At 43.2% G+C, this 288,358-nt stretch overlaps 7 protein-coding genes, 4 non-coding genes and 1 pseudogene across 15 annotated transcripts; 3 read left to right on the forward strand and 9 right to left on the reverse strand.

Annotated features, from left to right (window-relative positions):
• Positions 1 to 5,613: 5,613 nt before the first annotated feature.
• Positions 5,614 to 35,217, reverse strand: LOC120930356 (olfactory receptor 5I1-like). Its single transcript, XM_040341554.1, has 3 exons — positions 34,290 to 35,217; positions 16,671 to 16,802; positions 5,614 to 6,383 (listed from the first exon to the last, which is right to left on the reverse strand). The coding sequence occupies exons 1-3, from the start codon at positions 35,215 to 35,217 to the stop codon at positions 5,614 to 5,616; spliced, it is 1,830 nt and encodes a 609-aa protein (XP_040197488.1).
• Positions 35,218 to 50,508: 15,291 nt separating this feature from the next.
• On the reverse strand, positions 50,509 to 51,468 carry LOC120930357 (olfactory receptor 1019-like). The gene has a single exon (XM_040341555.1). It carries the CDS (start codon positions 51,466 to 51,468, stop codon positions 50,509 to 50,511), a length of 960 nt encoding a protein of 319 aa, XP_040197489.1.
• A 9,879-nt stretch (positions 51,469 to 61,347) lies between these two features.
• Positions 61,348 to 78,325, reverse strand: LOC120930358 (annotated as a pseudogene).
• Positions 78,326 to 80,095: 1,770 nt separating this feature from the next.
• On the reverse strand, positions 80,096 to 119,874 carry LOC120930359 (olfactory receptor 5I1-like). Its single transcript, XM_040341557.1, has 3 exons — positions 119,609 to 119,874; positions 84,346 to 84,371; positions 80,096 to 82,339 (listed from the first exon to the last, which is right to left on the reverse strand). Exons 1-3 carry the CDS (start codon positions 119,872 to 119,874, stop codon positions 81,393 to 81,395), a joined length of 1,239 nt encoding a protein of 412 aa, XP_040197491.1. The 3' UTR covers positions 80,096 to 81,392.
• Positions 103,741 to 103,812, forward strand: TRNAD-GUC. Its single transcript has one exon. It is a non-coding gene; the product is annotated as a tRNA-Asp (tRNA).
• Positions 108,827 to 108,900, reverse strand: TRNAI-AAU. Its single transcript has one exon. It is a non-coding gene; the product is annotated as a tRNA-Ile (tRNA).
• Positions 109,159 to 109,230, reverse strand: TRNAD-GUC. Its single transcript has one exon. It is a non-coding gene; the product is annotated as a tRNA-Asp (tRNA).
• On the reverse strand, positions 111,634 to 111,705 carry TRNAD-GUC. The gene has a single exon. It is a non-coding gene; the product is annotated as a tRNA-Asp (tRNA).
• A 10,950-nt stretch (positions 119,875 to 130,824) lies between the features above and the next one.
• LOC120931426 (neuronal acetylcholine receptor subunit alpha-5) lies at positions 130,825 to 200,374 on the forward strand. 5 transcript variants are annotated; one of them, XM_040342850.1, is made up of 6 exons: positions 130,825 to 131,206; positions 168,988 to 169,112; positions 174,700 to 174,744; positions 178,537 to 178,646; positions 180,567 to 181,398; positions 200,032 to 200,374. In XM_040342850.1, exons 1-6 carry the CDS (start codon positions 131,140 to 131,142, stop codon positions 200,203 to 200,205), a joined length of 1,353 nt encoding a protein of 450 aa, XP_040198784.1. In that variant the 5' UTR covers positions 130,825 to 131,139; the 3' UTR covers positions 200,206 to 200,374. The 5 variants fall into 5 exon arrangements, with proteins under 5 accessions (XP_040198784.1, XP_040198783.1, XP_040198787.1 ...); XM_040342849.1 differs by having other exon boundaries at positions 130,833 to 131,206; positions 168,988 to 169,151; XM_040342852.1 differs by lacking the exon at positions 130,825 to 131,206 and adding an exon at positions 145,505 to 145,625.
• Positions 200,375 to 251,535: 51,161 nt separating this feature from the next.
• LOC120931427 (olfactory receptor 5AR1-like) lies at positions 251,536 to 252,583 on the forward strand. The gene has a single exon (XM_040342854.1). The coding sequence runs from the start codon at positions 251,543 to 251,545 to the stop codon at positions 252,485 to 252,487; it is 945 nt and encodes a 314-aa protein (XP_040198788.1). The 5' UTR covers positions 251,536 to 251,542; the 3' UTR covers positions 252,488 to 252,583.
• Positions 252,584 to 259,294: 6,711 nt separating this feature from the next.
• On the reverse strand, positions 259,295 to 260,338 carry LOC120930360 (olfactory receptor 5AR1-like). Its single transcript, XM_040341558.1, has one exon. The coding sequence runs from the start codon at positions 260,267 to 260,269 to the stop codon at positions 259,295 to 259,297; it is 975 nt and encodes a 324-aa protein (XP_040197492.1). The 5' UTR covers positions 260,270 to 260,338.
• Positions 260,339 to 280,208: 19,870 nt separating this feature from the next.
• Positions 280,209 to 281,331, reverse strand: LOC120930299 (olfactory receptor 1020-like). Its single transcript, XM_040341516.1, has one exon. It carries the CDS (start codon positions 281,203 to 281,205, stop codon positions 280,273 to 280,275), a length of 933 nt encoding a protein of 310 aa, XP_040197450.1. The 5' UTR covers positions 281,206 to 281,331; the 3' UTR covers positions 280,209 to 280,272.
• Between the last annotated feature and the right edge of the window lie 7,027 nt (positions 281,332 to 288,358).

Genomic DNA, 288,358 nt, shown 5'->3' on the forward strand with positions numbered 1-288,358 from the left:
TATTCCTAATTTCGGGATTCGCAAGCGGGGCACCCCCCCTTTTTCGTTTCCCCCTCTCCCGTTTGCTGCTACTTCATAGCTGCCTCACACTGATTGCGGAATTAGGGCGGATACTGTCACCAGCGACCGTTCATCCCCCCCCTTACAGTTGTCCTAACCTTTGGTTGGTACCCGGACCGTGCGGACGCTATTCTCCCCTCCGGTGCTCCGATCCTATATCCCCTCACGGAGCCCGCACTCTCGCGAGATGACGCCATCTTGCTAAGCGTCATCTCGCTCGGGCATTCGACTGCTGTACTCGGGCGCGGCTTCCTCTTCACAGGAGCCGCGCCTACTACGTGCGCGCGCTCCCGCTCCCTTCGCGCTCTTTCTCAGACAGACGGACACGCAGCCCAATCGCGGCTAAGCAGGACACGGAGGGGCGGACCTCCGGACCGCCTCCTCTCCGCCAACAACCAATAGGATTCCAGAGGCCGTAGTCTCGCGTGACTTCGCCTCTGGAAACCCATCTCACTAGCTTCACCTCCCACCGCAGGCCAGTCAGCGCCAGTGGTCGGAGGTAGGAGCCTGATCTAGATAGCTAGTGAGCTGCTTAACTTCTCAGTTAGCCAGTTAGCGATCGCTAGGAATTTATTCCAACCCATTCCAAGTTATTAGAGTTAGGTGACTTACGATATATACCAAACTATTCCCTCACCTGACAGTGCCAGAACATTAAAGTATCTCTGTATCACTATGGCAGAGGGGGGCCCCATCACTACCCATGATGATGAGTTGATGCTGGGCTCAGCTCAACTTCTGAGCCCTGTCCAATTACAGGACATTATTAATAAATCAGTGCAAGCGGCACTGGCTGCAGCTATCACAAAACCCGATACGCAGCAGGCCGTAATCCCTGCCCCGTTACCGCCGCCACAAGACGGTGAGCCGCGCATGAAAGGCGGCAAATCCTTGCAAAAGAGGAAACATGCATTGCTGACACATGACTCCCCGGCAGGGGAAGCAAACAATATGCATAGAGCAGCTCCCCTCACGGACTGCCACCCCAAGCATCCTGCAGACTCTTTTCAACCCCTGGGCCTCAGGGAGTCAACTAAGAGGCATGGCTCCGCTAAACAGGCCAAACCAGACTCTTACGTTATAGAGTCAGATGAGGATTCATCCGATGAGTCGGACGGATCCGGAGTCTCCGAGTCTGAATATGACGAAGAAGAGGATGCTGGGGCATTGGCGATCCTACACGACGCCACCCCTGATAACCAGGGCAAAGAAATTATTGATGCTCTGGGAGAACCTTTGTTCAACCCAGATGCCATCTCCCACCCCCGTTCTGGAGAGTGGTCCCCGTTACCCCACGTGTCCCAGTACGTGGAGTTTTGGGCACGTAGGTCACTTGAGCGGTCAAACCGTAACAAATTACGGGCGGAATGCCCCCGACCGCATATCCCAAGGAAAGTGGTCATGACACCAGACATTGACCCCATTCTTTCCAAATATTTAATGAAGACGGGAAAATTCCCCAAAAAGGGGATAGACCGATCATTTAAGTCCATACAGGATCGGATCCTCGACCTATTTGGACCACTAACCAAGATCCTCAACTTGTCAGAACAGGCTGTGACAAACGACCAGACGGTCGACTTAACCCAACTACGTGGGTGGGCCCAAAGGGCCATCTGCTTGGTGGGCAGCGCCAACACCGCCTGCTCCATCGAACGCAGACGTTCCATCCTAATGCGGCTTGACCCGCAATTAGCACATTTAGCCGAAACCGAGCCAGGCCCCGCGGCCGAAGGGATGCTGTTTGGGGAGTCCCTAGTCAAGGACATAAACAAGTTTGTGGGGCTTTTCAACAGCCTCGACAAGGCTCAGACATCACTTAAGAGAACCGGAAATTCTAGAGTTTTTCCCCGGGCCGGTAGAAGTAGGGGTCGTTCTACCGGCCGCAATAACAACGGCAAGCCGTTCCACAGACCGGCCCAACCACAATATGCTCAGGCTCCCCCTCCATATACCACAACGGCGCAACCAGCACCTTTTTTCCCACCCCGTGGTAGACCGTGGAGAGGACGCGGCCACAGAGGATACCCTCGCTCCCGCCCATACTCCGGTGAGTACCGCATACACTCCACTACCTCACACACCTGTTGGGGGATGTCTAATGTTTTTTATCCACGCTTGGTCTGCAATTACGGCAGATACATGGATATTAAACACAGTTGCAGGGTTCCACATAGAACTTATGTCACCACCAAACCTAGGTATCCTACCAACCCCGATTCGATTTGCGGAAGAAAACGTTGCTCTGATAGACAACGAACTCCGGGAATTGATATCCAAACGAGCAGTGATCGAAGTCGACCCTTCCTCCCCAGGCTTTATCAGCAACCTCTTCTTAGTCAAGAAGAAGGGAGGGGGCTACCGCCCCGTCATAAATCTGCGGGATTTAAACCAACATGTCGCTTATCGACATTTCAAGATGGAGGGGATTCATTGCCTCCGAGATCTCCTCCAGCCGGGGGACTGGCTGGTAAAGGTGGACCTGAAAGACGCATACCTCACCGTCCCCATGCATCAGGACTCCCAACACCTACTCCGTTTCAGATGGTGGGGGCGCACTTGGCAATTTACATGCCTACCGTTCGGCCTATCATCCGCCCCATGGTGTTTCACAAAAATCCTGAAACCAGTAGTGGCATCACTGAGGAGCAGGGGCGTACGGCTGATTATTTACTTAGACGATATTCTCGTCATAGCATGCTCCAAAACTCTAGCTTATCGTCACATGGATTGGACGATCAACCTATTACAGAGTCTAGGCTTCTTGATCAATCAAGAAAAGTCGGTTCTTATTCCGGCGCAAGAGATGGGATTCCTAGGCTTCCTGGTAGACACCAACCAGGCTGTTCTCCGCCTGCCCAACGCAAAGTTGGCTCTGATCCGCAAAGAGATCAGAGCGGTACTACGCAAGGGTTACTTATCGTTACGCATCCTGGCACGTCTGGTAGGCCTGCTGGCGGCCTCCATTCAAGCCATCTTTCCGGCCCCTCTCCATTACAGAGCCCTCCAGAGACTGAAGATCCTCCATCTGCGACAGGGTCTCCGGTACGCGGACGTGATACTGCTCTCTACAGAGGCCAAAGTCGAACTGCAATGGTGGCTTCGACACGCCGTCGAGTGGAATGGCAAAACGATTTTCAACTCCCGTCCGGACATCATCATAGAGTCGGACGCGAGTCGCCGAGGCTGGGGCGCTCGCTTGGGAGAGACCTCGACGGGAGGGACCTGGTCCAGGGACGAAACCCTCTTACACATCAACGCGCTGGAACTTTCAGCGGCCTTATTTGCTGTACAGAGCTTTCTGGCGGAAAGATCCAATTGTTGCGTCTTATTACGCATGGACAATATTGCAGCGGTACAATACATCAACCGCTTGGGAGGCACCAGATCCAAAATTCTAGCAGATATTGCCTCAGAGATTTGGCACTTCTGTCTGTCTCGCAACATCACCCCCATGGCGGAGTACATTCCGGGCATTTCCAACTCTGTAGCAGACTGGAATTCCCGCTACCTCATCGACTCCAGCGATTGGCGCTTGGACCGCCCAACCTTCGTCAGGCTGAACTTACTTTGGGGTCCCCTGGGCATAGATCTGTTCGCTTCTCGCCTCAATCACCAACTACCCCGATTCTTCAGTTGGAGGCCGGACCCAGGGTCAGCAGCGGTGGACGCTTTCCGACACTCCTGGACGGGGGAGACGCATTACGCGTTTCCCCCATTCTCCATGATCCCCAAGGTACTGCTGCAGATTGCGAACCAGAGGGCGACGGTCGTATTGATCACCCCATGGTGGCCAACGCAACCATGGTTCCCTCTCCTGCTGGAACTAGCCTTGGACTACCCCAGGCTTCTGCCTCCGCTCCCACACATTCTCTCCCACCCGACCAAAGGCCTACATCCTCTGGTAGAGGAGGGCACACTGATTCTCCTGGCGTGGTTGGTTTCGGGGTGCCAAGAGCACACGATGACCTTTCAAACTCGGCTAGAGATCTCCTCGCCCTGGCCTGGGCCCCCGGGACTCGATCGGCATATCGATCAGCCTGGAGGCTCTGGGTACGTTGGTGTGATCAACGGCAGGTTGATCCCATACATGCCCCTGTGACGGTCATAGTGAATTACCTGGCGGATTCTTTCGGATCCGGCAAATCATATAGCTCGCTAAATATTTACAGGTCAGCCATATCAGCTTACCACTACCCTGTAAATTCTCTCCCAATCGGCAGACATCCGCTGATTTGTAGACTCTTACGAGGCATTAGATTCAAACGACCCCCTCGCCCTAAGTACCAGTCTACCTGGGATGTCTCCAAGGTTTTAGACATGTTCTCAAACTGGGAGGACAATGATACCTTGCCCCTCAAATTATTGTCGTTTAAGCTAACAGTCCTTCTATGCCTAATATCCATCAAACGCGTCTCAGACGTTAGGGCATTGGACATTTCCAGACGCCAGTTCTCACCGCAGGGCGTGAAATTCACGGTGGTCCGTAGAACCAAGACGGGCCTACAATCGGTGTTCTATCCCTATTTTCCTGCACACCCACGGCTCTGCGTGGTTAGATGCCTACAGGCCTACGAGACTCGCACTACGGAACTACGACCCCAGGGGCTGTCTCAACTTCTGATATCCTACGTAAGACCACATCACCCGGTCACCCCCGCCACTCTGGCGCGGTGGGTTAGATCGGCCATGGCAATGGCGGGCATAGACATTACCCTGTTTGGGGCACACTCCTCCAGAGGTGCCATGGCTACTAAGGTGGTCATGACAGGGGGCTATCTCACAGACCTTTTAATGGCGGCCGACTGGTCTTCCGAGACAGTCTTTCGCCTCTTCTATTTCAGACCGGAGGACCATGTCTCCATGTCAGTCTTAGGATGACTACATTTCTTTATTATTATAATCTTGTTAATATGCTAATGTGTTAAGCTTTGAACTTGCATAAGATATGAGCCTCCTGTCTGATATATAATTTGAGATTTTCCTAGCCTGTGACGGAAAATATTGATTATATGAAGACAGGAGGCGAGTATCTTCCCTCCCTACCCAACCCTTTCACGATTCTACATTTTATTTCAGGTTATTGAACAAGGTCACGACGGCGGCATGCAGGCGACCTGTTGATCGAATGATGCTCAACCTTCCGGACGACCAGTTGGTCGAATTAGTTCTGTTGGTTTGTCCCCGTTGGGACCAGTTGCTGTCGACACAGCCATTTTCCGATACGGAGACGTTAGGCCGGCTGGCCGAAGAGTTTGTCAGATAACGACGAAGTTCAGAGATAGACCTGGTTTCGATATCTGGGACTTACACGAAGAAAGAGGAAGAGATAAGTGAGAGCAGTCCTTTTATAGAGTCTAGGATGGGAGTGGCTACGACCAAGGACTGCTGGGAAGTGTAGTCCCTACAGTTTTATTTTCTTTTCTGTTTATTTACGTTAAAATTGAACAATACTTTTTCTGCTGTGAGCATTAATAAAGAAGGATTAATGCATAAGATACTCGCCTCCTGTCTTCATATAATCAATATTTTCCGTCACAGGCTAGGAAAATCTCAAATTATAAGGTCCTTGCTATCTTTCAGGTAGGAGGGACTTAATGGGACTAGTGGTTTGAAAAAACTATCTAAATATTCTCCCAAACGGGAGAAAAGAGATTCTATGCCGCTGATTATTGGCCTGCCGGGAGGGTGTTCTCTGTCTTTGTGCACTTTGGGCAAAATATACATGACAGGAACTTTAGGGGCATGGATTATCAAATACGCTGCCTCTTTCTGATTAAGGATTTTACGAGCCACTCCTTCTTCAATCCACTCGGAAAGTAAATCTTTTAATTTCATTGTAGGGTTCCCATACAAAAGTTGATACGTTGATGTATCCCCTAGTAATCTTTCCATTTCTGAGTAGTACATTTCTTTTTTCAGGATCACCAGGCCTCCGCCCTTGTCGGCGGGACGTATCACAATTTGTTTATTTGCTTCCAATAGTTTAATCCCTTCCCAAATTTTATTGTTAGATGCATGTTGGGACACTTTTAATTCTCGTACATCTTCTTGAACCATAGTTCTAAAGGCCTCGATCTGATGGTTCATACCCTTTTTTGGGTTAAACGTTGAATTATTTTTAAGTCCACTATGTTGATAGATGAGGTCCTCATTAATTCCCTCGTTCATAGTGCTCTTCCCAGCAAAATATTTTTTTATGTTTAATTTGCGAATATATTTTTCCACATCGATAAAGATTTCAAACTTATCGATGTTTTTTTCAGGTGCAAATTTTAATCCTTGTTGTAGTACTTCTAATTCTGGTTCTGAAAATTCTACCCCTGCTAAATTAAAGATACCATCACTTAGTCCACTCTTTTTCTTTTTCGTTCTGCCTCGTCCTCTTCTACCTCTTTTTCTTTTTGATACTGAGGAGACTTGGGAGGGATGCGATAGGGCTCTTTCCATCCCATCCATTCCCCCTGGTATTGATTTTGATAGGGGGCTGGTCTCCCTCTAAAATTTCCTCGAGACCCACCTCTCGGGGGTCTAGGCGGATAGGAATACCTATTGGGATCATAATAACCGTTATCTGTCTGGCGGGGATCAGAAATAGGATATCTATGATATGCATCCATAGGATAGGGTTGTGGATAAGGATAGTAGGGAGGAGCCGAGGATTTGGGGGGATTCGGCTGAGATTTGGCAGCAGATTTATTGGGCTTATTAGGAGTGTTGGATCTTAAAGGGACCTTTTTCCGTGGTGCCAGTGGCGGTATAACTCCTGGTCCCTTGGTTGGGGATGATTCAGGTGAATCAGCCAAGTTTGGAGTGTCCTGCCATTTGTAAACTTTGTCTTCTTCATAATCCCTTATATCTCTTTGGTATTTTTTAAGTTTTTTATTCTTTATTTCACCATCATATTTATTTAAATGCACTTGTAGGAGCTTAGTTTTCTCTGTATACTCGCTATGAACTTTGAATGGTTCCATTCTTTCTTTGAGATCGGCGATTTTGGCATCCAATAATTAATTTTTTGCCTTACGTCGTTTCACCATTAACTGCATGAGCTTTTGTTCACATGCGTTAAAGAACTGGAACCATTCATCCAATAGCTGTAAATCCTCGATCCCATCATTGGGACCGACATCCCATCTAAGTCTCCTGGGTGTGAGATTTTTACCTATATACATTTCGAAGGACGCAATGTCCCACCATAATCTAATTTGCTTTTCCATATCACTTTGTAATTGCTTGAGGCCTAATTCTAAATCAATATTAGGACTCGGGGCCTGTTGGAAGACCTCCTCTAGGTTAACGTGTCTATCTCGCATAGAATTGAAAACGTCCATGGCAGCGTGGAAAATGGATTTAGTAACGGAGAGAAAGGTATAACTCAATTACTAAGACAAATGTTTGAAGATAAATTTTCGCGCCAAAAAAATGTGGAACATATAAACTTTGGAATTAAATATAAATAAAGCTGCTCCCCTAAAAAAATAAAAAGGTGATACCTCATTAAGTTTTAGTAAATATGTGATAGGTAGGGGGCGCTGTTGAAAAAAAAGTGTATATTACTAAATGACAGAGATATTGTTATAAACAAATAAATCTAATCGATAAGTGATAGCAATTACAAAACTCATGTGATATCAATTATAAAAATAAAAATATATCAACCAAAACTAAATTGCAAGGACCTAGTTAGGTCAATAATAGGAGAAAAAGATTCACAAAAGAACCTCTATTGGAAGAGTGATGTGCTCCCAAAACCATAAATCAAGAAAAAATATAATTTTAGTGATAATGATAATGTCCATATATTTCTATGATAGTGGTGAACCACTAGTAAATACAGGAGTGAATCTTGTCAATGGTCCAGAAAGTAAACATGCAATCTTCTCATGGACGGCAGTGCTTCAAAATCCTTCCACCAATTACACAAAACGACACCCAAGAGTGTAAATAATAAATGCGCTTACCAAAGCGATTTGACTCCTTTAACTAAAAAGAGAGTCAAAAACGCTTGTGCAGTTGTTAATGTCTGCAAACATGTATCCATTACGACTCACTTTTACTTAATTGTCGAATAAAATTGGCCCCCTCCAGTGTTTGACAACTCTTTCTATACCCCAAAACTTGAGGCCTTTAGGGTTTTGCTGATGGTACTGTTTAAAATGTCTCGAGACATTATGAGTTTTAAGTCCTTTCTTTATGTTATTAACATGTTCTGCTATTCGGACATGTAGGGAGCGGGAGGTTCTTCCTATATATTGGAGCCCACACTCACAATCCAACATATAGACGACCCCCACAGTATCAAAAGTAATCAACTGTTTGATGTTATATTCTCTGTTTGTACTGTGGCCAAAAACTGTTTACGTTTCTTAATATTGACCTTAGAATGTTTGCATGGGAGAATAATGTATTTTCAGAGGGCATAGGAGGGTTTAATATGCTGGGGGCAAGGCGATCCCTTAAAGAAGGTGGTTTTTTGAATATAAATTGTGGTCATGCTGGTAATAGAGGACAATTATTTAACACGATCTTCTCAAATTTTCTATATTGTGCGTTATAATCTAAAATAATCCTAAAATTATGATTATCCACACTTGTGTCTCTAACTTGATTGAAAACCAATGATTGTCTATCCATCCTTTTTACTTCTTGTATTCTCTTTTCCAATATCTGTCTATCGTACCCTTTTTGCACAAATCTTGAGGACAAGAATTGCGATTGACTGATAAAGTCTGTTTCTTGCGTACAATTACGGCACAACCTTATGAATTGTCCCCTGGGGATTTTACACAACCACGATCGGTGGTGACAACTCCCCAGGGGAATATAAGCGTTACGATCAGTGGGTTTAAAGAAATTTGTTATTTGAATTGATCAACATCCTTGGTGATGGTTAAATCTAAAAAGACTACCTTCTCGTGGTCGATAGTCCATGTCAAAGAAATATGCTTATTGTTATTGTTCAATGAACTAATAAAGGAATCTAAAGACAATCTGTCACCTTCCCAAACCATAATGAGATCATCGATAAAATGACAATAACAGACCAATTCAGGAGGGCGATGTAGAAAAATGGCCTCTTCCTCCCAATGGGCCATAAAAATGTTGGCCACACTGGGAGCGAAATGAGCCCCCATCGCGACTCCTCTGGTCTGTAGAATCTGTATATGCTTTGTGTCTTTCAAGAAAGCAGGAGTCTTAACAACCTGTGGCAGAGGAAGGAATTAATGTATTTTCCCAACCTTTCTGTCACGGAGTCTATCCCATTTACAATGGGCGTCCCATGGCGGATTGGTACTATCTTTATGGATTTTGGGTAGGAAGTGTATGATGGGTGTTCTGCAAAAAAGGGGGTCAAGATAGGATGCTTCCTTTTTGGACAAAATTCTTTGATCCCTACCATCCTCAATAATATTATGTAATTCATAATAATTCACTGCTGTCTTCTTTTAGCTCTTTCACCAGTGGGGGCCCGGTCTTCTGCATCGCCTTCTTCTCCTCTTCGATGTTGACTCAACGCTCCCTCCCGCTGTAATTCCGGGTGTGCGGTGCGTGGCAAATTATATAGGCCTCTTATGACGTCACAGTCCCAGCATGCTCCGGGTGGTACTGGAGAATGCTGTCCCCCCCCATGCTCACTGGAGCACTGAGCTGTGGAGGGGTGGGGAGAAGACATCTCAGGCTCTCAGCGAGTCGCTTAGAGGCTGGGACGGGTGTCAGATTCCTGTCCCGCTCTCTGCTGAAAACGGATCCCAGGAGTGCAAAACGAATTGCACTTCTGTGACCCATAGGAAAAGCCCAGCCAAATGAGCTCAGGAAGGATTTCACCTTGAAAGGTTTCAGTCATGCCTGAAAATAGAATTATATGGACTTTCAAGAAGAAAAGCAGTTCATAAAAACAGCCATAAAATATACATATAACAAGGCTTTTTATAACATATTTCCTCATACTTATACCATTTGTAAGGCTGTAAGCAAATCTCTTGAAAATGTAAATAGTTCAATACCAAAAAGGTGATGTTCCTTTTTTTATTGAACAAACTAAAAATAACTTTTCCTAACAGACATGTCTCCTGCTAAATATAACCAGTTATGCAAACAACATATACAGTCAACTGCAGTACAGAAAAATTCCCACAATAATATAACTATAATAATCAGATAAGCTACCAGTATAGGAATGTCTGCATTACAAAATGCATCCTGTCTTGTTAACTGTTTCATTCCTCCTACACATTTCCTGTATAATTTAGGGCAATATGGGCATATAATTGTGTTTTTGACAATCTAGGAGTGTAAAGAGACTGCAGACTTAGGCTAAGCAGACCCAATATGCAGGGCATCAATTAAGGGGATTTCAGCACAGGATAGGGCAGAAGGGGCCAGAATGGAGGAGATATAATTAATGAGCGTGGGTCAGCCTTCCAATGATTTACAAAATAAGAATCCAGGGGTGCAAACAACTCTAGCAACCAGTGGCGGCTGGTGCTCAACATTTTTGGGGGGGCGCAAACAAACAAAAAAACAAACAAAAAATAAAACAATTGCAGCCACTGTGCCCATCAAATGCAGCCACTGTGCCCATCAAATGCAGCCACTGTGCCCATCAAACGCAGCCACTGGGCCCATCAAACGCAGCCACTGTGCCATCAATTGTCACCACTGTGCCATGCCATCAAACGCAGCCACTGTGCCATCAATTGTCACCACTGTGCCATGCCATCAAACGCAGCCACTGTGCCATGTCATCAAACGCAGCCACTGTGCCATCAATTGTCACCACTGTGCCATGCCATCAAACACAGCCACTGTGCCATCCCATAAAATGCAGCCACTGTGCCATCAATTGTCACCACTGTGCCATGCCATCAAATGCAGCCACTGTGCCCATCAATTGTCGCCACTGTGCCCTTTAATTGTCGCCACTGTGCCTTTTAATTGTCGCCACTGTGCCCTTTTGTCGCCACTGTGCCCTTTTGTCACCACTGTGCCAATTGTCGCCACTGTGCCCTTTGTCGCCACTGTGCCCTTTGTCGCCACTGTGCCCTTTGTTGCCACTGTGCCAATTGTTGCCACTGTGCCCTGTAATTATTGCCACTGTGCCCTGTTAAATGCTGCCCCCCCTGCCCGGAACTTACCTTCTGGGGTCGGCCATCCTCCTTCCACAGTCCCTAGATCTTTTTTCCCGCCCTCGATGATGCTTCAGCCAATCAGGTTACCGGTGACCAGAACCGGTGAAAGTGACGCCTGTCAGTCTTATCCAAGGAACGCACCCCCCGGTCATCCCTTGGATAAGTATTTGGAAGGCGATTACAGCTGGCTCTGATAGGCTCTGATAGGCACTTCCACAGCCAACCAGCTGCCGTTATTCAGATGGCCGGCGCTCACCAGGGGGCCAGCCATCTGAATAGTCTGCGGCAGCGGCAATACTTAGATTCATGCAATTCTTGAATCTATGTATTGTATCAGTTGCGGTGCGGAAGCGAGAGGGGGCGGCGCTCCGGCGCCCTCTATGGACACACCGCCACTGCCAGCAACTATTACACTTGTGTTCGGGTAGTATCACAAGTCTCAGAGATCCCAATGTCCAGATAGTAGTATGCAGCCAATACTACAAGTTCTTGCAGTTCCAGTGTCCAGATAGTAGTAGATACAGCCTATACAGAGCTACGAGTCCCAGCATATTCAGTGTCCAGATAGTAGTAGATACAGCCTATACAGAGCTAGAAGTCCCAGCATATCCAGTGTCCAGATAGTAGTAGATACAGCCTATACAGAGCTAGAAAACCCAGCATATCCAGTGCCCAGATAGTAGTAGATATAGCCTATACAGAGCTAGAAGTCCCAGCATATCCAGTGCCCAGATAGTAGTAGATACAGCCTTTACAGAGCTAGAAGTCCCAGCATATCCAGTGTCCAGATAGTAGTAGATACAGCCTATACAGAGCTACAAGTTCCAGCAGATCCAGTGTCCAGATAGTAGTAGATACAACCTATACAGAGCTACAAGTCTCAGTAGATCCAGTGTCCAACTGGCAGCACACAGACAAAATGGAACTTCAAGTCCCAGCAGTTCTAAGCTGAGTCAAATGCCGCGTACACACGATCGGACATTCCGACAACAAAAACGTGGATTTTTCTCCGACGGAATGTTGGCTCAAACTTGTGTTGCATACACACGGTCACACAAATGTTGTTGGAAATTCCGAACGTCAAGAACGCGGTCAAATACAACACTACGACGAGCCGAGAAAAATGAAGTTCAATGACTCCGAGCATGCATCGAATTTATTCCGAGCATGCGTAGGATTTTTTTGCATCGGAAATTGCATACAGACGATCAGAATTTCCGACAAAAACTTTTTGTTGTTGGAAAAATTGAGAACCAGCTCTCATACATTTTGTTGTCGAAAATTCTGACAGCAAATGTCCGATGGAGCATACACACTGTCAGAATATCGGAAATTCCGACCATGTGTATGCGGCTAAACACTACCTTTCTGCCCAGTGTTTGAATCAGCTTGGGACTGTTGGGACTTATGCCGCATACACACGACCATTATTCATGGTATGGAAAAAAACTATGTTTTTCTCGACGTGATTCCTCTCAAGCCTGCCTTGCATACACACGATGGTGAAAAAAAATGCTTGAGCAAAGCGCGGTGACATACAACACGTATGAAAGCACTATAAAGGGGAAGTTCCATTCGAATGGCACCACCCTTTGGGCTGCTTATGCTAATTTCCCTATCTCATAACTTGCTTCTGAGCATGCACGTTCCCCCCCCCCTCATTAAAGCAGAGGTTCACCCAAAAAACAAGTATATAACATTACATTCTGTATACCACTTTTTTTTGGGGGGTGTACATACGGTTATATCGCTATTTTTCACCTGGCTTCCGGGTACTAGCTCCCGCGGGAGTAGGCGTTCCTATGCAGTGGCGCAATGTCCTCTGGGACTTCGCCCAAAGGATTGACGTGCCTGACAAAAACTCCCCCCTGGCGGATAAGGCGCGTCACGAGTTTCCGTAACTAGCCGAACTGCGAGTCGGCTCTATACGGTGCCTGTGCAGTCAGCTCTACACGGCTCCTAGTCGGTGCGCAGGCGCCGTATAGTGCCGTATAGAGCTGACTCGCAGTTTGGCTAGTTTCGGAAACTCGTGACGCGCCTTATCCGCCGGGGGGGTGGTTTTGTCAGGCACGTCAATCATTTGGGCGAAGTCCCAGAGGACATTGCGCCACTGCATAGGAACGCCTACTTCCGCGGGAGCTAGTACCCGGAAGCCAGGTGAAAAATAGCCATAATACCATATGTACACCCCCCCCCCCAACAAAAAAAAACAGCATACTGTACATGTTTGAGGTATACAGAATGTAATGTTATATACTTGTTTTTTGGGTGAACCTCCGCTTTAAAGCGTACACACGACGTTTTTTTCACTACGTGAAAAACGACGAGAAAAAATAGAGCAGGTTCTAAATTTTTAACGCCAATTTTTCTCATCAAGAAAAATGCTCTGGAGCCTACACATGACTGTTTTTCTCGACCAATTAAAAAAATTGAATTTTTCTCGTCGTGTGTACACGGCATTAGAGTTTTGCCCAGTTTTTTTTCAAACATTTAGTCTTATAGTACTAATAAATTCATGTGTTTCAATTCTGATTATTATATTGCAACAAAAGTATGGAAATACTGTACATATCAATGTTACCTGTTTGCTTAAAATCGATTTGCTAAAAGCAACTTTCCTGCCACGGGATGGATGGCTGGTCCCCATTAGACACTGTGGTTCTACCTGCCAACCGGTATGTCATTGCTGAGGATTTTTCTTTAGCCCCCTTTCACACTGCAGCAACTTGAAGGTAACACGATTTTACTGCGATTTTGCGGCCACGATTTTGACGTGATTTCAGGGAATGCTTGAGGTCTATGGGCCTAAACTCACATCCAAGTTGGACCAAAATAGTACAGAGGCTACTTTGAAGTCGGTGCCACTTGAAGTTGCACAGATATGAATGGTACTCATTGGAAATCATGGGGTATGACTTGTCATGCGACTTTGCAGTCCCAAGTAGCAGAACAAGTCGCACAAGTGTAAAAGGGGCCTTACTTTCAGTTCCAGTGACAGTGGTTTCCAGGATAAATAGGCAAGATGCATCTAATTAACGGTATGATTATTTCAGAAAAAAGGTGCTGAAAGCGGTACCATTATTTGCAAGGAAATTTGGCGTTTTATACTGTAGGCCTGTAATTCTTAGGAATAACTCACTTAAATCTGACCAAACAAGAGACAAGTAGGCATCCCGGGGTATGACATTTTTTTAAAAACAAAATTATAAATTATAATATAATACATAATTATAACAAGTAATAATATAATTATAATAAAAATTATTCAATAATGTAATCAACTCAAAATCACTGAAATTTGCTCAGGTGCAGAATTGTAGCTGTCATTACTTTTATTTTTTTATGACGAATTTCCCCACAAATCGATATCGCACAATTCTGCAAGTGATTCTAATTTATTATCGCTGTTTTCTAGCTGCTCTAAAACCATTTTTGACATAAAGGGACACTTTTGGTTGCTATGGACAATCTACAGTTTGCAGGGAGAAAGAACAGTTTTTATTTTATAAAAGAACATGTAGGACACTGGGCAGACCACTAGGGACAAGGGGGGTGTGTATTTTTTACATACAGTACTGTAATCTATAAGATTACAGTATACTGTATGTAATGTGTTTGTTTACGTTTTTGAATTTGGTGCCGTTCTCCGCTCCCGTGCGTCGTAACGTCACAGGGAACGAAAATCGGTGGCACAGGAGGACACAATGGGGGTTATTTACTAAAGGCAAATCCACTTTGCACTACAAGTGCACTGCCAGTGCACTCGAAAGTGCACTTGGAAGTACAGTAGCTGTAGATCCGAGGGGGAGATACAAGGAAAATTAAAAAACAGCATTTTAGCTTGCAAATGATTGGATGATAAAATCAGCAGAGCTTCCCCTCATTTCAGACCTACCCCTCAGATTTAAAGCGACTACACTTCCAAGTGCACTTTTAAGTGCACTTGCAGTGCAAAGTGGATTTGCCTTTCGTAAATAACCCCCTGTGTGAATCGAGCGAGGTCCCGCTCGCTCACACAGCGCGGTGGCATCGCTGGATCCAGGGACAAGGTAAGTAACTGTCTGCTGCTGCAGTGAGGCAAGCCTGAGTCTGACTCAGGGTTACCGCTTTTGGTATGAAAATCTCACCCCGAGTCAGACTCGGGAATACCGCTAGGAGGGTTAATGAAGCACAGACAGAAATAAAAACCTGACAGCGACTCTAGTCCTTACTTGCTATAGTACTTACATGCTATCCAAAGCTAAAAACATATTTTACAAGGGCAAACTTTACTTTGAAGAGAATAATAGAATAAAGCTGCACATCCCTAAGCCAATGAACGAGTGGATAGGGATGGCCTGATAAGGATCAAGCCAAGTAGGAGATTCTTTCAGTCTTGCTAAACATTAGTAACCTTTGTGATCAAGCCAAGAGGATTAATTTACTAAAGGCACATACACTGTGCACTTTGCACTTTGCTTAGTAAATGAGCAGAAGCTATGCTGAATTCCATCATCCAATCATGTGCAAGCAAAAATGCATTTTTTTTCCTTGCATGTGATTGGACACTCATTGCAAAGTGAAGCGTTACCTCATTTACTAAGCTCTGGCACACGTGTTTGCGCGTTTGCATACAGCGTTGTCCGACGTTTTTGAACTTCAACGTTTTTTATTTTAGCCAATAGGAAAAATTATCATCTCTTTCATCACTTGTTGCTATGTTTGTAGATTTATCTTCTGCCTGGGTGAAATGTTCTATTTCACAGAACAGATTAAAGCGACAAAACGCCAGTAGAAACGATCGTTGTCACGCTAGACGCTTTAATCAAGCATTTCCATTACTTTCTATGGGAACAAAAACGTTATAAAATGCCCAAATCCGCCCAATTCGCGCAACAAAAAAGGGTCCGGAACTTGTTTGAGCTGCAGGCGTTCGGCTTCAGGCGTTTTGGAGTGGAGATGTGAACCATCTCCATAGAGAATAATGTATTTTTTCCCCTCTAGCATTTTGGAGCTTCATGCTTCAGGCGACAAAACGCTCAGGTGTGAATGCAGCCTAAATCAACCCCAAAGGGGGGTTATTTACTAAAACTGTATAGTGCAAAATCTGGTGCAGCTCTGCATGTAAACCAATCAGCTTCCAGGTTATATTGTCACAGTTGTATTGAACAAGCTGAAGTTAGAAGCTGATTGGCTACCATGCACAGTTGCATCGGATTCTCCAGTTTTAGTAAATTTCCCCCAAAGTGTTTTAGTACATTCTGTCTCTTATCTGTATGAGGGGTACTGGTATTCCTTTATCTGTGGGAGACTAGTTAAAGTGGAGGTCCCACAAATAGTTTTTTATTAAAAGCCAGCAGTTGTTCCCGGAAGTGGGTGCAAATACCTGCACCCCCTTCACCCTGAAAGGTGCCAAATGTGACACCGGAGGGGGGGGGAGGGTTCCGAAAAGTGGAGGTTCATTTTTTGTGTGGACCTCCGCTTTAATAATATATTTACCATCCAATACTTCATATAAATTGTGGAAAAGATCATGGCAAATGTAGTTGTTTTTTGAAGGGCCCACGGGCATTCCAATCAGGTCCACCTGTCTGTTTTTCTGGCTGACCTGATCAAAAGCTCTGTGCAGTTCTATGGACAGGAAGATAAAAACAGACTTCTGTATGTTAACACCTGCTTACCTCCAAGTCCATCCATGCATACTTTTTTGTTTTTCCGGATCTAAAATTGATAGATTGAAGGGAGCCTGATGTTATTGGACAGCGGCGTCTGTTTACATCTGGCTGCCCTGGATCTGCCCATTTTTGCCAGTCACAAACTGAACAGGCAAGGATGTAAAAAAACTGAAATCCGTTCAGTTCAACTCAATTCAGCAAATTCAGAATACTTTATTAATCCCAGGGGAAATTATTAGCTGCTCATAGATCCCCTGCTGATTGGAACAGACTCCGCTCTGTGTAAAGGGAGCCTAAAGCACACAACCCATTATTATCAATAAAGCATCTACCTAAAGTCTAAACCCTAAAGTCTACAGGTGCCCATGGTCATTAGATTACAGAAAAAAATGGCTGAATTGGGAGACAATTTATAGTCTATGGGCTACAACAGGTTTTACCTGCTGGAGATATTTCTTCGGAGAGAAGCCCTGGCACGCACTGGAGGAGATTTACTAAAACTGGAGAATCAGAATATGGTGCAGCTGTGCATTGTAGCCAATCAGCTTCAACTTCAGCTTGTTCAGTTGGGCTTTGACATTAAAAACCTGGAAGCTGAGTTTTAATACCCCCCCCCCCCCCAGTCCTATTTCTTCTATTTAATGTCTCCCAATAAACCAGTGCTGGATAAATGTGGATGTCTCTGCAGGGCAGTAGCGGTTCATCCATAGTGGGCGCAGGAGCGCCACCCCCTCTCTCCCCTGCACCTGTTACTCAAGTCAATGATACATAGATTCATGCATTGCATGAATTTATGTATTGTAGCCGGCACCGCTGCCGCCCACTATTCAGATGGCCTGCCCCCTGGTGAGGCCAGCCATCTGAATAACAGCAGTTGGTTGGTTTTTCAAGTGTCTATCAGAGCCTGTGGGCTCTAATCGGCTTCCAAACAGTTAACCAGGGGACACACAGGGTGTGCGTTCCCTGGTTAACACTGACACGCGTCTCAGCCAATCAGGTTCACCAGGTCTGGTTACCGGTAACCTGATTGGCTGAATCGAGGGCGGGAGAAGACATTGAGGGAGTGTGGAGGGAGGATGGCTGACCCGGGAAAGGTAAGTGCTGGGCGGGGGGGGCCATCTGGTGGTATTTGAGGGGGCAATCTGGCGGCATTTTACTGAGCAAACTGTCAGTTTTTGAGGGGGGAAACTGGCGGCAATAAATGGGCACAGTGGCGACAATTGATGGCATGGCACAGTGGCGACAATTGATGGCACAGTGGTTGTGCTTGATGGCATGGCACAGTGGCTGCGTTTGATGGAATGGCACAGTGGCGACAATTTATGGCACAGTGGCTGCATTTGATGGCATGGCACAGTGGCGACAATTGATGGCACAGTGGCGACAATTGATGGCACAGTGGTGACAATTGATGGCACAGTGGCGACAATTGATGGGCACAGTTGCTGCATTTGATGGCACAGTGGCGACAATTGATGGCACAGTGGCTGCGTTTGATGGGCACAGTGGCGACAATTGATGAGCACAGTAGCTGTGTTTGATGGGCACAGTGAGGCTGCAATTTATGTTTTTTTTCCTTTTGTTTGCACCCCCCCAAAAAATTTGGAGCACCAGCCGCCACTGCTGCAGGGTTTATTAGCCAGATGCAACCAGTACCTAAAAGACTTTGGAAACAACAACACCGGGGGCTGTGTCCACTGGATTGGAGTTAGTAGAGTGAGCTAGTTTATTATCTATTTTATAGCAATAGTAAATACCACATCATTTTACAGAGTATAAATGTCATTTGCATCACTTTCCCACCATAACTTCCGTGTTCCGCTGATCTGTATCACTGTCACTTCATAAAGATAAAGATCTCATTGCTTGCTGTTAGTTTACATAACTTGTGTTCTTTGATATATACGGTACTTATTGACAGATTGTGGTGAGGTGGACTAAGACACGGTAGAGTCTTCTTAAAGTGGTTGTAAACCCACTATTTGGACTTTTACCTACAGGTAAGCCTACAACAAGGCTTACCTGTAGGTAAGGGGAATATCTCCTAAACCTGCACGGTTTAGGAGATATCACCCCCGCAATGCGGGCGGCGCATGCGCAGGGGGGAATCCACGGCTGAAGGACCGGCATCGCCGGACCCTGCCGATTTTAAATCTCCCGCGCGCGCGCGCGGGAGTGACGTCATCGCCGCTCCAGCCAATCACAGTGCTGGAGCGGCGATACCCAGAACACACGCCGGAGCAAGATGAGATCCTGCTCGGCGTGGACCAGGTAAGTGGTACACACCTCGTTCCGAGGTAAGTATTTCATAATAGGCTAGTATGCGGTGCATACTAGCCTATTATGCCTTTTGCATTGCAGGTTTGGGGGGAAAAAAAAAAGTTTATGCGGTTTACAACCGCTTTAACAAAGAAGGTATCTGCATGTCTCACTTCTGCCACAAATCCAAAACACAATGGGGGTTGTTTACGAAAGGCAACTCCACTTTGCACTACAAGAGCAAAGTGCACTTGAAATTGTACTGAAAGTGTACTTGGAAGTGCAGTCGCTGTAAATCTAAGGGGTAGATCTGAAATGAGGGCAAGCTCTGCTGATTTTATTATCCAATCATGTGTATCGCTACCCCCCTCAGGAGCCGCTGGTTGTTTTTAGGATCGGCAAATTAAATTACCTCTAATCGTTGTCTAGGGTGATAGCAGTGAGCAGAGCAGTAAACGAATGTCCAATCAGCGAAATAGGTTTTCTAAATGCTTTATTTCACGGCCCAACACGACCAACATCAACATGAGGTAGGACAGGAAAGGTTGATGAAGTGAGAGAACCTTGCAGTATCAGGCCTGGATAGAAGAAGAAAGCAATCCTGCTTTCAGTAGTAGTAGATACAGTTCGTCGCCACTCTAGCCAGAGTGAGTAGAGTGCCCCCGGACAGACTCCTGCCACGAGCCTGGCAGCTGAACTGTCACTTTAAAGTTGCTGAGAAGAACAAGTCACTGCCACTGACTTGGCTCTGATTTTAAATAGGATGCCAGATGAGGCCTCTGCCACAGGCTCAATGCTGACAATGGTGAACAGCAGAGCAAATCCTCCCCAGTATTTCTCCTTGGGGTCACCGACTGACAGTGCTAAGGTTATCTGCCAGTCTTCGGTTACCCAGATCCCTGATGGTTTGTTCAAGTCTCTCAGACAACCTGCCTCCGGGTTCTCCTTGAGCCGATCCCCCACCGCACAGCACATAGCTTGGGATCTCTTCAGTATAGTTGGGGACCCAGTAAGTCACTGGGGCCCCTGGTGGCATCAGTCGCTCCAGGCCATGAGGGCCCAGAGTCAGGAGCTCTGCGTTGCGCGCGACCCCAGGCCAGGTAGGCCATAGTGGCGGGGCCCGCGATGTGCGCACATTCTAAAGGTGGGTGCCACACCTGGAACCAGGAACCCGGGAAGACCCAAGAACAACGGCTTCCGCCACAGAAATACCCCCTCCCAGCATGCACAGCGAGGCTCAACTCCTCTCATTGGCTGCTGGGAAGAAGTGGCTCCGCCTGGATCCCCTCTGACGCCATCTGCTGTCCAGAGATGAGACCATGTCTCTAGACATACAGACTGACCCACAGGACAATACAGAATTGGCGACAGCCAAATTGAACACAATCAAGAATGATAGCAACTTACCTCTCCCATTCCCCCACTAACTTTAGCGTAGTGCCCTTACTGAAAGTAAAGGGGGCGCTACACATGTGCAAGCTAAAATGCTGTTTTTTATTTTCCTTGCATGTCCCCCTTTGGATCTACAGCGACTGCAATTCAAAGTGCACTTTCAGTGCAATTTCAAGTGCACTTTGCACTTGTAATTTGCACTTGTAGTGCAAAGTGGATTTGCCTTTAGTAAATAACCCCCAAAGGGCCCATTCAGAACTGTGCATTACAATAAAATACATGTTTTACTGCATGTTACTGAAAGCCAGGGTAACACACAATCAGCTGTGCAGTGAGTATCAGTGCCACATACAGCGGGTTAAATAAGTATTGAACACGCCATAATTTTTCTATGAAAATATATTTCTAAAGGTGCTATGAAATTTTCAGCACACATCGGTAACAACCAATGCAATCCATACATACATTTCTAAGAGCTGGTTCACACACAGGCGGCACGACTTTGGGGGCGACTCGGCAAGGCAATCTCAAGATGACTTGAGAGGCAACTTGCAAAATGACTTCTGTATTGAAGTCAATGCAAGTCACCCCGAGTCGCCCCCAAAGTCGTACAGGAACCTTTCTCTAAGTCGGAGTGACTTACGTTGCTCCTATTAATGGCTCAGGGGGTTTAGTACACGCCCCACACTATAAAAGGCCGCCTGCAGGTCGGCCTTGTGTAGTGTGTTGCGGTGGTTAAGAGAGGACAGAGAGAGTGTCATTTTTTGCAGGTAGATAGAGCAGGCAGGCTAGTCAGTTAATGTTAGTGTGTAGAGGATATAAATACATCCCAGGTGTTGTACATATATTTATACACTATATTTAGCTAGATCAGTTCTTCCTAATTTACTGGCAGGCAGGTGATTGTGCTAGCTGCAGTATTCTTACGTGGTTTATTGCCTGTGTGCTCTGTAGTTTGCACCTAAAACTACTTGGTGTGCACTGGCTGTGTGCTCTGTAGTTTGCACCTAAAGATTCAGGAGCAGTGATTTTAATGATGCTTAAATAAAAAATAAAAAAAATGAAAAATTCCTTTAAATATTGTACCTGCTGGGTGTCTATAGTATGCCTGTGAAAACGTCTTTGATAACATGGGTCTTGCCCGAGGGAACATGTATCAATGGAAAAAAAGTTTTAAAAACGGTTGTTTTTTCAAGAGTTCTGAAAAAAACGACCGTTTTTAAAAACTTTTTTTCCATTGACACATGTTCCCTGGGGCAAGACCCGGGTTCTCAAAGACGTTTTCACAGGCATACTATAGACACCCAGCAGGTACAATATTTAAATTAATTTTTATTTTTATTTTATTTAACCACTTCCAGACCTTAGGTGTTTTTCAGATTCGGTGTTTGCAAGACTAAAACATTTTTTTCTGCTAGAAAATTACTTAAAACCCCCAAACATTATATATATTTTTTTCTAACACCCTAGAGAATAAAATGGCGGTCATTCCAATACTTTTTGTCACACCGTATTTGCGCAGCGGTCTTACAAGCGCACTTTTTTTGGAAAAAATTAACTTTTTTGAATTAAAAAATAAGACAACAATAAATTTGGCCCAATTTTTTTATATATTTTGAAAGATAATGTTACGCCGAGTAAAATGATGCCCAACATGTCACGCTTAAAAATTGCGCCCGCTCGTGGCATGGCGTCAAACTTTTACCCTTAAAAATCTCAATAGGCGATGTTTAAAAAATTCTAGAGATTGCATTTTTTGAGCTACAGAGTAGCTCTAGGGCTATAATTATTGCTCTCGCTCTAACTATTGCGGCGATACCTCACTTGTGTGATTTGAACACCGTTTTCATATGCGGGCGCTACTCGCGTATGCGTTCGCTTCTGCGCGCGAGCTCGTCGGGACAGGGCGCTTTAAAAAATTTTTTTTTTTGTTTTCTTATTTATTTTTATTTATTTTATTATTTTTTACACTGAAAAAAAAATAATAATAATTTGATCACTTTTATTCCTATTACAAGGAATGTAAACATCCCTTGTAATAGAAAAAAGCATGACAGGTCCTCTTAAATATGAGATCTGGGGTCAAAAAGACCTCAGATCTCATATTTGGGCTTAAATGCAAAAAATATAAAAAAAATAAAAAATGTCATTTTTTCAAATGACCAAAAAAAATTTTTTGTCTCTTTAAGAGGCTGGGCGGGACTGACGTTTTGACGTCACTTCCGCCCAGCCGAGCTATGGGGACGGGCGAAGGAGATTTTTCCTTCAGTCTCGTCCCCGCTCACCAGCCGACAGCATCCGATCGCCTCCGCCGCTACCGACGGCTCCGGTAAGCGGCGGAGGGCGTGGGAGAGCGGTGGGAGGGGGGGGCCCCTCTCCCGCCACCGATAACGGTGATCTCGCAGGGGATTCGCCACGGAGACCGCCATTATCGGATTCCAGACCGCGCACACTAAAGATTGATACCTCGATTGTGACAGCAGCTGCTGCCGTTACCGAGATATCAATCTTTAAAAATAGGACGTACATCGTCGTGCGCAGGTCTGGAAGTGGTTAAGCATCATTAAAATCACTACTCCTGAAAAAACAACAGTTTTTTTAAACTTTTTTTCCATTGATACACGTTCCCTGGGGCAAGACCCGGGTTTTCAAAGACGTTTTACAACAATAACTTGCATATTAGGCTTTAAAATTAGCACTTTTGAATTCGAAGGTTCGAGTCCCATAGACGTCAATGGGGTTCTAAATGTTCGCCCGAACTTTCGGTCCGTTCGAAGGTTCTGCTGTGAACCGAACGGGGGGGGGGGGGGTGGGGGCAGGGTGTTCGGCTCATCCCTAATGACTAGGTTCACCCAGACAAACTGTTTTCTCCTTCTAAGCAGTTTTCCCTCCTTTATTCTATGGAGGAAGGTTTTACCAAGAAATGAGGGGTACCTGCTATTGATGCAGCTATTTCTTGCTATTTCTGCAAACAAAAACCTGACCCGTCCTTTAGACAACGCGCAGGGTTTTGAGGATCCAACTGATAAAAAGCTGGAGTCCCTATTAACCCCCCTGGCGGTATTCCCGAGTCTGACTCGGGGTGAGATTTTTTGGCTACGATCGGTAACCCTGAGTCAGACTCGGGCTCGCCTTGCTGAATCCACAGGCAGTGTTTACTTACCTTGTCCCTGGATCCAGCGATGCAACCGCGCTGTGTGAGCGAGCGGGACCTCGCTCGATTCACACAGTGTCCTCCTGTGCCGCCGATCTCCGTTCCCTGCGACGTTACGACGCACGGGAGTGGAGAACGGCGCCAAATTCAAAAAGGTAAACAAACACAATACATACAGTATACTGTAATCTTACAGATTACAGTACTGTATGTAAAAAATACACACCCCCTTGTCCCTAGTGGTCTGCCCAGTGTCCTACATGTACTTTTATATCATAAAAACTGTTCTTTCTGCCTGAAAACTGTAGATTGTCCATAGCAACCAAAAATTATGTCAAAAATGGTTTTAGAGCAGCTAGAAAACAGCAATAATAAATTATAATCACTTGCAGAATTGTGCGATAGCGATTTGTAGGGAAATTCGTCATAAAAAAATAAAAGTAATGACCGCGACAATTCTGCAACTGAGCAAATTTCAGTGATTTTGAGTTGATTACATTATTGAATAATTTTTATTATAATTATATTCTTTTTTGTTATAATTATTTATAATTATTTATTATATTATAATTTATAATTTTGTTTTTAAAAAAATGTCATACCCGGGATGCCTACTAGACTCTTGTTTGGTCAGATTTAAATGAGTTATTCCTAAGAATTACAGGCCTACAGTATAAAACGCCAAATTTCCTTGCAAATAATGGTACCGCTTTCAGCACCTTTTTTCTGAAATAATCATACCGCCAGGGAGGTTAAAAGCCTCCTCTGCGATGGCTAGGGCTGTAGTACAATCTGGAGTTAGTCATTGGTCTATGTCAGTTCCTCAAGGAACAAATGAAGCATATGATTAACCTCCTCCCTACAGAGGAGATTGAGGTTTATGAGGACCTTCCTAAGGCCTTGTGCTGTGCGATTGATGCGATTATGGACTCTGTTCAACAAGCATCTCGCTTAAATCTCCTGCAGGTACACATGCGCAGGTCCCTTTGGTTAAAATATTGGGAGACCGAGGCTTTCTGCAAGAAATACTTGGCAGCGTTCCCCTTTGGGGGAGAACGCCTGTTTGGGGATGACCTGCATAAATACATCCAAAAGATTACCAGAGGCAAGTCTACTCTATTACCTTTTAAGAAGAAGAGTGTCATGAATCAGATGTGATCAGAACTGTGTGGACTGCACAAGTAAACCAGACATATATAGGTGAAGTAATAATTTATTAATGAAATGTCAATAATATGTAACACAACCACCTCCAATAATACACAGTGCACAACAAACCAATATTAGACAAGACCCCAAAATAACAATAATCAGACAAATAAATATAGCCAAAAGGGAACACCGGAATCGTAGTCTAGCTAAGCCAGGGTCATAACGGGAGATCAGTAAATGGGGGACAAAGAGCAATGAACAGGGAGAGGGTGGAAGGGATCAGATAGCAGGGCAGGGATCCAGGGATACAGGACTGACAGGAACAGGTAAAAATAGGATCGGGATCAGGGTCAGAGTCAGGTTCAGGTTCAAAGTTCCAATCAGGGCTCAAGACAAAGCCAAGGCAAAGTATGTTGAACTTGCCAGGTTTTTATACCATTACCTGCTATCAGGTTCAGGTCCAGTACTGCAGCCCAAAGATCACATAACACCAGCAGGGAAAGGCTCTCCTGACAGTTCCAAACTGCCAGGAGACACCTGCTGGTGGACATCAGTACTGCACGCCAAATATCAGATGGTATTACCAGCGAGTGGAACCTTTCCTGACAAAGAGCCAAGACCAAGGGCAGAAAATAACTTGAGGTCCAAGGTCTAAACAGACCCCCAAAACTTCGCTATGAAGGGATGCCCCTGCTCGACCGAGTGGGGGGAAGCCTGCTGCATTTTGCAAACGCCTGGCAGGACGAGGTTCAGGACAAGTGGGTCAGCGCCACAGTATCCTCAGGCTACAAGCTAGAGTTCAGAAAACTTCTGCCACCCCGTTTTCTGAGATCAAGAGTTGCCAAAGATCCAGAAAAAAGAAGGCCTTTACTGTTGGCCTTGTAACACCTGTTGTCTCAAGGGGTAATCATGGAGTTAGCCCCTGGATCAGGGGTCAGGATTCTATTCAAACCTGTTTACGGTTCCAAAAACAAACGGGATGTCAGACCTAGCCTGTATCTGAAAAGTCTAAATCAGTTTCTAAACATTCGCTCCTTCCGCATGGAGTCTGTTCATTCAGTTGCTTCCACCCTTCAGGGAGGAGAATTCCTGGCATCAATAGACATCAGAGATCATCTGGATCATCTGGATGTCTGGACGATCTGTTGATCATAGATCAGTCCGCCGCACACTTGGGCCACTCTTGCAAAGCACAGTGGAATATTTAGAGTACCTAGGCTGGGTCCTCAATCTGAAGAAATCTTCCTTGCAGCCTCAAAAAAGGCTAGAATACTTGGGCATGATTATAGACACAACCCTAAGCAAGGTATTACTTCTCAAGCCGAAGGCAAAAGCCATAGGAGAATTGGTCCGAGTGGTAAAGGCAAAAAGACGGCCTTCCATCCTTCTATGCATGAGATTATTGGGAAAGATGGTAGCCTCATTCGAGGCTGTCCCTTATGCCTAGTTTCACTCAAGACCATTACAGGGTGGAATTCTGTCAGCTTGGAACAAAGATGTTCAGGCCCTGGATCTTCCTATGATCTTATCTCCAGGGGTTCGCCAAATCCTTCACTCCAGTTACCAGGAAAGTGGTGACCACAGACGCCAGCCTTCTGGGCTGGGGGCAGTGCTAGAAGAAGCATCTGCCCAACGGAAGTGGTCCAAGGGCGAAAAGGTCCTACTCATCAACAGTTTGGTCTTAAGACTGCAAGGCTGGCCTGTTCGGGTTCAGTCCGACAATGCTACAGCGGTGGCCTATATCACTCACCAAGGAGGCACCAGAAGTCTGAATGCCCAAAAAGAGGTGAATCACATCTTGGCCTGGGCAGAAAGGCATATTCCTCGCCTATCTGCGGTCTTCGTTCCGGGGTAGAAAATTGGCAGGCAAATTTTTTAAGCCTCCAGCAACTGAGTCCAGGGGAATGGACTCTACACCGTGACATGTTTCAAATCATATGTCAGAAATGGGGAACCCCAGATGTGGACCTGTTGGCTTCCAGGTTCAATGCAAAACTGGACAGTTTTGTGTCATAAACAAGAGATCCCTAGGCTCAAGGGGCAGATGCCCTGACAATCTCATGGGATCAGTATTCCCTGATTTATGCGTTCCCTTCAGTTCCGTTTCTCCCACGATTCCTTCAGAGAGACAAGAAAGAAGGAAAGTCAGTGATTTTGGTCACCCTGGCTTGGCCCAGGAGACCCTGGTATGCAGAAGTTGTAAGGATGGCAGTAGGAAGACCTTGGGTTCTTCCATTACGCCCAAACCTACTATTGCAGGGTCCAATATTCCATCCTGCTTTACAAAGTCTAAATTTGACGATTTGGCTGTTGAGACCCACATTCTGAGAAAACCTGGGCTCTCAGGGCCAGTCCTATCCACTCTGGTTAATGCTAGGAAGCTGGCCTCCAGGCTCATCTACTACAGAATATGGAAGGCATATGTTTCCTGGTGTTAACCCAGAAAGTGGCACCCTAGAAAGTTTGCCATTAATAGGATTCTTGCCTTTCTTCAGTTGGGCTTAAATATGAAGTTGGCCTTTAGCACTATCAAGGGCCAAATCTCAGCTTTGTCTGTATTTTTTCAAAGACCACTTGCCTCTCCTTCCCTAGTCAGGGCCTTTGTTCAGTGTGCACTATGGTTGAATCTGCCGATTTAATCTCCTGTGTGCCCATGGGATTTGAATTTGGTGTTGTCTGTTTTACAGAAGCTACATTTTGAACCTTTACACCAAGTTTCTCTAAGTCTGTTGACACAGAAACAGTTTGCTCTTGTAGCCATATCCTCAGCTAGGAGGGTATCGGAATTAGCTGCTCTTTCGTGTAAAGAACTGTATATGATTATTCATGAAGACAGGGTGGTCCTGCAGCCTTATTCAAATTTCTTACCTAAGGTGGTTTCAGGTTTTCATCTGAACCAAGATATAGTTTCCAGATCCGCAGGCTGCGGAGGAAGAGAGTCTACACTCTCTAGATGTTGTAAGAGCAGTAAAGGTTTATATGCAAGCTATGGCTCAGATAAAGAAGACAAATTGTCTATTCATTCTGCCACAAGGCCCAAAGAAGGGCCAGGCAGCATCAAAATCCACTATTGCAAGGTGGATTCGACAAGTCATTATTCATTAGTCCTATGGCAGTGGTTCTCAACCTGGGGGTCGGACCCATGAGCCTGTGGCTATCCAGCTGGGCTGTTCCTGGAGCCAGTGGTCACCCATTCAGTTCACGGCATGGCTGGGGACAGAGACTAGAGGTCAGCTGACTGGCAAGAAATGTAAAGTGGGAGGGGCTAGAGAAGACCATATCTTCTGATTTCAGCATAGGTGTCACTGCTATGTGACACCACAAAGTCGGAGATGGTGAGTAACACTACCTGTGATTATAGTTGCCATTAAAAGTCCCCACTAAAGTTCTCAGAGCAGCAGATGACCTTGATCAAGAGCACCTAAGTTGGCTGATCAGAACTCCCCCAGCACTGCCACTGATCCCCTTCCCCCCACCAGCACTGCCATTCATCCCATTCCCCCCACCAAGTAGTAAGAGAAGAAATAAAAATAGAAAATAAATGGAAGGGAGAGGAAAGAGGGGAGGAAGAAAAAGGAAGAGAAAGAACAAGAAAGAGGGCTAGAAAAAAAAAGAAAGAAATAAGCATAGAGATAAAAGGCAAAAAGAGGAGAACTAAGAAAGAGTAGTACATCCTAAAATGTACCATAAGGGGGTTTTATTACTGTACCAGTGGAAAGGACTCAAATGTCCGTGGGTTAGGGGTGCAAATTACTTGTCTTGCCTTGGGTGCTGACAACCCCACGCTATGAAAATAATTTTACTGTTAGGGGTCCCCACAACTTGGGAAATTCTATCAAAGGGTCACCGCACTAGGAAGGTTGAGAACCACTGTCCTATGGTTTAGAAAAGATCCCTCCTTCAGGTGAAAGTGCACTCGACTAGAGCAGTTGGTACTTCATGGGCAGTGCATCACCAGGCCTCCATGGCTCAGATCTGTAAGGCTTCTACTTGGTCTTCGTCCATACATTTACTAAATTCTACCAGGTAGATGTGAGAGGGATCGAGGATACCGGCTTCCGGCGTAGTGTGCTGGCGGTCTTATTCTGATTTGTGTCCCCCTCCCCTCAAATTTTAGCATTGCTATGGGACATTCCATTAAGTAATTAAGGCTCTGTGTCCCATGATGTATGATCAAGAAAATAGGATTTTTAATACAGCTTACCTGTAAAATCCTTTTCTTGGGAATACATCACGGGACACAGAGCTCCCACCCCTCTTCGAAGTTAACGTGGAACACTTATTGCTTTGCTACAAAACTGAGGTTCTCTCCATTTGGGAGGGGTTATATAGGGGAGGAACTCAATTTTAATTGGGTTTGCCAGTGTAGAATCACCTGTGGTGACTGCATAACCCATTAAGTAATTAAGGCTCTGTGTCCCGTGATGTATTCCCAAGAAAAGGATTTTACAGGTAAGCTGTATTAAAAATCCTATTATCCTATTAAAAATCCTATTATTTCATGGAACAAGGAGTGTCAGTCTGAACCAGGTGATAAAATACCAAATCAACAAAGCAAATTGATTGAAATAGCCATTAGTTAACAAATCAAAGAGGAAGTAAACCCTGATGGGTGTTACTTCCTCTTTGTTTCCCAGCAAAGGTAAAGCATAATGGGCTACTATGCATCGCATAGAAGTCCATTATGTGACACTTACCTGCAGGAAAAGCCCGCAATGTTCCTGTCTTCCTCGCGAGTAACGAGTGGCCATTCTTCACCCCTCTTCCTTCCGGGACCACGAACTCCAGGTCTGTGAGTGGCCGGAGTCGCGTGACGTCACTCCCGCGCCTCCACTCATGGCATGACCCGAGTTAGAAAAAAGGGCACAGCATGCCCTTTTTAACTCTGGCGCATGCGCAGAACAAATTGCCGTACGGCAATTTGCAAATATCTCCTAGACCATGGGTCCTCAAACTTTGGCCCTCCAGTTGTTCAGGAACTACAATTCCCATCATGCCTAGTCTGTGAATGTCAGGGTTTTACAATGCCTCATGGGATGTGTAATTCCGCAACAGCTGGAGGGCCGTAGTTTGAGGATCCCTGTCCTAGACCGTGCAGGTCTGGGAGATATTTCAAGCACCTACAGGTAAGCCTTAATTTAGGCGTACCTGTAGTTAACCTGAAACACTTATTGCTAGACATATCTAGCAATTGTTGTTATCTATCTATCTATCTATCTATCTATCTATCTATCTATCTATCTATCTATCTATCTATCTATCTATCTATCTATCTATCTATCTATCTATCTATCTATCCTGCTGAGCCATTGTCTTCTCCAGGCTTGAGGGGCAGGAGAAGCTGTCACCCCTGGGAGAGGACAGTGATTATCACTAGTGGCTTATGCAGCCACTAGCAATAATCACAAGATAGTCCGGCAGGCTGGTTGCACCCAAGATGTTTGCTCGAAATACTTGGTACATTCAGCCTGCCCATTAGCAGTTCTGCCGAACCAGCCGAGATTCTAATTGTGTTTGACCAGCTTTAGTGTGGTAAAGGTAAACTAAGGGGTTCCGGTATTGGCATTTGGGTGAAATGAGGGAAGAAAAAAAATTAAACTCTGTCTTATTGATCAGCAAATAAAAGTTGGCTGAAATTTCCGATCAACTTGTGCTTGGCCAATGGCTCATAATGTGCTAAAGTTAAAGAATCAGCATGGCAACCAAGCAACTATCGTTTTCAAAAGAAGAGATGAGCATTAGCAGCAATATACCGTTAAGTAGATCTATAGGCAAAGATTTTTTCCTCATTTTGGATAGAGTAAGAGAGGGTTATAACCCCTGTCAGATTTGTTTTGCCATCTGTATAATTAATAGTAACGAGTGGCCATTCTTCACCCCTCTTCCTTCCGGGACCACGAACTCCAGGTCTGTGAGTGGCCGGAGTCGCGTGACGTCACTCCCGCGCCTCCACTCATGGCATGACCCGAGTTAGAAAAAAGGGCACAGCATGCCCTTTTTAACTCTGGCGCATGCGCAGAACAAATTGCCGTACGGCAATTTGCAAATATCTCCTAGACCATGGGTCCTCAAACTTTGGCCCTCCAGTTGTTCAGGAACTACAATTCCCATCATGCCTAGTCTGTGAATGTCAGGGTTTTACAATGCCTCATGGGATGTGTAGTTCCGCAACAGCTGGAGGGCCGTAGTTTGAGGATCCCTGTCCTAGACCGTGCAGGTCTGGGAGATATTTCAAGCACCTACAGGTAAGCCTTAATTTAGGCGTACCTGTAGTTAACCTGAAACACTTATTGCTAGACATATCTAGCAATTGTTGTAATCTATCTATCTATCTATCTATCTATCTATCTATCTATCTATCTATCTATCTATCTATCTATCTATCCTGCTGAGCCATTGTCTTCTCCAGGCTTGAGGGGCAGGAGAAGCTGTCACCCCTGGGAGAGGACAGTGATTATCACTAGTGGCTTATGCAGCCACTAGCAATAATCACAAGATAGTCCGGCAGGCTGGTTGCACCCAAGATGTTTGCTCAAAATACTTGGTACATTCAGCCTGCCCATTAGCAGTTCTGCCGAACCAGCCGAGATTCTAATTGTGTTTGACCAGCTTTAGTGTGGTAAAGGTAAACTAAGGGGTTCCGGTATTGGCATTTGGGTGAAATGAGGGAAGAAAAAAAATTAAACTCTGTCTTATTGATCAGCAAATAAAAGTTGGCTGAAATTTCCGATCAACTTGTGCTTGGCCAATGGCTCATAATGTGCTAAAGTTAAAGAATCAGCATGGCAACCAAGCAACTATCGTTTTCAAAAGAAGAGATGAGCATTAGCAGCAATATACCGTTAAGTAGATCTATAGGCAAAGATTTTTTCCTCATTTTGGATAGAGTAAGGGAGGGTTATAACCCCTGTCAGATTTGTTTTGCCATCTGTATCCCATTGTGGAGATTTCCCTCCACTTCCTGTCCCATAGTCAAACAGGAAGTTAGAGGAAATCCCTGCAAATTAAAGGAATTCCTTGGGGTCTCCAAGGTCACCAGAACTTGTGTCCCCATTAGAAGTTTTCCCTTCTATTAATTTTCTCTGGACAACCCAAAATTTGTGATTTTCTTTTACTTTCACTTTCAGTGATAATGGTAAACAGGACAAATAAAGAGAGTGAATCTCCCTAAGAGCCGGTTCACACAGGGGCAACACGACTCTGGGCGCGACTTTGAGAGGCAACTTCAACTTGGAGCGACTTACAAGGTGACTTCAAGTCGCCTCCAGGACAGGCGACTTTGCCAGTGGCCAATTAAACAGTAATCAGCTCTGTGGGAGGGAGGGGTTTGCCTGAGAAAAATTGTTTCTCTTCCAGGAAAGTTGCTTCAGTTAAGACAGGGGATCCGACTTGGAGGCGACTTCCATTGAAATCAATGGGTACAAGTCGCCTAGAAGTCACCTTGAAGTCGGAGCGACTTTAGTAGTGTGCATTAAGATGGCTCTCATTCACTTGCATGTAATTTCTCATGTCGCCCGACATGGGGTGACACAAGTCGCCCCCCAGGTCACGGTAATGTGAGCCAGCTCTAACAGGGGCAAAGATAGCAATAACAAGTTACAAGCATTCTAATCCCTCTCCATTCTATCCAAAACAAAAACAAAAAAGTTGCTTTTAGTTATACTTTCATACTTTGAGCTTTCAAAATTCATCTTTAGCAATAGGAGTTCATCATACTATAATCCACAGACTAAAATTTGAATATTAAAACCAAAATTGTGCTGCATGTGTTTGATTGTATTTTGTGCAAGTTTACCCCTGCTTGTTGTAAGTATTTTTAACCTTTATTAAAAAACAGAACTTTTAATACTACACTATGGGTTGTTCTTCTGTTTCCCCCTTCCATACTGAGTGGACTGTGGATTGTTTTGACTGCATGGTTAACCACTTAAGGACCGCCGCACGACGATATACGTCGGTAGAATGGCACGGCTGGGCACATGGATGTATATATACGTCCCCTTTAAGAGCCCAGCCGCGCGCTCGCGACCTGGTCCGAAGCTTCGTGACCGCGCCCACGGGACCTGTGGACCCGATCAGCACAGGTGTCCCGCGATCGGGTCACAGGAGCTGAAGAAAGGGGAGAGGTGAGTGTAAACAAACCTTCCCGGTTCTTCTCTGTGGCAATGTCAGTGATCGTCTGTTCCCTGATAGAGGGAACGACGATCACTGAACTCACACGTCCAGCCCCGCCCCCTACAGTTAGAAACACACATGACCCCTACAGCGCCCCCTAGTGGTTAACCCCTTTACTGCCATTGTCATTTTCACAGTAATCAGTGCATTTTTATAGCACTTTTCGCTGTGAAAATGACAATAGTCCCAAAAATGTGTCAAAAGTGTCCGATGTGTCCGCCATAATATCGCAGTCATAAAAAAATCGATTATCGCTGCCATTAGTAGTAAAAAACCCAAAGGGCATGGTAATGGACTGGGGGGGGGGAAACTCATGTAGTTTTATCTGTATTGCCGGGACCTGACAATTTATTACAGCCGCGATTAGTTTTAAATTACTTTTTTTCCTTTAGAAATTTTATTTTGCTGAGGGGTTGTTCACGGGAAAAATGTGCCACTTTACAGGCATACTATAGACACCCCCCAGGTACGAAATTTAAAGGGATGTTTAATTTTTATTGTTTCACTTTAAGTATTATTAAAATCACTGCTCCCGAAAAAACTGCAGTTTTTAAAACTTGTTTTTGCATTGATACATGTCTCCTGGGGCAGGAGCCAGGTCCCCAAACACTTTTTATGACAATAACTTGCATATAAGCCTTTAATATGAGCACGTTTGTTTTTTCATGTTTGTGTGCCATAGACTTCAAACACATTTTTTGTCTGTTTGCAAGTTCTGGTGCAAACCAAACCGTTTGGCTAAAAAACAAAAGAACAAAAGCTGGACAGCCGCACTCCAAAATTTTCTTTAAAAGAGATGTCTTTATTTTCAACTGTGCATACAGTCACTGCAAGCCCACAAAAATCAGTATGGCCAACGTTTCGCACTGGCGTCAGTGCTTAGTCATGGCTGACTAGGCATGACTAAGCACTGACGCCAGTGCGAAACGTTGGCCATACTGATTTTTGTGGGCTTGCAGTGACTGTATGCACAGTTGAAAATAAAGACATCTCTTTTAAAGAAAATTTTGGAGTGCGGCTGTCCAGCTTTTGTTCTTTTGTTTTTTTGCTATTACCGCATTGCCAGCACCCTGGTGGTTCAACAACCCCTGATCATCACGAGGCTCACCTGGAGCGGTGAGAATTCTGTCAAACCGTTTGGCTCATCCTTATTGATAGCACAGCACAATTGTAATGGTTTGTTTATTGTTAATGTGGATATATTGTGAGTACAGCTACCACTGATATTATCTATTGTTAGAAGGTGACACTTTTATTATTGTATGGTGATACTCTTGCATGACTTTTTTTTTTAATAACATTTTATTATACTTTGGAACATTATTTTCACAGCCTTATCAATATCTTTATTTCTCAAACTATAAATAATTGGATTTAACATAGGTATTACAACAGTGTAGAAAAGAGTGGCGACACTTCTGTTCTCAACTGTAGACTGTGATTTGGGACTTAAATATACATACAGAGTTGTTCCATAATAAAGTGACACTGCTGTTATGTGGGATGCACAAGTCGAAAAGGCCTTCTGTCTTCCAGTTACACTCTTTATACTCATAATGGATACAATTATGGAGACATATGACATGATAATGACCACTATAGAAGGTATAGTTATAAAAGAAGAAAAGATTAAGAGGACAAATTCATTAATAGTAGTATCTGTACAAGAAATACTTAGTAATGGGGGAAAATCACAGGCAAAATGGTGGAGGACATTAGATGCACAAAAAGACAGTTGCAAGGTGCAAGAAGTCTCAATGAGAGAATGCAGGACTCCAGCTGTATAAGCTCCACATACTAGTCCTATGCAGGTCTTCTTCTGCATTACCAAAAAATAGTTTAATGGGTTACATATTGCCACAAAACGGTCATAAGCCATTACTGCAAACAAGATACATTCAGTACTTCCGAGAATGCAAAAAAAGAAAAGCTGTACAAAACAGCCAACATAAGATATTTTCTTCTGTTCAGAGAGAAAGTTCAATAACATTTTGGGAGCAATATCGCAAGATAAACACAGGTCTATTATTGACAGATTACATAGGAAATAATACATGGGTGTTTTCAAGCTGTCATTGTGACAAATAGCAAAGATGATCAGCAAGTTACCCAAAAGGGTTATTAAATACACAGATAAAAAGAGTAAGAAGAATGTTTCCTGAAGGTCAGGCCTACTTGAGAATCCAGTCAGAATGAAATCAGTTACTAATGTATAATTGCTACTTGTGGTTAAAGCCATTGCTTATTGGAAGACCTGCAAGTACAATATAAGGCTGACGTCAACCAAACATACACAAAAGGCTGTCTCATTTATATCATACTATAGAACAATGGTTTAATATATATATATATATATATATATATATATATATATATGACAGGGCTTTTTTTCAGCGGGAACGCGGGGGAACCCAGTTCCAGCACCTCCTAGACTGACTGTATGTAATGGCAAGGGGTACTGGGGTGTAGGGTATTGATGCTCACTACTGGGGGATCTCTTCTAACTGGAGGGGACCAATTTTTGCAGGGGGGTCTACTTTTGCTGAGGAGGTCTATTGTTGCTGGTGGGGGGCCTATTGTTGTTGGGGGTGGGTCTTATGTTGCTGCGGGGGATCAGTTGTTGCTGCAAGAGATCTACTGTTTAAGGAGGGGTCTATTGTTGATGGCTGCCAGAGAGTCTATTAATGCTGGCTGTGCGGAGATCTGTTGATGCTGACGGGAGTCTATTGTTGCTGGCTGCAGGGGATCTATTTTACTGATTTTCTTGATATCATTACCAAATTCCATACAAATTTCTTAACACCACAAAATGATACTTGGTTCTGTATTGTCTAAAAGGGGCGCTACTGGGAGGTGGGTATAGGATGGAACCAAGGGAAGGTGCTCAGAGGTGGGTAGGGGCAAGGAAGAGGGGTGACTCAGAAAGGGGGAGTTCCTGCACCTATTATCTGAGAAAAAAAGCCCTGTATATATAAAAATCCCAGGGTATTCAAAACCACCCCTTTTTGTCCATTCCTTTTTTTCATTAATATAACGGGATGAGGTGTTCTTGAGTTGAATGTTCATGCCCCACCCTATTTCATTTCTGGATTCGGATATTTAATTGAATACATTCAGTGATGGGGATGAACATCCGTGATCCCCAGAGGTTGCCCTGTTCCATAAACTACCCAATGAAGTGCCCAAGAAATCAATTAAATGAATCACATATATACTACTAGTATAGCTGCTTGACACTGGAAACAATTGGTTATTCCTCAAGAATATGTTAAAAATAAAGTCAACTGTATTAGGGTTAATGACAAACTCACTCACATACTCCATAATAATTATAAAACATTTGATAAATTATGGGACCCATGGATCCGGTATATTTTGATTCCCTAATGAGCCCTGGGCTGACCTACTTCTATTATTCTTTTAACTTCTCTTCCGCTTTTCTCCCCCCCCCCTCTTTTTTGTGTTGCTTAACTCAAATATATATTGGGTTACCTTTAGAACATTATTACGTTTTGACTTTACAGATTTTCTCAGGAATTAGTACAAAGGTCCCTTGTATCCACAATACTTCCTCCACCCCCTCCTCCGCGTTTATCTTTCCATACCATAATAAAGTTCCTGCACGCTATTGCACATGGTTACAATTCTAACTATTGATTAGCACTGATCTTTAGTAGATAAGGTATACGTTTATTACTTCCTGATATTGTCGGACTTTCTAACCTCAACGGATTTACTTGAGATCATCCCATGATTATTGTTTGTTCCCTTATATTCATGGACCATGTTATTTATGTGTATTCATATTTTCTGTATTCATGTATCTGTCATAGTGAAAATCTGAGCATTGATCTCTGTTTCACTGCTACTTTTGTTATTGCTGGATTTCTTCAATAAAAACATTGAAATATAAAGTTGAAGCTGGAGGTTTTGTTGTTGAATGTAGATATATAAAAATTCTTAATACAGTATGAACATCTAAAACCTGTCATTCACCAGAGCTAAATTGGCCAGATGCTAGTGTCTGGGGTCAGTGAAATTCATAAACAGTTTTAAATTTCAGGAATGTCAAACCTCTATTATGGGACTAATTAGGTAAAGGGCACAAGTCAGGGATCCTTTGTAGAAAACAGATAACTGTTTTATGGCCACTTAATGTGGCTAAAAATATAACCAGTAACTTGATATTGTTACTATTTATTGGCTCACAAATGATTTTTCCTACCTTCAACCCTTCTTTATTAAGTATGTTTTTTTAAGAAAATGCATTCTGTATGACTGCAGAACAAGCACCGAGATATGTCCCTCTAATGCCGCCTACAGACGGTCGTTTTTTGTGATGAAAAAAAACGACGTTTTAGAAAACATCATTTAAAATGATCGCGTGTGGGCAAAACGTTGTTTTATGTCTTCAAAAAAACGACAAAAACATTTCCGAACATGCTGGAATTTTTTGTGTAGTTTTTCAAAACGTCATTTTTAGTTTCACAGATATTGACCGTGTAGCAAAAAACGACGTTTAAAACGACGTTTTTAAACCCGCGCATGCCCAGAAGCTAGTTATGAAGCGAGCTTCAATGGAAAAAAGTGGTGAACGTAACCTCGCTTTGCTAGAGCATTGTGAAAAAACGATGGTGTGTAGGCAACGTCGTTTTTGAAAATGAAGTTTCAAAAACGTTGTTTTATTTCATGATTTAAAACGTCGTTTTTTTTTCATCACAAAAAACGACCGTCTGTACGCGGCATAATTGTATATAGTGGTTTACTAGGTAAATGAAATATGTCATAGAAATGTCAAATTTTTATTTGGAACTTCTTTAGACATTAAAGAATACATCATATATGATCTTTTGTACAAAGGAAAAAGCAGGTTTAGACAAGGTTTTGGAAGTGAAAGATATAGCATAACAATAATTGACAGTTTGTTCATCTATGTAATATCATTTTAAAAATGATTAAAAAAAAATTTTTTGTTGCAGAATTTGGATTTATTAGAAGTAATTTTGAACAGCATGACTCACTTGTAATGTAGATCCTGTGATTTTAGGATATTGGGTATTGAAATATCTGGAGACAGTATTTTATCCATTGAAGACTAATGAATCTGGTATTTAAGGGTTGGAATTAAGCAGTTAAGTAGGAGATGCTGATAATGATGGATTTTTATTGTGTTGAAAAGATTCCCTGAACATCATGCTTTACCACGAAAAAAACTACATAGGGAATTATATTAATTCCCATGTGTTCTCTTTTAATAGAGACTTGCAAAATAATTCCTGTGAGAATGGCAAGTGCAAAGGCAATTAAGCTAATTGCCTTTGAGAACTTTTAAACTTACAATCGTAGTGCTACCCGTAATGGCCCGTACACACAATCCGAATATCGTACAACGGATCGTACGACTTTTTTCGCTTAATAGTCGCAAGTAAAATGAAATAGGTTACTAAAGCCACGAAAATTCTCTTACGACTGAAAAAAATAATCGGAAGTGATGTCACGTGTTGTAATGTATTTGTATTGTATTTTCGGACGACAACTGTACTGACTAAACAAAAATCGTACGATCTGACATCGTACGAGGAAAATTTTCGTGCATGTCCGATCGAATAATATCGGATGAACTGTCGTGATCGGCTCTCGAAAGTAGAGTACACACGATCCGAAAATCGTACGATTCTTCATTGGACGATCGTTTTCGTCCGATATTTGGATCGTGTGTACGGGCCATAAGTAACCGCTTGATAATTTGGGTTCTCTACTCTGCGCCTCAACTCTGAGAGCAATCTTAGCCACTCTGACACACCTGGTTGAATCAAAGTCACTGCAGGCACTTATAAAAAACACGAGTGATGATACCTTTGCCTTGGTTGTAAGCTAGTACCAGGAAATAGACACAAAACTGTTTAGTGGTAAATTAACCCGATATATTGGTACAGTTTAGGGTAAATAATAGTATAATAGTAAGAGCACACAGAGGGTAGACTCAGACACAGTCTGCTAAACAGTGTGATATCTAGGCCAAAGCAACTTTGAATAGAGTTCTGCACTACTTGACTGGAATCAACCAAAAAATCAACAAGATCAGCAATAAACAATGCATTTAAAGATTTAACTGCAGTAAGGATGAGGATACTGTAAGTGGTTTAGAGTGCACTTTAAGGAATGGCTAGGGTCCTGGGCAGTATCCCTTAAGAGAGACCTCTTAAACTATGCAATGGGCTAAGGTCTCCATGTAAACTGTAAACTGCAACTGTAAAGTAAGGTGACTAGATTTTCTTTATGAAATGCGGGGACATATATGTAGTGCCCATCAATGCAGCCTGTTCAGTGCCCATCCATGCAGCCTGTTCAGTGCCCATCAGCTCAGCCTGTTCAGTGCCCATCAGTGCATAGCGAGCGAGGAGAGGAGACAGATTATACAGAGCGGGGATCTTCTGTTTACCCCGCACAGACGCTGTCCTCAGACAAAGTCCCGCCTCTTATAATAGAGGTCTGACAGCCGAGTAAGCAGGAGATCCCCACCCATCTGGGACCCATGGTAGGGCCGGCCCTGGATGCCCCCCTCAGCCCCAGCTTGCATTGCACCCACACAGGATAGTCCCTGAATCCGGAATGTGATTGATCACACAGCAGGCAAGGCACCCAGCTACACAATAGTGTTACTGTAGATTTTACTGCAACCATGTTAAAGAGGATTTACGGGAAACATTTTTATGTTTTGAGTGCAATTAAACAATTTACCTATTGCAGTCCTGTAATGAATATGCCCTTATATACAGTATACTGTGCATTAATTCTCCACTGGAATAATTTATGATTTGCCGACTCCGATAAGTAAATGTGTAATATGATGTGGACCTGCTGACTTGTATAAATTTGTTATATTAAATAAAATAACAATGGGAACTCCAGATTAAAGGATAAGTTCACCATTACAAAAAATAAATGCACATTTTTTTTGTTAGAAGCCTGTAAAGCATTGCACCCATGATCTGCTAAACTACCTAGAGCACCTAACAGCGCCCTGATAGTTCATTGAGAACTACAAGCAGAAATGCGCAAGGGCTGTTGGTTCTTGCAGTTCATTTATTCACAAGGATCTGCAAACTAACGGCATCTGAAACCCCCGGACAGCCACTCTCTCTTTGAATTGTGACAGCGAGTGTGGGAGAAGATCCCTGGCTCGCTGTCAGGGGGAGAGGGGTCTGATGCTGAACATGTTACATGTTACATCTTAGATATGGGTGTAACATCTAGCATGTTCAGAAAGATGAATTTATGCCGGCGTAATTTTAAATTCCCAGTGTTGTATCTTTGTTTTGTATCCACAAAACAAGATACGACTGCATCTGGGATCGATCCGACAGGCGTACATCTTAGTCGCCGTCGGATCTAAGCTGCAATTTTTCGGCGGCCGCTAGGTGGCGTTCCCGTCGAAATCCGCGTTGAGTATGCAAATTAGCTTGTTACGGCGATCCACGAACGTACGTCGTCCCGGCGCATTTTTTTACGTCGTTTTCGTTCGGCTTTTTCCGGCGTATAGTTAAAGGTGCTATATGGTGCCGTACTCAATGTTAAGTATGGCCATCGTTCCCGCGTACAATTTTGAATTTTTTTACGTCGTTAGTCGTTTGCGAATAGGAATTTGCGTAGAATGACGTCGCCGTCGTAAGCATTGGCTTGTTCCGGTTAAAATCCGAGCATGCGCACTGGGATACTCCCAGGGACGGCGCATGCGCAGTTAAAAAAAATGTTGTTTACGTCGGGTCACGACGTATTTACATAAAACACGCCCCCATTACATCCTTTTTAATTCCGCGCCCTTACGCCGCAAGAGATACACTACTCCGCCGTAACTTACGGCGCAAATTCGTTAAAGAATTCAAAACAAAAAAAGTTACAGCGGCGTAGTGTATCTTAGATACGCTACGCCCGGCGCAATAATGCGCCGTTGTACGTGGATCTACCCCTATGTGTCTATTATATGTATTCCACATAGTCAAATAAGAACCTTGTGGTTCAGACAAAAGGACCCAAATAAAATGGTAAGGTGGAATCTTCTACCCACATACACCAATATATTAAGCAACAGTTTGAAGATGCAAAAACTTTATGAGGAATTCTGGCTTCCTTTAACATAAGTTAGTAAATTAATAAAAGGTAAAGGGCTCCCTCTTGTGTTTGGATTGGGTGTTTCCAATTGTTATGGTTCCATCGATTTCTCAAAGCAGACTTTTTTTGTGTACATGAAAAATGATAGAGATTTTCTGTAAAGATATGTTTTATAGGCATTTAAAATGTATTTCCACTTTTGCAGCCAAACTGGGACATCACTTACTTTTTACATGTCCCCCATTCACATAGCTGAAAGTGATTGTAAAGTCCCGTTTTATTTTTGTTAAAAATAACAAACATGTTATACTTACCTGCTCTGTGCAATGGTTTTGTACAAAGCAGCCCTGAACCTCGTCTTTTTGGGTCCCTCTTCGGCGCTCATGGCCCCTCCTTCTTGTTGAGTGCCCCGACAGCAAGCAGCTTGCTATGGGGGCACTAGAGCCGCAGCGCTCTGTGTCCGCTTCCTTTCTCTCCTCATTGGCTGACTGACTTTGACAGCAGCAGGAGCCAATGGTGCCATGCTGCTATCACAGCCAATAAGGAGGGGAGTCCCAGTTAGCCGAGACACTCCTACAAGATTGCTGGATCTAGATGGAGAGTATAAGGTAAGTATTAGGGGGACTGAGGGGGGCTGCTGCACACAGAAGGCTTTTTATCATTACCACTTCAGCCCCTGAAGATTTTCCCCCTTAATGACCAGGCCATTTTTTGGAATGCAGCACTGCATAGCCTTAACTGTGAAGCGACACTTGCTCGGTCATGTGACTCTGTACCCAAACAAAATGTATGTCCTTTTTTCCCCACAAAAAGAGCTTTCTTTTGGTGGTATTTGATCACCTCTGTGATTTTTATTTTTTGTGCTGTAAATAAAATACCGATAATTTCGATTTTTATTTGAAAAAATCACAATATTTTTTATTTTTGCTATAGTAAATATCCCATTTAAAAAAAAAAATTCATCAGTTTAGGCCGATATATATTCTTCTACATATTGTTGGTAAAAAATCGCAATAAGCGTATATTGATTGGTTTGTGCAAAAGTTGTAGCGTCTACAAAATAGGGATAGATTTATGTCATTTTTATTATTATAATTTTTTTTACTAGTAATGCCGTTGAACAGCAATTTTTAGCGGGTCTTCAACATTGCGACGGACAAATCAGACACTTTTGACATTTTTCTGGGACCAGTTATACAGCGATCAGTGCTATAAAAATGCACTTATTACTGTATAAATGTCACTGGCAGGGAAGGAGTTAACACTAGGGGGGAATAAAGGGGTTAAATGTGTTCCCTGGGAGGTATTTCTAACTGGGGGGGGGGACTGACTGGGAGTACAATTACTAGGAACAGACGATCACTCTATACCTGTCAGAATGGGGATCTGTTTAATTACATTGGCAGATCCCCGTTCTGGTACTCTGTGGAGCAATCACCCATGGCTGGCACACATCACGGCCGCCGTCCACACGCATCAGCTCCCCTGCCATGCGGCGGGCCCGTGTGCCTGCTATAGCTGTTAAAGGGACTGACATACAGCTACGCCTATTTGCGGTAACGAGCCAACCTGCCGCAGTATAATGACAGTGGCTGGTTGGCAAATGGTTAATGCATAAAATGCATCCAGATAAAAAAAAACCTTCTTCCTTTACAACCACTTTAACTTATAAGTATATTTAAAAATTGCAGCTTATTATTTTTAGATGCTCTATTCTGGAACATCCAGTAAGAAAATATGCTACATAGTTCTCTTTGTTTGAGGGCTGGGCTGCTGTGTTTCCCATGGTTAACCCTGTCTTTACTGTGCAGGCAGAGCAGATTAGCAATTGTAACTAGATTTGAACGCTGTGGGGTGGATTTACTAAAACTGGAAAGTGTAAAATCTGGTGCAGCTTTCCATGGTAGCCAATCATCTTCTATCTTCAGCTTGTTCAATTAACCTTTCACTAAAATACTTAGAAGCTGATTGGTTTCTATGCAGAGCTGCACCAGATTTTGCACTCTTCAGTTTTAGTAAATCAACCCAATAAATAAAAAATCTTGCGAGCTACCAATATCATAGCCTGTAGGTCTAAAGCCTCGTACACACGGGCCAGAATTCCTGACGAGATTCTTGGCAAGAATCTCTTGCCAGCTGAGTGTACAGACTCTCCTTTCAAAAGAACTGCGGTTCTCTTGAAAGGCAAGGACGCGGTGACGTCATCGCATACGACGAGCATGCGCTCTTCACATTCGATGCCATCGCCGCCGTCTTGCTGCACCCTACCTATGCCTAGGAAGCTACCGCGCATGTGTCAAAGTCATTTCGAGCGTGCGCAGGTTTCCATGGCGACCAGGTAAGTATACACATTCTCGGGTTTCTCGGCAGGAAAACTGCCGAGAATCTCACAACGAGAAAATAGAGAACATGTTCTCTATTTTTCTTGTCTAGATTCTGGGCAGTTTTCTTGTGGAGAAACCTGAAAGCCTCGTACACACACTCGGTATACTGGGCAAGAGAGCTCTGCCAGCAGTTTTCTTGCTGGTTCTTGCAGAGTATACCGAGCGTGTCTACGAGGCTTTAAAATGCATCCAATAGAGCAGAGATGATATGATTTCTTTCAGTTACTGACACCAGTCACACTCCCATAAGCTGTGGTAAACCAAATAAAAATAGATAAAATGTGCCGTGCTGTATGAATACGGTAACTGTGTCAATACTATAAATGAATATTAACATATGATTCCAATCCATAAAGTGCATGTGCCAATTGTGATTATTTAAACAAATAAAATAAAAAATATTAGATAATATTATGCCACAGTATATGAATTCCTCTATTGCAAAATAAATATTCAAACTCAATTCCGAAGTGCAAATGCCAAACTAAATAATAACCATGTTATAGTGCATAAATCCAATGTAAACAAATGACATTACTCATGATACAAAATGTCATAAATAAATATTCAGTCCGTACAAGATCAATTTGTGCACTATAACATTGTTATTACATTTTGGCATTTGCAATTCGGAATTGAGTTTGAATACTCTGGTCGGCCCTCTCAGCCATTGGCTGAGATCGCTGATCAGGAGCTTGTCGGCTGCTGGTTTTACAGCAAGCACGTCCGACAGAAGCCGAACTGGCTGCCCTTATACACAGGCCGAATGTCGACTGTTTTTTATTGAACCGACCGATGTCGTCTGACATTCGGCCCATGTGCACTAGGTATAACATTGATCAAAAAACCTTGCAGTCAGCCATTGCACCTCCTCCTGCGAAATATCTAAAATGTAAGAAATAATATATATATATTTTTTTTAAGACTGCTATGTAAATGGAAGCACATAACAAACGTATAGTAGTTTTTTCCAATTTTAATGCTAAAGTGGAAATATGCATTAAAGCGGAGTTGCACACAAAAGTGGAACTTCTGCTCATCTGTCTCCCTCCCTGTTTTTGACAGGTATCATTTCCCATTTCCGAAGATGGTGCCACCGAGCCATCTCTCGGAAATTCGGTCCCCTTCTCTTTACTCCATCGCCGGGCCAATTAGAAAGCACAGTGTGCTTTGCGCATGTGCAGTAGGGAACCGGCTGTGAAGCCGAAAGGCTTCACTGCTGGGTTCCCATACCAGGAATGAAGGCGGCTGCACATGGAGTGCCGACATTGTGGGCTCCCAGGACAGGAAAATGTCCATTTATTAAAAGTATTTGTAGCTGCTGACTTCATTTTTGAAGTACCTCCTCTTTAAGGGCCTGTTCACAACATAATGTGGTGCAGGAAAGGCATGTTTCTTTTTTCTTCTTTTTTTTTTAAATGTGTCCTTTAATTATCTATTTAATTATCTATTTTTTTATTGTTTAATATCTGTTTATTTAAAAAAAATTATGAAAAGAAATGACAGAGATAATACAGACACATTGTATAGAATCGTGTACAGGTACAAATTCAAGCAAGTGTTACCCATAGACCATCAGGAATGGAGAACTCAAAAAATGAGAGGTGTAACAATAAACAGAAGCCTGGGTCCAGGCATTATATACAATCAAATGTTAAAGTAGTTAGATTGAGGGTTTAAAAAGAAAGAAAGGGGGGGGGGGGGAGAGAGAAAGAAAGAGAAAAAGGAGGGATGGGGGAAGGGAAGAAAATAGGTGGAGTGCTGGTAATCGGTGGAGTGTTCCATCTAAACAAGCAGAGATCACAAATAACAGTAGAGTAATTGTCATACAGAAAAACCTGATAAATTAAGAGACACCACTTGGCTGTTTATCTTCAAGAGGTACAAACATGATGTCTTTATAGCAAGAAGTAGTTTTGAATTTGAATCAGTGGGTGTGGCGCCTAATATTACCTTTGCCAAAATGGGTGAGTTCCTCTAAAGGACAAACTTAATCTCCCTTTTGTAGCCAACTTCTCAAAGATGTAGCTGTAGGTTGACACCATAAAACAGGTATCAAGGCCTTAGCTGCATTCAAGAGGTGAGGGAAGGTTTTTATATGGGCCAACTGGTTCGAGGGTACCATGAAGTAGTATCGTCCATAGGTCGAAGGGGAGAGATAGACCCACTATCCGGTTTGTGAGGTTAAGTATGTCTGACCAATTAGGGCGGATTAGGGCGCAGTCCCACCAGATATGGGCATGTGAGGCAGTGTTCCCACAATTCCTCAAACACAACGGGGAATTTTAAGGGGAACATACTGTATAGTATATTTTAATTGGCATGTAATGCCATCTGGTTAGAAGTTTATAGCTGGTTTCCACTATTTTGGATGAAATTGAAGAAATATGAGAAAGCTGCAGGATTTTGTCTCTTTGCTTGTCGGCAAGATGAGATTTGAGGTCAGCTTCCCATTTGACAAGGTATTGTGGGCTAAAGGGGGCCTTGTAGCATGGTGAGAGCCGTGTAGAACTGCGGGACGCAGTGAAATGGAGGATTTTTGTGGATAAACATGTATTTAATTGGGTTTAAATCCTGTAGGACAGGTAGTGGATGAGACAGAGAGAGAAGAAATCGGTTTAGCTGGTTATACCTCCATCTGTCCATGAACGTGATTGATTTTGAACCTAAAATAGACAGAAGAGGCTTAAGAGCGTAAGATTGAAGAAGGTGATGGCGCAGTAGAGGACCCCTCGAGTGACCAAGATTTAAAGCCAGAGTCCATGGAGCCAGGTAGAAAGTAGCCGTGATTTAGAAGAGGCATTAAGGGTAAGTTATAGGACCAGGAAAACTTTTTGTGTAGCATGTCCCATGGTGGAGGCGGTTAGAGGTGGAGGAGGATAAAGATCTTAAGAAGCGGGGTATCCATTGTATAATGGGTAAGTCTGTGCCATTTAAAGTATATTCCAGGTGGACCCACAATTTGACATTGCCAGTCAGATATCCGTGACAAAGCAATAGCATGGTAATATGTTTTGAAGTCTGGAAGTGCAACCCCCCTCAGAGCATTTGGAGTGGCATTAAGTCGATCTGGATATTCTAGGGTGCTTACCCTTCCAGATGAAGCAAGAGATCATGGTCATGGAGATCATGGTCTGAAGTAAAGAAAAGAAGGGCAACATTTGGAAAATGAAAAGTCTACTTTGCAGAATATTCATTTTTGTTTTACCTAATCAAGAATGGGACAGGAAATACCATTGCCGGAGATCAGATTTGACGCTATTTAATAGGGGTGTATAGTTATGCTTAAAAATAGTGTGAAGATGCGGGGTGAATACCTAGATATTTTTGATTTTCTGAATTCCAGTGAAAAGGAGATGTTTTATTTGGTCAGCTTCCAAACGGGGAACCTTAATGTTTAGAATCTCAGATTTGTTGAGATTAGAAAGTGGAAAGTAATTGGAACGTATTGAAGGCAGCCATTGAATTTGGTAACGAGATACGTGGCTGTTGAATAAAGAAAATAATGTCGTCTGCATAGGCGGCATATTTGTGTACCCTAGAGCCTACTTTGACCTCTTCAATGCTATAGTTATTTCTGATTTTGGCTAAAAAGGGTTCCAGTGAGATAACAAATAACAGGGGTGACAGGGGACAACCCTGTCTAGTACCATTGTGTAGAGTGAAGGGGTCGCTTAATAATCACTTAATCCGAATCTGTGCAGAGGGGTGGGATTAAAGGGAGGAAATACGGTTGAAAGGCTTGTTTCATGCAGGAAGGCACTGCCCTTGCTAGACATGTGCAGGTGCCATTGTATGTTAAATGCAAACGCATCTAGCAGTGCCATGCAGGTTGGGGCAGGGCAATTTGTAAAAGTAGTCTGAACCAGAACACACGGAATGTGCAAAAACATGCGTGTTCTAGTGTAAACCAGCCCTACAAAAAATTCTTGGACTCAGCATAAAGGCACATGGTTTCTTTTTACAAAGGCCCACAAAGCTTAATTTAAGAAAACACTACTTTCCTCCTTAAAGTGGTAGTAAAGGTGTTTTGAGGATTTATATCTACAGCTAAGCTTAAAATAAGGCTTACCTGTAGGTACAGTAAATATCTCCTCTGTGTACCGTTTAGGAGATATTTACTTAAGCAGCGTCAGTGATGTCATCGGCAAGCCCTCCATTGAGAGAGCTGTGCCGCGGCTACGTGCACGCTAGCGCGATGACATTGCAAACCCAGAAGGAAGACCTGGGCTGGTGAAGATGGAAGCCCTGTCACCGGTGACAGTGCGCCGCTGAAGGGCTTTGTTTTCAGGTAAGTATTTCATAATGTGCTCGTATGCGATGCATAGAGCCCATTATGACATTAACTTGCAGGGAGAAGATTTTAATTTTTTTTATTTGTTTGCGGTTTACTATGGCTTTAATGTACTCTGCTAATATGCTCTTGTTTTCTAATCCATCCCTCAGTGTCTCTCCAGTGCCTCCTCTTTCTACACCTTAGCTTGAATGTTCTCTTCTTTTGACATGCATACATATAAATGTATGTATGCAATTAATATTATACCTTAACCATTTAAGGACCGCCACACGATGATATACGTCGACAAAATGGCACGACTAGGCACAAGGGCGTACATGTTCGTGGCTCGCACAGCGCACTGCCGGCGGTGCACTCGCAAACCAGTTCTCTCCTCCGTGACCGTCCCCATGGGAAAAGAGGACCCGTATGCCGCCGGTGTCCCGCGATCGGGTCACAGAGAGGAAGAATGGGGAGAGGTATGTGTAAACAAACTTCTCCCTGTGCTTCCTAGTGTGGCTGTCACTGATCGTCTGTTCCCTGTGTTAGGGAACGGCGATCAGTGACGTCACACACACAGCCACGCCCCCCACAGTAAGAACACTCCCTTAGGGCACACTTAACACCTACAGCGCCCCTCCTGGTTAACCCCTTCACTGCCAGTGTCATTTTTACAGTAAACAGTGCATTTTTATAGCACTTTTCGCTGTGAAAATGACAATGGTCCCAAAAATGTGTCAAAAGTGTCCGATGTGTCCGCCATAATGTCGCAGTCACCAAAAAAAAAATCACTGATCGCCGCCATATGCCAGAACCTTTGGCATTAAAAAAGTCAGTCGGATGAAGCCTATTTTCAGGGGTATCTCAGTTTAGGGGCACGGCGCATAGATACGACGGCGCATACTTACACTTACGCGGCGTATCTCGAGATACGTCGGCGTAAGTGCTTTGTGAATCTGGGCCTATGTCTCTAAACTCCCTAATGTGCATGGGCACTTAAGCTGTTTTATGGGCACCCTAGCACTAGTACATCTCCCGTCACTGCTCTTCCCTTTTCCCTCATATTTGAAAGTCATCTTGCTTATTTTCAGACCTTGATATATCTTGTTAACCTGTAACATACAGTACTTATATTACTAATGCTATTTTTGTTGTTGTCTGTCTTCACGCTGTAGATTTCCTTCTATATGTCCCTTTTGTTATCTTAAAACCAATACCATTTTTGTATATGTAGCGCCCTTCTCCTGTTGGGTAGGCGCTATTTGTAAATTTAAGTTATCTGAGCTGTAGTTTAGCTCAGAATGATTATGTCAAATTATTGGTTTCTGTTCCAGTTCAGCAGCGTTGCATATTTTCCATTTGACTGTGGGTGTTGCTGTCACCATGGGTCAAGGTTGGAAAAGCAGCGGGTTGGGTGCATTGAGTATTCTTTCCCAGAAGCAGCTCAGCAGGCGTGGTCCCTGTCGGTGTGCATTCTGGGAGAGGGTACTTACGGGACAGACACTGTTCTGGCGGGGTTTTCCGATCCTGACCTGATGGCCCTCCTGGCCTCAGGGATGTGCTAGCAGTTTTTTTCAGGCCTCAGGGCCTGCTGGCCCGAGGCTCCGCTACTGAGAGTAGGTCCAGGAGTTTCTGGGGCCTACTGGTCCAGGGGTGGTCCTGTGCTGTCTTGCCTGCAGGAAGAAGCCGAACAATTGGGGATTCAATTGGAGGACGCATCCTGCCAATCTACCTCACAGTGTTGCCGGCTGGCTGAAAGATCCTGGTACTGTGTAGCTGTGTCTTTGGAACTTTTGCAAAGTGTGTGTGTGGTTACGCGGTCCTGTGGCAGAGGACTGCAATGACTCGACGGCACTCATCAAGTCTGTGGCAGAGACTTTTGAACAAGCTTCACACCGGCTGCTAGGTCAGTGAGAGAGGCCTATTCGGTGGTTGCTAAATCCAGTGTGGAAACGGTTTGTCCTCTGGATCCAAGAACATGCCCATGATCCGCAAGGTAAGGTACCTGAATCTCCCCTCTGTCTGAGTTGTTTAATAAAACCTTGGAAGAAAAAGAGATTAAGTGTTGGTGCAGACATTTGTGAATAACTGTTCAAGGAGGACCCCTAAGACGAATGTGGTGAAGAAACGGCAGGCCCAAATTAAAACACAAGATAGCTGTCCTGAGGCAGAAGGTATATAAATCCATCCATGCTTACATCCAGTGGCGGCTGGTGCTCAAATTTTTTTGGGGGGGCGCAAACAAAAAAAAACAAAACAATTGCAGCCTCACTGTGCCCATCAATTGCAACCACTGTGCCCATCAAATGCAGCCACTGTGCCATCAATTGTCACCACTGTGTCATCAATTGTCGTCACTGTGCCATCAAATGCAGCCACTGTGCCATGCCATCAAACGCAGCCACTGTGCCATCATTTATCGCCACTGTGCCCATCAATTGCCACCACTGTGCCATGCCATCAAACGCAGCCACTGTGCCATCAATTGTTGCCACTGTGCCCATTGTCACCACTGTGCCATCAATTGTCGCCACTGTGCCCATCAATTGTCGCCACTGTGCTGGCTCTGATAGGCACTTCCACAGCCAACCAGCTTCCGCTATTCAGATGGCCGGCGCTCACCAGGGGGGCGGCCATCTGAATAATCGGCGGCAGCGGCCGGCAACAATACATAGAGATTCATGCAATGCATGAATCTCTATGTATTGTGTCAGTGGCGGTGCAAGAGCCGCCACAGTGGCACACACACCGCCACTGCTTACATCCCACATGATGTTCTGCAACATTTCCCTAGTAATGTTGCTTTTAGCACACTTTTTATATCTTCGTTCCTCATGCTATAAATAATTGGATTTAGCATGGGCAGTACCACTGTATAAAATACAGTAGCTATATTTACATTATCCCTGGAAGCTGAGGATTTGGGACTGAAATACACATAAAGGACAGTGGTGTAAAGTAAAGTCACAGCTGTAATGTGTGAGGCACAGGTAGAAAAAGCTTTTTGTCTTTCTCCCTTACCAGTTATTTTTAAAATGGCTAATAAAATAGAAATATAGGACCCAAGAATGACCACAACAGAAGGCATGGTGAGTGAAGAGGACAAAAAAAACAAAACAATTTCATTAATAGTAGTGTCACTGCAAGAAATGCTTAACAGTGGAGGAAAATCACAAGCAAAATGATGAAGAACATTAGAGACACAAAAGGACAGATGAAAGGTGAGGCATGTCTCAATCACAGAATGCAGCAAACCGGCTGTAAAAGCTCCACATACCAGCTGCAGACACATCTTCTGCTGCATTACTAAATTATAGCTTAATGGGTTACAGATTGCCACATATCGGTCAAAAGCCATAATTGCAAATAGGATACATTCAGTACTTCCAAGAGCACAGAAAAAGAAAAGCTGTATTGCACAGCCAATGTAGGAGATGTTTTTTTGACCAAAAAGTATGCCAGCAAGCATCTTTGGAGCAATGTTTGATGAGTATAGAAGGTCTATGAAGGAAAGGTTGCTGATGAAAAAGTACATAGGAGTATGAAAACGGGTATTGCTAAATACAATAAGTATTATACCGGTATTTCCCAAGATAGAAGTTACATAAACAATAAGGAACATCATAAATAAAAATATCTTCAGGTCAGGTCTGTTAGAAAAACCAAGTAGAACAAACTCAGTCACCAAGGAGTTATTACTGCCCTTAGGATCTTCCATGGAGACTTTGTAAAGTTTTATCTCTGTAAGATTAAAATGAGAGTTGAGGTCTAATTAGAATCAATATAATACCAAATACAGTAGCTATTACACTTAAAAAAAATGAAAGACCTTGCAGAACAACAGATAGGGGAAGGATAGATCTTCCTATCCCTTAGGCCCCGTACACACGACCGAGAAACTCGACGTCCAAAACACATCGATTTGCCTGTCGAGTTCCTTGTTCGGCTGTCAGAAAACTCGTCGAGCCAAATGTTCCCATTGCCCAACGAGGAAATAGAGAACATGCTCTCTTTTTGGCTCGACGAGTTTCCCGACGGGTTTCTCGGCGAAAAGTGTACACACGACCGGTTTCTTGCTGAATTCTGCCGAGAAAACCGGACGTGTGTACGGGGCCTCACATCTATTGCATCAAGCATGTTTAACCTTTTCGTGACAACAAGAGACAATTGGTGCCTGGAAGACGAGAACAAATTTAGCAGCATAAATATCCACTGATTACCTTCACAATAAGTCTACTTATTTGTCTAAATCATTTTCACAAAGACATATAAGGCTTTATTTTGTACAATGTTAAATAAATGTTCTGCTCAGATCTCCTATTGTAGGCTTACAAACAGAACAATATATATTTTAATACTTCTGTTTCGAATTTTTTAATACTATGGAAGCTGTCAGCTGTTTATAAACGAAGCAAAGTAATCACCATGTCATAGATAATTGCCATGTGATTTGGAACAATGCTAAAGCTAAAGCTCCTGTGGGTCCTCTTCTGCTATCTGGATGATGACTCGGATAAGATCGCTCTGATTCATGCAACAATTACCAGTCGGTTGGACTACTGTAATGCTTTGTACCTTGGCCTACCTAAAAAGATCATGCATAGACTCCAACTAATTCAGAACGCCACAGCAAGGTTACTTACGGTGCTGGTAGGAGAAATATTACCCCAATTTTAAATACCTTGCATTGGCTGCCCGTCCGTTAGTGGGTTCTGTTTAAGATTGGCTGTTTTATGCATAGGATAGTCCATGGAGGTGGACCAGAGTAAAAATTCACACGATATGCTCCTAGTAGAGCACTACGTTCAGCGGGACAAACGAATGTCATTGTCCCTAGGATGAGGAAACAGAGACGAGGAGGATGTGCTTTCTCGGTGCAGGGGGGTAAGGTATGGAATGATTTACCATTGGTCCTAAAAAAACACCACCAATTTGGTAAGCTTCAGGAAGAGTTTGAAGACCTTGCTCTTCCAGAAGTGTTATGGGAGCTTATAGGTCACTACATCCTGGCCAGTAAGGGAGATAGATTAAGAAGATCAGAATCTCCCTGCTCATTATAGTCATACGCATTGAGGCCCATGGGTAAGACTGTGCTTATAAGCATTTTTTTATAATAATAATAATAATAATAATAAAATGCTTTTCAATTGCTAGTCTGCCAGGGCAGCTGTATGTAAAACAACTACAGATATGGGACATAGTGTAATGTGGATGGTAAACACAACGGGTTTAAGCCATTGTTAGCATGTACTAATAGACAGATTAGTGTTTTAGCTTATAGCAAATAGTACTATTTTTCAGGAGACACATACTTTTGTCATTATTTCTGTCATGTCATTATTTCTGCACCATTAGTAGCCAACACCAGTATGAATCAGAATCAGAACCAAAGTATTCGCCTAATAAGGTCAGCATCAACCAATTAGATCAAGCTATGGTTTTGTAATTAAAGCTGAATTACATGTATGGTTCATTTTGCATATTTACATTGGTGAAGCTTGGACCAATGTAAGTATGCATATGCCATACACCCCTGTAGAAGCTGAAACATGCTGCCTGCTGATGAGGTCCAACCTGCTTCCATGCTGCCTGGTGATGGGGTTCAGCCTGCCTCTATGCTTGCCAATGGGGTTCAGCCTGCCTCTATGCTTGCCGATGGGGTTCAGCCTGCCTCTAGCCCTGCCAATGGGGTTCAGCCTGCCCCTATGCTTGCCGATTGTGTTCAGCCTGCATCTATGATTGCCAATGGGATTTAGTTTGCCTCAATCCTTTCTGATGGGGTTCAGCCTGCCTCTGTGCTTGCCTATGGGGTTCAGCCGGCCTCTATGGTTGCCGATGGGGCTTAGACTGCCTCTATGCTTGCCTCTGGATCCCTACTACCTATCCTGAGTTCTTTTCGCAGCCAGTGTATCCTGTTGTGCCAAGGCCAAGAGGTCCAGATATCCACTCTGAACATGAGAGATGTGTCTGTTATTATAGTATAAGTAGTGGAGCGCCTCTAGGGAAGGACAGAGTTGCAAATGTACCTTGTTTTTACCCAGGTGTTATCTCTGCAATCCCTGATGCATTTAAAGACCTGGGTTGGGCAACCTATGCCCTAGGTAGACCTGAATGGCGGGTAAAAAGTGGCACAGTCTCTAGCGGCAGAGATGGAGAAGGTCCAGTTATGATAGAACACCCTGTCAGGTGTTAAGCTTTCAGGTCGCCTTCAGGTCCCAGTATTGCTGCTGCAATAAAGAATTGTAAGCTTTCAGTGTTGCTCCTTTTTACTGATCTTACCAGCAGGGAACCCAGCCAGTTTTTAGACCCCGGCGGCGGGGTACTCAGCCAGCCTCAGACCTCGGTGGCGGGGTACCCAGTCAGCTTTAAGATCCCACCAGTGAGGCATGATGGAGCAACCGGAGGCTGCTCCTTAAGGGGGGGTGTTAGGACCGAGGTTTGCCTGCTGGTGGCTCTGTGGTGCTCTGGGCTGCAGTTCCTGTGTCCACCAACAGGTGTCTCCTAGAGGCCAACAGGCCCCAGTAATCAGTTCCAAATGGTCTCCGCTGCTAGCAGGATCTATAATACTTCTCCCACTAGCACGCAGCGTGCCAGTATTTTAAATGCTCCTTCCCTGTACTCTGGTTGCCGGCCTGCTGCCGATTGACTCTGCTGCCATTTACTCTTGACCTTGCTCTTGTTCCTGCCCTGCACCCAGTACCCTGCTACCTTGCTCCTCCAGTTTCCCCCTGCCTTGTGTGTATCTGATCTGTGTATACTGTATAGTGTATAATGTTAGTTTTGTTTTTGGTTGCTGGTTAGGCATTTTGTCATTTAGTTTTGATTCTCATGTATTCTCATGGTTATTGTTTGCTGGTGTGTGATTGTCTTTTACTTCACTGTAAATAAATCTCACTTTAAAGATATATACATACATGGTCTGGTCCCAGTTTTCTTGGTGTAGCTACATATATCTGGTCTTCCAGCTGCTGATTCCTAGCATAGAATCAAAGGTATTTTCCACAGGCATCAGAGAGGTCTGGCATGAATTGAGATTCTTTCCACTGATGAAAATGTATTTATAAACGTTTAATACCCATAATGTGTCTCTATAGAGTATATGTTTTCCAAAACATTCTGATAATAAATAAATCCCTAAGGTTATTAAAGCTGAACTAAAGGCAGATATTTAATTAGCCATTAAACAATAAATTAAAATGTATTTTTAAACTTAAAGGGTCACTAAAGGATTTATTTTTAGCTAAATAGCTTCCTTTACCTTACTGCAGTACCTTACTGCAGTCCTGGTTTCATGTCCTCATTGTTTGTTTTTGCTTTGATGTTGCTGTAATTCCTCTCTGTTCTGGACATTTCCTGGTTGTCTGTTTCCTGATAACCACAGTACTGGGAGAATTCTCACTGTGGTCACTAATCAAGGAGGTGTGATTACTGTGTGTCTAAAACCCCTCAGCACCAATCCAGTTTCGTTTTACAAACCATCACTGCCCTCTATTGGCTCTTTGGCTCTGTACATCAGAGAGACAGGAAGCAACAGGAAAAAACATAACTAAACTACAGGTACATTATATGATTGATTTTTATCTATTTTTAATCATTTTTAAAATAACTAATATGTCTCTATACCCTGTAAACAGTCGTTTCAGAAAAAAAAAATTCCTTTACAACTCCTTTAATTAAATGTATTTTAAATCATATTTTAGGCACATGGTCGAGACAGGAGATCTGTCACCACTGCCATTGGACTGGGACCACCTTCTCTCAACCATTACCAGTCTCTTGACCAAACCAGTCTGTATGCTTACTTTTTGTTCCCTGAGTATAAGCCACCATGCACCATGGGAATACAGATATTCAGTTGCTTCCTCTTGCAACTTCTCTTTTACTTGTATAACAGACAATAAGTGATGGCCACTCTCAGGATATCTTATTTTAGAGTTCTTCCACTTCCTGGCAGTCCTACAAAGGAGAAGGGAACACATGGCATTCCTCTGAAGGGGAAAGCCCACCAAAAGCTTACTCTACATTCTTAGGCCTCGTACAGACGACCGGATCTATCCGCTGGGATTGATCCGCGGATCAGTTTCAGCAGATAGATCCGGTCGTGTGTACGTCCGAGCGGACATTTCCCGGCGGATAAAAATCCAGCCGACGGATTCCCAGCGGATAAAAATTTCTTAGCATGCTAAGAAATCTATCCGCTGGAATCCAGTCCAGCGGACTGATCCGGTCGTCTGTACAGACTCACCAGATCAGTCCGTCCGCTCCCCTCCCTCGCATGCGTTGTAATGATTCGATGCATGCGTGGAAGTATTTACCTTCCAGCGTCGCGATCGTCGCGGCGATGGCGCGACACGTCACCGCGGATGTATTCCGCGCGGATTTCGATCTGATGGTTTGTACAGCCATCAGATCCAAATCCGCCAGAGGATTTATCCATCAAGATTCGCACCCGAATTGTGCTTTATCAAAGCCCATGTGTAGGCCCTAGAACTTCAACAAAGGCCTGACTACTTGGGATCTCTAGAGATATTTATTCCCAGATATTAAATTTTATTCACTATTTGGATCTGGGCAACCTACTTAGGCAAGGAGCTTTCTATGGGATTAACCGGTAGCAGTACAGATTTTTCCCAGTTTATAGTAAGTCCAGAAAATTGTTTGATAATATCCATAGCCTTCAATAGGGAATTCTGCGTGTCTCCGAGAAATAGTAGGAGATCATCCGCATATAATACAACTTTTTCTTCCACTCCTTCTAAATCCTCTTACCTCGGGGGAGGACCTAAGGGTTATTGCCAGAGGTTAAATTGCAAGGGTGAAGAGGAGGGGCGACAAAGGGCACCCCTGCTTCATCCCCCTCTTTAATTAAAATGTATCAGAATATTCATTATTAACCTTTACTTTTGCCTCCGGCATTTTATACAATATTTTTACCAGGTTAATAAACATCATACCCAATTGAAATTCTGCCAGAACCCTCCAGAGATATTGCCATTCAAGGCTATCAAAGGCCTTGGCAGCATCCAAGGACAAATTGGCCCTAGCTCCATCCTCATCCGTTGGGACCTGGAGATTCAAAGATACCTGCCTTATATTAGTACTAGTAGATCTTTCAGGTATAAATCTCGACTGGTCGGGGTGGACAAGTTTCTGTATGATTTTATTCAACCTAGCCATCAAGACCTTTGCAAGAATTTTTATATCTGAACTCAGTAGAAAGATAGGTCTATATAAGGACGTATTGAGTGGATCTTTAGCTTCCTTATATATCACCACTTGTCAGCAGATGCAGCATGTCACTTGCTACCTCACTTGCCACCAGATGCAGCTTGTCACTTGCCACGTCACTTGTCAGCAGATGCAGCATGTCACTTGCCACCAGATGCAGCTTGTCACTTGCTACCAGATGCAGTGTGTCACTTGCCACATCACTTGTCAGCGGATTCAGTGTGTCACTTGCCACATCACTTGTCAGCGGATGCAGTGTGCCACTTGCCATGTCGCCTGCCACCGGGTCGAAGGGGGCCCCGTCATGTAGGCTGTATGGGGCCCCATGATTTCCAACAGCAGCCATGATGCCCACTGTAGTGGCTGTCATGTCCATAGCAAGTGGACAGGGGAGGAGAGAGAGATACACAGGCCCTGCTCCGCTGAGTATTTCACAGGAACCGATCAGACCAGTAGAGCATCGGTGTGTGTACTTCTACTTCCTAGTTGCGTTTGAATGCACGATGGAGTGGACGTGATATCATCAGCCGGAAATTATGCAAAACGTGGAAGGCGACGCAGCCCTCATTTCTGGCTGATAACATCATGTCCACCCCATTATGCGTGCCACTGTCACCAGGAAGTAGAAGTACACACCGGTGCTCTACTGGCCCGATCACTCCCTGTAAAATAAACAACGGAGCGGTTGGAACGGGCTGGCTGGTGGGCGGCAGTTTGCCTCCCCTCTGAAAGTGCCACCCGGGACCCATGGTTCCACTGGGTCCCATGTTCAGGCCTGCCCCGTGTGTAGTGCTACCCCCCTGAAAGAGTCGCTGGAATTCAAGCCTTTTTCCCCAACACTGCACCCACAGCTAGGCAACAGGAATTATCCACACTCTTCAATTGGCTCAAGAAGTCTAGGGGTTTTTCGTTTAGGTTGTGTATTTAGGGAACATTAAACTTGGATAGGAATTGGAATACATAGGATACCCAGAACTGGCGAAACTTGTAAACACCAAACCATCTGTTGAGGAACTGCTAAAGTCTCTGCCTGCTAAAATCCAGCAGAACTGTCCTGCACACTAGTGGGAGTAATGATGCAGATGGAAGAGTAAGGCAAAAGTTCCAAATAAAGGTAAATGTTCAAAAGACCTCAACTGGCTGCTTTAGGCCCAAAATAGAGAGATTGGAGTGCTCCTGGCTGTCTTGCATTGAACTTAAGCTGTCCCCTTTGGTCCCAGACATGTGCAGGGGTTCTGACAAAACAGGAAACATTTACTGGCTTAGGAGATGTGTTTACAACCTGAAATATGACAGAAACTTGTATTATAAGTCTAGACATTCGATATTTAAAGGCTAAATTCACCTTTGTCCACTTCAGCGGCAGAAGGATTTACCCCCTTAATGACCAGGCCTTTTTTTTGCGATACGGTATTCTGTCATAAGTTCCAACTTATCAAATTCTCCACTCGAGTGTACAGCTCATGCGTGAGCACAACCACGAGAACGTCTTAGTGCTTTACGTTGTCTTCCTATCAAAAACACTAACTCCGCACTGCGCCTGTGCGGCCTTTCATTAACACACGATAATCCTCTGAATAAATCATATACACCAACTCCACTCGCCACCACACTGCGCCTGTGCGGCCTTCGTTTACAGTTTCCTGTCACCTACGATATACAAACTAAAGCACATGTTTTATCATACGCTATACAAAGCAATGCACAAGGAGTTGGTGTATATGATTTATTCAGGGGATTATCGTGTGTTAATTAAAGGCCGCGCAGGCGCAGTGTGGAGTTGGTGTTTTCTATAGGAAGAGGACGTGAAGCACATTACAAAAAGGACATACATGGAGGCACATGATAATCACAATTCACACACATTACAAAACAAAATAAAAAAATCTGAAACTAAAACCCCATCAATTGCAGCCTCACTGTGCCCATCAAACGCTGCCACTGTTCCATCAAACGCAGCGACTGTGCCCATCAAAAGCAGCCATTGTACCATCAAACGCAGCCACTGTGCTATCAAACGCTGGCACAGTGCCCATCAAACGCAGCCACTGTGATCTCCCATGGGGACTGGGACCCCCTTCTATCCTAGGGACAGTGACAACCTTCTCTCCTAGGCACAGGGACACCCATCTCCCCTGTGGACAGGGATCTCATCTCTCCTGGGGACAAGGACCTTGTCTCTCCTTGGGACTGGGACCCCTTCTCTCCTGGGGACAGGGACCCTATCTCCTCTGGGGACTGGGACCCCTGCTCTCCTGGGGACAGGGACACTCTTCTCCCCTGGGGACAGGGACACCATCACCCCTGGGGACAAGGACCTTATCTCCCCTTGGGACTGGGACCCATTCTCTCCTGGGGACAGGGACACCCTATCTCTCCTGGGGACAGGGACCCCTTTTCCCCTGGGGGACAGGGACACCCATCTCCCCTGGGGACAGGCATCCTATCTCCCCTAGGGATGGGGAGCCTATCATGCCTACAGAGAGGAACCTCATATACCCTGGCAACGGGGACTCCATTTCACCTAGGAACCCCATCTTCCCTGGGGACCAGGACCCCACCTCCCCTAAGAACAAGAACCTGATCACCCTAAGTATGCCAACCTCACCGCCCTTCCAGATCATCCTAAATGTGCCAACCTCACTGCCCTGCCTGCCATGTGTCCTGTGTGAGGGCCCTCCTGTGACAGCTCTTATCAGGACTTCACCCCACTGTGTGCTCCCCCTACATGGATACATACTCCCACTCCACAACTGGCCCCTCTGTGTGCTCCTCCTACATGACTGCCCCTCTGTGTGCTCCCCCTACATGGGGGACCTCTCTGTGTCCTCTCCCTACACGACTGACCCCCTAGGTTTGCTCCCCCTACATGTCTGCATACTCGGACCACCTCCTGTATCCTGTGCGCATACTCTGACTGACACGTGTACCATTTCCACATCCTCTGATCACCACCAGTATCCTGTGCGCATCATCTGACCACCTCCTGTATCCTGTGCCTCTTTTATCATGTCTGCATTCTCCAAGGGGAAGTCTGGAGAGGAATCAAGAGTGAGAGTGCAACCAGGATGGGAATTACGGGAGCAGTCAGATGTGTATGGACTGTGGAGAAGAGACTATAGAATAAAACCAGAGCCACCAACTTGGAGCCGTCTAACTGAGCCCTGAGAGGAGGTTAGTGACAGCGCCATCAGGCCAGTCTGAGGGGGGTCACTGATGTAAGGGCCGAGTCAATACAATAATGTAAGGGGGCACTGATTGAGTGAGTGAGTGAGGGAGTGAGAGACTTGAAAAGCGAAACACATGCGAACTGAATCGCCTCTGAGCGCTGTATCCATTTCATGGGTAAGGAACCCCTTGAACTCAGAAGAGATGGGTTTTAATCTTTCTCCTGAAGGCCAAGTGGTCCGACTCCAGTCGGATGGTGGTTGGTAGTGCATTCCACAGGCGAGGTCCCTGGACTGCAAATCTAAAGGTTTCTCATTATATCAGTACCCCCCTTAACTTACTGTATTCACCCCCCCCCCCCCACATCACAGTTCCCAGCATTACCCCTTACATCCAAGTCTGCAGGATTCCCCCTTACAGTGCAAGGGAACTCAGATATAAAGTAAAATGCTGCAGAGCATGATCTAAGAAGAAACTCTGATGTAAGCTGATGGTCACCAGAGTCCACCTTATATCAGAGTCCACTGCATTCTCATTTACATCAGAGTTCCCACTTACATAAGGGTCTGCAGCATTGCCCTTTACATCAGTGTTCCCCTTTAAATCTGGATTCGCAGAGTTCCCCCTGTAAGATTAAAAGGGATGGAGGCCCAGAGACATGTCCAGGGAACAAACGGTGAACGGGGACGCACCGGACCCCTGCTGTGAGCCGCATGCGACAATAGTGTGAACCCAGTCTAACATGCAGATGTGCAAGCTCCATGTGCTTAAACTTAGGAAGGAGAGGGAGGGGCCAGAGGACCATGCATTCCTTTTATTTATAACACACAGGCATTTGTATTGGGTAGCATCATACTCCCAAATAACAATTTCTTGGAGATTCAGCTATTCAGTTCCTGTTTATTGACTGGAAAATTAAGTGGTTTACTATTGCATTCACTGTAAGCCACAAAACGTTAAATTTAATGAAATCATTTATCAACTCAAAGCCTGTAAACTACACTGTGGGTAGCACTGTCAGGAAAGACTCTCCATATGTAAAAAAAAAAAAAAAACATGTATTAAAAGGAAAAAATCACTTTTATGGTGATGCCATGTCAACAACCTAAAATATTGAAATGTTAGGCTTGCTGCTCACATAAAATTAAGTTTGAGATTTGCATTATAACTTGTTTCTTCTTTAGTGCATCTATCTCCAAAATTAATCATTTCTAAAAGTTTTATTAAAATTCTTCAGAGCAAACTTTATTTCTCGATTTCGCAAACTGTAAATAAGAGGATTCAGCATTGGGATAACCAATGTATACACTACTGAGATAATCTTGTCTTGTTGTAAAGAATATATTGAGCTTGGTCTTAGATACATAAAGAGGATTGTGCTGTAGAAATAATAACGCAAATGAAGTGAGAGCCACAGGTGGAGAATGCTTTGCGTCTTCCCTGCAAAGAACGACTTCTAAAAACAGCATGTAAAATAGAAGTATAAGAGATAACTATGACAATAACAGAGGCAGCGCCTGCAAAATATGTAAACATTGACAGAATAAGCTCATTTGTTGTAGTATCCATACAGGAAAGCTTTAACAAAGGTGGAATATCACAAAAGAAGTGATCAATTTGATGGGAGCCACAAAATGAAAGGCGAAATGTACAACATGTATGTATTAAAGAATGAAGAAAGCCACTAAAGTAAGAACCACTCACTAACTTAAGACATTTTCCTTTAGTCATAATCCTTAGATAAAGAAGTGGGTTACATATTGCTGCATATCGATCAATTGCCATTGCAGCAAGAAGAAAACTTTCACTGCTCCCAAGGGCAATAAAGAAGTACATTTGGCAAGCACATCCCACGTAAGATATACTCTTTTCTGCTGAAATCAAGTCAGCCAACATTTTAGGTGTAATACCCGAGGAATACAAAAGATCAATGAATGCTAGGTTGAAGAGGAAAAAGTACATGGGGCTATGAAGATGATCATTTGTTAATATAAGCACTGTAATTCCAAGGTTTCCAAATACAGTGACCAAATACATTGACAGAAACAGTGCAAATAGCAGAAAGGGTGATGGGCTTTGTTCACCAAATCCTAAGAGATAAAATGTCTCTGACTGATTGTTAAATCGGTGGCCCACGATACCTGTCAAAATTGGTAAAACATTAATGTAGACATCAGATAATTTCGATATTTAGTAAAATAATATATAGCATTCACAGAAATGTCACTGTTAGCTTAAATACTTAAAGTCAAAACTTTTTTTTAGGTTTGGATAGAGTGGAGAAGGGAAATCTTCCAACAAGTACAGTTCTGGTGACAACTGTCTAAGAAGTGAATTTACTTTGGAGAGATTTTCTCTCACTTCCTGCTGTGACTATATGAAAGGAAGTGAAAATCTCCCATTACAATACAAAAAGAAACAAAATGTTACCCCAGCTCCACTGCCAAAATAGAAGTCCACAAACTGTGATCCGATGTTCTAGCCAGGACGTTCAGGCCCTACAAATACAATACTTGAGTCAAAAGGGGCTGGCAACTCGAATGCTCTTGAATAAAAGTCCTTTATTGGTTACATGGGTACACGGGTACAGGCTATAATCTGACGCTAGCTGAAGAAAGCCGTTGTTGAAAGAAAGATATAAGAAGCCCCATTTGCAGTTTGTAAGAAGCCATGTGGGGGGCACAGCAAACATGTGGAAGAAGGTGCTCTGGTCAGACGAGACCAAAATTGAACTTTTGGGCCTAAAAGCAAAACACTATTAGGTAGATTCAGGTAGAGTTAGGCCGACTTATCAGTAGATAAGTCGACCTAACTCAGAATCTACGCCGACCTATGTTTAAGCGTATGCTCAAACAGAGATACGCTTAAACATATCTAAGATAGGACGGCTTGCGCCGTCCTATCTTAGATTGCAATTTTTCGGATGGCCGCTAGGTGGCGCTTCCTTTGCGGCTGGCGTAGAATATGTAAATCAGTTTGTCAGAACCCTGTGTGAATATCAACAGCAAAACAACTTCATCATTCTAGCATTATAAAGAAGAAGAGAATGCGCTGCATTAAAACATTAACCACTTGGTAACCGCCCTATAGCCGAAATACGGCTACAAGGCGGTTCCCTAACTCTAGGAGGGCGTCAATATACGTCCTCCCAGAGAGTCAGAATTGCGCGCCCGAGCGGGCGCGCACACGCGATCACCGGCGCTCGCTGGGTCCACGGGACCCGCAGCAACACGGATCGCGGTAAGGAGCCAATGGAAGCGGCTCCTTACCACGTGATCGCGCCGTCCAATGACGGCGCGATCACTTGTAAACAAACCGGCGTCATGTAATGACGCCGGTTCCTCCCTCTCCTCTCTGTACCGTTCGGTACAGTGTGAGAGGAGAGGGAGGGGGGGGGGAGCGGGCGGCAGCAGCAGCCGCCGCACTGTGGGCTGGATCTGTGACAATTGCAGTCACAGATCCAGCCATCTCTGCGCAATACTCTGCAATATAAAAATAATGATAAGCGCTAAAGTATGAGTGCAATACTCTGCAATACTCCCCCCCATACTCTGCAATACTCCCCCCCATACTCTGCAATACTCCCCCCATACTCTGCAATACCCCCCCCATACTCTGCAATACCCCCCATACTCTGCAATACCCCCCCATACTCTGCAATACCCCCCCCATACTCTGCAATACCCCCCCCATACTCTGCAATACCCCCCCATACTCTGCAATACCCCCCCCATACTCTGCAATACCCCCCCATACTCTGCAATACCCCCCATACTCCGCAATACCCTCAATACTCCGCAATACCCTCAATACTCCAATACCTTGCAATACGTCGCCTATGGGGATTTTTAAGTAGCAACGTTTGGCGCAATTTCACGAGCGTGTGCAATTTTGAAGGGTGACATGTTGGGTATCTATTTACTCGGCGTAACTTCATCTTTCATATTATGCAAAAACATTGGGCTAACTTTACTGTTTTGTTTTTTTTAAGCACAAAACAGTTTTTTTTTAAAAACACGCGTTCAAAAAATTGCTGCGAAAATACAGTGCAAGATAAAAAGTTGCAACAACCGCCATTGTATTCTCTAGGGTCTTTGAAAAAAAAAGCATATATAATGTTTTGGGGTTCTATGTAATTTTTTAGCAAATAAATGATGATTTTTACATGTAGGAGAGAAATGTCAGAATTGGCCTGGGTGCTCCAGAACGCCTGATGGTGCTCCCTGCATGTTGGGCCTCTGTATGTGGCCACGCTGTGTAAAAGTCTCACACATGTGGTATCGCCATACTCGGGAGGAATAGCAGAATGTGTTTTGGGGTGTAATTTGTAGTATGCATATGATGTGTGTGAGAAATAACCTGCTAATACCCTCAGAAACTAGAATTTTTTTTTTATTTTTACAGAATTTTCAGTCTTTTTTCTTTTATAGCGCAAAAAATAAAAACCGCAGAGGTGATCAAATACCACCAAAAGAAAGCTCTATTTGTGTGAAAAAAAGGACAAAAATTTCAGATGGGTACAATGTTGTATGACTGAGTAATTGTCATTCAAATTGTGAGAGCACCGAAAGCTGAAAATTGGTCTGGTGATTAAGGGGGTTTTCGTGCCCAGTGGTCAAGTGGTTAAAAAATTTGCAGCGTGACGAATGTGCTATCTTCATTACGAAGGCTAGTTTTACCAGACCGAGCGCTTCCGTCTCAAACTTAATTCAGAGCATGCGTGGAATTATGTGCGTCGGAATTGTCTACACACCCTCGGAATTTACAAGAACGGATTTTGTTGTCAGGAAAATTTGAGATCCACCTCTCAAATTTTTGTTGTCAGAAAATGTCTGATGGAGCCTACACATGGTCGGAATTTCCGACAACAAGCTCCCATCGAACATTTGTTGTCGAAAATTCCAAGCGTGGCATTAGAGTCTGCAAAAAACTTCAGACTGCGGCAGAGGTTCACCTTCCAGCAGGACAACTACCCTAAACATACAACCAGAGCTACAATGGAATGGTTTAGATCAAAGCATATTCATGTGTTAGAATGGCCCTGTCAAAGTCCAGACTTAAATCCAATTGAGAATCTGTGGCAAGACTTGAAAATTGCTGTTTACAGATGCTCTCCATTCTATCTGACAGAGCTTGAGCTATTTTGCAAAGAAAAGAATGGGCAAACATGTCACTCTCTAGATATGTAAAGCTGGTAGAGACATCCCCAAACAGACTTGCAGCTGTAACTGCAGTGAAAGGTGGTTCTGCAAAGTATTGACTTAGGGGGGCTGAATACAAATTCACACCACACTTTTCACGTATTTATTTGTAAAAAATGTTCAAAACCATTTATCTCTTCCCTTCCACTTCATATTTATGTGCCACTTTGTGTTGTTCTATCACATAAAATCCCAATAAAAACATTTAAGTTTTTGGTTGTAACATGACAAAATGTGGAAAATTTCAAGAGGTATGAATACTTTTTCAAGGCACTGTAAATCCAGAATATCAGGGGATCTGCAGACAACAAGGCAACAGGCTACAGAGGCATGATCTATGCTGGGACTGACCATTCCATTCAGTTCTAGTGAAAAGAAAGTTGGAGTTCAGCTTTAAATTTAGCAAAGCTAAAATAGGATTTTATTACAAACCACCACAGCATGAAAGCACAGCAACCAATAAATTCTTTCATGGCAAGGCATAAAGCTTAAAAAATAGTATTTCAACTGTGAAATAGTAATCATTTCTGGCAGAATCATCTTATAACTGTGGGTATCTAGTTAGCATCATACTACCTGTTTAAACAAGGTTCTGTAGTGGTTCTCATGTGCACTTGCCTCTACCCCTATTATGAATACAGGGGTACATTCATTAGTGAATGTGTATATGTGTTTTTTACTAATGTGATACAAACATAATTTTTTTTTGTCTTTGTTGATATAGAGAAAGAAAAGGAAACAAGAGAGAAAAAGATATTCTTAAGATTAAAAAAATCAAACAAAAAGGACATAGCATGACAGGAGAAGTACAGATATATAAAAATAGCTAAACAGAATGTAGGGGGCTTCAGGAGCATTTGCCATATCCTGCATATATGCATGGTACTGTTTATTTGACAGATCATGCAAGTGCTTATATTTGAAAGCAATATGATAGATTATATAATCATTTGTGACCAGGCCATTTTAACATTTAGACCCCTTTCACACTGAGGCAGTTTTCATGTGTTTTGGTGCTAGAAATAGCGCCTGAAAACTGCCCCCATTCATTGCAGTGGGTGCTTTCACACTGGGGCGGTGTGCTTGCAGGACGTTAGAAAAAGTCCTGCAAGCAGCATCTTTGGGGTGGTTTGGAAGTGCTGTATGCAGAGCTCCCAATACACCCCTGCCCTTTGCAATAAATGGGCAGCGCTTCGGAAGCACCACAACACAGGACTTTTTAACCTCTTTTTTGGGGTTAAAAGCACCCCACTAGTGGCTGAAAAGTGGTGAAGCGCCGCTAAAACGAGCAGCGCTTTACCACGAACACACGGACAGCCCCAGTGTGAAAGGGGTCTTAGTAGTGCTTTTATTATCACCCATAGATTTTACTCTATGTTAGAATCTGCTTGAGCAAGCTGCGAGGCAGGGCTGTGTAATATTAAAAACTGAATAGACAGAAAACAAAAAACAGTGCTCATATACAGGGGAAACTCGAAAATGTTTAATACCGTGCAAAAGTTCATTTATTTCACTAATGCAACTTAAAAGGTGAAACTAATATATGAGAGAAACTCATTACATGCAAAGCAAGATAGTTCAAGCCGTGATTTGTCATAATTGTGATGATTATGGCTTACAGCTCATGAAAACCCCAAATACACAATCTCAGAATATTGTGAAAAGGTGCAATATTCTAGGCTCAAAGGGCCAGATTCAGGTACAAATGCGGCGGCGTAACGTATCGTCTTTACGTTACACCGCCGCAAGTTTTTCTCGTAAGTGCTTGATTCACAAAGCACTTGAGTATAAACTTGCGGCGGAATAACGTAAAGACGTCCGGCGCAAGCCCGCCTAATTCAAATGGGGCGTGTACCATTTAAATTAGGCGCGCTCCCGCGCCGAACGTTCTGCGCATGCTCCATTAGTAAATTTCCCGACGTGCTTTGCGCGAAATTACGGCGCCCCGACGTGTGAATGGTGACGTGCGTAACGTACTTACGCCGAAATTTTTTTTTTTTAAAGTCGACGCGGGAACGACGACCATACTTTAACATGGCTGGTGTAAAGTTAAGCCATGAAAAAGATGGCTTAACTTTGCGACGGAAAAAACGACGTAACGCACGCGAGTAGCTTTGTGGATCGCCGTAAAAGCTAATTTGCATACCCGACGCTGGAAAACGTCGCAAACTCCACCCAGCGGCGGCCGAAGTATTGCAGCCTAAGATCCGAAGGCGTACGAAGCCGTAAGCCTGTCGGATCTTAGCCAAATGCCGTCGTATCTTGTTTGTGAATCACAAATTAAGATACGACGCAGCAAATTTGAAAATACGCCGGAGTATCAGTAGATACTCCGGCATATTTCTTCTGTGAATCTGGCCCAAAGTGTCCCACTCTAATCAGCTAATTAAGCCATAACATTCCTGAGCCTTTTAATGGTCTCTTAGTCTGGTTAAGTAGGAATCACAATCATGGGAAAGACTGCCGACCTGACAGCTGTGCAGAAAACCATCATTGACACCCTCCATAAGGAGGGAAAGCCTCAAAAGGTAATTGCAGAAGAAGTTGGATGTTCCCAAAGTGCTGTATCAAAGCACATTAATGGAAAGTTATGTGGAAGGGAAAAGTGTGGAAGAAAAAGGTGCACAAGCAACAGGGATGACCGCAGCCTGGAGAGGATTGTCAGGAAAAGGCCATTCAAAAGTGAACTTTCACAAGGAGTGGACTAAGGCTGGAGTCATTGTATCAAGAGCCACCACACACAGACAGTCCTGGACATGGCCAAATGTCGTATTCCTCTTTTCAAGCCACTCCTGAACAACAAACTGTTGCTCAGTGGTCCAAAGTCCTCTTTTATGATGAGAGAAAATTTTGCATCTCATTTGGAAGCCAAGGACCCAGAGTATGGAGGAAGAATGGAGAGGCACACACTGCAAGATGCTTGAAGTCAAGTGTGAAGTTTCCACAGTCTGTGTTGATTTGGGGAGCCATGTCATCTTCTGGTGTTGGTCCACTGTGCTTCATTAAGTCCAGGATCAACGCAGCCGTCTACCAGGAGATTTTGGAGCACTTCATCCTTCCTTCCGCATACGAGCTCTATGGGGGATGCTGACTTCATTTTCCAGCAGGACTTGGCACCTGCCAATACTGCCAAAAGCACCAAAACCTGGTTCAATGACCGTGGGATTACTGTGCTTGATTGGCCAGCAAACTTGCCTGACCTGAACCTATAGAGAATCTATGGGGCATTGCCAAGAGAACGATGATAGACATGAAACCGAACAATACAGAAGAGCTGAAGGCTGCTATTGAAGCATCCTGGTCTTCCATAACACCTCAACAGTGCCACAGGCTGATAGCTTCCATGCCACGCCGCATTGAGGCAGTAATTGCTGCAAAAGGGGCCCAAACCAAGTACTTAGTTCATTTGCATGCTTATACTTTTCAGAGGTCCGATATTGTTCTATGTACAATCCTTGTTTTATTGATTGCATGTAATATTCAAATTTTCTGAGATATAAGCCATAATCATCACAATTACGACAAATCACGACTTGAACTATCTTGCTTTGCATGTCACGAGTTTATCTCATATATTAGTTTCACCTTTTAAGTTACATTAGTGAAATAAATGAACATTTGCACGATATTCAAATTTTTTGAGTTTCACGAGTATGCATGTTTTCTGTGTATTTATTTGCCTTGAGTTTGGCTAATCTCGGCATTTTATTGTATAACATAGTTTATGTTTAAGCTAGGACAAAAAACAGTCTTATGGTGCAACAAAGAGATTTGTTTAATCTGTGCTAGTTAATGTGATCTTCATAAAAGCAGGGTGCAAACCTCTAATTTCTGTTAAAAACAAGGGGCCAGATCCACAAAAACCTGACGTAACTTAAAAAATCCAATTTAAGTTACACTGCCTTAAAGTTTCTACCTAAGTGCCTGATCCACAAAGCACTTATCTAGAAATTTCAGGCTGTGTAACTAAAATTCCGCCGGCGCAAGGCGTTCCTATTCAAATGGGGCGAGTCCCATTTAAATGAGGCGCGCTCCCGCGCCGGCCGTACTGCGCATGCGCGCCGGCCGTACTGCGCATGCGCGAAGTTACGTTACGCCGAGTTTTGAGGATCGCGACGGCTTAAAGTTGCGTCGGGGATAAAAAAAATGACAGCGGCATGCATTCCTGAGGGAGAACTCCATGCCCATTTTCAAAGAAAAAAACGGCATGGGTTCCCCCCCCAGGAGCATACCAGGCCCTTAGGTCTGGCATGGGTTGTAAGGAGACCCCCCCACGCCGAAAAATTGACGTAGGGGGTCCCCCTACAATCCATACCAGACCCGTATCCAAAGCACGCTACCCGGCCGGCCAGGAAAGGAGTGGGGACGAGCGAGCGCCCCCCCCCCTCCTGAGCCGTGCCAGGCCGCGTGCCCTCAACATGGGGGGGTTGGGTGCTCTGGGGCAGGGGGGCGCACTGCGGGCCCCCCCACCCCAGAGCACCCTGTCCCCATGTTGATGAGGACAGGACCTCTTCCCGACAACCCTTGCCATTGGTTGTCGGGGTATGCGGGCGGAGGCTTATCGGAATCTGGGAGTCCCCTTTAATAAGGGGGCCCCCAGATACCGGCCCCCCACCCTAAGTGAATGGATATGGGGTACATCGTACCCCTATCCATTCACCTGGAGGCAAAAAGTAAAAGTTAATAAACACACAACACAAGGCTTTTTAAAATATTTTATTATTCTGCTCCGGACGCCCCCCCTGTCTTCGTTATTAGCTCAATTACCAGGGGGGGCATCTTCTTCCACTCTCCGGGGGTCTTCCGCTCTCCGGGGGTCTTCCGCTCTCCGGGGGGGCTTCTCCGGACTCCGGGGGGGCTTCTCCGGACTCCGGGGGGCTTCTTCCATCTTCTCCCCTCTTCCGCTCTTGACTCGGCGAACCCCGGTTCTTCTGCAGCTCTCCGGTGCCTTCTTCTTCAGCGCTGGCTGCCTGCTATGTTTGTGTGTTAGCTCGATTTCAAACAGGCAGCCGGCGCGGTCTTCTGTGGCGTCAGGGTCTTCTGGTCTTCCGATGTTGCCTCGTCGCCTGTTGTCGCTGTAATGATGGAAGCGCGCCTTGCATCCCATTTATATAGGCATCACCGTCCCATCATGCTCCGGTAGGTACCCACGTGGTGGGTGCACGTGGGTAGGCACCCACCACGTGGGTACCTACCGGAGCATGATGGGACGGTGATGCCTATATAAATGTGATGCAAGGCGCGCTTCCATCATTACAGCGACAACAGGCGACGAGGCAACATCGGAAGACCAGAAGACCAGAAGACCCTGACGCCACAGAAGACCGCGCCGGCTGCCTGTTTGAAATCGAGCTAACACACAAACATAGCAGGCAGCCAGCGCTGAAGAAGAAGGCACCAGAGAGCTGCAGAAGAACCGGGGTTCGCCGAGTCAACAGTGGAAGAGGGGAGAAGATGGAAGAAGCCCCCCGGAGTCCGGAGAAGCCCCCCCGGAGAGCGGAGAAGACCCCCGGAGAGCGGAAGACCCCCGGAGAGTGGAAGACCCCCGGAGAGCGGAAGAAGAAGCCCCCCCTGGTAAAAGAGCTAATAACGAAGACAGGGGGGGCGTCCGGAGCAGAATAATAAAATATTTTAAAAAGCCTTGTGTTGTGTGTTTATTAACTTTTACTTTTTGCCTCCAGGTGAATGGATAGGGGTACGATGTACCCCATATCCATTCACTTAGGGTGGGGGGCCGGTATCTGGGGGCCCCCTTATTAAAGGGGACTCCCAGATTCCGATAAGCCCCCGCCCGCATACCCCGACAACCAATGGCAAGGGTTGTCGAGAAGAGGTCCTGTCCTCATCAACATGGGGACAGGGTGCTCTGGGGTGGGGGGGCCCGCAGTGCGCCCCCCTGCCCCAGAGCACCCAACCCCCCCATGTTGAGGGCATGCGGCCTGGCACGGCTCAGGAGGGGGGGGGGCGCTCGCTCGTCCCCACTCCCTTCCTGGCCGGCCGGGTAGCGTGCTTTGGATACGGGTCTGGTATGGATTGTAGGGGACCCCCTACGTCGATTTTTCGGCGTAGGGGGGGTCCCCTTACAACCCATACCAGACCTAAGGGCCTGGTATGCTCCTGGGGGGGAACCCATGCCGGTTTTGTTTTTTACAAATTGACGTGGAGTTCTCCCTCGGGAAAGCATACCAAATGCCGTCGCTGGAATGGGCCTTTACAAGGTGTGACTAACTTTACACTTTGTAAAACGAGCCCTAATTTTACACTTGCAAAATAACACTTACGGCGCAAAAAGGAAGCTAGAAAGCTTTGTGGATCGCCTTAAGTGCTAATTTGCATACTAGCAACGGCATTTCGACTCGAAATGCCCCCAGCGGCGGATGCGGTACTGCATCCTAAAATTAGGCAGTGTAATTCAATTACACATGCCGGATCTTCTGTGTAACTTTGGAAAAAGCCTTTTGAGGATCGTTTCCAAAGTTACACACAGACTGAACAGCAGTTAAGTCGGAGTATCTCTTTTGAGGATAACCCCCAAGATACCTTCTCTTTAGTTTTAAAAAAAGTAGGAAAAGTCCTACTCAACTCAGGTAAATTATTTTAACAGCTCTACATTTAAAGACAATACTATATTAGCATTGCACAGTAAAGCCTTCTCATGTTTCATTCCATCAGATATCCCCAAAATTTGAGGATTATTCCCTATTTCAAGACGGTGGGTGGGTCCATGCAAACCATTGCTTTTTGCCCTTTTATTTGAAACTTCATAGAAGCCATGTAGTGATGATGACCATATAGCCTGAAACAGTTGTATGCTCTATAACAACCTTATAATATTAGGCTATATTTTAATTATATGCCAGCAATTCTGGATGTGCGTCTGGCCAGAAGGATAAAAATAATTGTGGCTTTGCCACTGTCCTTAAATGAGGATTAATCCCCATTTTTTTAGGATATGTGATGGAATGAGACATGTAAATTCCTTTATTTTTTCCAAAAGGCTTTACTGTGCTATTAATTGTTTAGAATGATACATTTTTGATTGTTTTAATCCCTTCTCACCAAAACTTGTATGGTTATACAATATAGGCTAGGAGTTTAAGCGCAGCATAAGCGGAAGGCCTACATGATGGGGTTTGACTAGAGAGGCTATAGTAGGTAGGGGTTAAAAATATGTTTAGTTAATAGGAGGGATAATTACTAAGTATTACCTCATTGGAGGATATTAGGATGGGGTAGTGTGTGGACAGGGTGGTCCTAAGGGTTCATTGGTGGGAGGCAACCCTCTAGCATCAGTTGGACCAGAGGATAGCAACGGACAAGATTCTCCGGCCCTCCCGCCCCATTTTGCTGTGGTAATCAATGGGGTGTTTTTGTTTTGGTTCTGTTCTTTTAGTGTTGATTGGAAGATGGGGATTTAACCACTTCATTACTGGGCACTTATACCCCCTTCCTGCCCAGACCAATTTTCAGCTTTCAGCGCTGATGCATTTTGAATGACAATTGGGCGGTCATACAACACTGCACCCAAATTATATTTTTATCATTTTTTTTCCACAAATAGAGCTTTCTTTTGGTGGTATTTGATCATCTCTGCGATTTTTTTTTTTGCGCTATAAACAAAAAAAGACAAAACACAATATTTTTTACTTTTTGTTATAATATCGCAATTTTTTTTTTTTTTATATTTTTTTCCTCAGTTTAGGCCGATACTTATTCTTTTACATATTTTTGCCCGAGCTGATGAAAGTTGCAGCTGGGGGCCATGGAAAGGCAAGGTGGTGCCAGATACAGCTAGTTGGTCAGTGAAGGGTGCCTTCAAAAATCCTAAGACATAGAAAACATATGGTATGTTTTTCTGTTTATCATCGTTATATGGTAAGTTTTTCTGTTTATCACCGTTATATATGTAATAACGTGTTTTTTATGGTTGGTTATTGTAATAAAGGGCTGCTATGGCCATTTAAACCCAAGAAAGTATTACTGCTTTGAATTATTTGAATAAGGTAAGGTGGTATTTGGGTAAGTGGCATAACAGCTGGGACTTGGGCAATACACAAAGCATGCATTTTATTGTTATTGTAAAGACTGAAAAATTGTGAAGTTTGTGAAATTGTACAAATTACTTGTACTGAATTATGCTTAGAAAATAACAAGAATAACACACAAATCTATATTTTAAGATATCATGGCAATTAGCTTGCAGTGTTTAGTTAATTGCAATATAGGCACTGTGCATTATAGAGAGAAAATACAGCATGTTGGCATTACTAACCATTTTTAAACTTGTCCATAACATTACCATATCAGAAGGTAGGTATTGTAAGTAAAAAAAAAAGATATCTTCAAATATTATGTCTTGTTGAATTACATTTGCAAATCTCTAGCTTCTTATTCTTTCTTTTAGTTAATTCCCAATATATTATGTCTTCTTGTATATTTGTGCAGAAACCGATATATCAGGTCACTATCAATGCTGTATTTATAAAACCTTAACACATTTTATGTTAGCATTTTTTTTAGAAGTATCTGCACATGAAAAAAATAATTGTCTGAACAAGCTAATTATCCCAGATCAAAGTCCCTTATGTGACTGAATGATGTTGTAACAATTTAATGCCACTTCTTATAATTAAAGTGATTCTTTCCCCTGTATTAAAAAATAAATAAACAGCTACAATTACTGTCCATAACAGGGCTTCACAGAACAGCTGTATTTGTATTGAGATTAAATTACACACAGGTGAACTCTATTTACTAATTAGGCGACTTCTGAAGGCAATTGGTTCCATTAGATTTTGGTTAGGGGTATCAGAGTAAAGGGGGCTGAATACAAATGCACGCCACACTTTTCACATATTTATTAGTAAAACATTTTGAAAACCGTTTATCATTTTCCTTCCACTTCGCAATTATGTGCCACTTTGTGTTGGTCTATCACATAAAAACCTAATAAACTACATTTACATACATGAAGGTGGATAGTTCTTGCAGGGAGGAGCCGAGACAGCCACCGAGGGACCCCAGAAGACCAGGTTCAGGGCCACTCTGTGCAAAACAAGCTGCACAGTGGAGGTAAGTTTAACATGTTTGTTATTTAAAAAGAAAAATTACCTTTACAAACCCTTTTAAGCTTTATCTGTATACTTTATCACTATTGCTGTACAATTATTTATATGTTCTATACATGGAACCAACGAAAAGAGCACAATGAATGTGGTTGCACTAATTAATGTGCTAAGTCAAATCTTAGAAATATTTAAAGGAGTTGTAAAGTCAGAAGGCCGTCTGGGACTCTCCCTCCTGATTGGCTGAGACACAGCATCCGCACCATTGGCTCCCGTGGTTGTCAATCAAAGTCAGTTAGCCAATCAGGGGAGAGAGGGAGCAGGGCCTAACGACAGCTCCATGTCTAAATAGATCCATGGAGCTGCAGCTCCGCAAGCTGCTTGCTGTGGGGCACTCGATAGGAGGAAGGGGCCATGAGCAGCAAAGAGGGACCTGAGAAGAGGAGGATCCAGGCTGTCCCGTGCAAAACCAGCTGCATAGACCAGGTAAGTATAACATGTTTGTTATTTTAAAAAAAACATGCAATCTTGATTTGTTCATCATTGCTATCTTCATATAATGTTAAACTTATTTCCCACATGTCTTACTTGTTATGCAAATAACAATTGATTCTAGGGAGGGTGTTGCGCTTTTTTGTACATCACCTTGCTGGACACTGAACACCAACCGTGATCTTCCTTCATTACATAGAAAACATAGATGACCAGTAGAACATCTGAATTTGTGGGTAGCTCGGTGGGATGTTTGCCTGAAGAGCACCCCACAATGCCCCCACAATGCTAAGGATGGTCCCAAAGTTTGAGTCGAACTTATGAATATTCATTCGCTATTGTCACACAACTGGGTGGGCTCAGGGCGCAGTGCTCTGCACCCCGGGCCCACGCTTTTTTGAAGCCTATTAGAGCCTCAGGCTCCAATCATGTGCTTTATTAAAAAAATAAAACCCCCATAGGAATCCATGGTTCGGCACCCTGCGTGTAGATAAGGGGGCCGGACGCATGGATAAACGGGCCGCCACTGTGCTAAAGTGATATCTTGTCATTTGCCCATAACCTGGCCTCTAAAAAAGGTGATGTGTCTTTCTTTCAGAAGAGCAGAGAAGTTATAGAACACTTGCAAAGACTTTTCTGTATTGATACTTCACAGAAGAGAAAATTATTATTCAGACAGGCTCTTACAGCTTTTATAGTCTCTTTTTATTCTTTCAAGTGCACTAAATAGCTGCTTAGCTGCATCATTGCATATTCCATCAGTAACAGTTATACATTGCACAATTCTATTCCACAGGTCAGATAAACTAGCAGACAGTTCTGCTCTGTTTGTTTCATAATTCTTTTTAAGAGCTTCAAAGAAAGCTTGACTTTATTTTGGCTCTAGCAGGTATCTCTTCCTGCTACAAATATGCCCCATCTTGAGGATTTATGTCCAGTGAAAGCATAGATACTTGCTAAGTCATTTTACTGTACTGTACTGTATATGTGCGGTGTCACAAGCTATGCAGAAAACCATAAAAACCAGAGAAGAAAATAAACAAAGACTTTGACAGCACAGTAATTCCTGAAGTAGGTATCCCTACTTCAGAAATTACTGTGCTGTCAAAGTCTTTATCACCCCACAAACAACAGCCCTTGTAGTTCCGCAAGAAACTTCAAAAAACAGAAACTTCAACATATGCACAGCTTTCGATTGAGTAGAGAGATTTTCCACTAATGAATGAAAGCAAACACATTGGAATAATACAGCAGGCCTTAACATGATCCTAACTGCTAAAATCTCCAGATAGAAAGAAATTGTACTGCAAGTTTGGAAATGACTTTCTAAGCTATTGCTAGACTTGCCAGGCTTCACAAGTTTGTTGCACAATTGCTGCAAGTCTGCATTGCATGACTCCAGATCAACTTTCTTTGCAAACATTCTGCAAGTCTGCTACAAGTTCTGATTCAGTTATGTTGTGCAATAGTCATCCCACCACAGGGGTCACTGTGACTTGCAGAGCTCTCGCTGTAGACTCACCACTGCAACTTTGCTCTTCCCAGAGACATGCCATGCAAATTTGCTACAAATTGGAAAAGTGTCAACTAGAACTTGTGCTTTAAGTGCTCTGCAAATGTATAACTTACTAGTGAAAAGTTAACAATACTCACAATTCAACACTAGCACCTATTTTTTGGCAAGTTATCCTTGCTATCTGGGCCTATTTTGCAGCTATGCGCTCACTCAGACTATGAACTCCCTAAGGCATAGAAAACTTTGCAGAGAGCAGAATAATAAAGACTTTACAAATCATTCTTCTTACATTTCTTTTTCAAATATTGATATATGCAATAACATACCTCTTACACTCAGTCATTGCAGACAGTATGACCCATTGTTTACTTTATACAATCCACAGGCAGTTTAACTCCTCAATAGCGATGAGCTGAACATACTTGGATTCAGTTTAAGGTGGGCTTGGCAAACTTTGATGAAGTTCGAATACCAAATCTGAACCTGATTAAAGTCAATGGGAGCCGAATGCTAAAAAATGGTAATTGGTGTGGTGAAATTTGGGGATACTGGTAACAGAATATAAAAAAAAAATGGATCAAGCTTTGATTCAATTTTTAAAGCTTTTTTTAAAACTACTTTAATATCTTTATTTGATATATCTTTATTTGTACATACTAACCATAGTAACACTGTACTCATATGGGGGTGATCAGGGATTTTTTTTTACACTTTGTTTGCTGTTACAATGATGATCATTGTAACAGCAAGGTTTTCAACTATCATGAATGAGTTCACAACAGCTGTGATTATTAGTGATCTGTGATTGGCTACAGCTAACTACATGGTACAGGGTGCTGTGATTGGCCCAGGTACAATGTGATAGCTGAGGGTCAATCACTGCAGGAAACACAGCTGTTATGAATGACATTTATTTATAACAGCTTTGCTGACATTGTGATAATGTGATCGCATACTGGGTTCCGCAATCCGCTGTGTCTGCAGCATGCCCCGAACCTATATCAGGCTGGTTGATGTACATGTAGTAATGTACAGTGGGTGGTCTGAAAGTGATTACATACCATGCCGAGAGTATGTCCAAACGTTCAAGAAGGGGTGGGGAGACAAATTGCCTGTAACTGACAGTGTTATGACTGCTTCCTTCTACGCCAGACCCTTTTCCTAGATGAAGCTGTGGTATAGATGTTAATGTGGGGGGGGGGGGCACAAAAAATATGGCATAGGGTCTACCCCAAAGTCCATAATAGACTTCTTGTGGCATAACTATTAAGGGTAAACTCCATGCAAAAAAAAAAAAAGCATGGCCCTCCAAAGTCCATACCAGAACCTAATCCTAGTATGTCGCCAGGGAGAATACACCTGACAAAGCAACTTGTTCTCATCTTAATAAGAATAAGTGCCTCTTCCCCACAACCCTGGCCAAGTAGTTGTGGGGTCTGTGGGTGAAGGGCTTAACAGAAGCTGGAAGCCTCCCCCAGATAATAACCTTCTTTGTGAATTAGTAATGCCCTGTACACACGATCAGTTCATCCGACATAAGGGGTACATAGTACCCCTACTCATTCACAAAAGACAGTAAATAGTTAATAAGCACAAGTCCATTATTAAAATAAAAATTCCCACAATGTAAATCATGTCAGTGTTGTTGGTGGATGCTCTTCATTATTATTGATGAGGATCTGCATCACTGGACAATGTGATTGATTATGTAATAACATCAGGGAAGCTTTTCTTTTTAATAAACAATTTGTTAAAAAGTATCAATGTGTTTTTTTACTATTTACTTTTTTCGTGAATACGATGTAACCCATTACTCATGTACATGGGGAATATCTTATTTTTGAAGGAGGCTCCATGTTCTGATAATTCCCTCATGCCTGCAGATTCCCACAACCACTGGGCCATGGTTGTGAGGAAGAGTCACTTGTCCTCATTAAAATGTGGACAAGATACTTTGCTAGTTCCCCCTGTCAAGGTACCCTTGCTATGTTGAGGGCATGTGTCTTGGTATAGTCCGGGGGATTGGGAGGCATGTTCATCTGCATGCTCAGATAAGTCTGGTAATATTTTTTTTTAGAAAAACCATACCAGGCCTGGTATGACTTTGGGTAAATCCCAAGTCTTTTTTTTTTTTTGTTAGACGGGAATCTCCAGGTGAAAGCTGAATAGGCCAGGTGGGGTTGATTCACTGGTTGTTAGGATTGTCATAGGCACCTCCTTCACAACCAGCCTGAGCTGGAATCTATAGCATTTTGCAGTGCTAGTAGTAGCTCATTCCTACTCTTCAATAAGACCCAGAAGCAATTTACACAATCTTACTTCAGATAAGTTGAGTACAAAAGATGTTTTTTCAATCTTTTAAATTCTAAGAAGACAACTGTGTGGGGGGGGTCCTAACCAGGACTGTAGTAAATAGCATAAAACAAGGGGTCAAATGAAAGGGAAAGTACACAATAACAAGTTAAAGTGGCTTTTCACCACCACTATTATAGTGGCCTGTCACCATATGTCAGCATACATCAGAACACCAATGACATAATGCAATAACAAAAAAATAACTAATAGATGGGGCACAACCAATAATACATTCACTTTGGCACACAACTATGCTTTCGGAGACTGGTGCTTTTAGGTTGCACAATTATGCCCCAAGTTACATCCTTTAGCACCCAGTAGCGTCTGCAGACACAGACTGGTCTATACCTATTGGTCTTATTATTCATCACAGGAGATCTCTTATCTTCTTCTTAAGAAGTCAACACTGTGAACTCCCTGAGCTGAGAGGCCTACTATCTCATTCAGTAGAGCCCACTTCTATTTGTCTGCTACGAGCTGTAGGCATGTGCATTCGTTTTTATCCGAATGCATTTTCGTCTGAATTTCAGGTATTTTCGTTTTAAAAAACGAACACGCAGAATCCGAAATCCGAAAGATCCGACAAAAAATGCTTTATTTTCATTTTCATTATGACAACACTTTGATATAAATAGGAGATACGACATGACACTGACAATAGCGATCTGTGTCTATCGAAACCTGTGGTCGGATGTGCCTAACCTTAACTCTATTAGTCCAAGATTATTCTACATAGAGGAAAGATTCGACATAGAGAGAAAAGATTCTACATTATAGAGACAGTGTTGGGGTAGACCATTCGACATGAACATGAACAAAGAAGATTTGATGAAGCAGCAAAAAAACTCAAATCTGTCATTGAAGGCTTATGGTGTCTCTTATGGCTTATGGTGTCTCTCGAAAGTTCTAAGAAGATTCGACAAGCAGCTAAACTGTACGACACCGCTATCGTACATTTCCAGTCAAATGCTCCCGCTATAGAAGAATTTGAATGTTGGTTGACTAATAATAGTAATTTATAAATATAATTATTACTAGTGTCATACAACATTAGAATTCTTCTATAACTTGTAGGCGGAACATTCAACTGGAAATGTATGATTGTGACATCGTACAGTTTAGCTGCTCCGTCGAATCTTCTTAGAACATTCGACAGACACCATAAGCCTTCAATGACAAATTCGACCTTAATTAATTCAGATTTTCAAACTAATGCATTTTTTAACAAAACAAAATAAATAAAAACAAATTTCGGGAGTAACTAAATACATTTATTTTTCGGACGAAAACTAAATTCCAAACCAAAATATTTCAGTGTGCACATGTCTAACGTGCTGTACATCATACCCAGCTTCCATCTTCCAAATGGCAGATACTTCCCACAGCACACATTCTAACAATGATATGCAATATAGAACATATCTAGTTCTTAGATAAAGTGCTCATTTGAACATCTGGAACCCAGTTACAGTATGTCATTCAGCTGAGTTGATGCATACTGTGTTGCTGTCCTTCCACAAATCTCTTTAAGCTTCCTGTAATATGACCTCCCTTCAGCACAAAAACTTGTCAACTTGTCAAGCAATCTCATGTCAGGCATGGTTACAGATAGCATATAGAGAAAGGTGAAATTTGATACTGCAACAACTGCCTCCTTCACTACCCAGCAACCGGCACCCTTTCTCCTGATTTGAGGAAGATCTCTTCCAGTCATAGAACTGGACCACTGGTATTTTACTTTGGTGGGAGGAGTAGGGCCTGTAACTGTCCCTTACAAACTTGATGTAGGTTCTGACTATCTGCCACAGTGAGGTTGTAAAATATTGTATACCAATAAGCCTAGGGAAAGGCAGGGCTGAGTGAAAAGAGGCATCTACCTCAGGTGCTGTACTGAGGAGGGCAGGCACAACTGGGGGGGGGGGCATCTCAATCCTCTGTATTCACTAAGATTCATTGTCAGGATTTCTGTTTGAAGCATGAAAATGTTTGTTATGCATTGGACAAAAAAGCAGCATGCCCCCTCATTCCAAGACAAAAAAAATCTCTGGCACAACAGTACAGTCTGGTAATTCCACATGGGACCCCACCCTTTCGCAACAATCCAATCTTTTCAAATTTTTATTGTTGCTAGTTTAAAACAAATATAACCCAAAGGGGGTTGAATTTGGTAGAATTCTACACCCAAATAACTATTTATTTAAAAAATATTACCAGGGTTGTGCAGTCCTTAGAAATTCTAGCTATCCAGTTCCAATCCTCTGACTGTAATAAGTTCAGTAATTTATTCGAAAATTAAGGGGTTTACCATTTTCATTCACTGTAAGGCACACATCTTTGTATGGAATGAAATCACTAATTGCTAATAAAAGCATGAAAACTTGACTGTGGGTACCCTTTATAGGGAAGACTATACAAAGGAATACTGTAATTTTTTAAAAAATATATATAAAAAAAAACACATTTATGGTACTGCTTTTTTAACAATGCAGGGTCAACTGTGTGAACAACCCCAAAAAATGTGATCCTATCATTCATTTTAGGTCTGCTGCTCACTTAAAATTTGCTTAAGATTAAAAATCCATGCAGCATATATTGTTCCTTTTTAGTACACCCATCTCTAAAACGATTTACTTCTAAATGTTTGAATAAAATGCCTCAGAGCAAGCTTAATTTCTCTATTTCGCAAACTATAAATAAGAGGGTTCAGCATTGGGATGACCATTGTATACACTACTGAGATAATCTTGTCTGTTTGTAAAGAATATATTGAGCTTGGTCTTAGATATGTAAAGAGGATTGTGCTGTAGAAAAGAATGACACAAATGAAATGAGAACCACAGGTGGAAAATGCTTTGAGTCTTCCTTGAAATGAAGTACTTCTAAAAACAGCACGTAAAATCAAAGTATAAGAGATAACTATGACAATAACACAGCCAACTGCTACAAAGAATGCAAATATTGACAGAATAAGCTCATTTGTGGTAGTGTCCATACATGAAAGCTTTAGTAAAGGTGGAATATCGCAAAGAAAGTGGTCAATTTCATGAGAGCCACAAAATGAAAGGCGAAATGTGGAGCATGTCTGTATTAAAGAATGAAGAAAGCCACCAAAGTAAGAACCACTCAATAACTTAAGACATATTTCTTTAGTCATAATCCTTAGATAAAGAAGTGGGTTACATATTGCTGCATATCGATCAATTGCCATTGCGGCAAGAAGAAAACTTTCAGTGCTCCCAAGGGCAATAAAGAAGTACATTTGGCAAGCACATCCCACGTAAGATATACTCTTTTCTGCTGAAATCAAGTCAACCAGCATTTTAGGTGTAATACACGAAGAATAGAAAAGATCAATGAATGCTAGGTTAGAAAGGAAAAAGTACATGGGGCTCTGAAGATGATCATTTGTTAATATAAGGGCTGTAATTCCAAGGTTTCCAAATACAGTGACCAAATACATTGACAGAAACAGTGCAAAGAGCAGAAAGGGTGGTGAGCTTTGTTCACCGAATCCCAAGAGATAAAATGTGTCTGACCGATTGTACAAATGGTGGCCATTGACACCTGTCAAAATTAGTATAACATTAAGGTAGACATCAGATAATTATGACTTACAATTAAATGACACAAGATCAACTTGACAACTTTCATAGAAATATCAATATGTTAGCTTAAAGCACACCTAAAGCCGAAAACTTCTCTCTTAGATTTGGTAGGAGTGGAAAGGGAGAAAATTCTCCCATGGGAGCACTGGTTCTGGTGAAAACTGTCTAATGCCGCGTACACCTGATCGGAATTTCCGACAAGAAATGTTCGATGTGAGCTTTTGGTTGGAAATTCCGACCGTGTGTAGGCCCCATCGGACATTTTCTGATGGAATTTCGGACAGCAAAAATTTGAGAGCTGGTTCTCAAATTTTCCAACGGCAAAAGTTCTTGTCAGAAATTCCAATCGTCTGTATGCAATTCCGACGCATGCTCGGAATAATTGAACTTCATTTTTTTCAGCTCGTCGTAGTTTTATACGTCACCACGTTCTTGACATTCAGAATTTCCAACAACATTTGTGTGACCGTGTGTATGCAACACAAGTTTGAGCCATAATTCAGTCTGAAAAAAATCAACGGTTTTGTTGTTGGAAATCGTGTTGTTGGATCGTGTGTAAGCGGCATAAGAGGGGTTTTTCTCTTACAGCAGAGACAGAAGTGAAGGGAAATATCCACAACAAAACACAAATGGGAAAAAAAAAATAACTGGGGTTCTAACCATCTCTTACATTATGAAAATTGAAAAAAAAAGTTTTGGCTCTAGCTATCCTTAAAGTTTAGACCAGGGGTGTCCAACATTTGATTTTCCTGGGCCATATTGGAAGAAGAGGAATTGTCTTGGGCCACACATAAAATAAACTAACAATAAGGATAGTTGATGAGCAGAAAAAGTCAAGCAGATCACTGATATAGATAATGGGACTGATTTACTAAAACTGGAGAATGTAAAATCTGGTGCAGCTATGCATGGCATTCCCTACTGAGTCATTGTAAAATGACGTCGGCGGTAACACTTCCTCCCTCCGAGTGGACGTCATATGACGTCCTGGGCTTCCCGGGCGGCTAGGGGGCGTGCACCCGGTGAGCGTGCCCGGCGGCCGTGATGTCCTCCGGGCACCCACGATTGCCTGCAATCACGGCAGGACCATGGATCTGTGTGTGTAAACACACGGATCCATGTCCTGTCAGAGGAGAGGAGACCGATGTGTGTTCCAAGTACAGAGGAACACACATCGGTCTCCTCCCCTTGTGAGTCCCCTCCCCCTACAGTTAGAATCACTCACTAGGAAACATATTAACCTCTTGATCACCCCCTAGTGTTAACCCCTTCCCTGCCAGTCACATTTACACAGTAATCAGGGCATTTTTATAGGACTAATCGCTGTATAAATGTGAATGGTCCCAAAAACGTGTCCGATGTGTCCGTTGCAATGTCATGGTCACAATAAAAATCTCAGATCGCCGCCATTACTAGTAAAAAAATAAAAATAAATAAAAATGCCATAAATCTATCCCTTATTTTGTAGATGCTATAACATTTGCGCAAACCAATCAATAAACGCTTATTGATTGGTTGATTGATTTTACCAAAAATATGTAGAAGAATACTTATCGGTCTAAACTGAGGAAAACAATTTATTTTTATTTTTTTATTCTGCTATTTAATAAATCAAAAAGTAAAAAATATTGTGTTTTTTTCAAAATTGTCGCACTTCTTTTGTTTATAGCGCAAAAAATAAAAAACGCAGAGGTGACCAAATACCACCAAAACAAAAGCCTTTTTTGTGGGGAAAAAATATAAAGATTTCATTTGGGTACAGTGCTGCATGACCGCGCAATTTTCATTCAAAGTGCAACAGCGCTGAAAACTAAAAATTGGTATGGGTAGGAAGGGGGTGAAAATGCCCTGTATTGAAGCCGTTAAGCTTTGACAAAAAAAAACTGGAAGCTGATTCGTTTCTATGCAGAGCTGCATCAGATTTTGCACTCTCCAGTTTTAGTAAATCAGCCTCAATGTACCAACCTGAGTAATGTAACTCATGTTTTTCACTACAAAAGTAAAAGAGGGCAACATAACATTAGTGCAATATGTGACACATTTTTTATATAAACTAATCCATCAATATCTGGTTCGATAGATGCAGTAGCAACTCTCAATGAATTCTCAAGGTACTCATCAGATATTTTGGTTCTAATTTTGCCCTTTGGGTGCTTCATCCTTGAAAATAGTTTTTTTATGAATATACTATAGGTGCTGCCGAAAATGATGACATGAATAAGGCAAGATTGTGAAAGATTTGGGAAGATAAAACCTATAAAAATCCAGTGACGAGACACTGTCAAATTGTTCTTCGCCCACATGTGTTTGCAAAGTGTAAACGCATTTTTACAAAACGAATAAAAAGAAAACAACATTTTAAAGCAAGTTTACAATTTTGTGTTGGGCCGCATTCATAGCCATCTTGGGCAGAATGCGGCCTTTGGGCCGCAGGTTGTTCACCTCTGGTACTATTTATATCTTTTTTGATCACTCAGTCAAGGCTGTGTATGCTAAACGTTTCTTATAATGTCATAGTGATCACAATTTCTGATTGCTTCTGTCTAAATTTATCTACAGTTAATACATCACTGGCAGGATGCTCAATCCCTTGCTTGTACTTTTACTATGGATTGAGGGAAGTCCAAAAATTACCTTTAAAACTACCTTGGCATGTCACCACTAGAGCACATTTAACACGTTTCAAGAAACTGGTGCCCTCAACTATTTACTGTTCTATTGTCTTGTCCTAAAGAAAATGGTTTGCTAAAGTGAGAGAAGACCAGTGTTGAAAAGTTTGATAGCAAGTGGTCACAACATACTTGTGGAAGAATGGCAAAAACAGTAAAACATAGAACAGTGCAAAGAGAAATAAATGATAGCGGGGAACAGAGAAAGAGGATTAGGGATAAGACACAAAAACATACAATACTGGAATGGTTTACTGGTCTAGATATCTGTCTGCCTATATATATATGCATACTTGCATAGACCAGTGCTTCTTAAACTATGGCCCCGTACACACGGCCGAGGAATTCGACGTGCCAAACACATCGAGTTCCTCGGCCAGTTCAGCCCTGAAGCCGCCGAGGACCTCGGCGGGCCGAGAGCTCCCATAGAACAACGAGGAAATAGAGAACATGTTCTCTATTTCCTCGCCGAGGTCCTCGTCGGCTTCCTCGGCCGAAAGTGTACACACGGCCGGGTTTCTCGGCAGAATTCAGCCAGAAACTCGGTCGGAAGCTGAATTCTGCCGAGGAAACTGGTCGTGTGTACGGGGCCTTAGGGTATGGACCCAAGTCCCTGGCTTGTTGGGATGGTTTATCAATTTACTTTGTAGCCCAACCAAAATCATCAGATCAATGGTGATTGATAGCACACTGACTATGATTGACAGCAGAAACATGAGTGAGCAGAAGCGACTCAACCATCCAGCCAAGGTTTTGATGTGAAAAGACTCTGGACACGTTGGAAAACTCAACTACTAAAGTTTACAAGAATGGTGAAGGGCACCCACAATGGCTTCTATGGGGATACAATTTTAATAATGAAAATCCTAAATTTAACCAAAAAGGCTAAAACACATTTTTTAACAAGGTACACACAGCAACAAAAGCTCAGGGTGCAAGGTATTCTTTAATGGCAAGCTTCAAAAACTGTTTTAGTTGTTAAAGGGCAAGTCATTTGAGGCAGAATCCGTTTGTAAGACAATATACAGGTATACCTAGGGTTGCCACCTCATCCCTTTGAAACAGAACACATATGAATTACACAGGTTCTGAGGCCAATTTAATTTAGATAAGGCTCCACTTGAGTTCAATTACCACCTTAATCAGCCACAGAACCTGTGTAATTCATATGTGTTCTGTTTTAAAGGGATGAGGTGGCAACCCTAGGTATACCCCACTTTTATGTACACAATGGGGTTAATTTACTAAAGCTAGAAAGTGCAAAATCAGGCTCACTTCTGCAAAGAAACCAATGAGCTTCCAGGTTTTATTACCAAAGCTTAATTTAACAAGCTGTGGTTAGAAGCTCATTGATTTCTATGCAGAAATTAGCCTGATTTTTGCACTTTCTAGCTTTAGTAAATTAACCCCATTGTGTACTTAAAAGTGGGGTATGCCTGTATAGGTAGACAACGTGCATCGTACCACCAATTAAGGCAATGTTCTGCAGGAGTTCTCATTTGTATTCTTCCACCCTTCCACATGATGTATTATAAAAACAGATCTGCATTATTTCCTCTGTGTGTATTTGTGTGTTGTATTATTATTTTACAGCAATTTTTATTTGTACGTTTTTTTTTTTTTAAGTTTTGGTTAAACGCTCTTTTTGGGTTCCAGTATAGTGACAATTTTCTTAACAGGGTCCTCAAATAGAAAGTTTAACAACTCCTAATATAGAGAAATAAAGGACAAAAAAGTGAGAGAAATATTTTTAAGATTTGAAAAAAACTAAAAAATATAGGGTATACAATGACAGTAGGATTTCAGATAAAATGAACCTAAAGAGAAACAAAACTGTTTAGGACCCCAGCAGAACTTGTCATAATGTGCAGGTCCCCGTGGCTGAAAAAAGTCAGAACCCAAAAGGCAGCAAGAAAGAAAGTAAGGAATTTTGATGACTGACTAACTACAAAAGGGACAAACAGTAGTTAGCGGAATACTATTCAAAATTGCCGTGCTAATTAAAGGGGGATCTGAAATAAAAAAGGCAGGAGAAACTGGAAAGGTGTTTTCTCTTTGCAGAATAATGCACACCTACTGGCAAAGATGTTTTAAAAAAAATTGGTGACTTAGTACACAGATCATTCACCTGCTGTGATAGCACCGGCAGAGCAGTATTTCAGTGACCTCACATCACTCTTTTGCAAGGGTTAATAATTGCCAATTGATGTGCCACTTGTGTTTTGCTTTGGAGTGAATTTATGAAATAGCATGTAAGTTTCATAGCTATAGGTCATTCACTTATTGGTCAGGCCTAGAATTTTTTTAGGACCCCCTTGTATATCAGACAAATCATGCAAGTACCTACTACAAGCAACATGATCGATTGATGACAAGCATTGATGACCAGACCATTTTATCTTCTAAGGCCCCGTACACACGACCGAGTTTCTCGGCAGAATTCAGCCAGAAACTCGATCGGAGCCATATTCTGCCAAGAAACCCGGTGGTGTGTACACTTTTGGCCGAGGAAGCCGACGAGGATCTCAACATGTTCTCTATTTCCTCGTTGTTCAATGGGAAATTTCGGCTCGCCGAGATCCTCAGCGGCTTCACAAGGAACTCGACGAGCAAAACGATGTGTTTTGCCCGTCGAGTTTCTCGGACGTGTGTACGGGGCCTTAGAGGTGCTTTTTGTATCACACAGAGATTTTCCTGTATGTTACAAGGGGGTTGATTTAGTAAAACCGGAGAGTGCAAAATATAGTCCATCTCAGCTTCCTAACTTCAGATTATTCAATTAAGCTCTGACAAAAAAAAATAGAATCTGATTGGTTTCTATGTACGGCTGCACCAGATTTTGCACGCTCAAGCAGGCAAACTTCTTGGTTGAAAAGTATAAGGGCCCTTTCACACGGAGCAGATCAGTAATGATCCGCTCCGTGTGTCCGCTTTGCTCAGCGGGGATCCTCCGTAAAATCCCCGCTGAGCTGGCAGCTGACAGGGCGGGGACCGCCCTGTGTTTCCTCCGCTCTCCCCTATGGGGGATCGGACGAACACGGACCGTATGTCCGTGTTCATCCGATCCGATCCGGCAGACGGAAGAAAAATAGGATTTCTTCCGTCTGCAAATGCGGATCTTTGCAGAGGTGGACAAATTACGGGTGTCAGCGGATGTTCATCCACTGATACCCGTAATCTCATAGGGACCCATGTATGTCCCGTTTTCATCCGCAAACGGACGGATGAAAATGCGGACATACGGTCCGCTAGTGTGAAAGGGCCCTAAGAGGGCAGCCTCCTTGGCTGAAAAGGATAGGACGATTTAGTTCCATTTAGTTCCATTTTAAATGGTCTGTTTCATTCCTGTAACTGCCAGAAAGCTTTTTTGTTAAAAAAAACAGACTTACTGGCTGGATCACCAGATAAATGTAGACAAAAGAAAGCCTAAAGAAGGAAAATAATACAGCAATCAAATCAAATGGTTACGCATTATACAACTTTCTTGTACAATTTTCCTTTAAATTTACTAAAACCATATAATATGAGGTCAAACCTAAACACTTTCAAACTGCATGCAATCAGCACTACATAGGCAAAGCTTTTCTTTTCAAAGAATAAATTAAACTTTATTGTTCAGCACAAGCATGGACACACCACACTAGATTCCCCCATTTCCACATTTGACCTCCAGTATGATTAAACCCCAGTCAGGCCCCGTACACACGACCGAGTTTCTCGGCAGAATTCAGCCAGAAACTCGATCGGAGCCGTATTCTGCCGAGAAACCCGGTCGTGTGTACACTTTTGGCCGAGGAAACCGTCGAGGAACTCATCGAGCCAAATAGAGAACATGTTCTCTATTTCCTCGTTAGTCAATGGGGAAACTTGGCTCGCCGAGATCCTCGGCTGCTTCACAAGGAACTCGACGAGCAAAACGATGTGTTTTGCCCGTCGAGTTTCTCGGACGTGTGTACGGGGCCTCTGAGGTGAAATACCATAGAGGATGGATCCCGAGTGGAGTGTCTGTGCTTTCTTTTTTTTTTCATCTTTGAAAGTGAACTTTGCAGAATTGTCTGTGCGAGGAATGAACCCCAGAGGAGTAAGTAACTGCAAACTTTAGCTGAGGAATACAGTCATCTTGATATTTTAAAGATAATTAGAAAATTGTTAAAAAAGAAATTTCTTATACTGAATTATTATTATTATACAGGTTATATATAGTGCCGACAGTTTGCGCAGCGCTTTACAACAGTAGGGCAGACAGTACAATTACAATACAATTAAATACAGGAAGAATCAGAGGGCCCTTCTCTTATAATTATGTTTAGAAACAAAGCTAAAGCATTATTCCATAATTTAAACTTCCATGACACTTATTGCCTTGCAATGATGTGTTAATTGTATTATAGGCACTGCTCATTATAGAGAGAAAATATAGCATGTCAGACTAACTAACCATTTTCAAACGTGTCCATAATTGTTAAAAAAAAATCATTATCAAATATTATGCATTATTGCGATTACATTTGTAAAAAATCGAGCTTCTGATTCCCAATGTTTTATGGCTTCTTGTATATATATGTGGAGACAGATATTTCAGGTCACTGGCTTCCAACATTGAATTTCTAGACGCTTGTTTACGGATATTTTATACTTTAGCATTTTTTTATATATATATATCTGCAAATAAGCAGGCAATTATTGAACAGGCTAATTATCCAAGAGAGACCAATTATCAATATCCCTTATGTGAATGCAACAATTAGTTTAACACAGAGTCTATTCAACATTGATAAATCTATATATATAAAACTCAGTGTGTGTATGTATGTATGTTCCAGCATCACGTCCAAACGGCTAAAGATATTAACATGAAACTTGGCACTCATGTTACTTATATGTCAGCAACAAACATAGGATAGGTGGTTTAACCCTTACCCACCCCCATTTGCCATGGTCGGGGTTTTCCTTTAAAGTCCCATTCAACTCTATGGGAAATACATGTTACTTCATAACTTCCAAACGGCTGTAGATATTTCGATAACACTTGGTCACATGTTACTTATATGTCCACCTAAACTATAGGATAGTTAGTTTATCCCTTAACTACCCCCATTTGTGAGGGTCGGGGTTTTTGTTTAAAGTCCCATGCAAATCAATGGGAAATGTATGTTCCCACATAACTTCTGTACGCCTGGAGATATTTCAATAATACCTGCTACACATATTACTTATATGCCAAATAAAAATATATGACAGTTAAATTAACCCTTACCTACACCCTTATATAAAAGATGGGTATATTTATATTACTATGATTTTCCTCCCCAAAAGGTTAAGATAGGAAGACCGGGCAACGCAACGCCGGGTATTCAGCTAGTAGTTAGATATATGGATAATATACATGAAAAGCGGAAACTTTTATAAAGTCTTTCTTGTAAAGACACTCTCAGGAATGCAAAAAATAAATAAATAAAATATATATTCTGTATACACTTTATATATAGATATCTTTTTTAAATATCTATCTATCTATCTATCTATCTATCTATCTATCTATCTATCTATCTATCTATCTATCTATATATATATCTATATATATATATATATATATATATATATATATATATATATATATATATATATATATATATATATATATATATATATATATATATATATATACTGTGTATATATATATATATATATATATATGTATATATATATATGTATATATATAATGGCCCGGATTCACGTAGCACTTACGCCGACGTATCTCAAGATACGCCGCGTAAGTGCACATATGCGCCGTCGTATCTATGCGCCTAACTCTGAAAGCAAGATACGCCTGAAACTAGGCTACATCCGACTGACGTAAGTTTCCTACGCTGTCATATCGTGGGCACATATTTACACTGGCCGCAAGGGGCGCTCCCATTGATTTACGATTTGAATATGCAAATGAGTGAGATACGCCGATTCACGAACATACTTGCGCCCGGCGCATTAATATACGCGGTTCACGTAGGTCGTACGCCCGACGTAAAGTTATTCCCCATCTATAAGGCGTATTTTACGTCGATTACGTAGTAGTACGTGAATAGGGCTGGGCGTAGGTTACGTTCAAGTCGTAGGCAGTGATTCGACGTATCTTAGGCGTTCGTTCCAACGTGATTCTGAGCATGCGCACTGGGATACGTCAATGAGCAGGCGCATGCGCCGTTCGTTATTCGTATCTTGATGGCGCTCGGCCCATCATTTACATGGGGTCACGCCTCATTAGCATGGCTCACGCCCACTGCCACTTACGACGAGTTACGCCGAGGGAACCCAGCGTAGATCAGGGAGCCAGTGCTTTATGAATACTGTGCTCGCCACTCTGCACTACGTCGGCGTAGCGTATATTCGATACGCTACGCCGGCATAACTATGCGCCAAGGTATGTGAATCCGGGCCAATGTGTGTATATATATATATATATATATATATATATATATCTTGATGGCGCACAACAACGCTGCAAAGCCTTCTGAATAATGTCTTAAGAGACTTTCTAGACATGTGCGTAGTGATGTGTCTAGATGACATAATTAATTGCTCAGTTGAACTATTGCAACATCGGAAATATGTCGGATGGCTACTAGCACGACTCAGAGCTCATTTCCTCTACGCCAAGCTCCAGAAATTGTGTCTTTGAACAGACCATTATTTCTTTCTGTGCCTTTGTTGTTTCTCCAAAAGACGATATAAGTTTTTTTTTTTATTGGGGTTTGCTCATTTTTACAGAAAGTATATAAAACATTTTCTCACTCGTGAAACCCCTTACCTTGTTAAGCCTACACTTATTGAGATCCCCAGGAGGGTATCCCTTAAGAGGAGGTACTGTAACAGGCGCTCTCAGCGCAACTGCACGATACGGCAACTGCACGATGACGTCGTCGCCCGGCGCCGTATGCATTCCAGCTTGGAACGCTGCGCTGGAATCAGTGCTTTTGCACTGCACCTGTCTCCTGCCTATAAAGGCATTCACTTTTCATAGAAACGGCGCTCTATTATTGTTGGCCATAGCCGGCTTGGCTACCAAAAGCACTATGGGTACCAGCAATCCTTAAGTCTGTAAACCATGCCACCCTGGATGCCTGCCTAATTGAAGCTAATGCAGACTGCCATGCTGGGACACCTTAAGGGTATCTTCCTCCAGAAGACGCTGCACTACAGAAATCCCATTGCTGCTATCAGACTACAACAGCCATCCTCTGCAAACGGATAAGTAGCAACTTTACGTCATTTATACTGCTTAGAGTTACCTGCTTCATATATTGCCCTTATCAAGTACTGTATTTAAATCTGCATTTTTGAATACTAACTTGCTGCCTGGGATTACTTACTGTGTCTTCAGCTGTCTGCTGTAGAATATCCTAAAGAGACATACACTCTTAACTCAGCTCAGCTAAACTTGCCTCTCCTACGCAAATATTAACTGCATACAGTATACTTAAAGGGGTTGTAAAGGAAATTGTATTTTTGCCTAAATAGCTTCCTTTACCTTAGTGCAGTCCTCCTCCTCATCCTTCGATTTTGCTTTTAAATGTCCTTATTTCTTCTGAGAAATGCTCACTTCCTGTTCTTCTGTCTGTAACTACACACCGTAATGCAAGGATTTCTCCCTGGTGTGGAGAAAGCCTCTTGAGGGAGGGGGGGCGAGCAGGCAAGTCAGGACATTCTCTACTTTGCAGATAGGAAAGGAGCTGTGTGTTAGTGGGCACCCTTACACTCCTGCTCGCCCCCTCAAGAGGCTTTCTCCACACCAGGGAGAAAGCCTCGCATTACGGTGTGTAGTTGCAGACAGAAGAACAGGAAGTGAGGATTTCTCTGAAGAAATAAGGACATTTAAAAGCAAAATCGAAGGATGAGGTAAGAGGACTGCACTAAGGTAAAGGAAGCTATTTAAGGGAAAAAAAATCCTTTATAACCCCTTTAATTGCTACGTGCCTGACATACGTTCTTAAATGTATATGCGCTTCGTACCTAAAATGCAGAACATGTTCGCTCTAACTTATTCATGCTAAGGCTCGAAGGTATTTCATACCTGCTCCCTTAGTGGTCTAATGCATTTCTTTATGTTAAAGTGATATGATGTAGAGAACCCCCAAACTCCTGTTCTCTGATTGGAGTGACGCCTGGGGTCCCGTACTGATAATCACTTGCATAAAAGAAGTGCATTGGAATCTTTAATGTTGTGCTCGTTGATTTTTTTATATCCTTCTATGCTAGAGGTTGGAGGCATGTTGTAATACCTCCACCCTTAGTAGCTCAATACATTCCTATATGCGAGAGAGATGATGTAGCGACCCCCCAAACTCCTGTTCTCTGATTGGAGTGATGCCTGGGGCCTAGTACTGAAATCTCACATAACGTAGGGTACATGCATTATAGTTTTTCCTTAACCGCAGTTGTGCTTCACTCCTGTTCACCGTAGTTTGTGACACCTATTCACTGTTAAACTAAAGCTGTGTTTAACCAATGCCTACAGGGCACTTTCACCCCCTTCCTGTTCAAGCCATGTTTCAGCTTTCAGCGCTGTCACACTTTGAATGACAAGTACACGGTCATGCAACACTGTACCCAAATGGAATGTTTATCATTTTTTTCCCCCACAAATAGTGCTTTCTTTTGGAGGTATTTGATCACCTCTGCGGTTTTTATTTATTGCGCTATAAACAAAAGAAGAGGGACAAGTTTGAAAAAAAAAAACACAATATTTTTAACTTTTTGCTATAATAAATATCCCAACTTTTTTAAAAAAACTATTTTTTTTCCACAGTTTAGGCCGATATGTATTCTTCTACATATATAGCGGCTACAAAATAGGGGATAGATTTATAGCATTTTTATTATTTATTTATTTTTTACTAATAATGGCGGCGTTTAATCGGGATTGCGATATTGCGGCGGACACATTGGACACCTTTGACACATTTTTGGGGCCATTCACATTTATACAGCGATCCGTGGTATAAAAATGCATTGATTGCTGTATAAATATGACTGTCAGGGACTGTCTGGCGATCAAGGGGTTAATGTTTTCCTAGGGAGTGATTCTTACTGTGGGGGGGAGGGGACTGACTGGGGGAGGTGACCGATCAGTGTCCCTATGTACAAGGGACACACCATCGGTGGTCTCTCCTTGACAGGACATGGATCTGTGTGTTTACTGTGTGTTGGCGGAATTGGTGAAGATACTACAGAAATTATTCAAATTATTCAAAGATCAGCAAGAGTGAATGACTCTACTGGGTACTCCCCCCATACTGGTTGATTTTGGAAGGGAAGCTTGTTTTCCGGTGGATCTAGCTTTTGGAGCGTCCTTAGATCACACAGCTCAGGCCTCTTACCTAGGATACATTGATTGACTTTGTAAAAACTGGAAGACTGCTTATAAAAAAGCGAAGGAAGCATCTTCCAGTTCAGTGGCGGCTGGTGCTCAAAATTTTTGGGGGGGCGCAAAGGAAAAAAAAATTGCAGTCTCACTGTGCCCAAACGCAGCCACTGTTACATGCCATCAAATGCAGCCACTGTGCCATCAATTCGCACCACTGTGCCATGCCATTAAACGCAGTCACTGTGCCATGCCATTGTCACCACTGTGCCATGCCATTAAACACAGCCACTGTGCCATCCATTGTCACCACTGTGCCATCCATTGTCACCACTGTGCCATACATTGTCACCACTGTGCCATGCCATTAAACGCAGCTACTGTGCCATACATTGTCACCACTGTGCCATGCCATTAAACGCAGCTACTGTGCCATACATTGTCACCACTGTGCCATGCCATTAAACGCAGTCACTGTGCCATCCATTGTCACCACTGTGCCATGCCATTAAACGCAGCCACTGTGCCATCCATTGTCACCACTGTGCCATGCCATTAAACACAGCCACTGTGCCATCCATTGTCACCACTGTGCCATCCATTGTCACCACTGTGCCATGCCATTAAACGCAGCCACTGTGCCATACATTGTCACCACTGTGCCATGCCATTAAACGCAGCCACTGTGCCATCCATTGTCACCACTGTGCCATGCCATTAAACGCAGCCACTGTGCCATCCATTGTCACCACTGTGCCATGCCATTAAACGCAGCCACTGTGCCCTTTAATGGTCGCCGCTGTGCCAATTGTCCCCACTGTGCCCTGTAAATTGCGTTCTTCCCCCCCCCCCCCCCGCCCGGCACTTACCTTTACTGGAGTCAGGCATCCACGTCCCACGATGTCTTCTCCCGCCCTCGATGACTGACAGGCGTCTCAGCCAATCAGGTTACAGGTAGCCAGAACCGGCCAACGTGATTGGCTGAGACGCCTGTCATCTTATTCAAGGGGCGTACAGTCTGTGCGCTCCGAGAATAAGCTTCCGGGACCCGAGGGCTGTATTGGGAAAGCCTATCAGAGCCGTTGGCTTTGATAGACATTTCCCTACAGCCAACCAGCTGGCGTTATTCAGATGGCCGGACATTGAGCGCCGACCATCTGAATAACAGCGGCAGCGGCGAAAATAACATAGATTCGTGCAATGCATGAATCTATGTTATTTCACTCAGTGGCGGTGAGAGCCAGAGGGGGCGGCGCTCCAGCGCCCTCTATGGACGAACCGCCACTGTTCCAGTTACTGCCAGGGAACAGAGAAACGAAAAGTACTTTGATCTTAAAAGTAAGGGTTCAAGACCTGCAGTCTGGAGATCGGGTGCTGTTGCACAACTTAGGGGTGCTGGGTAAGGATGGGATAGGACACAAACATGAAAAATCAAATGTGCTAATTTTAAAGGCTTATATGCAAATTATTGTCATAAAAAGTGTTTGGGGACCTGTGTCCTGCCCCAGGGGACATGTTTCAATGCAAAAAAGAGTTTTAAAAATGTCAGCTTTTTTGGGAGAAGTGATTTTAATAATGCTTACAGTGAAACAATAAAAGTGAACTATTCCTTTAACCACTTAAGGACTGCCTCCTGCACATATACGTTGGCAGAATGGCACGGCTGGGCACATCCATGTACAGGTACGTCCTGTACTAGTACCCAGCCGTAGGTCACGGGCGCGCGCCCGCGGAGCGCTCCCGCGACCCAGTCCAAAGCTCAGTGACCGGGACCGCGGGACTCGCGGACCCGATCGCCGCTGGAGTCCCACGATCGGTCCCCGGAGCTGAAGAACGGGGAGAGCCGTGTGTAAACAATCGATGACGTCACACCTACAGCCACACCCCCGTACAGTTGTAAACACACTTCAGGGAACACATAACCCCAACAGCGCCCCCTGTGGTTAACTCCCAAACTGCAACTGTCATTTTCACAATAAACAATGCATTTTAAATGCATTTTTTGCTGTGAAAATGACAATGGTCCCAAAAATGTGCCAAAAATGTCCGCCATAATGTCGCAGTCACGAAAAAATCGCTGATCGCCGCCATTAGTAGTAAAAAAAAATTTTTTTATAAAAATGCAATAAAACTATCCCCTATTTTGTAAACGCTATAAATTTCGCGCAAACCAACCGATAAACGCTTATTGCAATTTTCTTTACCAAAAATAGGTAGAAGAATACGTATCGGCCTAAACTGAGGAAAAACATTTTTGATGTATTTTTGGGGGATATTTATTATAGCAAAAAGTAAAAAATATTGCATTTTTTTCAAAATTGTCGCTCTATTTTTGTTTATAGCGCAAAAAATAAAAACCGCAGAGGTGATTAAATACCACCAAAAGAAAGCTCTATTTGTGGGAAAAAAAGGACGCCAATTTTGTTTGGGAGCCACGTCGCACGACCGCGCAATTGTCAGTTAAAGCGAGGCAGTGCCGAATCGCAAAAATGGACCTGGTCTTTTACCTGCATTTTGGTCCGGGTCTTAAGTGGTTAAATTTCGTGCCTGTAAATTGGCACATTTTTTCCGTGTTTAGAACAGTCCCTGCAACAAAATGACATTTCTAAAGGAAAAAATGTAACGTAATTTAAAACTGCTTGCGGCTATAATGAATTGTCGGGTCCCACAATACAGATAAAAGTAATTGAAAAAAAAGACATGGGTTCCCCTCCAGTCCATTACCAGGTCCTTTGGGTCTGGTATGAATATTAAGGGGAACCCCGAAACAAAATAAAAAAAAAAATTGTGTGGGGTCCCCCCAAATTTCATACTAGGCCCTTCAGGTCTGGTATGGATATTAAGGGGAACCCTGCACCAATTTTTTTTAAATGGTGTAGGGGTCCCCCTCAAAATCCATACCAGACCATTCAGGGGATCTGGACCCCCTTTAACTAGGAGAACCCCATATCCTATCCCCCTATGTGAATTGGTAACGGGGTACATTGTACACAAGACACAGCTTGGGACAAGTCCATTATTAAAAAAGTAAAAAAAAATCCAGCAATGTTCATCCATTCTCGACCTGAGGATATGGGAGTTTCCCGCAATGTCGAGGGGAAACCGCAGGAAACCCCCGTGACGTCAGAGGTGGCGGGGTCACCCGTGTACGTTACATGTGGCCCCACCCTCAGCTATTTAAGAGCTGTCATGGCGGGTGTAGCGTGATTTGACGGGAACCTCCCATGGATGCATCAGTAGCAGCGTTTTATTTTAATTTTTCTGTATCCTCGGGTCGAGAATGGATGTACATCGCTGGAATTTTTTTTTTTTTTAATAAAGGTGTTCTTTTTTAATTTTGTGTTTTTTAACATTTTTGACACTTTTTTTGTGAAATGGTAGGGGTACAATGTATCTCGTTACCAATTCACATGGGGGGCGGGATCTGGTGTTCCCCTTGTTAAAGGGGGCTTCCAGATTCTGATAAGCCCCCCGCCCACAGACCCCTACAACCACCAGGCAAGGGGTGTGGGGATGAGGCCCTTGTCCCTATCAACATGGGGACATGGTGCTTTGGACCCCAAAACATCCTCCCTGTTGAGGGCATGTAGCCTGATATGGTTCAGGAGGAGGGGCACTCTCTTGTCCCCCCTCTTTTCCTGCAGTCTGCCAGGTTGCGTGCTCGGATAAGGGCCTGCTAATGGACAGGGGGGAAACCATGCCGTTTTTTTTCAATAACTTTTACCTGTATTGCGGGACCTGACAATTCATTATAGCCGAACAGTTTTAAATTACTTTTTTCCTTTAGAAATTTAATTTCTCTTCCGTTCATGGATGGACACAGCAGCAATTGACCTTAGGGTTATCAACCTTCCTTTCAGGAGATGACTAGGCAGAAAAAACAGCACTTTAAGTGTTAAAACACTTCTCTCTCTCTCTTCTGAAGGACCAGGACGACACTGGATGCAAAGCGCCTTGAGGCGATTAAGTTCGCATTTGTTGCGATATACAAGTTACTCACTGAGGCCCCGTACACACGACAGAGGAACTCGACGTGCTTGGCATGTCGAGTTCCTCGTCGAGTTTTGGGATGAAGCCGCCGAGGAGCTCGGCGGGCCGGCTTCTCCCATAGAAGAACGAGGACAACGAGAAAATAGAGAACATGTTCTCTATTTTCTCGTCGAGTTCCTCGGCGGCTCCATCGAGCCAAAACTGTACAGACGACAGAGATTCTCGGCAGAATCCGGGTTTTGACCGAGTTTCTCGGCGAATTCTGCCGAGAATCTCTGTCGTGTGTACGAGGCCTCACTCTCAGTATAGCATCTCCCAGGGAGCGGGTCCCCTGGGTACATCCCTCTCTCTGCATCATGCAGCCCCAGTTTTTTTCTGCCTAGCGTAAGGAGAAGACATGGCTCCTCTGGGCCCATGTGCTCTGGAGAATTTTTGCGATTTTTTCGCTTTTATTGTATTTTTTCCTGCATTTTTGGATCCGGGGATCTACAATCAACTACCGACTGGGTGACAGGCTGGATCCTCGATCCTTGTAGTCCCCCCATGTTCAGCCATCGAGCGTGTGCTGGCCTCTAGCTATGCGCTGGGTTGTCCACGACATGCCCTGTTGCTCCAGGGGTGGCCGGTGAGCTATACGTTCCAGGGCACACATATGACCGGTCTCTATGACCGAGTCACAGTGTGCCGGGCCAACAGCCATGCCGTAAGCGGACGTTGGGTCTGTCTGGAATGCCTCCAGCCGGTAGTCGCAGGATGGGTAAGTAGTATCCCCTTGCCTTGGCATGGTGGTTCGGCTGGTGCATTCCTGGGAGATCGATCGGGGGTCCGCCCTACTTTCCTCTCTTCCTTCCTCTCCCTCCTTCCCCGCATTCTGGGTGACGGCCGTGAGGTGAGGGGTCCGCCTGGGGGTCTCCGTCCTACCTTGGGGCTGCGGCTGCTGTGGGGTGCTGTATGTCTTTTTGTGATGCCGTGTGTACGGGGGGGGACCTGTGGGGTCTGGTATGTTTGCCATGTTTTTGTTGTCTTTTAAAAACGTGTTTGGCCGCCATTTTACCGGTTGACGATCGGCGGCCATTTTCTTGTAGCCCGCATGCTGTTTTTTGCATGTTGGCAGCCATCTTGGAAGGGATTTTGGCCTCTAGTGACCAGAATAACGGCGTGAATACACCTAGCACACTTCCTGAGGGATGGCACAGCACGGGCATCGTTTCTAGCTTCTCAGCAGCAATAAAGCCTGGTCAGGTGGGGAGTCTTCTGGGAGGTCCCCTGCTCTCTGTTGCGGCCGGGAGGGTGGCCTGTGGGTCTTGCCTTGCAGTACAAGGGTGGCATTTACAGTGGGTCAGCATGGCGTCCGAACCGGAGGCTTCTACCCCAAGCATGCCAGAGTTAACCCTTAATGCCCCTGTTCCTGTGGCCTCGGTGGATGCAATGACGGCAGTCCTTGAGGCGTTTGTTGCCAGGATTGAAGCGGCGAGTGGCCAGAAGGGGGATGTCTCTGACACGGAATCAGGCCCTGCTACTGCGTCTGGCCCTGGTTCTGTTATGTCAGAAGATGCAGGCCTAGCCCACACGGACAGTGAGGATGACTCTGCTTTAGGGTCAGCGCATGATAAGGCGTTTGTTGGAGCTCTTATCACTGCGGTGCGCGATACTCAAAAACTTGAGGGTTCGGTGGAGGCATCAGAAATGCCGGTCCCTTGGATTCCGCAAGCCGCCCCGCACCGTGGAAGTGTTTCCTTGTGTTACTTTTCTGAACAAATTGTTGTACAAGGAGTGGGATCGGCCGCAGAAAGTTTTTGCTGTTCCAAAATACTTTGCAGTCCGTTACCCTTTTGAGGAGGACTTTTTTAAAAAGTGGATCTCTCCTCCGGCAGTGGACCCTCCTGTGTCCAGGCCGAACAAGGCTACCACATTACCTGTGGAAGGGGCTCCCGCTTTTAAGGACCCCACAGATAGGAGAGCGGAGGCTGTGGCCCGCTCCATGTTTACAGTGGTGGGGTCGACGGTGAGACCGGTTTTGGTCAGGGGTCTGGTGTCGCAGACACTTACCAAACGGGCAAAGTCCTTGCTGCAGGTGCTGGAAGCGCAGAATGCTCCTGAGCTCTGTGTGGAACTGGCCGACCAGTTAGTGCAGGGCCTAAAATTTGTCTGTGAGTCGGCCCTGGATACGCTTCCCTTGCTTTCCAGGGCCTCCCTGTGTGGCTGAAGTGTCTTCTAAAAAGGCCTTGGTGGATTTACCCTTTAAGGGTGAACGGCTTTTTGGGGCGTCTCTGGATGACATCATAAAAGATGCCACAGGAGTTAAGAGCACTCTGCTCCCGCAATCTGGAAAGGGTAAGGAGTCTCGCCGTAAGCAAGGGCCCTCCTTTACTGCCCCCAATCGTTTTTTTTGCCCACCAGGTGCGGCAGGAAAACGTTTCCAGGGTGCTAAGGCGCCCGCTGAAGGACAAAAGCGCACCTGGTACCGCAAGCCCAACAAGCCTCCGAACAAGCCTGCCTCTGCTTGAAGGTCTGACCCTGCCCGCATCTCAGGTGGGGGGCCGGCTTCGCGAATTCGTGGCTCGGTGGAGGGCTCTTCTTTCCGACCGCTGGGTTTGCGAAGTAGTTTCCTCGGGACACAAGATAGAGTTTCTCTTTTGTCCACCAAACAGATTTTTTCCTTCCAACCTCCAGCTTCCTCCGGAACGCCGGGTGGCCCTGTCAGGGGCTGTTCAGGACCTGCTGGTCAGGGGAGTGATTGTACCGGTTCCCTCAGCGGAAGGGTACCAGGGGTTTTACTCCAATCTGTTTGTAGTCCCCAAGAAGGAAGGGGTCTGTCCAATCCTGGATCTCAAGGCCCTCAATTGTTTTGTCAATTCGCTCGGTAGTGGCGGCGCTCCATCAGGGGGATTTTCTGGCGTCCTTGGATATCAAGGACCACTTTCAATTTGGAGAGGACCACTTTCAATTTGTGGCCCTCCCGTTCGGCCTGGCCTCGGCACCACGGGTTTTCACCAAGGTGCTCGCTCCGATTCTGGCCCTGCTGAGGCAGCGCGGAATCGCTATCGTGGGATACCTGGACGACCTTCTTCTGAGAGCTTCCTCAAGCTCAGAGTTAGAAGAGGACATGTCTATCACCTATCAGGCCCTTCGAGAGTTCGGTTGGCTATTGAATATCCAGAAGTCGGTACTGGTGCCATCTCAGCGGTTGGAATACCTGGGGTTGGTCCTGGATTTCTCAGAGTCTAGGGTTTTCCTCCCAACGGAGAAATTACAGACGCTGCAATCTGCGCTGCAGCGGTTGGCGACCCTTGCATGCGAGTTCTGGGTCTGATGGTGGCCTCGTTCGAGGCAGTTCCGTATGCTCAATTCCACACTTGAGTGTTACAGAAAGAGATTCTGTCACGTTGGGACAAGCTCCCTTCATCTCTGGATTACCAGATTCGGGTGAGTCGCCTGGTCAGGTCCTCCCTAGTGTGGTGGCTGACATCTCTGGAAATCTGTCGGCTCTGTCGGCCGTGTACATTCCGGGGGTGCAGAACTGGCAGGCCGAACTAGCCAGGCGCTAGACCAAGGAGAATGGTCGCTACACCCGGAGGTGTTTCAGAGTCTGTGCCAAAGATGGGGCACTCCGGACGTGGATCTTCTGGCGTCCCATCTCAATCGGAAGGTGTCACGGTTCGTGGCCAGGTCAAGAGACCCGTGGGCGGATGCGTCAGATGCGTTGGTGGCACCGTGGAGTCACTATCACCTAATGATAACCCTAAGGTCAATTGCTGCTGTGTCCGTCCATGAACTCAGAGAAATGGATTTTACGGTGAGTACAAAAATCCTATTTTCTCTTCCGTTCATGGACGGACACAGCAGCAATTAATCAATCAAAATTGATTTTTTATGTTAGTGTCCAGTAGACTTTAATGGGGTTCCGCAGCTTTCGAATTTTCCCCAAACTCAGCATATTGTTCGGCGTTCACCAGAACACCTGAAAAACCAAAGTTCGGCCCGAACTTATGCTTGGGCTGAACTGTTCGCCCATCCCTAGTGCTGGGAAAGCATTAGCTGGCTGATCGATGGCGTTCACAGTTCTACATCATCTGCAAATGCTTACCAGGGTATCCGATCCACCCTGAAGGGAAGACTAGCCCACTCAAGGCTTGGCCTTTATCCGAAGCCATCAGAGTGTCCCTACCTTCCTGTCCAGACATTTCAGTCTCCTACTCTAAGATCCAGGACCTGTCAGGGTCACAAACCCATACCTCAAGATCCTGATGGGAAAGAACTAACCCTTGATTGGCTATGGGTTCCTACGCCTGAGAACAACCCTACAGTTTCTCAAGTTCCTAAGGAGAACAGTAACAAACAGTAACAAACATCCCCATGTAGAATGACAGAACCTTTTCTGTTTGAGGCTGAAGGGGCTGTACTCACCCCTGTGAGAGGGAGGGAGGAAGTTAAGATTGAGTCAAGTGACAGTCTAGAGGTGCCAGATTCTGTGCAAACTCCTGCTCCCCTTAGATATGAAGTAGAAAGTGAGATTGTTCCTGAAAACCAGGAGGAGCCAGAACCCGAGCCAGAACCCGGATGTAGTTTCTGGGGAACAGATTGAAAAAACCCAAACCGTATCTATTCTAGGCTGAGACAGAAGATTTGCCCTCCTAAGAGACTGACTTACGATGCCTTTAGGGAAAGCTCTGATGAACTTATTACTACCGATTAACGTTCTAGTCAAGCACTTGCCTCCTTTATCGAACCTTTGATAGAGGATGACCTTGATCCACCTCATGACATTACTGGGTGGGTCGCTAATTTATTACTGGGCAGTCATCAAAATTATATGACTCTGCCTGACAATGTATATAGTTTATCATAACGCCCCGTACACACAATTGGAAATTTAGACAGCAAAAGTCTGATGTGAGCTTTTGAATGGAAATGTAGACCGTGTGTATGCTCCACCGGACTTTTGCTGTCAGAATTTCTTGGTTCTCAAATTTTCAGCCAAACAAAAAAAAGCAAACCAGTAAAAGTAACTCTTCTATAACAGTTGACTGCTTTACCTAAGAACCAGTTTAGTTTAGAACTAGACTAACGTCAGAGCAATTATTTCTTGCAGTTAACAATATATTCCAGAAGGTGGCAACATTGTATGTCCTAACATAAACGCTACATTGACGATTCAGAAGCTGTTGAGATGATACTTGGGTTTGATACATGGGATGATACAGGGTTTCTTCGCTGCTATATTGTCACATGGGAGAGCTTCTTATAATGTTGTAGTATCAAATGCGAGGTACATTATAATATATAAAATGACAATTTAACTGTAATGTAGATTTCACTGTCAACTTGAGCAGCAGCTAATCCTCGTTAGTATAGTGGTAAGTATCCCCGCCTGTCACGCGGGAGACCGGGGTTCAATTCCCCGACGGGGAGGCTACTTTTTTTTTTTTTAACCACTTAACAACCAGGCCAATTCTCTCCTACATGTAAAAATCATTTTTTTTGCTAGAAAATTGCGTAGAATCCTCAAACATTATATATGGTTTTTTTTTAGCAGAGACCCTAGAGAATACAATGGCAGTCATTGCAACTTTATCTTGCACGGTATTTGCGCAGCAATTTTTCAAACGTGTTTTTTTTTAAAAAAAAAACTGTTTCATGCTTTAAAAAAAAAAAACAGTAAAGTTAGCCCAATTTTTTTCATAATGTGAAAGATGAAGTTATGCAGAGTAAATAGATACCTAAGATGTCACGCTTCAAAATTTCACACACTCGTGGAATGGCGCCAAGCTTTGGTACTTAAAAATCCCCATAGGCGACGCTTTAAATTTGTTTTACTGGTTACATGTACAGAGCTACAGAGGAGGTCTAGCACCGTTTTCATATGTGGGCGGGACTTACGTATGTGTTTGCTTCTGTGTGCGAGCACACGGGGACAGAGGCACTTTAAAATTTAACAAATTAGTAATTTTTCTTCAATGTATACTGCTACATATCTTTGGTAAACATAAATACGAATTGTGTATATTATTTGGTGTTTGTGAAAGTTATAGAGTCCACAAGCTATGGTGCCAATATCTGAAAATTGATCACACCTGAAGTACTGACGGCCTATCTCATTTCTTGAGACCCTGACATGCCAGAAAAGTACAAATACCCCCCAAATGACCCCTTTTTGGAAAGCAGACATTCCAAGGTATTTAGAAAGAGGCATTGTGAGTTTTTTGAAGTTGTAATTTTTCCCACAATTCTTTGCAAAAATCTAATTTTGTTTTCTTTTTTACAAAATTGTCAAATTAGCAGGTTATTTCTCACACACAGCATATGCATACCACAAATTACACCCCAAAACACATTCTGCTATTACTCCTGAGTATAGCGATACCACATCTGTGAGACTTTTACACAGCGTAGCCACATACAGAGGCCCAACATGCAGGGAGCACCCTCAGGCGTTCTGGAGCACCCAAGCCAATTCTGACATTTCTCTCCTACATGTAAAAATCATCATGTATTTGCTAGAAAATTACATAGAACCCCAAAACATTATATATGTTTTTTAGCAGAGACCCTAGAGAATACAATGGCTGTCGTTGCACGGTATTAGGTCTGGCACGGTATTAGCACAGCAATTTTTTGAGCGCGTTTTTTTGGGGGGAAAAAAACTGTTTTGTGCTTTAAAATAAAAAAAACAGCAAAGTTAGCCCAATGTTTTTGCATAATGTGAAAGATAAAGTTACGCCGAGTAAATAGATACCCAACATGTCACTCTTCAAAATTGCACACGCTCGTGGAATGACTCAAAACTCTCTACATAAAAATCCCCATAGGCGACATTTTAATTTTTTTTACTGGTTACATGTTTTTAGTTACAGAGGAGGTCTAGGGCCAAAATTATTGCTCTCGCTCTAACGTTCGCAGCAACACCTCACATGTGTGGTTTTGAACACCGTTTTCATATGTGGGCAGGACTTACGTATGCGTTCGCTTCTGCATGCGAGCTGGCGGAGACAGGGGCACTTTAAAAAATGTTTTTATTTTTTATTGTTCATTTTACTTTATTTATTTTAGTTTGACACTTTTTTCCCCAAAAATACATTTTTTAATCACTTTTATTCCTATTACAAGGAATGTAAACATCCCTTCTAATAGGAATATGGCAAGACAGGTCAGTGAGATATGGGGTCAATAAGACCCCACATCTCACCTCTAGGCTGGGAAGACTGCAGAGTATGGCTGGGTATCACCGAGTATGGCGGGGTATGGCTGGGTATGGCAGAGGATGGCAGAGTATTGCAGGGATGGCAGAGTATTGCAGGGATGGCAGAGTATTGCAGGGATGGCAGAGTATTGCAGGGATGGCAGAATATTGCAGGGATGGCAGAATATTGCAGGGAAGGCTGAGTATTGCAGAGCATTGCAGGGAAGGCAGAGTATTGCAGGGAAGGCAGAGTATTGCAGGGAAGGCAGAGTATTGCATTAATTGTGGCCCAGTGCAACCTTTATGCACAACAATTTATAGCAAGGAACCCAACGTCCTATTATGCCCGTCCCTACGAGTGGAGAGCCCTAACAGTGGAGGAGTTTAAAACATTTTTGGGCCTCACATTCTGTATGGGACTAAACAGAAGAAATAAATAAATTTCATATTAGTCATCCCACCCCATCTACCACATGCCCATCTTTTCATCAGCAATGCCCAAAACCAGATATCTCATGATTATGAGATTCCTACACTACCCAGTGCCCTCCCCAAAATTACCCAAATTTTCATAAGCTTGATAAGTTCTGCCCCCTGTTGTTTACCCCGGACCAACACATATGCGTGGATGAGTCCCTTATCAAATTTTCTGGCAGACTGGGCATAAAACAATTTATTCCCACCAAATGGGCCCGTTATGGGGTGAAGCTCTATAAATTGTGCGACCGAGCCACAGGGTATACGTATGCCTTCATTGTATACGAAGGGAAGGACACCCAGCTGCACCCCCCTAATTGCCCAGACTACATAGGAACCAGGGTGAAAGTCGTTTGGGAACTCCAAAACCCACTCCTGGAGAAAGGCTACCACTTGTATGTGGACAATTTTTATACAAGTTTGCCCCTGTTTCGAAACCTTCACAGAAAGAACACTACAGCATGCGGCACCATACTGACGAACTGGAAGGGCTTTCCTCAAAGCCTTGTCAACAAGAAATTAAGAAGAGGGGAGATGACGAGTTTACAGAATGAGCAAATTCTGGCTGTGAAGTGGGGGGACAGAAGGGATGTGTACGTGTTTTCTTCCATCCACAACAATACATTCATTGAGATCAGCAGGAGGAATGGGCGAATCCAAAAACCAACATGTATCCACGAATACAATAAGTTCATGGGGGGTGTCGACTTCAACGACCAATTGCTCGAACCCTACCTTTCCACAAGATGAACATACCAGTCGTATAAAAAAGTTTCAATTTATTTGTTTAATTTGGCCATGTACAACTATGTAATCTATCGGAACTCCACTGAAAGACCCAAATCCTTCCTTTTCTACCAGGAGGAAATCACCACTGCCCTTATATACCCGAACAGCCCACCAGTAAACATTCAATCCGATGTGATTAGCCGACTCTCCGAGCGCCACTTTCCAGATAAAATCCCTCCCAGACCAACAGGCCAAAAACGTCAGAAAAAATGCCGGGTGTGCTCCAGAGGAGGAGTGAGAAGAGACACCACTTATCATTGTGCCCAATGTCCTTCCCAACCAGGCCTCTGCGTAGTTGACTGTTTCCGCCGTTACCATACCTCAGTAAATTATTAGTGAAGTCTGGTAAACATAACGCTCACTTCCTGCCATTTACCTCCACACCCCTTATGCCTCTGCTTGCTCTGTAACTGACCCTGGCTTGTTATTCGACCACGCTTCTGCCTACCAATTCTGTTTATACCTCTGCCTGATCTGGAACTGACCCTGGACTGTTATTTGACCACGCTTCTGCCTACCGATTCTGTACATACCTCTGCCTGATCTGGAACTGACCCTGGACTGTTTGACCATGCTTTTTGCCTGCCTCTTGGACTGATCTTTTACCATGCCAGTGGACTAATGGGATTCATAGCACAGGGGCCTCACATATATGAGGGGCTCCAGAATTGTTTTTATGGATGAAGAAAACAATTGTTTTAGTTTTCTCATTCCTAGATTAGGATCTGGAGACTCAGAGGCTTCAAAGAGATTTGGGTGGGAGAAGCCTCCACCCCTGTCCCCATTCTGTCCTGAACGAGGCCCTACTTCTGCCTGCTGCCTGTAGGACCTATGCCATCATGCCTCTGCCTGTCGCATGAACTGACTACACCACATTGACCTGCCTACTACCAGGACCAATATTTTGGCACTGCTGACAATCTCTGCCTGCACTGACCCTGGACTGTATATGGACAGTATCCCTGCCTGCTGCCTGTACTGACTATGGACAATATCTCTGCCTGTTGCCTGGACAATTGCGTTTGCTTTTGCTGACCAAGTCCCTGCCTGCTGTCTGGACCAGTGCTATTCTCTTGTGGATAACTGCGCTACTAAAACCACAAGTAATCTTTTGTTTACCCTTTGCTCAGCATAATGTATTTCTGGGTGTAATTCTTGGAATGTGCATGCTATGTGTCCCTAGAACACCTGATGGGGTTCCTTGCATATTGGGCCTCTGTATGTGGCTAGGCTGTGAAAAAGTCCCACACATGTGGTATCGCCATACTCAGGAGGAGTAGCAGAATGTATTTTGGGTGTCATTTGTGGTATACACATGCCATGTGAGAGAAATAACCTATTACAATGACAATTGTGTGTGTGTGTGTGGGGGGGGGGGGAATATTCATTTTGAAAAGAATTGTGGGAAAAAATTACAACATCAAAAACCTCACCATGCATCTTACTAAATACATTGGAATGTTTACTTTCAAAAAAGGGGTCATTTGGGGGGTACTTGTACTTTCCTGGCTTGTTCGGGTCGTAAGAAATGAGATAGGCCACCAGTACATCAGGTGTGATCACTTTTTTTATGATTTGCACCACAGGTTGTAGACTTTCTAACTTTCACAAAGACCAAATAATATCCACTAATTTGGGTTATTTTTTACCAAAGATATGTAGCAGTATATATTGTGGCCAAAATTTATGAAGAAAATTTTATAATTTGCTAAATTTTATCGCATAAACTAAGAAAAATTAGTTTTTTTTCCTAAAATTTTCGTATTTTTTCATTTATAGCGCAAAAAATAAAAAGTCCAGAGGTGATCAAATACCACCAAAAGAAAGCTATGTTTGTATGAAAAAAAGGACAAAAAAATAATTTGAGTAATTGGCATTCAAAGAGTAAGAGCACTGAAAGCTGGCCAGGGTATGAAGGGAGTTTAAGTGCCCAGTAAGCAAGTGGTTAATAACTATGATGACTCAATAACAAAACCTACATGGCCCGTACGGGGATCGAACCCGCGACCTTGGCGTTATTAGCACCACGCTCTAACCAACTGAGCTAACCGGCCACTTTCATGATGATGTTCAAATACAATAGGGGAGGGAGGGAGGGAGGGAGGGACAATAGGGGAGGGAGGGGGAGGAAAAAAAAACATAGCTATTCAGCAATTGTTTTAGATACGTATGTAACAGTAGAGTAGAACATAAGTGTCATATTTCAACAAGCATAGACCGATTACAATGTAATAGATTATTTTTTTGCTTTCTCTTACAGCAATTTGGTGTAATGTGCTGGAAAACATGAATATACAAATAAAAAGTGTAGCCTCCCCGTCGGGGAATTGAACCCCGGTCTCCCGCGTGACAGGCGGGGATACTGACCACTATACTAACGAGGACTAGCTGAAAAATTGCCATTACATGGCAGAATCCAGCATACAATACAGGAAAAAAAATTGAAAAGGCTAGATGCAATGTTTTCCTTATGTGTATCAATATACAGTTGCAAAGTAAATTCCACTGGAAGACCAGGCTTTTTTCTGGCACTTTTTTTTTTTTACAAGTTTAAATCAGTAATTTTTTCTAGAAAGTTATAATTTTTTTAAGCAGAGACCCTGGGGAATAAAATAGCAATTGTTGCAATTTTGTATGTCACATGGTATTTGCGCAGCATTTTTGGGGAAAAATACACTTTTATAAATACAAATAAATATATAAAAATTATATACCCCGATTTTTTTTAAACATGATGTTAGTGCCGGTTCACACAGGGGCGACTTGTCAGGCGACTCAAGTGACTCCAACTTAGAAAAAGGTTCCTGGACGACATTGGGATGACTTCAGGGCGACTTGCATTGACTTCAATACAGAATTCATTTTGCAAGTCGCCTCTGAAGTCGTGTGCACGTCACCTTGCAGAGTCGCGTGGCAAGCCGTGCTGCCCCTGTGTGAACCGGCACTTACGCTGAGGTACCTAACATGTCATGCTTTAAAATTGTGCATGCTTGTGGAATGGCAACAAACTACAGCACTTAAAAACCCAACTTTAAACATTTCTACAGGTTACCTGTTTAGAGTTCAACAAGCACTGTAATTATTGCTCTTGAAAAACAAACGCACCATTAGTTTTTGTGCCGCATTTGTGCTGGTTTGTGCCGCAAAAATAAACGTTTGTGCCGCTTTGGTTGTGGAGATATTGTGCGTTATATTTGCTGAAACCCCGCCCACTTTGCACCCCATGTTGCTGAAATTGAAAAACAAACGCGCCATTCGTTTGTGCCGCTTTGGTTGCGGAGATATTGTGTGTTATATGTTGGCAAACCACACTGACTTTACACCTTGTTAATAAATCTTACATACAGAACTTATACTCAACTTGGGTTTCCATAATGAAATGCACCTCCCACTGTACCGGGCACTGCACTTACTGTACCCTGGAAAAGGCATGACCATTGTAGAACAGATGTTCCATCCTTAGCCAATAACTGCCAGACCAACCCCATACTCCATCCCACCCGTACCATTAAATCCCATTAATGGAGGCCACACCATACATGGAGTAAAAAATTGGCCATGGCAGCCTCTTTATTAACAAACTAACTTAAATTAACATAAACTGTAAAAAACATTCGTTAAACCAAAAACTCATCTGCAACTAATCGCGTTGGTCTTTGCAGGAACCCCAAACTATCGTATGTTCAAGAATGCACTGCGGTACCTTATACTATCCAGCTGACATACTGACTTGGAGACAACCCACTAACCGCAGTGCACCCATTACCAATTCCAGCAGACCACCGTCACCTGGAATACACCAGAGGGACCCATACCACCAATGGGTTTCCGAACACAACAAATAACACCAAACAAGCACACAAACACAGGCTTACCAATACAGAACACTCACAAATGACCTACTCCCCCCCCCCCCAATCAGACAACAGCTTTTGGAATGGCAACAAACTACAGCACCCAAAAGTAAACCTCCGCTTTTCGGAACCCTCCCCCCTTTGGTTGTCACATTTGACACCTTTCAGGGGGAAGGGGTGCAGATACCTGTATAAAACAGGTATTTGCACCATATCCTGGTATAGACTCCCGCGGGAGTCCGGCCCCTCCGTGTCACTTCCAGATTCCCTCACCGAGGATGGCGGCGGGGGAAGCAGAGCTACCGCTCGGCTTCGGCGGGCGACCTGGACAGGTAAGTGTACATTTTTTTAAGTCAGCAGCTGCTGTATTTGTAGCTGGCTTTTACATTTTTTTTTCCAGGTGAACCACTGCTTTAAAAAACCCAACATTAAACATTTGTACAGGTTACCGTTTAGGGTTCTATGAGCACTGTAATTATTGCTCTCGCTCTAACGTTCGTGGCAATACATGAAATGCAATCTAAAATCTGGTTCCTCCATGTAGTGCACAACTGCTATTTTTTTTTCACTGCGAGCATCGATAACAGCAAATGAGCTTATTTACATACCAGTGTAATTACATATTGTGCATGCGCAAAATGATGGGGACACTCTATCTTAATTCAGGTGTGGAAAAGAAAAAATGTATGCACGCCCAGGCTCAGGGTGACCAGGAAGTAGAAAGTGAAAAAGCTAAGTAAAAGCAAATACAATTCATTTTTTTTTTTATTAAAGTAACCAGTGTTAAACGATGTGAATTTTAGATAAAAGGACATACAAGGACATTAAATCCATTACTATTCTAATGAGAACGAATCATATAGGCACTTTTTGACGAGGACTGCAGATACATTTGTCATTGTTTGTCCCTTTTGTGGATGAAAAAAACATAGCCTCCCCGTCGGGGAATTGAACCCCGGTCTCCCGCGTGACAGGCGGGGATACTGACCACTATACTAACGAGGACCAGCTGTGGAGCTAGCATGGCAGAATCCAGTATCATATACTCAACTAAACGAAATGAATACCAGCTTTGTGCTTACGTGTATGATTTTGGTAATGTGATTATGGAAATGTAAAGACCAGATGCTATTTTTTCACCTTGGGTAGTAAAACTCTATCAAAACATTTGCAAAATCATACACGTGAGCACCTCTATTAGTTTAGTATATGATGTTTGATTATGCCATGCAGTGTAATGTTTGCAGCTAGTCCTCGTTAGCTGTGTGATGTTGGCACCCCATGTTTGTAAAATCAGAATAAAAATATACAATTTGTTTGTGCTGCAAAAAATTGCATTTGTGCAGGTTTGGTTTCTGAGATATTAAACATTCAATTTAATGCAAGCCCCGCCCACTTTGCACCCCATGTTGCTGAATTTAAAAAACAAACACGATATTGGTTTGTGCTGGTTCGTGCCACAAAATTTAACGTTTGTGCCGCTTTGGTTGCAGAGATATTGTGCATTAAATTTGCTGAAACACCGCCCACTTGCACCCCATGTTGCTGAATTTGAAAAACAAAGCACCATTCCTTTGTGCCGCGTTTGTGCTGCAAAAATAAATGTTTGTGCCGCTTTGGTTGCAGAGATATTTTGCATTAAAGTTGCTTAAACCCCGCCCACTTTGCACCCCATGTTGCTAAATTTGAAAAACAAATGCACCATTCCTTTGTGCCATGTTTGTGCTGGTTTGTACCGCAAAAATAAACGTTTGTGCCGCTTTGATTGCGGAGACATTGTGCATCATAGTTGCTGAAACCCCCGCCCACTTTGCACCCCATGTTGCTGAATTTGAAAAACAAATACGCCATTTGATTGTGCCGCAAAAATCAAGATCCTGTTGCTACAGGAGACAAATTTTTCCCACTCCTCTCACCCCAAGTTTTTTAATAGGGCAGCCCTTCGGGGTCCACCCTCAGAGAACGACTTGACCGACAGGTAGCAGACTACCTCGCCCTAATTGCAGATATCGACACTCTGAGGAGCGATGAACCCCTTGACTACTGGGTGTGCAGGCTTGACCTGTGGCCTAAGCTATCCCAATTTGCGATAGAACTTCTGGCCTGCCCCGCTTCAAGTGTCCTTTCAGAAAGGACCTTCAGTGCAGCAGGAGGTATTGTCACTGAGAAGAGAAGTCGCCTAGGTCAAAAAAGTCTAGATTACCTCACCTTTATTAAGATGAAAGAGGCATGGATCCCGAAGGGACTGACAGTGGGCGATACATTTGACTAAAGGCCTGATGAGATGAGCTGCCTTGGGCTAAACGCGTCCACACACTGCTGTATTTTATCTCTACATGCCGGATGACTGGCGTGACTTATCCGCCACCAACTAGGGTTCAAGCCACAATGTTTTAGTGCACTTTCTGCCTGGAAAACATTAATTTTTCTGGCGGCTGCAACAATACCTACTTTTTCAGGCATGTGTACATGCCTAATTTTTCTGGCCTCTGGTGCTGCACTGTGGCTGCAAAAACAAAACCCCCCAAAAAAAAGGCAGATACATGTGTCAATTCCCCTTCGTGATCATTACCTTGTTGTGGTGAAGGGGCTTGCGTATCACAATGAAGCGACCACCTCTATGAGTGTGTTGGCAATGGCAATGTTGGCACACCCCAGATCATAAGGTCGTTGCTTCATTGTGAACAGACCAAAAGCGATCGGCTGGATAATTTTGCATAGAAAAAACATTCATTTTCTTTGTGATCATCTAAAGGTGATCATTAAAGCCTACTGGGCCAACAATGGGCCCACACTGCAGAATCATTGTTTTCTGGGTCACTTAACTGTCACTGAACTACCTCAGCATGACCATAGGCTTTGAAAAACACCCATCGCCTGCAATCTCCCAAACGTGCGCACAAGCACAGTCATCACTACACCAAGATTGACGCATAGAGGAATAAAATTTATGTCATGAGTGTGTCAACTATTGACAACTCTTTGCGGTTGTCTAAATTCTATTCCATACACGTCCCCTGATAGGGATTGCACAGTACAGTACACGGCGCACGCGCAGTGCCCCAAATTGGAAGTAGGAGGACAGACCAAGCATCTTTTTCCATCTACCAGTTCCTAAAATCTATTCGATACACCAGCCCCTGATAGGGGACAAAACAGAGATGACTGTTAAGAACAGATTTTTGTTAATTTAAAAAAAAGAGCACAGCCTCTGCGGAGCTGGGTATTTTTTGGCCGCGTTACTGAACGCTCATGCAAAATGGCTATAGGCTCATGCATCCTTTTGCGGAGGTGACAAACCTGGTCAGTCAAACCCAAGGCAACATCATCGACCTCATACCATATGCGTTTTTTCTGGAGCATGCCCTGCGAAGAGTACTGGATCAGGCCGTAGATGAGCATGAAGAGGAAGAGTTGTGGTCACCATCACCACCATAAGCAGCCTTGTCATCGTAGATTGCTGGACCTGCGGCAATGCAGAGAGAGGAGTCTGAAGAAGAGGAGTCAGAGGAGGAAGGTGGCTTTGAGGAGGTGGAAGACCAACCACAGCAGGCGTCCCAAGGGTCTTGTTGTCATCTTTCAGGGACCCTTGGTGTTGTATGTGGCTGGGTGGAGGAAGAGACATTCAATGACGTCAGTGAGGACAAGGAACGGGACATGGCTAGCTTGGTATCCAATCTTGTGTAAATGGACTGTTTGCGGTGCGTTAAAGGGGGAGTTTGGTCTGTCAGAGTTTGGTCTGTCACTGTGAACCCTAACGCTAACCCTGTCTGTAACCCTAACCCTAACCCTATCTGTAACCCTAACCCTATCTGTAACCCTAACCCTGTCTGTAACCCTAACCCTAACCCTATCTCTAACCCTAACCCTATCTGTTACCCTAACCCTAACCCTGTCTGTAACCCTAACCCTAACCCTTACACTACCTGATCGATACAACATCATACCTGATGTTTTAAAGCACGTTATTCCAAACAATTTATGAATGTTAGGTGATTTATGCCCTTTATGGATTAAAAACACACTCTGCGACAACAACGTAATTTTCCATGGGAGTTTTGCCATGGATAACCCTCCGGCATGCCACAGTGCAGGTGTTAGTCCCCTTGAAACAACTTTTCCATCACTATTGTGGCCAGAAAGAGTCCCTGTGGGTTTTAAAATTCGCCTGCCTATTAATGTCTATGGCGGTTCGCCCGGTTCGCTCGTTCGCGAACATTTGCGGAAGTTCGCGTTCGCCGTTAGCGAGCGAAAATTTTTAGGTTTGCTACATCACCATTACAGGCCCCAAAAATTAGCCCACGGCCACAGGCGTTCACCGGATACAGAAAAAAGTGTCGGCCAGTACAGGCCCAAAAAATTAACCCACAGGCGTTCACCAGAATTTGAATGAAACATGGTCTACTGGTCACATGTGTTGAATTCCTCCGAGATCCATGCTTCATTCATTTTTATAAATGTGAGGTAGTCAACACTGTTGTGAGCTAGGCGAGTGCGCTTATCGGTCACGACCCCCCCTGCTGCGCTGAACGTCCTTTCGGACAGGACACTGGATGAGGGGCAAGCCAACAGTTCTATTGCAAATTGTGCGAGCTCTGGCCAGAGGTCAATCCTGTCCACCCAGTAGTCCATGGGTTCATCACTTCTCAGTGCGTCCACATCGGTTGTTAACCCGATTTAGTTGGACACCTGTCGGTCTAGGCTTTCCCTGATGCTGGATCCAGAGGACAGCTGTCGATGGGTCGGCTGAAAGAATGATCTCATATCAGTGGTGACTAAGACATCTTCAAATTGCCCTCTTCTTGCAGGCGCTGTTGGATTGGTACCCAAAATTGTTTCTCTGTGAGCAGCATTTTTCGAAGCAAGGCCTGGAAGTGCTGCATTCTGATAGCCCTCTGTGATGGTGGTAACATTTCCGCCATGTTTTGTTTGTACTGGGGGGTCTAAGTATGTTGCCACCCAGTACTGGTCCTTGCCCTTTATGCTTTTTATACGGGGGTCCCTCTTAAAACACTGGAGCATGAAGGCCCCATTTTCACTAAACTGGAAGCGCTGTACCGGCCTGGCTCTTGCTCATCATCCAGGATAATGTCGTCCTCGTTCTCCTCCCCCCATCGACGGACAACACCAGGGATCCCAGAAAGGTTTAAAGCATGCTCTTCTTGCTCCTCCTCCTCCGCCCCGGCACCATCCTCCTCTGACTCCTCTTCAGACTCCTGTTGTAGACTTGTCTCAGGTGAAGTAGCCCCCCCTGGTAATTCATTCAGCATTGCGACTTCCTCATCTTCCTGCTCCTGCTCCTTGACGGCTTGATCAATGACACAACGCAATGCACACTCCAGAAACAAGGTGTAAGGTACGATGTCACTGATGGCTCCCTGGCTGCAACTGACCAGTTTGGTGATCTCATCAAATGGCCGCAGAAGTCTGCATAAGTCGCACATGAGCAGTCACTGGCGTGGTGAAAAAAAAACAAGCTCCCCAGAACCTGTCCTGCCGCAGAGTTCGTACAGGTAGTCGTTAACTGCACGTTTCTGCTGGAGCAGCCTATCAAGCATATACAATGTTGAGTTCCATCGCGTCGGGCAGTCACAAATAAGACGTCTGACGGGCAGATTGTGTCGCCGATGAATGTCAGAAAGGCGAGCCATGGCCGTGTAAGATCTTCTGAAATGGGCCGAGATTTTCCTGGCCTGCCGCAAGACGTCCTGGAGCCCAGGGTATTTGGCAATGAATCGCTGCACGACCAAGTTCAGGACGTGTGCCATGCATGGCACGTGTGTAATTTTCGCCCTGTTTCAGCGTGCTCAGCAGATTGGCACTGTTGTCGCACACCACTTTACCAACTGTCAAACTGAGCAGTGTTAGCCACTGATCTGCCTGTGAACGCAAAGCTGAAAGGAGTGCAGGACCAGTGTGGCTCTTGTCTTCCAGGCACAACAGACGCAGCACAGCATGGCAACGTCTCACCTGGCATGTCTAATTTTGGGGATCTTGGGCGGCGCAGCGGAAGAGACGGTAGCATCGGAAAATGAGGAGTCACCCGAGGAGGAGAGGGAGGATGGAGAAGGAGGAGAAGAAGAGGCAGGCCTGCATGTAATCCGTGGCGGTAAAACCAAATCGACATGGGTGCCACGGGTTACATGCTTGATGGCCATCAGAAGGTTCACCCAGTGGGCAGTGAAAGTTATATACCTTCCCTGCCCGTGTTTGCTAGACCACGTGTCTGTGGTCAGATGTATCTTGGCACTAGGGATGAGCCGAACATCCCCCCTGTTCTGTTCGCACCAGAACCTTTGAACGGACCGAACGTTCGCGCGAACACTTAGAACCCCATTGACGTCAATGGGACTCGAACGTTCAAATTCAAAAGTGCTCATTTTAAAGCCTAATATGCAAGTTATTGTCGGAAAACGGGTTTGAGAACTCGGGTCTTGCCCCAGGGAACATGTATCATTGGAAAAAAAAGTTTTAAAAACGGTCGTTTTTTCTGGAGCAGTGATTTTAATGATGCTTAAAGTGAAAAAAAATGAAAAATTCCTTTAAATATCGTTACTGCTGGGTGTCTATAGTATGCCTGTGAGGTGGCACATGTTTAGAACTGTCCCTGCACTAAATGAGATTACTATAAGAAAAAAGTCATTTAAAACTGCTTGCGGCTTTAATGTAATGTCTGGTCCCTGCAATATGGATGAAAATCATTGAGAAAAATAGCATGGGTTTCCCCCCACTCCCCCCAGGTCATTACAAGCCCCTTTGGCCCTATATACTTTGACAGGCACTGTAGGTTTGTTGTTAAGTAGAATCTGTTTGTAATTTTGAACTGGTACTTTTTTAAAGTGTAGCTCCAGCCATAAAATCTATTTTTATGCTTTTCTGAAAACATAGAGAAGGGTTATCACCCCTGTAAACCCCTGTTTTGCTGTCTGTGTGCATCTGTTCAGAAGATTGCAATTCACTTTCTGTCCCAATGACAAATGTTTTGAAAATGTGTTTTTTTAGTGAAACAAGAATTGGTGATAAAGCATCAGTGGACAGGAGACACCTCTTACAGAAGATAATTTCCCTTCCTAGGGGTAGATTTCCTCTCACTTCCTGTTGTCTCCTTCCGTTTGCACGTAGGAGTTGTTTGTAAGTTGGATGTTTGAAAGTAGGGGCCTGCCGTATATACTCTGCATAAATTTGGGCCCTAGGTGTTGGTGTTGCCACAACACTGTAAGCCCTCACAGTTAGTCTTGGTGGGCGCTGGAACACCCTGCTGTGTGAACTATTATATCATAAATTGTAATTACATTGAAACACCAATATATAACCAAATGTGAGTAAACACAAACCTCACCACAATGGAAAGGTATGTGGAAAAATTATATATATGACAAAATGACCCCTATAGTGAATCAATCTGACATAGTGACTATAATTGGTACAATGTCAGCAATAAAACATCAGAAAATACTAAAGTGACTTGATCAATAACAGAACATATGAAGTGAATCTGTGTCCAGTAAAGACAGAACGTGAAACAGAGTCCAATAAGACTTGCAACTTAAAAAGTTGAATGTTTGTAACAAAATTAGACATATGCACAGGTGAGTGAATTAAAGGAAATCCTGGTTACAGGAGAAAATTTCCAAATTCCACGAAAAGCCAGGTAGATGAAAAGATGAAGGGCAAGGCTGCCGTGCACCACCACCACACTGAGATTTCCACCGGTGTGACCCAGAACATTAAGGTACTCTTACCAGATAGATGGGACCTCAGATAATAAGGTCACAAGCGCTTCTGCAGAAACAAACCTCTGCACAGGTTATCGGGCAAGCTGGATCATCCGACCGCTCAGGGTCTCCTCACTCTGAGGACAGTAACAGGGATGTGGTCTCCTCTTCCCGTAGGTGAATCCGTGGATCATAAATGCAATAAGAAATGATGGCAACAATGTGTATTACCTCTGAAAAACTTGTATATTTATTGTAAGGCTCATAGGAAGCATTACAGACAAAAAACAGTACAGATTAAAAAGTTTAAAAAGCTGGCATAAGCTAGGATACGATCGCCCGTGCAATCGGGTCACGTGGGAGCGTGGTGACGTCAATGCGTAGCACCGCCCTTACCAGTTTCATGAGAAATGACGTTTTAAAAGTGCCCTTTTACCAGAACAAGTGCTCCCATCTCAAAACTTGCTTCTGAGCATGCACATTTTTTTCCGTCGTTAAAGCCTACACACAACCGTTTTTCACGACGTGAAAAACAACGCAAAAAATTAGAGCATGTTCTAAATTTTTAATGCCCATTTTTCACGTTGAGAAAAATGCTCTGGAGCCTACACACAATCGTTTTTTTTTTTTTTTTTTTTTTACCACCTCAGCTTTCTTTTACCAAATTCTAGAGACCAGCTCATGATTTGATGCTTCTTACGTCTCAGGTTGTGGTTTGCATCATATGTGGTATTTATTCTGCATTCTTTTTTTTTTTTTTTTTTTTTTTTTTACTTATTCGTAGGTATTACGGTTTCTATGTCGGCCAACCGCTAGGGCAGAAAGGCAGTGACCCTACACCCTGCTGGTCGAAACCCAATAACATTTAACAGAAAAATAATTTTTACAATTATTTACGCCCTCCCCCCCCCCCCCCCCCCCATGGCTCCCAGGGATCTCGTCCTATTCTCCTCTAATATAACCCCTAACAAGTTCAGCAACGGAAACTATATTTGTATATCCCTCTGATAGTAGTCGGTAAAAGGGCGAACAGGAGGTGCAGGTGGGTTAATGCCCACCTACACATTTCCTGTTCCTAACAGACCCTGACTCTCTCAGCGTAGCTCCATGTTTTTTTGTATTCCTTCCATTTTGCCCATTTCTCCCTATATTCCCCATTCCTTTCCAGATGACTATCCCTTAGTTCTTCTAACCTGTACGTTTCCTCTACTTCGTCAATCCAGTTCCAGACATGGGGACTTTCCTTCTCCTGCCACTTTTTGGGGATGAGTCTCTTGGCTGCATTTAAGAGATGGGGTAATAAAGACTGCTTATATTTTTTTACCCCTTCCAGACTGCCGTGGAAGAGCACGACCCAGGGGTCTTTCTTTATCTCCTCCCCCGTTATAACCTTTATTTGGGTCAATATTGTGTCCCAATAGCTTTGAATTTGTGGGCATAGCCACCATAAATGGGCCATCGTGCCTGTTTCTGAGCAACCCCGCCAGCATTCAGCGGGCTGGCTTGCTCTAAATTTATTAGCTTTATCCGGGATGATATACCACCCTGAGAAGCACTTGTAATTTGCTTCAGCTGTGCGAACGTCTATTGCAGATGAGTGAGTTAATTGAATGATCCTCTGAAAAGTGTTTGTCCCTCTCGTGATACCTAACTCTCTTTTCCATTTATCTATAAAAGGTGCTTCTCCCCGAGACCCTATCTTGACCAATATTCCATAGAGTTTAGTGATAGTGCCCTTTGAATTCTTGGATTTGCAAATCCTCTCAAGTGAAGTCAGCTCCGCCTCCGTCCGAAGTGGGCGGGGGAGGTGCCGCACAAAGTGATGCAACTGGGAATAATGCCACCTATCGAGATTCCAATAATCCGTTTTGGATTTCAAATCTCCGTAGGTCATTATCTCTCCGTCTTTAATGATATCTCCTAAGTGCACTGTGTCTTTCCTAATCCAATTCCCTCCAATTTTGTTTTCCCCAGGTGCAAAATAAGGATTTTCTTTTAAATTCATTAGTGGGGAATTAAATTTCCCCTCTAATTGTGCCTGAGTTCTATCCCATATTCTTAATGTGTGTCGTGTTATATCATGTGTTTTGTGATCTAGTGCTCTGTGTTGTGTGGGGATCCATATGATATTATTCAAATATTTGCTAGTTAACGCTTTCTCAATTTGCACCCATCTTTTGTCTGGCCTGTCGCGAGCCCATTCAACCGCCCGCGATAGGACCGCCGCTTTATAGTAACTTTTGATGTCCGGAACACCCAACCCGCCACGCAGCTTTCCCTGTTTTAGTGTGGAGAGGGATATTCTATGCTTCTTGTTTTTCCATACATAGTTTAGTAGCAAGGTATTCAGAATGCTCAAAAATTGCTGTGGAAGGGCGATTGGTACCAGTAAAAATTTATAAAGAATTTTTGGGACTACGACCATCTTCAGCATATTTATACGTCCGATCCATGATATAGGTTTATTTGCCGTGCTTTTTAATTCATTCTTGATCTCATTTAGTAAGGGAACATAGTTTATTTTATACATCTTCTGTACTATATTGGCAAGTTTAATACCTAAATACTTTAGTTCTTTAGTCCAGGGAAAGGCACAAACTTCCTTTACTAATCCTACCTCCCTATTATTTAAATTAATATTCAAAATTTCTGATTTATTTATATTTATTTTAAAGTTAGAAATATCCCCGTATTGTTTCAATACTTTAGTGAGCTTTGGGATGGATTTGACCGGGTTGGTTACATAAAATAATATATCATCGGCGAAGGCCGATAATTTATGTTCCTCCCCGTCTACTCCTACTCCATTAATATCAGGATCCTTACGGATAGTAGCCAACAGTGGCTCCAATGATAGAATGAAGAGAAGGGGTGACAGGGGGCACCCCTGCCTTGTTCTATTTTTCATTTCGAAAGATTCCGATAGCGTTCCGTTTATTTTAATTTTTGCGGTAGGATGGAGGTACAGTGTTTTAATCCAACGGGACATCCTATATCCTATTCCCATAATAGTAAGGCCGGGTACTCACGACCAAACATGTATGGTGAAAGCGGTCCGTCGGACCGTTTTCACCATACATGTCTGCCAGAGGGCTTCTGTACGATGGTTGTACACACCATCGTACAGAAGTCCGCGCGTAAACAATACGCGGGGCGTGTCCGCGGTGTCGCCGCGTCGATGACGCGGTGTCGCCGCGACAATGACGCGGCGACGTGGGCGGCCCGCCTTTAAAATGCTTCCACGCATGCGTCGAAGTCATTCGACACATGCGAGGGACGGCGGGCGCCTGGACATGTACGGTAGGTCTGTACTGACGACCGTACATGTCCGAGCGGGCAGGATTCCAGCGGACTGTTTTAAAACAAGTCCAGGAATATTTGTCCCCTGGGAAAAGGCCCGGCGGGCAAATGTTTGCTGGAATTCGGCCCGCTCGCGCCCACACACGACCAAACATGTCTGCTGAAACTGGCCTGCGGGCCAGTTTCAGCAGACATGTTTGCTCGTGAGTATGGGGCCTTAGGGTCTCCGTCATGAGCCCCCAGTCTACCCTGTCGAAGGCTTTTTCAGCATCAACTGACAGGAGTAGACCGGGGGATTTATTCTGCCTAATGGTCTGAAGCAGGAGAATTGCCCTTAGGCTATTGTCTTTGCCCTCTCTGTTGGGTACAAATCCTACTTGGTCGGGGTGCACCAAAGAGTGCATGACCCCCTTCAGGCGTCCTGCAAGGATTTTAGCAAACAGCTTGATGTCAGAATTTAACAGCGAAATAGGCCTGTATCCCGAACAGAGAGAGCTGTCTTTCCCTTCTTTCAAAATTAAAGCGACCACGGCCGCTGTTGCTTCACTGCTGGCTTCGAATTCGGAGCCTAGCCCATTAAAGTATTTGCACAACCTTGGAATCAGTATATTGCTAAATCTCTTATAGTACATGGTTGAAAACCCATCCGGACCCGGGCTTTTTCCGCCCGTAGTGGTATTTAGTGCTGTTTTAATTTCTGCCTCGGTTATGGGGCGGTCCATATTCAAACTCTCCGTCTCCTCCAATCTAGGAAGTCCTGCCTTTACGAGAAAGTCTCTAGTCTCTTCCTCCCTTTCCCCTTCCTGCAAACCTGGGTGTTTTATTGTGTATAATTCCTCATAATATTTTTTGAAACTGTCTGCGATTTCGGGAGTTGCATGAACCAAGTTCCCGTTTTTCCCCTTGATTTTTTCAATGTAGTTCCTAGTTTTCTTTTTTTGGGCCATTTTGGCTAACAGCTTACTTGGCTTATTACCCCATATGTACCTCTCCTTGGAAATACAGTTTAGTTTGTACCTTGCTTCCTGTTCCATGATTTCCTTAAGTGCATCTCTTTTCAGGGTTAGATTGAGGTAGGTCTCTTTTAGTCTTCGCTCTTTATGTTTGCTTTCTAGGTTCTCTATCTCTTTCCTCAGGGAGTTGGCTTTACTTTTCCTTTCTTTTTTTTTTTTAGCGCCCTCGGCAATTAAAATTCCTCTAATATACGCTTTGTGCGTCTCCCAAAGGGTTGCACTGGAAATCCCTGCTGTATCGTTAATATGAAAGAATTGTTTTAGTTCGGCCTCCACTCTTCTAGCCCCTCCTTCATCTCGAATCAGGCTATCGTCTAGGCGCCACACCGGCCGCTGCCTCTTTTGTGTAGATAATATAATTTTCATTGTTATTGGAGCATGGTCTGACACCGTCATGATTCCAATTTCAGTCTCTGTGATAGAGTCGAGCAGCCCGTGATCCGCCAAGATGTAGTCTATTCTAGAGTACGTTCCGTGGGGAGGGGAGAAAAATGTGTAGTCATGTTCTTTTGGATGAAAAATCCGCCAAACGCCCACTAATTGGCGTTCGTGTAACTTATGTTTGATTCTCTGTAAATGCTCATTTTTTGTCGCCTTCCCACGGAACGTACTATATTCTGTCGGATTGAATACAAAGTTTAAATCCCCCATCAGTATTATGTATCCCTCAGCAAAATTATTCAGTTTTCCCAAAATTTTACCTAAGTATTGAATTGGGTGTGCGTTTGGGGCGTATATATTTGCTAGAGTATAGATAGCATTTTCAAACTTTATTTTGAGAAATAAAAATCTCCCTTCGGGATCTGTCAACCTCGCCTCAAGCGTGAATCCAAAGCCCCTTGTAAACCCGATGGCCACACCCCTTGCTCGTTTAGAGATGGAGTCACCATAAAACCAAATGGGGTATGCCGGGGAGTATAATTTAATGTTTGCGTCTATGGTCAAATGAGATTCTTGAATAAATACCACATCCGCTCTAAGTTGCTCAATCTCGGCCAGGACTTTTAATCTTTTGACAACTGAATTTAAACCCTTTACATTATAGGATAAGAATTTTACTTCTGTCATTTCCTATTACTGGATCGTTCCTTGAACGTGCTGGACTTTCCAATAGATCCCCTGGGAGCCATATTCCCTATTCCCTCCCTATTTTGAAGGGGGAGAGTGTTCTCTCCCCTCCCAAGCCCACCCCTCCATCTCCCCCTCCCCCCCCCCCTTGCCTAGGCCAGTGCATCGCCTCTGAACCGCGGGGATCCTCGGTATCCCCTACCCGTCGGTTCTTTTGGATGAGGTGTAGCACTCAGCGCCCCTCCCACACATTGTCTCCTGGAATTTCCCAGGGGTTCGATCTTATATGTGTGGGGATACGGATCCTCCCTTCTTGTTCCCCTCTCCAGTCACCCACCCTCCAACCCTCCCCCCTCTCCCCCCCCTCTGTGCCAATCTCTCAGGGCCACCCCAGGGGGCGGCTATTTTCTAATCGCTATTCAACCCAATCGGGTAACTCTGTCACCGGTATATCCAGTTTACGGCAGAACCCTACCAAATCCTCAGGGAATGTCAGTTTAGCTGATATACCCTCTTTATACCCTATCAGGCACGCCGGAAACCCCCATTGGTAATTTATATTTGATTTCCGCATTTGTTCCAATAAGGGTTTTAAGTGCCTTCTTCTGGACAGGGTTTCCCAGGCCAAATCCGTAAAAATCTTAATCTCCGTCCCGTCATAGGATAAGGGAGGCTTTCTTCTCAGTTTTTGCCAGATTTCCTCTTTGTCTTCGAAGTGTCTGAACCTGGCAATTATGTCCCTATGCCAATTTCCTCCTCCCTCCCTAGTCTTTCCCACTCGATGTACTCGTTCTAGTTTTAGGGGACCTTCCAAGCCGTTATTTAGGAGGGGGAGGAGCAAATCATTGAGAATTTTCCTCAGGTCTTCCCCCTTCTCCTCCTTGACCGATCGTAACCTCAGGTTTTGCCTTCTATTACGGTTCTCGTAATCTTCCAGTCGGTATTGCATCAGCCTCTGATTTTGTTTCATATTCAGATATTGGATGTTTAATTCTTTTATTTCGAGATCCTGCTTTTCTATTTTTTTCTCCGCTTCCTCCACGCGTTCCAGCGTGTGAAATAGGTCCGTTCTTAATGTACTAATTTCCTCTCTTATTACATTCTCCAATCTCCTTAACATGGCATCCATTTCCCCTTTAGTGGGGATATGCGAATCCGAACTATAGTCTTCCATTTGGCCGACCGCATGTTCAAGTTCTACTGAAGTGTCCGCACTTGGGGTTGCCGCCCCCCCTATTCCCTTCTTATTTGTCCCAGTTTTTTCTGCTTTTTTAGCCATTCCTGGGCTCTTGGAACTGCCTTCCGGCGTCATGTAGTGTCTAATCGTACTGGTGGTGGCGATGTCTTTAGGGATTTTAGGGGCGGCCCCCCTTGTTGATCTGTTCCTATTATATTTCTTTATCGCTCTGATGCGTTTACCCAGTTTGAACAGAAGGTGGAGAGCCTCACTCCCCCCCCCTTTTTTTTTTTTTTTTTTAAGAGAGGTTTTTTTTATCTCCCTAGGGGGAAATTTTATCAAGTTACGAGAATATTAATTACTTCTTAATGGGTATTTAACGCCGAAGTTGAAAATTGACCCGGAAATTCACCCGTTTGTACTATGGCGGGTTTTAACAAGAAGGATTGCAAGAGGTGAGGCGGGGGTTGCTCGCCTTCTATCAAAAGGGCGATGCGACCACTAATTGGGTTAAAAAAATTTTTTTTTTTTTTTTTTTTTTTTTAGTTTAGTAACTACTTATGAGCTATGATCCATACCAAACCCTGAGGTATCAACCGTAGCTTTGGGGCATACCCCTTCCAGGATGTAACTATATTTTATGGGGACAGGAACAATATCTGGTGCTTTTCTGCTTTACCGCCAATTTGTATGTCAACAGTATATACGGCAATCAACTCATAAATGCATTAGTTCTTGTATTGATAAATGTGCCTAGAAATATATAAAGTTTATGCAGACAGCATTCACAGCAGGTGTCCCTCTGATGTTACACAATTTTATCAGGTTGCCCAATGTATCCTCTTAATTAGCTCCCTCTGCACATTTTATGTATCCAACCTTAGGGACACTGGAAAAAAGTCAATAATGGCAGTTCTCCTACCCTGTTTCCGTTAGTGGGAGACAGGTCGCAGGTTACTCCCCTTGCTACGTTGCAGTTCATATAGCAGAGATCAGCCGAAGAGGGGAAGAGCTTCTTAAGTAAGACCGTTGGATTTATCCCCTTTTGAGTTCATAGCCAGCCTTATTTGATAATATGGGGCGTATTGGGTGCCCTCCCCTAAAGTTTTCAACCAGTACTCCGGTACATATCACCTCCAAGATTTATCAGTGTTTTATGGGGGCTGGTACAGTGTCTCTGGGGTGGCTGCTGCTTTTAACTTATCCGCCAAAGTAAATGACCACAATATATAAGGCTATTAAATCCTAGGTATATGCATTCAAAAGTATCTATAGAGAGATATAAAACTTGTACACACAGTTTCACAGCAGGTTCCTCTTTGATAATTCCTTCCTCTTGCTTATAATGACGACAGATTAGGGTATCTGTAAATGAAACAGTAGCTACAGCACTCCTGCCCTGTCTCCACCATCAGGGCCAGGTCTCAGGTTATTCTCATTGCCACGATACAGTTTTATAGCAGGAAAGAAAAAACGGGTTGTTGTTACCTGTTGCTGTATATTTTCCCCATGCTTTTTCCAAGGTAGCCTGGTAGCCTGGTCTCACTGTGTACAGAGGAGGGAGGGGGATGGCCAACCAATACGCCGCGAGTGGAAGCCTCCCTGCTATCCCTCCATACTGTACCTTACCTGCTGTCTCCCTGGTGGGCGTGAGGGGGGTCGGATGGAGAGGGGTTTCCCAGAGAGCGGCGGTGGCAGATGTAAGCCGCGGGTTGGACGAGCTATCCGCTCAGTGTGCTCCCTCTCAGCGGCGTGTCCGCTGCCACTGGAGCTCCTCCGGGTCTCTGTCCTCCCATCTCCGTTGCCGGGTAAGATCCGTGGCGCGAACTGCTCCTCCCTCAGACGTGCGTGCTTCACGTGCACCACGTCATCTCGATCACAATCGTTTTTAAAGACCAATTCACAAAATTGCATTTTTCACGTCATGAAAAACGGTCGTGTGTATGCGGCATTAGGCCCCTTTCACACAATCAACCTGTTCAAATAGGACCCTCAATTCACTGCTATAGAGCGACAAATGTCCGTCTAGGCTAGCCTACCTCAAATCCGGAAAACAGAAGGGAGTTCGTCCACTTTCATCTGGGTGGATCAGAGGGCCTATAGAGTAGCCGTGACCTGTCATCCGCCCGCTCCGCGACTGGTTACCAAGTTGCTTAAGTGGCCCTCGCTCTTCAAAAGGTTGGGCACCCCTGCAATAGTGCAAGCCCTGGAGGCAGGATCTTCCCTCGGGTTTCAACACCCTGAAACTAATGATGAGAGTGTGGGATACAGTGAAGGGAATATTGAACTATAGAGGACTTACGGAGTATACCCCCCTATGAGAGAACAGTAGATTGGGGGAAATGCAGAAGATATCACACAGATATATCAAGAAGGCACTCTGAAAACCTTTCAGGAACTGAGAGAACAATTTGCCCTGCCGAATAATATTTTTTTAGATACCTTCAGGTCAGACACGCATTGGAGGAGCAGTTTAGAGAGAAGACACTAGAATTGAGTACAATTCCAATGCTCCAAAAGATAATTAAGGAAGAAACAAAGAAGGGCATAATCTCAAAAATATACCCACATATAAATAAAGGGAGAATGGGAGGAATGGTATATTTAAATTGCTGCATTTCCAAGGCAGAGACTTAGTCCTAAGGGAAGCCCAGAGTTCACAAGCTTTGCCAAGAGCCATGAGTAGGGGTTCCTCCGACTTCCATTTCAGCAGTATCTCTCGTCTGGCATAGTATAGTGAGAAGGTCAGGCATAGTTTACAGTATCTATCCCCTTTTATGTCTTCCATATGGCTTAGTAGTACAATCTGCGGGTCCACTCGCACCTTTGTCCCACTTATTTCACTCAGTGTGAGTCAAGTACTATGTGTTTCATAGTGGTGATCCCCTTTTGGACCACAGGGAGGGGTCTGGGATACTATTCAAGTGTGGTAGCATAGGGTTACACCACAAGGGCATATGTGGGAAAACACAGGTGGGCTTGCTATTAACCACCCTAGCCTCCTGCCAGACCCTCATAGTGGTCTGCATGAGGAATGTCATAAGGGGACTGGCCTTCAGACCTCGGAATACCAGGTTGCTCAAGGCTGCATAGGAGCCCAGATTAGCCGCTTCCAATGTGGTAGCTGGATTCTGTCTGGGCTGGGAGAACCACCACCGTACCGTGACAAGGATGGCTGCCCAATAATATAGTTGGAAGTTTGGGAGCTTCAGTCCTCCACCCAACATAGGAAGATACAATATCTGTTTGCCACTCTGGGGGGTCTCCCAGCCAACACAAAGGAAATTAGCAATCCTTCCAGTTTCTTAAAAAAGATCTTGGGGATGTGTAACGGGGTGTTCCTAAAGAAATTCAGATACTTTGGAAAGTAGACCATCTTCAACAAGTTGACCCTGCCTACAGGTGTTAGGGGGAGGGAAGGCACGCCACACACTTGGCCACCAGTTGTATCAGAAGAGGTTGTATATTATTTTCCACTTACTCCTCCATTCTGCTACTGATTTAAAAGCCTAGGTAAGTGAATTAATCTACTCATTTAAGTGACGTTTGCGTCGCAATTCAAGGAACCGAGGGGTGCAGCGGAAACAGAACCAACTTGTCCCAATTGATGCATATACTTGAGTAGCGTCCGAATTGGTTGAGGCATCTACCAGGTATAGGCCCTCTACCGGGCCTATCACTATCCCTCAAACCCTCCCCTCCACTGCAAGCAGTATATTCAGGGGTTCTAGTGCAAGGGTCCCAGGGAATGGGGGCTCACGTGTCACGTACCCCGGGCGGGCCCAGTGTGAGCGCCTCTGGGAGGCAGACGTTCAAGTGCGAATTCTAGCTTTTGGGCTGGCGTACAGCATCGGCAGCCATTTCATGAAGCCTGAGCCAAACCCAAAGCTGGAGAGTACTTTCCACAGGTAGCCCCACTCGACAGAGTCAAAAGCCTTCTCCGCATCCAGTGAGGCCACCACCCTTATACATGTATGAAAGCCTCCATAGTAGAAACACATGCATATTAATAGATAGATAGATGGCGCAGGCAAGGAAAAATTCTCAACTCAACTCTCCAGCCAATCTGCAACCAACCAAAATATCCTGTTTAACAGTTTGCATTAAAAACAGGGGTTTAGTTAGCATGCATTTGCACATACATGTGTAAGCTCCAGAGCCGTTCCAAGGTACCCCAGTATTATCTGCCATCCTAACTCTTGTAAATTTATGAGAGCCTCCATTCCTGCATTTTAATGGATATATACTGTAGAGGGCAGGTGAGACATATGCAAGACATGGCCTGCCATAAGACTGGTACTGCATTCCTTCCTTTCTTCCTTTCTTGAAAACCGATCACAAACAGTTAAATTGGGTTCTTTCACGTCGGAAAAGCGCACGGTGTCATGTGGAGTCCCCCAAGGATCCCCCCTGTCACTGGTGCTTTTCAACATCTATCTTCGCCCTCTCTTTGATATTATCAGTAGCCAAGAACTACTCTATCACTCTTATGCAGACGATACGCAACTGTATTTTCGCATCTGCAACAAAAAGGATCATCATCCCAGTTTAGAGAAATGTCTCTCTTTGATAGAAAACTGGATGACAAAGAGTTATCTTAAACTCAACAGTTCAAAAACAGAACTCCTTATGTTTCACGCCAGCCGAAAGAGTCAACTGGCAACAACCTGGACACCCCCGCCCATTCTGGGCCAAATCATCACCCCTAGCTCCAAAGTCAAAAGTCTCGGGGTCATCTTCGACACCTTCATGACAATGGACGCACAAATAGGATCAGTAGTCAGCGGAGCGCACCATCTGTTGCGCCTACTACGCAGACTTATTCCATTTATCCCCAAAGAAGACGTAGCAGTCGTGGTGGGAACAATCGTGAATTCCAGACTGGACTATGCTAACGCCCTGTACCTCGGACTCCCAAAGTACCAAATCTCCCGTCTGCAAGTCGTTCAGAATACGACCGCCAGACTGGTGACTGGGAAAAAAAAATCGGAATCAATCTCACCTTCGTTGAGAACCATTCACTGGCTGCCAGTAAAAGACAGAATTGCATTTAAAGCACTCTGCCTGACACATAAGTGCATCCATGGGAAGGCTCCGCAATATCTTTGCGACAAGATAGAACCTCACAATTCGAATCGCGTTCTGCGATCCACCGACCAAAATCTGGTCAGGGTACCAAAAACCAAATACAAGTCCAAAGGAGAAAGAAGGTTTGCTTTTCAGGGTCCTAGACTATGGAACGCTTTACCAACCAGCATTCGGTTGGAGGAAAACCACCTGACTTTCAGAAGACAGATCAAAACTCTGCTCTTTTGATGTCATGAGACACGAACAACTAGCGCCCAGAAGCGATTCAGTTCGCATGCGCCGCGCTTTATAAGTTTTTCATTCATTCATTCATTCATTCTCCTGGGATGTGTAATGTCATCTCAGGAGGCTTCGGCTGGGCCGAGGTGACATCATCATCTAGGAGAGGGACAAAGAAATGAAAGTGGATACCACCAAACTAGGAACTCATTTCCCAAAAAAATAAAAAGGCCCGGGGAGAGCAAAAGAAAGAATGTAATTTACATTATTGCTGAAAGTCCACTTTAAATATGTCCCGTTCTTTGTGGGATTTATTTTCCATTTTCCAGAATGTGTTTACATACATATAATATATGAATGTAATAGATAAAGTGAACCCAAGCGCATCTTCCCTGCAGTATTAATGTGGTTGTAAAACCAGGCTCCATCTCCTAGCCTTGAAATTTATAGCACGCCAGCCTTGTTAAACGTATGGTGCTATTCTTTCTACTCCACCAAGATTTAAAGCTTGGGATTGAAAAAAATGTTCCTCCCGAGCTACCATAGCACAAGCTGAGACCATCTAATCCCATCCCCCTTCATCCTTCTGCATTTATTGACACATAATGAATTTAGCAGAAGGCAGCCACAGCTGGTTTCACTAGCTCATACATGCTAGGGAAATTATTTTACACTTGTTATCCATAGCAGCATCCTTGCAGCGTGCCTGCGTTTTCTGGCAATGCTGAACACAGGTTAATATTGGGGTCTTCTTCATACATAGAGAGGTGAAGAACAGCCTCTGTGCACATTAAAGAACGGGAATCGAACAATCATTTCCGTTCTTTTGTTACACAAAATAGATTTTTCATGTCTGAAGATGATGGTGTATGGAAAGTGTCTTCTATGGTGGATCTTCAGTTTATTCTATCTGAAAAGAGGCTGGGGTAAGTAAATGTATGCTTGTGCTAATAACACCCTGTGTGATCATTATGGTTATTAATCATATAATAGATTTCATATACGTTACAGTACAGGTTGTTTCCCATTACAGCACAGTGGTTCATTATTCCAGATTAAATATATCAAATATTAAACCCAATTCTAAGACTGTAAAGGTGCAATGTTGCTTATGGATCGTGGAATGGATATGTTTATAGTAATGAGTACTTTTGATGACTTATGTGGAATTATATATGCATGTGATTTGTGTACAAAATTTGGTTTGATTTTCTAAATGATAACAAAAATAATAAAAATTTTGATATAATTTTTATTTTGCTAAAGCACATAAAACAGATATAATAATGCTTGTTATAACAAACTACAATTAAGTATCAGTCACATGGCTAAAAATAATGATCATAATGACAAACAATAATTCTTTATAGCTCAGCGAATTGATATTAGTGTTTATGTTGCAAAGTTACATATATGTTTTTATATTTGTGTTATGTTTATTATATATTAATTTCTCTGTGCTTCATAAAGTTCATGCAAACTGTACTTTTTATTTACAGCACTATCTCCAAGTATCATACTCGAAAAATAAAATCCACTACTCTATCATTAATTTATAAAAAAAAAAAATGTCATACGCTTAAACTGATTTTCAGGGCCATTGCGGGAATGTTTTCATGTAGCTTGGCAATAAAATAAATGCACCTGGCTGAAAATGGGAGTATTACGTTGTTGGCATATTATAGCGCATACCTTGATGTTTGCCCACTGCAGAGACATTAATAACTTCTGATCGGCAGCCTTAAGAAATGGTTTAAGTCCCTGGGAAGAAATACTGCATTAGAAAACAGTGCGTTTGTGTTGTGTTATTTATTAATATTGATTTGCCAATCCAATTACTTTGTATTGATGTTTGCATTGTCAAAGGGATTTAACTAAAACATAACCTATGCAATGTGATCTGTGGTTCTTGCATATTGGGTTCTCTGCATTACTAACACTTATAAATGAATAGAACATTGCCATCAAAATGACCTTTCTATAATACGACTTCAGTAATTGATAAAAGCTTATGTCTGCTTGATTTGTGTGGATGACTAGGCACCATTAGCACTCTAAACAACATTTAAATTAGACTTTACATAATGCCTAATTCAATTCAATGTTTCTTTTTATATCTGCCAGGAGTTCCGCTCTAAACACATCACCACCCACAGATAATGTAGTTGCAGTCATTTTCCTCTATCAGTTATAAATATTCCACTGTAATTTTTTTTTTTTAACAAACGTCAACATAAATGTAGTGAAAAGGTAATTTATTGCTGTGAAACTAGGTGATTAAAAATCCACCATCACTCTTTCCACTAGCCTCCTCTGCATTTAAAAAGTCATACTAATTGCTAAAAGTCAGCATTCATTACTTCTTCTGTCCAGGTCCGGGTCATTCATAAGTTAAAGCGAACCTTCACTTAAAGGGGTTGTAAAGGAAATCTTTTTTCTCCCTAAATAGCTTCCTTTACCTTAGTGCAGTCCTCCTTCACTTACCTCATCCTTCCATTTTGCTTTTAAATGTCCTTATTTCTTCTGAGGAATGCTCACTTCCTGTTTTTCTGTCTGTAACTACACACCGTAATGCAAGGCTTTCTTCCTGGTGTGGAGAAAGCCTCTTGAGGGGGCCTCCTCTTCTGGTGTCCCTCAGCAGCGCTCCTGGCTCCTCCTCTTCTCAAGTGCCCCATTGGAGAAGTGCTCTCCCTCGGGGCACTCATGCGGGCGTGCTCCTGTGTCCTGCTGCTGCGTCTATCAACATAGACAGCAGGACTTGACCCCACCCCCAGGTCCCGCATCATTGAAATTGATTGACAGCAGTGGGAGCCAATGGCTGCGCTGTTATCAATCTTTCCAATAAGGACCCGAGACACCGTCTGGAGCTGGTGTGCTCGTTCTCGGTGCTGGAAATACATGGCCAGGGGCGTAAAAAGGGGGCGATGGGGGGGGGGGGGGGTGCTGCACCTTAATGCATAGAATGTATTAAGGTGAAAAACCATGAGGGTTTACAACCCATTTAAGATTAATCTTGCAGACTAGTTTATAGGCAAACCTCAGATAGGATGTGGCCATAAAGTATAATGGAAACCCCTTTCTTACCCTGGTACATGAACCGGACAGTCTACTAATATTCTTGATGGTCATTCAGATGGCACAGTCATACCAATCCAAGGGTTCAAGCAACCCCTTAATAACCACTTCAAGACTGCCCCATAGCAGATTTACTGCTAGAGGGAGGCTCTCCTGTACAGGATCATGTATGTATGCAGTATCTCACAAAAGTGAGTACACCCCTCACATATTTGTAAATATTGTATTATACCTTGCAACCTCTGGATATGATGCTGAGCATGTGCACTCAACTTCTTTGGTTGACCATGGGGAGGCCTATTCTGAGTGGAAAAGTATAAATTCCGCGCCAAAATAAAATAACATTTTAGATATAAACTAGGGGCCAGATTCAGAGAGACGGGCGCATCTTTAGTTAGGTGTAGCGCATCTCATATGCGCTACGCCGACGTAACATTGAGAGGCAAGTACTGTATTCACAAAGCACTTGCTCCCATATGTGCGCCGGCGTAACGTAAATGGACCAGCGTAAGCCCGCGTAATTCAAAGTAGCAAGGCAGTGGGCCTGTAGTATTATAATGAAGCATGACCCCATGTAAATGCATGGCCGAACGAACAGGGCATACGCGGGCATGCTCAGAATCACGTCGCAAATGCTCTCTAAGATACGCCGGCTCCATTCATACGACGTGAACGTAACTTACGCCCAGCCCCATTCACGTAAAACTTACGTAAATGACGTAAAAATACGCTTGTTCCGACGTCCATACTTTGCATTACCTGCGCCTCATATAGCAGGGGTAGCTTTACGCCGGACGTAAGCCTTATGTAAACGGCGTAGCTAAATGCGACGGGCGCAAGTACGTTCGTGAATCGGCGTATCTAGGTCATTTGCATATTAGACGCGTAAATCTACGGAAGTGCCCCTAGCGGCCAGAGTAAATATGCACCCAAGATAGGACGGTGTAGGAGACTTACGTCGGTCGTATCTTGGCAAAATTCAGGCGTATCTTGTTCCCTGAATAGGGCGCATAGATACGACGGCGCATCACAGAACTTACGCCGCTTATCAATAGATACGTCGGCGTAAGTCATCTGTAAATCCGGCCCTATATATACAAAACCTATATATACCAGAATAGAATTTATCAGCTGCTCCTCTAAGCAGTATACAATACTGTGAATAGTGAAAAAATATAAAGAAATGGAGGGCGCTCTAATTACTAAATAAAACTACCATGAATTACCAATTACTGTGCTTATGACAAATATGCTAAACACAACATATAAATCTTCTGAAATAACAGTGTCAGCCCTCAGCCAGCAAGTGACGCTGCTTGGTGCAATGATAACTAAATAATGTCCCAATATATACAGTTCTGATCAAAAATTTAAGACCACTTGAAAAATGGCAAAAAATCATATTTTACATTGTTGGATCTTAACCACTTCAATACAGTGCTTCTAAACCCCCTTCTTACCCAGACCAATTTTCAGCTTTCGGTGCTCTCACACTTTGAATGACAATTACTCAGTCATGCAACACTGTTCCCAAATAAAAATTGCGTCCTTTTTTTCACACAAATAGAGCTTTCTTTTGGTGGTATTTAATCACTCGTGGGTTTTTTATTTTTTGCGCTATAAACAAAAAAAGACCGTAAATTTTGTGAAAAATTGCCTTTTTCTTTGTTTTTGTCATAAAATTTAGCAAATTAGTAATTTTTCTTCATACATTTTGGCCAAAATTTATACTGCTACATATCTTTGGTAAAAATAACCCAAATTGATGTATATTATTTGGTCTTTGTGAAAGTTATAGAGTCTACAAACTATGGTGCCAATCCCTGAAAAATGATCAATCTGATCACACTTGAAGTACTGACGGCCTATCTAATTTCTTGAGATACTAACAAGTCAGAAAAGTACAAATACCCCCCAAATGACCCCATTTTAGAAAGTAGACATTCCAAGGTATTAAATAAGTAGCATGGCGATTTTTTTTAAGTTGTAATTTTTTCCCACAATTCTTTGCAAAATGAAGATTTTTTTTTTTTTTTTTTACAAAATTGACATATTAACTGGTTATTTCTCTCACAGAGCATATGCATACAACAAATTACACCCCAAAATACATTCTGCTGTTGCTCCTGAGTATGGGGATACCAAATGTGTGGGACTTTTACACAGCCTGGCCACATACAAAGGCCCAACATTGAAGTAGCGCCATCAGGCGATCTACGAGCATAAATTGCACATCTCATTTCTCAACCACCTATTACACTTTTGAAGGCCCTGGAGCACCAGGACAATGGAATTGCCCACAAAATGACCCCATTTTGGAAAGCAGACACCCCAACGTATAATCTATGAGGCATAATGAGTCTTTTGAGCGGTTATTTTTTTCCAGAAGTTTTGGGAAAATGTGGAAAAAAAATGAAAACGCATTTTATTTACACAAAGTTGTCTATTTATAAAGATATTTCGAACACATAGCATATGCATAGCAAAAATGACACCCCAAAATACATTCTGCAACTCCTCCTGAGTATGGGGATACCAAATGTGTGGGACTTTTACACAGCCTGGCCCCATACAAAGGCCCAACATTGAAGTAGCACCATCAGGCGATCTACGAGCATAAATTGCACATCTCATTTCTCAACCACCTATTACAATTTTGAAGGCCCTGGAGCACCAAGACAATGGAATTGCCCAAAAAATTACACCATTTTGGAAAGCAGACACCCCAACGTATAATCTATGAGGCATAATGAGTCTTTTGAGCGGTTATTTTTTTCCAGAAGTTTTGGGAAAATGTGGAAAAAAAATGAAAACGCATTTTATTTACACAAAGTTGTCTATTTATAAAGATATTTCGAACACATAGCATATGCATAGCAAAAATGACACCCCAAAATACATTTTGCTACTCCTCCTGAGTATGGGGATACCAAATGTGTGGGACTTTTACACAGCCTGGCCCCATACAAAGGCCCAACATTGAAGTAGCACCATCAGGTGATCTACGAGCATAAATTGCACATCTCATTTCTCAACCACCTATTACACTTTTGAAGGCCCTGGAGCACCAGGACAATGGAATTGCCCACAAAATGACCCCATTTTGGAAAGCAGACACCCCAACGTATAATCTATGAGGCATAATGAGTGTTTTGAGCGGTTATTTTTTTTCCAGAAGTTTTGGGAAAACGTGGAAAAAAAATTAAAACTCTTTTTTTTTTACACAAAGTTGTCCATTTATAAGATATTTCCAACACATAGCATGTACATAGCAAAAATTACACCCTAAAATACATTCTGCTACTCGTTCTGAGTATGGGGATACCACATGTGTGAGACTGTTACACAGCTTGGCCACATACAGATGCCCAACATCCAAGTAGCATCATCAGGCATTCTAGGAGCATACATTACATATATAATTTCCTGGCAACCTATCATTTTTGAAGGCTCTTCATATTTCTAACACATAGCATGTACATACCTAGAATTACAATCCAAAATAAATTAGATTGTGGAAAGGGTAAAAAAAAGTCTTACCTGTGCTTTTAGTAGTGTCCACAGAAGAGAGCACTGGTCCAGGCAGCAGTCAGGGATGTGCTTAGCGACAGCTATAGTGATTCTCCAGGCAGCATATTTCCAGGCAACATATTTCCAGGTAGCAGTGGTCTGGCTCGTTCATGCCGCAGGCAAATATGATGGCAGGCATGATTAGAGGTAGACCGATATGGGTTTTTCTCTGGCCCATACCGATGCCGATATTTAGAAATCACGGCGGCCGATAGCCGATTTATGATGCCGATTTTTTTGGCCGATATGTTAAGCCGATTTTTCAGGTGCTTTTGGGCTAAACAGTAAAGTTAGCCCATATTTATTTTTTTTCAACCAAAAGTTTTCATTACCTGTTTTTGTGTAATTATATATATATATATATATATATATATATATATATATATATATATATAAAGTGTAATACACAAAAACAAGTAATGAAAACTTTTGGTCGAAAAAAAAAAAAATATGGGCTAACTTTACTGTTTCGTTTTTTTTTTTTTATTTGTTAAAGTATATTTTTTCCCCAAAAAATGTGTTTGAAAGACCGCTGCGCAAATACCGTGTAACATTAAATATTGCAGCAATCGCTATTTTATTTCCTAGGGTCTCTGCTAAAAAAAAATATATAATGTTTGGGGGTTCCAAGTAATTTTCTAGCAGAAAATACAGGATTTTTACTTGTAAGCAACAAATGTAAAAAAAGATTTAGCCTTTAAATGGTTAAACTGAGAATTCTCCTACACGGAGTTCAGTTCATTGATAAGTAGCAACATTGTATATCTTTTCTAAAACTTGGCAGTCTGCCCAGGAGAGAGAGAAGGTCTTCTACGGGAAGCACTTGCATTGACTTGTATTGCAGAAGCTTTTTGCAAGTCGCGGTGCTGAACTTATCAATCGGCTTTTTTAAAGCACAAATCGGCCGATGCCGATTAATTTAAAAACGCCAAATATCGGCCGATATATCGACCAACCGATATATCGGTCGACCTCTAGGCATGATGGCAGTAAGTCAGCAGCAGGCTGAGGGCTGCAATCGGGTAAGACCTGTGCACAGGGGCACAGGGGTAGAGGCTTTGACCCACCCAAATCTCTATGAAGCCTCCGGACTCCAGACCCATATCCGGAAATTACGAAACCCGGAGAAAACAAAAAAAATGTTTTCTCCATCCGGAAAAACTATTCTGGAGCCCCTCACATATGTGAGACCCCTGTGTACTACAATAGCAGGGCAACAGATCAGTCCAAGTGGTAGGCAAAAGCATAGTCCATAAAACAAGCCAGGGTCAGTTCACGTGAAATCAGTCCAAACGGTAGGCAGAGGCATTGTCAAAAAACAGGCCAGGGTCAGTTTACGTGGAAGCAGTCCAAGCGGTAGGCAAAAGCATAGTCCATAAAACAAGCCAGGGTCAGTTCACGTGAAATCAGTCCAAACGGTAGGCAGAGGCATTGTCAAAAAACAGGCCAGGGTCAATTTACGTATAAGCAGTCCAAACGGTAGGCAGAGGCATAGTCAAAAAACAGGCCAGGGTCAGTTCACGTGGAAGGCAGTAGGATGAAAATGGTCAGAAAATGGTGAGATGGGGGAAATGGTTAAAAATATAGACTAATATTTTAGGGATTCATGATAATATTCGAAGCATTCTCCAATGCAAAGCCCAGGTTGGGAGGGACATCGGGGACAATGGTAGCTGGTATCTTTTCGAAATCCTTTTTTGCTGCACACGCGACATCTTTTTTGCCGTCTTCGGCCTTCTTCGGATGGTGGGATGTTGTAAGGGTAGTGGCGTCCATGAAGTCGGCTAACAACATCAGAGCAAAGGGTTTCAGAGGGGGGTCTTTGTGGATAGATGAGGGCCGTGACTACTTCTTCTGTGAAGTGTAGGAAGGGGGCAGGGTTTTCAGTGGATTTGGAGTAGACTACATAAGAGTTATAAATGGCCAAATGGATAAGGTAAATTGCTACCTTCTTGTACCAGAATCGGGACCTCCTTATTGATAGATAGGGCTGAATCATTTGATCGTTGAAATCCACCCCCCCCCCCCATGTACAAATTATAATCTTGGACACATGTCGGCTTTTCAATGGGACCTCGTCTTCGTTGAACAACAACAGCAGTGTCATTATGAATGGTGGACAGCATGTGCACGTCTCTGCTATCCTTCCACCTCAAGGCCAGCACTTCGTTGCACCTCAGTGTTGCTCTTTGCCCCCTTCGCAGCTTTTTGCTTACAATGGATTGTGGGAAGCCCTTCCTATTTTTTCTGGAGGTTCCTCAGGCCAGGGTTTTTTCAACATATAAGTGTCGGAAAAGGGGCAGGCTCGTATAAAAATTGTCAAGGTAAAGATGATATCCTTTTCTCAGGAGTGGGTAAGCCAGGTCCCATACGATTTTTCCAGCTGTGCCTATGTAGGCCGGGCACTCAGGGGGCTGGAGCTGGGAATCTTTTCCTTCATATATGCGGAACGCATACAAATATCCCGTGGCTCCTTCACACAGTTTGTAAAACTTGACACCATATTTAGCCTTTTTACTAGGAATATATTGCTTTATTCCTAGACGGCCACAAAAGGGTACCAGGGATTCATCCACACATATGTGTTTATCGGGGACATAGAGTTCTGCAAATTGTCGGGAAAGGAAATTTATCAGGGGGCGAATCTTATACAACTTATCGGAATCTGGATGATTACGGGGAGGGCACTGGGTATTGTCATTGATATGAAAGAATCTCATTATCATTTCATATCGGGACCTGGGCATTGTGGCAGAATACATGGGCTGGTGGTAGATGGGTTTGGTGGACCAATAGGAATGTCCTTGAATTTTTTTGTTAAGCCCCATGCTTATGGTAAGGCCAATAAACAATTTGAACTCCTCCAAATTTACATCTCTCCACTCAAATGGACGGGCATAAGATGATTGGGGGTTGTTGGCAATAAACTGCTGGGCATACAAATGTGTCTGGTCGATAAGGAACTGCAGAAAAGTGTAGGGCAAAAAAAGATGAAGAAAATCAATTTCTAAAAAATTTTGGGTGTTGGCCTGCACACCTGGCTGTGCTGTGAAAGGGGGAATAAATGTTGATCCAGATCCGGAAGGCAGCCATGTTGGATTGGCAAGAACATCTGGCATAAATGTAGTGGCCCTGGCTCCTGGGGGACGTGACACTCCAGGAGTTGGGGGGGGGTTGAATTTCTTGCGCTGGTACTTGGATGTGATGTGGCAGCACTGGTACTGGGCCTGGGCATTTGTTCGCGAGGGGTTTCGCTGGCAGCATCGCTGGTACTGGACCTTTGTTCCCGGGGCCTATTGCTGGCGGCAGCGCTGGTACTGGGCCTATTGCTGGCGACAGCGCTGGTACTGGGCCTATTGCTGGCGGCAGCGCTGGTACTGGGCCTAGGAATATATTCCTGGTTGCTGGCGGCTGCCTGGTTTTCAGAGGGCCGTGCCTTTTTAGGGGGGACCCATTCTTCATCTGAATCATTGCTGTGTTCAATCGGTTCAAATGACGAATTTGATTCGGAATCAGAAATGGAATCTGATGAGAGCTCCCCGGTGCTCTCATCGGTCATTGAGAGGATCTGGAATGCCTCCTCACCAGAATACAATCTTTTGGACATTTTGGCGGGTAGCTGTATACGATGGGTGGCAGGTGACGGTCACTGATGGGTGATGGTGTGACGGGAGATGGTCACTGATGGGTGACAGACGATGGTCACTGATGGGGTGACAGGCCACGGACGGTGACGGGTGATGGGTGACAAGCCACAGACGGTGACGGCGATGGTCACAGATGGGTGACAGACGATGGTCACTGATGGGGTGACAGGTCACGGACGGTGACGGGTGATGGTCACAGATGGGTGACAAGCGACAGACGGTGACGGGTGATGGTCACAGATGGGTGACAAGCGACAGACGGTGACGGCGATGGTCACTGATGGGTGACGGTCACTGATGGGTGCACCGCTGATGGTCACTGATGGGTGACGGGTGATAGGGCAGGTCACTGATGTGTGACGGGTGCACCGCTGATGGGTGATGGGAGATAGAGCACAGTCACTGATGGGTGATGGGTGACAGGTGCACCGCTGATGGTCACAGATGGGTGACAGGGCAGGTCACTGATGGGTGACGGGTGACAGGACGGGTCACTGATGGGTGACTGGTGACAGGACGGGTCACTGATGGGTGACGGGTGACAGGACGGGTCACTGATGGGTGACGGGTGACAGGACGGGTCACCGATGGGTGACGGGACAGGGCAGGTCACTGATGGGTGACGGGACAGGGCAGGTCACTGATGGTTGACGGTTGCACCGCTGATGGCAGTCTCTTTGTGTGACAGGTGCACTTTATGGGTGACTGTTGGGTGACTGGTGACAATTGGGGGGGGCAAAGGGACAGGTGTGGTGTTTGTGCAGACACTACAGAAACACAGAACTAACTCACTGCTTCTAGCTCTTCTCTCCTCACACTGGAAACGATGTGTGAGGAGAAAAAGAGCTGGCAACAGTGTTGCAGGCTCTGTGTTTACACTTAGTGATCAGGCTGTGAATGGATCACAGCTGATCACGTGGTACACAGCCCTGACCAATGGCTGTGTACCATTGTCGGTGACGAGCAGTGTTCCCGAGAACACGCTGCCACCGACGTGCACTCGTGGCGCGCGCGATCACGCGCGCGCGCCGCATACAACGCTTCTTCCTATTTTGTGATCAGCTGTGAATTCACCACGGCCGATCACAGGGTTAACAGCGCATCCGCGCCGCTGTTCACCCCTGTCGGTGACGAGCGGTGTCTCGGTGACACGCCGCCACCGACAGTACAGGGATGCGCGCGCGCGATCGCGCGCATTCCCTATTTAAATGACAGGACGTCATTTGAACCGGTCATATGACGTCCTGTCAGAACAATGGAGTCCTCCTCCCGCCGTCATTTGACGGCGCGCGGTGGACAAGTGGTTAACAAGGTTCCAAGTAGAGCTTCAACATGCAACAAGAAGAAATGAGAGTGAGACAAAACATTTTTTTAACGAATTGATGAATTCAATGAATTGAAAATTATGAATAAACTGAAACAGGCTGTTTTTCAGCTGATCAAAAGTTTAGGACCACATGCCTTTAAAAGGCCAAATCTGTGCAAAGATGTGGATTCATTGTCATTCTCTGTCAGGTAGTCACACGTTGTGATGGCAAAGGCAAAAAAAACTCTCCCTTTTTGAACGTGGTCGGGTTGCTGAACTGCATAAGCAGGGTCTCTCATCAAGACACTGGACGATCCTCGACCCAAATTAAGGCCCTTACTGGTGCTGACTGCAGCCCCATAACCATCAGACGACATCTGAGACTGAAGGGCTTCAAAAACAAAAAACATCTTCAAAAACCTTGTCTCCTTGAACACCACAGAACTGCTCGTTTGGACTTTGCAAGAGAGCACCAAACATGGGACATTCAAAGGTGGAAGAAAGTTTTATTCTCTGATGAGAATTTTTTTTACCTTGATGGTCCTGATGGTTTCCAACGTTACTGGCATGACAAGCAGATCCCACCTGAGATGTTTTCTACGCGCCACAGTGGAGGGGGCGCCATAATGGTCTGGGGTGCTTTTTCCTTCAGTGGAACAATGGAGCTTCAGGAAGTGTAGGGGCGTCAAAAACGGCCGCTGGCTATGTCCAGATGTTGCAGAGAGCATTCCTCATGACTGAGGGCCCTCGTCTGTGTGGTAACGACTGGGTTTTTCAACAGGACAATGCTACAGTACACAATTCCCGCAGGACAAGGGACTTCTTCCATGAGAATAACATCACTCTTTTGGCCCATCCTGCATGTTCCCCTGATTCTAAATCTAATTGAGAACCTTTGGGGATGGATGGCAAGGGAAGTTTACAAAAATGGACAACAGTTCCAGACAGTAGATGGCTTTTGTGCGGCTGTCTTCACCACTTGGAGAAATGTTCCCACTCACCTCATGGAAACGCTTGCATCAAGCATGCCGAAACAATACAATAACGGCGGAGCTACTCATTACTGAGTTCATGTTTGGAAGTTGGATTTCTGTTTTGGGGGGGGGGGGTTTAGTGTTTTTTTTGGAGGTGTGGTCCTAATCTTTTGATCAGCTGAAAAACAGCCTGTTTCAGTTTATTCGTTATTTTCAATTAATTGAATGCTCAAAAAATGTTTTGTCTCACTCTCATTTCTTCTTGTTGCATGTTGAAGCTCTACTTGGAACCTTGTTAAGATCCAACAATGTAAAATATGATTTTTTGCCATTTTTCAAGTGGTCTTAAACTTTTGATCAGGACTGTATGTTAAGTGCAAAATCAGCAGGTTTTCTTCAAACACTCTGCATGCAATCTTGTTCCAAAGTGATACTGTGTTCCTTCACCATAGAGAATAAAACATCTTCATCCGAAGTGCTCAAGATAAGTATTGCGCTTACCACAAGTATATGACTTCTTTAATGAAAAAGATAGTCACACAAAGCTTTGACAGGATTGTGCCTGCACACATAGTAGGATTGACTGGATCTGGGATTATTGCCTCATGCCCGGAATGCAGATGAGGACAGAAAACAGTGCCCATAGCAGGGTATGCATATGTCCCAGGTATAGGATGCCCGAGGACTTGGATTGAGCTACCGGAGGTTTAGAACTAGGTTTATTGATGTTTTTTTGGGGGGTACTGGATACTTGAGGATTCCCTTTAGTTGTCCTAACAATGGGAGGATTGGTGGACCCTCCCTCAATGGTGGATTCTGGAGATGTTACTTGGCTCACAGTGTCTTGCCATTTATAGACTTTGTTTTCTTCATAGTCTTACTTAGATAAATGAACTTGTAAAGATTTGGATTTTTCCTACGCATAGTTGCCACCACCCACAATGGTTAGGAGCAGTACCAAAGGGACAATACATGAGATTGAAACGCAATTGCGCTACGGAACAAGATTATTTTGACCCAAGCAGAACATCTCACAAAAAAATTCTTAGAAAAGGAGTATTCAGAGGAGGTACTTGGAAAAGTGAAAACACAGGTCTCCCTCATGGACAGACAATCGTTATTGGTTGCCAAAACAAAAAAAAACAAAAAACAAGGGGAAGTAGCACTTGTCTCCGGGTTTAATAGACAATATAAACAGATTGTGGCAGTATATAAGAAATATTGGCATATTCTCCTGAAAGATAAGGATATACAAACATGCATTTCAACCACCCCCAAGTTTATATACAGAAGGGCTCCAGGCCTACGAAATCAAATAGCCCGTAATGTACCAGATCCGCCCAAACGACCCTCAACGTTTCTTGATGGATCAGGGTTCCATCATTGCACAAGGTGCAAAGCTTGTAAAACCACCAGATAAGCAGGAGACCCTAAAAAAGTGACACAGTTTAAATCCAATGTAACTGGAGAAATATTTAAAATCAAACCTCTAATCACATGTGACTCTGAGCACGTCACCTACGTGTTGGAGTGTCCATGTTCACTCCAATACGTGGGGAGGACGACATGAAAATTAAAAACCAGAATTAATGAACACTTAGCCAATATCAAGAAATCTTTCCTAATCATAGTGTGTCCCGACATTTCACTAGCCACCATGCCAGCGATCCCAGACTATGCACGTTTTATGGGATCGATAAAATCTCTAGGCATTGGAAAGGGACTCATATGACTAGGAGTGTGTCCCAAAATGAGACCAGCTGGGTGCACAGATTGAGAACGATGCAACCGCTTGGCCTCAACATTGAACTGGACCTTAATTGTTTTTTGGCAAACGACTGAGGGAAAGTTCAAGAAAGGGTTTTTTTCTTTCCTTTTTCTGTCCCTGCGGGGAACAATATAGATACGCCTTTTCAAACACTGTAAGGGTGGTTAAAATATTCTCAATTTTAATTGGTATAAATCTTTTAGATTTTTTTGCTCTCCAATATATATATGTATATGAATGTAACCAATGGCAATGCACTTATGGTATGCAGGGTGCATATTACATTATGGGGTATCATTGGTCCGTACTTGGATGGGGGGGCATCACGCAATGGAAGTTATTCTGGTATTATATATCTTCATAAATTTACAATAATAATCTTATTTGAGAGGAAGGGACATGAATGAGCATGAAACCCCCCATTTAACTATATAGGAAAAGCTTCTCTTTTTTTTTTAGAGAGTATAACTATTTAATACACCAATAAATAATGCATAGAGCCGCAGTTGGATTGGATAGGTAACATACTCTGTTTACCAATATTTCCTGCCATTTGAACAGTTAATCTTAAGTTTCTTATGTATATCATAACCTTATGTATATCATAACTAATGATACGAAATAATAGGAACTTTTTGTAAGAATAATATTTGATTTTAAGCACGGGCATGTTGCATTACCATTTATGTCAATGTGGAAGCTGATCGGCACTGTGGCTGCAACAGATTCAGCTTTTTAATTTTCCCCGCCTGAGATGTAATGACATCGTTAAGCAGACTACAAATACCGTGATCCTTTGTGACCAGGTACGCCCCCTGATGACGTAAGATCTACGAAATGTACGTCGGCGGCGACACCTGGTCACGTGTATACCCAATCTATCCCCGGCGCTTGTGGAGGTATCAGAGGTGGAGGGGGTACACGCCGCAGCTGGGAAGTTAGAGCGAGCGGGACCCCAAGACATTTTATCTGACACGTCTGCAGTGTCGGGAGGCACTTCTTAATGTAAGAGGCCATCTGGCTATCTTTTTTACATGTTCATTTTTAATAAAACAATATTACGCTATGGGCACTCTTTGTTTTCTGTCCTTATCTGCATTCCGGGCATGAGGCAATAATCCCAGATCCAGTCAATCCTACTACGTGTGCAGGCACAATCCTGTCAAAGCTTTGAGTGACTATCTTTTTCATTAAATAAGTCATATACTTGTGGTAAGCGCAATACTTATCTTGAGCACTTCAGGTGAAGATGTTTTATTCTCTATGGTGAAGGAACACAGTATCACTTTGGAACAAGATTGCATGCAGAGTGTTTGAATAAAACCTGCTGATTTTGCACTTAACATATATATTGGGACATTATTTAGTTATCATTGCACCAAGCAGCATCACTTGCTGGCTGAGGGCTGACACTATTATTTCACGAAGATTTATATGTTGTGTTTAGCATATTTGTCATAAGCACAGTACTTGGTAATTCATGGTAGTTTTATTTAGTAATTAGAGCGTCCTCCTATTCTGAGTGGAACCTGTCCTGTTAAACCACTGTATGGTCTTGGCCACTGTGCTGCAGCTCATTTTCAGGGTCTTGGCAACTGTGTAGCCTAGGCCATCTTTATGTAGAAGTGCCATGTTGAACTTCCAGTGACCAGTATGAGAGAGTGAGGGCGATCGCACCAAATTTAACACACCTGCTCCCCATTCACACCTGAGACATTGTAACACTAACGAGTTACATGACACCGGGGAGGAAAAATGGCTAATTGTGCCCAATTTGGACATTTTCACTTTGTTGCCAGTGGTTTAGACATTAATGGCTGTGTGTTGAGTTATTTTGAGGGGACAGCACATTTACACTGTTATACTAGCTGTACACTCACTACTTTACAAAATACTTAAAATATTTACAAAAATGTTAGGGATGTACTCACTTTTGTGAGATACTGTACATGATTCTGCACTTCTGTATGCAGGGGGCACGTGTGTGTCGCCTCTGTGGGTGCTTGGCACTGGATGTCCTCTGGCACCCGCCGATCATCTGTAAAAAACACAGAATGGAGATCTCTTTATTCTGACTGGAGGAAGAGATGGATTTTGTGTTCCTGATGGGAATAAAATTAATCTCTTCCCCTAGTAAAAGCACCTAACGCAGTACACAAAAACACTGGCTCTGCACACAGTTAACCTTTTTTACGCTTATAGTTTTTTTTTTTTTTTTTAAACATGTAGCAGAATACATATATGCCTAAATTTATGAAGACATTTGATGTCAGTCTGCTGATGGAACAATGAAGGAACAGTAACACACTGATAAGCCATACACTCTACTTACTCTGCTCTCTCCTCCTGCCAGCACATGTACATGCAGCAAAGCTGGATTAGCTCCTTGTGCTCTCCTTTCTTTTCCCATTCGGAGTGCTGCTGTGCAGAGGATGACAGGAGCCTTATGGAAAGACAGACACAGGTACAATTTCTACTTGTATGTAAGAATACATGAACTATTATAAAGGAATACACAACTACAATAAAAAAAAATCTTTTTATATCTCCCTGGAGTATAAACTAAGGTGGGAATAAAATTATTTTGTCCCAGAGTGGGGTTTTAAAATTGGCCAGTGGCTTTGTTTTTGCCATACATGTTTCATTAAGGATATTTCCCTTCACTTCTACAATAAATGAGAGGCAGTCTACGTAACCACCCTAATACTGGGCACTTTTACCCCCACCGCTGGGTTCTTTACTTTTTGCTTAAAAAAAACACAAACATTTTGAAGAAAAAAAACGTTTTTCTTAGTTTGTCAGAAAATTTTGTAAATAAGTATTTTTTCTTCTTCACTGTTGTGCGCTGATGAGGCTGCACTGAAGGGCACTGATGGGGTGGCACTAATATACGGCACTAATGGGCACTAATAGGTGGCACTGATATGCAGCACTGATAGGTGGCAATGAAGGGCACTGATAGGCGGCACTTATGGGCAATGATAGGTGACACTGATGGGTGGCATTGATGGACACTGATGGGCAGGCACAGATGGGCACTGAAATGCAACACTGATTGGCATCACTGATGTGCACAGATGGGCAATTAGAGCTGGGACTTGCAGATACACAAAAGCTGAAGGGCCACAGTTTGCCCGTGCTTGAAAACCCAGGTTGCAGCTGCAGAATGACCACACTGCAGTGCTAAAAATTGTTTAGTAGATGGTGGAGGTGAGCATCTAGACACAACAGTTTTGACCACCTCATTAAAGCGGGAGTTCACCCATTTGTTACATTTTTTTTTTCTCCCCTTAGCTTCCTGCTCGTTCGGTCTAGGGGAATCGGCTATTTGTATTAAAATATGAGCAGTACTTACCCGTTTTCGAGCTGCATCTTCTTCCGTCGCTTCCGGATATGGTCTTCGGGAGCGGGCGTTCCTTCTTGATTGACAGTCTTCCGAGAGGCTTCCGACGGTCGCATCCATCGCGTCAATCGTAGCCGAAAGAAGCCGAACGTCGGTGCGGCTCTATACTGCGCCTGCGCACCGACGTTCGGCTTCTTTCGGAAAATCGTGACGCGATGGATGCGACCGTCGGAAGCCTCTCGGAAGACTGTCAATCAAGAAGGAACGCCCATTCCCGCAGCCCATACCCGGAAGCGACGGAGAGGATGCATCTCGTAAACGGGTAAGTACTGCACATATTTTAAAACAAATAGCCGATTCCCCTAGAGAAAACGAGCAGGAATCTAAGGGGAAAAAGTGCCCTCTAAGGGTGAACCCCCGCTTTAAGACTACAAGACATGCTGAGCTTTGGAGTGCTTTTGTGAATGGATAAATCCTGTTTTGAAAAGTCTCAGTCAGTCTCAATTAGCTAATTATAATGCTAATTATAATGCTTTGTGGAGTTTGCCTCTAACAAACTCCCTTATGACTTCTTATGGATGTCTAAACTCCAAATGTTTTTGGTCTTTTGTTTACCTTGCTCCTTGGTTTATGCTTTGACCAACCCTTGCTTTGATCAGTGCTCTAACCACATATCTAATATGTGATCGTAAAGTAGACATCTCCAAAATATGTTTGGGCAGCAAAGCCAACCATCACATACAGTAAACAGAGAGATGGAGGAGGGTGGGCCAAAGCTTGGCCTTCTAAGCTCTAGCCCAGATAGCAAGCAATTAAGCTGCAAGTTTGAAAATGACTTGCTAAGCTATTGCTAGACTTGCCAGGCTTCACAAGTTTGTTGCACAATTGCAGCAAGTCTGCATTGCATGACTCCAGATTAACTTTCTTTGAAAACATTCTGCAAGTCTGCTGCAAGTTCTGATTCAGTTATGTTGTGCAATAGTCATCCCACCACAGGGGTCACTGCGGCTTGCAGAGCTCTTGCTGTAGACTCACCACTGCAACTTTGCTCTTGCTAGAGACTTTCCATGCAAATTTGCTAAAAATTGGAAACGTGTCAACTAGAACGTGTGCTTCAAGGGCTCTGCAAGTGTAAAACTTGCCAGTGAAAATGAGCAGCAAGTTAACACATGTACAATTCAACACTGCTACAAATGTGTAGAAAAGGGAAGATACAGTAAGTGCCACCTAAGTGCAGTTTTAGAAGCAGGATTTATTGGCAAGGTACATAAAATCACTCACAAGATATAGGTAAACATAAGCTCATCTGGTCTCATCTCATCTCATCTCTTCTGGTCATACAAGTTCCTCCTAGTATCAGAACACAGCACCCATGCGTGGCTGAGATGGTGAGGGGTCCGCTGCGCATCCTTTGGCCACCAGGAAGACGACCGGAATTAGCGTGGAATGCAGGAAAGTGACGTCACGGACAGCGGGGAGACATCCAGAAGAACTGTATCGGTTTAGTCAAACAGGCAGGGAGATTACACGCTCGGAGCATCAGATCCTTCTACAGGTCTCCGAGCACATAGCCTGCCTGCCTGTTTGTCTGACATATACAGTTCTTCTGGATGTCTCCCCCGCTGACCGTGATGTCACTTTCCTGCAATCCACGCTGGTTTCGGTCATCTTCTTGGTGGCCACAGGACACACAGCAGACCCCTCACCATCTCAGTCACGCATGGGTGCTGTGTTCGAATACTTGGAGCAACCTGGATAATCAGAAAACAGATGGGCTTATGTTTACCTCTATCTTGTGAGTGATTTTATGTACCTTGCCAATAAATCCTGCTTTTAAAAACTGCACTTGGGTGGCACTTCCTGTGTCTTCCCTTTTCTATTCCATATACTGTACAGAGATGACATTCTCTGAGGACAGGTGCCGCTGTTTCATCAGATTAGGCGACCCATCAGATCTTGCTACACAAAGATGGAGACGACAAAACGTCACTTCCGTTACAAATTCTGTCAGGTCGCCTAATCTGGCGAAACACCACCTTTATAACCGCACCATTCCCTCCTTATGGACCTATGAACTGATTATGAACTGCATATGATCCATCCAACGTTTATAGTTGCACTGTCTTTTGCGCTTACAGTTATTGATACCATTGCCACAAATGTGTGGCAAGTTATCCTTGCTATCTGGGAGTTAGAATTTGCATAATTTAGTGTCCCGGATTTTGTGGCTCTCAAGCAGGAATACACACCTTGGGGCAGATCCACAAAGAAAGTACTTTCAAAAGTAATTTCAAAATTCCCGCGTCGTATCTTTGTTTTGAATCCTCAAAACAACATACAACGGCATCTGGGTTAGATCCGACAGGTGTACGTCTTCGTACGCCTTTGGATCTTAGATGCAATTCTTCGGCGTCCACTGGGTGGCGTTTCCGTCGTATTCCGCGTCGAGTATGCCAATTAGCTATTTCCGATGATCCACGAACGTACGAGCGGCCGTCGTTTCTAGTCGGCTTTTTTCGACGTATAGTTAAAGCTGCTATCTGGTGGCGTACGCAATGTTAAGTATGGCCGTCGTTCCCGCGTCGAATTTTAAATTTTTTATTTTGTTTGCGTAAGTCGTCCGTGAATGGGGCTGGACGCCATTAACGTTCACGTCAAAACAAATGACGTCCTTGCGACGTCATTTAGCGCAATGCACGGCGGGAAATTTAGGGACGGCGCATGCGCAGTTTGTTTGGCGCGGGGACGCGCTTCATTTAAATGAGGGGGGGTGGGAGAGGGAAATAGCCTCCAATGAGGCCTACGATGACTTCATGGCCCAAGTCCTGTGCTGGTATAGATACATCGACGACATTTTTCTCATATGGACAGGCACTATACAGAGTTTAAATGAATTTATTAGTTGTTTGAACAAAAACACATTCAATTTAAAATTCACCTATGAATTTAATAAAGACACCTTATCATTTTTGGATCTATCAATATATCGAGATGCCTCTAATAACATTGCAACCAGGCTTTATCGAAAGCAAACAGCAGGGAACACGGTGCTACACGCCCAAAGTAGTCACCCGACACACCTCATTCACAGTATCCCGTATGCTCAATACATCCGGCTTAGGAGGAACTGTACACACGATACGGATTTTAGATCTCAGGCCAATGAGCTACGCTCCCGGCTGTTATTGCGAGGGTACAGCAAATCCCTTTTGAGAAAAGCCTTTAATAAGGCTTTTAATCGAGATAGACCCTCTCTTATACATCCTCAAAAAATTGAAAACAAAGACCAACAAATCACTAGATTTATAACAAAATATACGTCTCAACACTACCAACTACGCAGTTGCCTAGAAAAACACTGGCACTTCCTGAGCGAAGATGTTACTATTGGTAAATATGTCAAACACAGACCCGAAATAGTTTTTAGGAAGAACACCTCAATTGGTAATAAACTAACATCAAGTCTCTACCAAGCGAAAACCAATCCTGTGACTCACAATCAAAGCCCAGGTATCTCCAAATGCGGCCATTGTTCTTATTGCCCATGGGTGCAAGCTGGCACTAAATTTAGCTTGCCCAACGGGGAAACTTTTAGACCTCGTTTTCAGGCCAGCTGTGATACCGAGGGGGTCATTTATCTAATGACCTGCAAATGCGGGGCTTACTATGTGGGAAAAACATTACGTAAATTCAAGAAAAGGATCTACGATCATATTTATTATTCACAATACGCTAAGATGCTCACACCCATAAGTCGCCATCTGGGGCTATTTCATAAATTTGACACTTCCCCTATCCAATTTCTAGTATTGGAGGTTGTCCCACGTGACCCTCGAGGGGGTAACTGGGACAAAACTATTCTTCAGAGGGAGACTCTGTGGATAGAGCGCTTGGGCGCCACCAAAGCACCGGGGATTAATGAGGTACTATCATACAGGCCCTTCCTTTGAGGGACCTGTATGGCAGTTCTCATACCCAGAGACCTCTCCATCAAATCGACATTGATTTTCAACGTTGACGGTTTACCCGCCCAAAATCACATCACAATTGACATTTTTTGTATTTATATTTATTTATTATTACTATTTTCATTTATTTTCATATTTATTTTTATTTTTTTTATTTTCATTATTTTTTTCATTTTTTCTATTTTTTATTTAATTTTTATAGTCATATTATTATCATTTATTCTTATTTAATTGTTTATTGTATTTATAATTATATGTCTATTGGTTTGGTGTTGATGTTTGAGCCACTGTTCCTCCGGTCTGACCATTATGAATCTAAATGGTGTTGTTTTCAATTTTTCAATTTTTCTACAAAATAACTTCATCACAGATAAATATGACTAATATCGCAAGTCCTTATTATCTGACCCAGCTACAGTAATTGGCTAGTTTGTTTTAGTGGCCGCATTGGCCCCATTTTGGGCCACCCCTATTTTTCTTTCTCAATTTCCAGGTTTGAAAAGTGTAGTCTGTGACTAATATTGTGCAGTTTCTCTATTGATTTTTTATCAATAAGTAGAAACAGTAGCACGACTATCATTTATTAATATGTTCTACACGCCAACTTTTTTGATGGATCTAAAATTGTTATACATGCATTTTGCGTGTTTCCTTATTTAAATGTTTTATCATTTTCTGTTTATTGTCTGCTCACCAAGCGAATACATATGTTCAGACCTATGCCTGCCTTACCAATTGTCACCACATTGCCATGCGCCGTTGAGCAGATGAACCAGTGGCCAGGTAAGCCATCACACCTTCTGGTCAGATGTTTATTATTCAGACCTTAGAACGTGTGGTGGCACTCTCAATATGGTGTCTCAATTTCCCTACTTCCTTCCATCTGGGAAACACCATGTTATACACTTGTTGTCCATCTACACAAGGAGCCGCATCGCGGCTCACTGTGCGCATGCGCAACGCGCATGCGCAGTGTATCTCTCTCTGGCCGGCGGGATGACTGTCAATCACCGTGACGTCATCCGCGCGGGGTATTTAAACCCAACAAGAGCCTGTGTCTGCAGGTGCTCTTGTTGAATGACAGCAAGGACGGAGGTCTGGGAGGCCTGTACGGTATTTCACTGCTCAAGATTGTTTCATTTGCCAGTTAAGCATTAGGCATGTACACTTTCCCCCTTCCTTATCTTTGTTGGTTCTGGCTTGCTACTATGCTTGTACTAAGAGTGATTTTGTATTTTTAACAGCTGATTGCTGTTCCTCTGTGAGGGGTCTCTATTCCCTGCATCAGCCTAATGCTCAACGCTGCCATCTCGTGGTAGTTTTTGAATTTGCGTTTTATCCAGTCTTCCAGTATCAAGGTAATGAATCACTGCCTACCTACCAACTTTTTTGCTTAAATGCAAAGTTTTGGTTTAAAACACCAACATTATTTGCTATAAATCAAATGTTTATTAATTCTGAGCCTATCATTTGGCAATTAATAACATTATTTATTACTACTTCCTTGTATATCTATTCAAACAGTTGTTTATTTTTCAATTTTTTCTGGACTTTTTACAGTTAGGAGGGGACCTATTTGGATCTTCTACCTTCTGCTGTTTCAATATTTTATTTCTAAGGGTGTTCCCCCCTTTTCCAGTCCCTGGAATTGTTCTCTGAAGGCCTAGGCCCCTATACCTCCTCTAAGGTACGCCATACCAGCCAAGCGTTATATATACTGTTCCTTATATATATTTTTTTTATATATTTGTCTTTTTTCCTCTTTCTTTTTCTTTTTTCTTTTCGATCTTCGTTTTTTTACGGTCCCATTCAATGTTGGACCTATTACCCTATCTGTTTACTACCTATTTTTAGATACCCCAACTGGTTCTTATCTGCCCGGCGGTGCATGGTCAATGTGGTTCCGACCCATGGTAATTTATTTCATCTGTCTAAGGTAGATGGTCTGATCATATATCCAGGTTTGGACGCTGCTGAGCATTCATCAAAGTTATTAAACACCGATTTTTCGGTGAGTATTATGACCATAGTTAAACACTTCTCTCAATATGCTTAGAGGCTTTTTGCATTTATGTATAATATGCCTTAATGTGAAACTATATTGTATTGTACTCAGATATATACATATTTCTAATGGCAATATTGTTTTGTCTTTTAATTAATTAGAAGCTCCCGAAGAAGCGACAACGTCGCGAAACATGTTGAGCTGATCCCCACTTTTATCCAAACTCATCCTGTACCATCTCTTGAAGTGACAACGCCACCCAGTGCTTTTCGTGTATTTCATACATTTAGCCCTGTGGCTATCAGCAATGTCTTCAAAAAGGGATAGGAATTGAGTTATTTGTGTATCTCATTGTATTGTTTTGTTTTCTTTCTTAATTATCAAATTGAGCAATTGTTCAGTGTTTTTTGTGCTAGTGTATTGTTTAAATTAAAATTATTTATATTTTTTCAAAAATCTGGTGCCTACAAAGTCCACTTTCTTCTAGTCTCAGACTTCACAGTCTTTTTCTATTTTCTCTACTTCATTTAAATGAAACACGCCCGCTACTCGCCGCATTTGAATTCCGCGCCGTTACGCCGCGAGAGATACACTACGCCGCCGTAACTTACGGCGCAAATTCTTTCTGGATTCGAACCAAAGCCAGGTAAGTTACGGCGGCATAGCGTATATCAGATATGCTGCGCGGGTGCAGATCTATGTGGATCTGCCCCCTTGTGTGCAGGCTAGAGATCCTGGAGTCTAAAACAGGTACCCCTTTCACGGCCATTTTTAACTACTTCTCACTCGGCTACTGCACATATACAGCCGGGTGGGCGCTCAGGAATGTCCCTCAGAAGGAGCGGCGCGATCCCGATGCGCGGACACCCGGACACAGTGCATCATAGATCGGCAGGAGGGCTCTGTGATTGGCCCTCCTGATCACATGACAGCATGTCCAATCACAGCCGTCATGTGATGTAAACAAAAAGCTATTTGCTAGGTGATCGGCTCACCTCTCCTCACACAAAAGTCGTCGGTGAGGAGAGGAGGGTGGATTGCTGCAGCTGGCTGGTGATCAGTGAGTATGAGCTGTTTTTTCAGCTTTTTACTCACTGATCACCAGTCTAGTGTCCCACACAAAGTAAACAAACATGTCCCCAAAACACATGTCCCCACATAGTAAAAACACCTGCCCCCCACATATGTAACAGTAAAATCACATGTCCCAATGATCATTTGCACACATATGTCCGTGATTACCTGCGCACATCTGTACATGATCATTTGTGTACATATGTCCGTAATCACGCAAACCAATTATTATACTCTTAACGATTTTTACCAAAAACATGTAGTAGAATACATTTTGGCTTAAATTTATGATAAAATTCGATTTTATTGGATTTTTTTAAAAATAGAAAGACAAAAATATTATTTTTTTTCCAAATTTCCGCTTTTTTTGCTTATATCGCAAAAAATTTAAAACGGAGTCGTGAATAAATACCACCAAAAGAAAGTTCTATTGGTGTGAACAAAATGATAAAAATGTAATTTGGGTACAGTATAGCATGACCGCGCAATTGTCATTGGAAGTGCGAGAGCGCTGAAAGCTAAAAATTGGTCTGGGAAGATAAGGGGTGAAAGTGCCCAGTATTGATGTGGTTAAGCAGGCCTCAGGTATAAGTAAATCTAAAGGGCCAGATTCACAAAGGTTAGCGGATCTTTAGATCCGTGTAACCTATGTGTTTTAAGATCCGCCCTCGCAAGTTTGTGAGGAAAGTGTCAAATTCACAACACACTTACCTCCAAACTTGCGACGGCGGATCCTAACTCCCCCGGCGGAATTCTAATTCCACGGCTGGGGGAGTGTACTATTTAAATCAGGCGCGCTCCCGCGCCGATTTAAATACGCATGCGCCGTCCGGGGAATTTCCCGGCGTGCATTGCTCCCACTGACGTCAATAGGACGTCAGTGGTTGCGACGTGAGCGGGACTTGCGACGCGCGTGTTCGTGAATCGGCGTACGCAAACGACGTAGGAAATTTCAAATTCGACGCGGGAACGACGGCCATACTTAACAATACTTACCCCTGCTTTTAGCAGGGGTAAGTATACGACGGGTACCGCGCTACGGAAACGACGTAAGGACACAGCGTCGGGTCCGCGTACGTTCGTGAATTTCGCGTATCTCGCTGATTTACATATTATTCAGTGCCATTTTTAAATCCAAAAAAAGATCCGACAGTGTAACACAGTGTGACACTGTCGGATCTCAGCCCTATCTATGCGTAACTGGTTCTATGAATCAGGTGCATAGATAGGACCAGTAAAAATCAGAGATACGATGGTGTATCTGTAGATACACCGTCGTATCTCTTTGTGAATCTGGCCCAATAAGTGCACTTTGAGCACATACTCTTTGGGCCAGATTCACAAAGAGATACGACGGTGTATCTACAGATACACCATCGTATCTCTGATTTTTACTGGTCCTATCTATGCACCTGATTCATAGAACCAGTTACGCATAGATAGGGCTGAGATCCGACAGTGTCACACTGTGTTACACTGTCGGATATTTTTTTGGATTTAAAAATGGCGCCGGGGGCGTTCCCGCTGATTTACACTGAATAATATGTAAATCAGCGAGATACGCGAAATTCACGAACGTACGCGGACCCGACGCTGTGTTCTTACGTCGTTTCCGTAGCGCGGTACCCGTCGTATACTTACCCCTGCTAAAAGCAGGGGTAAGTATTGTTAAGTATGGCCGTCGTTCCCGCGTCGAATTTGAAATTTCCTACGTCGTTTGCGTACGCCGATTCACGAACACGCGCGTCGCAAGTCCCGCTCACGTCGCAACCACTGACGTCCTATTGACGTCAGTGGGAGCAATGCACGCCGGGAAATTCCCCGGACGGCGCATGCGTATTTAAATCGCCGCGGGAGCGCGCCTGATTTAAATAGTACACTCCCCCAGCCGCGGAATTAGAATTCCGCCGGGGGAGTTAGGATCCGCCGTCGCAAGTTTGGAGGTAAGTGTGTTGTGAATTTGACACTTTCCTCACAAACTTGCGAGGGCGGATCTTAAAACACATAGGTTACATGGATCTAAAGATCCGCTAACCTTTGTGAATCTGGCCCTAGGTCTATAAATAGCGTTTTCCCCTTCTCTCCCCTTCTCTAATTTTTCCATCTGAGGAGGCATAATTGTTCTCAGTAATTGTCAGCAGAATGTAAGTTTTACCAAGTATAATATAATATGCTTTGTATTGACTTATGATGGCTCTCTAAGAACAGGAAATTAGGTTTAAAATAACATCCTTACATAAAAAAAAAACTGCTTTATGTTGGCTTGTGGATTTATAGGGTGAGAATCCTCATCCCATAAAGAAGAACTATATTTTGTTAGGATAAAGCCTCTCCTGGAAATTAACAAACTGCAAGACTCTACCCTGTCAAATCAATTTGATAGATTTAGGAAAGTGGAGAGTGCAAAATCTGGTGCAGCGGTGCAATTAAGCATTACCAAAAGAACCTGGACGCCGATTGGTTTCTACGCAGAGCTGCACCACATTTTGCACTCTCCGGGCCACCATCTTCTTTTTTTTGCAGCAATCTCGCCGATCCACATCACTGGCACCGAGCGAAGTCAACGGGACCTTCCGGGAACATCATCAATTCCCCCCTCCCGTCCACCATCCTCATCATCGTTGGATCAACAGGACCACAGTATCAGCACATCTCCAACAAGTCATCTCCCACCATGCTCTTCTTCAAGTACGCAGCGGACACCCTCCGCAACTTAAGGAAGGCGGCCGCAACGCTACCAACCTCCATTCAAAAAACACTACGGAAAGAACAACTTCTAAGAATCCACCGCCAACCAAACCCAAAAAACGAGAAGCCACCGCAGCGACTACAACACTTAGAATGCGCCCTGATCAACACAAGATCTGCAGTCAAGCACAGAAAGGAAATCCACGACTTCGTCGTCCAACACAACACAGATTGCCTCTTTATCACGGAAAGTTGGCTAACACCCGACTGTAACCCCGTCCTAGCAGAATTGGTACCCGAAAATTATAGCATCCTAACCGAGCATAGAACAGGACAAAGAGGAGGAGGCCTTGCAGTGATCTACAAATCCCACCTCGCTCTCACCAAAACTACTCTACAGAACTCACTGCCCTTTATGGAAACACTCACCCTGCAACTTCAAACAACACCCGAGGAAACCGTCCACATACTACTATGCTACAGACCGCCTGGTCCAAAGACGCATCTCCTCACTCCCTTCACCGAATTCTTCTCGACATACACCTTGAAAACTAAAAACCTGCTGCTACTTGGGGACTTCAACCTCTGGGCTAACTCAACTCAGGATCCCATCGCTACCGCCTGCATCGACCAACTCGAAGAACGCGGTCTGCAGCAACTGATAAAGACTTCAACACATACGTCAGGTCACACTTTGGACCTCATCTTCAAACAAAACGTGATTATCAGAAAATTGGACAACAGACCTTTACCTTGGACGGACCACCACGCCATCAAATTCATATTAACCACCGATACCATCTTTCAAAAACCCAAACCCCCTACAACTATACACTGGGCAAGATCGCAGAAGAAACTACACTCTGAGCTCTTCAAAACCACCCTAGCGACAAAAATAGAAGTACTAAATCGGAACCACTCAACGGAACAAACACTCAACGCTTTAAACAAAGCGTTACTACAAACAGCAGACACAGTCGCTCCGAAACGCAGAGCTCTCAGCCGGAAAAACAACTCGGGCTGGTTCAACGACACTCTCACTCTACTGAAACAGGATCGCAGAAGAGCTGAAGGAGCCTGGAGGAGGAACCCATCAAAAGAAAACCTCACAAAGTACAAAATCCTCACCAAGAACTACCACAAAGCGATTTTTAAAGCTAAAAAAGACCATTTCGCACACACCATCTCCAAAGCCCTAAACCGTCCACGGGAACTTTTTAAACTAGTCGCTAAGACTATGAACCCCTCCTGCTTGGACCCCCCTGCAAGTGAAACACAGGAATTCTGCAATGAGCTATCTGACTTTTTCATCGACAAAATCGAAACGATTCGGGCAACAGTTCAACAGAAAAAGCACACCAACCACATTCAGATACAGCTAGAAGAAGAAATCAACATAAATAACCCACGATCGACGATTTTTGAGCTGGTCCCAATTACAATCGACACCACAAAAAACATCATCGGAAGCCTCCGAGACAACACATCACCCAATGACATCGTTCCTACAAAACTTTTGAAAGAATGCACGGACATTTTGGCACCCACCATAACGCACATCATAAACCAATCATTCAGGGAAGGGATAGTCCCTAACAACCTCAAGCAAGGCATAATAAAACCCCTCTTAAAGAAACCCAACCTCGACCCGAAAGACCCAAACCAGCGCAGACCGGTAACAAGCCTCAACACGATCTCCAAGATCATGGAGAAAGCAGTAGTACAACAGCTTCAGCCACACCTGGACGATCACAAACTCCTAGATCCTCTACAATCAGGTTTTCGCCCAGGCCACGGCACAGAAACGGCTCTTCTCAAGATATGGGATGACGCCCTCGAAGCAGCAGATGATGGAGAATCCTGTCTCCTAGTGCTGCTGGACCTTAGCGCAGCCTTCGACACGGTAGACCACAACATATTGCTCACACGACTCAAGGAAGTAGCAGGAGTCTCAGACGCGGCCCTACCGTGGTTCGCATCTTTCCTAGGAAATCGCACTCAGACCGTGAAACTTGGAGGTTTTACATCAGAAACACGGACCGTTACATGCGGAGTCCCGCAAGGATCGCCCCTCTCACCCGTACTCTTCAACATCTACATCCGCCCGCTCCTCAAAATCATCAGCAAACAGGACCTGCGCTACCTATGCTGACGACACGCAGCTTTACCTTCGAATCACCAACAAAAAAGAACAATTTCATGAACTTGGAAAATGCCTCACACTGATCGACAATTGGATGACTGAAAGCTCCCTCAAACTCAACGGATCCAAAACAGAGCTACTCACCCTACACGCAAATAGGAAATCCATTTCTAGGACCACATGGATACCACCCACCATCCTCGGACAAACCATTGCGCCAAGCAACAAGGTCAAAAGCCTCGGAGTCATCTTTGACGCAGACATGACGATGGATGCACAAATAGGATCAGTTGTCAGCAGTTCTCATCATCTGCTCCGCATGCTACGTAGACTCATCCCCTTCATCCCGGAAGAAGACAGAGCTGTAGTGGTTGGAACTATCATCAATTCACGACTCGACTACGCAAATTCGCTCTATTTAGGACTACCGAAATACCAGATGTCACGTCTACAAGTCGTCCAGAACACGGCAGCCAGACTGGTAACAGGTAAAAAGTCGTGGGAATCAGTCTCCCCGGCCTTGAGATCCCTCCACTGGCTGTCCGTACAGGACAGGGTGACATTCAAGACACTCTGCCTCACCCACAAATGTATACATGGGAACGCTCCACAATACTTAAGCGAGAAAATAAAACCCTACGTCACCAAGCGCGTGCTCCGATCAACCAACCAAAACCTTCTCCAAATTCCTAAATCCCGCTACAAATCGAAGGGAGAACGCAGATTTTCGGTCCAAGGACCTCGGCTCTGGAATGCTCTACCCACTACCATCCGCCTGGAGGAAAACCATCGGGCCTTTAGGAAAAAACTAAAGACCCACCTCTTCTGAAGGACCGGTACGACTCTGGATGTCAAGCGCCTTGAGGCGATTAAGTTCGCATTTGCTGCGCTATATAAGTCACTCACTCACTCACTCACTCACTCACTCACTCACTCACTCACTCCAGCTTTAGAAAATCAACCCCTCTATGTTAAACTTTAGAGGACAACAAAATGTGATATCTCCACATTCTTTAAAGAGACTTTATTGCCGTGATGGCCTATTAGCTAGATTGAAATCCGTCACGTCAGCGGAGAGCGGACATCGGCCCGATTTCTGCTGAAAATGGATCACAGGAGTGCAAAACTAACTTCACTTCTGTAATCAATAGGAGAAGTCCAGCCAAATGAGGTTTGGCTGGACTTCTCCTTTAACGTAATGGAGACGAACAAAGGCAAAAAATCATTGTAGTTCAGCCTGGGTAACAACCATGACTCTCTCCATGGATACAGTGAAGAATCGAGTGTACTCAGCCATCCAGGAAATGGGAGTGTGTAATTTGCATAATTCCCAGGACAAAATAAGGAAAAAATCTGAAGTATACTAAACAGTTGTTTTTGAGTTTAGATACACTTTGAGGGTCTTCTCTACTAATCCCAACTCCTTTCTCCTTTATATACCTATGATGTAGTCACTGTTGCACTCTTTATAAAAATATCCCTTATAATAGCAGTGAGGGTGCATTTAGGGACTTAGGCACAGAGATGCTAAACCGCAACCTTTAAGAGGTTGATAGGTGAATGTGTTCAATAGCATGTTAAGTGTTTATTTATTCGGTCTGTTTTTTGGAGAATAACTTTAGGTTGCTGTTAAATGTATTCATGTAGTGAGGTCTTCCTCACACTGCATAGGTTCAATGCTTGTTTGGCTAAAGCCCTGTACACACGATCAGTCCATCTGATGAGAACGGTCCGAAGGACCGTTGTCATCGGTTAACCGATGAAGCTGACTGATGGTCTGATGTGCCTACACACCATAGGTTAAATAACCGATCGGGTCAGAACGCGCTGACGTAAAACACAACAACGTGCTGGAAAAAATGAATTTCAATGCTTCCAAGCATGCGTCGACTTGATTCTGAGCATTCGTGGATTTTTAACAGATGCTTTTGCATACTAACCGTCTGTTTTGACCTATCGGTTAGGCGTCCATCGGTTCAATTTTAAAGCAAGTTCTACATTTTTTGACCGAAGGATAACTGACCGATGGGGCCCACACACGGTCGGTTTGGTCCGATTAAAAAAAGGTCCTTCAGTCCGTTTTCATCGGTTTTGACCGACCGTGTGTACGCGGCCTTAGTGGGAAAGGAATGAGTACAAATACTTACCTTTTTCTTTCCCTTGCAGGTTTTCTCCTATCTGTGTGGCCAGTCTCCCAAAGCCACCTCACTTAAGTCTGTGATATTATCACGTACAATGCAGGACCATAATTCCTGCATTGTATGGGGGGACAGTAAAGGCCTGTCCACATTCAACAACATTGAACAGTGAAATAGAGCGCAGGCTGCCAGTGGAGTGAAGAATAGAGTAAGCATTTGTACTTTTTTGTTTTGCTTCAAGCAAAAGGGGAATTCAACCCATGCATAGCATTGGGTGATTCCCCCCACATGGGTATATTTAACAGCAGCTTGGAGTGGGGCTTTAAATGAGGCTTCATTCTTAATAACATAAACAAGTCAGAATGTATTTGTTATGTGTTAAATGTGGCCAGTGCCATGAACAGCCTATATTTCTGCTCAGTTTGAGGGTTGACTTATACACTGAACCTTTTCTTATCCTGGATGTGACTTGTAAACTAAGGAATAACTAAGCAATAACAGATGAATCCTAAAGGATTCATTTTACAAAGAAAGATAGATTACTGTATAGATTGGAACTTTGAATCTTCAATTTATATAAAGAGTTTTTATTGTAAATATACTGTATGATGTCTGTATTTCATAAGTGTTATGCCATTTAGAAAGCAGAGAAGCTGTAAGTACAAACCTGTACCTTTGTTAAGGTAGACTTCTGTACAAGGAATTTGTATGTCTATATCCTGAGTCAGATTTTTTTTTAAATGCTTTATTTATGTATTAACGAGGTCATATACATGTAAAAGACTGGTCATTATAAGATGACTGATATAGTTTGACAAAGACATCTGGAGTGTATACAGAGCCATATTATTTTCGGTAAGCATAGTGGCTGTGGAGTGAAATCCATTACTTGCACATTTCATTTTGTGATTGTCAGTATAGAGAAAATTCAGGGAGTATCTGTTCTTTGTGTCAAGCTCACTGATTCAGATCTTTTTTTTTTTTTAGTTTCGGGCAAATACAGCAAAGAAGAGGGGGTGTTATAACAGACTGTGTTGTAAGTCAGGGGGCTATGGCTTCCCTTGGTTAAGAATAAATGTGTGGATCGGGATGTAAGCAGGGGAATCTGGGAAAAATGGCTTAATGGCAGGGATGAAGAGAGTAGGGGGAGCCACCGAGGGACAGGAAGTGTGATTTTGACTAAAAGAAGAAGGAGGCAAGTTATGGGAATTAGTAAGGTTATTTTGCCTCCCTTTCTACTCCAAACATAATGCATTTGGTCCTTGTTTGAGTATATAAACATATGCCGAGTTTTTCTCTGTCAGTCAGGTTCTCTATTCTCTGTTTACCATCTACCCTATTAAGCTCTATCTGGATGGACGGAGGGGAGCCTCCCACTAGCAGGCAGAGATGTTGGCCTTAACAACATTTCGGAGGTGTCTTAAGATTGATTCCTAAGAAGTTTTAGTGGGGATGGTGTTATGGTGTAGAAGGAAGAGATCTGCAGGCATATTAAAGTTAGTGACGTGGAAGAAGATGTGTGGAAGAGATGCTCTGTTATCACCTTGTGATGATCTTTTATTACACTCTTGTATCCTGGTACAGATTGATGATTTGAAAGTTGCTCTAGGGAGAAAGTAATGTTTAAAGCGGGAGTTCACCCATTTCTAAATTTTTTTTTTTTCTTCCCCTAGATTCCTGCTCGTTCGGTCTAGGGGAATCGGCTATTTGTATTAAAATAGGTGCAGTACTTACCCGTTTTCGAGCTGCATCTTCTTCCGTCGCTTCCGGGTATGGTCTTCGGGAGCGGGCGTTCCTTCTTGATTGACATTCTTCCGAGAGGCTTCCGACGGTCGCATCCATCGCGTCACTCGTAGCCGAAAGAAGCCGAACGTCGGTGCGGCTCTATACTGCGCCTGCGCACCGACGTTCGGCTTCTTTCGGAAAATCGTGACGAGATGGATGCGACCGTCGGAAGCCTCTCGGAAACCTGTCAATCAAGAAGGAACGCCCATTCCCGAAGCCCATACCCGGAAGCGACGGAGAGGATGCATCTCGTAAACGGGTAAGTACTGCACATATTTTAAAATAAATAGCCGATTCCCCTAGTAATAACGAGCAGGAAGCGAAGGGGGAAAAGTGCCCTCTAAGGGTGAACCCCCGCTTTAAGCCATGTTCCCTGGCCATTCTGAATGTGGTCAGGGTATGGCATAATTAAGCAGGCATAGATAAATGACAGGGCATGTCTGAGAAGGCCTTCATCTGAGTGTAGCGCCTGTGTACTTTTGGTACAGGTGCTATGTCAAATTTAGAGGGGGGATGAGAGAGTTATTTTGCTATCATCCATGTTGATTCGTTTAAATTGGGTTTCTGCCGTGCTGGGCTTCCTACGGTTTCATTCTGTGTTCCAAAGATACTGTTCCATCTTTGGATAGCAGGTGGCGCCAGAGGGGTCCACGCAGAGGCGCCTTTCTCCAGCAGCCAATCAGAGGAGTGTTTCCCTCGCGGGGCATGCTGGGGAGGGTATTTCTGTGGCAGACGCCATTTTGTGGGGTTCTTCACCCGTTCCTGGTTCCAGGTGCGGCACCCACCTTTAGGGTGTGCGCACATCACAGGCCTCGGCGAGATGGCCTATTAGGCCGGGGCGCATGTGCTACGCGGATTTCCTGACTCTGGGCCCTTATGGCTCGGAGCAACTAAAGCTGTAAAGGGGCCCCAGTGACTTACTGGGTCTCCACACTTCATGTGGAAGATCCCAAGCGAGTTATGCTGTTCGGTGGGGAGTCGGTCTGAGGTGAGCCCGGAGGCAGGTGATCCAACAGGGCTTAGAAGATCCATTTAAATTATATTTACTGGGAGGATTCGCTCTACTATTCATGTTCCTGAGTAAAGGGCCTTTGGCAGAGGTCTCACTACAAATTCTAAGTTCTACTAGAGCCAAGTCAGTGGCAGAGACTTGATCCTTCCCAGAAGTTCTAAGTGAGAGAGGCCTGTCCAGGTACGCTTTACCCACTCTGGCTGGAGTGGCGACGTGAGTTAAAGTCCCATTGGAGGCAGGACTGCTTCCGTTTATCCATAGGCCTGAATCTGCAAATTTTCCTTTCACCAACCTATTTCTTTCTACTTTGAGTTAACCATTTGCCATGTTGGGCAAGAAATAAAAGCACAGAAAACGACACCCTGCTGTTTGGACATTTCGTTATTGCATCATCATCATCATCCCTAGACACATCACAGAGGTAACATAATCATGCCGTCCCAACCTAACCAGCGGCTCCTGAGGGGGTAGCCCTACATGAGCATAGATTCTCAAACCATGAGAAGTTGTAGTGGAATTTTTTAAGTGATTGTAAATGGTCAAGAAATGGTGTAGGGCATTCCAAAAGGGCAGGTGGAAAATGCATGTAGGAGAAGTCAGGTGTGTAATTCTTGGCCATTTTGAACCCATAAATTGGTAGGAGGCACAGTAAATGCTTTTTCGTTAAGTTGAATGGCTTGAATCTCAAATCTGTTGCGGCAGGTTTTCAGGGAATTATTATATTGAGCTTATTCGAGGTGTACACAGACCTTGCTATGGCTTTGCCTATTCCAATCAAGTGGATATACTGGGTGATAAGATGTATTGTATAATGTCAGGCCCACCATTGAAATTCCAATATAGGAGTTGGGGGGTTTAAAGTATTTGTTGTTTCAACCTGGGAAACGTATATAGTAGGTCCATATCAAATTGGTAAAAAGCCCCGAGGCTGGGTGGAAGAAAGTCATGCATCACTGGAGATTCTTCAAATTGGAATGTTTGACCCAGAGGCGATTCAGTTCGCATGTGTTGCGCTTTACAAGTCTCTCTCTCTCTCTCTCTCTCTTTGTGGGGGTCGAAAAGATTGTCTGTGAGTAATTTTTGAACATTCATGGAGTTTATTATATACAATAAACTCAAGGAGAGAGGTTTACGACACTTAATGCCCAAAAGGGTCTCACTTCTAGTAAAGGGTCTCTGCAGGTAGCATACATACAACACTGCCTCCTTCTCTGGAAAAAGCCCAGGAGTTAAAGGGGTTTTCCACCCATTTTTTAAGTTTATTAAAAGTCAGCAGCTACAAAAAGTGTAGCTGCTGGCTTTTAATAAACTGACACTTACCTGCTCCAGCGTTCCAGCGACGCGCCGGCCGGGGGTCCGCTCCTCTCCCCCGCTCCCCGGCCGGCGTCTTCATTGTCACTGTGGGCACCCAGACGTGACAGCTTTCGGCTTCACGGCCGGGCACCCACTGCGCATGCACGAGCGGCACTGCGCATGCGCGTGCGGCCCGGCGCTGCGCTGTTTGATTGGACAGGCGATCGCCTGGGACCTGTCACGTGCCCCAGGCGATCGCCTACAGGGAGGGGCTGCCAAAAGGCAATATGACCTATCGCCTTTGCAGCCCCTCGGCGGAGGGAGGAAGTGGGACAGGAAGTCCCCTTCTCCTGAAGCCCCCACTCCCCCCCAAAAAAAAATTACATGCCAAATGTGGCATGTAAGGAGTTCCATTTTTGGGTGGAACTCCTCTTTAAAGCGGTAGTTCACCCCCCCCGACACATTTTACCATCGAGACAGGCATTGTAGCGCGAGCTACAGTATGCCTGTCCCGATTTTTTTAACCCCGTACTCACCTTGTAGTCGTCCATCGTAGATTCCGGCTCCCGCGGGGAATGGGCGTGCCTATGGAGAGGGAGGATGATTGACGGCCGGCCCTGGCACGTCACTCTCCCCGAAGACAGCCGGAGTAGGTCTCGGCTCTTCACGGCGCCTGCGCACAGGCTATGCGCACGCGTCGTGAAGACCGAGCCTATTTTGGCTATTTCCGGAGAAGCGTGACGCGCCAGAGCCGGCCGTCAATCATCCTCCGTCTCCATAGGCACGCCCATTCCCCGGAATCTTCGATGGACGACTACAAGGTGAGTACGGCGGTAAAAAATTCGTGACAGGCATACTGTAGCTCGCGCTACAATGCCTGATTTTAAGGTAAAATAAAAAATAAAAAAAATTTTCCCGTCGATAGGGTGAACCCCCGCTTTAAGTACCTTTCTGAAAGGTTGCTTTAGATATTTATATCCTCCCTAGCATGCACCACCAGCAATACATCTCCTAGTGGTTGGCCATGGAGACATAAATATTTATACCTTTAGCAGTGCTGCTTCTTGGGGCATCTGCTGAGAAACAGTCCCCTGTAACAAACAAATAGTAATCCAAGCTCAGGCCAACTAAAGCCTAGCTGCAATCTTAAATTAAACTAGACCCATTATTGCTTCGGGCAGCACCCCTACACATGTTAGTGAAAATAGTTCACACAATCTGATTTAATATTTGGCTTACAATTTGTAAGGGAAGAGTAGGCAAAAAATAGACCACACATTTTACTCTCAAATTTTACAAATCATTCAACTTTTTTTCAGATCCTTTGCATTACTATCAAAGCCTGCAGCCATCCAAGCAAATATTGCAATGTGAATACTAATAGACAATAGCTCTTTAAATAAGGAACAAGCCTGACATTTTAATCAATAGATGCACAGACTACAACTGTGCAGTCGGTCCAAATCACAAACGCAGTGTTTGCATATAACCAAATATAATTTTTGCAATTAGCTGCAACAACCTGCACTATTAAAGCAGTTGCTAAATGGTGTCATTTTGCCAATAATAGCCATGCCAAGCAACGCAAATTTAGGAATTTTGTGATCTTACTTGAATAATCACAGCTTATTTCAGGCCAAAAAACTATAATTTTCTCATTTAGTTTAGACCTAAAATTGGTCATACTTGTAACGCATAGGCCACACAATATGTTCTTGGACCCAGATTTTCTGTATATGCATATGACCAAATCCATAGGACTCACTCTTTTAGTATCTCTTCAAACCTCTACATTGGGAGTCGGCAATGCATTGATTGCAATCTACCCGTTCTTCGCGGCCATGTGATGAATAGGAATTTTAAAGCGTGACATGTTAGATATCTATTCACTTGACATAAAATCATATCTCACATTATACAAAAAAAATTGAATAAATATTGTGTTTTGTTTTTATCCCAGATTATGAAAATAGTTTTATTCCAAAACAATCGCGTTTGAAAAATTCCTGCGCAGATCCCGCGTGGCATAAAAAGAGTGTCTCTGCTAAAATAATATATATAGGGGTAGATCCACAAAGAAAGTACGCTGGCTTATCTATTGATACGCCGGCGTAATTTCAAAATTCCCGCGTCGTATCTTTGTTTTGAATCCTCAAAACAAGCTACGACGGCATCTGGGTTAGATCCGACAGGCATACCTCTTTGTACGCCTTCGGATCTTAGATGCAATTTTTCGACGTCCGCTAGGTGGCGTTTTCGTCGTTATCTGCGTCGAGTATGCAAATTAGCTATTTCCGACGATCCACGAACGTACAAGCGGCCGTCGCATTTTTTTACGTCGTTTCCGTTCGGCTTTTTCCGGCGTATAGTTAAAGCTGCTATCTGGTGGCGTACTCAATGTTAAGTATGGCCGTCGTTCCCGCATATAATTTTGAAATGTTTATGTCGTTTGCGTAAGTCGTCCGTGAATGGGGATGGACGCCATTTACGTTCACGTCAAAAACAATGACGTCCTTGCGACGTCATTTGGAGCAATGCACCCTGGGAGTTTTGACGGACGGGGAATGCGCAGTTTGTTCGGCGCAGGGACGCGCTTCATTTAAATGAAACACGCCCCCTACCCACCCAATTTGAATTCCGCGCCCTTACGCCGCGAGAGATACACTAAGCCGCCGTAACTTACGGTGTGAATTCTTTCAGGATTCAAAGAAAAGAAAAGTAAGTTACAGCAGCGTAGCGTATCTCACATACGCTGCGCCCACGCAGATGTATGTGGATCTGCCCCATAATGTTTGGGGGTCCTGAGTAATTTTCTAGCAAAAAATATTAAGGATTTTACATGTCGGAAAGAAGTGTCAGAATTGGCTTGGGAGGCAAGTGGTTAAACTAATAATTGTTTTTTTGTTTTGTTTTTTTAGGAATAGGAATATCTGAACCTTCTTTTATAGCAAAGTGTGAAGATAGATTATTCAAATATTTATTTCAACAACAAGATTACCAGAAGTGGGTTCGTCCAGTCGAAAACTTGAATGACACAGTGAAAGTGAAGTTTGGTCTTGCTATTACTCAGCTTGTGGATGTAGTATGTATGACATATTTTATTATGATAAAAGCGGAAAAGAGTTTATATTTTATTAATGATCTTAATTTTATTAAAAGAGCTCTCTTTGTAAAGCTGATTAAACTCTACTTTTGTGAAAAATAAAAATGGCAATTAAAAAATGTAGCATATACAATTGCTACACAGACCATATTGTAATGTCATGTTATTAAAAATTGCCTTTCCTTTTCAATCTGCAGCCTCTGAAATATTCTGTAAAATGTAATACAATATGGAAACCTGCAGGCCTTCTGTACACAGTGTGTATACAGAACATCCCCCAAAATGTAATTTTCTCATGGAGGAGGGGGGTCTGACGGTTCTCAAATTCTCCCGTTACTTTCTGGCAGAGCATGCCCATAGGTGGCTGACTCTTCCAGATGATGATGTGGCATTGTCTTTCGAGGCAACTGTTGTTGGCTCCTATGAGGCATTGTCTCATTTGGTATTCTGAGGAGCTAGGATCCCCTATCCTTTCACTGTATCCATGCGAGCCACAATTCAGGCTTTGGGAGGTGACTAGGTGGGCAGAGATTGGAGGTTATAGTGTAGTTTCTCTTTATATGCCCTCTCAGTTACAGAGCCCATTCCAGAGCCCATTATTTGGACTAAATTTGGTTTAAAAAACGGTAGGATCTGTTGTGCGGAATGGGATACTGCTTGCTTTTAAATCTTTAAAATCCCAATTTGGATTGCCCAACTCTCACCTCTTCCGCTACCTGAAGTTCAGATACGCCTTCTAGGCTCAGTTCTGCTTCTCAGGTATAGTAATGGGTGACTTGGAGGCTTTACTAAAGGATGACACCTTAAAAAAGGAGCTATAATCCATATCTAAACAATTATTTATTGATACTGCCATACTTTTCCTGCCCTCTTGTAATGCTTGGTTAAATCATTTTCCTAGCATGGATGGTGATGACTGGGACAAAATTGGGGACTCCCCATTTACTCGACTGGTGTCCGCAGGAGACCACCTTATCCAATATAAATTCTTGCACAGAATTTATTTAACCCCTACTAGTTTGGCTAAAGTATTTCTCTTCCAGTCGCCTAGTTGTTGGCAATGTAATTCCTCCAATGTGGATTTAATTTATGTATTTTGGGATTGTACAGAAATACAACAATTCTGGCTCAATGTAGTACAATGTGTAAACACTATCACGACATTACACATAATCCTCACTTGGGAGATTTGCTTGCTGGGATTGGTTGACTCCTTGGCCCCTACAAAGGTGATCCGAAATCTCCAGGAAATGCCCGGAATGCCATTAAAAGCATTATTCTTTCTCAGAAGAAATGTACTGCTCTGACTATTACAGCCTGGAAAGCTCTGATAAATAAAGTCATGCCTCTTTATAAGGCTATATACCAGGTTTTCAAGTCCTGAGCTACTAGCCAATCCTCAAGAGTTACTCGCCACCAGTTGCCCCACCTAATTCATACACTGCCCTGCGCTTAATTGCACCCGTAAACACGCCCTCGTAGATTATCTCATGGAATGACACTGTTAAATGTTTTATGCAGAATCAAGTTACAAAATTAAATATTATCAACAACAACTTTAACAAAATGGGACAGGGCACTGGGGTCAGACCAGAGGGACAGGGCACTGGGGTCAGACCAGAGGGACAGGGCACTGGGGTCAGACCAGAGGGACAGGGCACTGGGGGCAGATCAGAGGGACAGGGCACTAGAACTGGGTCTCTTCCCCATTCTCTTGCTGTCTCCTCTGCAACTCTCATTCATCCATCCTCTCTCTCTCCCATTCATCTCATCGGCAGGAGCCTGTGTGTGCGGCTCCACGCTTGCATGTCCCCACTAATAATAAAGAAAGCCATAAGAAGTTCTGTTTGCAGTCTGTGAGAAGCCATGTGAGGGACACAGCAAACATGTCGAAGAAGGTGCTATGGTCAAATGACACCAAAACTGAACTAATGTGTGGCGAAAAAGAAACACTGCACATCACCTTAAGCACACCATGTGTGGGGTGCTTTTCTTTAGCAGGGACAGTGAAGCTGGTCAGAGTTGATGGGAAGATGGATTTACCCAAATACAGGGCAATCTTAAAAGAAAACCTTTTAGGGTCTGCAAAAGTCTTGAGACTTGGGGGGAGGTTCACAAACATACAACCAGAGCTACAATGGAATGGTTTAGATAGATAAGCATATGCATGTATGTGTTAGAATGGCCCAGTCAAAGTCCAGACCTAATTCCAATTGAGAATCTGTGGCAAGACTTAAAAATAGCTTTCCATCCAATCTGACAGAGCTTGATTTATTTTATAAAGAAGAATGGGCAAAAATGTCACTCTTTAGATGTGCAAAGCTGGGAGAGACATACCCAAAAGGGCTTGCAGATGCATCTGCAGCAAAAGGTGTTCTACAAAGTATTGACTAAGGGGGGCTGAATACAAATGCATAAATGATAAATTGAAAACCATTTATAATTTTCCTTCCACTTCACAATTACGTACCACTTTCTGTTGGTCTATCACACAACATCCCAATAAAATACATTTACGTTTTTGGTTGTAACATGACAAAATGTGGAACATGTCAAGGGGTATGAATACTTTTTCAAGGCATTTTACTTGGCCCCGTCCATCGTCCCTTTGATGCAGTGAAGTTGTCCTGTCCTCTTAGCAGAAAAACACCCCCAAAGCCTAATGTTTCCACCTCCATGTTTGACGGTGGGGATGGTGTTGTTGGGGCCAGAGGCAGCATTACTCCTTCTCCGAACACGGTGGGTTGAGTTGATGTCAAATAGCTCCATTTTGGTCTCATCTGACCACAACACTTTCACCCAGTTCTCCTCTTAATCATTCAGATGTTCATTAACAAACTTCAGATGGGCCTGTACATGTGCTTTCTTGAGCAGGGGGACCTTGCGGGAGCTGCAGGATCTCAGTCCTTCACAGCATAGTGTGTTACCAATTGATTTCTTGATGACTATGGTCCCAGCTGCCTTGAGATCATTGACACGATTCTCCTGTGTAGTTCTGGGCTGATTGCCCACTGTTATCGTGATCATTGAAACTCCATGAGCCCCAGACCAAGGGAGATTGACAGTTATTTTGTGTTTCTTCCATTTGCGAATAATCACACCAACCGGCGTCACCCTCTCACCAAGCTACTTGGCGATGGTCTGGTCTTGTAGCCCTTTCCAGCTTTGTGTAGGGCTACAATCTTGTCCCTGACATCCGTGGACATCGCATTGGTCTTGGCCATGGTGGAGAAATTGGAATCTGATTGCTTCTGTGGATAGGTGTCTTTTATACAGGTAACAAGCTGAGATTAGGAGCACTCCCTTTATGGGAGTGCTCCTAATCTCAGCTTGTTACCTGTATAGAAGACACCTGAGAGCCAGAAATCTTGCTGATTCATAGAGGATCAAATACTTATTTTACTCATTAAAATAAAAATCTATTTAAAACTTTTTTTTAAATGCATTTTTCTGGAGATTTTTTAGTTTTTATTCAGTCTCTCACTGTTAAAATAAACCTACCATTAAAATTATAGACTGATCATTTCTTTGTCAGTGGGCGTACAAAATCAGCAGGGGATCAAAAACTTTTTTCCCTCACTGTAATTGTAATATGAATTATATATGATGTATGATTAGTACAGAATGAATTTTAATTGAAATATGTAAAATCATCTGTTATCCTGTATAATGAAGTGCAATGCGATATGTCACCACTAGATGTTGTGGCTCATACAGCGGAGGGATGAATTTATTTGTTGTTTGATGAAATAGTAATCTAAAGAATAATTATAAATAGAGGCAATTATAATTATAAATAGAGGCCATAGTGCCATAGTGCCATCTAGCCACTTTCTCAGAAGACGTTGAAAGGACGAAACATTAGGGGCGTGACTAAATGGTGTGAATCGAGTGACATCAGCCTGTTGATCCAAGAAGGAGCGTGGGGATCCACAGAGTGGTGAGATACCGCTAGCACCCCAGTTTTACAGTGAATATCTGACATTGTGTATACTGTATAACAAAAGGGATCAAGCATCTTGTGTTTGTGAGTGAATATTAATGGGGATTTTATAGCAATAAATTTGAGAAACGGGATTATGCTATGTGTGCTGCCTTGTTTCTTTATGTTCAGCTCTGAAGCATGGCCACTATGGAGAGGAAGAGGTCTGAGGAATCCACCTAAAGGGATGTTTGTTAATAGCGCAGTAATTAATGCGACAGGCAATTTTTTTACAAATTTTACAACTGCCCTTTTTACAGAAATCTTTGCACTGCCTTTTTGTTGCACTATTTCAAGCCAAGGGTGGAGGACTAAATTCATTTTGTAAATATTGAGGAGCACTGCTGCACTTAGTGCTATATATTATTGTTTTATTAACCAAAAAGGATACATGTATGTATATAGATAAAGTGTGAGCACCACTTAGTTGTATAGCAGAGCAGCTGATGCTCAGAAAAAACATACCCAGAACAGAAAAATTAGCAAGGGGGTTCCTACCAGGGGAGGGCTGGCAGGGGGGTAGGGTGGAAATCTCCCCCCGGGCTGGTGACACTATAAACAAGGTGATAAAAATAGACAGTTAAGCCATTGTTTTACTGTATCCCTGACTGCCCTTTTAACCTTACACAATTCCCAGAAATGATACCCCCTGTCACAATCAGTACGGCCACAGAACATAACCTATTCTGGTGACTAGAAGTAAGATATACCTGGTCTGAAATCCCAATAGTCTCTACATGTATATAACCCATCAGGTGCTAAAGTGATGTGACCACATGTTAACATTAAAAGTTCTGCATAAACCCTCTGCACACTGCTATATTTACACTTTCTAGCAAACTTTGGAAGAAAAAAAACAGGGATTTTTCATTCACATACATTGCAATACATGTTTAAGCTGACTGACTGAGTCAAAGTATTCCTTCTATGGCCAGTCCCTACTCTGCTCTGCAAACTGCAAACGCTGCAGTGGATATAGTGCCAATATGGGGCACATAGACACAAGTTGTAGGAGAGCTACTAGGTTCAGGTCTGACTACTGATCTGCACTGCAATAGAAATAATATACTGTATACCTGTGCTCAAATCCCAATAGCTTCTACGTGTATACAATCCATCAGGTGCTAAAGCAGTGAATGGGGCTGCATCACAGCTGCTCTGCAACCACAATGCAATGGGGTGGTGGTGTGGGCTTTTCATAGCTATGGTGAGGAGGTGATATATTGTCCCCCAACTGCCCATTTGAATAGAAATCCACATTTAGGAGGGGCAGCAATGGTGACTGCATGTGTAAATCTTGCATGTGTAAAGAAAGGGCTTCTGTTGCTGGCCAGTCTAAGCCAATACGGCCACCTTCCATCTAATGTTTGTAGACAGCTTTAGCCATTCCAACTCATCATAACACACTATCTAAAGTTAACTGTACCTGCTCTTATGTCATTACACAGTGTGTGTGTAGGTGTGTATATGTATATATATATATATATATATATATATATACTGTATATATATATACTAATATAAAATGTTTCTGATCTGTTGCAGGATGAAAAAAATCAGCTAATGACCACTAATGTATGGCTAAAACAGGTATGTACTCATCTTGTATGTTTTAGGCCCCTTTCGCACTTGCAGACCGTATGTCTGCTTTTTCATCCATCCGTTTACGGATGAAAAAGGGACATACATTGGTCCTTATGAGATTGTGGGTGTTAGCGGATGAACATCCGCTGACACCCGATCTCGCCCACCTCCGCATTCCTACGTTTCTGCAGACGGAGGAAAACCCTATTTTTCCTTCCGTCTGCAGATCGGATCGGATGAACACGGACAGATGGTCCGTGTTCATCCGATCCCCCCATAGGGGAGAGCGGAGAAAAGACAGGGCGGTCCCTGCACAGTGTGCGGGGACCGCCCTGTCATCCACCGGCTCAGCGGGGATCAACGGAGCGATCCCCGTTGAGCAAACGGAGGTTCACGGGGTGGATCATTACTGATCCGCCCCGTGTGAAAGGGCCCTTAAGTGACAGAGAGTGTATTTACTTGGTATCACTTTGTAGTCTAATGCTAAAACCCGAGAACCAGTTTTGGAGACACGTTTTCATAATTTTCTAGTTTCCGTTTTTGCATGAGCATAAAATGATGCATGTAATTGTTTATTTTGCTGTACTGGATTTTCAAGATGAGTCCAGAAAATCATTTGACAAAAATCATTCAAGTAGGCCAGAGATAGACTTAATTATTTATGCTATAGATTTTAATAAATCCTTCAGTTCTAGGCTGAAATTGTCATTTTTTGAAAAATGTGCAATTCATTATGCTCTATTTGTGAAAAAAGGAAGTCAATTTTGTTTGGGAGACACAGCGCAATTGTCAGTTAAAGCGTGGCAGTGCTGAATCGCAAAAAGTGCTCTGGTCTTCGGCCAGCCAAATGGTCCGGGGCTTAAGTGGTTATGATTGTACAATAATACACACACAATACACAATAATACACACACATACAGTTAGGTCCATATATATAGGTCCATATATATTTTGACATGGGCACAATTTTAGTTATTTTCAGGTATTTACTATAGGTGTGCACAGGGGGTGTCCCAGGTGTGCCACCCTAATCACTATGTGTAATGCCATTTCGCCCTACTGCCCCTCTTGTTGGCCCTGCAGTGCTGATGGCTTCCCTCCTCTCCTCTACCCCCTTCTGCTGCGGGGGATGATTCAGGACGGAGAGTGGGGAAAGGGGCTAGTAAATTTGTAATTTACTGGCCCATTTCTTTTCTAAATGAACACAGTGAATACACTCGCTCACTGTGTCCATTCATAATTGAAACATAGTAAACTGTGTTTATTATGCTTCAGTTTGTGAATGAACAGGAAGCCACTCAGCACAGATCACTTTCCATTCATTCATTTCCCCGTGCAGCTGAGGCTGCAGAGAAAGGCATGTGTGTTTGAGCTTTGGGGTGCACACTCTAATGCAATAGGATGCACACACCTATGGTATTTACCTAAATACAGACGTGTGAAGGACAAGTGTAGGACACTCCCCAGAAGGTGGACGTATCATTTTCACAAGTCTACAATAATGAGAAGACATCACTAGAGCAAATACACAAGGTGCAAACCATTTATAAGCCTGAATATTAGAAAAGCCAGATTAGACTTTGCCAAAAAAACATATAATAAAGCCACACCAGTTCTGGAAAAGCATTCTTTGAATGGATAAAACTAAGATTAATATGTACTAGAATGACTGGGAAGAAAAAAGTGTGGATAAGGCTTGGAAGAGCTCATGATCCACAGCACAGGATGCCATCTGTAAAGCATGAGGATGGCAGTGTGATGGCATGGGTATGCATAGCTTCCAGTGGCACTGGGCCATTGGTGTTTATTGATGAGGTCACATATAAGGATGGTCTTGATCTTCGAGTCGAATGTAAGTTTGACTCAAAGATAGGGTGTTCGTTTGTTCATAGAACAAACGGCGGAGCGCCCCATACCGCACTGCGAGATTGCATCTGACCTGCATGCTTTGGCCTATTACAGCGTGATGTGCTGTGAGAGCCATGATTGGCCAAAAGGAAGCATGCCTTTGGTCAATCGTGGCTCAGGAGCTAAGTCCACTCCCCACACTATATAAGGCTTCTGCTTACACGGCGGCCGTATATAGTGAATGAATGCAGATTAGGCAGGTAGTTAGTTTAGTGTGAAGTCAGTCAGCGTAGTATATACCTTATTTATCGGCGTATAACACGCACAGGCGTATAACACGTACCTTAGCTTTAAGAGGGAAGTTTCAGGAAAAAACTTTCCACAGCCCCCTGCGTATAACACACAGGCACTGTTTAGCCTCTATTTTCAGGGTAAAAAAAGTGAGTGTTATATGCCAATAAATACCTTGGCCCGGATTCACAAAGCACTTACGCTGACGTATCTCAAGATACACCGCGTAAGTGTAAATATGCAACGTTGTATCTATGCGCCGTGCCCACAAAACTAGATACGCCTGAAAATGGGCTTAATCCGACCGACGTAACTTGTCTACGCAGGCGTATCGTGGGCGCATATTTACGCAGGACGCATGTGGCGCTCCCATTGATTTTCGATTCAAATATGCAAATGAGGGAGATACGCCATCAGGAATTATGGGGCCCCTTACACAGCTTCAGGCATGGGCCTGGAGGGGTGCTGCCACGAATTGAGAAAGACAAAATAAAGAAAAATATATCTAAAATAAGGAACTAAAAAGAATAAAAAAATAAATAAAAAAATATCAAAAACATTATTTTTTTCTAAAAAATAAAAAAAATGTGACTTGCCATCTGGGGTCTTGTGCTCACACACACCACATCCACTTCACATTGGTTTAGCCCAAGTCCACCATGCAGGACTTGGGAGCAGCAAAGCCACGCCAAGGCCCCAATGGTGTTGCTGTCCATTCATACCACATTCACACGGTCGTGGGGATAACCTCTCCCTGACGACCCAATAGCTCAGTGGGAGGGAATCCTCCATTGGGGAATTAAGTATTTTATTTTTCAATGTGCTGGATGAATAAAATAAAAAATGACTTGTGTATGGCCAGCCTAAAGCCTAGTACACACAGGCCGAATTTTGGACATCATCAATAAAAAGGCTAATATTTAACCCACTAGGTTGAATGAAAAAAATAAAATAATAGTGTGCACTAGGCTTTATTTGAATAAGTGCTGCTTCCTACCAGTTGGACAGCTCTGCCTTATATTTTTCAGCCCAATCACATCTATCTATCTATCTATCTATCTATCTATCTATCTATCTATCTATCTATCTATCTATCTATCTATCTATCTATCTATCCTATATGTTTAACTTATCAATTAAAATAAAGATTCATATATGGCCAAGATTTTTCTGAGATACAGTTGTATAATAATGTATTCTCTTGCTTGTTTGAATGTACATTTGAAATGTTCTTGCATTTTCTATGATTTTTCTCTGATTCTAACCACGGATCGGGCTGTGACTGCTTATGTGACATTATTCATACTGAACACGTTTCATTGTAGACATTTTTTATACCTGCCTCCCCATCCATCAGAGTTGTCACTTCTGAGATCAGTCTTTACACAGCAACCTTTTGTAACATTCCTTAACCAATTGGGTGTTACAGGCACATCATAAAGTGGTTTGACATAATCTACACACATATATTTTTTCCCTTTGTGTTAAAATGGTAGAAGTGACAGCTATTGTAACAGAGAAGCTTATTTGCATATAATCACTAGTGAGGAGATTGAAAAGCTTTCAATCTTCAATTTTTCAATGAGGTTATTACACAAACTGACATTAAAAGGTTTTCACAGTGGTGTTACATATCTACTTCCTTATCATTTTTTTCAGGAATGGGTAGATGTGAAGCTAAGGTGGTCTCCTAGTGAGTTTGCTGGAATAACATCAATTCGAGTGCCATCTGATTCTATCTGGATTCCAGACATTGTTCTCTATGACAAGTAAGTACCTGCATGTTTGCCATAAACAAACTATTGAAAAAGTCAGCAGTGTAATGCCCTGTACACACGACCGGTTTTTCCGTCGGAATAAACTCGGATGGTTTTTCCAACGGAATTTCGCTCAAGTTGTCTTGCATACACACGGTCACACCAAATTCCGACTTTCGAGAATGCGGTGACGTACAGCACTACGATGAGCCGAGAAAAATGAAGTTCAATGCTTCCGAGTATACGTCGACTTGATTCTGAGCATGCCTTTGTTTTTAGTGAGTTGGAATTCTATACAGACGAACTGATTTTTTGATAGGATTTTTTTCCAACGAAAAAATAGAGAACATGTTCGTCGGAATTTCGGATGGAAAAAGTCAGATTGGGCATACCCGCAGTCGGAATATCCAATGAAAAGCTCCCATTGGACTTTTTCCATCGGAAATTCCGATCATGTGTACAGGGCATTAGTGTTCCTTTAGTGCATTCAAGTCTGCTACAGCTGTCTTAGCTTGCTTTTTTTCTTGTAAGCTCAGTACTGTACAGCACTGTGTCTACCACGGCTAGTATTGCCCTTACAATAGGGGGATCTGTAAATCATAGTAATCTCTGGTGAAAATCATGTTATGGTCTGAATACAGTAAAACAGAATCTGTTTCGTTGGTCTATGGCACTTTGCACCTTACCATTGCTCTTTGCAAAGTTGCATGGAAAATATGAGGTAGTGATTCTGGGCTGTAGATATAGTAGGACCAGTTTGGGAAAGCATAGGAAGTGAGCCAAAAACTTCATCAGGGCACATTTGGGAATTATTTTGCCACATAGAAAGACCCTTTATTAACATGTAAAATAAAAAATAAAATAAAAAAAAGAAGATCACAAACAATGTTGTGCAAGTGTACTCAGGATTAAAGCTGACATTTTAAGCTGAGAATTAGAACTGAGTACTCCTAAGATCTGGCAGCTTTCCTCTTAACTCTCTGACCTCATTCTGATAATACATGTGGACCCCCAACCCTCAAGTATCAACTTATGCCCCGTACACACGATCGGAATTTCCGATGGCCTAAAATCCGAATGTTTCATCGGAATTCCATTCAAGCTGTCTTGCATACACACTGTCAGACCAAATTCCTACCGTCCAAAACACGGTGACGTAAAACACTACGACGAGCCGAGAAAAATAAAGTTCAATGCTTCCGAGCATGCGTCGACTTGAATCTGAGCATGCATGCATTTTTTCTCCGTCGGAGTTGCACACAGACCATAGGAATTTCCTATTGTTTTTTTTTTTCCATCGTAAAAAAATAAAACATGTTCTATTTCTAAACACTGATGAAAAAAAGTCTGATGGGGGCGATGGACTTTTTTCATTGGAAATTCCGATCGTTTAACAAAATTTAAACGTTAGAAGCAATGTCAAAAACTACAGATCTCTGTTACTTTATACTGTTTTTGCTGGTGCAGTAGCTAGTAGAGACATTGTACTATGAGCATGTGGTCGGGCAGTTGACATGGATCTCAGCAGATCTCAAGTAACCCATCATTTCTTACTCTCAGTTCAAAGATAAAAGTAGGTAGAGCTAAATAAGTGTAAGTGCAAGGTTGTGCAGTTATCTGAATATATAGGTCCTACAAGCTTTGCTCTGTAATACACAATATTTTTGCTAAATTAAGAGGCTCAAGATGACTAAACTAGAACAGGAAAATATAGATAAATCAATTTGCATAGCTATTTTATGGTACTACAGTATGTTTAGATTTATGTCTGAGGCCAGCACTTTATCCAATTGAACTGTAAAATCCTAAATAACTATAAAGATAATACGTCTGTGTAGCAGTTAATACATTGAACAGTCAATACAGTAATGCAGATGCTTCTGGGACACCTCCAATCACAAAACTAAAATGTATAACAATTTTTTGTTCTAGTGCTGATGGGCGTTTTGAAGGCTCTGTTACAAAAGCTGTTGTGAAATATGATGGCACCATAAACTGGACACCACCAGCTAATTATAAAAGTTCTTGTATTATTGATGTGACCTTCTTTCCTTTTGACCTCCAAAACTGTTCTATGAAGTTTGGATCCTGGACTTATGATGGGTCACAAGTTGACATCACACTTGAAGACTACGAAGTGGACAAAAGAGACTTCTTTGATAATGGAGAATGGGAAATAGTAACTGCAACTGGAAACAGGGGGAACCGAACAGATGGAAGCTCCTGGTATCCATTTATTACCTATTCCTTCATCATAAAACGCTTGCCCCTTTTTTATACACTCTTTCTTATTATACCTTGTATAGGACTTTCCTTCCTAACCATCCTGGTTTTTTACCTCCCTTCTAACGGAGGTGAAAAAATTTCACTGTGTACCTCAGTACTTGTGTCTCTGACGGTGTTTCTTCTGGTGATTGAGGAAATTATTCCATCTTCTTCCAAAGTCATTCCGCTTATTGGAGAATATTTGGTGTTCACCATGATATTTGTAACTCTGTCAATTGTTATAACAGTCTTTGCCATCAATATCCACAACCGATCCTCCTCAACACGCAATGCAATGGCACCATGGGTGAGGAAGATCTTCCTTCACAAGCTTCCTAAACTGCTTTGTATGAGGAGCCATGTAGACAGGTACCTTACACGAAAAGAAGATACAGGAATAGTCAATGGCCCGGAGACCTCCAGAAATATATTAGAGGCAGCTTTGGATTCCATTCGTTACATAACACGACATGTGGTCAAAGAACATGAAGTTCGTGAGGTATGATTTTTTCAGTCTATTGTTTATTAAATGTGAGTTTTGATAGGCAACAGTGTCCTTGTTACTCAAGGCATAACAGCCAGTATACAACACTTCTTCCTACTTTTTTCAATGCTGGATATATTTATGGATATGCTGGATATATTTATGTTCTATAAATTAAAAGTATAGATAAAAATTGTATTATTCTTTTGAAAAATTATTTAACTAAACATCTGATTTTACAATTTTAAAGCATATATATAAAAAAAACATTCTGTAATCCTCTACCCAGCAGGGCTCATACTGGAGTGGTAGAGTTAGAGCTGCACTTTGCACTTTGCAGTGTGCTGTCAATCTTAATATACACACATGCCTACAGAAGGAGAAAGCAATGAAACGAACTCAGTGTACCACTGCTCCTTGATTGTCCAATCAGTTATACAGATGAAAAACTGGAAGTGTTTCCCTATTTATCATCTGACTTTAACATTACTTAGAGCTTTTTTCCTCCACAATATCTGTACTCATTGGGGTAGTTTTGTACGAACATTGATTGTCACTCAATCTAGAATTCTGTGCTAAAGTTAATCAGTCTTAAAAATGCTAGTTCCCCTCTCCTAACACCTACAGTTGCAAGAAAAAGTATGCGAACTCTTTTGGAATGATATGGATTTCTTCACAAATTGGTCATAAAATGTCATCTGATCTTCATCTAAAGCCCCATACACACTATCAGTTTTACTGAAGGTTTTTCTCTTCAGGTTTACCAAAACCATGTAGTGCAAGGGCATGCCTGATTGCATACAAATTGAAACTCTTGAGGTTTGACCTCATATTAGATGGTTTTAGTAAACCTGAAGAGAAAAACCTGCAGGAAAACTGATAGTGTGTATGGGGCTTAAGTCACAACAATAGACAATCACAGTCTGCTTAAACTAATAACACACAAAGAATTACATGTTACAATGTTTTCATTGAACACACCATGTAAACATTCACACTGCACGTGGAAAAGGTATGTGAACCCTTGGATTTAATAAATGGTTGAACCTCCTTTGGCAGCAATAACTAAACGTTTCCTGTAGTTGAAGATCAGACGTGCACAACGGTCAGAAGTAATTCTTGACCATTCCTCTTTACAGAACTGTTTCAGTTCAGCAATATTCTTGGGAAGTCTGGTGTGAATCGCTTTCTTGAGGTAATGCCACAGCATATCAATCAGGTTGAGGTCAGGACTCTGACTGGGCCACTCCAGAAGGTGTATTTTCTTCTGTTTAAGCCATTCTGTTGTTGATTTACTTCTATGCTTTGGGTCGTTGTCCTGTTGCAGCACCCATCTTCTGTTAAGCTTCAGCTGGTGGACAGATGGCCTTAAGTTCTTAATAAATGTGGGAATTCATTTTTCCTTCAATGATAGCAATCCGTCCAGGCCCTGACGCAGCAAAGCAGCCCCAAACCATGATGCCCCCACCACCATACTTCACAGTTGGGGTGAGGTTTTGATGTTGGTGTGCTGTGCCTCTTTTTCTCCACACATAGTGTTGTGTGTTTCTTCCAAACAACTCAACTTTTGTTTCATCTGTCCACAGAATATTTTTCCAGTACTGCTGTGGAACATCCAGGTGCTCTTGTGCAAACGGTAAACGTGCAGCAATGTTTTTTTTGGACAGCAGTGACTTCCTCTGTGGTATTCTCCCATGAAATCCATTCTTGTTTAGTGTTTTACGTATCGTAGATTCGCTAACAGGGATGTTGGCATATGCCAGAAACTTTTGTAAGTCTTTAGCTGACACTCTAGGATTCCTCTTCACCTCATTGAGCAGTCTGCACTGTGCTCTTGCAGTCATCTTTACAGGACAGCCACTCCTAGGGAGAGTAGCAGCAGTGCTGAACTTTCTCCATTTATAGACAATTTATAGAAAATTTGTCTTACTGTGGACTGAAAAACAGCAAGGCTTTTGGAGATACTTTTATAACCCTTTCCAGCTTTATGCAAGTCAACAATTCTTAATCGTAGGTCTTCTGAGAGCTCTTTTGTGCAAGGCATCATTCACATCAAGCAATGCTTCTTGTGAAAAGCAAACCCAGAACTGGTGTGTGTTTTTAATAGGGCAGGGCAGCTGTAACCAACACCTTCAATCTCATCTCATTGATTGGACTCCAGTTGGCTGACACCTCACTCCAATTAGCTCTTGGAGATGTCATTAGTCTAGGGGTTCACATACTCTTTCCACCTGCACTGTGAATGTTTACATGGTGTGTTCAATACAAACATGGTACCATTTAATTCTTTGTGTGTTATTAGTTTAAGCAGACTGTGATTGTCTATTTTTGTAACTCAGATGAAGATCAGATCACATTTTATGACCAGTTTGTGCAGAAATCCATATCATTCTGTATGTTGACTAACCTGTGTGAGAAAGATGTACTGTATATAGTTACCTATTTTCAGCAGGTTTTGGTCTGGTCAAGTGATCCCCTGTGTCAGCCAGTGGCAGCTGCAGGGGATAAGAGAGAGTGCTTGACAACAGCTGTTAAAGCCTGGGAGAAGTGCTGTCACCCATAGACTTACTATGGCCCATCTGTTGTCGGTGCTCCATCCTCTCCCCTGTAGCCACTGCTGTCTGACACAGGGGAGTCGGACTACATGCCTGGGCTGGACTGGGCTAAAAGTAGGTAAGCATAAACATCTTTCTGAGTGGAGCATTTTTAAGACTAGTTAGGTTTAGCCTGGAAGTCTTTTCTATGTATGGGACCCTACGGTCTATGCTTCTCATACACCCTACACTTTTCATGATATAGACATTGTCAGGAGCACTGTTAAGCCCTGTACACACGGGCCAGAACCACGTTAGGAAAAAACGTTGTTTTCCCTGACGAGATTCTTGGCAAGAATCTCTTGCCGTCCAAGTGTACAGACTCTCCTTTCAAAGGAACCGCGGTTCTCTTGAAAGGCAAGAACGCGGTGGCATCATTGCGTACGACGAGCATGCGCTCGTCACATTTGATGCCGTCGCCGCCATCTTGCTGCACCCTACCTATGCCTAGGAAGTTACCGCGCATGCGTCAAAGTCATTTCGGGCATGCGCGGGTTTCCACGGCGACAGGTAAGTATACACACTCTCGGGTTTCTCGGCAGGAAAACTGCAGAGAATCTCACAACGAGAAAAATAGAGAACATGTTCTCTATTTTTCTTGTCTATATTCTGGGCAGTTTTCTTGTCGAGAAACCTGAAAGCCTCGTACACACGTTCGGTTTACTCGGCAAGAAAGCTCTGCCAGCAGTTTTCTTGCTGGTTCTAGCCGAGTATACCAAGCGTGTGTACGAGGTTTAAGGGTAATGATTGTATAACTATGAGAAAGGAAGGTCCGTGATTACAGCGCTCCTGACAATGTCTAGAAGACTAAACACGTAGGGCGTGGCTTAAGCACATTATGTCGTCCCACACAGTGGGGTGGCCGCTTAAACACAGCAGTCAGCTGGTGGAGCCACATTCTCATGAATATACAGGCATTTTTATCTAGATTGACACCATCTCTTGTGAATTTATGGATTAAATAGTTTTTTATGTTTGACTTTTAATAAACAATTTTAAGCTTATGTCTTCTCCTGATTCCATGTGTATCCAAAACTGGGGATGGTGGTCTGGCTCCGTGAGTGTATAAAAAATAAGTGTGTAAGACCCATTTAACCAAAAGGGTCTTAGGATTTGGTAAGTGTTCGGAAGATTGGTGGAATGATTATTATTGTGCTATTGATATCTGCACTCAACTAAGCATCACTGATAGTATTTTTGGACTATTGTTTTTTTTTTTTTGGACTATTGGTTACACAGTTTAGATTCATCTGCGCATTGGATCACATCAGAGAAATGTGCAATTATTCAAAACATTTTGCACTGGACACTTTATAGTTTATGTTTAGAATTGTATTGCACATGTTTAAAGCTGCACTTGCATTTTTTTTGCACAAAGGAATAGATGGTTTTTAGGTATTAAAAATTTATGATCTCCACTAAGTCACTTTGAGTTTCACATCAAGTAATATACATATATATCATAAAGGTCTATATTTTTAATAGGATAGTTATATAGTTATGATATGTTTTTTTATCTATATAAAGAAAAAAAAAAAGAAAAAAGTAGTTTCCTTCCTTTCTACTTTCTGTTAACATAAAACAATGCCAGGAGTGTACGTATGATTTTTGCCATAGTTTTTTGAAAATTAAGAAAGATGCTGGTACTTAGGGGTTCAATTTTTTTTAACAATAGAGGGGGTTACAAATTTTACTTGGTAATCTTGCACAAAAAACAGCACATGAAGGTCATACACAGAGGAAGAAGTAGGTGAAGTGTTTAATGTACAGGTCACATATATTGGGAGGATGAAGATGGTGGTGCTGCTAATGTGCATATATGCACATATAAGAGAGGTGAAGAAGTTAATATAAAGATCACATGGAGACAGACTGGAGATCAATAGTGTAGGAGAGAATATGGATGTGAAAGAGTTGAGCTTTATTTGCTGCTGTTGCTGTGAATAAGGCATTTATTCTTTAGTTGATGTTTATGTTCCTCTTTTGTAAGTAAAACAGTTTGGTCAATAGATGTAAATACTACATTGTTTACATATGTGATCACTGTGATTGGTCTCTTTATGACCAATCACAGTGCTCCCAAGATATAGAGCCACTCAGATTGGCTCTCCACACAGTGGAGTTGATTTACTAAAGACAAATTGTTCACTTAGCAAATGCAGTTGCACTCTGCAAAGGAATTATCCCCAGAGCTTAATGAATGGTGAGATGCTCTGTTGACTTCTATCATCCAGGGCCGGTGCTACCACTAGGCAAACTAGGCAACCGCCTAGGGCGCACTGCTGCCTAGGGGCGCCCAGCCACTGGTTTTCCTCTGCATTTGCATGCTCTGCAGGCTGCAGCATGTAACTAACTCTCAGGCAGCTGCTCTGTCTGACCGGTAGTGCAATTAGAGGTGCAGTGCAGCACTGAAGCCAGGGCTAGATAAAGCAGAGATGTTTTCTGTATAGTGCCACCTCCTGTCACATGGGTAGGGCAAAGGGCGGAGTCAGGGGTGGAGCCAATGGGGCAGCAAAATGAGATATCAAAAATCCTTGCACCAGCCCTGCTATCATCCAATCATGTGCAAGCTAAAATTGCTCTGATTGTAAACTGAAGCTTCACCACATTCACTAAGCTCTGAAAACTTCCCTTGCAGAGTACAATTTTACGTTCAAAACGAACAGTGTATTTGCCAATAGTAAATCAACCCAGTGTCTATAAACCATCAGAGGACAATTCAATAACTGGCAGCCACATAATCATTGTTAAACAGTGGTAGAAAAGTGGTTAAGCAAAAAATGGTTAAGGTCCATACAGGGGCGGATCCAGAGTCTAGTCTCGGGAGGGGCACTGCTAGAATATTTTGTGGGCAAATTGTCGGGAAAATGGCTGGTGTTGGTGCTTCAATCATCAGCAGTGGCGGCTGGTGCTCAAAATTTTTTGGGGGGGCACAAACGGAAAAAAAACTTGCATACACCTGACCTTCCATTAAATACCCCAAATGCCAAAGAAATCTGCATATAACTAGCAGTAGATATATTATATATTATATACTATAAAAAGTCTGTAAATGAAAGCAATGGATTTCTCCATCTGCAACAAAAATCCTCCACTTATGAATGAAGCCTCCACACATCAGGCTCCGTGCAATGTTTGGAAAGAATTGAAACCAGATGTCAACATGATATACCCCCATGTAACTATGCCCAGTATATATACCCCCATGCATGCCCAGGAGCCGCACACACACACACGGGGGGAGCCCACTGACACAACCCACATGCAGTAGTACAAAGCACGAATGCTGGAAGGCAGCTGGTGGTGTGAAATTACAGATAAACAGATTAAATCAGCACCAACCATTTTGATGATCATAAGGAGAAGCTAGCTTTTTATTTTCTCCAGTATTGGCAAATCATGGTCTGGATCCAAGAGCTCAGAGACTTTGTAGAGTCTTGGTTGGGATGAAGGCTCTAATTCTAGGTCCAACGTTTGCTCACAACCAGCATCTCCTGATTACTAAGGTGTTCACAGGGTTTTTATGGGAGCTGTCTACATTTCAGGGTTCCATTAGGCTCTGAAGTCAGGGTGTGGGCCGGTGCAGCAGGTAGATGTGTGACAGTGCACTTGTGCATACAGGGTATGGGTTGCGAGGATTGTCTGCTGGATGGACAGACAAGGGCCTGACTGTGAATGCTCAGCCCTGTGTGCGATCAGACAAACTAAGACACACGGTGTGGCATCACTGGTGGCGGTGTCACTGGCGGCGGTGTCACTGCGGTGTCGGCTGACTCGGCTGTGTGCTTCCCCGGGCGGTTTAGCCAATCAGGTTATCGATAGCCAGAACCGGTCAACCTGATTGGCTGAGACGCCTGACAGTCTTATCCAAGGAACGCACCCCGGTATGTTCCCTGCATAAGCATCCGGAAGGTTGAGGGCTGTACTGGAAAGCCCTGGCTCTGATAGGCACTTCCGTACAGCCAACCAGCTGCCGCTATTCAGGTGGTCGGCGCTGATATCTGACCATCTGAATCCGGCCAGCGGCGACAATAACATCGATTCATGCAATGCATGAATCAATGTTATTAGTCAGTGGTGTGTGCGGGAGCCAGAGGGGGCGGCGCTCCAGCGCCCTCTATGGACGAACCGCCACTGATCATCACGGTGCCATGGTTGATATGGCATCAGAATGATTGAAGCGCATTATTTCTATTATTACATTTTAATATAAAATAATATGGTTCACCATAATGCAGAATCAGTGGGAGCCCTGAGTGTGTCAGTTCCTACTGTCACCTGTCACCAGATGTGGATTGTCACTTGCCAGTGACTGTGTCCCAGAGTGAGGGCGGGATGTGAGTGATGTCAGAAAGCTGCTAACCATCAGAATATGCAACCAAAGTGATGTTGCATTGCAGCCATCTTGGTACACCGACACTTGTCCACAGTAAACCTAGAGTTAGTAGTCGGCAAGGGGACATCTTTATACACCCACCCGGAGTCTCGCTTTTCACAATTATTTTCAACAGTAAACTCAGCTTATATAGTGAAATATAAGTTGGGTTTACTGTTAACTGTGAAAAGCAAGACTCCGGGTGGGTGTATAAAGATGTCCGTTTGCCGACTTTTAACTCCTACTAGGCTTACTGTGGACGAGTGCGGGTTTACCAAGATGGCGGCGACACAACGTCACTTTATTTCCTTATTCAGATGGGCAGGGCCGTCTTTAATATGGTTTGGGCCCAGGGCAAACATTTTTTTTGGGCCCCCCTCCAGCTTATTTTGGGCCTGGCTGGTTCACATGTATGTTTTGGCGGCCCTCATTTGTGCAGGTACAGCAGCCCATTGATTTGAATGGGCTGCCATGCCTTTGTTTCCTGCAGAAAAAAGGTGCATTCAGCATTTTAAAAATACAGTTGCCTTGAAATCCATTCTGCTTTTGCACCATGCTACTTACCTGCAGTTCTTGCACACACAAACGCACTGTGTTTTTAAAAGCGTGACCTAAACGTCTAAAAATGCAGCAAGTTTGACAGTGCGGGAACTGCAGATAAGTCACAGCAGACAGCAGAATGGACAGACAGTGCTGCATTTCAGTGCTTGATGGGCATAGGCGTGCCGTGTGCGCAGCCTATTACATGAGGCATGCGATTTTCTTTGCAGGAAACGCAGGCATGGCGGCCCATTCAAATGAATGGGCTGCTGTGCCTGCGCAAATGTGGGCCGCCAAAACACATACATGTGAACCAGCCAGGCAGGGGTCAAGTCCTGGGGAAAAAAGTGTGGGAACTCCCACCCAAGATCTACTCCCCCCACCAAAAAAAAAATGATACGCACATATGCATAATTACTAAACCGCATTTTTTTTTTTTTTCGATCCACTGTACCTTAGTAATCCTTTGTTACTGCCCGCTTCCTGTATATGGATTCATCGGGTAGTGTGCGGGTATTCCGTCACTTCCTCGATGCCGCAATGTCTCCTGGGAGCTTTTGTCATTGTCCCCAGGAGACATTGCGGAGGTCTGCCGTGAGTTATCGTGGGATTTAGAAAGAACTTTAAGCAAGTTCTTTCTAAATCCCGCGATAACTACCTGATGAATCCATATACAGGAAGCAGCCAGTAATATAACGGATTACTAAGGTTCGCCTGCCCCTGACAGTGACTCGAGCTGGGCATCACCGCTTAGTGAAGGATTGGCTCAGGCGGCTCAGCTGCTCTAGTCCTGCAAAGGGAACTGCGTTCCTGCTGTGAAAAAAGTGCAGGGACTCCGTTCCCACGCGTTCCCGCAGGACTTGAGCCCTGCAGCCAGGCCCAAAATAAGCCCATCAAGCAGTTAAATACAGACAGTAATGTCATGTACTCTGAGGCTTTACTCAGCCTGGACTGCAGGTCTGGTCTGTGATTTAAAGAGTTCCTCTATTTTACACATGGCATGGCATGGGGGTCCCATGGTGCTAAAGCAGAATGGACAGACGGTGCTGTGACCCCCATGCCATGCCATGTGTAAAATAGAGGAACTTTTTAAAACACTGACCAGACCTGCAGTGAATCATCAAATATTATAAAGACTTTGGGCACACTCTACAGAAAACTTCAATTTACAATATAGATTAGCAAACAGTGACATACCTTGAGGAGCAGGACATGAAGAAGTCAGCCTCGGGAAGAGCAAACTGGGGATGTTATAAAATCACATTCTAATTCACTTTTATATGCAAGCAGCACCCAGTGGCAGGAAGGGAGAAGTGCAAGTCTAAAGGGAAGCCAGGGGTGCTGTACATTTTAAAACACTGGGAAGGGAAGCAGTACTGTCACTGGCTGCGTGCCGCTGATGATTTTCAGCCTGGTTTGTGGGCAGCACAGGGGCTTAACGGGAGGCAGGGCCACCATCAGGAATTATGGGGCCACTTACACAGCTTCAGGCATGGGCCCCCTGGAGCAGAGAACCGGGATGGGGGGTGCTGCCGCCTGAAATTGAGAAGCAGGGGGGGGGCTGCCGCAAATTTAGAAGCGGGGGGCCCTTTACAAAAAAAGAAAGAAATAAATAAAAATATATATAAAAAAGGGGTGTAGCCATCCGGGGCCCTGGGGACCTCTGGGCCCTTTAATAAAAAGAAAAAAAGAAATTAAAAAAATATATTTTAAAAAGGGGGTTGCCATCTGGGGACCTCTGGGCCCTTTAATATTTTTTTTTTAAATAAAAATAAATTACAAAAAAAAGGGGGTTGCCATCCGGGACCTCTGGGCCCTTTAATAAAAAATATATATAAAGAAACATTTATAAAAAAAAGGGGGGGTTGCCATCCAGGGCCCTGGGGACCTCTGGGCCCTTAAATAAAAAATAAATAAAAAAAATATATAAACAAAAATAAAAAAATAAACATTTATAAAAAAAGATAAAGGGTGTTTGCCACATGGGGACCTCTGAGCCCTTTAATAAAAAAAAAATTATATATATATATATATATATATAAAAAGAAAAAAAAAAGAAATAAAATATATAAAAAAAATGTTTTTTATAAAAAAAAGGGGGGTTGCCATCCGGGGCCCTGGGGACCTCTGGGTCCTATAATAATAATAATAATAATAATAATAATAATAATAATAAACATTTTTATATATATATAAATATTATAATTATAAATATATAAATAAAAAGATTTTTTTTTTATAAAAAAAGGGGGGTTGTCATCCGGGGCCCTGGGGAACTATGGGCCCCTGGGGACCCCCAGACCTCTAAAAAAAATTGGCCCTTTAATAAAAAATAAAATAAAAATATATTAAAAAAATTGTCCCTTTAATAAAAATATATAATTTTTTTTTTATTATTTAAAAATAAATAAAAAAAAGGGGGGGGTTGCCATCTGGGGCCCTGGGGTCCTCCGGGCCCCTGGGGGCCTCCGGACCCCTAAAAAAAAAAAAAAAAAAAAAAATTTTTTTTTTTTTTTTTTCAAAGGGGGTTGCTTTGGGCCCCCAACAGTGACAGGGCCCAGGGCACCTGCCCCATTTGCCCTGCGGTAAAGACGGCCCTGCAGATGGGGAGCGGCTTCCTGACTCAGAACACCTGCTCGCTCAGTCACACACAAGCCCACTGGCATGATTGCTTACCGCTCCCCAGCCTGCCGTCCGGCTCGGTCACCCACCGGCTCACCCGCTCGCTATTTTCTCAGGGGGAGCAATTGCCCTGTTGCCACCCCCCCCCCCCCCCTGATCAGCCCCTGGGTCCATACCATCAAAGCTCAGCCCAATAAAATTAGCACATATAACCACTGAAAACATACTGTAGGTGGGGTGCTAGCTAAATTCATAATCATTAGATCCCTCATTGTAACTGCAGCTGGGCCTAGACTAGATAAAGTTCTGCAGTGCAGGTTCCTGGTCACATTTATAATGTGTATCTCCAACTTCCATACCCCTGTTGCCTTATGAGTTTATGTGCAATCTCCATTAATAGCCGTAAAATATTGTAATTATGAATATATTTCAGTTAGCTTTGTATTTGTGTAACAGAGCGTCCCAGAAGTCTAGGTTAGGCAGACAAGTTGGTGCCTAAGTTTGTGTATCTAAACAATGGGACCCAACCCTCCTTGTTCTACACATAGTCACGTCAAAGAATCCCATGTTTAGATATGCAATGAGGGTGATCAGCTCAAGTTAAAGAGGAAGTAAACCCTTGTGGGTTTAACTTCCTCTTTGTTTCCCTGCAAAGGTAAAGCATAATGGGCTACTATGCATCGCATAGTAGGCCATTATGTGTCACTCACCTGAAACCAAAGCCTACGATGTCCCCAATTTCCTCGCCTCCGCGAAGCGTACATCTTTCACCCTCTTCCTTCTGGGTATCGCAGCTCCGTCACGGCATGATCTCCTTTAGAAACGGCACGGTCGCCGTTTCTAAAGGTTTCTACAGTGCGCCGATGCCTTTGTCTATGGAGCATGCGTTGTAGACATCGGGGCCCGCCTCTTTTACAAATATGTCCTAAACCTTGATCTAGGCTTACCTGCAGGTAAAAGTGGTTGTATAGGGTTTACAACCACTTTAGGTCTCCTACTAAAAATAGTTGGTGCCAAAGATTTGCATTAAAGGGGGCTGACTTATGCAAAGTATAGGGTTTGGAGATATAGCCAATCCTAAACCAGGAATAGGGAAGCCGACCAATCAGAGCCACACCATGCCAACCAATGAGGCATCAGCCTGTAATGATATACACAGACTAGATGGGAGGGAAACACACATTTTATAGTAGAGCAGCTATCAGAATGGAACCTTGGTGGTGCAAAGGGTAACTATGGGAAAGGTCTGCCTTTTACTTGTAATTAAATATGCTTGTAGATTAATGTTTTAAGGAATATACTCTGTATTCCTTCATGTAATTCTTTTAATTTAACCTAATATTTTCTTCCTTGGTGGAGACTATAGATAGATGTCTGTGTATTAGATAGACTTTCAACTACTCACCAATAAATGTTATTGGGTTAAAGCTTTCCATCTTCGTCAAAGAACTCTCATTTAACCCACATCATATCTTTGAGATATTAAATCTTAAATATAATAAACGGGTAACACACCAATGTTTCACATATCTTAAACTGTAATGTTGAACTTCCACTTTCCTTCAGTTACAAGAACCATATAGACTTTCATAATTTGAGAGTCTCTATGGTACCTTTGTCACAAATGAAAAAGCAAGAGAGCAGAAACTGTTTTGTGAACAGAACTATTCCAAAAAAGGAGTGGTCTCCAGAGCAGGAGCAGGACCTTGATCCAAATACTAATCCTCTGCCCTTGCTTAGGGTGCATTGGTTGAGTCTGTACCTGAGGGTTGATGCAACACTCCGGTCTACATCACAATTTAATGGTGTACTCTCTTCAATTAGTGTAGTTTCTTCAACTAGTGTGCATCAATGACCATTACAGATTATTTATTTATTTATTTAAAATGCTTATTGAGAGCGCAGTCATTACCAGCAGGCCTCGATGCGCTCAATTAGATCGGGTCAATTTATAGGGTCAATTTACTAATGTCTTTGAGAATGTTCACTTCGTTTAATAAAGCTGGCCACAGATGTATCGAAAGTCAGCCGGTTCAGCAAGGACCAGCCAAATTTTGATAATCTATGGCCAATAACGCTCGAGAGAAGTCAATCTAATAATCGGCTTCACTTGTATGGAAATTCTGGAAAATTTTCCAATAGGCTGCAGCTCTGATCTGTGTATTCTGACAATGGAGGGGTCTCCACTGTCAAAATATATTAGTACAGCAGGGAGGATTCCTTCTTCCATTTCACTTGTGTGGATAGGGAAATCCGTAAAAAAAATTCTGATCGCCCTACTGCCTGATAAAAAAAAAGATCCGTGTACGGCCAGCCTTAGCTTAGTAAACTTAGCTCATTTAGCTTAGTTTGCTATGTACTTGATAGGATAATTAAAGGTACATAGTGAACAAGGCTGAAACAACACAGATGTCTACTAAGTTTATCTACTCACAATTCCAGAGGAAGGCAAAACAAGCTCTACATTTTGCTACACAGGATGAAAAAGAAATCCTTCCAGACCCCCCAATATCATGATGGGCTGTTACACACGAGCTTCAGCTTGTATGAAAACCAGAAAAGTTTGACAAAGCACTTGCAAAACTTTCACCAATCTCACCAATCTTTGTTGAAGCTTGTAAACTATAATTTAACTCCTGTTTGTAAATGTTGAACACAGATCCTAACGCTCATAAAACGCTCTCCATGCATCTCAATGGACCCTTTCACACTGAGTTCTGCAAGCAGCATCTTTGGAGCAGCTTTTGGGCGCTGGAAAAAATGCTCCAAAAACACCCCTCTCCATTGAAATGAATTGAAAGCGCTGTAAAAACGCCTTACCCTTTCACACTGAGGCGTTGCACTGGCGGGGCGTTGAGAGAAGTCCTGCAAGCAGCATCTTTGGAGCAGCCTTTGGGCACTGAAAAAAATGCTCCAAAAACGCCCCTCTCCATTGAAATGAATTGAAAGCGCTGACGCTCGAAAAACGCACGAAAAACGCTTGAATAACGCTTGAAAAATGCCCCAGTGTGAAAGGGGCCTTAAACCAACTTCAAGAGGTGCTAAAGCCTGCTAGTAGCTTGTTTAAAGTGCCAATCAGCACTCCCATTAGGATCTGTGTTCAACATTTACAAACTGCAGTTGAATGGTACATTAAAAGCTTCAAAGGAGCTTGCTGAAACCTCTGCAAATGCTTTTTCAAGACTTGCTGCTCTTATACAAGCTGAAAGGGGTTGTAAAGGTTTGTCTTTTATTTTCTAAATTGGTTCCTTTAAGCTAGTGCATTGTTGGTTCACTTACCTTTTCCTTTGATTTCCCTTCTAAATGTCTTTGTTTGAATTTCTCACTTCCTGTTTCTCCTCAGTAAGCTTTCCGCCATCATCCCAGCGGTGGAAAGTCAGCCAGAACAGCTTACTGAACACTTTACTGAGGAGGAACAGGAAGTGAGAAATTCAAACAAAGAAAAAAAAACATCTACAAGGGAAATCGAAGGAAAAGGTAAGTGAACCAACAATGCACTAGCTTAAAGTAACCTATTTAGAAAAAAACTAACCTTTACAACCCCTTGAAGCCCGTGTGAAGCAGGCCTTATGAACTCCTTTGGATATTGATGGAAAATGCTTCTTTCTTCTAGATGACATAATGTAAAAATGTGTTTTTTGTTCTTGTGCTATGAATGGTGTATATTTGTCCAACTCTCCCTTCAAAGGTTCTTCACTGACTAAAACATAGCTGAAAAGTTAAAGCGATACTAAAGCTTAAAGTGGAGTTCCACCCATTTTTTTATGTTTGTCTGTGCTGCATGCTCTAATCTCATAGTGTTCAGAATGGACAATTTTTATTTAATTTGTTGCTTGTAAATACCTTTATTTTGTAGTCCTTCATTACTTCCTCCTCCTTATTTGCCTAGGCTATTTGCAAGGGTTTCTGGGATAGGCATCATGTTTCCCAGTAGTCCTTGCAAACCTGACTGAAACCTATTACATTGCTTGTGCACTGAGCATGTGCGAGATATGCAAAGCTGAAATCCAGGAAGTCATACAGTCTGGCTTCATGATGCCCACGCTTAAGATGGCCACGGTCTATTTCTAGATTATAAACTATCTAAATGCTGTAACAACCTAACAAAACGGACCTTAGTTTACAGACTAACTTTACTAGAATACATTAAGCTTGTGTATTACAGGGGTATTTATATTTAAAAAGTGAAATTGTGGGTGGAACTCCCCTTTAATTGTTTTTAAATTAAAATAACAAAAAATATTATTTTTACCTGCTCTGTGCAATGTTTTTGCACAGAACAGCCCTCATCCTCTTCTTCTGGGGTCCCCTCTCGGCGCTCAACGCTTTTCCTTTTTGGCAAGTGCCCCAATGGAAAGCCGCTTTCCATGGGGCACCCGTGCATGCTTGCTCCTGAACCACCCTGTCTGCATTCATAGATGCAGAGCAGGCAGCTTAGCCCTGCCCCCAACTCGCTCCGCTCAGCAAAGCATTTGTGTGACAGCAGCAGGGGCCATATATTAATCTGCCCATGGAGGTCGCTGCTCTCTTGTACATTGCTGGTTTAGCTCAGGCTCAGGTAAGAAAAAGGGGGGCTGGGGGGGATTCTGCAGCATAGAAGGTTTTTCACCTTAATGCATAGAATGCATTAAAGGAGAAGTCCAGCCTAAGCTTTTTAGGCTGGGCTTCTCCTAATGGTCACAGGAGTTCAATTAATTTTGCACTCCTGTGATCTGTTTTCAACGGAGAGCGGTCTCCGTCACTGCACTACATCACTGCAAACAATCGAGGCAAAACGTCATCCTGACTTCCCAAGTCTGGATCCGCCAGCTGCCTTGATTGATAGCTGTCTCAGCGAGCCGCTGAGATACCCGCTCCCTGCCCCTCCACAGCTCATCACTCCAATGAGCGTGGAGAATCAGAGCAGGAGAGATGCTGACTGACAGGCAGCATCTCTCCACTCGGGGAGGAGTGACAACTGAGCCATTGATGGTGTTCAGTGGCTCGGTTCTCAGTGAAGAGACGCCGGGAGACAGCTGCAGCATCGGTCTGATGCTGCATCTACCGAGGTAAGTATTAATAAAAAAAAAAAAAACATATTTCTATTTTAAGGTAAAAAAAATTAAAGTGGTTGTTAACCCACATCATTTTTACAATCCTTGTCTTCTAAGGATATGTTCCCAGGCCCGGATTTTCCACAAGGCCACTGAGGCCAGGTCTTGGGGCAGCAGGGCTCCAAGGGGCGGCAGTGGCATGGAGTCCCCCGACGCCCAGAACATACAGTTAAGGGCGGTAAGTTATGGGGGAATCCGCTCGCTCGTTAACAAGTGATTGCGGCGATGTCGCCGAAATCACTTGTAAAATATGTGCTCCCGTCCGTCCTCCCCTCTCCCCCCCCACCCCACATACCTCTCTCTGCTGGCTCTGTCTTCGGGACTCCGTCCTCCCTCCGGCCACCGAGTCTGTCTCCTGTCCCTGCTGCCGATGTATGAAGTGAGAGGGGAGAGCTGTGCTAGGACTCCTGTTTTGGAGGTGACAGGGTCAATACAATAAAGAGAAAATGTCACCTCCAATTGCTATCACACAGGAAATGTTTTCTCCTGTGTGATGGCAAAAAAGTTAAGTGAAAAAAAATAACAAATAAATAAATAATAAGAAATAATAATTAAATTAATAAAATAAAAAAGAAAAGAATAAGAAACATAATAAGAAAATTATACAAAAATTAAAAAAAGTAAGCGACAAGCTACAAACAAATAAAAAAAAAAAGTGATAAAAAAGTAAAACAACAAACAAAACATATTTGAATTAACTGTGCCGCACATTCTCCGTTGATTTGGGGGGGTTCGGTTGGCAGGGATGGGGTGCATTGTGGAACCTGGCCTTGGGGCGGCAAGGAGAGCAAATCCGTCCCTGTATGTTCCCCTGTGTGTGTTTTATTAAAATAAGCAATTCTTTACCTTACCTCAGAGCGCTGAGCGCGGCTCACGTGACCCGCCAGCCCTCTCTCCTCTCCCCATCTGACAGATGCAGTGGGCGGGGCGGATGTTCCTGATGTCAGTCTGGAGGAGGGGAGTAGATAGCCAGCGGGTCATGTGAGCGGCGATCAGCACTTTGAGGTAAGGTAAATAGCAGCTTATTTTAATAAAACACACACAGAGGGACATATCTTTAGGAGACAAGGAGAATTGTATAAACTATGAAATGTTATTTCAGCAGTGGGGGAGGGGGGCTGTCCCTGACACAGGAGCTGACCGGCAGGGAGGGGGGAGAGGAGGACAGGAGAGACAGGAGAGCTGTGGATTAGGCACGTAAGCTGACCATGGTGTCTCTTAGCCCCCATTCACACCTGAGCGTAGCATTTTTGAGTGTATTTTCCGGCGTTTTGTCGCACGTTTTGTCGCGCGTATTCACACGTATTTCCACGTTTGATTACAGCGTTGTCCGACGTTTTTGAACTTCGCCATTTTTTATTTTAGCCAATAGGAAAAATTATCATCTCTTTCATCATTTGTTGCTACATAGTTACATAGTTAGTCAGGTCGAAAAAAGACACAAGTCCATCCAGTTCAACCTCAAAAAAATAAACAAACAAAATAAAAAACACAATACAATCCCATACACCCAACTCCATACCCACAGTTGATCCAGAGGAAGGCAAAAAACCCCAGCAGAGCATGATCCAATTTGCTACAGCAGGGGAAAAAATTCCTTCCTGATCCCCCGAGAGGCAATCGGATTTACCCTGGATCAACTTTACCTACAAATCTTAGTACTCAGTTATTTTATGTACATTTAGGAAAGAATCCAGGCCTTTCTTAAAGCAATCTACTGAGCTGGCCAGAACCACCTCTGGAGGGAGTCTGTTCCACATTTTCACAGCTCTTACTGTGAAAAAACCTTTCCGTATTTGGAGGTGAAATCTCTTTTCCTCTAGACGTAAAGAGTGCCCCCTTGTCCTCAGTGTTGACCGTAAAGTGAATAACTCAACACCAAGTACACTGTATGGACCTCTTATATATTTGTACATGTTGATCATATCCCCCCTAATTCTCCTCTTCTCAAGAGTGAATAGATTTAGTTCTTCTAATCTTTCCTCATAGCTGAGCTCCTCCATGCCTCTTATCAGTTTGGTTGCTCTTCTCTGCACTTTCTCCAGTTCTCCGATATCCTTTTTGAGAACTGGTGCCCAAAACTGAACTGCATATTCCAGATGAGGTCTTACTAATGATTTGTACAGGGGCAAAATTATATCTCTGTCTCTGGAGTCCATACCTCTCTTAATACAAGAAAGGACTTTGCTCGCTTTGGAAACCGCAGCTTGGCATTGCATGCCATTATTGAGCTTATGATCAACTAAAACCCCCAGATCCTTCTCCACTACAGATCCCCCCAGTTGTACTCCCCCTAGTATGTATGATGCATGCATATTCTTAGCCCCCAAGTGCATAACTTTACATTTATCAACATTAAACCTCATCTGCCACTCAGTCGCCCAATTGGACAGAGCATTGAGGTCAGCTTGTAAATTGGCGACATCCTGCAAGGACGTTATTCCACTGCATAGCTTGGTGTCATCTGCAAAGACAGAAATGTTACTTTTGATCCCAGACCCAATATCATTTATAAATATATTGAAAAGTAAGGGTCCCAGCACAGAACCTTGGGGTACACCACTGATAACATTGGACCATTCAGAGTAAGAATCATTAACCACGACTCTCTGAATTCTGGCTTTCAGCCAATTTTTGTTGCTATGTTTGTAGATTTTTTTTTATCTTCTTCCTGGGTGAATATTCTATTTCACAGAACAGATTAAAGCGACAAAACGCCCGTAGAAACGCTTGTTGTCGCGCTAGACGCTTGAATTGAGCGTTTCCATTAGTTCAGGGATATGCAATTAGCGGACCTCCAGCTGTTACGGAACTACAAGTCCCATTAGGCATAGCAAGACTGACAGCCACAAGCATGACACCCAGAGGCAGAGGCATGATGGGACTTGTAGTTTTGCAACAGCTGGACGTCCGCTAATCGCATATCCCTGCATTAGTTTCTATGGGAATACAAATGTTCAAAAACGCCCAAATCAGTCCAATTCACGCGACAAAAAAGGGGCCAGAACTTGTTTGAGCTTCAGGCGTTCGGCTTCAGGCATTTTGAGTGGAGATGTGAACCATCTTCATTGAGAATAATGGATTTTTCCCCTCTAGCGTTTTATAGCTTCAGGCTTCAGGCGACAAAACGCTCAGGTGTGAATGAGCCCTAAGGGAACAGGATCCAATTTTTTTAGGTTAACACTTTAAGGTTTTAGAACCAGTGTAATCTCCTTTATATTAAATTCTTTACAGCTGCTGCGTGTTTCTGATCAAAGAAATTAGAAAGGCAAAGTAGGCAAGACACTCATAGTATAACAAGCCATTTTTTCATTTGTTCAACTATTGCAACTGTTAACCTTAATGAATTTATTTGTATTTTTTTAAAAAGATGAATGCATACATACAATTTCTCATACATAAAAAATAATATTTCATTTTCCAGGTTGTTGAAGATTGGAAATTTGTGGCTCAAGTATTGGACCGCGTGTTTTTATGGACATTTCTTCTGGTTTCAGTCCTTGGCTCTGTATTTCTATTTATCCCAGTCATACACAAGTGGGCGAACATTATTGTGCCGATACATATTGGGAACATGTATGGAGACAGACCTACATGAACTTTTTTCTGTATATTTCTTTAAAAAAAAGAGCTTAAATATTTAATGCATAGCTCATATATTTGCTGCTGTACTGACTATTTTGAAAATGAATGCTTTAAAAGAGAAAATATTTTTTATTTAAATAGCTTGAATATTTACAATTTAAATAAATAAAAATTTATTCTAATTGTGTTGCTGTTGATTTTTGTTTTGTGACATGTATAGTAGAGCTATACATGTAAGATGAATAGCAAATCTCCCACAAGAGGTTTGGTGGAGTAATCACAGCTGCTCACACTGATAATATCATTGATTGTGATAGATTCAAGCATTGCTTTTCACTAGGCAATGTGGGGATAGTAAAAAAGTATGCTAGGGAAAAATGAAATAACAAATGTACTGTAGTACATTGTATAGTACATTTCTGCTATACATGCACATTTACTTATGTTTTATCCCTTTAACACCTTCCTACCGAGTCATATTAAAATGACGTCGGCGGGAACCTCTCGTCTTTCAGACTGGACATCATATGACGTCCTTGCATTCACGGCCACTAGGGGGCGCGTGCGCATTCCTCGGGACCCAGTGCGCGTGCCCGGCGGCTGCGATGTCCACCGGGGCACCCGCGATTGCCCGCAATCACGGCAGGACCATGGATCTGTGTGTGTAAGCGGTGAGGAGACTGATGTGTGTTTCCAGTACAGAGGAACACACATCGATCTCCTCCTCTTGTGAGTCCTCCTCCCCCTTCAGTTAGAACACACTTTAGGGAACATATTTAACCCCTTCAGCGCCCCCTAGTGTTAACCCCTTCCCTGACAGTCACATTTACACAGTAATCAGTGCAGTTTTATAGCACTAATCGCTGTGTAAATGTGAATGGTCCCAAAAATGTGTCAAAAGTGTCCGATATGTCCGCCGCAATGTCAGATCGCCACCATTATTAGTTGCGGAGGCGTAGCGTAAATAGGCCGGCGTAAGCCCGCCTAATTCAAATGTGGAAGATGTGGGCGTGTTTTATGTAAATTTATTGTGACCCCACGTAAATGACGCTTTTTCCGAACGGTGCATGTGCCGTCCGTGAAAGTATCCCAGTGTGCATGCTCCAAATTAACCCGCAAAAAGACAATGCTTTCGACGTGAACCTAAATTACGCACAGTCCTAATCGCGAACGACTTACGCAAACGACATAATCGACGGAAAATTCTACGCTGGCCCGACATCCATACTTAACATTGGCTGCGCCTCATATAGGGGTAACTTTACGCCGGGAAAAGCCTAACGTAAACTGCGTATCTGTACTGGGAAAAAGGTGGAAATAAGGGCCGTCTAATTGAGCCACCCCCACTGCGCGTAACTGGAGAATATAAGTGAAAATATAGTGATATTGATAATATAAATAAATAAATTAATAAATAAATATATGTGAGCTGCTGCTCTAAAAGTTAAACAATCAATATGTAATATGCAAATACAGTGCTACCTGATGTGAAAAAAGGTATCAAATGTGATATTAAGCAGCGCTCAAGAGAATCAAATAAAAAAACACACATATAATATTGCTAAACTATTAAGTGAAAAATAATGAGTGATCCACCCTCTATGTGAAACAATATATCAGTGTCAAAAAATAGGTGTCAATAATACACCCAAAATAACAGGTTGGCAAAAAATAAATCCATAAACTGATTGTGTGAACGTAAATGAAGTTCATAAATGGAGAACAGAAGAAATCCCTTCACGATCTTCAGACAGTGCTTTCACCACACCACAGTGACTGCGTGATTCCACCACCCATCAGAATGCAAACTCACCACAATAAACGGCCTGACACTCTCGTGTTAAGGCACACAGGCTTTTTAACTGAACCACTCAGTTTAATTGATGGAACTCCCTCTTTGGAAACTGGAGCACTCAGTTAAATAAATGGAGATCCGTTGGAAAAAGGAAAAACTCCAAGATGACAGCCACATGTATAATGAAGAGAGAGAGCACAATAGTGTGATATTGCAACACAACTTTTAATAAAAACACTAAAAATCTCCCAATAGATGCACTCACAAAAATGACTCTTGTCATAAGCAGTGATTAAATCCAAACATCACACGGTGTAAACACAAACGAAAATTTTCCTCCAGGTGAACCAGTGGTCACGGCGGACCAACAAATAGCCCAGGTTTACTCACAGCCCTATGAAGGTGTACTGGAGTCGCTCTTCAGATGACTATATTGGTGACAGATGGACCGTTCCACGCCCGACCAGTTCAGTTTAAGGTATGCGGTTGTAACTTAGTACCCACGCCCCGACATGTTTCATCATACTGATTTAATCATGGGGATGCTTACCAGATGTCACATGCCGCTATATGTAGCTGCCAAGGTCCCCCCTCACTTGCACATTGGTGCACGCCTTCCGTTCATTACAAGCATCAGCTGTGTGGACAAACGTCCCACTCAGCTGTGCTGGCATGCAAGTGTGCAGCTCTGACCAAACAGAGCAGCATAATCATGTGTGCGAGGTGGAGGCCCCCAGTGGTGACGTTGGTGTACTACACCTAATCACACTGCCTGTATTCAATGAAGTGTCTATCACCAGTGGTCAAACTGGTGTATGACACCCATTCCCACTGCCTATATTCGATACAGTGTCTAACCCCAGTGGTGAAACTGGTGTATGACACCCATCAAGCATAGAGTGTACTGCAAACTGAAAGAAGGGGGATATCCCTCTAAGAAATAACTAACAGCCATTCGGGTGTCCCCATGACCACGAGTCACCTCCAGGTCTATACAAACACGATCTAACAGTGTAAAGTCAGAAACACAAAGTACAATATCTCTCATTAATCTAAAGTGAGAGCATACTACATGGTTATATGAATCTAAAAAAGAATATATATTATTCCAAAATCTAAAAACACATAATCAACCATAAATATATATAAAACTGAATTAAATACATATAGTATAGGCGGTATTCCTAAAATTATATTGAAGAGTTGCATATATTATTATCCATCATAAAATTTCAATAAAATGGTAGTAATCAAAATGAATAAAAAATGTCTACACATATATACATACATACATATACATATATACATATATACATATATACATACACACATAAAAACTATTATTTTTAAAAAAGATTCTATAAACTGGAAAACGATTTTACACTGGGGCATGTACTTTGAGCGAGATATACATAAATATGGGCAAGTTTAGACATGCAATGGTTCAAATTAAAGTGGGTGAACTTCATCATCTCCATATGCATGGCATAACAAAAATTTAATTATATAGTCATACAGAGCCCATGATCATAGTGGGTGGCTCAGTTGTCTGGCCCCCTTGTACCAACATAATTCATGACCATACTATATATATGTACACCTTAAAACCTGCTCCTAGTCTAAACATTACTGATGAAGCAGTTCACGTCCAACTCTATGTTGAGGCCCCTCGGAAATTGACTTTTTAAAAGAAAGATCCATTGAGTTTCTCGCTGCGATAGATCTCTCACCCTGTTTGAACCTCTCCATGAAGGGTGTACGCAGTCAATGCCACAGAACTGAGCTAGCGAAGGATCTTTGTTATGTTTTTCCTTAAAGTGGACTGACACACTGTGGTAATCAAAGCCCTTCTTTATGTTTGCCAGGTGTTCAGCCACTCGTATCCGCAATAACCTCTTAGTTCTTCCTACATAAAGTAGTCCACATGGGCACCAAATCAAATATACTACATGAGAAGAGTTGCAGGTGATAAATTCTTTAATAGAGAAAATCTTCCCATCACTGCTCGTGACCTGTTGTTTTCCTCTATTACTTATCTGCACAGTTCTGCAACAAATGCATTTCCTGCACGAGTAGAACCCCTTGAAATCTATTCTGAGGGCCTGCTGATCTGGGGGATCTAGAATCTTGCGGACCACCTTGTCGCCGAAATTAGGAGCCCTCCTATAGATGAATCGTGGTTGACTCGGAAGTATTTCGGCAAAGTGTCTGTCCTTCCCCAGGATGTGCCAGTGATTCTTGATGATAGCCTCTACCTCCCTGTATTGGGCATGAAACCCAGACAGGAAGCCCCATTGGTGTTGGTTATTATTTGGCTGTTCTACCTTCTTCTCTAAGCATTTTTCTCTAGGGATAGCAGCAATTTCTTCAATCATTGTGTTCAGAGCTGGCTCATCATATCCCTTCTGAACAAATTTATTCTTCAGTGTTTGTGCTTGTGAGAGATAATCATTGGCATCTGAGCAATTGCGACGAACTCTTAAAAATTGCCCCTTAGGGATATTTTTAATCCATGCTGGGTGGTGTCCACTATTAATGGACAAATAACTGTTACGATCAGTTGGCTTGAAAAAGACTTTAGTCTTTAGTTTATTTGCTTCTCTTTGGATAGTGACATCCAAAAAGTTGACCATATTTCCGCTAATTGTATATTCCAATTTAATGTTGTTGGGATTACTATTGAGGTCTTCCAGAAACTTTAGTGCATCTTGCTGCGATCCTTCCCATATAAATAAAATATCATCTATAAATCTCCGATAAAATAATAATTGGGGTCTCCGGTTATGAAAAACATGCCTGTCCTCCCACTCAGCCATGAACAGGTTGGCGAGGCTGGGGGCAAACTTTGCCCCCATAGCCACGCCAACCTGCTGGGAGAAGAAGGAGCCATCGAACCAGAAATAATTATGGGACATGCAGAACTCTAATACATGTCCCATAAATTTCTTCTGAGTATGCGGTATATCATCCCTCCTGCTAAGTGCCCAGTTCAACGCCAGTGCCGCATCATCATGCTGAATAATGGTATACAGTGATGCCACGTCAGCTGTTACCAAAAAGATGTCTGTTTCAGGCCTGATGCTCACTTTGTCTAGGGACTGTAGCAGGTCGGTGGTGTCTTTCAGATACGCCTTGGTTGTGCAAACACTCAGTTGGAGAAATCTGTCAAGGTATTCTCCCAATCTGGCTGTGACTGATCCAATCCCGTTAACTATTGGTCGGGCAGGTGGGATAATTTCATTTTTGTGGATCTTAGGCAAAGTGTAGATCACCGGTATCCTACACGCTGAGGGAGCTAAGTACTTTTTCTCTTTCAGATTCAAAGCTCCAGTATGATAGCCCCAATCTACCAACGCATCAAGTTGTACCTTGTATGGTTCGGTAGGGTCTGATGCTAGTTTTCTATATGTAGAAGTATCGCTCAGCATATTGGACAACTGGGTGCAGTCGAACTCCTTATCCAGGACCACCACCCCTCCCCCTTTGTCCGCTGGTCGGATCACAACATTCTTCTTATCCTCCAAAGATACAATACCTTCTTTAATATAGCGGGGATTCACACCCTTCTTCACAGGTAATTCCTCAATGTCTTTGAGTACCAACTGTTTAAAAACCTCTATAAAATGATTATTGGAAATCTGAGGATTAAATAAGGATTTATTCTTGAGTCCACTGTCAACTTTCGTTGCCACACTGGTACTTTTCATAGAAGACGTGACAGGGTGGCTCAAGAAGTATTTTTTCAAATTCAGAGTCCTGACAAATTTGTGTGTGTCTATATAGACGTCAAATTTATTCATTGTTCTTCTAGGAGCACACTTTAAACCCGTGTTGAGGATATTGAGCTCTTTCGGGCTCAACGTCACCTTACTCAGGTTGTATATTCCTGTGGTTCCACCTCCCTCATTCTTTTTTTGGGATTGTTTCCTTCGGCCTGCCCTGCATCCACGTCTTCTCTTTGATATGTTTCTGGTCCTCTTTGCGGAAATTTCGGAACGACATGCTTGTCTCCTCCTTTGTTGTTCCTGGTCTGTGAGTTCCTCCTCGGAGTCCCACCTCTCCCCCCCCTCCCCCGATGCCCTAAAAAAGGCTGTTGAGAGTAGTATCCATTATGATAGTCCTCTGCCAGAGGTTGATATCTATTGCCCATATGCCCATACTCTGGTCCTGGATAGTATCCTGGAGGGGGCGGATGGTGGGACCACTGTTGGTAATTATGTTGTGGAGGATAATTAAACTGATCTTTCCTCCCATAAAATTGTGGTGTCCGTGGGGACTGATATTGATAGCCATACTGTTGTCCATTTCTCTCCTGCCTTGAAGGTCCAGGTGATGCCTGTTGAGAGGCATATTGATCTTTTTTACCAGTGTTACTACCACTTCCTCGAGCTTGATTCGATGAGCTCCGATCAAGCTTCGATTTTTTATTATTGTTGGTGCTCTGTTTAACAGTAGTTTCCTTCTTGGGTATAGCATCCAGGATTCTTGATGGTTGTTGTGAGGCCACAGTGGCTTCCTCATCAATATCATTGTTAATGATTCCTGTGCTTTGCCAAGCATAAATTCTATTATTCTTAAAGTCCTCCGAATCCCTATTGAATTTTTTGACTTTCCTTTTCTGTGTTTCTCTGTCAATTTTTTCCAGTTTCTTTTTCATATTAACATTAAAATCCTTTATTAAACTGGTTTCCTTAATTGGTTCCAATTTGTTTCGTAAAACCTGAATTTTTTCATTCAGTAGGGCCAGTTTGATTTCTTTCCTTTTAAGAACTAAATTCTGCAACTCTTTCCCTGCTTTATTGAAAAAACTTAACCATTCGGTCATGTACTTAGTGTCGGTTAAACCATCTTGAGGTGTCACCTCCCACCTCAAGCTTCTGAAAATAAGACCCTCCTTGTTATAGTGTTCAAAGGTGAACACGTCCCACCAGGCTTTGACCTGTTTTTCTAATAGGTTCTCTAAAGCTTTCAGAGTTCCTGGATAGTCTTCCTCACACTCTGCCATTTCCTGGTTGGTGGAGAAAACTGATTCTGCATTAATCTGTCTATTCGACAAAAAATTAATGACTTCCATAGCAGCAGTGAGTAAAAATAAATATGTATGGGAAAAAGGTGGAAATAAGGGCCGTCTAATTGAGCCACCCCCACTGCGCGTAACTGGAGAATATAAGTGAAAATATAGTGATATTGATAATATAAATAAATAAATTAATAAATAAATATATGTGAGCTGCTGCTCTAAAAGTTAAACAATCAATATGTAATATGCAAATACAGTGCTACCTGATGTGAAAAAAGGTATCAAATGTGATATTAAGCAGCGCTCAAGAGAATCAAATAAAAAAACACACATATAATATTGCTAAACTATTAAGTGAAAAATAATGAGTGATCCACCCTCTATGTGAAACAATATATCAGTGTCAAAAAATAGGTGTCAATAATACACCCAAAATAACAGGTTGGCAAAAAATAAATCCATAAACTGATTGTGTGAACGTAAATGAAGTTCATAAATGGAGAACAGAAGAAATCCCTTCACGATCTTCAGACAGTGCTTTCACCACACCACAGTGACTGCGTGATTCCACCACCCATCAGAATGCAAACTCACCACAATAAACGGCCTGACACTCTCGTGTTAAGGCACACAGGCTTTTTAACTGAACCACTCAGTTTAATTGATGGAACTCCCTCTTTGGAAACTGGAGCACTCAGTTAAATAAATGGAGATCCGTTGGAAACTGGAAAAAATTGACAGAGAAACACAGAAAAGGAAAGTCAAAAAATTCAATAGGGATTCGGAGGACTTTAAGAATAATAGAATTTATGCTTGGCAAAGCACAGGAATCATTAACAATGATATTGATGAGGAAGCCACTGTGGCCTCACAACAACCATCAAGAATCCTGGATGCTATACCCAAGAAGGAAACTACTGTTAAACAGAGCACCAACAATAATAAAAAATCGAAGCTTGATCGGAGCTCATCGAATCAAGCTCGAGGAAGTGGTAGTAACACTGGTAAAAAAGATCAATATGCCTCTCAACAGGCATCACCTGGACCTTCAAGGCAGGAGAGAAATGGACAACAGTATGGCTATCAATATCAGTCCCCACGGACACCACAATTTTATGGGAGGAAAGATCAGTTTAATTATCCTCCACAACATAATTACCAACAGTGGTCCCACCATCCGCCCCCTCCAGGATACTATCCAGGACCAGAGTATGGGCATATGGGCAATAGATATCAACCTCTGGCAGAGGACTATCATAATGGATACTACTCTCAACAGCCTTTTTTAGGGCATCGGGGGAGGGGGGGGAGAGGTGGGACTCCGAGGAGGAACTCACAGACCAGGAACAACAAAGGAGGAGACAAGCATGTCGTTCCGAAATTTCCGCAAAGAGGACCAGAAACATATCAAAGAGAAGACGTGGATGCAGGGCAGGCCGAAGGAAACAATCCCAAAAAAAGAATGAGGGAGGTGGAACCACAGGAATATACAACCTGAGTAAGGTGACGTTGAGCCCGAAAGAGCTCAATATCCTCAACACGGGTTTAAAGTGTGCTCCTAGAAGAACAATGAATAAATTTGACGTCTATATAGACACACACAAATTTGTCAGGACTCTGAATTTGAAAAAATACTTCTTGAGCCACCCTGTCACGTCTTCTATGAAAAGTACCAGTGTGGCAACGAAAGTTGACAGTGGACTCAAGAATAAATCCTTATTTAATCCTCAGATTTCCAATAATCATTTTATAGAGGTTTTTAAACAGTTGGTACTCAAAGACATTGAGGAATTACCTGTGAAGAAGGGTGTGAATCCCCGCTATATTAAAGAAGGTATTGTATCTTTGGAGGATAAGAAGAATGTTGTGATCCGACCAGCGGACAAAGGGGGAGGGGTGGTGGTCCTGGATAAGGAGTTCTACTGCACCCAGTTGTCCAATATGCTGAGCGATACTTCTACATATAGAAAACTAGCATCAGACCCTACCGAACCATACAAGGTACAACTTGATGCGTTGGTAGATTGGGGCTATCATACTGGAGCTTTGAATCTGAAAGAGAAAAAGTACTTAGCTCCCTCAGCGTGTAGGATACCGGTGATCTACACTTTGCCTAAGATCCACAAAAATGAAATTATCCCACCTGCCCGACCAATAGTTAACGGGATTGGATCAGTCACAGCCAGATTGGGAGAATACCTTGACAGATTTCTCCAACTGAGTGTTTGCACAACCAAGGCGTATCTGAAAGACACCACCGACCTGCTACAGTCCCTAGACAAAGTGAGCATCAGGCCTGAAACAGACATCTTTTTGGTAACAGCTGACGTGGCATCACTGTATACCATTATTCAGCATGATGATGCGGCACTGGCGTTGAACTGGGCACTTAGCAGGAGGGATGATATACCGCATACTCAGAAGAAATTTATGGGACATGTATTAGAGTTCTGCATGTCCCATAATTATTTCTGGTTCGATGGCTCCTTCTTCTCCCAGCAGGTTGGCGTGGCTATGGGGGCAAAGTTTGCCCCCAGCCTCGCCAACCTGTTCATGGCTGAGTGGGAGGACAGGCATGTTTTTCATAACCGGAGACCCCAATTATTATTTTATCGGAGATTTATAGATGATATTTTATTTATATGGGAAGGATCGCAGCAAGATGCACTAAAGTTTCTGGAAGACCTCAATAGTAATCCCAACAACATTAAATTGGAATATACAATTAGCGGAAATATGGTCAACTTTTTGGATGTCACTATCCAAAGAGAAGCAAATAAACTAAAGACTAAAGTCTTTTTCAAGCCAACTGATCGTAACAGTTATTTGTCCATTAATAGTGGACACCACCCAGCATGGATTAAAAATATCCCTAAGGGGCAATTTTTAAGAGTTCGTCGCAATTGCTCAGATGCCAATGATTATCTCTCACAAGCACAAACACTGAAGAATAAATTTGTTCAGAAGGGATATGATGAGCCAGCTCTGAACACAATGATTGAAGAAATTGCTGCTATCCCTAGAGAAAAATGCTTAGAGAAGAAGGTAGAACAGCCAAATAATAACCAACACCAATGGGGCTTCCTGTCTGGGTTTCATGCCCAATACAGGGAGGTAGAGGCTATCATCAAGAATCACTGGCACATCCTGGGGAAGGACAGACACTTTGCCGAAATACTTCCGAGTCAACCACGATTCATCTATAGGAGGGCTCCTAATTTCGGCGACAAGGTGGTCCGCAAGATTCTAGATCCCCCAGATCAGCAGGCCCTCAGAATAGATTTCAAGGGGTTCTACTCGTGCAGGAAATGCATTTGTTGCAGAACTGTGCAGATAAGTAATAGAGGAAAACAACAGGTCACGAGCAGTGATGGGAAGATTTTCTCTATTAAAGAATTTATCACCTGCAACTCTTCTCATGTAGTATATTTGATTTGGTGCCCATGTGGACTACTTTATGTAGGAAGAACTAAGAGGTTATTGCGGATACGAGTGGCTGAACACCTGGCAAACATAAAGAAGGGCTTTGATTACCACAGTGTGTCAGTCCACTTTAAGGAAAAACATAACAAAGATCCTTCGCTAGCTCAGTTCTGTGGCATTGACTGCGTACACCCTTCATGGAGAGGTTCAAACAGGGTGAGAGATCTATCGCAGCGAGAAACTCAATGGATCTTTCTTTTAAAAAGTCAATTTCCGAGGGGCCTCAACATAGAGTTGGACGTGAACTGCTTCATCAGTAATGTTTAGACTAGGAGCAGGTTTTAAGGTGTACATATATATAGTATGGTCATGAATTATGTTGGTACAAGGGGGCCAGACAACTGAGCCACCCACTATGATCATGGGCTCTGTATGACTATATAATTAAATTTTTGTTATGCCATGCATATGGAGATGATGAAGTTCACCCACTTTAATTTGAACCATTGCATGTCTAAACTTGCCCATATTTATGTATATCTCGTTCAAAGTACATGCCCCAGTGTAAAATCGTTTTTCAGTTTATAGAATCTTTTTTAAAAATAATAGTTTTTATGTGTGTATGTATATATGTATATATGTATATATGTATATGTATGTATGTATATATGTGTAGACATTTTTTATTCATTTTGATTACTACCATTTTATTGAAATTTTATGATGGATAATAATATATGCAACTCTTCAATATAATTTTAGGAATACCGCCTATACTATATGTATTTAATTCAGTTTTATATATATTTATGGTTGATTATGTGTTTTTAGATTTTGGAATAATATATATTCTTTTTTAGATTCATATAACCATGTAGTATGCTCTCACTTTAGATTAATGAGAGATATTGTACTTTGTGTTTCTGACTTTACACTGTTAGATCGTGTTTGTATAGACCTGGAGGTGACTCGTGGTCATGGGGACACCCGAATGGCTGTTAGTTATTTCTTAGAGGGATATCCCCCTTCTTTCAGTTTGCAGTACACTCTATGCTTGATGGGTGTCATACACCAGTTTCACCACTGGGGTTAGACACTGTATCGAATATAGGCAGTGGGAATGGGTGTCATACACCAGTTTGACCACTGGTGATAGACACTTCATTGAATACAGGCAGTGTGATTAGGTGTAGTACACCAACGTCACCACTGGGGGCCTCCACCTCGCACACATGATTATGCTGCTCTGTTTGGTCAGAGCTGCACACTTGCATGCCAGCACAGCTGAGTGGGACGTTTGTCCACACAGCTGATGCTTGTAATGAACGGAAGGCGTGCACCAATGTGCAAGTGAGGGGGGGACCTTGGCAGCTACATATAGCGGCATGTGACATCTGGTAAGCATCCCCATGATTAAATCAGTATGATGAAACATGTCGGGGCGTGGGTACTAAGTTACAACCGCATACCTTAAACTGAACTGGTCGGGCGTGGAACGGTCCATCTGTCACCAATATAGTCATCTGAAGAGCGACTCCAGTACACCTTCATAGGGCTGTGAGTAAACCTGGGCTATTTGTTGGTCCGCCGTGACCACTGGTTCACCTGGAGGAAAATTTTCGTTTGTGTTTACACCGTGTGATGTTTGGATTTAATCACTGCTTATGACAAGAGTCATTTTTGTGAGTGCATCTATTGGGAGATTTTTAGTGTTTTTATTAAAAGTTGTGTTGCAATATCACACTATTGTGCTCTCTCTCTTCATTATACATGTGGCTTTCATCTTGGAGTTTTTCCTTTTTCCAACGGATCTCCATTTATTTAACTGAGTGCTCCAGTTTCCAAAGAGGGAGTTCCATCAATTAAACTGAGTGGTTCAGTTAAAAAGCCTGTGTGCCTTAACACGAGAGTGTCAGGCCGTTTATTGTGGTGAGTTTGCATTCTGATGGGTGGTGGAATCACGCAGTCACTGTGGTGTGGTGAAAGCACTGTCTGAAGATCGTGAAGGGATTTCTTCTGTTCTCCATTTATGAACTTCATTTACGTTCACACAATCAGTTTATGGATTTATTTTTTGCCAACCTGTTATTTTGGGTGTATTATTGACACCTATTTTTTGACACTGATATATTGTTTCACATAGAGGGTGGATCACTCATTATTTTTCACTTAATAGTTTAGCAATATTATATGTGTGTTTTTTTATTTGATTCTCTTGAGCGCTGCTTAATATCACATTTGATACCTTTTTTCACATCAGGTAGCACTGTATTTGCATATTACATATTGATTGCGTATCTGTACTGCGTCGGCCGGGCGTACGTTCGTGAATTGGCGTATCTAGCTGATTTACATATTCTAGCAACATTTAAGCGTATCTCAGTTTGAGCATACGTTTAAAGTTGCGACTGCGCGGATTCGGACTTACGACGGCGTATCTACAGATACGCCCGTCGTAAGTCTTTCTGAATCCGGGCCATTGTGTTTTTTTTTTCAAAATTGTCGCTCTTCTTTTGTTTATAGCGCAAAAAAATAAAAACGCAGAGGTGATCAAATACCACCAAAATAAAGCTCTATTTGTGGGGAAAAAAGGGCATCAATTTTGTTTGGGAGCCACACCGCACGACCGCGCAATTGTCATTCAAAATGCGACAGCGCTGAAAACTAAAAATTGGTCTGGGCAGGAAGGGGGTGAAAATGCCCTGTATTGAAGTGGTTAAAGACCCTGTAAATACAGAAAAATATCTGTTGATTTGCCAGACATCCTGAGTTCTGTTGCGGGCTGACAACACACAGCATTTTTGTTGGCTGGGTGTGTTGTCAGCCCTGGCCAGTTATTTTTTTATAAACTACTCAAATCTATTCTCCACAACATAGACATTAACTTAAAGGGGCTGTAAAGGCAGAAGGTTTTTGATTTTAAGATTAAGCATTAAGATAAAAAGCCTTCTATGTGCAGCAGTCCCCCTCAGCCCCCCTAATACTTACCTGAGACCATCTTGATCCACTGATGTTGAAGGATTGTCTCAGCTGACAGACACTGCCCTCTTCATTGGCTGAGACAGCAGCGTGGCACCATTGACTCCCGCTTCTGTCAATCAAAGTCAATCAGTTTATGAGGAAAGAAAGGGGTGGGGCTGGGCCATGGCTAAGTGTCTCGGGTGCCCCCATAGAAAGCTGCTTGCTGTGGGGGCACTCAACAGGAGGGAGGGGCCTGGAGCACCAACAAGGAACCCGAGAAGAGGAGAATGAGGGCTGCTCTGTGCAAAAACACTACACAGAGGAGGTAAGTATGACATATTTGTTATTTTTAACTAAACAAAATGAGACTTTACAATCACTTTAAGCCTGGTACAAACTATTCATTGATTTTTTATTCAACCAAGCAGGTAGGATGGAAAAGCTCTGCTCATAGCCCCTGTACTAACAATCCGACATTAGGACAGTGATCTCACCCATTGTGCTGTTGTGTTCTGACAGGGGGACGGCCCCCCAACCAGAATACTCCGGTCAGCGCTCTAAGCCATTGGCTAAGAGCGATTTCCGGGAGCCTGTCGGCTGCTGATTTCCCAGCATGCTCATCCGACAGAAGCCGGGCCAAGCATACACACAGGCTGATGTCACCCGGCATTCAGCCTGTGTGTAAGTGGCTTTAGTCTGCAGTCCAAGATAAGAATAAGGGCTAATCAGACTCTTTGAGATAACACAGGAAACATGTACAGGACAGCTCTGCATTTATGACATAATCAACAGATGTTTTTCTGCACTTATTAATCAGATTAAACAATTAAAAACAATTTAATTGTAAATTAAAGAGAGCAAAAGTAGCAAATGAATAAACTTTTCTTTGTACAGAAAAATATTTTATGACATGATGCAAATTTCTGTGAATGATAAATCTCAGTTTCCTTTTTTCAGCATAAAAGGGTACACATGATTGACTGCACATGCCAGTGCTTACTCATATAATATCCTCTAGGCCAGATTAACGTAAATGAATGTACTGTAAAAGTTTGTATAATAAAGTCACCTTCATACCTCCACTCCAGTGCAATTAGAGTAGAACTATTGGCAAAACATTTTTTTTTTCATTTTGGATAGAGTAAAGGATTTTTTATTTATTTTTTGCCATCTGTGTCTCATTGCGCACATTTCCCTTTACTTCCTGTCCCATAACCAAACAGGATGTGGGAGTTACTCCCTGCAAATTAGGAGAATTCTTTGGGGACCCCAGGTCACCAGAACTAGTGTTCCCATTGGAAGAGGGAACATACAGGGATGTACTATTGCCATAAACACATGCACACACCACAGGTTGAACTGTGCGGGCTGATGTATTTTTTCAACCTTACTGGCCATGTAACGTTTACTATGTAAATATGATTTCCCCTCTATTACTTTTCTAGGGACAACCCAAGATTCAGGGTTTTATTTTACTTTTACTTTCAATGATAATGGTAAACAGGACAAATAGAGAAGGTGAATCTCTTTAACGGGGACATAGACAGCAATAATAACTGACAAGTCTTCCAATCCCTCTAATTCTATCCAAAATGAAAAAAAAAGTTTTGCCTTTACCTTAAATTATACTTTAAAAAGGGCATGTCTAAAATACATGCAACCAGGGCAGCCATCACACATACACAGCTTATGCCCCTGGAGCAGAGAACTGGGGGGGCCCCTCCTCTCTCCTGCCGCGAGATAAGCGGGGGGTTGTGGTAATGAAAGTGTCATCTCTTCTCTCTCCTGCCGCGAGATGATAAGCGGGGGGAGGATGTGGTTGGGTTGGTGCTGACAAACAAAACAAAGTTAAGTCAATTCTCTTCTCTCTGCTGCCGCAAGTTGCTAAAGTCGTACGAAAAAAAGAATACTTAAAAAAAAAAAAGTTTCGAAAGGTGACCCCCCCGTAAAACGAAAAAATAAATAAAAGGGGGGCTGCCGGGCCCCTGGGAGCCATCGGGCCCCTTACAGGTGTAATGCCTGTAACCCCCTGCATGCAACCCTTAAATATTAAATTACCCTTTTAAACTACAGTAATAAACATTATACAATAGCTGAGAACAAATTTCTCTAATTATAGGAAGGGGTTAGAATGAAATCTGTATTGAGTGAAGTGGTCCTTTTGCTGTCTGGAAGGGAGACAACAAAGGAGACATGGAATTGTAGGCTGCATCTCCCCCCCCCCCCCCCCCCCCCAGAATAATATCTAAAATGAAATACATACAAACCCAGAATATGGCAAGAAAATTGGCTGCAGCACTTTATTGGTTTAAATCAAAACACATCACTTACAGTTTAATTACATTTTATAAAGAAATGCCATAAAAGTATCACATACTAGAGCTTAGTCAAATCTTACATAAATCTTCAAAACAGCCCCCCCTTGAATCAAGGGTGACAAACCATATAAAAGTGCCCACGGCAAAGGAGGGTGGGTGGGTGCTTGCTGACCTGGGGCTGCCACACAACACATCCCAAAATGCTGGCTGCTTTTTCTACTTTTCTACCGCAATTCCAAGCCAAGGAAGATTCTGGAACAGCATGTGATAGGATTCATCCAATAAAGGTTACCTGTGCAGGCAAGGTGAATTTTTTAAAGGGGCAATGACCCCCCACACACGAGCTTAAAATTAACAAACAGCAATGTATATGTACAATATCTGGGAGCTGCATCCGAAAGCCCATGTCTGTGGGCCCACATTGTGCCCCCATTAAAGTCAATTTCTTGCTACAGCACCAGCGTCTGAAGACATTTCCTGCTACATTATCAGCATTTTAAAAACAAATATTTTTTCTTCTAATTTGGGAGGAATACTGGGTTCCTTGGGACTTTTCTTTAATGCAAAATATTACAAATATAACAGAACAAATATGTAACATACTGTTTTAAATTATTAAAATTAACCATCCACATTAATTTTAAACTTAAAATCAATGAGGGCTTACACTAAATGAAAAAAAAGTATTAAAATGCAGTAATGCAGTATGTTTCCTTAGACATCATAATGTATTGTACTATGTTGGTACATCGTTTATTTTCTTGTTCCGTACTATATTCTATATACATATATTTTTTTCATTAATGTGTATAAAATAATTGATTTATTTATATATATTTAGTGCAGTACTAGTTTTTAATTATTTGCTTGCATTTACTTTAAGAAGCCTCAATTCCTTTAGTAAATCAACACATATGTTTTCAAATCCTGCAACCTGCAGTTTCAGATTAATTATTTCTGTGATTGATGAGCTGCTTTGCAACACAAATAGTTACATAACGAATAACAAAAATCATGATTTTTATTTTACATGACTAAGCTGAGCCATTATTGCTCATTTTTTATTTGCAAATTCAAGACGAGAACATATTTTGCTATTTTTCTGTGATGTTTATATATTATGTAGCACCCTCATCTAGTTAGGTTGTTAAGTTAAATTTCGTTTTTGGCCTCACTGTGGTCAGTGAATCAGTGATCTATTGTATTTGTCTGGTGAAGGTGAAGCTGGGTGATTAATTTCTCCTACCTGCTTCTGGAAGAATCTTCCAGAATATTGGTCAGGAAGAGTCAAATGGACACTTATGAATATTTATTATGCCTCAGCCAATCTTGAAAAGGGGCATCCAGAAGGTGACTGGGGTTGATAAATGGTTGAGAGGCCTTTCCAGAGTGCTTTTCCTCTGCTAGGTTCCAGTTCTCCTGGGTCTGCTGCTCCTGGGAGGTAGCTATAGAGAGAGACAATAAATTGTAGTCTGGGCCTCAGCAAAATCTGGGCTGAGGGCCTGGAGAAGTTACTAAAACTATTTTTGCTGGAGGGCACTGTGCTGAAGTCTTGGCCTAGAGAAGGATATTTTATCCCCCCCCCCCCTGTGAAGAACTATCTGTGGATGCTGGGTGGCAGTTCTTGGGACATTGTGAGTAAAACCTACTGTGGGACTTTCATGTGTGTCTGCATTTAGAAAAAACTGTTATGAAATGTGTCCTCCTATTGATACATTTTGAGTATTTTGAACCCCTAAACCCCTCTCCTCTTTCAAGTTACTTAGCAAAAATGTCTAAAAAAAATCCCCCTAGACTGAGCCTGTGTTGTCGGTGTTCATGGAGCTGTGCTGGTGTATGGCTACCTTTGTACTATTATGGGAGAACCTGTGTCATTCTTAGTGACCCTTCCGTGGGTGAGCATTACTATTACTTGTAACTACTCTGTACAATCTTAGAAAAGGCAAGAGGCATCATTTACATGAGAGTTTTCTTTATCATATTTAGTACAGTGGGTCACTTTGGAAAACATTAGTCTGCATGTGTACTGTAAACCCATGATTTGTAATGCACATTTGGCAACAGGGGCATAAAGAAATAATTTGCAAATTTTTGCCCTAAACTGAATACAATAAACCCAATATTATTTCTGATTTCTATTGGAGACTATGACATGTAGTTGCTCCTATACTAAAGGGTACTTTGTTTTATAATGCTTTAGACGGAATTGTATTTCAGGAGTGCACACCTTATCCATTGCCTGGTGCCAGAATTAAACCTCCTTCTGCAACTCAGAGGAACTTCAAGCATGCATATTGCTTTTTTCTATTTTTTAATACAGACAACCTCATGTCCAATTGAGTTTTGCTAAAAATCTTTGGAATTAATATATTTTGTGTATGTTCATTTTTTGAGCAATAATACACCTCAAAAATCCCATGAGCCTTTTTGCTGTCTTGAGTGCCAGATGGGGATTTCTACATCAGTGCACGGATCTATGTCTGAATCAAAAGCTCCTACACTTTATTGCATAAGCATAACAATAAAAACACAGTCAAGCTTGCATTTCTCATAGCAACATGTTGGACCATTTCTCTTTGTCAAATTAGGAGCAAACTGCACCGGTTTATTTCTAGCTTCACAAAGTGCTAGACATGGTCCAAAATGATGCTACATCAAATAAGTAGGGGGAAAGGGAGTAGCCGCTCCAGGTGGGAACCCAGACGAACATCCACCGTTGCAGACAACTCAGGTGCAGGCAATGCACTTAGCAAAGCAAGAACAAAAATTGTCTCTGGACAGCGGCACATAAAATAAAACCCAACTGCTGACACATTTCGCACTAACACTAGTGCTTAGTCATAGCTCCTTTAGCTATGACTAAGCACTAGTGTTAGTGCGAAACGCGTCAGAGGTTGGGTTTTATTTTATTTTACGTTGCTGTGACTTGTAGTGCTGTCCTTTTTTCAATAAAGGCTATAATTTGTTCAGTGTGCGGCTGTCCAGAGACAATCTTTGTTCCTACATCAAATAAGTACTGTTTTATACTGCCAAGATTATGCCAAAAAGTATAAAAGTTTTTGATTTAGACAGAGTTCTGTGTGGCAAGGTTATACATGCATTGCTTTAGTTGGAGGTCATTTGGTTCCATTGTTTAATTTCACCATATGTTGCCAGTTGGGTAACTCTCCTCTAAACTGAAACTCATAGAGCTGTGTGTTTCATACATTGCACTTATGGGGGCCAAACAGCTGTATGCAATTTGCAGACATTTGTTAATATGCTCAGGCTGCATCTGTACTATAAAATAGTGGTTCTGGATGAGTAAATTGTTCTGATAAATATGCATGGTTCTGCTCACTATGCTAAAATATTTTTGGGATTTGTGACAACATACTACCTTTAGTTTTAAGAGGGCATACTGTACCTTATAGTATGCTAGAGAACCTTTTGATTCCTTTTTAACTTCCCTAAAGTCCAACTCCAGGGAAATAAAAAAATATCCCTTGCAGTGGGTCTGTGCCCGCACTGCAATTGTTAATTGCTTATTTATGTCTAGGAGAACAATAAAATTGGAGATGCTTACCCGATCTGTAGAAAAAAACACACATATTCCCCTAATAGTGCTACAACGAGGTGTAGCAAAACACAGTGCAATCTGTGAAAAGTAGTATATGAAACCCAGTGCTGCTGCCAACCAATTGGAAAATGGGCAAAAGGACACAAACAAAGAAGCAGCGCACAATGGGTAAAATTATTATCACACTTTATAGTCTAAAATGAGAAATAACAAATAACAGAGGTATTGGCACATATAAATATAAAAATGGATACAAATTAAATATCATATATTTAAAAATGTTATTATAAGACAACAAGTCCACAATGAGAGTCCTGTGATGAAATGATTAACATCAATGTACTAGTCCCGCTGTGAATGAATTGCAAAGCTACACACCAGGACAGTTGGCAAATCACTGATGGAAAGGTTTGCATACAGTATCTCAAATGGATGGGAATCTTGCAGTGACAGATGGCTTGAGGGGACTCAGATGATGTGAGTGGGAACACACTTCAACGGAAACCCTCCAGTGCCAACCCGATGTACTGTGGATGGATGCACCACTATGAATGGAACCAGCCGACCAGAGGGAGCAAACGGGGGCACTGTACAGCGGGGAACACTCCACACTGCCGCGGTGTGTTAGGAGGTTAAGTGTGGTGTGATTACAAGTAGTCCCAGATGATTACGGGAAGCCAGTGAGAAGGAAATCCCCGACACCACCGCGATATTAACCAGTGGTCAAGCCCAAGCACAGGGCTGCTGATGTTATGACGCGGCCGCAGGTCAGATGGTTAGTGAATCACACACAGCGTCACGGGAGGAGGAAGGTACGGTGTCCGGACGCCGACTTCCTAGGATCACGTGACCGCTGTAGCCTCTTTCAACACCTATTGATGTCCACTTTAACATCTGTTTGTAGTCCTGTTTGAAAACCGACGTCCTGTCACCTTACACAGTGACGCCTGTGTTTGCTAATAACATCGCTGTCCACTCCTCCGATTGGCTACAGCGGTCGCGTGATCCTAGGAAGTCGGCGTCCGGACACCGTACCTTCCTTCTCCCGTGACGCTGTGTGTGATTCACTAACCATCTGACCTGCTGACGCGGCCGCGTCATAACATCAGCAGCCCTGTGCTTGGGCTTGCCCGCCGGTTAACATTGCGGTGGTGTGGGGATTTCCTTCTCACTGGCTTCCCGTAGTTATCTGGGACTACTTGTAATCACACCACGCTTAACCTCCTAACACATCGCGGCGGTGTGGAGTGTTCCCCGCCGTACAGTGCCCCCGTTTGCCCCCTCTGGTCGGCTGGTTCCATTCATAGTGGTGCATCCATCCACAGTACATCGGGTTGGCATTGGAGGGTTTCCGTTGAAGTGTGTTCCCACTGGCTTGCATCATCTGAGTCCCCTTGAAGCCATCTGTCACTGCAAGATTCCCATCCATTTGAGGTACTGTATGCAAACCTTTCCATCAGTGATTTGCCAACTGTCCTGGTGTGTAGCTTTGCAATTCATTCACAGCGGGACTAGTACATTGATGTTAATCATTCCATCACAGGACTCTCATTGTGGACTTGTTGTCTTATAATAATTTTTTTATATATATGATATTTAATTTTTATCCATTTTTATATTTATATGTGCCAATACCTCTGTTATTTGTTATTTCTCATTTTAGACTATAAAGTGTGATAATAATTTTACCCATTGTGCGCTGCTTCTTTGTTTTTGTCACCCGATCTGTAGCACCTCCCCACAGCTAGCTGGGTCCCCACAGCTTCTGCACCCCTATTTTGTGTTGGTCTAGGGTCCTGGCATTATCAATACCAGAGCAGGGTCTATAGTGTTACATTGGACATGATGACACCAAGAGACAGTTCACCACCAGATCACGGGGAAGTGTCGCCTGCAGGGGGAGCAAAAGATCGAGCAAGTAAAACTGCTTTTGTTTTATCCCCTGGACAAAACAAGCTATTAACCCTTTCAGTACGGTCACAGCCCAACTGCATGGGATGTATTTTGTCTCTGCTCAGTGTTGGGCTTTAAGTTAGCTAATTACTATTATTTAAAATAATTTTTACTATTTTTTAACTACTATTGCCAACTGAGGCAAGACATTATAAAGCTAAAACATATTATTTATTAGTGTCACAAAAAATGAAAAAAAAAAAAAAAAAACATTAGAAGGTAATTATTAAATTGCATTACTTTGTAAGAATGTAGAAAATCTTAATATCAAAAGAACATAACATTTTGTGTATTATGTTTCAGATGTGAAGTCAAATTCTATTCTTGGATTTGTTTGTCTTTTTTTTTATCCTTGGTGATATGTAAATACGAGAGAGCTCTTTAAATAGCTGGATAGAGCTGCTTAATTCTCCATGTGCGATTTAATTATTTACTAATTATACAGAGTATAATTTTGGGAATGTGGCAAGCCAGTTAGTGTAAGACAACCCTGCTGTTTACTTACTTTGATTAGAGGTCTTAATTTGTTTAGGCAAAAACATTCCGTTACTAGTGAGCTGTAAAAAAAGTAGCACTCATTGTGTGCCACTCAACGGCATAGTGCAATTGGAAGCAGGATTTAAGGCTAGTGGAGTCTAGGAATCTGAGAACAGAATATACTTTTAGGTATTATATTAACCTCATTTATATCTCCACATCTTCTGTTTTGTTCAGCTCTCATACACCAAACTGCAGGGTATTTAATTGTCTAAAGTAGTTGTTCCTTACATTACCTCAAATGCACTTTACCATTAGTATGTTAAACGCATTATGACAACCTGCATGTAGCCTTGAATTGTAAAAGTGATGATAATGCTAACTAACCAGATTTATGGTGCTTTTGATTTTCAAGAAATGCACTGCCATTGTTCTGATTTGACTTATGTTTTTATTTTTATTTTTACTTATCTTTTGTGTGTGGTATATCTATTTATAATAAAAAAAAAAAAATTGTGATTTTGACCCAGTGTCCAGCATATATTTGTAATTAACCAATGTAAAAGTGTATGCTACAGTACTTATTTCACTGCAATATGAGATAGTATATGCTGTTGACAAGGCCAAGGTGAACAGAAGGAGTTTCACAGTACATCGCTAACACAATTCACTAAAACCAGGCCCAGATAATAGCTGAAAAATAATTAAGTACATTCATTGTACTACATGGTGTTTTTGGCATGTTGGGCTTCCTCAATTCCTCTGTCTTCTCTGAAGAGATATGGGAACTTCTATGCAGGAATAGATGTGCATTCTTCAGCTGCTGTTGGGTACAGTAGCTTCATTTGTGATTCATGTACCCTAGAAAGAGTTATTGGTTTAGCAAATCTTAGCTTTCTCCTATCTTGTCTTATTACAGTTTATGCTATTCTTAGGGGATTATGAAGTGTTCCCAATCCCAATGGGACATACAGGGGTCCATTAAAAAGTTGTAAACCTCACAATCAAGGGAAGGTGGGAGCAGTAAGGTAACACGATTTTTTCTAAATGATCCCCTTGACTTTCAAGCACTTTTCCAGTGTTATTGCAATCTTCTGATTCCTTCAGAATAGAGCCTTTTGTCATGCATCTGCAAGTAGACCAATACAGCTTTACCAATGTCATCCAAGGAAAATGAATGTATGGCAGCAGCTAAAGAATGAGCTGAAGCATTATCGGCATGGACAATACCCCTTTCTCCAGCATTCCTCTCCCTTTTTCTTTGAAGACATCCCTCAGTTTGATCAAAAGTGAAGCATATTACACCTTTGTAAGTTTCACCTTAGTAAAAAAAGTCAACCAACAATACATTCTTCGCAACCCAAAGAAATTGATGCATCACCTTCCCAGTGGAGGAGACCACCTTCCATTACATAAACAATTATTGCAGCAAAAGTATTGGGATTCACCTCCAACAGCTACAGATTTGACAGTCTCATTGTACTCATTGTTTCTGATCAGTGGATCAAAAGAATATCACTGAGGGCTTGCTGAGCTCAGTCCTGCCAGATATTGGTTTGCTGGTGATCCTCTAGAGCAGGCGTCATCTTCAAAGTTCTCAATGTTGTGTTTGAATTCCAAGCCACATTTGTTTGACTCTGTATCATGATGGGCCATCTGTCCTCAATGTGGCCTATGTGTATTTATTAACCTCATTCAGCATCACTTTAATTTTGTAAAGCTATCAGTTCATTACCTAGTTTGTGATTTTATCCATTACGCAGGATGATGCACTTACCTCACATGTTCACTCACCTGTAAAATATGTCCAAGGCAAACACTGGGAAAACTTTTATATACCCATGAAATATTAATGATGGTACATGCCAAGTTGCACCCTTCTCCCTCGTGGTGAGGCTTACAACTATCAATTAATGCTCGTACGGCTCCTTAATAATGTTCTGTCCTGTGCATACCATGTGGTCACATTCTTATTGAAAGTATAGTACTGGAATTCCTGAATGGCCTGTAAAACATCAATACTCTGTTCATCTTAGCTGACTCCTCCTGGGTTGAAGAGACAACAATTCTGTTTTATGGCTATCCTGAATATCTGAATTTCTAGGCCTTTTTTTAGGAAGTAAGCTTAGCCACCATAGAAAGTCCTTAAATGTCCCTACTTATTTCTCTGTTTTATTTCCAAGAATGTCCTATAAATAAAAAAGCACTCCAGAACCCCTAGACTCTTAGACCAGTACCACCTTAAAAATAATTCTACTACCAAGACTTGCACCTTTTTGAGATAATAATTAACCCAAAACTTATTTTTTGCTTTCAAGGCAATATGGTATGTGTTTCTGAAATATATTATGTGTTCATTGTGTTAACATTCGTCAAATGCTTTTAGTGTCTGCATCAATTATTAAATGCCCAGGCAGATGCAGCCTTTGAAATATTTTTTTTTCTCCAGTGCTCTTGTGTCTTTGCAAGACAGAATTCATTGTTAGGAACTAGAAGATGAAATAGGAGTCACAAAAATTAATGAAAGATTTGAAAAATGTCAAATATCTTTTTACAAGGCCTTCCAAACAATAAAGGTTGTTAATTACATTCTGGAGGAGGAGAAAAATCAGCTCCTGTGTTTCAGTGAAACAGGTGAATATCCATAGTACTTATAAACCCCTATCTGGCCTTTGAAGGAGTTTTGTAAAGGACTGCACTATTGGTGAAGTACCGGCTGACTGTATAATGACCTATTATACAGTTGAATAAGTACGGGCTGACTAATAATAGAGGGTTAGGTCACCTAAAGCCTGCCAATTGCTGGCTTGTGAACTATCTGGCCTCACACAAAGGACTTGATTTACTAAAATGTAAAGTGATTTGAAGTATAATGAACTGAAGTGATCGAGCATCCAATCATGTGCATGTGGAAAAAAAATAGAGCTTATCTTGACAATGATAAAATGTTTGAAGTATGTGTGAGGCAGGCAGTTGGCAGTCATGAACTCTTAGGTCTAAAAGTGTAATTTTTAGTCTTATTTGGGAGATTTCCCTTCACTTCCTGTCCCAAAGACACAACAGGAAGAGAAAGAAAATCGCTTCAAAATGTGTCAGTTGTTGTTGGTCACCAGAACAGGTATCCCCATAGCAAACCCACCTCCCTTTCTTGTAACAACTGCAAAATTTAGGATTTCCCACTATTGCCATCAAAGACAGACAAAAATAAAGACCTAATAGGAATTTTGACATTTCCTCACTAGACCTAAACTGAGGGAAAATTTTTTTTTTATATATAAAAATTATTTTTCGAAATTGTCGCTTTTTTTATAGCACAAAAAATAAAAACCGCAGAGGTGATCAAATACAAATACAAATTCAATTTTGTTTGGGTACAGCGTCGCACGACCACGCCATTGTCAGCTAAAGCGACGCAGTGCCGAATCACAAAAAATGCTCTGGTCAGGAAGGGGGTAAATTCTTCCGAGGCTGAAGTGGTTAATACTGCTTTAAAGGGTCACTAAAGGAAAATAATTTTTTAGCTAAATCGCTTCCTTTACCTTACTGCAGTCCTGGTTTTTATGTCCTCATTGTTCGTTTTTGCTCTGATGTTGCTGTAATGCCTCTCTGTTCTGGACACTTCCTGGTTGTCTGTTTCCTGATGACCACAGTACTGGGAGATTCTAGTTTCATTTTCCAAACCATCACTGCTCTATGGCTCTGTACATGCACAGAGGCAGGATAACATGCAAAAATAAAACTAGATGCAAAAACTAAACGAGAGGTACATTATATGATTGATTTTTATGTATTTTTAATCAATTTTAAAAGGAATCAGTTAACTATTATGTCTCTATACCATGTAAACAGTCATTTCAGCAAAAAAAAAAAAAAAATCCTTTACAACTCCATTAAGTCCTTTGCCCACACATGGCATTGCACCTTAGTTGCAGTGGTGTAAAAATCAAAATAGAAAAATTTGATCAGAGCTGATTTTTTTTCCTTGGATAGTTTTTTTTATTATTATTTATTTCCCATCTTTAACAAGCTTAGATGTCTCCTTTCTATGCTCTGGTGATAACTTGCTAAGGAGGGAATTTAACCTACTAATCAAGGAACATAATTTGTTAATTTTCTACTGCTATGATTAAACCATCACTGTACAGTGAGTGATTAGTGGCAGGTATTTTTAGATCACCTTTATTAAGAAGCTACATTACAAAGATTAGCTATAAATTCCGAGTGGTATGGCATGGCAAAATTTGTCTTAAAAGAGAAGTAAGGGAATAATTTTTTTTCTTTAATAATACTCACCTAGGTGGATGCAGCATCTGTCCTATGCTGCATCTGACAGCTGATGTCTCTAACACTGAGAACCGAGTGATCAATCACCTCTGATCGCTTAGTTCTCACAACTTCCTGAGCAAAGAGCTGGGCGGATCCCAACCATATGGCTACGGTCTTGCCCGAGCTCTGTGACGTCAGCCAAAAGCGGGCTTCAGAATGAACTGCACTACTCTGCTCAGTCATGCTGGAACAGGAAGGGGCCATCCCCAAAATATTCCCACAAAGTTGGAACCATGAAGTTTTATGCTAACGCCTTAAGAGTTCCCTTCACTGGAACTAAGGGGCCAAGCCAACCTCTGAAAAACAACCCCACACCAACCAGTTTTCATGCACTTTTCAGGCGCTATTTTTAGCGCAAAAGTGCCTGAAAAGCGAATCAGTGTTAAAAAGGGTCTTACAGCATATCATAATAATATTCTTCACAGGCCCGTAGCTGCAAACCATGCATCAAGTGTCATTTCCTTTTTCCAGCAGATAGATATGCCTTTCCTCATGTCTCCGTGCTGCGCTTCTACATTGTATTTTACTTGACTAAATGTCAGTATTGCAGCTGCCCTGCACTATGACCTCACTGCATAAAAGTTCCTATAGATAAGGGTCATCAGACACAGGGCCGGCGCTACCACTAGGCGGATTAGGCAGCCGCCTAGAGCGCACTGCTGCCTAGAGCGCAGCCATGGCCAGTCACCTACTCATCCCCGCTGGATGTAACCTCTGGAGCGGTGCTGTGCGTTGCGGTGCGGTCCCTGTGCGGTGTGTCTTTAGGAGTGTGCACTGTACTGGAGCGGTCCGGAGGAGAGGGAATGTCTGCTGCCGGGGATAGTGCAGGGGCGCGGGGAGGGAACTTTCACATCAACATGCAGTGCACTGATAGATCCCTCCCCCGGCTCCCACAGCGGCAGAGTTGTCCGGCGGCTCAGGGCTCTAAAGCCGAAGATCTGGGCCGCCTCCTTCACAGTCACTAGTCGGGACTCGTGAGTGGGTGTGGCCAGCCAAGGGATGATCCCGCCTGTCACTGGGGGACGGAGAACGGAGTGGGCGGCCTCAGGGATGATCGCAGGTCTTTCTGGGCAGAGCAGCAGGTAAAAAAGAATGGTTCTAAAAATGCTGTTTTGTTTTTGATGAAGCCACTGGACTAGGAGAAATTGAGTTGAAAATTGCTCAGTCAGGACAGGGCTACAGGAAAACACAGATATCATCTTGATCTTTGTCAACTGTATGACTTATATCTTTAGACTTTTACATAGAAGTAAAAAGTGCTATTAGCTGGCAAAGATCAAGATAGTATCACTAGGTATCTACTGACTGAGCAATTTTCAACTCAATTTCTCCTAGTCCTCTGCCCTGCTGTCACCCAGTCCTCTGCCCTGCTGTCACCCAGTCCTCTGCCCTGCTGTCACCCAGTCCTCTCCTCCGCCCTGCTGTCACCCAGTCCTCTGCCCTGCTGTCACCCAGTCCTCTCCTCCACCCTGCTGTCACCCAGTCCTCTGCCCTGCGGTCACCCAGTCCTCTGCCCTGCTGTCACCCAGTCCTCTCCTCTGCCCTGCTGTCATCCAGTCCTCAGCCTTGCTGTCACCCAGTCCTCCGCCCTGCTGTCACCCAGTTCTTTGCCCTGCTGTCACCCAGTCCTCCGCCTTGCTGTCACCCACTCCTCCGCCTTGCTGTCACCCACTCCTCTGCCCTGCTGTCACCCATTCCTCCGCCCTGCTGTCACCCAGTCCTCAGCCATGCTGTCACCTAGTCCTCAGCCATGCTGTCACCCAGTCCTCTCCTCTGCCCTGCTGTCACCCAGTCCTCAGCCTTGCTGTCACCCAGTCCTCCGCCCTGCTGTCACCCAGTTCTTTGCCTTGCTGTCACCCACTCGTCCGCCTTGCTGTCACCCACTCCTCCGCCTTGCTGTCACCCACTCCTCTGCCCTGCTGTCACCCACTCCTCCGCCCTGCTGTCACCCAGTCCTCAGCCATACTGTCACCTAGTCCTCAGCCATGCTGTCACCCAGTCCTCTCCTCTGCCCTGCTGTCACCCAGTCCTCAGCCTTGCTGTCACCCAGTCCTCCGCCCTGCTGTCACCCAGTTCTCTGCCCTGCTGTCACCCAGTCCTCTCCTCTGCCCTGCTGTCATCCAGTCCTCAGCCTTGCTGTCACCCAGTCCTCCGCCCTGCTGTCACCCAGTTCTTTGCCCTGCTGTCACCCAGTCCTCCGCCTTGCTGTCACCCAGTCCTCCGCCCTGCTGTCACCCAGTTCTTTGCCTTGCTGTCACCCACTCCTCTGCCCTGCTGTCACCCAGTCCTCTCCTCCACCCTGCTGTCACCCAGTCCTCTGCCCTGCTGTCACCCAGTCCTCTGCCCTGCTGTCACCCAGTCCTCTCCTCTGCCCTGCTGTCATCCAGTCCTCAGCCTTGCTGTCACCCAGTCCTCCGCCCTGCTGTCACCCAGTTCTTTGCCCTGCTGTCACCCAGTCCTCCGCCTTGCTGTCACCCACTCCTCTGCCCTGCTGTCACCCACTCCTCTGCCCTGCTGTCACCCATTCCTCCGCCCTGCTGTCACCCAGTCCTCAGCCATGCTGTCACCCAGTCCTCTCCTCTGCCCTGCTGTCACCCAGTCCTCAGCCTTGCTGTCACCCAGTCCTCCGCCCTGCTGTCACCCAGTTCTTTGCCTTGCTGTCACCCACTCGTCCGCCTTGCTGTCACCCACTCCTCCGCCTTGCTGTCACCCACTCCTCTGCCCTGCTGTCACCCACTCCTCCGCCCTGCTGTCACCCAGTCCTTAGCCATACTGTCACCTAGTCCTCAGCCATGCTGTCACCCAGTCCTCTCCTCTGCCCTGCTGTCACCCAGTCCTCAGCCTTGCTGTCACCCAGTCCTCCGCCCTGCTGTCACCCAGTCCTCTGCCCTGCTGTCACCCAGTCCTCTCCTCTGCCCTGCTGTCATCCAGTCCTCAGCCTTGCTGTCACCCAGTCCTCCGCCCTGCTGTCACCCAGTTCTTTGCCCTGCTGTCACCCAGTCCTCCGCCTTGCTGTCACCCAGTCCTCCGCCCTGCTGTCACCCAGTTCTTTGCCTTGCTGTCACCCACTCCTCTGCCCTGCTGTCACCCAGTCCTCTCCTCCACCCTGCTGTCACCCAGTCCTCTGCCCTGCTGTCACCCAGTCCTCTGCCCTGCTGTCACCCAGTCCTCTCCTCTGCCCTGCTGTCATCCAGTCCTCAGCCTTGCTGTCACCCAGTCCTCCGCCCTGCTGTCACCCAGTTCTTTGCCCTGCTGTCACCCACTCCTCCGCCTTGCTGTCACCCACTCCTCTGCCCTGCTGTCACCCATTCCTCCGCCCTGCTGTCACCCAGTCCTCAGCCATGCTGTCACCTAGTCCTCAGCCATGCTGTCACCCAGTCCTCTCCTCTGCCCTGCTGTCACCCAGTCCTCAGCCTTGCTGTCACCCAGTCCTCCGCCCTGCTGTCACCCAGTTCTTTGCCTTGCTGTCACCCACTCGTCCGCCTTGCTGTCACCCACTCGTCCGCCTTGCTGTCACCCACTCCTCCGCCTTGCTGTCACCCACTCCTCTGCCCTGCTGTCACCCACTCCTCCGCCCTGCTGTCACCCAGTCCTCAGCCATACTGTCACCTAGTCCTCAGCCATGCTGTCACCCAGTCCTCTCCTCAGCCATGCTGTCACCCAGTCCTCAGCCTTGCTGTCACCCAGTCCTCCGCCCTGCTGTCACCCAGTTCTTTGCCTTGCTGTCACCCACTCGTCCGCCTTGCTGTCACCCACTCCTCCGCCTTGCTGTCACCCACTCCTCTGCCCTGCTGTCACCCACTCCTCCGCCCTGCTGTCACCCAGTCCTCAGCCATACTGTCACCTAGTCCTCAGCCATGCTGTCACCCAGTCCTCTCCTCTGCCCTGCTGTCACCCAGTCCTCAGCCTTGCTGTCACCCAGTTCTTTGCCCTGCTGTCACCCAGTCCTCCGCCTTGCTGTCACCCACTCCTCCGCCTTGCTGTCACCCACTCCTCTGCCCTGCTGTCACCCATTCCTCCGCCCTGCTGTCACCCAGTCCTCAGCCATGCTGTCACCTAGTCCTCAGCCATGCTGTCACCCAGTCCTCTCCTCTGCCCTGCGGTCACCCAGTCCTCAGCCTTGCTGTCACCCAGTCCTCCGCCCTGCTGTCACCCAGTTCTTTGCCTTGCTGTCACCCACTCCTCCGCCTTGCTGTCACCCACTCCTCTGCCCTGCTGTCACCCACTCCTCCGCCCTGCTGTCACCCAGTCCTCAGCCATACTGTCACCTAGTCCTCAGCCATGCTGTCACCCAGTCCTCTCCTCTGCCCTGCTGTCACCCAGTCCTCAGCCTTGCTGTCACCCAGTCCTCAGCCCTGCTGTCACCCAGTTCTCTGCCCTGCTGTCACCCAGTCCTCCGCCTTGCTGTCACCCACTCCTCCGCCCTGCTGTCACCCACTCCTCCGCCCTGCTGTCACCCACTCCTCCGCCATGCTGTCACCCAGTCCTCAGCCATGCTGTCACCCAGTCCTCAGCCATGCTGTCACCCAGTCCTCCACCCTGCTGTCACCCAGTTCTCTGCCCTGCTGTCACCCAGTCCTCCGCCTTGCTGTCACCCACTCCTCCTCCTTGCTGTCACCCACTCCTATGCCCTGCTGTCACCCACTCCTCCGCCCTGCTGTCACCCAGTACTCAGCCATGCTGTCACCCAGTCCTCAGCCATGCTGTCACCTAGTCCTCTCCTCTGCCCTGCTGTCACCCAATCTTCAGCCTTGCTGTCACCCAGTCCTCCGCCCTGCTGTCACCCAGTTCTCTGCCCTGCTGTCACCCAGTCCTCAGCCTTGCTGTCACCCAGTCCTCAGCCTTGCTGTCACCCAGTCCTCTGCCCTGCTGTCACCCAGTCCTCTCCTCTGCCCTGCTGTCATCCAGTCCTCAGCCTTGCTGTCACCCAGTCCTCCGCCCTGCTGTCACCCAGTTCTTTGCCCTGCTGTCACCCAGTCCTCCGCCTTGCTGTCACCCAGTCCTCCGCCCTGCTGTCACCCAGTTCTTTGCCCTGCTGTCACCCAGTCCTCCGCCTTGCTGTCACCCAGTCCTCCGCCCTGCTGTCACCCAGTTCTTTGCCTTGCTGTCACCCACTCCTCTGCCCTGCTGTCACCCAGTCCTCTCCTCCACCCTGCTGTCACCCAGTCCTCTGCCCTGCTGTCACCCAGTCCTCTGCCCTGCTGTCACCCAGTCCTCTCCTCTGCCCTGCTGTCACCCAGTCCTCTCCTCTGCCCTGCTGTCATCCAGTCCTCAGCCTTGCTGTCACCCAGTCCTCCGCCCTGCTGTCACCCAGTTCTTTGCCCTGCTGTCACCCAGTCCTCCGCCTTGCTGTCACCCACTCCTCCGCCTTGCTGTCACCCACTCCTCTGCCCTGCTGTCACCCATTCCTCCGCCCTGCTGTCACCCAGTCCTCAGCCATGCTGTCACCTAGTCCTCAGCCATGCTGTCACCCAGTCCTCTCCTCTGCCCTGCGGTCACCCAGTCCTCAGCCTTGCTGTCACCCAGTCCTCCGCCCTGCTGTCACCCAGTTCTTTGCCTTGCTGTCACCCACTCCTCCGCCTTGCTGTCACCCACTCCTCCGCCTTGCTGTCACCCACTCCTCTGCCCTGCTGTCACCCACTCCTCCGCCCTGCTGTCACCCAGTCCTCAGCCATACTGTCACCCAGTCCTCTCCTCTGCCCTGCTGTCACCCAGTCCTCAGCCTTGCTGTCACCCAGTCCTCCGCCCTGCTGTCACCCAGTTCTCTGCCCTGCTGTCACCCAGTCCTCCGCCTTGCTGTCACCCACTCCTCCGCCCTGCTGTCACCCACTCCTCCGCCCTGCTGTCACCCACTCCTCCGCCCTGCTGTCACCCACTCCTCCGCCATGCTGTCACCCAGTCCTCAGCCATGCTGTCACCCAGTCCTCAGCCATGCTGTCACCCAGTCCTCCGCCCTGCTGTCACCCAGTTCTCTGCCCTGCTGTCACCCAGTCCTCCGCCTTGCTGTCACCCACTCCTCCTCCTTGCTGTCACCCACTCCTATGCCCTGCTGTCACCCACTCCTCCGCCCTGCTGTCACCCAGTACTCAGCCATGCTGTCACCCAGTCCTCAGCCATGCTGTCACCCAGTCCTCTCCTCTGCCCTGCTGTCACCCAGTCCTCAGCCTTGCTGTCACCCAGTCCTCCGCCCTGCTGTCACCCAGTTCTCTGCCCTGCTGTCACCCAGTCCTCCGCCTTGCTGTCACCCACTCCTCCGCCCTGCTGTCACCCACTCCTCCGCCCTGCTGTCACCCAGTCCTCAGCCATGCTGTCACCCAGTCCTCAGCCATGCTGTCACCCAGTCCTCAGCCATGCTGTCACCCAGTCCTCAACCATGCTGTCACCCAGTCCTCAGCCATGCTGTCACCCAGTCCTCTCCTCTGCCCTGCTGTCACCCAGTCCTCTGCCCTGCTGTCACCCAGTCCTCTGCCCTGCTGTCACCCAGTCCTCTGCCCTGCTGTCACCCAGTCCTCTGCCCTGCTGTCACCCAGTCCTCAGCCATGCTGTCACCCAGTCCTCAGCCATGCTGTCACCCAGTCCTCAACCATGCTGTCACCCAGTCCTCAACCATGCTGTCACCCAGTCCTCAGCCATGCTGTCACCCAGTCCTCAGCCATGCTGTCACCCAGTCCTCCGCCCTGCTGTCACCCAGTTCTCTGCCCTGCTGTCACCCAGTCCTCCGCCTTGCTGTCACCCAGTCCTCCTCCTTGCTGTCACCCACTCCTATGCCCTGCTGTCACCCACTCCTCCGCCCTGCTGTCACCCAGTACTCAGCCATGCTGTCACCCAGTCCTCAGCCATGCTGTCACCCAGTCCTCTCCTCTGCCCTGCTGTCACCCAGTCCTCAGCCTTGCTGTCACCCAGTCCTCCGCCCTGCTGTCACCCAGTTCTCTGCCCTGCTGTCACCCAGTCCTCCGCCTTGCTGTCACCCACTCCTCCGCCCTGCTGTCACCCACTCCTCCGCCCTGCTGTCACCCAGTCCTCAGCCATGCTGTCACCCAGTCCTCAGCCATGCTGTCACCCAGTCCTCAGCCATGCTGTCACCCAGTCCTCAACCATGCTGTCACCCAGTCCTCAGCCATGCTGTCACCCAGTCCTCTCCTCTGCCCTGCTGTCACCCAGTCCTCTGCCCTGCTGTCACCCAGTCCTCTGCCCTGCTGTCACCCAGTCCTCTGCCCTGCTGTCACCCAGTCCTCTGCCCTGCTGTCACCCAGTCCTCAGCCATGCTGTCACCCAGTCCTCAGCCATGCTGTCACCCAGTCCTCAACCATGCTGTCACCCAGTCCTCAACCATGCTGTCACCCAGTCCTCAGCCATGCTGTCACCCAGTCCTCTCCTCTGCCCTGCTGTCACCCAGTCCTCTGCCCTGCTGTCACCCAGTCCAGTCCTCTGCCCTGCTGTCACCCAGTCCTCTGCCCTGCTGTCACCCAGTCCTCTGCCATGCTGTCACACAGTCCTCCGCCATACTGTCACCCAGCCCTATGCTGTCATCCTGTCCCCTGCTGTCACCCAGTCCTCTGCCCTGCTGTCACACAGTCCTCTGCCATGCTGTCACACAGTCCTCCAGTCCTCCGCCATACTGTCACCCAGCCCTATGTTGTCATCCTGTCCCCTGCTGTCACCCAGTTCTCTCTAAAAAAAAAAAAAAAAATTGTTGGCAACTATGCTCGCTGTGTACGGCAGTTCAATGAGGGTCAACAAACATCACAGGGGGTATAGACAGGGCCGGTGCTAGACTTTTGCGCCCTTTCTATACCCTATAGAGATATAGAAATTATATTTTAGCAGTATAGAAGTTTTTATTTATTTTTGGGGGGCGCAAGTAGCTGGTCTCGCCTAGGGCGCAAAAAAGTCTAGCACCGGCCCTGATCAGACAGGTAGATATTTTGCTACTAAAAGAGTTCATTCAGGCACTAACAGGCCTCTCTCTATTCTAAAGAGCACAGTCTGTCCTACTGACCGAAATGTACTGCAAAAGAAACACCAAAACTCCAGTTGGCGCTATATAAATCCTCGCTTACAGCTGAGGACAGAATTATTTTCCTTACTGATAACTTTACACATTCTGTCTCAGGTTCCGAACCAGGAGCCATCTGGCTCTCCATTTTTATGTGAGAGGCTTAGAACTGAGGGTAGCCTGTTCATGTTTTTTTTTTTTTTGGACCGTTTTCTTTTTTTTATAGCATTTTTTTTATCCATTTTTTTTAAAATGTTGTTAGCAGTTTATTAGATGCAAGTTAAAGTGTGAACCTAAACCAACATTAGGGTCTCCCCTCCGGCATCTATGTCCCCCATTCGGTGTGTTCCACTGAGGGTGCATTTCAGGCCAGGAGTCTGCCCTGACTTAATGTAATCAACAGAACAAATAGAAAAACATCTCAGCCACTGCACATCATACAAACCCTTGTCATGAGTGATAGCAGCCACAGCCTAACTTCATCCAGGCCACACCCCGACATATTCTGCCCCACCCATGGGGTTTAGTCATGAAGGTACTTTTCTCTATTTGTTCTGTGCAAGTTAAAGTGATTGTAAACCTCGGATATGAAATCAGAACAAAGCACAACCTATACTGTGTACTTTCTGGTGCTTCTGGTCAAATGTGCAGCAAATAAGCACTGTGGCTTAATCTCAGCTCTATAGTAAGCTTTTAAATGAACTTTTGGAGCCACAATGCAATTTAGCACCCATGTTGGCGTCTAAGAAGCTAGGTAGAGATGTTATAGCTACCTAAATTACTCCGCTGTTTGGAAGTGTGCTATCCTCTTTCTGAGTGCATTGAGGGACTATTTAACCTAGAGATTCCAAAAGCAATCTCACTGTGGGCTAGGAAAACCACAAACATATACCAACAGGTCTAGACACAACAACAGCAAAGCTATGAACTGCCTGCAACTCAAACAGCCTAATCAGGGGATTTTTCACCCAAAGTTGCCCTCAGATGAGCCCAAATGTCTAACTGGTAAAACTTAGAGAACGTGAGGATAGAAGTCCGGGTTATCTGAAGCCAAAAAGTTCAGGAAACACTCACAGATATAGTGTGCTGTTCAGGATTGAACCTGAACTCTAGACCACAGGGTCTAGGGTTGCTGGAGCATCAGTACAGGGTCCATCTTGGAGTTTGAAAGAAGCAGAGGCTGAGAATTAGTCCCTGAACCACATACAGTCAATAGAAGGAAACTACCTGTGGTGGGCGAACCAGAGGTAGACAGAGGGAACAGGTACAGATGTCCTGGTTGGGGAGATAGATAGAAACTACCCTAGGCAAGAGCAGGAACTCAGTTATGCAAAACCATGAAGGGTTCCTGCTGGATAAGTCTTCCAGTCCAAACACTCCCTTAACAAAGTAAAGGCTAGCAGAGAACTATCTCAGAAACCACAGAGTCACAAGGGGCATCAACATGAAAGGCTGCTAATAGTGCTGAGAACCAAAGGTTGGCTGAGACCTAGCTGCAGAAGAGCACAAAGGGAAACTCCTGGGGAGGAAGTCCTAAAGCTTACTTCAAGAAAAGCATGCATTACATGTTCACTGATAGATTATACAAAAAGTAAACCTCCCAGCTTAACATCAATGGATTCCCAGACTCCATGAAGCTCTGCCTCTCAGCACCTAAGTTTTAACCACCCCGCTGTTAAAGGCAGCAACCATAGCACCAGAGGCTAAACTGTCTAGTCTGTAGTTTGACCTGGAGACCAGAAAATCAACCTTTACCTGCAACACACATTCTGGAATACCCCATGAGTAGGCACCACTCACATGGGTGCAGGCTGAGGCAGTTTGACTGCCATTTGTGTTTGTTTGGAATTAAAATGGCTAACAAGGCTGGAACATGATGTTCTGCCAAGGGACAGTCAAACTGTCCATGACTTGTGAATGCTACTTGGGAAACAAGACTCCAATGTATACAAAGTTTACTGCAAACAAGAGTGTCCAGGTCTCCTTTTCAGACCAAATGACTGGCATTTGTCGCAATGATTTTGTAAATAACAGGACAGGAGGAATGCTTCGCTCCAGAGCTGGACTCATGTCCCTTTGAAGAGAGCATGCCATCTTGTAAAAGTTTGTGGAGAAACTAAACCAAAGGGTATGCCTCACAAGAGACTACCTTCAGATCTGGGATTCTTATACAAAGTGGAAAATGAGAGACATGGAGAGCTTGAATTTATTAAAATTATCAATAAGGAAAAGAACTATGGGCCAGATCCACAGCCAGCGGGCTTAACTTAAATCTTCCTATTTAAGTTACACCGCCGCAAAATCTCTACCTAAGTGCCCGATCCACAAAGCACTTACCTAGAAATTTTCGGCTGTGTAACTTAAATGTGTCCGGCGCAAGGCGTGCCCAATCTAATGGGGCGAGTCCCATTTAAATTAGGCGCGCTCCCACGCCGGACATACTGCGCATGCTCCTGACGCGATTTTCCCGACGTGCTTTGTGCAAAGTTACGTTACGCCGAGTTTTGTGAATCGCGCCGGGTAAAAAAAGTTGCGTCGGGAAAAAAAAGAGATGCAGCGTGGAAATTTTTTTTTTTTAAAAAAATTTGACAGCGTCGCGGGAAAGAAGGGTCTACTTTTACATGGTGTACTAACTTTACACTTTGTAAAAGTAGCCCTAATTTTGCGTTTGCAAACTAACAACTTACGGAGACTTCACAAAGGGAAACCGCTTCGTGGATCTCCGTAAGTGCTAATTTGCATACCCGAAGCGGCATTTCGACGAGAAATGCCCCCAGCGGCGGCCGAGGTACTGCATCCTAAGATCCGACAGTGTAAAACTATTACACCTGCCGGATCTTAGGAATATCTATGCGTAACTGATTCTGTGAATCAGTCGCATAGATAGAAACAGGGATACGACGGCGTATCAGTAGATACGCCGGCGTATCCATTTTGTGGATCTGGCCCTATGTTCTGAGATGTGTGCAGGACTGTGAAAAATGGTGTATCCTAGACAGGATTGAATGGTGAACAGAAATGCTGCAAATAAAATGTGAGACACACACACAATAAAGACCTATAATTATTAAAAAGCTGTGCAAAATAGTGCTTCAAGATGCAAAACAGATACTGGAGCAAAAACACCTTGAAAGTAGTAAAACAAAAAACAGGACAATGTCCGTCCACCCTAAATAATAACAGCAGTACATAAAGAGTTAATTACATAAATGAGGGTGCTAGAACCATAGATTGGAATTTAACAAGAAAGACCTAGGACCAATAATGATGGGAATTGTAGTTCCTGAACACCTGGAGGGCCGTAGTTTGAAGACCCCTGCTCTACAGTAGTTCTGCTACTCATAGGAAAGGTATCCTCTATAAAAGCTATCCTCCCTTCAATCCATCATGAATGCTGCTGCCAGACTCATCCAAATTACCAACCGTTCTGTGTCTGCTACTCCTCTCTGTCAATCCCTCCACTGGCTCCCGCTTACCCAACAAATTAAATTCAAAATACTAACAACAACTTACAAAGCCATCCACAATTTATCCCTCAGATATATCACTAGCCTAGTCTCAAAATACCAACCTAAACCTTCATTCCTCTCAAGACCTCCTGCTCTCTAGCTCCCTCGTCACCTCCTCTTTTGCTCGCCTCCAGGACTTTTCCAGAGCCCTTCCAATTCTATGGATCTCCTTACCCCAACCTTACCCCAACCTGTCCAATCATCTCCTACTCTATTATCTTTTAGACGATCCCTGAAAACCCTCCTCTTCAAAGAAGCCTATCCTGCCCACACCTAACAACTGCATTTTCATTTTTTCCATAAGTTCACCCCCCACAGTTATTAGTTTTTGTATCACTTGACCCTTCCTTCTAGATTGTAAGCTCTAACGAGTAGGGCCCTCTAATTCCTCCTGTATTGAATTGTATTTTAACTGTACTGTCTGCCCTCATGCTATAAAGCTCTGTGCAAACTGTTGGCACTATATAAATCCTGTATAATAATAATAATAATAATAATAATAATAAAGAAATAGCCCAGCAGGGGCAAGGCTATGGGCTCTACTAATGCCAACTGAAGGAAGTTTTGACATTGCATTTCCTGACTTAAAGCGGGGGTTCACCCTTAGAGGGCACTTTTCCCCCTTAGATTCCTGCTCGTTTTTACTAGGGGAATCGGCTATTTATTTTAAAATATGTGCAGTACTTACCCGTTTACGAGATGCATCCTCTCCGTCGCTTCCGGGTATGGGCTTCGGGAATGGGCGTTCCTTCTTGATTGACAGGCTCCCGAGAGGCTTCCGACGGTCGCATCCATCGCGTCACGATTTTCCGAAAGAAGCCGAACGTCGGTGCGCAGGCGCAGTACAGAGCCGCACCGACGTTCGGCTTCTTTCGGCTACGAGTGACGCGATGGATGCGACCGTCGGAAGCCTCTCGGAAGGCTGTCAATCAAGAAGGAACGCCCGCTCCCGAAGACCCATACCCGGAAGCGACGGAAGAAGATGCAGCTCGAAAACGGGTAAGTACTGCTCATATTTTAATACAAATAGCCGATTCCCCTAGACCGAACGAGCAGGAAGCTAAATGGGTGAACTCCCGCTTTAAAAATGATTTTATCTAATTGATAAACTAATGCAAATGATGTATGTAATGATCTGCTTACTGTTTTGTACTTTCTGATCCTGAATTTGTATTATATATTTTATATATAAGCCAATATTTGTTGCAAAATTACATTTTAAGAAGATTTATGAAGATATTCCATTATTTTCAAGGAAAAAATGTAATCCATGTTACTGTTACTGTCAGGCCTCGTACACACGACAGAGTTTCTCGGCAGAATTCGGCGAGAAACTCGGTCAGAGCCGGATTCTGCCGAGAAACTCTGTCGTGTGTACACTTTCGGCCCGATGGAGCCGCCGAGGAACTCGTCGAGAAAATAGAGAACATGTTCTCTATTTTCTCGTTGTTCTATGGGAGCTCTCGGCCCGCCGAGCTCCTCGGCGGCTTCAGGGCTGAACTGGCCGAGGAACTCGATGTGTTTGGCACGTCGAGTTCCTCGGCCGTGTGTACGAGGCCTTACTCAGCAGTAGTCTTTCTTTTCCACACAATTTATGAAAAACAATTCGTAAGGGAAAAAAGATTAGGAATGACATTTGCTTATTTTTCAGGTTAAAAATATCATAGTCACAAGGAAACTAACTGCGTATTAACAATCCTACTCTAAATATTCTAAGTTGGGTGCACATTTGTTTCATTTTCCATGTGCCATTAATACAACTTTGTGTCCTCTTAGTAATCAATTAAATTAAGTGCTGTAATTATTCAAGTAGAAGTAGAAAGAGGAATTCAAGTAGCTTAAATCTGATTGAAGGTTGTGAGTCTACAAATATTATTTTGATGATCCTTTGATCAGTAAGCCTAGTTGTAAGTGAACATGCACTAGTGCATAAAATGTTTATCTAACATACTTATACAGTATTTTTGTGACTTTAGTTGGGCTTCAATTTAACCACTTGACCTCTGGAATATTTGCCCCCCTTAATGACCAGGCCATTTTGTACCCAGATATAATTTTTGTACTTTTATCCCACAAATAGAGCTTTTGTTTGGTGGTATTTGATCACCTCTGCTGGTTTTATTTTTTACGATATAAACAATAAAAGCTGATCATTTAGAAAAAACAAACAAACAAGCTGCTTGGCTCTCTAGAGTATCATTGTCTGGGTCATTATGCTTTTTAATTTATCCACATAAACACAACCCACCTGGTAATTCCCACAGAATGATTTCCCAAGAAACAATATTTCTTATTTAATACGTTGTTGCCCTCCGGCTGTCTGCTGATGCAAGAAATACTGTAAAATGTGCAGGTTGGTTAATAGGTTTCATGAAATGTTTTTTTAAGCAGTGCAGATACATGGTTATGTCTGGTGATGCCTGGTATCACATCTTATAAAACAATTATAATAGTAATACTAATAACAGGAAAAAACAATACACCAGAAACCCTATGCAGTATCAGGTTACATACAGTTGCTATTTCTTCTACTGATTGTGGGCTGCAGCGGTACCCAAATTTTGTTAATTTATGAGACTTTTCTTGTTACAGAACAAAGCATGGAGGCAGATTTACTAAAAGATTTGAGAATGTTCACACAATAGACTGTATGAAAATTCACTTCAATTATCCAAACTTTACAGATAAAAAAAATAAAAATAAATGGGGATTTCTTTATAGATATTGGATAATGAATATATTTATCACTTAATATAAGAAATTAATCTACACACACTTTATTGTGTATACATTCTCAAATTCTTTAGTAAATCAGCCTCATTGTATGAATCATTATTTCTTCCAAACTGTGCTGAATTTTGTGCTTTGCCTAAAGCTATCCCTTAATGTATAACTTACAAAGATAATGGAGCAAAACATACAAAAATAACATTTTAAATTAGTAAAAATGTGTACAAAACTGAATACTGTTAAAACTAAAGAAGAACACATGTATATGGTTCTATTATCTTACACATAAATATACATTTTTCTCTTGTTTTAAAAACATAAAAATATAAGACAACATTTTGATAAGAAAATTAATAATTGCATTTAATTAAATTTTGAATAAATAGCACCAAAAGAAAGCTCTATGTGTGTGAAAAAAATGATAAAAATGTCAAATGAGTAATCATAATTCAAATCGTTACAGCGCTGAAAGCTGTAAATTGGCCTGGGCAGGAAAGGGGGTGAAAGTGGCCAGAAGTGGTTAAAGAGTAACTCCAGTTTTGTTGAGAAAAAAACATTCTCCTGTGGGTGGTCTATGTACATTGCATGGATTTTCAGAACAGATTGCTACCTTTTGTTATTCTGAAGGAATTGCTATTTGTTTGTCTGTGTCCATGTGAAAAGTTATTATAAATGGTAGTGATTTTTATAATTCTCAATCAGCTGCTGCCCTTGCAGGGTTCTGAAGTGGAAAGTGGCAGGGTCTGCATCCCTTTAGATGTGATTTTTGTTTTATTTTGGGAGTATCTTATCAAAAATGACATTTTTATTGCAAGTGATGACCAAAATGTGAATTACACCTTAGTGCAGACCCCTGGGAAAATCAGAAAGTTGCCTTTTAAAGTGCAAAGCCTGATAAAAAAAATTGAGAAAAGGTTTACTTTATTTATTTTTAAATGCAATTGTGTATTATACACAGTCCTTTAGTAGACGAAACATCATTCTGTATTTGTTCTTTTAGGCTGGGCTTCCCTTCATCCAATTCGCATGACATGCGAGTGTGACCGGCTCTCAGTGGACACCAGGCATAAACTTGTGGCCGCACATATATGAACCCGGCCTCAAACTAGAAGCTTTGAAAAGGCAAACTTCCATAAACAAGCAATAGAAAGAATGTTAAATGGTTACAGAAAATGTTTGCAGGTTTTATATTCTACCAAGGGAATTGTATTTCTAAAATATTGCTGTCTGGAGTGTTGGATGCCTGTTGGATGCCTGGTTCCCCTCTGTGTTCTGTGGTTACTCCTACTGACCCCTATTTCACTACAGGATACAATAATAAAATAGGGGCAGATAGATGGAACCACAGAGTGAAGAAGGGAACAAGGCATCTGACACTCCTGAGGCCTCGTACACACGACCGAGGAACTCGTCGGGCGAAACACATTGTTTTCCTCGTCAAGTTCCTTGTTAGGCTTGTCAAGGAACTAGACAAGCTTGCTTTGCATACACATGGTCAAGACAAAATCTCCTCGTTCTCAAACGCGGTGATGTACAACACATACAACTGCAGGGGAAGTTCGATTCCACTTGCACAATTCTTGGGGCTGCTTTTGCTAATCTCATGAGTTTGCGTGTTAAGTAAAAGTTTGGTAAGAGACGATTTGCACTTTACAGTCAGTTACAGCTTGAAAAATTTGTTATCTCCATTACAAATGCAACTTTTATGCCCGTCTCATACTTTATTCTGAGCAAGCGCGGGTTTCTTAGCATACACACGCTCGAGTTTCTCGACGAGCAAATTGAGACTCCCGTTGAGGAAAAAGAGAACTTGCTCTCTTTTTTGCTCGTCGAGTTCCTCGACAGTTTCCTCGATGAAAAACGTACACACGACCGGTTTCATCTGCAAAAAAGCGCTCCCACCAAGTTTCTTGATGGATTCTGCCGAGGAAACCGGTCGTGTGTACGAGGCCTGAATGTGTGCCAAAATACTGAAGTATCTTCAGGCAGCGGAAATTCAGGAACACGTTAATTGACTTCTTTTGCATTTTTTTTTATTTTATATTTAGGTAAGTGCACTTAAATGTGCAAACCTATTTTGTGTTTAGTTGTGTTTTCTGCAAATGTTGTATTACTTTCCATTGACAGCCAAGGCAGCCATCAGAAATTTTGGAGCCCCTCACACAGCTTCAGACATGGGTCCCCTGGAGCAGAGAACCGGTGGGGGGGGGGTGTTGCCTCTCGAATTGAGAAGCGGGGAGGGGGTGCTGCCACGAATTGAGAACCAGGGGGTGCTGCCACGAATTGAGAACCGGGGGGGTGCTGCCGCGAATTGAGAACCGGGGGGGGGGTACTGCCGCGAATTGAGAACCAGGAGGGGGGCTGGCAGCAAATTGTGAATGGGGGGATGCCATTGGTTGAGAATCGGGGAGTTGCCGAAAATGACACTGGCATCTCACTCACTTCTTCTTCAGGACGCAAACTGAAAGTGAAAGTGTTTTCTCTCCTCTCGTTGCGACATGAGAGGGGGAGGGGGGACTACAGAAATGAACGTTTTCTCCTCTCCTCTCATCCATGAGCTGAGAAGGGGGGCGACCGGGCCCCTGGCAACATTCGGGCCCCTTGCAGGTGTAATGCCTGTACCCCCCTGATGGCGGTCTTGTTGACAGCACAGTAAAGGGGTTGATTAACTAAAACTGGAGGGCAAAATCTTGTGCAGCTCTGCATAGAACCCAATTACAGTAGCTTCCAGATTTTTTGTCTTTTTTTGTCAAAGCTTCATTGAACAAGCTGAAGTTAGAAGCTAATTGGATACCATGCACAGCAGCAACATATTTTACACGTTTAAGCTTTAGTAAATCAACCCCGATGTCTTCTTAAAACACAAGATATTCACATGTCTCATCCCATCACATATCCCAAAAATAAGAGGATTACTCAACATTTCAAGAAACGCCATACAAATCATTGCTTTTCACCCCTCTGTCCAAATGCATATCCATACCACTAGTGTGTAGTGCAAATATAGCCTAATATCATACAGTAGAAACATACAGCTGTTTCAAGCTATCTGCCTATTATTGGTGCAGCTCATGGAAACCATAGCTTCTGTGGAGTAGGACTTGGAACCCAACGAGACATTATAACCATACAGGTTATGGTGAGAAGGGACAAAAAGTAATGAAAAAAACTCACTCTAATTAGTGTACAGTAAACTTTCTAAAACACAAAACTCAGATGTCCTATTCCATCATATATGCCAAAAATAAAAGGAATTATTCCTCATTATGAAATTCAGCAAAACATGTCATTTGAGCAGCGTGGCCAAGATTGTACTTATTACTGTATTTTACATACCAATTATCATCATAATGTTTATATTTATTGCATATAATTAGGCTTTTATCTACCAAAACAAATGTATACTATATTAAATGTATATGGTCATAAAAATATAGCAAATAAAAAATAAATTAGCATCTACAATTGATACACAAGCCATGTTGTAATTTAACGCTATTAAAAATTATATTTACATTTGCAAACTTTGATGCAATACAACCCATGAGACCTTTTGTACACTATTGGTGTACAGACTAACCCCCAAAATCGTATTTCCTGCTTGTCTGATTAACTCATTGATTTTTCCAGACGTTTTCACTAAGATACAAGTAAATTTTTAGGCATCCCCTGCAACTGGGATTTCCATTTTGGAGAGATATTCCCTAAGGGTTAATAATTCTACAGGGATGCAGACCCTGAAGCTTTTTTAATTAGAACACTGAGCATGCACCAGATGATTATAATAATAATAATAATAATAAATCAGACCCTCCCACTCAGAATTAGTCTGCAAAGGACATGGTGAAACAAACAGCTATTTCTTCAGAGCAATAGGTAGGAATCTACTACAATGCAATATACACTAATCACCCAGAGGGGATGGTTCCTCTTCTCAACAAAAGTGGAGCTACTCGTTAACAGGAACAAAACTGACATTGAATGAAATTTGCCAGTTCTTTAAGAATATGTTAGTGACAAAAAGTAATAATGATATGATACTGATCCCTGTAACTTCTTGATTCAATGCCTCTAATGCCAGGAACAATACATAATAATTTTATAAATAAATCATTGTACATTTAGTACAGTGATGGGAGAATTAGGTTAAAAAAAGTATAGGTCAGCCTATGAACAAGTATGTGGAGTCATGCACTACTAATCTAATATAATTCTAATATAAAACTGTATGCCGACTGTCTGTCTTCATGTCTGGAAAATGGCTAAAACTATACAGAGGATAGTTATTTGGGCCCTTATCATTTAATTAAATTACAGTAACTGCTATTATGCTCTGTTGCACAGAAAAAAAAGGAATGAATAACTTTAAGTCATTAATGAGTGGAAATTTTTTGTAGATAACACATTATACTAAATCTCATTATCCGATTGATAGAATTGAATATGCTTTACTTAAAAAAAAAACTATAAAACAATAAGAAAGTCTTTGGAAGTAAAAGTTTTAAAAAACAAATTAAACAAGATTAAAGTTATTACTGTAATTGCCCGGTGATTTGCTGATTTTGTAAGCCAGTGCAAACAACAACAATGAACATTTAGCCATAGAACAAATTGAATCTTCTTAATATCCCCATTCTTTATCATATATTAGAAATGTCCGGAGAGGTCGGAAGTACCTGACTTGCCGGAACAACAAAAGATCTTAGATTTTATCTTTTATAATTAGTGTTGCTCAAACACACCTCTGCCTGATTCGTCATTGGGTCATTCAAACAGGCTGAAAATTGCTAAGAATCCCAAATTCAAACACCACTGAAGTCAATAGTGACCAGAATACAGATGGACTGTACACACCGCACTTCTGCCACTAAATTACAAATTCCCAGCTGTAGTAATTTAACCATTGGGAATACTAGGTAAAGTCATTGTCCAAACTTGGTCAATAACCACTGGCAATACCGGGTTATGTCATTGTCTAAACTTGGTCAATTACATCATCATATGGGATTCCCAGCTGTTAAAGGTTTGTTTAAAAAATAAATAAATAACATTATACTTACCTCCACTGTGCAGTTCGGCAGCTGTCTCGGCTCCTTCCCGCAAGAGCTAACCTCCCTCTGGGAAGCGCTGTCCCAAGTAGGTTAGCTTGTGGGCACGCTCCTGTGTGATACAGTCGGTGGCCATAGCCGCTGAGTGCATTACTCAGCCCGCCCCCTGTCGAGCCACGTCATTAATTTGATCAACAGCAGCGGGAACCAATGGATACGCTGCTTTTAATCATCCAATCAAGAGCCGACTAGAGCTCGGTGAAAGCAACGCGGTATCGCGCCCAAGGAGATTCGGGTCTCAGGTAAGTAAGGATAGGATGCATTAAGGTGAAAAAACATTAAGATTTACAACCCCTTTAAATTAATGCAACTGGCAATCTGTTATTTGCAGGACAAAGCAGGTGACAGGTCATCGTGATTGATGCAAATTACCAGCTGCAGCCCATGATTGACGTAAATTACCTTGCAGGATGCCATGACTAATGCTGGTTTTACATGTGGGGACATTGATAAACTTTTTTTTTAAAGCTGAAAGGTATGTGTTTGTGTTTAATTTATTGAAGCGTACCAAAGAGTACTAATGAACCCCTATATTCATTACCTTCGTGAGGGGACACATTCCACCCCTATTACCTTCATCCCCTCTTTGGAGCTCACTGGGAGAGGGGAGCTTTGCTGGGGGGCTTCACCCTGGTATGGTACTGGAAGGGGAGACACAAGCTTACTGCTCTCTTACTTGGCCACTTAGACTGCCCTCCCTGGAGTTTTTACTAGCAAGGGGAACCCCTTACCGAACTGAATCTATGATGTTTGGGACAAATTTTGAGTTTTCCCGAACCTTGTAAAGGTTCATGTTTTTTCACCTTAATGCATCCTATGCATTAAGGTGAAAAAACATCTTAAAATTTGCAACCCCTTAAACAAAAAATATTGGTACTTAAAGAACAAAAATCCGCCCTCACTTTGAATACCACCACTGCGCCAAAGAGAATACAAAATTCATATGATAATGAGCATATGAGACGGGAGCACTCGTTCTGGTAAAACGAGTGTTTGTAATGGATATAGCACATTCGTCACGCTGTAACAGACTGAAAAGCATGAAGACTGAAAAGCGCAAATCGTCTCTCACCAAACTTTTACTAACACAAAATCAGCAAAAGCAGCCCAAAGGGTGGCGCCATCTGAATGGAACTTCCCCTTTATAGTGTCATCGTACGTGTTGTACGTCACCGCGCTTTGCTATAGCATTTTTTCATTCACAAAGCGGTATTTATGAAGTGATGCAGTAATTTAGTAGTGAAAGCGTGCAGTAATTTAACGCCGGCAGTAGGTGGCGCCCTTAACAACCATTAGTAAATATCTAGTTGTTAAGGAGCGGGCGGCCGCTGTGTCCTTAACAACCAATGAGCCATTTCCCGCTGGCAGCTGGATGTAAAGAAATGAATTGCAGGCATTAAAAAGTCATGGAAAAATGGCATGGAGTCCTCCCAAATTATACAAGGTTCTTCGTATCTGGTATGGATTTTGAGGGGAACCTCTATTCCAATTTTATTTTTTAAATGGCCTCCCCATGTGGGGGGTGCTTTGGGGCAGGGGGCTTTGGATTGGCCCCTAGATCTCTCCCCCATGTGAATGAGTAGAGGTTACATAGTACCCCTACCCATTTACCAAAAAAAAGCAGTGTAGTGTTACAAAAAACAAGAGACAATTTTTGACAAGTCCTTTATTAAAAATTAAGAATGTCCCCTGTCGTAGCTCTATCACAATGTCTTCTTTCTCCACTTCCTCTGTGTCGTCTTTCTCCGCTTCCTCCGCTGATGTCTTCTTCTTCCATGTTGAGAGCATGCAGCCTGGTATGGTTCAGGAGGGAGGGGGCACCTGCTCATCCCTTCCTTTTCCTGACCCGCAGGGCTGCATGTTCAGGTAAGAACCTGGTATGACTTTGTAGGGGGACCCCACGCTGTATTTTTAAGGTTTATTCTTTACCGAAATTTTTTTTTTTTACATTCAGCTGTCAGCAGGGAACCCCGCTGACAGCTGATGACTCATAGGTTGTTAAGGACGCAGTGGCCAGCTTCCTGGCCCACTCCTTAGCAACCAGCTATATACAGTCTCTTTAAAAGGGACATAAAATGTAAAAAACAAAACGCAAAATGCATGAAAAATGTATGCAAAACGCATCAAAAACGCGGGTTTAAAAAAGCACCGCAAAATGTGCCTGAAAAACACATCAACTGCAACCGCATAGATGTGAACCTAGACTTAATTACTGCATGCATTTATTTATTTCCTTATGTGAATTCGTTTAACGCCTGTTCATGCAGTATTTACCAATTGTTTTCAGTGTTTTGCAGTAAATACATCAAAACAGTATAGCGAATTGAAAGTTTGTGGATCGCATTCGATATTTAGGCAAAATGTGTTTGGACACCTAAATGCCACATGACAGATGCTTTTGTGAATGGAACCATATTCACACCTTATCATTAGTCAAAACTTATAGTTTTGTAAATGTGCTCTAAATATTCCTCACGCAATAGTATTTTAACTTCGCTATATTAAACTAAAAGAAACAGATGATGTCTCTTTAGACTAAATGCGTCGGGACGAGCCCTGCTGATGTCATTGCGTTACCCACAAACTTAAATTTTAAGTGATTGATCCACTTTCTAAATGTGAGTGTTTCCAATTTTCTTTTAATACATTTTCACGTTTATACAGATTCACACTATGTGGAGTATCTTCTTTTTTGGTCATGCCATTTTGAAAACTTGGGAGGATTTGGTCTGACAAGTTGGCTGCTTCTGAGGACTGCTTCTCGTGACATCTCTTGACCAATTGGATTGTCTTACAGAGACTTACTGAGCATATGCCCATTTGAGTCCTCTCACTCCGGTAAGCCTCCTCACTAACCGGTGGTGGGTCTATTGTCTGTGTCTTCACTTCAACATTGATGTCACGTGGATTGCACAGTGTACATTAGTGTATATATATATATATATATATATATATATATATATATATATATTAGGTTATATACAAGGGTTGCAGTATATTTTATGGTTGACCTGGTTAAAAATTAGATGTGGTAATTACTTTAGCGGGAGACTATACTTCCATGGTAGCCAATCTGTGACCCTTTGGCGCAAACTGGTGATGTTAGGGGGCCACACTAGAGGCATATATCAATAAGTTGACCACCACTGCTATAGTTGTGGGCTTAAAAAAAATCTATTACAAAAAATATAAAAACTATATGAAAACATATGATTGAAACTGCTGCAACCTTTACTAATACTAATTACATCCAATTCCTTTAAAAGTCTTTTTGGCTTTTACATTGATACCTGTCCTTACATTTGCAACTTGATTAAATGATGTTCAAATCACTAAAAATGAACCACTATTTGTACTTTGCCCTGAAAATTTATATTGGACCCTAAAGATTACTTATTTAGTATCAGTTGTTTCCTAAAGGTTTGTATCTCTAACTAGTGTTGGGTGATTGTATAGTGTATACCACATTTACCACTGACTAATGCAGAGTTGCAATGCAAGGAGATTAGCTAAAAGTAGTTGGATCTGTATGTGCGTTATAATTAATCGAAATTAGTTTATTAATCGATTTTTTAAAAAAACGATTAATCGAATAAACTATAAGCAAGAAATACATACAGGAAAGATAAAAACACTCAATTTCAAGAGAGCAAATTTTCTAAGGATGAGGGCTGCTCTCCAGGACTTGGACTGGGAGGGAATATTGGCACCGATGAACACAGAAATGGGAAATCTTCAAAAAGACCGTTTATGAACTCACTACAAAGTATATTCCCATGGGCAATAGGTTTAAAAGGCTAAAAATAAAACCTATGTGGCTCACGGTCAAAGTTAAAAAAGCTATAAACAATAAGAAAATAGCTTTTAAAAAATAAAAAATGAAGGAACACCAGTGTCGTTTAAATGTTACAAAGAATATAACAGGATATGTAAAAAGGAAATCAAGGATGCAAAAATTCCAAACGAATGACAGATTGCAAAGGATAGTAGGACAAACCCCAAAAAAATCTTCAAATATATTAATAGTAAAAAGGTGAAGTCCGAGCATGTAGGCCCCTTACAAAATAATCTAGAGTGGATGACTGGGGACAAAGAGAAGGCAAATTTATTAAATGCTTTCTTCAGCTCTGTGTATACAATTGAGCATGGGGGAGCTCATGTCCATAATGGGGGTGGTAGTGACACAGCCCCAAATCCACAATGGCTCAAAAGTGATATGGTCCTGAAATATTTAGAGAGAATAAAGGTGGATAAAGCACCTGGACCAGATGGCATCCACCCACGGATCCTAAAAGAATTGAGCTCTGTAATTTCAAAGCCACTGTATCTAATATTTAGGGACTCATTAATGACAGGAATAGTACCACTGGATTGGCGCAGGGCCAATGTAGTGTCCATATTTAAAAAGGGAACAAAGTCTTTACCAAGTAACTATAGACCTGGTAGTTTAACTTCTATAGTTGGGAAGATACTGGAACGTTTAATAAAAGACCACATGGATGAGTTCTTGCTGGAAAAAAAAAACTATTTAAGCAGCAGACAGCATGGAATCATGAAAGACAGAAGTTGTCAGACAAACCTGATTTCATTTTATGAAGAGGTAAGTAAAACCCTGGACAGAGGCGTGGCTGTGGACGTGGTATACTTGGATTTTGCAAAAGCGTTCGATACAGTTCCGCACACACGGCTCATGTGTAAGGTAAGGTCTACAGGATTGGATATATTAGTTTGTAAATGGATAGAAAACTGTCTGAAAGACAGAATTCAGAGAGTCGTGGTTAATGATTCTTACTCTGAATGGTCTAAGGTTATCAGTGGTGTACCCCAAGGTTCAGTGCTGGGACCCTTACTTTCAATATATTTATAAATGATATTGGGTCTGAGATCAATAGTAACATTTCTGTCTTTGCAGATGACACCAAGCTATGCAGGGGAATAACGTCCTTACAGGATGTCTCCAATTTACAAGCCGACCTCAATGCTCTGTCTAATTGGGCGACTATGTGGCAGATGAGGTTTAATGTTGATAAATGTAAAGTTATGCACTTGGGGGCTAAGAATATGCATGCATCATACATACTAGGGGGAGTACAACTGGGGGGATCTGTAGTGGAGAAGGATCTTGGGGTTTTGGTAGATCATAAGCTCAATAATGGCATGCAATGCCAAGCTGCGGTTTCCAAAGCGAGCAAAGTCCTTTCTTGTATTAAGAGAGGTATGGACTCCAGAGAGAGAGATATCATTTTGCCCCTGTACAAATCATTAGTAAGACCTCATCTGGAATATGCAGTTCAGTTTTGGGCACCAGTTCTCAAAAAGGATATCGGGGAACTGGAGAAAGTGCAGAGAAGAGCAACCAAACTGATAAGAGGAATGGAGGAGCTCAGCTATGAGAAAAGATTAGAAGAACTAAATGTATTCACTCTCGAGAAGAGGAGAATTAGGGGGGATATGATCAACATGTACAAATATATAAGAGGTCCATACAGTGTACTTGGTGCTGAGTTATTCACTTTACAGTCAACACTGAGGACAAGGGGGCACTCTTTACATCTAGAGGAAAAGAGATTTCATCTCCAAATACAGAAAGGTTTCTTCACAGTAAGAGCTGTGAAAATGTGGAACAGACTCCCTCCTGACGTGGTTCTAGCCAGCTCAGTAGATTGCTTTAAGAAAGGCCTGGATTCTTTCCTAAATGTACATAATATAACTGAGTACTAAGATTTGTAGGTAAAGTTGATCCAGGGTAAATCCGATTGTCTCTCGGGGGATCAGGAAGGAATTTTTTCCCCTGCTGTAGCAAATTGGATCATGCTCTGTTGGGGTTTTTTGCCTTCCTCTGGATCAACTGTGGGTATGGAGTTGGGTGTATGGGATTGTATTATGTTTTTTATTTTTGTTTATTTTTTTTGTGGTTTAACTGGATGGACTAACTATGTAACTATGTAACACGAAAATTTTAATCAGTAACAGCCCTAATATATATATATATATATATATATATATATATATATATATATATATATATATATATATATATATATAAATATATATATATATATATGTATTTTCAGTTTTTTTGAGCGCTGCACAAAAACTTTACTTTTCACAAACCTTGGTTATTTATATTCAGGGAAATATATTTTTCTTCTTGCAGATGCTATACACGAGCAATATGGGAAGAGGTGGAGATAATCAAACATCAATCACAGAATTCCTTTTGTTAGGACTGACTGATCGTCCCAAGTTGAATTTTCTTTTCTTCAGTATCATTTTATTAATGTATTTTGTGACTATAATAGGGAATTTGGGTATGATTATTTTAATATCCTGCTCCTCCAAACTTCATAGTCCTATGTATTTCTTCCTTGGTAATTTGTCATTTTCAGACTTGTGTTATTCTTCTGTTATCACTCCAAAGCTGATGGCCAACTTGTATTCAGGCCAAAAGGTTATATCTTTTAAAGGATGTGCCACACAGCTTTTCTTTTTCGCACTGTTTGTGGGTTCAGAGTGTTTTATTGTGACTATTATGTCCTATGACCGTTATGTGGCAATTTGTAATCCTTTATTATATGCAGTTATCATGAGCAAGCCACTCAGGGTTAAGTTGGTTGGGGCTGCTTACTCTGGCGGAATACTAACCTCAATAATACATACTTGTGGTACTTTCAGTATGACTTACTGTGACTCAAACAAAGTCAACCATTTCTTTTGTGACATCCCACCACTTCTAAAACTCTCCTGCACTGACACCTTTATCAGTGAGCTTTTTATGTACCTTTTGTCTAGTATCTTAGGAGGCTTGTCTGCAACAGTAATCATGTTTTCCTATACAAAAATAATATCTGCAATCCTAAAGATGAAATCTCCAGAAGGAAGACAAAAAACTTTTTCCACTTGTTCCTCTCACTTATTAGTAGTAGCTTTATTTTTTGGCACAGCCATCTTTGAGTATGCAAGGCCAATTTCTAGGTACTCAGTCCAGAAGGACAAAATCATTTCTTTTGTCTATACAGTTGTCATTCCAATGTTAAATCCAATAATTTATAGTCTTAGAAATGCTCATGTGAAAGATGCCTTTACTGGTGCGTTAAATAAAATGTCCTCTTGCAAATAGCAATATTTATTGCAAATAGGTTTCTACTTACTCCAGTAGGCGCTTGGTTGTAGACTAAAAGCCGTTTACACCTGTGTGACTTAAGAGTTAGTAAGTCCCATGAGTCTACTAGTCTACTTTGGCCAGCTTCCAATGGGGCCCTTCTTTAGGTGGTGAACTGTCCCTTTAAGGCTGCTGGTGGTGTCCATTCATAAATAAAGCATAGTAAACTGGTTTACTATGCTACAGTTTGTGAATGAACGGAAGCTCTGTACAATGCCATTCCTGTCCATTCATTCTGTGCAACTGAAGCTGCAGAGATAGAGATAGAAGACTGTGTCGCCAATCTCCTTTCTCGAAGGTGAAACATCAGAGGTCTATTTAGACCCCTGATATTTCACCAAAGCTTCCCAATGGGGCTCCTAAAAAAATAGCAAAAATAATAAAAAACATAAAATAACAAAAATAAAAAGCTACTGACACAAGTGGTAGAACTACCAGGTTTTCAAAGGTCACACTTGCGACTGGGCTCAGAGGAAAGGGGCCTGGCTGGGGGGCCCTTCATGGTTTCTTGCATCAGGCCATGAAGGTTCTAGTTATGCCTCTGCTTCTATATGAAAAACAAAAACCTAAAAGCCTTTTTTACTTACCTGAGTCAGTGGTCATGTGAAATTTCAGGTCCGTGATCTCATCTTCCTATAGTAGAGTAGGAAGGTCCTTCTTTGGGTGCTTACAACTCTGCCTAGGTCATGTGAACAGTTTCCTTTGGCTGTCCAGCGGCATGGCCCTACTAGGCTCAGCATGATGAGGTTTCTGCAAGTTGACGTGTTGGCATTGGCAAAGACTGCAGCACTGGGAACATAAGGGCAAAATCTAGCATGGGAACAATACTGTAAGAGGGTTTATTTTTTGTTTAAGGCCTAATAGGTGGGAGAGGGGAGATGGTGGGGGGGGGGGGGGGGGGAGAGGTATTATGTAGTGATGATGGCCAAAAAGTTAGAGGGGTTTTTAAACTAGGCGATGGAGGGATGGTCCAGAGATAGAGATAGTCAACGCGGAACATATTTCAGAGGGTAGTATTGGGGGGCATTAGTGGTAGGTTGACTAAAGCACATAAACCCAAGGTAAGTATAGTAACAAGTCCTAGTTGCAATCTCGGAACACCCAATAAGAGGATAGTATGCACCAACCGGTCTAAACGATGTGGCATGTTCACCAATGCCAGGAGCCTGGTGGACAAGATGGGTGAACTAGAGGTGCTGTTGTACGAGGAGGATTTGGATTTTGTGGGAATTTCAGAGATCTGGTTCAACAGCTCTCATGATTGGCTGGCAACCATTCAAGGGTATATCACAGGGATAGAGAGGGTAAAAAAGGGGGAGGGGTATGCCTATATATCAAGAATAATGTACAAGTTAATGTTAGATATGACATCACTAAGGGAGCTAGGGAGGAGATGCAATCCTTATGGGAAGAGTTTCAAAGGGATGAAGCTAAGGGGAAAATAATACTGGGAGTATGCTATAGGCCCCCTAATGTGAGGGAGGAGGGGGAGACGGACCTCCTATCACAATCTGGAAAGCAGCAAGGAAGGGAAATTTTACCATAATGGGGGATTTTAATTATCCAGACATAGACTGGGCAGAGGGAACCACGCATTTGTCAAAGGCTTGCCAGTTCCTAAATGTCTTGCAGGACAATTTCATGGGTCAGATGGTAGACGTACCAACTAGAAATAAAGCGTTACTGGATCTACTGATTACCAACAATACAGACCTAATCACCTATTTAATTTGTTCATAAACGACCTAGAGGATGGGGTAAACAGTTCAATCTCTGTATTTGCGGACGATACTAAGCTAAGCAGGGCAATAACTTCTCCGCAGGATGTGGAAACCTTGCAAGAAGATCTGAACAAATTAATGGGGTGGACGACTACATGGCAAATGAGGTTTAATGTACAAAAATTGAAAATAATGCATTTGGGTGGCAAAAATATGAATGCAATCTATACACTAGGGGGAGAACCTCTGGGGGAATCTAGGATGGAAATATTGCCATGCATTAAAAAAGAGATTAACTCCATGGATAAAGCGCTAATTCTCCCACTCTACAAAACTCTGGTACGGCTGCACCTAGAGTGTGCTGTCTAGTTTCTGGGCACCAGTCCTCAGGAAGGATGTACTGGAAATGGAGAGAGTACAAAGAAGGTCAACAAAGCTAATAAATGGTCTGGAGGTTATTAGTTATGAGAAAAGGATATGAGCACTGACCTTATTCTCTCTGGAGAAGAGACACTTGAGGGGGATATGAATTTAATGTACAAATACCGTACTGGTGACCCCACAATAGGGATAAAACTTTTTTTGCGAAAGGGAGTTTAACAAGACACTTGGCCACTTATTAAAATGAAAAAAAAAGAGGTTTAAACATAAACTACGTAGAGGGTTCTTTACTGTAAGAGCGGCAAGGATGTGGAATTCTCTTCCACAAGCGGTGGTCTCAGCGGGGGCACCGATATTTAAAAAAAAACTATTAGATAAGCACCCAAAACAGCCACAACATACAGGGATATACAATGTAATACTGACATATAATCACACACATAGGTTGGACTTGATGGACATGTGTCTTTTTTCAACCTCACCTACTATGTAACTATGTATTGCAAGCTTTTGTTTTAAGAAATAACAAAAAGATATACAGCACACTACAGTGCAAAAATTTTAGGCAGGTGTGAAAAAATGCTGTAAATTTGGAATGCTTTCAGAAATAGAAGTGTTAATAGCTTAATAGTTTAATTAACAACATTTAAAGTAAATGAAGAGAAGTAAAAATCAAATCAATATTTGGTCTGACCACCCATTGCCTTTAAAACAGCATCAATTCTTCTAGGTACATATTTTTTTAAGGAACTCGGCAGGTAGGTTGTTCCAAAGATCTTGGAGAACTAACTACTGATCACATTTTGACTCAACGGTCCAGAACATCTGTGCAAAAGCAAACCAGTTCCTATGTTTTCACGCATAGCTGAGTTGCTTAGCCTTGTTTTCATGTTGGGGGTATGGCTTTTTTGCCTTAATTCTTCCATGAAGACCACTTTTGGCCAGGCTTCTCCAGACAGTAGATAGGTCTATCTGGGTTCTACTGGTTTCTGCCAGTTCTGTGCTGATGGCACTGCTGGACATCTTCCAATGTCAAAGGGAAATAAGCATGTGTCTTTTGTCTGCTGCATTACGTTTCCTTGGCTGACCACCACAGCTACGGTCCTCAGTAGTGCCCATTTCTTTTTGCTTCTTCAAAAGAGCTTGAACAGCACATCTTCAAACCCAAGTCCACAGTATAACCATCTAGATTCTAGAGTCTTGTTGTCCACAACCTCAGCATAGTAACAGAGTATGGCTGTTCCTCACCTAGTTTTAAGTCTCCTACACAGCTGTTTCTATTTCAGTAAATGACTATGTTTCAAAGTACATATGAAATTGATGATCATTAGCACCCAGCGAGCAAACAGATTCCTCCATCCGCACAAATGAGGTGGATGGAGGAACCCCTCTGCTGGGACACTGTATTCTAAAGCCCCATACACACTATTAGATTTTCTGCACATCTTTGTCTTCAGATTTACCAAAACCATATAATATGAGGTCAAACCTTAAGGCTGCATTCACACCTAGGCGACAAAACGCCTGAAGTGCGACGCTACAATACGCTGGAGGGGAGAAATAACATGATTCTCTATGGAGATGGTTCACATCTCCACGCCGAACGGCAAAACGCCGAACGCCTGAAGCTCAAACAAGTCCCGGACCCTTTTTTGTCGCTGCGTATCGGGCGGCTTCGGCGTTCTCCATACCCGACAATGACCTATACAAAACCGAGGCTAAAAACGCTGTGTTTTGTCACGGCAAATCGCGGTAAAAACCGCCACAATTTGTCGTGGCAAATCGCGATAAAAAACGCCGAAAATCGCCTAGGTGTGAATGCAGCCTAAGTGTTTCAATTTGTATGCAATCAGGCAGGCCCTTGCACTACATGGTTTTGGGAAATCTGAAGACAAAAATCCGCATAAGATCTAACAGTGTGTATGGGGTTTAACAGCTGCTCCCGCTGCTGTTGGAATACACTGATTAGCAGCTGCAGACAGTTGGCAGCAGCTACGGATCCACAAAAGTTTTCCAGCAAGTCCTGTCCACCAGGGAACAAGGTGAATTTTAATTAATGTATTCCCAGCTTTAATAATTAATTAACAAAACAAACAAACATCCTGTTTTTGTTACCAAAAGATTTTATTGAAAATTAGAAAAAGGCATACAGCATGAGCTCGAATCTGGATATACTCATACTGCATTATATCAGAATACATATAAGCATGTACACTGTAAAGGCAAATTAATTGTCATGAGCAGAACTGTTTAATAATCAAATATAACATATAGACATAAGGGCAAGATATCATTATTATCAACATAAGTACAGCATTGAGCACAAGAACCAGTTTGAAGATATACACTATATTACCAAAAGTATTGGGACGCTTGCCTTTACACACACTGAACTTTAATGACATCTCATTATTAGTCTGTAGGGTTCAATATTGAGTGGGCCCATCCTTTGCAGCTATAACAGCTTCAACTCTTCTGAGAAGGCCGTCCACAAGGTTTAGGAATGTTTGACCATTCTTCCAGAAGTGCATTTGTGAGGTCAGGCACTGATGCTGGACGAAAAGGTCTGTCTCGCAGTCTCTGTTCTAATTCATCCCAAAGGTGTTCTATTGTGTTGAGGTCAGGACTCTGTGCAGGCCAGTCAAGTTCCTCCACCCCAAACTCACTCATTCATGTCTTTATGGACCTTGCAATGTGCACTGGTCCAAATGATTTGGAGAGGGGATCATGGTGTGGGGTTGTTTTTCAGGGGTTGAGCTTGGCCCCTTATTTCCAGTGAAGGGAACTCTTAAAGGGGTTGTAAACCCTCCTATTTTTTTCACCTTAATGCATCCTAGGCAACCAGGTGAAAAAAAACCTTGCTGTGTCCGGCCCCCCAACCCCCCATTTTACTTACCTGAGCCCCGAATTTTCATGGGCGGGATCCCACGTCGCGGCTTCTCGGCTCTTCATTTGATAGATTGATAGCAGCGCAGCCATTGGCTCCCGCTACTGTCAATCAAAACCAATAATGCGGCCGCCGGGGGCAGAGCCGAGTCATACACTGCGGCTATGGATGCCGAGTGTATGACCCGCAAGGTAACCCCCTCGGGAGAGAGCTTCCCAGAGGGGGTTATCTATTGGGGGGAGGAGCCGCGAGAGCTGCCGAGGGACCCCAGAACAGGAGGATCAGGGCCACTCTGTGCAAAACTAACTGCACAGTAAAGGTAAGTATGACATGTTTGTTATTTTAAAAAAAACTGAACCTATAGTATCACTTTAAGGCGTCAGCATACCAAGACATTTTGGACAATTTCATGCTCCCAACTTTGTGGGATCAGTTTGGGGATGACCCCTTCTTGTTCCAACATGAATGTGCACCAGTGCACAAAGCAAGGTCCATAAAGACATGGATGAGCGACTTTGGGGTGGAGGAACTTGACTGGCCTGCAAAGAGTCCTGAACTCAACCCGATAGAACACCTTTGGTAAGAATTCGAGCAGAGACTGCGAGGCAGGCCTTCTCGTCAGTGCCTGACCTCACAAATGCGCTTCTGGAAGAATGGTCAAACATTCCCATAGGCACACTTCTAAACTTTGTGATCAGCCTTCCCAGAAGGGAAGTAGATACGCCGACATAACTCAGAATCTAAGCCGTCGTAAGTTTAAGTGTATGCTCAAACTGAGATACACTTAAACCTAGCTAAGATATGACGGCCTGCGCCATTGTATCGTAGGGTGCAATGTTTCCGCTGGCTGCTAGGTGGCGCTTCCGTTGAGTTCGGTGTAGAATATGTAAATGACTAGATACGCCGATTCACGAACGCACGCTTGCCCGTCGCAGTAAAGATACGCCGTTTCCGTAAGAGATACGCCGCGTAAAGATAAAGCTGCCCCTACGACCTTTGCGTAAGTCATCCGTGAATGGGGCTGGACGTAATTTACGTTCACGTCGAAACCAATACGAAACCAATACGTCCTTGCGGCGTACTTCGGAGCAATGCACACTGATGGCGCATGCACCGTTCGTAAAAAACGGCAATTACGTCGGGTCACCAATCATTTCCATAAAACACGCCCCCCATCCTCATTTGAATTAGGCGCGCTTACGCCGGCCCCATTTACGCTACGCCGCCGTAAGTTTGGGGGCAAGTGCTTTGTGAATACAGTATTTGCCTCTCTGACTTAAGGCGGCGTAGCGTAAATACGATACGCTACGCCGCCTTAAAGATGTGGCTACCTACCTGAATCTGACTATATATGTAGTAGATCAATGTAACTAGTTGTAATCTGATAAAATAAAATACATTTTTGAACTGTTCACATCTAGTTTCTAGGAATTTATGGTCATTGCACTTGCACTTTATACAGAAGCTTTTCAGCATTTAAATCACGTTTAATATATATTTATTATGAGGTACAGGTGTACCCCCCCCCCCCCAGATAGGGGAGTTAATGCACATATTTTGGTACACTTATGAAGCACAGAGTTAATGGCACTTTAATTATGAGATGTGCACTTTATTATGGGTATGGTATGTTAATAACAAGGGAAGTTTCACACCTGTACACATTATTTATACCAGTGGAGACACAACCTATGAAGAGCGATCTGGGTTTATCACCCTTCAGGATATAGGCAGCGCCACCAACCCCATTGAATTTCATAATTGTAATCTGATGTTTTATTTTGTAAGATTACCTATATACATCAAGACAGAATTGATACTTATTTTTTTCAAAGCCTTTTTTACATCTTGGTTCCTCATGCTGTAGATGATGGGGTTCAGCATTGGTACAATTACTGTATAGAACACAGATAACACCCAGTCCTGGTCCATCACATAGGCAGATGTTGGACGTAAGTACATGTAGAACACTGGGCAGTAGAATAAAGCCACACAACTAAAGTGAGAAGCACAGGTAGAAAGTGACTTGATCCTACTTCTAGAAGATCCAGTTCTACATACTGCAAACAAAATATAACTATATGATATCATTATACATAAGAAGGAACCCACTTCAATGAACCCGGCAATGAGAAATAATAACAATTCATTGAGAAAAGTATCTTTGCATGAAAGTTTGAGAATAGGATTGACATCGCAGAAGAAGTGGTTAATAACATTAGAATGGCAGAACGGTAAAGTAAATGCACACAATGTATGTGTTAGTGAATTGAGAAATCCTGCAGTGTATACGGAGATGATCAGCAGAAAACAGGCTGCTTGGTCCATAAATGTTGTGTAATGCAATGGTTTACATATAGCTACATATCGATCATAGGCCATCACAGCCAGGAGCATGGCTTCAGAGCTTGCAAGGTCAATGAAGAAAAACATCTGGGTGGCACATCCAGCGATAGAGATTGTCTTCTTTACAGAGAAGATATTGGCCATAACATTGGGGGTAATAGTAGATGAGTAAAATATATCTACAAAAGATAAATTCATAAGGAAAAAGTACATTGGTGTTTGCAGTGCTGGGGTTGTTTTAATTAACAGAATGATCATAAAGTTCCCAAAAAGAGTCAACAGGTAAAGTGACAAGCAGAGTAAAAAGAGAGATAGTTGTTGGTGTGGGTCAGGGGCGAGACCAGACAGGATAAACTCTGTCACAAGAGAACTATTTCTAGAATTCCATATTTCCGGGAGAACCATCTATATAAAAATGAACACTGCTGTAGAGATAATGCTTTATATATAACATTATTCATGCAACAAAACGAAAGTGGAACATTTGTCTCTTAATTAAAGGGGTTGTAAAGGAAAAATATTTTTTTCATAACAAGCATCCTTTACCTGCAGACATTCCTCTTTTCACTTCCTCGTTGTTTGTTTTTGCTCAGAAGTTGCTCTATTTCTTCTCTGTTCTGTTCACTTCCTGCTTGTCTGATTGTTACTCACCACCGTGAAGGGAGGCTTTACTGCGGTGGTCAGTGACGTGCTCGCCCCCTCCTGGGAACTTCATCAGTGCGGCAGGACGCTCTCTACGTGTTAGAGACTTTAAGGAGGTGTGAATTACTGGGCGTGCCGCAATGCATACTGGGAAATGTAGTTCTTACATGAACGAACGATGCAAACCAGGAAGTGAATGAGAGAACAGAAACTAGAATGCCGGAGGTGATATAGATGAAATAATTTAATAGGTATTTACTCGTTTTTTTAACAGAATCATTACACTATTCTGTCTGTCTACCTTGCAGACATTCATTTTAGGCAAAACATTTTTTTCCTTTAGTGACCCTTTAACAGTAACTATTTTAATCCTTGTGATGCTAAGCATTAACTTTTTATTTTATGTTTTAATCCTTATGTTGAATTAGTAAACAGATAGGAAAGTATATTATATTTACCTGTTTAAAACATTTTTTTTCTGCCATCTCCACTCCTCTAGCCTGCCTTCTCTCTCCCCTCCCCCCTTTTTTCTCTCTTTCTCCTTTTCTTGTTTTCCTTCTCTTTGATTCTCAGCTACTATAGAAGTTACTAAGTGTATGAATAACCATGAAACTACTATGGCACGGTCCCATACCACTTGACTCTATTGAGATATCTCCGCTACTGGTGGAGGGGCCAGCGGTGGAGAGTGAGGGTGTTAGTCCCTCCCCTTTCCTATGCCGTCCCAGCCTCGGACTGGCGCTAGCACTTACTGTTGAAATTGTGTACTCTATCCTATGTTTGGAATGCTACTATGGTTTGTATTGAACTTTTATAAAATAAAAAAATTGTTATTTGAAAAAAAAAAAAAAAAAAATTTCTTCGGGTGCTTCTTGGCTTCTGCCCTAGGCCAAAGTGATGTCATAAATCTCAGAAGTTTTCATGGACATTTTTTTTCCATATGCAGGAGGGCAGAAAGGGCTTTCTCAGTTAAGTACTCCTGCCTGCATGCCTGAGCTAAAAGCAGATGGATTTCATAAAGTGAATGCTACATGAAACATCTGTGCTCAGGGCAGCCCTCACAAATTTTGGAGCCCCTTACACAGCTTTAGACAGGGCACCCCTGGAGCAGAGAACCGGGGGGGCTCTCTCCTGCCGCAAGATGATAAGCGGTGGGGGGGGGGTTGTGGTAACAAAAGTGTCATCTCTTCTCTTCTCTCTCCTGCCGCAAGATAAGCGGTGGGGGGTTGTGGTAACGAAAGTGTCTTCTCTTCTCTCTCCTGCTGTGAGATGATAATCGGGACAGGACGAGGGGGGGGGGTGGATTGGTGCTGAAGAACAAAACAAAGTAAACTCTTCTCTTCTCTTACTTGCTGCAAGTTGCTAAAGTCAGAAAAAATTGATAAAAAGTGCATTTTATATACAACTATATGGATCAGAGCAAAATGAGGGACAAATGAGGAAGAAGGAGGGACAGAGGGACATTATTCCAAAGCAGGGACAGTCCCTCTAAATCAGGGACAGGTGGAAGCTATGGGTGTTATTTAAAGTTATTTCTCAGAAAAATAAAGCTGAGGGGGATATGGATAGATGGGCAAGTTTGTTCAGATTATTAAACATTTATGAAATAGCTATTTTAGTTTGTGGTGATCAGTTACACCTAAATTGGGCTTGAAGCTACACTATGGGCCAGATCCACAGCCAGCGCCGCAAATTAAGTTACTCAAAACCTATGTCATTTAAGTTACGGCGCCCTAAGTTGGTGTCGTAATTGCCGTATCCACAGCGCATTTGCACACAAAATTGAGCTTGCGTAACTTAAATTCCGAGCCGTAAGGCAGGGTTAAAGTGACGAGTGCTTTTGCGCTAAAATAGACCCTAAATGAATCAATCCACCAAAAAATAAATAAATATAGTGCAGCAAAACCTAGTTATGTTTACATGACATAAAACAGGAATATAAATAAAATGTGATTCTGCGCAACATATCACGCTGGAAAATAGGTGGTATCACATAAAATGATAAATGTAGGAGCTGACAATTTCAGCATGCAATATCAAAATGAGTGGAGAAGAGATAAATAAATAAATATAAATAAAATAGTGAGTCCAAAAATAATAATGGTGAGTCCAAAAAAATATATATATATATATATGCTCAAAGAGTAAATGTGCAAAAATATGTACAAATAGACTGTTGTGTGAAAAGAATGGAATAGAAGAGTTCAATCCCAAAGTATAAACACGGATCAGCTGTCAGAACAGAAGTACTGAATGCACTGGATGTAGATGAACACCAGCTCTATAGTATGAATGCACAGCCGTGCAGTAGAAGATGAGCCAGATCCCTGGCTGAGCTCCCAGGACTCTTACCTCTGAGCCCTCCTTAATGGGCAGTGATATACAGGTCACTCGCAGCCTTCTATGGGTGGTCACTGATGCTTCCTCTCTCGATATAATGTATCCTCCCTCTAGTGGGATAAATGCTCCTCAGTGCCGGATGGGTAGTGTGAGTAAAAAAAGAGAGAGAGAGAGAGAGGACTCCCATAGTGAGGTACCGTTTGGTGCAGGTGAAAATAATTTATTGGGAATAACCTGCGCTTACATTAAAAATAAAAGCAATGTGCAACGAGGAAACAAAACAAGCGGCGTTTGAATCGCCTGCTTACGTCACTCCGGGTGTACGTCCTCCAATCCCTACGCGTTACGACACCACGTGTCTTCGTCTGGGGAAAGACAAGGTTATTGCAAGTGGGAAGGAAGTGGGCGTGCTTCATTGTAATGAGCCGTGACCCCATGCAAATGAAGGGCCGGCCGTACTGCACATGCGCGCACGAATCTGCTTCTCACTGGGCATGTGCAGAACTTTGCTCGGCGCAATCAGTGAGATAGGTAAAAGGTCAAGCGTACTTAGTTTGAGGATCGCCCTGTGTATAAATAGCCCCACACAAACACACTTCCCTTGCAAAAGTATTTCCCTGTGTTACCCTTGCTTCTGCTCTGAATGTTTGTCGGTGTTTGTTGGTGAGTTGTGTGTGAAGTTTTGGAGGAGTATTAGATAGCAGTTGGTGTTTGTTTCTGCTAAGTGTATTTTCTGTTTGTTTTTTTCTGAGTGTATTTTTTTTTTCTGATTGTATATTGTGTTTGTTTTTTTCTGATTGTATTTTGTGTTTGTTTTTTGCGTGTTTGTTTTTGAATTTGTAGTAGCTGTCTGCTTGTGTGTTTTGCTTTTTGTGTGTTTCTTCTGTGAGTGTTTTTGTTTGTTTGTTGTGTGTGTATTTTTGTTTGTTTGTCCTGTGAGTTTCTTGTTGCTGAGTGGTGTCTGTGATGACACCCAAGTGCAGGAAGCTAAATTTTAATCAGGTTGAGAAGCAAATCCTTGCTAGGTCCATCGTCATATATGGGCGCTATTTACATGGGCCTGAGAGCCGTAACACCTCCCCGGCCCAGAGGAATGCGATATTAAAAAAGGTTACGGATCAGATCAATGCGGCGGGGGGGGGGAGACGAGGACCCCCGCTGGCATACAAAAAAAGATAAACGATCTAAAGAGCGTGGTCCGGAACAAGGTGGCAAAGATCAATGCCCATGCCACGGGCACTGGAGGAGGGGGACCCTGCCCCATCCGTCTGAGTGAGGAGGAATGGGCAGTGGCCCGGTGTTTCCAGCCAGAGCAGGTGGTGGGCCTGCGTGGATATCGGACAGGTGTTCCTGTGGGGCCAGGTAAGTTTTTGGTTTTTCTATCTGGTGATTAGCATGTGTGGGTGGGGGAAGGGAAGATGTGCCAAGTGTGTGGATCCTCAAACCTGTGATTGTTTTGTGTCCTCCACAGATGACCAGGAGATTGCAGGCCCATCAGGCCAGGAGGTTGCTGGCCCATCAGGCCAGGCTGCTGCACCACCCCAAGGACAAGAGGCTGCTGAGGATTCCCCAGGGGAGGGGAGGGGCCAAACCTCCCCTCATGAGGAGGTTGAGGGGGAGGAGGATGAGGGGGAGGAGGATGAGGGGGTGGAGGAAGAAGATCTGCAGATTGGCCGGGAAGTCCTTTTGGCCTCTGATATGATGACCTTTGAGGATACCCTTGAGGCTACACTTGAGGCTACCCCTGAGGCTACCCCAGAGCCTACCCCAGAGGCTGGCAGCAGTCAGGCCACCATCAGGGGTAGCCCCTCCCACTCCTCCCCCAACAGGCCGCAACCCACAAGGGTCACTCTCCCCCTCCTCCCAGGCCACAAGCCTCAGGGGCAGGCAGGATGGCGACCCAGGAGACCAGGGGGTGGCCGAGCGTCTGCCGGCCAGTCTTCAGAAGGACAATGCCCGGCAGACCCGCACTCTGGGTCAGATAAAAGTCACTCTGAACCCGATGGAGCACAGCCTGGGTGTAATGAAGGAGTCACTCGGTGATGTGGCCACCAACTCATTGGCGGTCATCACATGTTTGTGTGAGCTGCAGACCGCCACAACAGGCGTGGCCCAGGAGGTGACTGCCCTGACCCAGGCTGTGCAGGACAATACCCGGGCTGTCCAGGACAATACCCGGGCTGGCCAGGCCAATGCGGCTGCCCTTACAAACTGTCTCACAAGGATAGCAGTGGCCTTGGAGGGCAGGCCAGCAGGAGGACAGACACCAGGGGAGGCTCCTCCTTCACGTGCTCACTCACCCCCCCATGAAGATACTCCCTCCCCTGCTAACACCCCCCCCATGAAGATTCTCCAGTTGGCCGTGCCTGTGCCCGTGGGCAGCCCAGACGGAGCAAACGCCGCCGACATTAATTTGCAGGGGTACTTTTGATTTTTGATTTTTTTTTTTTTTTTTTTATATTTTTATGATTTTGTTTTGTATACTGTACTTATGATTTGGTTTATGTGTGTGAATGATGTGTGAATGTGGGGGGGTGGCATTCCTGATTAAATAAGGGTGTCACCCTCAGTTTTGGTGGAGAAGGGATCCCCAGGACCAGGGAGAAGTGATCCCAGGTTCCTGAATGGTGTATGAATGCACAGTAACAGAATTGGAGCCGTGGCGGGGCGTTACTGCTCCCAAGTACCAATGGGGGGGGGGGGTACTTGGATCTAATCCAATTAGATGTGCATGTGATATGTCTGTGCTAGGGACCACAGTGGGTGTGCATAATTAATGTGTGTGTTTACTGTGCAAAGATGCATTCTGCGAGTCGTCTCCTGACTGCTGTTCCCTCAGAAGAGGGGGTACCCTCGGTCACTGAAGTCACTAGTCTAGCTATGCGCACGGATGCCCCTGGCATGTTGGCATACAGATTGTAGTCCAGCAAGTGTGTGTACTCAGCTCTTCCTTAATGGTGTTGCTTTAGCTGACCATTACACGGCATGTGTAAAATTAGGGCACCTTTTATAATGTGTAAATTTACACAGTGAAACTAACAGAAGCACACAGGGCGTAATCTACGGCGTACACACTTAATTTTGTGGATCGCTCTATCTCCCTCATTTGCATCTTTGCCTATCAAAACAGCGGCGTTTCTAGCGTAATTTGTGCACAGAAAAGCGCCGGTGTAATTATTTTAGGTAGGACGGAAAAACAGGATTTTAAGGCGTATCTCGTTTTGAGGATCAGGCGCAAATATACGCGCCGTGTAAATTTCAATTACGCCGCGTATCTCGAGTTAAGTCGGCGCATTTGCTTTGTGGATCTGGCCCTATATTACCAAAAGCATTGGGACACCTGCCTTTATACGCACATGGCATCCCAGTCTTGGTCTGTGGGGTTCAATATTGAGTTGGCCCACCTTTTGCAGCTATAACAGCTTCAACTTTTCTAGGAAGGCTGTTCACAAGGCTTAGGTGTGTGTCTATGGGAATGTCTGACCATTCCAGTAATACGTGATTCAATGAATTACAAGCACATCCCTACAGGGCAGCCATCAGGAATTATGGGGCCCCTTACACAGCTTCATTCATGGGCCCCTTGGAGCAGAGAACCGGGGGGGAGGGGGGTACTGCCGTCTGAAATTGAGAAGCGGGAGGGGGGGGGCTGCCGCAAATTGAGAAGCGGAGGGGGGCCCTTTACAAATTATTAGTATTTTTTTTATAAAAATTAATTACAAAACGGGGGGTTGCCATCCGGGACCTCTGGGCCCTTTAATAAAAAAATAATAAAAAAAATATATAAAACAAATAAATAAACATTTATAAAAAAAGGGGGGGTGCCATCCAGGGCCCTGGGGACCTCTGGGCCCTTTAATTAAAAAATAAATAAATAAAAAAACATTTATAAAATAAGGGGGTTTGCCACACATTGGGCCCTGGAGACCTCATGAGCCCTTTAATAAATATATATAGATATATATATATATATATATATATATATATATATATATATATATATATATATATATATATATATATATATAAAGAAATAAAAAGGGGGGTTGCCACCTGGGGCCCTGGAGACCTCTGGGCCCTTTAATAATAATAATAATAATAATGAAATATATATATATATATATATATATATATATATATATATATATATATATATGAAATAAAGAAATATATAAAAATGTATTTATTGTTTTATAAAAAAAAGGGGGATCTCCGGACCCCTGGGGACCTCCGGACCTCTAAAAAAAAAAAAAAAATGGCCCTTTAATAAAAAATAAAATAGAAATATATTAAAAAAAATATATATATTTTTTATAAAAAATAAATAAAAAAAAGGGGAGTTGCCATCTGGGGCCCTGTGGGCCTCCGGGCCCCTGGGGACCTCCGGACCCCTAAAAAAAAGGGGGTTGCCCGCTACAACAGGGCCAGTTGTACTGGCTTATCAGCGGCCCTGCATCCCTATATGATAGCTTGTAGTCCTGCAATATCAATGGCTTCAGATGATAATTAGGCTCTTTCAATTATAATATATATTATAACCCACAGACACTCCATAAGTTTTGAGGTTTGGAGATCAGATAACTCACTGAATTTATGTTTATGTGTGCTGGGAATGAAAGAAACAATACTTTTCCATTCAGATTGTTATTTAATTTCAACAATTATCTTATATATGTGTATTAGACCAGCCTAAATTAACCACTTCAGCCCGAAAGGTTTTATCTTAATGACTAGGCCATTTTTTGCAATACGGCACTGCATTACTTTAACTGACAATTGCACGATCGCGTGACACTGTACCCACATAAAATTGATGGTCTTTCTTTCCCCACTTTCTTTTGGTGGTATTTGATCACCTCTGCGGCTTTTATTTTTTGCACTATAAACAAAAAAAGAGCGACAATTTTAAAAAAACAAATATGTTTTACTTTCTGCTATAAAACATCCAATAAATTTTTTTTTTTTTTTTATTATTTCTTCATAAATTTAGGCCAATATGTATTCTGCTACATATTGTTGGTAAACAAAAATCCCAGTAAGTGTATATTGATTGGTTTGTGCAAAAGTTATAGTGTCTACAAACTATGAGATATTTTTATGTAATTTTTATTTTTTATTAGTAATGGCGGCAATCAGCAGTTTTTAGCGGCATTACAGCGGACAAATTGGATACCTAACTTACACTTTTGATACTTTTTTGGGACCAGTGACACCAATACAGTAATCAGTGCTAAAAACATGCACTGTTACTGTACTAATGACACTGGCTGGTAAGGGGTCAACACCAGGGGCGATCAAAGGGTTAAGTGTGTCCCTAGGGGGTGCTTGCTAACTGTGTGAAGGTTCCTCTGACTGGATGAAGACAGAGGTCTGTGTTCCTGTTTAGCAGGAGCACAAGAGCTCCATCTTCTCCCCTGTGGTCTGCCTTGTTTACATAGATCGCTATTCTGCCTCTCCCGGCAAAGATTGCAGATGGCCAGTGCATGTAGGGGCCACCGGACGCACTGATTGTCTACCCCCTCTATCCAATCAGCGTGCGATCATGCCTCCAGCGGCACGTGGGCGCCCTCCAGTTGCTACTGCAGGAAACGACGTACAGGTACGTTGTTTCACGCAGCCAGGCCACCTTGCCTCAGTAAATGTGTGGAAGGCAGTAATGCATAAATATGAATACAATGGATGAGAAATACAGTTTTACCCAAGCTGGCTGATCTGGTTACTATATCAGTAGGCAGTGGCACCTCTGTATCAGGGCAGACATCAGTGCCCATACTCGGGGTAAAGGTTGACCGTATTCTCTTGGCTGTTCATTACTGTAGATCCAAAATAAGGCAAAAGTAATTACATTTTTTAGCATAATCATGCACATTTGGGAGAACTGATTGCGTAACTGCCCAAAATAGGATCCCTCAGTGTTTAGAATGTGATTACACATTTGGTAACTAATTCATATCTATGGTTGCCTTTTGATATGTTGAGAAAATATTGTATACATTATTTACAGTTATACCATGAAATGGAAATTTGTGGTCATGAGGATTGATATACAATAGTCTGGTTTTTTATTACAGTACAATTACAAATCCTGTATGATAGATTAAATGTACTGTATACAGACATAAGCCAGAAAAAGGTGATATACATAGTATTTATTTATTTTTTACAGAATGCACAGAACAGTTTCATAACTGACTTACAAATATTTTTAAGTTATATAATATATTCAAATTGCAAAATTGCTGACTTTTTTACCCCCATCCCACTTGATGTATTGTTTACTTACATTGTTGTTAAGCAGACATGCGACAAAAAAAATAACAACATTTCGGCTGAGGTATACTGATATCTAGATACCTGTATGTGACTATTTATAATGACGTTGGTTCCAGCATCAGTCTTGTGGGGTTAAACAATCTGCTAATATAATTTTTGCACAGGGATTAATTAGAAAATGTATATCTTTTGCCCTATTGTTTCTATTTAATATGCTTTTTATTGTTGAATAATGTGACACTATAACAATAACAATCCAATAATACTCAAAGACTAACGACCAACGCTAAAGACTAACAGCAAAAACATAATATTCAATATATCATCATATTCAGATCATGCAACAACTATCATCATGTAATTCAACAGTTTTACTATAATGCAATGTTTACTATCATATTTTAACAAAGAAATTAGAAGGATATCAACATTAATGAAAATAAAAGAAAAGAAAAACAAATAATAATAATATAAGGAAAAGAGGGAGAGGAGAAAAAAAAGGGGGGATGCCAAATTTATACACATGCATGTTGATGTCTGGTAACTCAGGGTGTCTGACCAAGAGGGTCGAGCAACTATGGCAATGGAGGTGCAAGTATCCCTTTAACTCATAAAAGACAGAGCTATAGGGAATTCAAGAAATTGCACCCACAGGGTCCAAACCTCCCTGAACTTATACTGCGTACACACGGTCGGAATTTCCGACAACAAATGTTCGATGAGCTTGTTGTCGGAAAATTCGACCATGTGTATGCTCCATTTGACAACAAAAATTTGAGAGCTGGTTCTCAAATTTTCCGACAACAAAAGTTGTTGTCGTAAATTCTGACCGTGTGTGCACAATTCAACGCACAAAAATCCTACGCATGCTCAGAATCAATTTGACGCATTCTCGGAATCATTGAACTTAATTTTTCTTGGCTCGTTGTAGTGTTGTACGTCACCGCGTTCTTGACGTTCACAATTACGAACAACATTTGTGTGACCGTGTGTATGCAAGACAAGTTTGACCGAACAATCCATCGGAAAAAAATCCACGGTTTTGATATTGGAATGTTCGATCCTGTGTATGTGGCCTTAGAATTATTTTTGTTAGCTGTAGCTACCAACTCTTTCATATGCATAGTATAGTTTACTTCCACTACCCAATCGCATATTACTGCCGATTTCCAATATCTAGGGATCAAGGCTCTGCCTGCCATCAGCAAAAATGTAAATATTTCCTTTTTGATAGATGTAATTGAACCCCAGATCAGGTATAAAAGAGCAACCCTTTGGGCTTCAGGCCTGATCTTACCTGTAATCAGGTGGCTAAGATTAAATATAGTTGACCAATATAGTTTTATTACCGGGCAGGACCACCACATGTGTAGATGTGTGCCACCGGGCTCACCTTATGTCCAACATTGGTCTGGTATAGCCGGATTAATGTTATTTAATAAAGCCGCAACAATACCATCTGGTTATAACTTTATAATTTCGCTCCTGCATATGGGATGCTAGAGTTGATTTAAATGTAAGACAGAAGACTTTATCCCACTCCTCAGGAGCCAAGTCTTTACCTAGTTCTCGTGTAAAAAGGGTGGTGGGAGAATACAAGCGACAGAAGGATTCCATATAGTTTAGAAAGAGTATGTGGACATTTTTGATCAGAAAGACACAGCTCCTCAAACATAGTCAGAACCCCACAGAGCTGCTTTTTGCCCAATCCATCATAAAAATGGCGTCGTTGGAAATATTGAAGCCAATCTTTTCGGACGACACAAAAGTGAGAGATGAGCTCACTCAGGGGTTTCAGACCCCTCAGAGTAAGCGCGTATCAGAAAGGAGATGGATGTGGTGGTAGCCAGCACAATCTGCCTTTGCTTGACAACCCGGGTAGAAAACCCAGATTACCCAAAATCGGGGTAAGAGGCTGTATGTAATGCCCTATTATTTCTATGATTACATTGAGATATAGCAGTTCAATTCAAAATCAATAACAGACCCTAATATTTCTGTGTGTCTGTCTATGTCTATGCTTTTCAATAAAGACATGCTATCGAAAAAAAAAAAAATCATCTCTAGCTAAATTAACACTTTAGTGAGATATGTCCTATTTTTTTGCCATAGTTCATTACATTTTGTAATAAATACCACTTTTTATGATACACTTCAATACACAAACAATACAGCATGTTTTGCGATTCTGGTGGTTAGGTAGATACATAGATAGACAGACACACAGAAATATTAGGATAAAGAACTGATTGTGTATCTCCATTCTTATGCCCCGTACACGATTGGGATTCCCGGCAGTAAAAAGTCCGCCGGGAATTCCGGGGGGAAAACCGAGAACCTGCTTGGTCACTTTTCCTGTGTACACACCAGAGGTTTTACCCATCGGGAAAACTGCGTTGAGAACTTTGGCTGGGAATCCCGGCCGTGTGTATGCTCCACCGCAGTGTTTCCCAATGGAAAACTGCCGGGAAAAAGACAGCCGGGAATCGCGGCAGGAAAAAAGAGAACATGTTCTCATTTTTCCTGCCGCAATTCCCAACGTTTTTTCTGTCAGGGAAAACTGCCATGGAGCATACACACGGACAGTTTTCCCAGCCAAAAGCTGTCATAGCAGTTTTCCCAACAGGTCGTGTGTACGAGGCTCCTCCTGCCAGGCCTTTCCGATGTGTTTGCGTTCTTCTGTGTTGTTGTGAGGAAGAAGGAAGAGCCTGGACTGACAGCAACCAAGAATGGGTGGGGTGAAGAGACAGCTAACTTTGGGGGAACTCTTCTGGTATAAACTGTACAATACATACACCCTTCTCTGTCAACTCTGTAGTTGGTCAAATACATGTGATTGAAAATGCTAAGTGTCTGCAATCGGTATAGAACATTGCTGCCATATGTGAATATTGGTGTCCCCGATTCATCGAGGAGTGTCCTCAGTGGAGATTTGGGGTCCATTCCTAACACCCAAAAAAACGTGTTATAACCACACTGGAGTCGGTAATCGAGTATTCCACCTGTCATTTGGGTGTAGGTGTCTGTGGGTGTCATCACAAAACCTCTGGGATAATAAATTGAGTTGCACTTCAGATTATTTTCACATTACTCCTCCGATTGGAATTTGACTCTTTTTCCTCTGCTATCTACTTTGGATTTACAGTGTAGGGAGATTTTCTCCCTTTTTATATTTATTGCCATTTACACTTTTACCAGATAGGGTTTATGTATTTAGGTCAAGGCTTTACACAAGTCACTTTTTTATATTTATGGATATTATAATTGATAAAATAAGGCATTTATGCACAGTTATTATGATGATATTTTGGTAAATTGAGTTTAGTTAACACTACAATCTCTTATATATTAAAAGAATATCTTCTGTGAGGTTTTCAGTTTACCCTTTTTTATTTTGTATTTTTTGCAAATTAAATTTTTTTTGCACAGGTGCACGGTTTTGTGAATTAGAAATCATTAGGTGCAGGTTCTCCTCCATCCAGTAGGTACTGTGCCATCATACAGATAGAATGGAGTCTGTTAACAGAATTTTTTCTTCAGGAAATCCTCTCAGAGGCAACAGCTGTTTGATTAGATGGCAGAACTTCTGGTGACCTTTGGTACCCATCTTAGAGTGGGATTCTATATATAAGTGTATCCATGTCTGGAGTGAGTGGTAGGTCAGGGACAGAGACCTCGCTTGTTAGGGAGAGTGAATAGTGCAGGGAAAGGTTCCTGTTAAAGCGGGGGTTCACCCAAAAATAAATTTTTAACATTACATTCAGCCGAGTTGTCCTAATGACAATCGGTTGTTTTTTGTTTGTTTTTCCCTGTACATACTGACTTTCACCGCCGCTTCCGGGTATGTCTTTTTCGGGACTGGGCGTTCCTATCTGATTGACAGGCTTCCGACCGTCGCATACAGCGCGTCACGAGTTGCCGAAAGAAGCCGAACGTCGGTGAGGCTCTATACTTTCGGCAACTCGTGATGCACAGTATGCGACGGTCGGAAGCCTGTCAATCAGATAGGAACGCCCAGTCCCGCAGAAGACATACCCGGAAGCGGCGGGGGAAAGTTGGTATGTACGAAAAAAAAAAACAAAAAAAAAAACAGCCGATTGTCATTAGGACAACTCGGCTGAATGTAATGTTAAAAATTAATTTTTTGGGTGAACCTCCACTTTAAGTAGGGTCAGTACAGGAACATTGCCTGTGTACAACATACATTTCAGGTTTCACACCAGTGAGGTGGGGCTCTTCTCAGCGGCATTTCAGTGCTATCCCAGTGTACCACATGCTATCACCCCTGCAGCTGAAGCCATCCTTTGCTAATAGAGGCCCAAGTCTGATGATATTGTACAAATATCATCTGCATAATTTACTGCAATCAGTGCCTACTGAAATTGTCTTTATCTCTTACCATTAGCCTATCTACAATATACCAGATGATTTCCACATCAAAGTGTTCATAAACCTTTAATACTTTGAATGGGCCACTGCAATCATAAGTAATCACTTAACTTCTTTGTATGCCCCCAAAAAAATCGATGTTTAGTTACCTTTTTCATGCAGCATTTCTCCCCGTCACGTGACAATTCCCCTACATTGGTAAAAAAAGGACAGCTGATGGGGGTGTACATTCACACATTCACTTCTAGCTCCATCATGCATGCATCACAAGAAGGGGAAATGGGAGGCAGGATTGAGTGGGGCAGAACAGTGTTGACTGGCTGGAGAGAACAGGAACTGACACCGCTGGTGGGCGTGTACATTCTCTACATTCATAAGAAAGCTTGTGACATTCATGGGTTACAAGAAGGGGAAATAAGGGGTGGGACTGAGTGGGGCAGAGCAGAGATGTCTGGTTGTGAAGAATAGGGTCTGACAACAGTACAAGGAAGTGTCAATGAGCAGCTACATTCGGCTGTGCAAATTAATCGCCGTCAGTCTGAGGTGGGGGGGCTCCTTAACGACTTAATGAGATAAAACTAAAATGTGAATAATACAAAATTTGATATCACCAATCATAGAAATCTATTATTTTTGCCTGGAATTCCACTTTAACGGCTGTGTGTGTAGTCTCTCCATGATTGGGTACGGACTACCGTCTGCAGTAATTGAAATTTACTGCTGGGAATCCTGGGTGACATCATTAACCAAATTTGCCAAATGACATCACCTAAAATTCCCTGTGGTAAATTTAGATTAGCTGGGTATCTGTCATTTAGTGGTGATGATGTCATGTACAGATCGGCGGATCATCATGGCTAACATAGATTACCACACTTGATGCTGTGATTGATATGGATCACCTCTCTGGAAGTCATGACTGAAGTTACTTCAAAGGGTGTTAATACATTTTAATATAAAAGTGTTTAAGTATGTTTTTTATGTTTTATTTAAAGCTGTACTCTAGGTATGATCTTAATCGCATACTTACATTGGCGACAATCACTATCAGAGCTCTTACAGTGAAAGCAGTGATCTTCTGGTTCCTGTGCTGAGCAGCTGCCCCACTGCAGACTGACCACAGAGAGTGGCTTTCTTAGCCCTGCCACCATTCACATAATGCCTTGGGTTTTTTCAGTGGATGCAATACATTCTCAGATTGAATGAAGTGGAGAGGAAGGGTTGTAAAGTCATGATCTCCACTTTGTCCAGAAGGAGAACACCTTATATTAATTACATTTTATTTTTATTAGCACAACTCCTTACTCTTTTCCCCTCCCCTTTTCCTTTCCTTTTTCACCCCCCCCCCCATGCTTGCCTTCCTTTCCTATTTTCCTGTAATTCAGCTGTATATGTTGTAAACATGTTATCATATATTTACCATAACTGCACCTTCCACTGTATATCACTATGTAATTGTTAATCTTGATTACCATGTGTATTCTATCAATCCATTACAGATATTTTTCTCCTGATGAAGCCGTAAAGTTCTGTGAAACATGCTGATGAATACATGACTTGCGAGGACCCACTATACCGCTGTCCTCCTTCATGTAGTACATTAAGTAATAGTGACACACATGTATTGTTAGGATGTATTTCCACATAATATTCTGGCATGTAATTGTTTAGTATATTGTGATATATTTTATATTTATGCTCTTAACATAGGGAGGGTGCTTTGGGGTGCCCCCCAAAGCACCTTATCCACATGTTGATGGGGACAAGGGCCTCTTCCTGACAACTCTGGCTATTGGTTGTCAGGGTCTGTGGGTGGGGGGCTTATTGGAATCTGGAAGCCCCCTTTAACAAGGGGGCCCCCAGGTCCTGGCCCACCTATGTGAATGGGTACCGGGTACATTGTACCCCTACCCATTCACCAAAAAAGTAAAAAACCAGAAGAGACAGTTTTTGACGATTCAATGGGAGGCGGAGCGGCGACTGCTTTCTCTTCAACAGCTGTTAAATGGGCAAAGGCGGGGCTACCCGGTGATGTAACTGGGTGACCCTGTCCCTTCTGAAATTATGTGACGTCAGAGGGGGTGGGGTCATCCGGTTACGTCATTGGGTGGCCCCGCCCTTGCCTATATAGGAGCTGTCAAAGCCAAGAGATAGCAGTCCGCCCTTGCCTATACAGAAGCTGTCAAAGCCAAGAGATAGCAGTCGGCTGAGATTTTCCATGCAGGCAGCTTTTCTATTTTTCGGGACCATCGGGTGGTGTGATTGACGATGCATTCACATCGTGGGACACTTTTTTTTTAAAATAAAGGAATTGTTAAAAACTGTCTCTTGTGGTTTTTACTTTTTGACACATTTTTGGTGAATGGGTAGGGGTACAATGTAACCCATACCCATTCAAATGCGGGGGGGCTATGGGGGCCCCCAGCTTCCAGACTCCAAAAAAACCCTGGCCAGGGTTGTTGGGGAAGAGGCCCTTGTTTATTCTATGACCTTGTCCCCATCGACATGGGGACAAGGTGCTTTGGGGTGGGGGGCGCAGAGCCCCCTGCCCCAAAGCAACCACCCTCCGATGTTGAGGGAATGTGGGCTGGTATGGTTCGGGGGGGCTTGCTTGTCCCACCCTATGCTGACCTGCCCGGCTGCATTCTCAGATAAGGGTCTAGTATGGACTTTGGGGGGGACCCTACTCCGTTTTTATAAAAAAAAATGGGCGTGGAGTTCCCCTTAAAATTCATACCAGACCCAAAAGGACCCCACGCCGTTTTCTTTCATTTTTTTCATCTATATTGACAGGAGCCAGCAAAACATTACAACTGCAAGCAAGTTTAAATAACATTTGTTCCTTTAGAAATGTAATTATTGCTGCAGCACGTTCTATACATTTCACATATACACCACTTTACAGGCAGACTAAGGGGACCACGATATTTAAAGGAATATTTCATTTTTATTGTTTCACTTTAAGCATTATTAAAATCAGTGCTCCTGAAAAAAACAATAGTTTTAAAAACTTTTTGCATTGATACATGTCTCCTAGGGCAGTACCCGGGTCCCCATACACTGTTTATTGCAATAACTTGCATATAAGCCTTTAAAATGAAGACTTTTGATTTCTCATGTTCGTGTCCCATAGACTTTAATAGCGTTTGCATGTTTGCTAGAACTTTTTGCCTGTTTGCGGTGTTCTGGTGTGAACCAAACTGGGGAGTGTTCAGAATATGCTGGAACTGGAAAGAATTTAGAGAAGGGCAACGAAGCTAATAAAGGGACTAGACTCGATTTTAGCTATGGGGAAAAAAAGTATTGAACTTATTCCCTCTGGAGAAGAGATGCTTAAGAGGGTATATGATAGCGATATACAAATACCTTACTGGCAACCCTAGGAAAAAACTTTTCAGTGAAAGAGAGTTTAAAAAGTATCGCGGCCATTCACTGAATTTGGAAGAGAAGCAGTTTAACCTCAATTTGCGTAGAGGGTTCTTTACTGTTAAAACAGTAAGGCCTCGTACACACGACCGAACATGTCCGCGGACCAGTTTCCGCGGACATGTCCGACCATGTGTTGGGCCTAGCGGACAGTTTTCCGGCCTAGCGGACAGGTTTCCAGCGGACAAAAGTTTCTTAGCATGCTAAGAAACTTGTCCGGTGGAAACCTGTCCGTCGGACGTGTCCGATGGTTAGTACACCTAACTATCGGACCGAAATCCCCCGCATGCGTCGAAGTTTGCGTGGTTCGCGCACGTCGCTGCGTCATCGTCGCCACCACGTCACCGCGTTTTCTGTCCGCGGGGAATTTGGTCTGATGGTGTGTACACACATCAGACCAAAACCTCCCAGCAGACATGTCCGATGAAAACGGTCCGCAGACTGTTTTCATCGGACATGTCTGGTCGTGTGTACAAGGCCTTAGGATTTGGAATTGTCTTCCATGAGCAGTGGTATCAGCAGTCACAAAAACTATTATATGAGCTCTTAACGATCACAACATACAGGGATATATGATTTACTATTGACATAAACACATGCACACACACACAGGTTGAACTGGATGGCAGTGGCTCTGGTGCTCAACATTTTTGGGGGGGTGCAAACAAGCTGAAAAAAAAAACATCAATTGCAGCCACTGTGCCGCATCAAACCACTTATTTTGAAAATTTTACATCGTTTGCATAAGTCGTCTGTGAATGGGGCTGGACGCCATTTACGTTCACGTTGAAAACAAGGATGTCCTTGCAATGTAATTTGGAGCAATGCACCCTGGGAGTTTTTACGGACGGCGCATGCGCAGTTCGTTCGGCGCGGGGACGCGCTTCATTTAAATGAAACATGCCCCCTACCCGCCCAATTTGAATTCCGCGCCCTTACGCTGCGAGAGATACACTACGCCGCCGTAACTTACGGCTCGAATTCATTGAGGATTCAAACCAAAGCCAAGTAAGTTACAGCGGCGTAGCGTATCTTACATCTGCGCCGGGCGCAGCGTATGTATGTGGATCTGCCCCTATGTGTGCATGTATGCATAGGCCAGGGGTGCCCAACCTTTTGAACAGCGAGGGCCACTTAAGTGACTTGGTAACCGGTTGCGGGCCACAATGAGCATAGTGGGTGGATGGCATGTTTGTGTCTGCGCTGCTTATGCAGAGCGGACACTGACACAACCCACTATACTTTTTAGCAGATCGTATTAGAGGTAGGACACAAGTTTGTTTGTCTTCCACTACTTGGTGAATGGAGGGTCCAATTGGTCAGACTAACCATGTGAAAGGGGCCCAAGGCTGCGCTGTGTACCTTTTTGGCTTTCCTGCACTTTGCGATAGACTTCTATTATATTCTGCAGGTTTGGTGCACTTTCAGAAAGCTTACCAAAGTCGCAGGTAATAACAGAAGTCTATGGCTCAGTGCAGGTAACCCGCAGGTAAACTAATCTACACCTGCGGATCAGTTTTAAAGCAGCCCAGTAACCACTGCAGAAAAGATATACCCATATATACACTGATTTTAGTAATAAACTGACATTTAATAACAGTATTTTATTCTATTCCATCCCAGAGAAGGAGGTCGCGGGCTATATCAGAGGGCTCCGCGGGCCACTGGTTGGTCACCCATGACATAGGCTAACATGGAGGGGAGTTTAGAGTCAGGAAACAAAAAACTTCAGGGGCCAGATTCTCAAAGGACTTATGACGGCGTAGCTCCACATACGCCGTCGTAAGTCCGAATCTGTGCCGTCGTATCTGTGTGCCTGATTCATAGAATCAGATACGCCTCTCTGTTGCCAAGATACGAGCGGCGTAAGTCTCCTACGCCGTCGTATCTTGGGGTGCATATTTACGCTGGCCGCTAAGGGTGCTTCCATAGATTTACGCGTTGAATATGTAAATTAGATAGATACGCCGATTCACGAATGTGAATCGGCGCATTCGTGAATCGGCGCACTTCCGGTCTCGCTGGTTGATGGACAGCTAGCGGTGGAACGCACGCTAGCAGACCAGTACGCAGCCATCTCTATCTTGTTTTATTATCCCTACAAAACCCACAGCCTCAGTGCCGGGACACGGGCACCAGCAACAGTAGGAGGCCATTTGGCATTTGTATTTTATTTCATTTATTAAATGGTTTTACGCTATGGTGGCATCTCCTCTCATTTTTTTGGTACACCATCTGCTGCAATCGCTGACACTGGAACCTAATGAGAGCCTGCTGATTCATACCATTACTAAGCCTTATTGACCATATTTAAATTAATCTGGTCAATATCATGTGGTAAGGAGCCATCCATTATTATTCTGGTGACCTATAGGTGAAGGCGGATCACTCCTTTCTCGCACTCTGTCTGAAGATCCACAAGCACTTTGCATTTGCACTTTATTTCTGCAATCTGGCATTGCACTATTTGAATTTGCACTTGGACGTGATCCAATTTTGGATCTTTGCACCTATTGTTTTTTGCTGGACTTTTTATTTCACATCATTTGGCACCATTGTACTTATAGATTTACTGTTATCATCTGTATTATATATTCACATAGATTTGGGTATATGGTCAAACTGTGTATCACTTCAACTGTATTGTGACACATAATCCATTATTTAATTTTAGCGCCCCTCACTTTAACCGCACAATATACATAAGTCCGTTATCTGATTTTCTTTGGGAGCAGCTTCACTCAGTTAGTTACTTGGTATATCAAGTTTATAATTAGTGTAAATTAATTTGGCGCAAGTTTTTCTTTTCTTTCATATTTTCTGTACTTGCTAAAAAAATTCTAAGCCAGAAAAATGAAAACAAATGCAGCCATCACATGTAAGATAAGCTGTAATGTATTACTTTTTTTAATAATGAAGCCTATAAAATAGACATAAAATAGACATAAAGGATAAGTCATACTAGCCCACATGCCCCTGAGCACTCAGCAGGTGCTTTAAAAGATCTTCCATGAAAAGCTGGGACACCTCATTCTGGTATTGATTGGTACCAGATATTTCTGCACCTCTGTTGTTCAATAGGTGGGCATTGGGGAAATTATCTGCAACTTATGTACACTACCATAGGGTCAGATATGTTGCTACCAAGAATTTAATGCATTTAATGCATTTAAAATAATTGTATTAGTAATTAACAAAAACTCCCTCTGTTCCTACTATTTTATTGAAAAAAATAATAATAAAAAATCCAAGGGTCTTTTTACTTTCCCAGGTCTCCCTCATAAAAAAAAAATGACTTCAACAAAGTTTAAGTTTGAGGGACATACAGCAGTACTGAATCAGGGGGCCATGGTGGATGCCATCAGTTTAGTCAGAGCTTGTTTTACATCTTGGTTCCTCAAGCTATAGATGATGGGATTTAACATTGGAATGATCAATGTATAGAACACAGACACCACCCAGTCCTGCTCCACCGAATAGGCAGAATTTGGACGTAGATAGGTGAAGAAAACTGGACAGTAAAACATTGCTACACAGGTAAAGTGAGAGGCACAGGTAGACAGTGGCTTGATTCTTTTAGAAGAGCCAATTCTGCATAGAGCACTTAAAATACAGATATATGATGTCATTATACATAATAAAGAACCCACTTCAAGAGATCCAGCAACAACAAATGCCAACATTTGATTAACAAAGGTATCTTTACACGACAATTTTAAAATAGGATTGATATCGCAGAAGAAATGATTGATTCGATTTGACTTGCAGAATGGTAATGTAAATGCACAATATGTGTGTATTAATGCATTCACAAATGCTGCTGTATATATTGAGGAGAGGAGCTGAAAACAGGTTGCCCTGTTGATAAACCTGGCATAATACAATGGCTTACATATGGCTACATAGCGATCATAGGCCATGGCGGGTAGTAACATGACTTCAGAGCCTGCAAGATCTATGAAAAGAAACATTTGTGTGGCACATCCCGTGATGGTGATTGTCTTGTTTATAGAGACGATATTGAACATAACATTTGGGGTAATAGCTGATGAATAAAATATATCTATAACGGATAAGTTCATTAGGAAAGTGTACATTGGTGTTTGAAGAATAGGAGTCACAAAAATTACCAAAACTAACATAAAGTTTCCAAGCAGAGTCACCATGTACACTGAGAAGCAGAGTAGAAAGAGAGGCAGCTGAAGGTTCGGGTCAGAGGAGAGACCGGAGAGGATGAATTCTGTCACATGCGTACTATTCCTGAGATTCATGTTTTTCAGCTACATCAGCATTTTTGGATTTGGTGTATATTTCTTGCCTTTTAAAAAATTATTTGACTGAGGGGTTACCGATCCTGTCTATATAAAAGAGTAAATGTCATTTATCAATAGTATAAACAATTCTTCAAGATCTGATACTACTCAAGGAGTGCTAAATAATATTTATGGTGTGTAAAAAAAATTACATATGGTAATACTAGTTACCGTGTTTCCCCGAAAGTAAGACCTACCCCGAAAATAAGACCTACCGCGATTTTCGGGAAGGGCTGCAATATAAGCCCTATCCCTACTTGAGATGCCAGCGGGGGTTCTCGGCCCCCCTCCCTGTGCAAAGCTCCAGCAGGCTAGAGAATTTGCGAGCTGCATTTAGCTGATCTCTCCCTCCCTGAGATGCCAGCGTGGGATCTCGGTTCCCCTCCCTGTGCAGAGCTCCGGCACGCTAAGGAAGTGACAAGCTGCACTCAGCTTATCTTCACCTCTGCAAGATGCCAGTGGTGGATCTCGGCTCCCCTACCTGTGCAGAGCTCCGGCAGGCTAAGGAATGCACTCAGCTTATCTTCACCTCTCCAAGATGTCAGCGGGGGATCTCGGGCCCCCCTTCCCCTGCAGACCTCCAGCGTGTCACAGGCACTATACGAAGGTATGTGGCACTACATCTCAGCATGCAGCACTTTTGCATTGTGATTCCAACATTCTACCAGAACTTTTACACAGGGGATTTGTGACAGGCAGGGAGGGAGAGAGACAGCACATGGCATGATAAGACCTACCCCAAAAATAAGCCCTACTGTGTCTTTTGTTGCCAAAATTAATATAAGACCCCGGGCTTATTTTCGGGGGGAAACACGGTAGGTGGCCAATTTAACATATCTTAGGTGAACTTAAAGTGGATGTAAACCCTTACATATACCCAGTGAAATGAACAGCCTCAGATGATACACAGGGATGAAACAAATCTCCCTACATAAGTTTTACATGTATATCTGCTGTCTTCATCTTTATATACTGTTTAGAAAGTTCAGATTGTGTTAGGTTTTTTTCTTCCTGGTTACCACTGCAGTGAAGCCTGGGCATACAACCAAAACAGTTGATTGGAGGAAAGGCACACACACCCTCTCCTCATAGGTGGAGACTTTCAGCTCTGTTCGTTGAATCGTCTAGCTCAGTGCTAATCTATTTATAGCATTCCCAACACCAAACTGTGGCTGCTTTTATCTAATGTGACAGAGAACGTGTCAGGAGTTATCAGGCTGATAACTGGAGAATGGAGCAGGAGAAAGCTACGGGACATAGTGCTTTAAAGAGAGATAAAAAAAAACACTACAGATATATGTGCCCAGCTCAAATTTCATAAATCGAGTTTACATCCACTTTAATGCTTTTTACAGAAATTAGTATAAACCATTACTATGTATGTTTATGTATTTTCTAGCCCTAATAAAATATCTCAGCTAGAACACATAAATAAATATAGTTCCCACTACTCATAGCACTCAAAAAGCTAAAAATCACAAATCTTTACACAAGTATAAGAGTCTTTATTTTTAGCAATGTGACTTTAACGTTCAAATCTCACTGGACTCATTGGCTGAAGATAAAAATCACTTTTGAAGACAAGGATCGTTCTTTTGGGGAACATAATGATTAAGCTTAGTGAAGGGAGACTAAAGCCTCCAGATACCACTACTATTTCTCGTCTGTGCTGTGGTAATTGATTGCAGGAGAAAGCAAAAACAAATTTAGTCATTTACACTTACTTCATCCTATAATCTACAGAGTTTTCCAGTGCAGGTAGGGTAACATACAAACTTTCCTCACCATCTTTGTATCACTAAATTATCACATTAAGACCTTTCGGATTAATAAATTGAAGATTTTTCACATCTGAATGCAAGTAATGAATACAATGTATTGCTGATATAATATGCATCTAAATTGCTAATTGAACCCCAGGCATTATATAATATATACTTACTTTAGCATTGTGTCACTAACTATTTGCAATGAATGTTATAAAGTATTTGCATTCACATACTGTATATAACCCACAATGCTCAGATAGGTTCAAATTTTCCAGTATAGCTTTATCACACTGTATTTATAAAGCAACCAATTAAGATAACAGTCCATTGAGATATTATGTTGAGCAATTATAGAGCCCCACATGGATGTAGACAAGTGACTATTATGAAATTCTCTTTTGTTTTCAAAGTGATTGTAAACCTTTATTTATTTATTTTTTATTAAAATGAAAAAAGGGGTTTATACTATACTTGCTCTGTGCAATACCGTACAGTGGACACAGCAGGTGACAGAATTCACCACTACATGGCACGAGGCACACACCCGGGGCATGTCATTTGCAGGGGTCAAGTCCTGGGGAAAAAAGTGTGGGAACTCCCACCCAAGATACACTCCCCCACCAAAAAAAATGTTATGTGATAGACCAACGCAAAGTGGCACATAATTGTGAAGTGGAAGGAAAATGATAAATGGTTTTCATTTTTTTTACAAATAAATATCTGAGAAGTGTGGCGTGCATTTGTATTCAGCCCCCCTGGGTCAATACTTTGTAAAACCACCTTTAGCTGCAATGAAAGCTACAAGTATTTTTGGGGATGTTTCAACCAGCTTTGCACATCTAGAAAGAGTGACATTTTTGGCCATTCTTTTTTATAAAAAATGGCTCAAGCTCTGTCAGATTGGATGGAGAGCGTCTGTGAACATCAATTTTCAAATCTTGCCACAGATTTTTAATGAGATTTAGGTCTGGATTTTGACTGGGCCATTATAACACATGAATATGCTTTGATCTAAACCAATTTCATTGTAGCTCTGGCTATATGTTTAGGGTCGTTGTCCTGCTGGAAGGTGAACCTCCGCCTCAGTCGCAAGTGTCGACTTAGGCCTCGTACACACAACCGAACATGTCTGCTGAAACTAGTCCAAGGACCAGTTTCAGCAGACATGTTCGGTCGTGTGTACGGCCGACTGGACAATTTTCCGGCGGATCGGACAGGTTTCCAGCGGACGAATGTTTCTTAGCATGCTAAGAAACATGTCCGCTGGAAGCCTGTCTGTCGGACATGTTCGGTCGTCTGTACGACTTACCGGACATGTCCGCTCGGCCGAAAGCCCTCACATGCGTCAAAGTGATTTGACGCATGCGTAGAAGCATTGACCTTCCAGGGTCGCCACGTCACCGCCTATCCTGTCCGCGCGCATTTCGGTTTGATGGTGTGTACAACCATCAGACCGAAATCTCAGAGCGGACATGTCCGATGAAAACGATCCATGTGTACGAGGCCCAACAGGTTTTCCTCTAAGATTGCCCTGTATTTGGCTTCATCCATCTTTCCATCAACTCTGACCAACTTAGCTGATCCCTGCCGAAGAAAAGCATCCCCACAACATGATGTTGCGACCACCATGTTTCACGGATGGTGTGTTCAGGGGGATGTACAGTGTTAGTTTTCCGCCACACATAACGTTTTTCTTTTAGGCCAAAAAGTTCAATTTTGGTCTCATCTGACCAGATCACCTTTAAACCATAGCCTGTTTGCTGTGCCCCCCACATGGCTTCTCGCAAACTTCAAACAAGACTTCCTATGGCTTTCTTTCAACAATAGCTTTCTTTCAACAATGGCTTTCTTCTTGCCACTCTTCCATAAAGGCCAGATTTGTGGAGTGTATGACAAATAGTTGCCCTTTGGACTGATCACTTGAGCTGTGGATCTCTGCAGCTCCTCCGGAGTTACCATGAGTTGGCTGCTTCACTGATAAATGCTCTCTTTGCCTGTCAGTTTAGGTAAACAGCCATCTCTTGGTAAGTTTGCAGTTGTGCCATACACTTTCCATTCTCAGATGATGCTTTAAACTTCTCCAAAGCTTAAAGGGGGCTGAATACAAATGCACGCCACACTTTTCAGATATTTATTTGTAAAAAAAAATTGAAAACCATTTATCATTTTCCTTCCACTTCACAATGATGTGCCACTTTGTGTTGGCCTGTCACATAAAATCCTAATAAAATACATTTACTTTTTTGGTTGTAACATGACAAAATGTGGAAGGTTTTAAGGGGTATGAATACTTTTTCAAGGCACTGTATATATGAAAATTGATCATTGCAGATGTACTGACTGCCTACCTTGTTTCTTGAGGCCCTAAAAGACACTCCAAGGTATTCAATAAAAGGCATGGTGAATTTTTTTAAGGTGTTTTCACAAAATTGTAATTTTAACAAGTTATTTCTCACACACAGCATAGGCATACTTGCAATTATACCCCAAAACACATTCTGTTAGAGCCGGTTCATACTGGGGCAACACGACTTTCAGCACAACTTTGGGAGGCAACTTGAACACGACTTGAGTATGAATCACAACGCGACTTACAACACGACTTGAGGTCGCCTCCAGGAGGGGGAACTCAATGCCAAATTTTAAATAAAAAACCGGCATGGGTTCACCTCTAGGGGCATACCAGGCCCTTAAGTCTGGTATGGATTTCAAGGGGAACCCCCTACGCCGGAAAAAGTCTCACTCGGTACCACCCGGAGCATGCTGGGACTGTGACGTCATAAGAGGCCTATATAAATTGCCGCGCACCGCACACCCGGCATTACAGCGGGAGGGTCGAGTCAACATCGAAGAGGAGAAGAAGGTGACGCAGAAGACCGGGCCCCCGCTGGTGAAAGAGCTGAAAGAAGACAGCGGTGGTGCCCGGCAGGAGAGAAAAAGAACCGGAGAGCGGGAGAAGAGAGAGGAGAAGTTGGAAGAAAACCCCCCGAAGTCAGGAGAAGACCGAGCCACCGCTGGTAAAAGAGCTTGAAAGAAGACAGCGGTGGTGCCCGGCAGAAGACCTCCGAAGTAGGAAGAAGACCCCCGGAGATGCCTAATAAACTACTTTAAAGACCTGTGTAGTGTTTTTTTATTGACATTTATTTTTCACCAGGTGAATGGGTAGAGGTACGATGTACCCCATACTCATTCACACTAACGACCAGGGTTGTCGGGAAGAGGTCCTTGTCTCCATCAACATGGGGACAAGGTGCTTTGTTCCCATGTTTTTTGCCCCCAATGTTGAGGGCATGCCGCCTGGTACGGTTCAGGAGGGGGGGGCGCTCGCCCGTCCCCACCCCCTTTCCTGACCGGCCAGTCTGCGTGCTCAGATAAGGGTCTGGTATGGATTTGGGGGGGAAACCCCACGCCGTTTTTTCAGCGTAGGGGGTTCCCCTTCAAATCCATACCAGACCTAAGGGCCTGGTATGCTCCGAGGGGAACCCATGCCGGTTTTTTATTTAAAATTTGGCGTGGAGTTCCCCTGTGGGAGGGAGGAGCTTGTCTTAGAACAGGTTAACACTGGGGTGACTTCCTGTAAAGTTGCCTCACTGTGAACAGGGATCCGACTTGGAGGCGACTTCCATTGAAATCAGTGGGTACAGGTCGCCTACAAGTCGGATTGAAGTAGTACAGGAACCTTTTCTGAAATCAGAGCGACTTCAGTAGTGTACATTAAGACAGCTCCCATTCACTTCCATTCATTTTCTCAACCGTATCTAATTTCCTGACTACCTATCACATTTTAGAGCACTAGGATAGTGGAAACACCAACAACATTAGTGCATTTTGGAAATCAAACACTCCTACGTATTTTCTAAGGGGTATAATGAGTCTTTTTAAAACGTAATTTTTTTGCCATACGTTTTTGGAAAATGTGGAAAAGTATTTTTTTTAACACAAAGTTGTCAATATTTCTAACACATAACATGAACATACTTAGAATTACACCCCAAAACACATTCAGCTACTCCTTTCAAGTATGGTCATACCACATGTGTGAAACTTCTTCACGGCCTAGCCACATAGATGGAGCCTAGCCCAACATCCACATCAGGTGTTCCAGGGGCATAAATTTCACATCTAATTTCCAAATTACTTATCACATTTTTGGAGGCCCTGGAGCACCAGGATAGTAGAAACACCCACAAAAATGACCACATTTTGAAAGCAAACACCCAATCATATTTTTTAAGAGGTATAATGAGTTATTTTTAAATGTCATTTTCCAAGTTTTTGGAAAATGTGGAAAGAAAATTAAACCTATAAGGTCTACAAAACATGGATATTCTTAGAATTACACCCAAAAATATATTATGCTACTCCTCCTGAGTATGGGGATATCACATGTGTAAGACTTTGCAAATGTCTGGACTGATTATGTACCCAACATTGCAACCTGTGTAAGACAAAAATCAACCAACACAGTATAAGAAACAATGCATTGTAATGGTCACCTCAGTATGAGTGGTGAGTGAATATAGCATAGTGTAGCTTTACCTACAGCAGTGGCTGTTCCTAAAAGCCAAGCAAGCCTATAGTACTGGTACATGGCTGCCTCCATAGCACAATGCTTTGGTCATTGGCCTGGAAGTTCAGGGGGTGTCCACAGAGGATGAGTGGCTGGTGTCTCAAAGGAGCATAGCCAGAGTAATGTGCAGATGTGTCAGTACTGGGGCCAAGCAAAGATGTATTGAGCAAACAGGCAAAGCATTGGTCAAGGTAGCAGGCAGAGATGTGGTAAGCAACAGCCAAACGAGTCATACAGGCAGCAGGCAGAAACATGGTCAGCACAGCCAAATAATTAGTCCAGGCAGCAGGCAGGAACATGAGCCATAAACAGGCCAGGGTCAGTACAGGCAGCAGGCTGACATCCAGGCAGTAGGCAGGAACATGGTCCATAAACTGTCCAGGGTCAGTACAGGCAGTAAATAGAAACATGGTCAGCAAATAGGCAAAGTATTGATCCAGGCAGCAAACAGGAACATAGTCCATAAACAGGCCAGAGTCAGTACAGGCAGCAGGCAGGCGCATGGTCAATAAACAGGCCAAGGTCAGTTCAGGTGGCAGGCAAGGTCGATAAACAGGCCAGGGTCAGATGTGGTCAGCAACTAGCCAAAGGATTGGTCTAGGCGGCAGGCAGAAACATCAGGCTTAGTATCTTGATCAGATAAGACTTGGATACAGGCTTCTTCCCACCCAAATATCTTTGAAGACTCCAGACCCTCATCTGGGAATTACAAAACCTGGAGAAAACCCCAAAGTTTTTTTTTTCACTCGTAGACACTACTCTGAAGCCCCTC

This window comes from Rana temporaria, chromosome 3 (genome assembly GCF_905171775.1).
Source record: "Rana temporaria chromosome 3, aRanTem1.1, whole genome shotgun sequence".
In the NCBI taxonomy this organism is placed as follows: domain Eukaryota; kingdom Metazoa; phylum Chordata; class Amphibia; order Anura; family Ranidae; genus Rana; species Rana temporaria.

Excerpts from the sequence above, each read along its gene's own strand:
- LOC120930356 (XM_040341554.1), bottom strand. The coding sequence starts at position 35,217 with ATGGCTTTAACCACAAGTAGCAATTATACATTAGTAACTGATTTCATT. Across the intron at positions 16,803-34,289 it reads TGTGAAAATAATGTTCCAAA|AACTGCACAGAGCTTTTGAT; the intron begins GTATAATAAAAT and ends TCCTGTCCATAG. Across the intron at positions 6,384-16,670 it reads TTTATATGAAGTATTGGATG|GGGTAGAATTTTCAGAACCA; the intron begins GTAAATATATTA and ends TTAATTTAGCAG.
- LOC120930357 (XM_040341555.1), bottom strand. The coding sequence starts at position 51,468 with ATGGAAGATCCTAAGGGCAGTAATAACTCCTTGGTGACTGAGTTTGTT.
- LOC120930359 (XM_040341557.1), bottom strand. The coding sequence starts at position 119,874 with ATGGCCCATTTATGGTGGCTATGCCCACAAATTCAAAGCTATTGGGAC. Across the intron at positions 84,372-119,608 it reads GAAGTAGAGGAAACGTACAG|TGAAAAACATGAGTTACATT; the intron begins GTTAGAAGAACT and ends TTACTTTTGTAG. Across the intron at positions 82,340-84,345 it reads ACATGAGTTACATTACTCAG|GTGTCAATGGCCACCATTTG; the intron begins GTTGGTACATTG and ends TAATTTTGACAG.
- LOC120931426 (XM_040342849.1), top strand. The coding sequence starts at position 131,140 with ATGATGGTGTATGGAAAGTGTCTTCTATGGTGGATCTTCAGTTTATTC. Across the intron at positions 131,207-168,987 it reads CTATCTGAAAAGAGGCTGGG|GAATAGGAATATCTGAACCT; the intron begins GTAAGTAAATGT and ends TTGTTTTTTTAG. Across the intron at positions 174,745-178,536 it reads CTAATGTATGGCTAAAACAG|GAATGGGTAGATGTGAAGCT; the intron begins GTATGTACTCAT and ends CATTTTTTTCAG.
- LOC120931427 (XM_040342854.1), top strand. The coding sequence starts at position 251,543 with ATGGGAAGAGGTGGAGATAATCAAACATCAATCACAGAATTCCTTTTG.
- LOC120930360 (XM_040341558.1), bottom strand. The coding sequence starts at position 260,269 with ATGGTTCTCCCGGAAATATGGAATTCTAGAAATAGTTCTCTTGTGACA.
- LOC120930299 (XM_040341516.1), bottom strand. The coding sequence starts at position 281,205 with ATGAATCTCAGGAATAGTACGCATGTGACAGAATTCATCCTCTCCGGT.